The sequence below is a fragment of the Emydura macquarii genome, unplaced genomic scaffold (genome assembly GCF_026122565.2).
Source record: "Emydura macquarii macquarii isolate MOO-44397 ecotype Brisbane River unplaced genomic scaffold, CSIRO-AGI_Emac_v2 contig_18, whole genome shotgun sequence".
NCBI classification, from domain to species: Eukaryota; Metazoa; Chordata; order Testudines; family Chelidae; genus Emydura; species Emydura macquarii.
In genome coordinates this window covers 10,271,053-10,500,803 of record NW_027130155.1, presented here as the reverse complement: position 1 = coordinate 10,500,803, position 229,751 = coordinate 10,271,053, and the positions used below count along the sequence as shown (strand labels likewise).

The following is a 229,751-nucleotide window of genomic DNA, read 5'->3' as shown; positions in this document are numbered from 1 at the left end:
TACTTGCAAAATCTTCCCTTGCAGATGAGGAAGGAATGATCTGAAAGCCAAATGAACAGCTTAGTTCCAGCCTGCTGACATGCAACATTCTTTCCTGATAAAACCAGTGTCCACCAGTGTTAGGTGATTCAAGTGCTCCAGTCACTGTCCAAGATGGACCTGGAGGTTTGAATGCACATCCTTGAGATTGTTCGTCCTGCTTGCCCTTCAGTCTATAGAGGGTATGATGTTCTGAGGCATGATGATCAACAGCTGAAGACTGTCTTGACTTGGACTGTAAACCTGGGACATCCAGGGGTGCATGGGCCTCAGACAGGAAAATGGAATCACGGATGGCCTGGCTGCCATAAACCCCACAAGACTCAAGAAAACCCTTACTCTGTGTGAGAAAATTTCAAAACTTTAATGGACATTGTCTCACTTTGAGAAACCTGTCTCACATAAAGAAGGCTGTCCCTACTACTGAGTCCAATATGTGTAGGACAGAGGATCAACTTTGGAAGGTTGAGGAAAAACGCTAGATCTGAGAAAAGGCTGGTCAAGGTAACTGTGGCTCAACAGGTACTTGCACACACACAGCAGCCTTCAGTACTTAATCATCCAAGTAAAGGTGAAACAAAAAATACCCTACTTCCTCAGATATGCCACTACTATGGAAAGGCACTTTGTAAAAACCCTGGCATGGAAAGGCCAAATAGGAGCACCCCTTGTACTGGAAATGGTGCCCAGCCACCACAAATCGAAGGCATTTTCAATCTTTTTGACTAACTGCAATGTGGAAATCAGTATCTTTTAGATAGAGAGTTGCAAACCAATCCAGGACTGACAATGAGGGATTATGTCAGGGTCAGCATACGGAACCATGGCTTCGGATGTATTTGTTCAGTGCTCTCAAGCCTAACATCTGTTGGAAACCCGCCCCCATCCTTCTTTTGTACCAAAAAAAATACCATGAATAAAAATCCTGACCCTTCCGGTGAATGGTGACCTCCTTGACTGCTCCTATCATAAGCAACTTTTCCACTTCTCTGAGAATTACCTCATAATACGTCCCTGAATAGGGACAGCTAGGGGGAGTGGGAGGAAGGCAGTCTTTCAAACTAGCTAGAGATTGTGGAGAGAGGCTATGCTAAGTCCCATTGGCCTGACAATCTGCCTTCACTTGTTGATGAAATGAGGTAGCCTGCCTCCAAAGGAGGGAGTAGAAGACTGGGGGTAATGGTGTCTCAAATAGGAAAGAAGGGGTGGATGCCTTCTTTAAAAGGATGGGATTAACCCCAGGGATTGAGCTGTCAATCTTGTATCCCTCAGTTTTTCTATTAAGTCATCAGACTTTTCACTGAAAAAGGACCTCCCCGCTTCGAAGGAGAGAGATCTTCTTCTGCTCACTTCTAGCATCCATAGCTAGAGAAGAGGATCAAAGCCATACATGCCTTCTGATAGTCACAGCTGGTGTCAGTGCTCTGGTAGCAGAGTCTGAGGCAACAAAGGAGGCCTTAAGAGAATGCTTGGCTACATTCTGACCATCCAATATGATGGTATTTGCCAACCTTCTCCTATCACTGCAAAGGTCCTGGAGAAAAGGCGACATCTCCCATAGATGGAGTTGGTATTGGACTATAACTGCCAGATAATTCACCCCCCGCTACCAAGGGATGAGGACAACACCTTTCTCCCCATTGTGTTAATCTTGTGTCCCCCTCTGTGATCCGGGTGCAATGTGGTTGTTCAGATATCACCCTGTTGCTGATAGTCACCACTAGCAAGTTGGGCGCAGGGTGGATGTGGAAATGTGAGAAACCTTCAGAGGGTATCTCGTATAGTTTGTCTACCTTTTTAGAGAGAGGTTTACAAGGAGGTGAAATTAGACCATGCAGATTTGGCTGGCTGCAGCGAACTATCCAAAATGGAGAGCAATATCTTACCCTTGTGAGTAGCACCAAGGCTATTTAATACCAGGTGGGAAGCCTCCATCATTACCTCCAGGAGATTCAAAGTAAACAGCATGTGATCTGCCAGATCATGGAACTGAATAGCATCCTCAGAAGAGGAGGAGACTGAAGCCTTCTCCACATACACATCTGGTGATAGATCAGGCTTTAAGTCAGCTCCTGAACACTCCTGTTCAAAGACAGGAGCTCTCTCTTTGTCCCCCTTTTCAGACAAGGTATCAGGTATTACTAGCTGTAGTATCGGTGGATCCAACGGAATCAGATCCAAGGATCTTTGAACTTTTGGATTCTTGGAGAGAGGACACTTCATCTGCAATCCACAAGAAGAGTAATTGAAGAGGTCCTGAGATGGTACCCAGTAAGTCCCCAGGACTGCTGGTCTCCCTAACCACTGGGGGTTGGGAACATGCCAACAAAGGGAGGTCTCTATTTTTCTTTTATCCTCCTCCTGAAGAGGGTGCAGGTCCAGATCCAAGAAAGAATATAACAGGGATAATAATGGGTCTAGAGGAAGAATGAGGATCCAGTTTTGTGGAGATCCTGATAGAGTCCTCAGAGGGTGTTCCAGGCCAGCAATGGGATTCGGTCTCTTCTTTCTACTGGGAGATGAGGATGACGACCCTGGAACCGAGGGCATTTGCCTCCTTTTATGCACCATGCGCTTTACACCCAAGTCCGGGGCATGCACCGGAGCTGAAGGGTGGACTTGGGCTGCCACAGTGATGGAATTCTTTGGAACAGGAACCAGGTCAAGAAATGACAAAATCTGAAGGTACATATGGACTCTTCTCCCTTTCAAAAGGTGGAGATGGAGCGGCTGTCTCCTTCGGAACAGTGGTGGTCTTATCAGAGTCAAACAGATGAGAGCTCTGATACATGGAAACTGGCACTGCTGTCCTTGGCCATCTTGCTCCTCTGCCTCTTTTTCCTGAGTGCTGCAGCACCTGGAACTGAAGGCACTGATAGCCCTCATTCAGAGACACCATTTACATCCATTTTCCAGGATCTGGAAGAGGCTGTTGGAAATGACACTGGTCCTGCAGCCACAGGGGTTGAATCAGAGTGAGGTCGCTGTGAGGCTTGGCACCAGTGAGGGTGGCTGAACTGGTCTTTGACCTCTCCAGAACCAGGGCAGTGGGATCTAACCATGCAGCCCTTGGGTAGGGCATGTATTGCCTCATGGGCTTGATGTGGGGTGGGGGGGGGGGCGTCGAAGGAACAGAGTCTGACCTTGATAGGGGCTACAGCTTATTGGCATCGTGCAGTTGACCAGAACAGATGGAGGCCACTGGGGCTGAGGCTGGCTCCTTAGACCTTAGAACCAAAGTCTGAACAGATCTAGATGGTCTAGCTTTGAGGGTTTCCTTAAATTGGAGGAGTTGTAGACAAGTCTTCTTGTGTTGGGTGCTCTGGGGGTGAAAGTCAAGCAGATCAAACAGCCAGAGGGTGAATGGCCTTCTCCCAGACAGTTCAGGCACCACATGTGGTCATCTGATATTGAGATGACCAGCAAGAAGCACACCTTTTAAAAGCTTGGCTTTTTTGATTCCCACCATTCCCTGGGACTTGGGAAAACCCTCACTACTACCAACATACTGTAAGCTAATACTAATTTTTGTAGAAAATTACTCTCAGCTTTAAAGAACTGGAGGGGTTCATATCCATCCTGGCATATGGTTGGAAGGAACTAAGGTGGGGAGGGCGCTCTGCCCCTTTTATAGCCTCACCCTCAGTATGTCAGGATGTGGAGGGGAGGGGCAGGGTGCAAGAGCTCTCTAGTTGATACTGCTAGAAGAGAGTTCTACCACAAGGTACCACAAAGTGCCACAGAACTCGTAAGTGGGACTGTGCAGAGACAATCAAAGAACAACTATAGGCCTTATCTACCTGGTTACGTTTACTAGTTAGAGAGGTGCCACAGGGAAGTCAGAGACAGAGATTAATGAAATGAGGCTTAACTAGATGACCAATTCTAGTAATTTGGCAGCTATTTCACAGAAGACTCATCTTGAGCATGAGACTGTCCAGATTGGGGAGTGCTGGAAGAGTGTGGAATATCATCTTTGGGGTAATGTATGGCAAGCATATGCCCTTGGAGACTAAAAGTCCAACTGTACAGAACAATGGTGCACCCTGCAATGCCACATAATGCAGAAGCATAGGCAACAGCAGTTTCAACCCCTATAGGTGTTGGAGATGAGAGATCTTCACCCAATAAGAGGAGTTACATGAAGAGACAGATTTCAAAATGGAAGTATTAGGGTGTAAGTCAAAATCCATGATGTGGCTGACAAAATCCAGAAACCACAACTCCACTGTTTTGGACACAAAGGATGACTGAAGGGGAAGATAACATAACAGGAAAGGGTGGTAGCAAAGACACTGAGGAAGCAATGGATTGATTGCATCAAAAATGGTAAAAGCAGGTGAACCTCAGTGCTGCCTCAGACAGACAAAGATGGCAGATGCTTGCCCAACAACCTATACCCAGTTGATGGGATACGGGGAAGAATTCTGTCTCTTGCTGAAGCTAAATAAGGGCTACCATATTCCTCAACATGGTTTCATTTATGTATGGGGAAGAACTTCTGCTGCTTTATAATTCAAAGCAGAGAAATCTGTCTTCAAGGAGAAGTTGCTCATGGAAGGAGGTGAGGATGAGTATCTATGTGGGTTTGTTTTAATTTATGTTTAGTCTTTTTGGCTTAGTTTTCATGTTGGAGGAGGATAATCATACACAAAAATATTAGAAGGAGTTATCTCCTGGATCCTAGACCATGGAGGGGCAGAGATAAAATAGTCCTTCTCTAGCTCATCCCCAATGTATAACTGGCATGGAAGTATGGTGTGTGTGTGTGGGCGAGGAGAATGTTTCCATGCATAGCCAGGTCTTTCTAACAGGTAAGAAGGAATATCCCTTAAGATGCCCAATTGCTTGCCAAGTGCCTCAATTACCACTGAGAGACTTGGTATCTTTTCCCTTCATATACAAACAAAATTAAGAAAAATTTTAGAAGCATTTTTAGACTTATCAGAAATGATTACCAAAGTTTGCTTGTATCCAGACACTTAAAGACTGAGCCACCCTTCCAAAGGAGTTTTTGGACTGGAGGAATCTCAGCCTTTGGGGTGGCAGTATGTAGGAGACAGACTCAAGCTAGCTACTAGGACCAAAGCCCAGAGTTTTAAAGGTATCTAGGGAGATATGTAGGTCAGTAGGATTTGGGCTCCTAAATAAATTAGGTGTTGCAACAAAAAAGCTAGGTCCAAGCACATATGGGCTGGAAATAATTATTACAGTGCAAACCCTTTCAATGGCTCTTCAGGGGGTTTTGTCACAGAAGGAGCTTCTCATGGCCTGCCTTTTCCATTTGGCCATCTCTGCCCTCCTCAGGGTAGGAGAAAAATTGAGGGAAGGGAATCAGAGTGCTCCTTTTCAAGGAATAATCCCTCAAAGTGTTGACCCACTAGATGCGGGAAAGAGGAGATGAGAGATTGCTGCTCAATGCTGCCCCAGAGTCTGGCTTTGAAAGCTAGGATGGTAACAAGAAAGGTAGGAATACTGATCTGCCAGTCTGTTTGCATAGGTAGAGACATGATTGAGGGTGGACAGTCTGTGACTGAAGCCTTAGAACTCTATGGACGCATCTAAACTGCCTCCAGTATCCGCAGGAAGAGAGGAACAGCTGAAATATCTTTATTGGGGTGAGCTACTGACCAAGGAAGTGCATTTCACATGCAAGCATATAGACAAAGACCATGCTTCTAGGTGTTTACCTTCTGAATGGATGACTTACAAGGTAAGAAGAATGAGGTAACAAAAAACCCAAGGTGACAGACCAGTGATGTTAGGCATCTATTCTTAGGGTATATGTCTACACTTAAAACACTGTAGCTGCACCACTGTAGCACTTCAGTGTAGATACATAGTACAGTGACAGGAGGGGTTCTCCCATCACTCTACTTAATCCACCTGCCTGAAGAGGGAGTAGCTACATTAACAGAAACACTATCTACACTGGGGTCAGGGTGACATAGCTATGTATATCAGGAAGGTGCATTTTTCATATAGCTATGCTGATGTAAATTCCTACCACAGACCCATCCCAGTACTTGTTTGTTTTTTAAAGCAAGCACCGAATAGCCGAGGGGTAAGCACTTAAATTTAAGTGGGCAATCCACACCTGAAGAGAAAAATCTTTAAATGTAATCAGTTAAAATTTGCCATTATGCATTACGTTTTACATGTGTACTCATGTTATCTGTAAATGCTTTATGCAGAAGTTATAAAAGGTACAATACAAGTTTGTTTTAATTTTTTAAAAATTTGTTTATAAATTGAGTGATTTTTAGAGCTCATGGATGTGATGGACTAATGGCTTTGACAAGCATGATGTCTAGAGTTGATAGGATTTCTCAGGCCTTGTCTACCTAGTGTAACCTGAGGTGTTAATTTAAAAACAGATCTACTTATAGGTGTAAAATCCTCTATAGAAATTTATACTGGAAAGTCTGCCTTTTTGCAGTTGAGTTTGTTGGTTGGGAAGGGATTTGAACTAAATCAAGAACAGCCACTCTAATTCTGATCTAAGAGTAAGAATATTCACACAATCTGTGCAGTGAGGGGAGGAAAAGGATTATACCTGTATAAAGCTAGTAGAATTTAACCAGGTAGATAAGGCCTACATTTTTCAGATTGCAAAGAACTTTACTCCCAAATTACTACCACACTGCTAGGTGCTTAACTGCTGAGTAGACTGCCTATTGTATTGAATTGTATGATGTGGACAAATATCCCTTAGGGATTAGAATGTGTCCACCAAATTAAATTCTAGTGTGAGTTACCCCTTATTTGAACCCACTTTTTCTGAAAAGAGTTAACCCCAGTGCATAATCTATGACCCGTAATTCTCTGCAGTAATCTTAGAAATAACTACAGTTTGTTTAAAATGTAATGCTTGTGAAAGGTGCTACCCCATCATGGAAACTATAGTCTTCAGTTTATCCACAAAAGTAGTACAGGAGTGTCACAGGCTATGCAGACTTCCCCCTACTGCACTGTCAATGTGCCTCAATACTGTCCTGGAACAAATCTACAGGGCTAAGGTAAATTCAGTTTCAAAGCCCAATCAATCCCTGGTCTGACTGCTGAAACTGACAACTAAAATATCAATATATGTTAAACACTGATATTAATTTTGTGAAGTGAACATTCATCCATAAGCAAATGCGTTGAGACCCCCAACATCTTGTTTTTACATAAGTCATTGAACAGTCACCAGATTATGCAGGACCAGACTGTAATGGACTTTCGACTATCATACAATGGCTATTTCAAATTTGTAAACTCTTCAAGTCAATGAAAGCCAGATTCTGTAGGGAGACAACGTGGGTAAAAAAATATCAATACAGATGATATTTTAATACAAAATATTAGCTTTTTACACAAGTCAGTTTTTTTAAAATATAGAACCTTAAAAAAATGAACAAGTTGCTATCCACACACTATAAACACGCATCTTTGTGCTCAGTTTGATCAAGTTTTCAGAACAATTTTAAACACCAGTCCATAGTTTAAACACTGCCTTTAACTTCTATGAAATCTTTGCCACATTCTGCACTATCAATATTATATGTACAGTGTGAAGCGCCTTCATTCAGTTTTAATATGGTCGTTAAACTGCTCAGATTCTTTGTGCAATGATTTCAACATTCGACTGCTCATGACAAATTCGCATTACAGTTCTGTGGCACCTGGAATGAGCAACCACATGTAATTCTGTGAATGTTATCTGTAAAGAATGTCAGTTACATGTATTGAAATACATTTTTTCAAAGTACAAGTTCTTCAGCTAAATAAAAAATTATTTTTCATTTAGGGGAAATCTTAACTGATTAATCAGAGTTTTCAACAATTGCTATGCACTGAAATTAATTTTGATTTCTCAAAGTTGAATAAAGTAATTAGCTATTTATCAGATTTTCATAGAGATGAACTATAGCATGTGCATCTCAGGAATGTTTGAAATTGCCCATTTGTTTTTTGAACCCATAGAAAGGAAAATTCTCCTTCCTCTTTATACTCCATTGTCTAAGTTAAATAGCAGATCTTACAAACTCTTGTTTTAATAGTAAATCATCCACAACATGTGGGCAGTTAGCCAAGGAGATTTAAGATGATTTACTTGTGTTGAAATAATTTACACAATTGAACTTATGCATACAGTACAAAACTATGAACAAAAAGGTGAAGCAAACTTTTTTATTTATGTTCAGGTAAAAACATTAACCTGATGAAGTAAATTATTGCAGATTTGAGAAATCAGCACATAAAACAATTGGACAGAGCATTGTTTACAGGTGCTTTATCTGTGTCAAAAGACAAAGGCTGAACTGTTTGTTCCAAGCTAGCACTGGGGTGAGGGGTGATGGGAGCAAAGGGGGAGGCTACAAAAGTAAACATGAACTTAAGTCGAGAACAAGAAAATTTTGTTTACTTGAACAGGAATAAAACTGCTAATTTGTCTTTTAAAAAACTATACATCAATTTGAAATGCTCTGGCCTAATAATAATAAATACTGGCCAGCCCAATCTGTTGAATTTTCAAACTACACAAAAGAAAGGAATTCTTCCTAGCCCCTGGTAAGAGGCTTTTGTTGCCTGAATTACTGTGTGAACAGTACTAGAGTGTCATCTGGTAAAGACTGTAGCCAATATATCCTACTACTATGTTAAAACTAAGCTCTACCTAATTACAAAGGCTGAATTATATTGACAATATATATTTTAAATTCAGTAAAATTTAAATTATATCTTAATTTGAGAGAAAACATGGAGCAATAAATGCCATGCTAACCAAAATGTAACAACTGTTGAGTGTTGCACACAAAAAAGAACCATGTGAATTGCACATCAGACAGTAGAAGAGGAAAGGAAAAAAATCAGAGGCATGTGAAGGTACACAGAACTAGTCTACTAAACTAGATTTGTCAAATACATGTGTATTTTAATTTCTGTACTTATGTACAAAATTTGTCTTTGGAGGAAAAAACTGCAGACTTAGCTAGATGGATACACACAGCCCGATATTAAACTGCACAGCGACATTTATTGTTCCAGCCTGGAAAAACATCCCTTTTTTAAATTTCACACAGCAAAGCAAGTTAAAAACTTCACTCATCAAATAAATGATAATTTAAACAAGAACTTGCTAAAGAAACCTTGTCACAACAACTTTTTAGGGCCTGATCACTTTAAGTCCATGGGGCCTTTAATGAATATCAACCAAGTGTCTTTGTTTATAATCTGCAAGCCGTTTTTCTACAACAAGAAGGCGTAACACGTTTCCTTGACTCAGGTGATACATTTAGAAAAGAATCATGATTTTCTCTTTGCTGTAACAGGCAGACATTGCATTTTTCATTGTGATCAGGAAAGATGGAATGACTGCTGCCCTTCTCTTGCAGCTATCAAGAGTTTTTCACGCATTATCTCAATACTTGAATAGTCCGGCAACTTGAGATAATTCACACAAGTCATTACTGAGGGCAAGAAGTCATCTGGATTTTCTGTAGACTCAAATGTCTTGCGTACAATTGTCAATGGAGGATTCAAACTTCGAAAGCCTGAAAGGAGGAAAAAAAGGTCCACTGTATTTGTCTGAATATAATAGGAAAATTGCTTTTCTTAAGAAACAAAGTTTAACCTACTATTAAACTGACAGTAATTTGATACAATTTGCACTCTAAATTAAGACTCTTCAATCTTTGCTTAAGAACATTTTCCTCATCTATTATCACAATCTTAAGTGAAGTAAAAAGCTAGATGTAGTTTTAATTTATGCCAACTAATTTTTGCTTTTTAGTTAGCTTGGTCCATCTCACTTTTTGGTTCTTCAGCATTCACACTGCTGCAGTCTATATATGAAAACTAAAGAACACAAGCAGGGCTGAAGCATGCTCAAAAGGTCTGATTTTCATTTACAAAGCAGTCAGTTAAGGAATCTGGCAAAAGTATTTGATCTACAATTTGGTTTTTTTTTGTTTTTTTTTTTAAAGTATACTCCTGTATTACCATGAACACATGTAATATCAGGAGGCAGATTCTGAGCAAGGATATAATATTTTCCTTTTTTACTCTTCCTTCAAAAGCAGCATCTTCTTTTCATTCCCTCTTTTGCATTTTAGGATTCAGAATCCCTGTTTATACTCATTTCTTGACAGAAAGCCTTAGTGACTTTTTCCTTACAGGAAGCACACTGCCATTTTATTGGTCTGCTGTAACTTATTACAAGTTGCCTCAAGATCAACAACATAACCATGAGCACTAAATTTTTTTTTTTCCCCAAAGAAGAGTAACAAGAAATTTGTTTTAATGTGGACTATTCTTTGTCATGTAGCACATCTATAGTCTCTACCTTGTAAAGTTATTCAAGCAAAATTTTTATTAATGTTAATATTTGAGCCATTATCATTTGATTAATGAAAACTTCAAAGATTATTTGATTTGAACTATTCCAAATAGTTATAACAGCCCACACTTCTTTGTTAACATTTCAAGTTTTGAAAATGATATATGCAGATTTATAGCTACTTAAGTGAAACAAACAGAAATGGCTTTTAATGATTGAGAAATGCATTAGCTGTGCTGATTATACAAGTAAGCGCAGACATGATGGGCAATATCTACTAAATAAACCCACCTCCTACTGGCAGTCTAGGGCTACCGGTCACAAATTGGAGAAATAATCTTTGTTGCTCACTATCAAAACTACTAAGAATTTCAAACAGGTACTTCACAGCTCGACTAAAAGAGAAAACAAAAACAACTGTTAGTTTTTATTCTTTTGCTTACAATATATACTTTTAAAATACTTGCAACACAGGATTAATAATCATGATCTCGGGCTCAGACTACATGAATTATAAATGCTGTTTTTATTAAACTTCCAGTTTCTTCCCACTAAGATATATGTTGCTTCATGTCATGTACAGCAATTATGAAAGGTATTTCCTGTATTTTAAGATTATCAGATGCACAATTTTCAACATTTGGTCTCCTAGTATCAAATCCGTATTACCTGTCATGTGTATAACCATGATCTGGCCTGCAGCATTCCATTAATGTCTTTGCATCCCACGTGTCTGTTTTACTGCCACACAGGAGCTGATCCAACTATAAATTTAAGCAGAGAGAACAGTCTGTCCTAGTGCTGATCAAGAATGAATATTGTACATGTGATTACAACATGAATCTATTTTCTGGAACATCATTCAGGAAAATTAAGTCAGCATTGCACAATTCAGCTACACACAGCTCATTTGAATTTAATAGTCCCATCCCAACAATAGCTTCATTTACTGAATCCCAACATCTCCAAACCTTCTGCTACTAGTGGGTTGCATCTCTTCCTGTAGTTAGCAGCAGTCCAAACTTGTGTCTCAGCCTATGAGAATTAGCCATGCCTGAATTTCAGTGATATTTGGACACTTAACTCCCTTAATCTTTTTTTACCAGGCTTGTACAGCTGATTTCAGGGCAGCAGATAGCGTCTCTCTAAACCTTTTTTCCCCCGTATCTATTTGTTTCCCCCAATTTCAGGTGCAGTCCAGCACAGACTTTCTTCCAACTTTGGTGGACACTGTGAAGCTCTGTACTTAGGCCTCAGCTGGCACATCTGAGCAGATACAGGAGGTAAGGCTGAAGCTCAAAAATGGGAAGATCACTACCACAGATGCTGCACTTGAGCTGGGATATCGTGTTAGAAGATTTGAATTCAGTTCTGGTTGACAAGTATGCAGCAACTTTATTTTGGCATTTTTAGCCACTTTGTTCATAAGCCAAATGGAGCCATTTTCTTCTGAATCTGTTGTTTGCACTTGTTCAGGAAATCATTTGTACAAGCAAAGTTCAGAATGGGACGATCAAGCTTTTTTCTTTAAGACTGTACGACATTAAGCTGTGTTCCTGAAATACTGTTTCTGTTCTTTGATTTTGTCAATATATTTACAAACAGGAGGGGGGTGCTATCAACAACTTCAGCTGCATCCCAAAAGACAGTCTGTACCACTTCAGACTGGTATCCACAAAGAGAGGAACAAAATAGAGAAGCACTGCATCAAGAGGAAAGGACAAAATCATAACAGTGGGCAAATCTCTCTTCCCAGTGGTGACTGAGAGTGTTATGCTGCAGATAGCTCAGCAGGGAGCGAAACTTTGGCCAGTAGGTGGTGCTTCTATGTAAAAGCACTATCAGATTAAGGTATACAGAGGACCTTTATCATTCCTTCATGAAACTTATAAGTAACAGTGTATGCAGAAAGATGAAAACCTCTCTAAGATATGACTTTTCCTATCCGTCCACACATCTAAAATGCTTCTGCAGGCTCTCACTGCAATTACTACAACTCCAGAAAAGAGAATGCTGACAATTGCAATCTTGCCCCACATATATCCATTCCAAATGCTGCTGCAAAGATCATTCCCCTACCTGTTTTTTCTGTTACCCCCTCTCTGAATCCCCCAACTGGCTCCCTTTCTTTGTCGCATCAAAATAAGCTACTTGTTTTCACTTTCAAGGCCCTTCACAGCCTATCCCAATCCTACCCATCATCTCTTGGTACACTGTCAAAATGTCAACTCCTGCCTCCAGTCAGTCAATGCCACCAGGCTCCACTGCCCATGTAATTTTTTTAAACAAGCAGTTTTGTGCTTTCTCCCATCCTGCCCCTGGTCCTTAGAAGGAGATCCCTGTAAACTGCCACAAAGCTACCTCACTGTCTCCCTTCAAATCCGTCAATTGTCATGATACACACAAAAATTTCAATGATTAGGCAGCTAGTGTGCTATGACTATTGGCTACGATGCTGATCAGTGCTGTCTCATTTCTTTGTGCTCCCATGTCAATATGTAACCATCTGCTGTCTCTTCTCTTACAACTAAGGGCATGTCTACACTGGTGCAGTGTCAGGCATTGATGCAATGGCATCGATTGAGCGGGTCTATGGAGAGCTGCTCAGGTGATAGGAGAGCGCTCTCCCGGTGATTGAATTAGCGAACATCCCCGTCAACGGGAGAGCATCTGAAGACACAACGAACTAGCATATCTCATGTCGACCCAGCGCAGCAGCATAGACCAAGCCTGAGTATACGCTCTTTGGAGTAGGGACAGTCTTTGTTCTGTGTTTGTCCTACACCTAGCACAATGGGGTCCTGGGTCCATGTCTGTAAATCGGTAGTTACTACCGCAATAATAATAATAATAAATAGTTATGAAGCTTCTTGATTCCTGGAGGGTCCTCAAACACATTGGGAATATGTGAATCCAGAAATTTGCATGTCTGGATGTATTACTTGCTTTGGGAAAAACCTGTTGTTATATACTAAATTTGATACCGCAGGAATAAGTTAGTATAAAATCCACCACCAGAAGTACTAATTAGAACTACTATTAAATATGAAAGTCTCTATACATGAAACACAAGTATGTAATTAAAAATTCACTGAATCTTCTTGGTAAATGAGTTTCATAAATATATCACCCTATTTGTGTGAGAATTGCACAATACCCTGCCCATAACTAAATAATATAAATCTACATTATTATCCCCATAACTGGTATCAGTTATATATTCACATCTACCAACCTCCTCAGGATAGAAGTACTGAAGGTGACTGAGGGGGAAGACTGATTCAAATCCATCTCTGAATGAGTCAAATTGTCTGGAAACACCTTCATTTAGTGCCCAGAATATAACCAACTGCAAAGAAAAAATAATCATGATAAGTGAACAGACTGAGAACCGATGTGAATATTCAACCGTTGAGTTACACAAAGGATATGACAACTTGGCAAAAGAATCAGGAACATGATCATATGTTCATGTAAAGATGGGTGAATCTGAGCTTGACTTAGTAGATGCTGTACAATGTTGCCCCACTTCTGTCACCTCTCACCAACCCAACACCAGCCACCTATCAGCTGCATATTTGTTGTACCAATGCACACAATTGTGCCTGCAAAGGCAAAACAAATTCCTCCAAAGACTATGTCACTCTAAATCTAACTGAAAGTTGTTTAGAGCGTATGTTTAAGAACCAACTGGATAGTAAAAATATTGATGTGTAATCCTTCCCCCGCCCTCCCAAAGTTAACAATATGTAAATAGTGAGACATTTTAAACAGAGAATTTGTTCTTGTAACTATTTTAATAGAAATTGGATATATTTTTTGTACAAGAGTTAAGTCTGCCAGATGTACTTGTCAGGCTAACAAATAGATGTTCGCCTACTTCCTTAATCACAAAAATCCTGACTCCCATTCATATCTTATTAAAAATTCATTTGAAATACATTATGCAGCTGGCATACCTCAATTTTGGGGAAATATACATGGTAAATACTTATTGAGCATTTAAAGTGCTCAGCTAAGCTTTGTTTATTAGAGAGGGTATATTAAAAAAAGTTATGTAAGTCATGCTTCCTGTGGCCAAAATATATTGAATGGTAGAACACCTACAGTCTGAATCTAGATGGTTATTTTTCCCTCAGGAAATAGCATTGTATTGAAATGAATCTTTCTGGAGATTTCTGAAATAGAAATCCTTCAGATTTTAAGTAACATTAATACTGAATAATTTGTCTTGCTAGATATGCATGGGTTGATTTTGTAATGTGACTAACATGAGAAAAGTAACCTGGGAGAATTTTACTCCCAATTATCCCACAAAGTTTAACAGTTTATCAGACTTTACAGAAAGTAAATACAAAGAAGAGAAAAACAACTAGTTTTCAATAAAGAATTATTAAACCCATCTGGACAAGGGATTTAAGGCAAAATATTAGCTATGTTTTATGTATAAAGTTGCATGCTCAGGACTATATTGATTTTCCAACTAGGGTAATATGAATGACCTATTAGAATCTACTAAAGAGTCCCAGCCATAGAGAAATGAGACTGATTTCCCAATTCCATGGGCCAGTCTCTCCCTACAGAGTACCCAGGCAGATTAGAATCATCAACTAGGATTTCCACCTGTCTTCGGACAGTATCAGTACTCCACAGGTAGCAAAGGAAGTGGTCCAAAAGCTAACTGGGACTGAAACAAGCTAGGGTTGAGCACTTTCCCTGTGCTGAAGTAATGTTATGTGCAAAAGAACAGATGCAGCCTCAATGAATGGCTAGGCTCCCGCTCAGGTTACATACCTCGCAGTTAATGGTGGTTCTTGTCCGCATACATTCCACTGATCGTGCGTGTGCATCCTGTGCACTCAAGTTCAGATTCTTTTGGCCAGAGTGTCTGTTGGGAGCTATACCTGCCTGGAGTGTCTCTGTGCCTCTAACCAAGGGCATAGAGCATGGCAACCCCAGCACTCCCCAGCTCCTTCACCAGTACCAGAATCCCGATGTTAGATTCCGAAGTAGCATCCAAGAAGGGCAGGTCATGGCACGCATACGGACAACATCTCAAAGAACCACACAGTTACTCTAAGATAAGTAACCTTTCTTTGAGTGCTTGTCCACATACATTCTACTGGTGGTGACTCACAAGCAGTGACTATCTGATGGGAGGTGAGTGCTCAGAGTAACAACTGTCAGACGCCCCTGCCAAAACAAGCATCAGATTGTGATGCTTCTATAATAGAGTAATGCTGCATAAAAGGTATGTACAGAGCACCCTACATTTCTCTGCTGTGAGCACATTCCTCAAAGAAGCTCTTGAAAATGCCTGAAACCTAATGGAGTGGGCTGCAACTCGTTCTAGAGGTTCTACCATGGCTTATTTGTAGCATAGTCTGATATAGCCTAGTAGTCCAGTTATAAATCCTCTGGGGCTGAAACATGTTGACCATTAATGAACTCTGCAAAAGCTACAAATAATATACAGGATACTGTAAACAGCCTCATCCTCCTATCTCAGTAGAATGACAAATCTCTATGGATATCTAAAGTGTGGAACTTGGCTTCCCCTTTATTAGAATGTGGCTTGGGGAAGAAAATAGGAAGGTTAATCAAACTGTTTGGGGTAAAAATTTAGGGATGATATCATTCAGTCTCTTAAGACTCTGATATAAAGATGGCTCCACCATAAAGGCCTGAATCTCTCCACCCTTCTAACAGATTTATGTTACTGAATACCTGTTTTAATCATCAAATTAAAAAGGCAGAAACTAACTAACTGGTGGCTCAAAATTGTGGTCCCATCAATCACAGTAGAATATTTAAATCCCAGAAGGGTGTCCTAACAAGGCCCTTCAGGACTCTCAACTACTGAGAAATGGGAGAAAACGGTGCAACCTGGAACTGGATGGTGGTTAGCTGAGATGGCTACTAAGTAGACCATAAGGAAAATCATGGCCCATCCAGATGTCTTTAATGACAGCAGATACCCCAGTATGTCTGGGATATGGGTCTGTGGAATGCAGATGATTTAGATAGTCTTCTACCATCTGAGCCAATGTTGCTCTGATGGAGTCTCTTCTATTAAAGATATCTTGCACCTCAGATCAGCTTCTAATGAAGCCATCCAGCATCCATGCTTTGATGTGCAGGGAGGTTTGATCTGGATGAATGATCTGGCCTTCCTTCTGGGATATCAGATCTGGTTGAAGAGTCAGCTGGATTCAAGACAGAACTGAGAGGTTCATCAGATCTTAAAAATAACTCTTGGCCAGGCTGGAGCCAACAATATCCTTGCTGAATCTAATCTGAGCATGCTGATCACTGTTGGGATTAGAGGAATCAGAGGGTAAGACCACATGATCTTCAAGAGACCTTGATCAAGACCTCCTCTCAAGTAAAAGATCTGATGATCTCTTTGGAATGTCAAACAAGTAAGATCTATGGGAGGTTGATCTCAATTGGCAAATATTTTTGAATGACTATGTCCTTCGCAGACTACTCATGATCACTTGCCAATTGTCTGCTCAGGTGACAAAGAGAGTTGATCTCTCCCTCCTCTATGTAAAACATTAGTATGGGACTGCCTTAATAGCTGTATAGATGAACCCTTGAGAACTGGAAGAAATGCTGCACTTGCACAATGAATTGATCTCAGTTCAGAATGTTTATATGTAATCTGGCTTCTTGGCAAGACCAGAAGCACTGAGTCTAAAAGGGGTCTAAGGAAGACTCCTTCTCACGTTAGAGGCACCTGTTATCCGCGCTTTGGGCAGTACTGGTGGAAAGAAAAACACTTCTCTGCCAGCTTTTTCTGGATTGTGCCACCAATTCAAAGATACTAGGACTTCTAGGGAGACCTACACTCTTTTCTCTACATCAATATCAACCACTTTTGCATACAGAGAAGGTGATGTCTGTCTTGTGGAATTATGAAGGTGCAGGATGCCAGGTGACCTAGAAGCCTGAGGCAAGTTCTCAGATGTTTGAGAATGTTCCTTGCAGTTGGTTGATTAGATCCACCATACTGATGAATCTCTCGAGGCTGGTAGGCTTTTGCTGTTGTCACATCCAACAGCCCCAACGAACTGGTTTTTTTTGTTTGTTTGTTTTTTTTAAGTAGGAAGCAGAATAGATTTTTTCCTTGTTGAATCTGCATCCAAGGAGGCAAAGACTGAGTCCTCACTACATAGCATCTACTGCCTGCTGAGATCACCTTTGGATGAGCCATTTGTCAAAGTACAGGTAAACTACAACTCCTTGCTTTCTCAGTATGCCACTGTTACTGACAGGCATGTGATGAACTCAGTGTTGACTGATAGTATATTACCTGTTCTGGTAACGTGAACTGCTCACCTGAAATTGTAGTTCTTTCATGTAGGCAGAATGAATGGCGATATGAAAATATGCCTTTTGAAGGTTAAGAGCTGCCTACCAGTCCTGTAGATCCGAGGAAGTGATTCCAGAGTTACCATTCTGAACCGGAGTCTGCAGATGGGTGGTATTTACCTATCTGAAGTTCAGAACTGGGTGCTAGCCCTCCCCATGTCCTCCCCCTTTGGTATCAGAAAATAGAGAGTATAAAATTCCTTCCCTCTGAATTCTGCTGAAATGTATTCCAGTGCATCAAGAGCTAGGAAGGAATTCTACCTCCTGATAAAAACATGCTCTTCTGAGACTGATCCCTGACAAGAGATAGGCAAGGGGGATGGAAAGGTTGTGAAACTGCTTAGAGTATCCCAGTTCTATTATCTCCATAACCCACTGGCTTATGGTATTCCAAAGCCCACAGAAATTGAAGAGGCAATTCCCAAAAGGAGGGGGGTTAACCAGTGGATCTAGACAGTTCCCAACTGATTAGTTAAATTTGCTGCCTGGAAGATGCATCTGGATTGTGTTGATGATGCTCCTGGTTTTCTCTGCAATCTTTCATAATTCCTCAGTGGCTCAGAAGGTCTGTGTTGTGGGTAGTAGGCTCCCTTGAATGTGACTGGGAGCTAGCTGGTTCCCTCTTTAAAAGGAGTGTAAACACCCAAGGACTGGAGGGTTGCACAAGAAACCTTGCAAGAATGCAAGCCTTAATCTGGGGTTGAGTAATTCACAGCCATAGGTGTTCTACAGTGACCTACCTGTATTTTCTTCAGAATGCTGGTGGCTGAAACCTGATGATCACCTTATGGAAAACTCAACTGTCATATCAACTGCTCTGCTTCCCTTCTGTGCGCTGTCTACACTGTTCCCGTCGACGCAGCATTACGCTACTTGAAGGGGTGGTTTACCAGCGTTGACTTCCTGATCAATTGAGCGGGTCTACACTGACCGCTAAATCGATCCAGAAAGATCTATCTGGCAGCGGCGAATCTGCCGCCGTCAGTATATAGACATGGCCTGAAAAAGGTCGTTGTGTTAGGAAAGCAGCTAAATAGAGCTAATACTCTATGAAGCAGCAGGACTATAGCTAATTCGTAATTGAGATCCCCATGGGTGAACAGGTTCGTTCACCTGTCCACCCGCTTTAGGCATCTAATAGTTATAGAGCTGAAAAAAATGACTTATTATGCAAAGCAGGGTGGACTGCTGAAAAATAACTGCCAAATGTACTTTAGTGGAATGGCCAGACCTTGATATTTTAGATGCAACAGATAATCGAAAATGTGGGTAGTGGATGCCTGCACCAGACAGAGATATTTCTGTTGATACCAGACAGAAAAATGTTTCCATTTGGCAAAGTAAGCACACCTATTGAAGGCTTTCTGCTATTCAGAAGCACTTCCGGAACCTCTTTTGAGTAAAGCTATTTCCAATGGTGTTAAGTGGAGGGCCTGTAGGTGGGGTGAAGCACATGGCTATGGTCCTGAGAAATCATGTCTGAATCCAATGGAAAAGGCAGATGAAGTCTCACTAACAAAGCTAGTAGGGTCAAGACTCAATATTGCTGAGGCCACAGTGATGCTGTTAACATGAGGCAAGCATGACCCTGCTTGGTCTTGAACGGAACTCTGGGTGGTAATGGTATCAGAGGAACAGCAAGCACAGCAGGGAGTTTGCCCATGATAGCAGGAAAGCATCTTATCAAAAAACCTGGGCTGTGATGCCACTCCCTCTTCCCCCATCCTGGGAACAGAACTGATGGTATTATCTGTTGGTTTTCATTGCAAATGGATCCAGTCCCCCACAGCTGGAAGATGGATCTGGCCATGTGCAGATGTATTGACCATTTCTGGTGAGCAGAGAAGGACCTGCTTAGGTGACCTTCCAACATGATCTGTTCTCTTGGGAGGTAAGCAGTTTTGAGATGAATGTAGTTGATTATGCAGAATTCCCAAAGTAGAACTGCCTTCTGTCAAAGTTGGGATGAATGCACCCTTCCCTGTAGTTTATATAGAACATAGTTGCCATGTTGTCCATTAACACTAGAAGACTTTTTCCTCACAGTATGTGGACAGAAGGCTGAACAGGCTAAACGGACAGCTCCCTGACATTTATAGGAGTCTTCAGATCCTAGGAGGACCACAGCCCTTGAGTTTGCAGGATTGTGATGTGTGCCCCACAACTCAGAAACTAAACATCCGTGACTAACATGAATGTTGGCTGCTGAGACACGAAAGGAACTCCCATTCAAATGTTGGAGGGTCTGTCCACCAGTCCAGAGAGGACCAAATTACCTCTGGAACACAAACTATTCTGATTAATGATTTTGACAGGGGGCTAGTCATCCTTGAAGCCTTCTGTGGTGTAGTCTGGAATGCTGTACTAAGTACGTACATGCTGTCAAGTGCCCCAAAAGTCTGAGGCAAGTGTGCACTCTGATAATGGGATGTGCTTTTGGACGTGCTTGGAACCTTCACTGGGCAGAAATGCACTAGCTTCCATAGCATCCAAGAATGCTCCAATAAACTCTATTCTTTGCCCAGGTTTTAAAATTGATTTGGCCAGACTGAGTAACAACCCCAGGTCACTGAAGTTGGAATGAATGATGGTCATGCTGGACAGTATTTGAGACTCAGACCAGTCTCTCACCAGCCAGTCATTCAGGTAAGAGAACATATGGATTCCCAATCTCCACAGATACGCAGCTACTGGTGCCATGTGCTTCGTGAAAATGCAAGGGGCTGCTGATGGATGGAATGGAAGTGCTGTGAATTGGCAGTGAATCCCATTCACTATGAACTTGAGAAAATTCCAGTGGTCTGGATGGATCACTATATGGATGTAAGTGTCCTTTAAGTCAAAGGGCAGCATACTAGTTGTCCTATTCTAGGGAAGCAATAATTGAAGCTAGGGTAACCCTATGAAATTTTATTTTCTTCAGGTACTTGTTTAATTCTCAGACCCAAAATAGGTCTGAGACAGCCTTTTGCTTTGGGAATAGTAAAATCCCTTCTCCCCTGAAGAACAGAGGAACATCCTCTATAGCACCTGCTAGGAGAGAGTGGACGTCCAATAGTCTCATCAGAGTGGTCCCGGAAGAGAAACAGAGAAGGGTGATGAGAAGGAGAAATAGAAACAAATTGAAGAACATATCCTGGATCCACTGGGTTTAGGACCCGCCAATCCTATATGATGAGAGTCCAAACACTAAGGAAGTGGAATAGGTGATTGGCAAAGATAGGGGTAGGAAGAGATGCATCTGTAGGTACTTGTATGCTGCCCCTGACAAACCCATCAAAATACATATTTAGAAAGTGGACTGTTAGTCAAGAGGAACCTACAGTTGCAGAGGGAGAGGAGGGAGATGGTCAACTCCTGTATTTCCTAGCCCTTTTTCTCAGTTGGGGCTGAGGTATAACGCTCTGATATCTATGAGCTGCTGGGGCCAGAATTGCTTTTTGGTCACTGGTGTAGAGATTCCATGTGACTTCAGTATTGCCCTGGAATCTTTTAGGCTATGTAGCCTATCGTCCATCTTTTCCTCTTTTTGGAAAAGAGCTTGAGAGTAGGTAAGAGTAGGTAGTATTTCCCCTCTCTCGATTTAGCCATAGGCAGGAGGAAAGAAGGGCCCTGCCAAAGTGTTTTGAGTGGCTCCACAATTGCTGTCAGAAGTGCCATTCTGGAGGGCCACACGGAAGCTAGCATGTTCACTAACTTGTTGGATTTCTCACAGATCTCTTCCACTTGAATGTTTAAACACCAAAGTTACTCTTAAAAAGTTCTTAGTGAGCCTTGTAATCCTCCGGTGAATCTCTCACCATCTCTAAAGTCTCATCAGGTCATGAGGAAGACGATGCACCAGGTCGCTGAGGCAATGACTGGTCTGCCTCTGGCGGTGAAGAAACCGTCTGAGTAACCTGCAGCTGCTTGGTACCTGTCTTGGGCATCTGAGAATGTTGTCTGTGGTGCAAAGGATCTTGTGCAGGCCTTGAGAAAGTCAACTCAAAAGGTGAGGGGAAGCACACACCACGTCAGTAAAGGCCACTGACAAGGCTGTGGTGGGCACCATCTTTGCACACACCATTGCCCCTTGCAATGTGCCCAGTGCAGAGACTGCTGTGACATCCAGGGACCCCAGAGCTCTGATGGAGGATAAACTCCCCATCTGGTATGGGACACAAAAGACCGCACTTACAAATTCAATGTGGACAGGAGATAGGTAAAGCTGAACTCTGGGATGGTGGTTCTAGGCTTGCCCCTGAAGTGTACTGGCCTCTTAGGTAGAGCATACTCTTGCGGAGGTAGTGTAGGATTTAGTCGCTGGTATCAGCCAAACCCCTTCCTGTAGCACAGAAGACACTTGTATCAAAAGATTAAGCAGTTCTCTGGAAGCAGTGTACATCTCCAGCATCATCAGTACCAGAACTGGGTCGTGGGTTTAGTGTCTTTGTATGAGGTTGACCCCAACTTCAGGGGTCAGCCTTGACAGATTTGGTATAGATTCTGGAGTCGAACCCCCTTCTAGCAGAGGAACTCTCAAGCAAACAATTCCCCTGTCTCTCCTGGAGTTCTTGCCTCTAGGTGGCCTCATTACTGAAGGTCTTGCTGAACAGAGTCTGCATCTTTTCTACAGTACCAGAGACACAGACTTTGGTGTTAAAGACATCTTGGGAGGTGCACTCTGTACTGATAGTGCCACACTTGGAGTACGTTCTGAATATAATTACTTCGATGGAGGGCAAAGTACTGCCTTCACAAGGAGATACTTAAGTCTTTCTGCTCTCTTTTTTAGAGCAAGGCTTAAATCTTCTACAAACGTGACATTTGTCACTGATGTAGCACTCCAAATCTTTTAGGTAGCTGGGATGTTGGTCACTGACTGGCATCAGCCTGGCACATGACCACAGGACTTAAACCCTGGAAAGTGAGGCCTGGCTCCAGTTCTGGTTGTGGTCTAGATAATCAAATTTGGTCCAAAGAGGATCTAAAAGTTGAAACCTATCATTAAGATGAACTATACTCCATGTACAAAGAGTGAGGGAAACAGACTTGTGACGGCAAGACTGAAAGCACTACAACAACCCTCGCTGGTGGTAAGAAGGAGCTGGGGGCATGGGAGTCAGGGGCACTTTCATCCTCCTATACCTGTGTGCTGTGGTGTGCAATGGCAGAGGGCACTGAAGCCACCGTGATATGTAACCACTGAACAAAAGTGTTCTCTGACCACTGTGCACAAGGTGCACACAAAACTACAATGGAATGGACATATGGAATTATTTGAAGAACTACCTATTTACACAGTCAAAGCCACACAGTGAGCAAAAAGGCTCAGGCTCTGCAGGGTGACTGACCATGCGTCGTGAGAAGGAACTGAGGGGCAGTTGGTGTTGCTTCACCCTCTGTGTCCTCAATGGGAGACATGAAGTCACTTGGGGTACTAATGTAGCCCTCATTGGGACACTGCTGGTCAAAAGAATCTGAACTCAAATGCATAGGGTGCATGCACACCACTGGTGCAATAGATATGGACAAGCGCTCAGACCCAAAATGTATGGGAGTGGAAAACTTGACTACTTACATCAGGCAGAAGTTAAGTCCCAGAGCTAAGTTTTCCAAGTGTATTACCTCCGTCTCCCACAAAAAAGTAGTAGTGTTGGAAACTGGTTAGAATTTTTTATATTGCTTATTAAAAGTTGGAAGTTTAGTTTGGTTTTGTGTAGGAAATTGGAGGCGTTCTATCTACTATTATGAATTACCATTTGGAATATTTTGTGGAAGTTCTGAACAGTAAATAGACATGAGTGCTATTTTTCTTGATGCCTTCAAAATAAAATTTTACAAAACCAGTTGCTAGGGTGGACGAAAAAATTATTAGAACTCTGAAGACTCTCACCTTCCACATACTGTCTGGCTTGCAGAGGTAGAATCCCAAAGTCATTTCAGAAGCCAATAGTCTTATGTAGCAGTGTGTTCCACTACTAGTCCAAAGTATTGCTTTACCACATTGCCCAGTAATTTCTGGCTTGTTTTCAGAGGTGCTGAGAACCCACAGCTCCCAATGAAAAACCATGCCATTTATGACTACATTTTTGATGGATACAAAGTAAGTTTTCAGAAAACCTTAAGAAATAGATTCTTCAACAGCACAAAAACGTCCTTAAAAGTTAGTTGAACTGTAGATTACTAAAACTCCAATTATTTGTGTTAATTTCTTATCAGGGCATTCAGATAAACAGAAGCAATCGGTTGAAAAGTATTAGTGCAATGACCAATTTGCAAAAAACAAGCAATTAAAATATATCTGAAAGTAAACTTTGAACTAACTAAAATGGGAAAAGTTATGTGAAACAAAGTCACAGGTTTGCTTTTACGTACTCTGAGATACTCTTCTAAATTGTGGATGGTGACAGGTATATCTTTTCCCCCTTTTTTCAGCTCAATATTGGGAAACCCAGGTAATGTGAAATCCAGCCCTAGATCTTCCACTGAGCAGCCATTCATATTGAGGGTCTCCAATTCATACTGTAAACTTTCTTTGGTCTAAAAAAATTGAAAATGAAAGCCAGTGAGAATAATTAATTCACTTATGTTAGTTTATCATCAAAATATTTAGCATTCTAACACATGTAATACTGGTTATTAAATACATGATGCTCAATGGCAGAACAATTATTAAAACAGATCAGATACATATTACAGTACTTTTTGTTCCCCTTTAAATTTAAACTTGTTTCATACACATTTACATTCCAAGATCAGACAGACATATTGGCACTTGCTCTCATCTGAGCTAGCATGCTAAAAACAGTGGTGTCGCTGCCTATGCTACTGCAGCCACAGCACTGGCTAGCTGCCCAAGTACTATGCAACTCAGGTGGGTTTGTACTTCAGGTGACTAGCTCATACTGCTGCTCAGGCTCCTATGGCTGTGCTACTATTTTTAGCACATCAGCCCAGAGGAGAGCTAGCATGAGTATGTGTAGGAGAGTTGAGAATCACAGCTTGTAGTGTAGACAGACTAAGGCTCAAATGACTACAGGTTTCCTAAACCATCACTAATGGGTTTTTGCTAGCATTAATTTTGTTTACACCTTTAAAATAAAGGTCATGCACTACTGTATAAGAGAAAACAAACTGCTTGTTAACTGTTATCTCTGAAAGTATCAAAATGCTACTACAGTAGTACTGGCTCATGTAGTTTCTGGCATGGGGCACTGAGGTGGTGATGCTTGTTTAACAGCTTTTCCTCGTGAGGCATAATTAAGCATACATCTAAACAGGGAAATATATATCACATCTGATCAAATATTCTTTTTTCAAGGTCTTGTAAGCCTTAAACAAGGTAACTATCAATTCTCAAAGGAAGGAGAATGAGAAAGTCTATCAGTGAATGCTAGTGCTGTACTTTTATACCACAGGTGAATGTTACTATAGCAAAGTAACAGCTCTTCTATAGTTAAGGTTAAGGCCAGCTTTCAGTTTAAAGACTGACTGTTTTAAGTTCTTTAAAATCCATAAAGTTAATCAGATTGCCTTGAAATTTGGTGTGTCTCATGGAGATATGGGTTAGTGATCCAAATTTGGAGCCATCTGACTTTTGAGATCAAGATAAAGCCCCTAGAGAAAACAAAAAACATTTAAAAAAAGTTGGCATTCTAGGAACAGTTTTTTGCACACAGATAGATGTCATACTAGGGCTCAGATCATTGCACCACGATCTCCAGTGCTCGAGGGTTACCCCAACAAAGTGCGTGGCACCTACTAGCCCTTTGGGGGAATCAAATTAACATGTTATTTGAAAGGGAGATTGCGTCTCCAGTTAGGCACATCAAAAATTACACTGGGCATGTACCAAGAGATTAGCTACCTGGAAAGGAGAGGTTAACACCTTGTACAGTAATGGCGTTTGAGATGTTTTGTCCCTATGAGTGCTCCACATCAGAATGCGCACATGCCTTGCATGCTTGATTGGAGATTTTGTAGCAGTGTCCACGAGTCCATGCCTGTATCCTACACGTCCCTATCCTCCAGTATCACAGTAATAGGGAGGACTAGGCCACCGCTGCTCCAGTTCTCTCTCAACCACGAAGTCCAGAGACAATGATTTTGAAGCAACACAGAAGGAGGGCAGATAATGGAGCACTCATAGGGACAAAACCTCTCAAAGAACTCCAATTACTGTACAAGTAATTTCTCCTTCAAGATATTGTCCCTATGCGTGCTTCCTGTTAGGAGATTCTCAAGCAATATCCCAATTACAAAGGAGTGTAATCAAGAGGTGGATTCAGCACGTATCATAGAACAATCTCACCAAAGGCTGCATCTGCTCTAGAAGCATGCATAATGGTATAGTGCTGGAAAAATGTGTACACCAAAAGCCAGCTGGCAGCCTTGCAAGTGCCTGAGATAGATATATTCTTCAATAAGGCCACAGAGGTACACTGCGCCCTGGTGGAACAGTCAGTCACCAAAAGATGGAGGACGCACCCCCAAGGCATCATGGTAAGTCAAGATGTATCCCAAAACCTACAGACAGTTTTTGGATGCTCTTTCCTTCTTTCTGCAATGGAAATAGAGTCTGGGAGAAGCCCTGAAGAGATTATTCCTACTGAGGTAAAAAACAAACAAGAGTTCTTCTATACATCAAGTCTGTGGGAACTTGCTTCCTCTCTGAGAAGCAAGGCTCAGGGCAAGACACCAGTAAATGAATGTCCTGCTTAACGTGAAATTGATTAAACTTTAGGTAGAAAGCAAGGATGGGGACGTTCCGTTACCTCATTAAAACGGAACACAATATATGCTGGAGCTGACATAAGAGCTCTTAGCTCACCTATCCTGGCCAAGACGAGGGGTATGAGGAATTAGGTCTTAAGGTCCCATGATGGAGTCGGTTCTTGGACAAGAGGAAAAAGGTTAAACAGCTCCTTACTGAAACTTGGAGTAGTTGGGTAAGTGCAGACTAAAAATTCCTTGACTGGGGGGGAAGGAGGAGAGTGAAAGGCTGTAATAGCAGCCATGTGGACCTTAATTTAGCTCAGTAATAAACCAATGTTTTTTAAAATTTAGGAGGTAATCAAGACTCTGTGTGAGGAGAGACTCAAGAGACACTGTTCCACAAACCAGGCTTGAAAACATCTTGATTTTTAAGTTTTCCTCGTGATGGGTTTTCTGCTATTCAGCAGTAATGTTTGGACCTCTGGAAAGAGGTCTCCTGTTTTATATCAGAGAGTCACCTAGTGGGTCAGTCCATGACATGGAGTGATGAGAAGTTGGGGTGGATCATGGTGCCTGATTCTTGGGCGAGGAGGTTAGCTGAAGGCAAAACGGCCATTGCAAGAACAGACAAACCAGATCTGGAAAGCATACAGCTATTTTGGCCATGATGGTGCTATGAGGATGGTCATAGCTCTCTCACTTAAACTTGTTCAACAATCTTGAACAACGACGGTTTTGGGGGTGAGCAGACAGCACCTCCCAGCAAATTGCAACCCCTCAAGCAGAAGTGTCGGCTCTTCACAACTCAGAGAGCGCCATCTCTAGGGGAGCCCTGCGTGAGCCAAATCTCCTGAAATACCACATCGTTTAGCTCCCACTTGGGGTTGTGACAGAAATCTCCTTAAGGAGTCTGCTATGGTGTTCCAAGCCTGGTAGATAAACTGCTATGTGGTGGAATATGCACCAATTCCATAGTTTATGGTGGCTGTGCCTAAGTACTGAGATCTTGCTCTCCCTTGGTGATTTATAGAATATATTGCAGCCTGTTGTCTAGCATTGCTCCGAGTAGCCCCTAATGTTGAAGAAGTAGTGCTGACAAGTGTATCAAACTATTCTGAGTTCAAAAATGTTGATATGGAGAGAGGTCTCCCAGAGTGGCAAAGAGTGAGACACTTATCCTGGGCTGTGAAGTCCTGGAAATGGGCACCCAGCCTTACAGGGAGGCATCTGTGGTGATTATCTTTGTGTGGGAAGGACATGAGAGTAGAATTCCCACACAGCTTTTAAATATCCTTTCCACCAGTTCAAGAAGTCAAGGACCCACCGAGGTAACACCTACCTGGATAGTTAGTGCTTGTTGGGGATGTAGACAGACCTGAGCCAGGCTTGACAACATCATAGTCTTGCCAGAGGTGTTACATACAGACAGGCTGTCATATGGCCCAGGAATCAAAGGCATGCCATTGCTGTGGTTTGTGGACGCTGGTGGAGCATGGGAATGAGGGTGGGCATTGTAGCAAACTTGTCCGTGGACAGGCATGCTTTGGCAGTAGTAGAGTCTAGAGTAGCTCCAATGAAGACTATTAACTGTGAAGGTATGACTAGATTTTTTTCATGTTGGTTACTGACTGCTCCTCAAGAAGACAGTGACCCTTGATGAGCCAGTTGTCCAGGAAGGGAAAGAAGATTATTCCCATCAGATGAAGATGGGCTACAACAGCTGAGAGGAGCTTTTTAAAGAGCATTAAGGCAGTTGAAAGGCAGGCATGGTCCTTGCCAATCACAAGTCATAGGACGCTTCTGTGGGAAGGGTGTATAGCATATGAAAGCATGCATCCTGGAGATCAAGGGAGATGAACTAGTACCCTGGATCCAAAGAGGGAATTAGTGCTGCCAAGGTTACCGTTCTTAACTGTTGGAATGCCTTTGTCCTCTTCCAACTCCTGAGGCCCACAATTAGACTCCACCTTCCTTTTTTTCTTGGGAACTGGGAAATATCTTGAGTAGAAGGCTTGTCCTACAAAATCTGCTGGAACAGGTTCAATCAAGTCATGAGTGGAGAGATTGTTCCTCCAGTCTTAAGAGACCTTTGTGAGAAGCGTCACTGAAAAAGGATGAGGACGGAAACTGGGGAGGAGGGATGGAACGGAACAGAAAGGAATAGACTACTGAAGCCAGCTCTACGATCAGTGTGTCAGAGGTGATGAACTCCCAGAAAGGTAGGAAATGGAAAAGACTGTATCAACAGGGGTGATGGAGGACAGGTTGGTGCTGCATATGATCCAAAAAGGGGGACAATTAGTGACATTCAACCAGTGAATCAAAACAGACAGACACTTGAAAGAAATCACCAACTGTGATGTCACTATGGAAGACAGACCCTTTTTAGGAAATGTGGGCCTCCTGTAAAGTTTGGTTGGTCTCACGGCAGTCTGGCAGTGAACTGTGTGAAACCATTGAATTGTCCGCAACTTGCTGTATTTTTTTTTGTCACCTGGTCGCCCTGGAGTCTGAATGAGTGGAGAGAACCATCCATGGCATCACTGAAAAGCTTACAGGAAGGTCCTCCACAGTGTTTTATACTTCCTGGGGAAGGTTAGAGGTTTGCAGCCATCATGCTTTGTGCATGACTACAGCAGTTGCCATAGACTGCAAAGCTGTGTCAGCTGCATTGAGTGAGGACTGAAGGGAAGCCTTAGCAATTGGCTGGCTTTCTGTGATTAGGGCCTGAAACTGCTCCATCTGGTCTAGAAGCAGATCTTCAATAAAATGAGCAATTTGGAATTTGTAAAATTATACTTTGGCATCAAGTCCTGCTAGTTGGCAACTCAAAATGAAGGAATACCTTTTTCAGCTAAGGCAGTCCAGGCATGTAATCTCCTTGTCAGGAGGGAGGATCTAGATGGATACCATCTGTTTCTTTTGATGACAGCATTGATGACTAGAGAGTTACGGAAAGGATGGGAAAGTAGATACTCTGAACACTTGGCAGGAAAATAGTACTACTTAAATCAGCCTACAAAAAAGTGGGAAGGGTATGGTCACTGGTGTTTGCCACTTTGTACGGGCTGGTGACAAAGCATCATTGAAGGGAGGGGCAACCTTGCCTTGGAGAGAAGCATGTAAGATGTTCAGCAGGGAATGCTGAAGTTCTTGTATTTTCTCCAACAGTACCTGTAAGACCTCTGCAATCCTTTACATGAGACTCTGAAAGTCATCTATGTAGGATGGCAGGGGTGGGTTAATAGCTTTGTCTGGTGAGGAGCAGGGTTTGTGAAAAGGTGGTGTCTCTGCTATACCTAGCTTTCAGGGACCTCTTGTACGATGGCATCTTTGCCATAAGGAGTCCAAAGGTTCCAAAGAGCCCACTGTGCAGGCCATAAGGGAAGGGAGAAGGACCCAAGGGTACTTTCGCAGCGTTGACAAGTCAGTAATCTGCTGGGACTCTCCTACTCAGAATGCACCTCAATGTAAGGAGAAGGTTCGAAGGGGACGGTTGTGTAATCCTGGACATCAGAGTCAGTGGAAGTGTCCTCATCTGTGTGCAGTGGAGGAGCAACAGGTGTTGGTACTGGAGTCACATTGGCCAAAAAGAGATGGACAACTGCATCAGTACCAGCAACTGAATCTTCATGGAAGGATGTGGCAGTACCAGAGGATGAGTTAGTACTGGCAGGAAAGTCCTTTCTGTATCCCTTAGCAGAGTGGCTTCTGGCTCTTCCAATATTCAGAGATCCTCATGAGTAAGGGAACCAGGACAGTGCTGGAGAACATGGGATCTCAGTACCTGAGGAAACAGAAGCCTGAGCAGTAAGTGTCCCAGGATGTAAAGTCTTATTCTCTGGTCAACAGGGTGACCTTCCCATTCTCTTGGTCTCCCTCAGAGGGTTTTTTTGTTTGTTTTTCCCCCCCCTGAAGGCTCCGTGGTCTTTGCTAACTGGAACTGAGGCTAGTATAGTCACCACAGCATTCTGAGCACTTGAGGCTGAAGTTCAGGACCTGCAGATCTCAGGGAGTACTCCACAAGCAGCAGTTTCAATCTATCCTCCCTCAGCCTTCTGGTCTGCTTTTGAATGAAAGGAGACCTTGCACTGCGGTATGTGCGTCTTTCCAAACGCAGCTGGAGTATCTGTCTCTGAGAGGGAAAGAACTCTGGCAGATCTGAAGCCTGGAGTCTTTGGCATAGCCTGTGAGTAAAGGATAAGAGATAGAGAGGGGCTGAGAGGAAAATAGGCTCTGGCCAGGCAAACATAAGATGGGGAAATCCCATCAAAAGCACTTAGCTGTGCTAAATTAAGAAGAAAATAGTAAAATGAAACAAACAAAAAGGAGTATAAACAAAGAAAAAACAAGCCAAATCAACTAGCTAGTGGACATCATGATGCTCTGCTTCAAGCCACAGACGGTTAAGAACAAACTAGAGCGGTGGCAGATCCGCTCCGCCCAATACACTCTCCTACCATGAAGATGAGTAGGGTTCAAGCGCAGATCTGCCTGACAACAATATCTGATCAAGAGTGCACAGGTGTGCACACTTCCTAACATGGAGCACCCATTGAGACAATACCTCAAAGACGACACTACCTCAACATCATAGGACCTTGGTGCCTCTGAGGAAACGTTACGGTCACTGAATTCAAGCACCACCCAGACACTGCAAGTTCATATCCAAGTTAAGAGAGAAATCTGAAGTAAACAAAGCAGACTTATCGTTCCAACCTGCCTCTATCAAAAGGAGAATTTAATTTTGGGGAAACAATCAGAGTACAGCAGAATATTCAGTAGGCACTGAAAAAATGGTTACCTATCTTGTAACTGTCGTTCAGGATGAGATGCAGACATGTATTCCATGTAGGTGTGTGACCCCAGTGCACTGATGAAGGAAAACTTTGTCTAGCCATACCTGTAAGGGTAGCGCTTGTGCTCTGCATCTGTAGCCCCTCCCCTTGCAACGGTGGTGCCAGCTCAACACCCTCAGTTCCTTCACATCAAATATCAGAAGTACAAACTTCAATGCAGAGGAGTTGAAGGTCAGGTCATGGAATACATGTCTGTGTCACATCTCAATGAACAGTCACAGGTAGGTAACTTTCTTCTTTTAGTAGATGCGGTCTTGGATTCCATGTGGGTGCCTCACAAGCTGTATTTGGAGGAGGTGGAGCTTGGAGTCTATTTAAAGAAGGACTGCCTTCCTGAAGTTTGCATCTGATCTGGATGCAGCTGTAAGGGCACAATGGTGTGCAAAGGTATAAACAGAGGACCAAGCGACCATTCTGCAAGTGTCCAATATAGGAATGCCATTTAGAAATGCACCTGACATTGCCTGAGCTCTCATGAAATGAGCTTATACCCCTTCAGGATGCACAGCCCTGGGCTACTTCGTATGCGGTCATGATACAGGAAATTATACACCTGGAGACTGTGTGTGAAGAGACCACTTGACCCTTCATTCAATCCGCACATGAAACAGATGAGGTGAGGAACAAAGGTTTAGTTGTGTCCAGATAAAAAGCTAGACAAATCACCTGACATCCAGTATGTGAAGACACTGTTCCTGTGGGGTTATATGAGGCTGAGGGAAGAGTAATGGAAGTTATACTGTGTTCAAGTAAAACTGGGAAACTATTTTCTTTCTTTCTTTTTTTTTAAATCAGAACACAAATCTTAGGATGTGGTTGCAGGATTACTAGTCTTTGGAAAATTGTGTGAAAGGAGACTCTGCCTCAAAGCCTGCAACTCACACACTCTCCTTGCAGATGTTAAATCGCCACAAGGATGGCAGTTTTCTGACACAGAAGGGAGAAGGAAGCTGCCCACGGTTCAAATGAAGGTCCTACAAAGGAACGGGTTCTTTACCCGGTGGGTGGAGACAAATGACTCCTTTCAAGAGCATCGCTGCCATGGAGTTTGAAAACACTGACTTTCCATGGACAGATGATGAAATGCCAAAATAACCACCAGGTGGACTCTCAATGAGCTAAGTACAAAGCCAGAAGACTGAAGGGGTAATAGGTACTCCAAGATGTCCTGGATACAAGCCACTGTCAGTTGAACTTCCTGTGTTAATGACCATGCCAACAACTGTTTCCACTTGGCCTAACAGGCTGCTCTGGTGGAGGGCTTCCTCCTGTTAAGCAAGATCTGACAGACTGCTTCTGATCATCATTCATACTCATCTAACCACACAGAATCCATGCAAGATGCAGGAGGCTGAGTGCTGGATGCAAAGCCTGACTATGATGTTGAGTCAGGAGGTTGGGATGAAGAGGATGGGATATGGAAGGCCAAAACAGATAGTGTGAGGAGATCAGAGAACCAACATGGTCTCAGCCATGTTGAAGTAGTAAGAAAGAATGAGCTTGGCACAGTCCAATTTCAGCTTGAGAACAGCCTGGGGTTGATTGGAATCAGAGGAAAGGCATATATGATTGCTGATTCCCAGCTCTTGCCTACCTTCCTTATGAGAGCCAGGGTCTGAACTGCCTTTCCTATTTCCCCCCCATATGAGGTAGGATCTGGGGGTCTGAGCCCCACTTCCTGCCCTTGTGTGTGCACCAGGCTCTGGAGGAACCTGTCCATTTATGGGGTTCTGATCTGTGGGGTGAGAGGATCCTAGCCTGAGCTCCAGCCCAAGCCCAGAAGTCTACACTGCAATGAAACTGCCCTACAGCTCGACCCCACAAGCCTGAGTCAGCTGGTATGGGCCAGCCACTGGATTTTCTTCGCTGTGTAGATGTACCCTCAGAGCTAGTATTTCAGGCTGTATTAATCTCTACTGGATGTTCTCTTTCATCTGAGAAATCTCACTGAGATGAATAGGCCATTTCACACCTCTGATCTTGATATGCTGCTGCTGATGGATGTGTAGAGCCCTCCCACTAAAGCAAAGAGGTTGGTATGGGGCTTCTTCAAATGATTACTCCTCTTTCGCAAGTGAAGCCATGTCTACACTACAGAGCTTACAGCAGCACACCTGCACCAATGCAGCTGCGCCGCTTTAAGATATACTTATGTAGCTGCTCTAGGCAGATGGGAGAGCGCTCTCCTAACGGCATAATAAAACCACTTCCATGAGCAGTGGTAGCTATGACAGCGGGAGATTTCCCACAAACATAGCACTGTCCACAATGGCGTTTCTATCGGTGTAACTTAACTGGTATAAAAGTGGTAGAGTAGACAAGCCCTGACATGCAGACTGTCTCTGACTGAAATTCATCCCGTCGATACATACAAAACAGTGAGTTTTACAGATTTTTCACTCTATTGCTAACAAATTCAGCTGCCCCAACATTACTACAGGGAGCCCTAGCGAAGACTGGGCTCTAGTATTAACACAGCATCGTTTACATCTGAGCTGAGCTGGATGACACGGTGATTAACAAGCCAGTAGCCAATCTTCATCGCTGCCACTAGTGGAGCTGAACTGATATTAGTAACTGGGAATTTTTTTGAAAATTTCCCCTAACATAGACAACATGCAAAGTTATCAAATCACTAAAGTCTCAGTGGGACATCTAACTCAGTGGAATACATGCTCCTACAAACATCCTGCAGTTTAGCAAAGCAAATATTTGCTTGTACTAGAGATCTAGGATGACTTCAAAGTCCCAGACCGTTCAGATATGAGGAAAGGACAGATGACAGGAAAGACCCAAAAAACACATAATAAAACCACATTCTTCTGGTAAAGGTTTTTGTAAAAATAATTGAATAAATAAATAAGTAAATAAATAAAACATTAAAAAAGACTCAATTACCAACTGAAGTTTGAAGACTGAACTCTTGATGGGAAGTTTAGGGCAAGTACTAAACCTTTATCACTTATCAAAAACACATGGCACCAAAACTCAGATGATTAAAAGAAACACTAAAGGGAACATTGAAAAAGAGTTCATGGCATTAAAGGCAGAACTGAGGCAAAAATATATCTTCAAGAATTGCATTAAGGTATCAAAGCTCTTCTGAGAAAAATAGCTTTACACTTTCACTTTTATCAAAAAATTAGATGCAGACAATTTTCTTGAAGCAAAGTGAAGAAATTCTTATGTCATGCCTCAACTATCATGGCTGCTTTAAAAACTAAAGAACTCAATAAAGTCCTGACTTTTTGACCTTCTATTGGATAAGTATTTTAATTTGTGCATTTATCAGACTCTGCTAAATCAGAAAACTCAGTCTAACTTCAAAATACATGATGACATTTGTCTCTCAATTTATTCATTTTTCTCCAACATGTATGAGAAGTCTCAACTGTTTTGGATGTGGGTGTAATATTCCTGATGTATCTACAGAGCTGCTGAGCAGTACCCCAATATACATAGGTTACCTAAATAAACCCTTCTCTATAATACCAGATTATTACCAACACTGTTAAAAAGAGGATAGAAGTGTAATACAGTTAACTGTGTTTATATGCAACACAGACTGTGCCTTGAGGGCTAATAAAAACTAGGAATTCACTCATTGGATAATGTAGATTCGTCAGTATTTTTATAAAAAAGGTCACTGTGGTTGCCCATTGCTAGCAAATTATTTACAACTTTGACTTCAAATTGATATATCAGTATTACTATTTCTTTTATAAACAGTAATAACAGTCCTAAGACTATATAAATTAAGTATTTATAATAAGATAAATACGTTCACTCTATTTCAGCTATGGTTTGCAAAAATCCAGAAATACGTAAAATAAAAAGATTGACCTTTCCCTTTATATAAATTACCCTCCTACCTGTGATCTGTCCTGTTCAAGTCTTTTCTTCTGCCTCACTATATCTTCAAGATGATATACTGATCTGGCTACTACTGGATCGATATTAAACAAATCATGAGAGGTTAGGGAAGTTTCCTGTCGTAACATCCATTTGTAGAAAGGAAGGCCAAGGGGAAGGTCCACCTGGAAGCCAAAGCAGTATTGTTTTTAAATGAATAGTTAATGCAAAACAGTTTCAATAGCTTAAGTTCTGAAGTTTCATTCCCTTACAGCCAAGGCTGGAACTGAGCAGTACGTTTTCCAACACATTACTTGGCCTAGTTGAGAGTGGTCTGTCATGTGGTATAGACAGTACTTTGGGATAAATTTGTAGTGGAGATTTTAATATACAGGACAGTTATGTTGAAAGACCTAGTGTTGTAGTGATTAGCAAATTAAGAATGAATTTTCAGTGCTTGCTGCTCTAGGACAAGCCACACAGAATTTTGGGCTAAACACACAAAGGAATAAAAATCACAATGGAGACAGAAATTAGGTGCTATCTCTTCCAGAGAAAGATGAGCTCTGGTCACTCTGGAGAACCTCTAACAAGATTACAACCCATCTTCATTTTAAAATACTGACTGACAGAGTGTGTTAAAATTCAGGTTCTCTCAATATTAAGCCATAATCAGAATCACAGCATTACCAACTTTGTCTTCCTGAATCTAGCAGTAAGTGTTCAACGTTGGAACCTCCAGAAAATATTGTTGTATATAAACTTCAGATAAATATCAAAATTTCATTCTTACCAATCTAAAATCCATGATAGCCTTGGCCATTAGTTTTCCCAGAAAACGGAACTTCATTTTAACCTTTGCAATGTGAGCAGGTTTAGCTGTTCTACCAAAGGGAAGTGCAAATAGGCCTTGGAGATTATGAATATACTTTGTGCCTTCTTGGTTTCCTGTTGAAAAAAATGATCGTTCTTGAGTATGAAGGTCCTGTGACAAACTGGGAAAATATCTATCATTTCTTATGAATATTATGTGTGACTGTTTTCCTGTTCAAGTGTGTATTGCTGCCTGCCTGTATGTTTAGAGTTTACCAAAGAAGACTGTAAAAGGACTAAGGTATCAAGTAGAAAAGGTAAAACAATGGCACAAAACAGCTTTGAATACCCAGCTTCAAATGAGTTAAGATAACAATGGTTGGGCCACCAACTGGGGCAAGACATTACATAGCTGACTCCATCCACACTAGGACATTTTACTCATTCCAAGGCTAAACCTGGGATCAAAGGAGATCCTAAAAGATCAAATTGCCTTAGCAATCAAAGAGGTACCAGAAAGGGGGATGGGGGGAAGAAGAGGGCAGAGAGGCCTCAGTATGGGTCACTTAAAAGGACTGCAAGTCTGAAACACTCAGAAGAAGGAAGCTATAAAGGAGTGTAAGCTGGTTCTCCCAACATTAACCTTAGCTAAGAGAATGTGTGTACAGGTCTCTTATTTTAAGTCCACTTCTAAATGCTGTGTACCTTTTGGATAAAACAAATCACGTTTTCTTTTGATAAAGTTATTTCTTTCTCATTGCAAATGTATGTTATCACAGGCTTCTGGAGAAAATCTCTTGCAAGTGCCAACTCCAGTTTCTCTTGCTGGATTAGTCAGGGCTGGTTCCCAGGTGGCTGTAACCGAGGTCCTGGTCAGAGTAGGCAAATTGCAGAGTTCCACCTTAGGTGAGGTAAAGATCTGAGGCCTGATGTCTGTGGGAGGGAATCAGGGGGACGGGGGAGGTACACTCAGAGACTCCTGAAAAGGGGCAGGGGCGCAGCTAGCCCAGTAACCATACACCAGATGCCCTTTGACAATCATTCTTTTTTGGGTATTTAAGGCATTACTACCTGGAAGTCCCAAAGGACAGTTTCTGAAGCAGCTGAGAGTACACTGACAATCACAAAAACAGTTACCTTTTGGATTGGATAGAGTTACTTCTTCTCCTCTCCAGAGGCCTAAGTCTGCTCTCTGTAGTTCCTGAGATACAAGTGCATAAAACTCTAGTGTCGGTCCTAGACCTGTGCCAACCTTTAGAGAGAAAAGGTAATTTTTCCATTTAAAAAAATGTTTTGAATATTAAAATGTTAAGTGTGAGCTGTGCAATGATGTAGAACAGTTACATTCATTACAATTTCTTCCTCCAGAAAAAGTCCTTTCTTTAACCAAAAACTCATTAACAGCTATTAATAAAACTGCAGAAATGTAGAAAAAAATACATTGAAGAGGGATACTGACCAAACAGAATATTTATTACCTCACCTAGTGACAAAGCTAAAGACATGCATGTGTGCTTGCTCAGAATAAGATTTTTTTCTAATTTTAAACTGAACGCATTTCTGACTGCTGAAATTTAGTCAGTGCACTTACAGGTGAAAAGCACGTTTCAACTAACTACTTGGAGGACAGTCAGAAGCCAGTCATAATTGGAAAAAGCAGGTGTGTGTGTGTGGCTAGAATTTTTAGCTGCCAGTAATGGGACAAGAGTCTGACCATGTTTTTCTACGGCAATTACAGCATTTATATGAACATTCATTAAAAAGGGTTAATGCAGTCACAACAGCCACTACTTACTTCATTCTCATACTGGATTTCCAACATAGCTCTCGAACTGCCTAAATCTTGCATCACAGATTCTGCCTGTTTCAACAGCTCTTCTCTGTTCACAGTGCGCTACATTAGAGACATTTTAGGCAATAGAATTAGGTTTTGCAAATCTCAATTCCTTAGCAAGCTAGGCAGTTACAACAACAGGAAACAAAATTTTGGAGTGAAAGTTTGTAGTAAAGTATTTGGCAGAGTCCCACGTGATAGTCTCATAATGAAACTAGGGAAAAATGGTCTAGATTAAATTACCATAAGGCAGGCATAAAACCAGTTAAAAGACCGTACTCAAAAGGTAGTTATCAATAATTTGTCAGACTGAAGACTTATCTAGTGGAGTCCCACAAGGGTCTGTCCAGTTCTGTACTATTCAATATCTTCATTAATGACTTGCATAATGGAATAGAAAATATGCTTATAAAAATCTGAGAATGACACCACTGTGGACAGGATTGCTAGCTCTCTGGAGGATAGGAATAGAATTCAAAATGACCTTGACAGATTGAAGAACTGGTCTGGCATCAATACAAGCAACTACTTGTAGGAAGATAAAATCAAACGCACAAATACAAAAAAGGGGAATAACTGGTTATGGAGTAGTATTGCTGAAAAGGATCTGGGGGTCAAAATATAATCATAAATTGATTGTGATGTAGTTGCCAAAAAAAAAAAAAAAAAAGGCTAATACAATTCTAGGGTGAATTAACGAGGTTGTCATTTGTAAGACATGAGTTGTAACTGTCCTGTTCTACTTGGCATTAATGACACTCTAGCTGAAGTACTGTGTCCAGTTAGGTACCACACTTCAAGAAAGATGTGGACAAATTAGAGAGAGTCCAGAAAAGAGCAACAAAAATGATGGAAGGTTTAGGAAACCTGACCTATGAGGAAAGGTTAAAAACTAGGCATGTTTAGTCTTGAGAAGAGAAGAATGAGGGAGAATCTGATAACAGTCTTCAGATTTGTTAAGGGCTCTTATAAAAAGGACAGTGATCAATTGTTCTCCATATCTACTGAAGGTAGGACAAATAGTAATGGGCTTAAGCTGTGGCCAGGGAAATTTAGGGTAGATAATAGAAAAATATTATAAGGGTAGTTAAGCCCTAGCATAGGAAAGTTCCACAGGAGGTTTTGTAATCTTCAATCACTGGAGGTTTAAGAACAGGTTGGACGAGCACCTATCAGGGATGGTTTAGGTTTACTTGATTCTGCCTTAGCACAACTGGGGTATGGACTAGATGACCTCTCAAAGTCCCTTTGATCCCTACATTTCTAGGATTCTAAATAAAATAATTTGCTTTTTAACATGTATTACTTTTATATAAGCAAGAAACTTAGTTCAGTGGTGAACTATTTATATGAAATTCTTATTAAAAGTTGTTTCATGTCAAATGTAAACTGGTAATCCTACAATTGTAGAAGTGTGTACTAGTAGGGAGCATTTTTGCTCTGAACCAGAAAAAGTTTAAGTCTCAACACTAGCACTGGAGCATCATAGTAGAAATTATCAGCTGATATGTTGCCCACCCAGCACCCTCTTCACCCGGGGAGAGGCATTGGGGTCCCTCCAGTGGGCTGAGACTGGGTTAATGGTTTGTGAAGCTGACAGAAGCCCTCTACCATGTGGCATGGATTACAAAGGAAGAATGACCTTAATAGGACAAGTTATTGCAGATAGTTCCCAGAAGTGTTACTTAAGAAGATGTGACCCAGTTAAGCCACATTCCTGGTATCTTGTCTTCATCCTCTGGTGTCCAGAACAATAAATTACTAGGGTCTGGTGGCTGTCAAAGAGGGAGTTAAATATCCAAGGCTATCAGTTTTCTCATCATGTCTGAGGTTCATAATTATGCTGTGTACAAGGGATGGTAAAGTTCTAAGAATGCATTATACTGAATACTTAAGCATATGGATACTTTTCTGTTGTGCTCTATTTATATGCCTTTTCCAGAATCATTAGCAGAAAACACCAAATCAGGAGAATATAACAAGAATAAGCCTAGAAAAAGAACCTTTAAGTGCTTACATCTATACAAGGCATGTACAAGTGTAGCACAAAACATTTTTTCCAACAACCAAGTTTAAATTCCACAAGTAGACAATGCCTCCAATCTTTAAAATATCCAAAATGGGTTGGGGAAGAGTTGTACAATGTGTGCCAGCTACCTCTGCGTCCCAATGGCATATATTCAGTGGGGTACACTTGATTCTTTTGGGAGTTTGCGGCCGCTACCCCTGGCCCTTGTCTCAAATCCCACTTGAGACATATACTGGCACGACAGAGATTGTGTCATTTTGAGCAAACACTAAGATCTGCCTTCACTGGAAGCTGTGGAAGAATGATCCACATGGCAAACTACTACTCACTACCTTGTGAAATGGATTTTCGCATTACACTTACTTTTTTCCTGTCCAGTCGTGGTGCCACTCTGCTGTCCTGAGAATCTGACTGATTGATTTCTGGATTGGTATCTAGTAATCTCTGCATTGCTCGATCTCGATCAAAAGCAGTTACATAAAATAGCATTTGCCGGGTGTCAAACGGAAAGAAAAACGGGCTGTAAAGAGTTGGAATTAGTTAGTTTATACTGGAAATCTGAGAATGTAAATAGACTAAACAGGGGTTTCACATAATGCCTGAAAATATAGTTAGGCCAATTGTTACTGTCCTTTGGAGGTCACTTTTCCTAGTGTAAAGGATATTTCTGAGAACAAAAGACACTGAGCTTGAGATCAGGTATATTTAAAGGTAAAATCTTGGTGAAGAAGATTTTAAAAAGCAACCATTAGAAACCTAGAACATTCAGAGTGAAGGTTAAACCTCAACATTTGAAAATACAGATATACCCACTTAAAATTACCAGCCCCCTTCTTCTTAGCTCCTTCATACCTATTTTACAAGTAATATTTTCAGATCAAGGACTTTAAAAGCTCACAGCCCAAGGTTCTAGATGTCTTAATTTGGAAAGCCACTTTATTGGTACACCAACTGTATCACTGTCAACTACTTCGTTCCTCATTTTTCAGAGGGGCTTTAAGAAAACTGCAGTTTATGGAAGATGTAAATATGCAGAAGACATCATAGCTCATCATTCAGAACCTGCAAGGTGAGTAGCATTGAGCTGTATATATAAAATCATTTGTAAGAGTATGCTTAGTCTTCCACTACCTTTACAAATTTACTTTCCATTTTATAATCTAGACCTAGGAGGTTTTTTTGTTTGTTTTTAAACACCCACCCACCCAAATATACTAGCTCTGGATTTGATTATACGTCAGTAATTCATGCCTGTGGAATTTTAAGGAATAGAGAAAGTCTATTTGAGGTATATGTCAGTCAGGAATTTCAAAACTACATTGAGGAACGTGTAAAAATGGTAAAATAGACTACTGTATGATTCAGAGTAAAGATTTCCAGGTTTATCTTCCTGGTTCTCCTCAGAGCTTAAAGATAATGTGGAATAAAAGTCAAAATGCCATGAAAATGAAAGTATCTACCCTAACAGTCTGGACTAAGCCTAGAGCAGGAAAAGAATACAGCAATATGTCCCAAACAATACACTAAAAATCAGATCAGAGTAAAATATGCCTTACACTTGTCATCACAGTGCTGAAAGCTTTCAAGAACACTAGTCTGTGAATAGTAACCTAAAAATTTGCACAAAACTATCAGTGACAGTTGGAATCAATCCAAGTTTGTTTAACACTATATGCTTGGAATCAACCACGTCACCATATTACCTGAGAAGTCTCTTGTACCTGTATAAAATACCATTCTCACTTTAAGATGCACAGCACCATATGCTGTACAGGAGGAAATAACTGAGCCATAAAAGTGCAAAGTGATTTATTAAATTAAAATAAAGTTTTAAGTGTTGTAGAAAGACAGCCATTTCATACCATGTTTTTCCAAGCTCTGTCAGCCATGTTGGTATGTTTCCTGTCATGATTACCAAAGGATCCTGAAGCTGCCTGTTAGCTTTCGCTGTCAGTTTACTGTTGATAAATTCCGTGGTTGGAATAATCTCCTTGCAAACTGCATTCTGAGAGATCAAGAGACAGGGTGAGTCTATTTCAAAAAAAGTGTCGGAATTCAAAAGATACTAGCTTTTTTTTTCTTTTACTTTCTCTCTCATTACTCAAGTTGCTTTTTTGGGGGGTGGGAGTGGGAATGCTTTGAGAATTTTTACTATGTCTGTTCTTACCAAGGCTGATCAACCTGAGGTCCAAAGGACCTCCACTGTTCACTCCCATCATTCCTCTTCACAAGTTTTGCTCTTTCGGTTTAGAGGGAAAAAGAAGGGAGACTTGAAGACTTTTTAGAAAAGGACACTATGGAGTTTGACTGGCCATCACAAAATCCTCTGGTAGCCAAAAGCCATCACCTTACCAACAGAAGGTAAATTTGGCCAGGCGGAGCGGGGGCAGGGTGTCATGCAGGAGGGAGGGAAGGGTGTCACACCTGTGATATTACATCATTTTATGGATAGAGGGATAGGGTACCAAACACTGGTTTTGTCACAGAATTTAATAAGCAGGATTTATCTGATGTACAGCTAGTAAGTGGTCATCAAGTTCTATTTAAATTAGAGATGGGCATTTAAAATTTCAGATGTGTTATTTAAATAAGGAAATAGCAATATACTTAGTTTTATTATCCTAAATTTAAAGCTGTATTTTTGTAGTATTGTAAGAGTTCATGTACCCCACACCTTATGCTAAAATTCCCTATCATTTAATACTTCATTTTTATCTAGTTAGAGTAATGTTTAAGTTTTTACCATTTGAAATAGTTTGCTTGTGTGTATTGTCTCAATACCTTCAGCAATGACAGTTATCTACAAATTTACAGAAAGCCTTCTAAATGATTACTCACTTCATATAGTAGTATGAAGTAGTATAGAAGTATTACTCACTTCATATAGGTAATACCAATATCGACTGATAGCATGTAAAACTCTCAGAAGGAGGATAACATCTAGTGAGGGATCTTCAAATGTTATATTTTCAGGCGGCGTAAATACAAGGTAAACTTCTAAAGGATTTGACACTGAAGGGCACACACCATCTAGGGAGAGAAAAACTAGATCATTTCTATTGTCAAATAAATTAGTTGATTAATGTGTTAAAGTTCAAACTGATAGAAGCTTAGCATCTTGGACATGCGATCTATTTGGTTTTTTTTTTGATCACTTATTCAGAACAAAACCTAACAATTATAATTCAGAAAGTGTATATATAGAATTTTTAATTAAACGTATACAAAACAAAGTATTTTTTCTTTAAACACAAATAATCTTATATATCCCCAGGTAACAAGCACTCACCATGCCATAACTCATCATGCTTTTTTGAATTTCTAGGGGAAGTTTTCGTGGGAGCAGTTTGTGCCCTTCCTCTTTTACCACCAACACAGTCCTTATTACCATCTTCATCCTCTCGCACTGGTTTATACCTAAAAATTGAGATGCATTTAATATGGTTCTGGAATACTAGTAGATCAGAAAACAAAAGCAAGTTTAACAAAGATTCATTCAGGTTATCAGAATTTCATTTCAATGGCAAAGTTTAAACAACAACAAACAAGACATTTGGTTAAGCCACCAAATAAAACGTTTGGATCATAGGGAAAATAAAACATATTGGGGTGAAGGAGGGGAAGGAAAGTAGTAAATGACCAACTTCATGTATTATATAAGAGGGGGTGGACAGAGGAAATGCACTCAGTCCAAAACATGTTCTTTGTTCTTGAGCAGTTTCATACTTTGTGATGCACTATAGGTGCAAACACTTATAAAGACACTGTTGAACATAAGTGTGCTTCATGCAGTACCAGTCATACAAGGAAGACAGTCCCTTGCCCCAACGAACTTACAGCCTTAAGTTAGACAATACAATTGATACCCACTATGCTGGAATTTTGTTAACTTTTACCAAACTGATTAATACTTGTGAGCCTCTCAGAAGAGTTCCTGGAGCAGCAGGATATTTTTCTTCTATTGTCTGTAATTGTTCAAGGTTGATAAAAGAACATTTCCCTTAAATTAGCTTTCTCCATTTGAGAAGCACCCTTTTATTTTCATATTTCCAAAATAATTCATCAACTTCCTCCCCACTAGCTGTGATTGATACAGTGCAAGAAGTTTAATGGTTGCTAATCAACATTTGGTATGTAGGTCTTACTAAGTAAGTATTTTTCCATCAAATTTTCTCAGTGACCAAAAGGCACACCTTATACGCTACCTACAATTGAGATGCTTTAACTGTCTTGGGGCCTAATACATACTTACAACACAAAAATTTGGAGTGATTCTTCCCTGATCCCTCTGCCCTGCTTACCATATTGTGTGCGTCTTTGTCCAAATTCCAGCTCTTCCCAAAGGGTTGCTTTCATCATCTGTGGATTCCCTCTCCTCTTCAGCTTGTAAACTGAACTGTCTAACTGCTTGATACACAGTCATATTATATGGCAGCAAGTGATCTCCAATGTAAAACTGCAGTCTGTGCCTCACATTCCCTGAATTTAAGAACTGAGCAGCCTCAATAAAGCAAAGTAAACACAGGTTAAGAAGCAGATTCATTAGCCTCACACACAACTGTACACCAAGAATAGCAACTTACCAAAGATTCATCTATTTCTTCATCTGATCCATCGTCATCACTGTCCTCATCATCTTCTCTGACTCTTCCATACCCTAACAAGACAAGTTGGATATCCTTATTTGCACTTCAGAATAAAGTGATTATTCACAACACATGTAAACGTCAGTCCCATATTATTTTGTTTCCAAAGATATATCAATTAAAGAATATCAACTACACATCAAAACAGATGTAACATTTAGGAGATGCAAGTCTCATGTTCAACCTAAGCACCAACAGTGGAGGATGTGTACAGGAGGACAGAATCAGCCTGCAGGATAACCGAGAGATTGCAGCACCATAAACTACATGCAATGAGGGGAGATTTGGTACTAATAAAATCCTGCTTCTAGGGAGAGAAAACCTAGACAGCTATAAAGTGAGTAAACCTAACCAGTCAGCTGAACAAATTTATCATCTGTCTTTAATACTGCCCAGTCATTTACTTTATTAGTGCTCTGAGACTAGATTTATGAAGACTTTAATGTGACATCTTATCTGTTTTGGATATTTCTAAATATATTAAGCACCAAGAGTTTGCAAGGCTCTGTACAAGATATAAATACCTCTAACTACAAGGTATCTTTCAATGGCTTGCACCAAAGCCAAGGGATCTATCTTCACAGGTCCACCCTTCCACTGTTTCACGTTAGCACAATCTGGATGTCTCTGCAGCTGGCATTTTAACTGATGCGTGTTGAAAAATTTTAAAGCTTGGGATCCTCTGTTGAGAGAAAAACTCAAGATAATTTGTGAAAAAAGTTGCTACAGTTATTCTATTTTCTTTGTTCATTTCTATAATCAATATATTACACACACACACAAACTGTTCAGTTACAAGTAATTTAATATTTCAAAGTTTCTTACTCAAATTGACTCATTCTAGAAAACAAACAGGCTAAGAAATCGTAAGCTAACATGAACTCTGATGCTTAAAGCAAGCACCAGAAGTCAAATTAGGAACCTAAATAAAAGTATTTGATTTTCAGCAGGAGTTGCATATGCTAGAAGGAGAAGATAAAGCCATTTAGATATCTGAATTGAATGCACATAATGTTCAGCAAGTAACATTCAGTATTCATGTTTGAAGATTCAGTCAGAAGGTTCACTTTATTCAATTTTGAGTGTCATTTAAGTTTGGAAGTAGTTTCTACCCTTTTTTGCTGTTATTCTTGTTTTGGACTGCACATTTCTCTTATCAATTTCCTTTATTCTTATTCAGTTTTGCCTTTAACTTGCAATCTTTTTTTCCCAGTATCTGCTTTATTTAGTTTTTATATATGCTCCATCTTCTGTTTCTCTGGTCATTTCCTACCATATTTCTCCATTTATCTAATCTACCTCTCACTTCTCTACAGATGACGCAGTTTGAAACACTAAGCCTTCTGGTGCTGTTCCTGACCTCCAAGTACTAGTAGAGGAACAGAGGCTACCAAAAGTTTCAAACCCTTTAATACAGGTGTTGTCTACCAAGAATTTAGTAATCTAGCAGTTACACTTCTCTGGTACACTTAGCTTTCTAAAAAAGATCCTACAAATATCTGCATTTGTAATTCATTAAATTTATATTTGCTCCATTGATTAGTCAAATTGCACTTATTGAGAAATTTTATAAAATGATTAAACATGCACCATTCACAATGCAAAAAATACTCAATTCATAGGAAATTGCAGATTAAAATTGTCACAGCATGCACTGGTGGAAAATGTGTACAGCATGGCTGAATACTACACACAAATCTAATAAAATATTTTTATTTGAGAGTAAACAGGATTTAGGAGCCCTAATCATGGCCCTACTGTGCTGGGTACCAGACAAGCAGAACAAACAAGATGGTCTCTACCCCAAATAGAAAGTAACTTGGCATCTCAAATTTAGCTATAAATTTTAATTAAACTCCTCATATTTCCTCCCACTCACAAGAAAGGATATCCAAAGCAAAAAAGATACAATCCATTTGAAAAATGTAATTCCCATTAGCAGTTAATCTTGTCCTTTAGCAAAAGCAGCATATTACAACATTCTAAGGAATTACTGACACTTAAGCCTGTATCAAAAACGGCTGAATATTTTCAGAGTTCCCCCCCATTAAAAATCTTTCCATCCCTGCACACACATGCCACAATCTTTAACAGCATAAGCCATATCACTGACACACATTTAACATGCACTGTATAACACCAGGAAGTGAAGTCATTAATGGTAAAATAGTTTCCAGAAAGGGAGTATTAATCAATGCCTTTTATTAATTACACATCTTTTATTAAGATATGTAATTCTCATTTTAGAGGATACTAAACTTCTCAAAAATCCCAGGTTATTTGCTAATTACTCCCACCAAGTTACTTTATGAGGTTTTTATGCTAGATTATGGCAAATTAGATCTATGACAGTCAGTAACTTGATGACCTTGCATTAGTAGCTATATTCAAGTACAGAAGTAAACTGAATATAGTCAAAAAACTGAATACTTATAAAAACTTGTGTCTTAGAATCTGACCCAATCCAAGTTTAGAAGACAGACCTGGTACATACATTAAATACCAGATTTTCCATACAGATGTTTTAAAAAGTTTTATTGTGAGCAACTGTCACTCAACCAGATCATTACCCAAAAAAATTAAATCTTCACTTAGATTATGCAATACAAACATTGGCATTGTAATACAAATGTCACAAGATTAACTCTTCTAAAGTGAAATTAGAAAAGTTATTTAATGTATAGTAACTGGAGGTTCATTGAGATGTGCGATCCCTATGTGCATTCCACTCTGAGTGTAAATGTGCTCCATGTGCTTTCAAAATCTCAGGTTCTGGGCAATGTCAATTGGTCCATACTTGTGCCCCAGCTCACCTCATACTTCTGACCAAGGAGATAAAGGGTGGGGTGGACTGACTGCCTTTGCCAGTTCCTTCTCCAGAGAGAATCAGGCAATCCAAAAGCGGAGGGAAAGGAGAGTGGGTAGTACAATACAGATGGGGACAACACATTTCAGAGAGCCTCCAATTACTGTAAGGTAAGTAACTTTCTCTTCCAGTCTTGGCCCATATGTGAATTCCACTGTGGATGACTGACAAGCAGTACTAAGAAAGGAGGGTGTGAAATCATAGATGGCAGAACCAAACAAAGACTGTTCAAAAAAAAAAAAAAAATGTATTGGCAGAGGAATCCTGTACCAAGTCCAGCAAACATAGACGTCTCACAAATATCAAGTAGAGGCACCACTGGAAGCGAGGCCATAGATATGATTGCGCTGTTGTGGAATGAGCTCTTAACACACAAGGAGGGGGAAGATTAGACAGCTGACAGAGCAAAATACAGACCGAGATCCATTTTGAGATTCTTTGAGAGGATATAACCTGATCCCTGACCCTTTCCCCTATGGCAGTAAATAGTCTAGGGGATTTCCTGATTATTTTTGTGTCCTGCAGGTAAAGACTAAGGCTTGCTGAGTGCCAAAGGAACAGAGCCTCTTTTCTTCTGATGGTGTGAGAGGTTTTGGAAAGATCACAGGTAAGTGGCTAGACTGATTCAGGTGAAAAACTATTCTGGGGGTGAATTTAGGGTGTAAATGTAATGAAACGTCTTTATGGAATAAAGTATAAGGAAGATCCACCATCAGTGCCCCAAAACTCACCAACCCTCCTGGCTGAGGTGATTGCTACTAGGACTGCAATCTTCATGGAAAAGAGATGCATGGAGCAAGAAGCTAATGATTCAAAAGAAGGCTTAGTGAGTAGTGAGATAACATGGTTCAAGTCCCATTGAGGAGTAGGCTCTTTTTAAAGGTGGCAAAGTTCTGATTAAGTCTTTCCAGAATCTGCTAGTCAGAGGGTGTGACACAACTGAGTAAGCCCTGTGAAGGCTGATGGTATGCACTGATAGCTGCCAAGGGGACCTGTAAGGAACTGATGGATAAACCTGCTGTCTTCAATGAAAGAATATCTGTGGCTTTTGGAAAAATATGTCAGACAACTACACAGAGGAACACATCTGCTCGGCAAGGTAACATGCTAGTGGAATCCTTCCTACTATTAAAAAGGATATGCTGTACGGCTTCAAAACATGATTTCTCTAAGGACAATGCCCATATGAAAACTAGGCTCCGAGATGAAGCGGCCACGAGTTGGGATGCCTGATGTTGCTATTCCAACGTCAGGAAATCAGGAAACGTAGGAATAAATGATCTGTGCCTTAGCCAACATGTGTAGGATGTTAGGGAACCAAAACTGTTTGTACTAGTATGGGACAATGAGAATAACTCATGCCCTGTCCTGCCAAATCTTGCACAAAACTGGAGGGGCAGCAAAGTTCAGATGATCTGACCACGGAGTAGATTATCACCCTCTCAGTGTTGACCCAAGGCTCCTGTGCAATATTATATGTTGTACTTCCTCTTTGTTTGGGAAGCAAAGAGGTCCCCGGTGGGGGTTCCCCAGGGTTCAAAAATACTATTTACCACAGGAGTTGTGAAGCTCCCACTTGTGATCGACTGCAAAGTGTCTACTAGCACATGCTGGTTTCCTAGGAAGTAGAATGCTGACAGGGTGATCTCCACTGCCAATGTACCAATTCCACAGACTGATCACTTCTTTGTAAAGGAGGGCAGCGCTCGCTCCTCCAGGTTTGTTAGTTTAGGAGACGGTTGTGAAGTTATTTGACATTATGAGGGCATGATGACCTTGAACAAACAGAAGAAAGGTTTTGCAAGCTCTTCTACAACTGTTTGTAGTTGTAGAACATTGATGTGCATCCTGGATTCTCAAGATGTCCAGGTGCCTTGCACTACATAATGTTGTCCATGTGAGCTCCCTAACCCGACCAGGATGTGCCGGTAATGATCGTTCTGTCTGGTGCAGAGGTGAGGAAGGAAATGCAAACCCAAACCTGATGGGGATTCTTCCACCATGACAGGGATATCACCACTTTGGTGGGAACAGTCAGTATGGTGCTAATGGATTGTCAGTTTGGCAGGTACACAATTTCAAGCCATGGTTGTAGTATATAAAGTTGGAGTCTTGCAAAAGGTCAAGTAGGTGCATGAGGCCATACGGCCTAGGAGAGAGAGGTCTTGACAGGCACTCTGAGGTTGGTTATGATCTGATCTATGATAATGTTCATAGTCTGAATCTTGTTTCTCTGCAAGTAAGCCCTTGCAGTGATGGAATGTAAGGGCACCCCAATCAAGTCCAAAGTCTGTGCAGGGGTGAGAATGGAATGTTTGGTCTTTATGTTGAGAGCTATAAGCCATGTCTTTTTCCAGGGATGGAATTATAGATGTTAACCTGACCCTGTGAAAACCTGAGTTCGCAAAAAAAAAAAAAAAAAAAAAAAAAAAAAAAAGTGGTTAAAATGGCACAGGTCAAAAATGGGTCTCCAACTACCTTTCTGGGAGACTACGAAATTATCTTGAGTAAAAACTGCTCCCTTGCTACTGAAGAGGAACCCATTCGATCACTCCTCATTGTAAGATATTCCACTTCTTGTTTGAGAATATTCTCATGAGTGGCCCCTGAAAGGAGTTGGGGGAAGAGGGTTCTTGAGGGGGTAGGGACGCAAACTACTGGATAACCAAAATAGAGGACGCTAAGCACCCATTTGTCTGCTGTTATTGCACTCAGGTGTTGATAGAATGCTAGACAACTGCCAAAAGGCACATGGGAGTTGTTGGACCCAGTTGTTTGCAGCTCCTCAACACTAGCCAAAAACAACATTTAGCTGAGAGCTGGGATTGGACTGAGGAACCCACTGCAGAAGACATGGGAAAGCAGGTCTTTTAAGCTCTCTGCCTCTTATGGGGTGGCTCAAAGTCTCTGGTGGAAGAACTGTTCAGCCATCAGTCTAGGCTTGTATTGTTGACAGTTGTTGCCTAAATTTTCTCTTTAGGGTAGGTGTATATACCTCCAGGGGGCAGAGGGTGCCCCTGGAGTCCTTTAAAGTATGTAAGGACTCATCTGTCTTCTGATTAAAACAGAGAGATCTCACTGAAGCAAAAGTCCCCAACCGTGTTCTGGACCTCCCTGGGAAACCCCCAGTGTAAGGAGCCATGATTCCCTGAACCTCACAATAACAGTAGCCATTGCCCTGGAAGATGTATCAGCCACATCTACCGGTGATTGGAGAGCAGTCCTGGCAACCATTTTGTGTTCCTTTAGGAGTGCCTGGAAATGAGCTCTGTCCTGCTGTGAGAGACTATGAATAAAGTCACTCTTAACCAGTACTACTTGATAATTTGCAATCTTGCACTAGAGGCTAGAAGAAGAAAAGACCTTCCTTCCCAGTAAGTTGAGATGCTTACCGTCCTTATCAGTCGGGGTACAACAGGTGTTTTGCTGCCTAGATCTCTCTGCGACAGCTTGCACCACTGAAGAATTAGGAGGAGGGTGAGAACACAGAAATTCCACCCCCTTGGCTGGGACATAGTACTGTTTCTCTGCCCTCTTGGGGTAGGGGCATATGGTAGCTGGCATATGCCAGACCACCTTAGTTGGATCCAGGATGGCTTTGTTAACTGGGAAAGCTATTCTACTGGAGCCAGAGGAATGAAGGATGACCAGGAGTTTACGTTGAAGATCCTGAACCTTCTCAAGAGGAATATGCAGCTGCTTGCAATTCTGCAAAAGTTCCTGGAATATCTTATAGTCATCAGGGGGCTGAAGGATGAGAAGATGGAGCCACTGAGTCATCATCTCATCTGGCGATGAAAACAGCAATCTCATCAAATCTAGTGGAACTGCCACTTACTCTTCCTCCTCTGAAGGATGCAAAGATAGCTCCAATTGTCCCCTCAAAGAGAAGAGGAGGGGCAACTCCCTAGCAAACCAGACAGGCTCTGCAGGATCGCATTGGTCCTACAGCCCTCAGTACAGCCAATAGGATGGATCGAATGGGAGTTATGATGGTCCCCAAGGCATTGAATACCAACGGTTCCAAGGCAGATGATGAGGCAGAAGTTGGTCCCAAGCTGGACAGAGTCTTCAGACGGGGAAGGTGTGTCTTGAAAGAGGAAGACAGCATAATTGTTCAATCTGGTGGTTCAGAAATCTCCCATTGAAGAGAAAACAGATTCTGGTTCCAACAACAGTTCTACTGGGGGGAAATCATAGCCCAAAGATGGAATGGGAAACACATTCCTTCCAAAGAAGTCAATCTCTCCCAAAAGGGAAGAACCCAAAGGAGTGGGAGACTCCAGCTATGTGAGCGCTAAGCAGTGGTGCTGGAACAACTTTTATAGTGGGGGTCCCAAGAGCCATTGAACCAAACTGTAAATCCTTCAAAAGATGGGGTACAGCAGAACCCTGTTCCAGCACCTATGGAGCTAAGATGTCCTCATGAGGAGCATAAAAGTCTCTGCTTTTCCCCAGAGTGTTAGCAGTCCTGTCTGCCCAAACTGCTGGAGCCATAATAGAGACAGTCTATTCCACAGCCATTGAAAAGAAAGATGGAACCATAGGTGATCGATGCTCTGAGCTATTAGTCTGTCAGTGCCAGTGGAACCCAGGGTTTGTGTTTGGGACTGGATGCACCAGTACTGCCAGATCGTGAGCCAGTGCTGAAGGAGCCCTAGACTAGTGAGCTCTTATAATGCCTCCAAGACTTAGGACATACTCAGTTCTCTTGGGTTGAGCTAGTGCTTGGTTTAGGCAGGGCTGAATCAGACTTTTTCAAGGTGGATTTGGAGAAGACAGACTCATGTTATGAGAACACTCCCTGCTCTCCTGACAAGACAACCTCTTCCATATTGTGCTTCCTAAGGCACAGTTCCTGCTCTTCCCGAGCATAGCTGGGAAACAAATGGCAGTTACTGAGCCTTGCTGTGATATGGGCTTCCCCATAGCATTGGTGGTTGCTGCTGATTGAAATGGATCATGGGCATGAAGCACAAATTTTGAAGCCCCAAGTTGTGGGCATAGTCCAGTACCCAAACAGGGAAGGTGGGGGAGACAGGAATGTGCTCATCAGGTCAGGGAAACTGACTCACCTCACAACCTACAAAACACTAAAATTAACAGATTAAAAAAACAAACAACAAAAAAAACTTATTTTCTCGAGTTTTAAAACTATTTACAAATATCTCGAGAGATAAGAAAACTGAAGCTTGGGACACCAGAAGTTCTGATCCAGACTATGCAGCTGTGAGAAGGAACTGGAGAGACAGTCGGTCCACCTTGCCCTTCCCTTTATCTTGTCAGTCGGAGGTCTGAGGTGAGCCAAGGCACATGTGCAGACCACCAGACAGGACTTTCAAAACTCTCCAGCTCCTGAGCACATGCATACCCATAGTGGAATATGCATAGGGACCAGCACCCAAAGAAGAATATTGATTTCTCATGTAGCAGTAAAAGTTCATTTTCCTCTGACAAAATTGAGAGACACAATTTTCAGTTTAGAACAAAGAATTAATAGGTGAACATGCCAAGTTTTTATGCAGGGAACAAGAAAGCAAGTTTCAAGAGTTTGAGTTAAAAAGTTTACATGTAAGTATTATGTACCTCCACCTATAATTTGTATTTTAAAATAATATTCTTTAGATTCCAAGGTCAATGATCAGTCACTATGATTATATTTACAACTATTCAACTATTAGTTGAAGACAAATGCCAGTGCATAACTGCTCCCTTTTTCTTCAGGAGAGGCCAGATTTCTATATTACCTCTTGAAACTTTACCAGCATTGGGACAAGTGCTAGAAACCAGCAACTTTCAGCAAAAAAAGGGGTTACCTGAGCATTAATCCTTACCTGCTCCCTGTTCCATTTCCACTTGGAAAATCATGCACTTTGACAGGAAACTGCTCCATCTGACTGAGACAGTTGTTCATTTTATGGACTAATGCCAACAAGGGTGCATTTCCAGCTGGCTCTAGTCTTCCAAGGGGTTCTTCTTCAGGCGGCTGAAATTTAAAGTAAACACATTTTCTATTATTGAACAGCTTTCTGAGTGTCAATATATTAATTTAGTCATATTGTTATGCAAAATTGACTTTCACTATTAATGCACCAGTGTTCTCTGAAACCGCTAAGTGCAAAAACTGACAGCAATATTGCTGTTTCACAAGTTATTTGGTACTACCGGATTCTCTTTACTGAATTTCAAGAATAGCACATAAATTGTCCATTTTATGTTTAAAAAAAGAAAAAAATTCACAACTTTCTGAAGACATATACTCTTTCAAGTATTCTTCATTTGATATTAAAGATTGGAATAAAATTGGTATTCACTTAATCTTAAAAGATCTTATGCATTCTGAAACAATGTGACAATGAAAATTTTTAAATGCAGTGTCTCTTGAAATTGCTGCAATATTAAGATGACCTAATGGTTGACACAAATATAAAAACTGACAAGACAATTTGCTACACAACATGACATCTTTACTTCTAGTTTAGTAGAACCCAATAACAGCCTTACAGATTTAAAATATTCATCCTCCTTCCCACCCTTTTAGCTATGGGCATTAACTTTTAATGGAAATTTCAGATCATTCTTACACATTTTCATCCTTCAATTTTCCTCTTCTTTGATAAGGCAAAACAGTTGCTTACAGTACTCTCAAGAGAAATGAACAGAAACAGTTGAACGCTGTTACCTGAATCTCCACCCTCCCCATTATGTGAACTTTATCCAGGGGCTGTCTTCCCAGAGGCAATCAGCCATTCTGGAAAATCTTTTTGTTGTGTGGTACTTTCACAGTGAGTACAGTCTATCAGAAAGGAACAACAGTGGCTCTCAACTTAAGTAGGACACATGTTTTATCTTGTCTTTTTTTTTTTTTTTTATTATATTAAATATAACTTCTGCCAATGAGGCACTTTCTCATGCTCTGAAAATGTTTGCGTTTCAGCAGTCTTCTTAGTCATAAAGAAGATATATAATGCTCATTCTGTAATAAACACTAAAATGAAAAATACATTGAGAACTTACTGGAGAAGAAAAAAACACATGAAGGAATCTTTTTAATCTGATATCCCTGCTTACAGCATCTTTCTCACTTTTAGATGTCAAGTAAAGCAGCAGCTGTTTAACAAACCCACTATGCTGGATTTCAAATGAGGAGACATCAGACTCAGAGACTATGCTACGGATTTCTACAAGGCACTCAGCTCCACCATCCACCTGAAAGAAAGCATATTAAGGTAAGGTTCTGTATTTTAGTACCCCAAACAGAAGATCAAATCGGTATTTGCCAAAACATTGATTTTATTTACGTTTTCCTGCTGCTGCATGGAAGACCTATGCAAAAGAGGAAATAATGAGGGAAAACAATATAACTTATTACATGCAAAGTGCTGACAATTCTGTTAAGTAAGTCAACTGAAAATACAGGAAAATAATTTCTAAAACTGAAATGAGAAATCTTACATGTTATTTGTAACAATATTGGGTAAAAAGTTAAGAATGCAGTTTCTGCCCCATTTAGAAAAAGGAGCCATAAATACAAAAGTTATACAAGGTACTGTTGTGGGTTTTGCAAAAGTATCAAGAAACATATTTAACATTCCACATTTATAATGTTTTCCCTCCAACACGTTGTAGACCACTGTTTCCTAATTTAAAATCCACACACATTTTAAATAACTTGAAGCCTATGCCACACTTTCCAATAAGAATGTCAACTTTAACAGCTGCCTTTCTTTTAGGACCACAAAGGAGACAAAGGTAAAACACATGTGGCACAGGAGTTGTTTTGTTCTAAAGCTAGAATCTAATCCGAGTGGATCCTAAATCTGGCCAGGATGAGTGCTACCACCCCTTCAAGAAAATGCTATGCTTTCGCACTCATCCCTCTGAAGTCCAAATCAAGTCAGTTTCTACTGTGAGATTTTCAACAAAATTGATCTGAGAGAAATGTAATAGTGCTTTACAACCATTTAATTATAGGAATTGTAGTAACAAACAAATTGTAGTAACTGAAACAAAGTAACTTTCATTTCCAATTCTTATTTTTCCCATTAGTGAAGTCACTTAAGAACTTATACAAAAGTAAGGTTTTTATGGGCTGGTATGATACATTAAGTTCCTCAAATAGTATTGCTGGAACTTAAATTGCATCCTAAAACTCCTTGATGATCTCAAATACATGATGATCTCAAGCATCATCCTATCTAGAGACACTAATAAATACTTCCCTATGAGCACAGCAATTCTTTTTCCACTTAACCCTTTCCATGGCTTCCAACCCCTTTCCAAATCAAGTTTCTATATCTAACCTGGAGGTTGAGTTGTTCAGTTGCAGTGCAAAGTCTCTGTAATACATTTAGTGCAGGATTGCTTCCATCCATGTTCTCAGAGCTAAAATAACGCTCCACAAATTTATGGGCTTGTTCCTTAATCCAACCCTTAATTTTCTCTCTGCAAGAAAATATATAAGAACAAGCTGATAAATGCATGCCACATTTAACATTTGCATGCTAACTTTACACACACACACACACACACACACACACACACACACACACACACACACACACACACACGATATGCAAGTAGTACTTGGGAAACCAGTACCTGTGTATGCGATCTCCGACCACAGTAAGTACTCCTTCTCTCCAACCCAAACCAGTGGGATGCTAGAAAGCTCTCCCACAGCTCCCATTTCCACATCACACAATTCTTTCCCCATCCCTTTCCTCCCTCCCCAGGCCTAAATTTTCCACTCACTAGGTCAGGGGTAGTTAACAGGCAGACTGCAAGCCAAATCCAGACTGCCAGACGCTTTTGAATGAACCATGAAATCTTTTATCATTATTGTTACTGCAGTGTAAAAAATGTTTCTCTGGGGTCTGGACCTTAATTCTACCTTGACCAAGAAATCTGCATCTTGAAAAAAATAACTGACTACCTCTGCTCTCCTATTCTCTTTCAATGTCTACTCTGCTTCCTTTCACTTCTCCTCCCCTTCTCTGTCTCTCAACATTTTAGGCTCTCTTCCGCATCTCAATTTCTTCATCTCCCACACAGAACTCCACTGCTTGCCCTCAGCACACCCCAAGAGGTGAATTATTGAAATTCAGGATATCAAGTAACACTGTTTTAAAGCAGTTTGATTTAATCTTTATGGAACAGAATTTTACTTCCTAGAACAGAATGTATTACTTTACCTGTTGTTGGATATGGTGTCCTTTGAAGCAGCCCTTGCAAGACCACTGACTCCTGCTGTGCGTGCTGGTTCAATGTTGTTGCTATTGGACTGTGTGCTTAATCTTCCCCAAGTTTTAGGATTCAAGCTTGCCAAGAAGGAAGATTTAGGAGACTGAGTAGTTGTAGGGCTTTTAGCTGGGGGGAAAAATGGGGGTGGAAGAGAAAAAAGACATGGGATATAAATTAAAAGTATATAGAGCGATCCAAGTTTCCAAGAATCCAATGCTGTATTCTAATACTGTCAGAAGTATTTAGCATACATTAAATATTTGAAATGGTTTTCTTTTTAAAAAAAAAAGTGAAAAGTCATCACAATGCATATCTTTTCATTTATCTAATAGTCTTCATGGACTACTTTACATGATAATTTTAAAACTAATTTACCTTGATTGTCTACTTTGTCATCATCTCTTGGAGGTGAATACTTTGGCCTCCTGGGCCCACGTTTTGGCAGTCGTTTTCTCTTTAAAACATCACTTAGTCGGCTGTCAAAAGTTAAAAATAAGCAGCCAATTACATCCATTTTTTACTTCGCGGGGCTGTGCTTTTTTTAAAAAAAGCAACGCAAAATTTCAATATTACACAACAACTATGAAACAACTGCTGATCTTTGAGCACTCACAGAATGGCAGCTTAACGTTCACTTAGTTTGGGATCAACTTTACTTATTTTTGAATGATTATGAACTTGATATTGCACTTACAACTCTATTTGGTGAAGTTATGGCTTAAACCAACAGGTTGATTTATGTAATAAGCAGCAAGTACTAGCACCTTTACCTATTTTAATATGCCAATGTATTTAAACCTCTAATATTAAAACAAAATTATGGAAGCAAATAAAATACTGCCTATTGCCAGCGAGTTATAAGATTTACAAAGTGTTAAAAATGCAAGACTTTGGCAAAGCACATATTTTCACAACAATTCCCATTTTTCCTGTTTCTTTTCCTCTTAGCTATCTCCAAAATAACACGGCACACAGCACCCACCATCCCTCTACAACCAGTCAACACTGTCCTCAAAATGGGACTGCAGCCCTCAGATGCTTGGCATCTTCTGGTCTCTTTCCCTAGCATTGAATAGCTTGTGTTTCATCTCTTTACAACAAGATTATCAGGTAGCTAATCACATTTAATACGCTTAAAGAAAACTGCCAAATGACAATTTGAACATTATGAAATTTTGCTTCCTTAATGCAAAATACTAAATCTAAGTGTACTGTTGCTGCAGCAGCCAAAGTCAATCACTAGAACACTTTTTTCCAGGATTTTCAATGCATTGGTAAAATACAGGAAAATTGAGTAAATATTACTTTTGTCTATACACAGGTAATAGGAAATTTTGATTATCTAATCATGAAAAATTGTGCATTATGTGACCAAAAATAAATCTAAGATTTAAAATCTTCATTGTGTTGCTGATCATAGTGTGATGTTTATTTAACTACAGACCGTAGCCATAAAGCAGCGTAGGCATTCTTGCATTAGGGGTTCATAAAATATCCACAGCTTTCAGCCTGACTTTTTAATGGTTCTGAGCAACACAACTGCCACACAACTGCCGTCACTGAGACTTATGGGTGGGTCCAGTCCAGTGATGCTCAGAATCAGGCCCTTTTTCAAACAAAACCCAAATTGAACACTTACCCCTGTGGACTCAGGTCCAGAGAGTCTTCTCGGCTGTGTTGTAAACTGGGGGACCCCAAATCTGTAGCTGCATTACTGGCAGAGGTGGCTGTTCCAGTGCTTATTGTTGTAGTGGTACCCAGCATTCCTGATCCATTAGTGCATGCTTTTGGTGGGCTTGTCAGCAACGCTTCAGACTCTGCTAGATTTTTCACTTGGTGCATCACCCCTTTCCAAAGTTAAAAACAAAGTGTTTTGGCTTGTCTAAAGACAAGCCAGTTCTTGCAAATATTGATATATACCTCCTCCCACAAGGACTGTATTTAACAGTATTTTGAAAGTATCCCTTAAACATCATAGAAAGTGTATAGTAATTGTACTAGTCGATATCCAAAAAGAAAACCAGTATCAAAATACAATAGGCATGGCAACAAACTTCACTAGAGTAGCAGGAAATTCAGACTTTTTAAAAATAGGATTATTGATACCAAGTAAAGTATAGTCAACGTAATTTCAACAAGTATTTTTATAGTCTAAAAATAAGTACTTGCTTCAAATAAGTCTGTTAAAACTAATTTGAAACTTTCAGGAAAAACAAGCATTTCATGCCAAGAAAAGGCTTGGTTACCTGCTCCCAGTCATATAGCTAAAAATTTGCATGGATTTCCCCTTATATTTTTTTTATAGTAACCTCCATTTCTTGCACGATAGAGTTTTAGTTTAAAGTTTAATAACTAAGCTCTCAATTCATCTGTCTCAGCAGCATACATTAGAATTTTGCTTATTGCCTCAGATTAAGAGTAAATACTAAAAATAATGAAAAAAGCACATTTACCTTCTCTTCTGAAGTAAACACTAAAAATGTCAGGTAATTTTTGCATTAAGATCTCTGCCATCTGAAGGGCTCCAACTACTATCTTAAGGTCTTGACTTGACAGCATAGAGGCAATATGACTAAAACAGAAAATGTCTGCTTTAAAAAGTTTGATTTCTCCAGGCTTTTTAAAATAAGCCTTATTTATTAAGTTAGATCCTCTATAAAAATATACCTAGTAGCAAAGCCAAACACAAACCCCTGTATCACACTTTTATTTTTACATAAAAAGATTTTTAAAAGTTGACGGCAAGGATGGTATAATTTACAACTCCCTTAACCAGCTATATCCCTATGCTTAATAAGGTGTGCATACACATGCATGCATGTTGGTGGTGGTTGTGGGATAAATCTTTTCTAATTCCCATCGAGGGGAAGTGGTGCCTGAAGAAATTTAATTTCCATGAAGAGCTGCTAATTCAGTTCACTTCCTCCTCACATGTCAGGCTGCTCTGGTCCCTAAACTGACTCATAGGTACCAAGTTGGGGCTGCTTTGTGCAATCACCAACTCAGCTCGTACATTATCTGCCATAAGCATCCTCTGTTACAGTTTGCACCATCATAATACTAGAGTTCATCTGTCCCAAAATTTGCAGATAAACTGGCTCAATATTTTAGTTTTAGAAACCAAGGAAATGCTTGACATCACTATTTGATTATTATAGTCAGTGTAACTAGCATCTATCCGCAATGATTCTTTGGTTGAAATGTTTAAGAAGTGCTTACAGTTGCGCTCCTAAAAGCATATTGAGGCAACTTGATTTTCAAAAGTGCTGAGAACCTGTAGGTGAACGTAAACTGTTTTGTTCTCATCTCAGCCCTTTTGAAAGATAAGGTAATGCTCAAGCACACTTTTAAAAAAGCAAGTTTCTAAAAAAGGTTCATTCACGTAGCATAAAGAAACCCACCTTGAAACAGCATGATTTTTCAGTACATCCTTCAGAAGTTCAGCATCAGCAAAATAAATTATCCTAAGAATTGCTCTAAGGCACTTGTGTCTAACAGCAGGTCCAGCTGAAGAGCTGTACACTTCATAAAGAACACCAAACAATGTTTTAATAAAGGATTTAGCCAATTCTGGGTCCTCTTTCATTAGTTGTGCTCGAGCATCATCCTTCTTTAATTCTGAATGTCCACCTGTAAAAGAACAGATTGGACACCTGAGTCACTGTGCAATTCACCCTCTCACCGTCACACTGGCATTTATTTGCCTTTGTTTTTATTTTAAACTGAAGTGGTAAGTTTAATTTCTATTGTTCACATTAAAGACAAGAGAACAAAGTTGTTTTAACAGCTATACTATATTTCTGGTGGATCTAACATATTTATAAAGACGGTATCCAACATAGTATATTAAGATGTTTTTGTCAATAGTTTACCTCTGTCATAAATGTAGCCTTGATTCAAATAATCAAAATAAAGTTTGAAGTCCCAAATTCAAAAACTAATACAATTCTGATTAGCTGAGAAACAGACAGCCCATTAAGCAATACAGTATAAATAAGTGATAGCCAGAGATGCAGGATAACTCAAAAGCAACACTTACTAGTATTGGTATTGGCTAACGGGTTAGGTTTTCTCTGAATGGCACGTGCTGTTCCAGTGTCTTCATTGATTTGCTGCATAGAATTGAAGTCAATAGTATAAACACGCCCCAGTGTAGACAGACTTATTTCATCCTCCCCAACCTGATGAGCTGCCTGAGAACAAACACACAAAATGAAGCCATTTAAAAATAGAAATACTAACAGATAAGGAGGCCATTTAAAAAAATAACCTCATGTCCCAAAGGGTGGGAAACAAAACATTTGGTTATTTTTTTTTTTTTTTAAGTGTGTGATGTCCCATTTTATAATGTGCTGAATGATAGAACTTCTAAGCAAGCTATCTGACAGATACATAAGCACGTTAGAAAGCTTTCAGAAAACGGTCTTTGAGGTGAAGGCACTTTTCCATTTAAAAATGAGGTTTTAATCATCCTACCTGCCCTTGCTCCAAAAAGGAATGACGACTCCCATAAACGGTCAGGGTGATATACATTTTGAGACAATCCAGTGATTTGATCATGTCCTTGTGCATTTTGGATAAAAATCTGTGTGTATCCAATCTCAGGATTCACATTGCAAGGCAAATGAAAGTTAAGAGGTTGGGTGCCTCACCTCAAAATCCTAAAAGGCACTGGCTGCACCACCCTTGGGTAATAAATAGCTCTCTGTACAAAATAAGAGCCTCAGCTGAGGCCTTTAAGTCTTGCTGAAGTGAAAATCCAGAGTACTCTGACTGCTCTGTGGACTGCAAGATTAAAGGATATTCCCAGAGTGAGATAGTTCTGAAGTCACAAGTGTAAAAGTGCAAGATTCTGATGAACATATTATACAAGTACCTGACTAGGGGTTTAATGATTCACCCATTTTTGAAGGAAGAGAGAAATACTGCATAATCAAGCATTTAGTTTCACATTTAGAAAATGAAGCTGTAATAAGGTTAGCACTTATATTAGCCAGTGTACAGTTTTAGAATAAGGATGGAGAAGTGAAGAAGCATTCAAACCCCTACACAAATGCACATACTTAAAATGTATGCTTGAACTACTACCTCAATTATCCGGCTATCAATTCTGTTATAGGGATGCCACAGACCCCTGTCATCTCGCCACTGCCATATTGCCCCATCTGTATTTTGTGCATTTCCTTTCTTTAGCATAGTATCAACAGCAAAGATTCCTTCTTTAGGCAGGCAAGGCATCAATTCACTGAAAAAACATCAAATCAACATTTTGGTAACACTACTTTTTTTTTTTTTTAAATGTACCAACATTAGTGCAACATTAGTAGTTTGAAAACTATTAGCCTTCATTTTAGTAGATCATGAAATTAGTATGCCAACCAAACCTGAAAAACAAGATTGTGTAAAAGACTTACCATATAAGAGAAGTAAGCTCATAAAGCTCTTGAGGACTTCGTGGAACAAGATCAATTTGTTCTTGACAACTCCCATTTGAGGCTCCACAAAGAAGGAAGTGAAGGGTTTCTGCAATATCTTTAAAACAATTGATTATTATTTTATATCACAGTATTGTCCAAGGGTCAGAGGCTAGTGCCCTATAGTGATAGGCACTGCACAGAATAGACAGTTCCTGCCCTGAAGAGCTTACAGTCTAAGTAGAAGACAAAGGGTAGGGAAAGGGATAAGACACACAGTGATAGTTTGCAAGTCTCTTTTTTCAAAAGAAAATTTTTAAAAATTACCATGGGATTTAGTAGTTGGGAGGCGGATTAGCTAAACAGCAATAATCTAAGAGAGGGAACACTGATGAGGAGGGCATAGAGATAAGGACCAAGGAAGGAAGGAGGGGAGCATGCAGAGTACTGAGGCTGAGGTTAGAGCAGAGGTCCTAAAACTGTGGGGCGCCACCCAGGGAGGCACAGAGGAACATTCAGGGGGCCAGTGGATGGGGACAGAATGCCACCCAGCCCCAGCTGGGGCCCCAGCCCCATCCCAGACCATGGTTCCACTTCCGGCCCCACTCCCAGCCGAGCTGCCGCTCAAACCCCAGCCTTGGCCCTGCTGGTGGGGAAGGGGGCACAGACAGGGTAAGGAGGGGGCACAATGTAAAAAAGTTTGGGAACCACCGAGTTAGAGGACTAAAGAAAGTGGCAGGAGGAAGTTGGAATAAAAGTCAATCAGCACAGGGGAAAGAAAGAATGTCCTAAATCAGAACTGTAGACAACAGCACAATGACGCTAATGTTCTTTCATAGTATTTCTTAAAACAGTGCTTATTTAATGCACACTTTCCACACCCAATGAACTTAGTTGGAACAATTAAGTGCAGTAATGTTTTGATAGATTTAATTTACATGACTAGTATTGACTCAAACTAGCTTTATCTTCTGGTGAAGATAAAAAGATACAGAGAATTAAGGGAAGGCTCATTTAACTACACTGCAAACTAAACTTTGTATCCCAGTAAAAATATTACTATGTCACTATTGCTTTTTCCTTATTCCACATATTTCTACAGTTTAATAAAGTCAGTAACATTTATGGACGCTAAGCTTCCCTTTCTAATACAAAGACCATGTCAAAAAAAAAAAAAGAGGAAAAGGATGCAGAAGTATAAGGAAAACATATGCACTTACTTTGCTTCATAAGTTGAACTGCTAGTGTAGGACAATTGGAGCACATTAAGGAAAACATGCGCACCACCATGATGAACATTCCTGAGCTCAGGATTGGAGGAGTCACTACCAAGAGTTGCTGAATATTTGTGAGCAAATCCTTAGAGGCAACCTGCTGAAGCAAATTCTTAAGAAAAGAGGAAAAGCAGAGAATTTAGCAAATTCTAGTCTGATTAAAAATATCTTTTAAACAAAACAGTATGAAAGAAAAAAAACCACTTACCTCCTCATGTTGGAAGTTGTCCACTAGCCGTGCAAAACAGAGACAAGTGCTTTCTACTGACTTTTTGTCCTATTATTAAAAGAATACATATTGAAAAAATATTCTAGAGCCTGTATTAGATACAATTCTGCACAAAGTCCCATTTCCCCTAAAAAAACTATCACTGAAATCCTACTTTTAGTAGATTTCAATCTAGTAGTGTTAAAGTAACCCCCAAATTCTTTACACCAAGAACACCTTTCCCCGAACAGATTTATTGATATGGCTCTCACCCTGTAAGCCTATTAATTGAACCCTAGAAAGTTATTCCATTTTACATTACAAAATACAAGTTTAATATACTCAAACAAATTTCTCAAAAGTGAAAAACCTAGAACAGACTTAATGCTAAAGTTAAAAGTTTAAGTAGCCAGAATATACAGATATCACAGAAGAAGACTGAAGTCTCAGTGTGAGAGCTAGTCCAGCTTCCAAGGAAAAGAAGTCACTTCTCCCAAAATCTTTAACAGTTTTCCAGTCTTTTTGTAATCTTACTTCACAATTGCTCTTACATATTGCCTCTCCAATCCCTTTCTGCCAAATTGCTGAAGTTATACCAAATCAAAAACTCCATGACTACCCACAAAAAACTTCTATTTCCTCACTCTCCTACATGCAACCCATTCCCAGTCTCTCCACTTTAAAAATAACCTGGTATATAGTTACAGTATGTTCAAAATTAGCAATTTAAGGTTAACATTAGTATGCACAATATTAGGATACAAGTTATTATGGGTTTTGCCAATTTTAGATGTAACTTGTCAATATGTACATTATTCCATTACCCCAATAAAGTTTTAGTACCGAGTATGTTCATACCTGTATTAGACATACTTATACCCCTCAACACAATAAGATTTTTTTAAAACATGATACAAATTCACACTGATCCTCCCCATTAAGAAAGTAAATTAGTAGAAGTAACATGCTCCCAACACTACAGAGATTGTGTTCAGAGCAACTGGAAAGAACGTTACCTTACGGCAAAACTGTGGTTCAAGATGTTTTTGCACACACGGATTCCACTCTTGGGGTATCCCCCCCCAATGAGTGCTCCACTGCAGCTGAATTCCAAGCAGTGCCCACCACTGGAGATTGGTACTTTGCAGTCAACTCTGCTATGGATGACAGTACTTCGGCACCAAATTTGGCATCCGCAGCTGAATCCCCCAGAATGGCATAGGATTCTGCAAATGTACGTGCAGATGCCCAGGTAGTTGCTCTACAGATTGATACCGGGCTACTTCTAGAGAAGCAACTGATTAAACCAACCTCAAAGTGCATGCATATTGAAGATTGATGTGTGGCATTATGCAACTGGAAACTGAGTTTAATACATCCTGAAACCCATTTGGACAGCCTTTGAGCTGAAATCACTGTTCCTTTTGATCTATCAACAATGGATGGGAAGTCTCAAGGATTTTCTGAACGCTTTTGTCCTATCCAAGTAGAAGGCCAAAGTTCTCCTTACATTGAGTGTACAGGGGATAGCTTCCTTATCATCCCGCTAAGGCTTGGGATAAAAGGCTGGAAGCTGAACAAGCTGATGCATGTGGAATGCAGAAATCACCCTGGAAATAAATTTTCAATGTGGTCTAAGTGGGACCTTGTCAGGGAAGAACACTTGGAAGGGGGGATGCACCATCAGGACTGCTATTTCCACTGTTCTTCTCACTGAAGTGATGGCAAATAAAAAACAGACAGATAAGTCAAAGAACATGTGGCCATAAGTTCAAATGGCAGTCTAGTAAGCCCTTTTAGCATCAGACTGAGGTCTCATTGAAGCATGGGGAGTCTGGGCTTTGGGAAGAGACTCACTATGCCTTTAAGAAACCTCTTCATGGTTGGGTGAAAGAAGATGCAAAATCCTTCCACTGGTTGGTGAAAGGTTGAGACTGCTGCCAGGTGGACTTTCAGTGAGATCAGAGTCCTGATTTCTTAAGGGCTAACATCTTGAATTTCTGAGCTTTGACAAATTTGCTGAGCACTCTGAGGTCCAGTATAGGTCCCCAACCCTTTTTTCCCTTCTTCAGTATTAAGAAGTAACGAGAATAGAAACCTCTACCCCTTAGATGCATGGGCACTGGCTCTATCATTCCAATGCTGAGGTGGTGGTTTATCTCCTGTCATAATGAGCTCTCATGAGAAGAGTCCCTGAAGAGGGACAGGGAAGGAGTTTGGAAGATGAGAGGGAGGAGAAATGGATAGAGTGTCTCATATGGATAATCTCCAACACTCACTTGTCAGAGGTTATCTGTTCCCAAATGCTGCAGAATGGAGTAAGACGGTCCCCAAAGGAATGGGAGGGGTATACCAGCATGGAAAGGCAATGGAGGAGTGTTCTACCAGCACTTCAACCAAACTATCAAAATAGTCTTTTCGATGCAAAGGACTGTGAAGATGTTTGTTGGGATCCCAATGTCTTACATATGGGAAACCTGGGTTTCTTTCTCTGCAGCTTGTATGGCCTCTGTGCATTGGTATGGATACTGAGATCGATATGAATAGGAGTCTTGTGACTGGGGTTTTAATGACTGAGGGTTGTATTTCCTTTTGTACCCAGGAGTGTATATACCCAAGGATTTGAGGGTAGATCTTGAGGCCTTTAAAGTATGTAGTGAGGCATCTGTCTTCTCAATGACCAGAGTCACTCCTTTAAATGGGAGGTCCTTCACTGTCGCTTGCTCCTCCTTGGGGAAGCTGGAGAGTTGAAGCCATGAGACATATCACTATCACTGCAGTTGAAATGGAACAAGCCACTGCGTCGGCTGCATCCAGAGCTGATTACAGGGACGTCTTTACCACCAGTTGGTCCTCATTAACTAAGGCCTTAAAATTGTTCCTTATAGGAGTCAGGAAGCTGTTCAATAAAAGTGTTTAAATTTTGCATAATTCAGATAATCGTATTTTGCCCATAGAGCTTGATAGTTTGCCGCTTTGAAATGGAGGGTGACTGACGAATAGGTGTTCCTGACAAATAAGTCTAGTTGCTTGCAGTCCCAATCATAAGGAGTGGTGTTGTCATCCATTGGAATTTACCACAACCATAATGATTGAATTGGGGGACACGTGTGAAAAAAAGAATTCTGTGCCTTTGCCAGGGCGTAATATTTTTTGTCTGCCCTCTTGCACATTCGGGGGGGGGGATGGATGCAGGTGTCTACCATATTGTTTTTGCAGTGTCCAGTAAGGCCTCATTAATTGGGAGGGTAACTTTCCCAGCTGTGGAGCAGTGTAAAATGTCCACTAGCTTATGATGTCATTCAGTCACTTCTTGTAGAGGTATTTGCAGAGCCTCTGCCACCCTCTGTGCCAAGCCCTGAAAGGTTTTGAAGTTATCTGCCACATAAGGTGGAAGGGGCATGACTGTCTCGTCTGGTGACGATGACAGTTGGATCTGAGGAGTGACCTCTTCCTCCTCTCTTTAGCCCATCAGCTCCTCCCTTGTTTGTTCAGATGGTTCAGAGTCCCTAAAAGTGGCAGCTGAAGGAGTGTACTTCCTTTGCTGACGGAAAGTCCCACTAGGGACCAATGAGATCTTCTGCTTTTGAGCCTGCCAGGGGTCCCAATATGGCCATTGCCTCGGAAACAGTCTGGTGGTTGGAACCATGGCTATCCAAACCATGGAGGCTAGTCAGAGGGGTGGTATTCTCTGTTTGTGGAACTGGGCACCATATGGCAGGTACAATGAGCAGTGGGAAATCAAATCCCCTTGCTCACTTTCTGATTCCACTGATACTGGTAGTGCATGGCACGAGGCTGTGGTGAGCTTAGGGTATAAGGTTGGCTCGATACTGAGCAATGGAGAACCCAGTGCAGACACCAAAAGGTCCGTCATGCACCAGAAGTCAGGCAGTGCAGGCGATGATGGTTCCGGCGCAGGCTGTCAGAGCAGTGAGACTTGCACGTCGAAGACACGGACCTAATCTGTGTCTGGTGTGTTGTCGGTGGTACAGATGTTTATGACCGTACTGACAGCACCTTCCCTAGGGTATATCTTCTCTGCTTTTCACATCTCCGCAGTACCAGATCGTCTTTGCCTGTGTCCAGCAGGTCTTTAAATGTTCCAACTTGATCCATTGGTTTGGCACCATGTGTGGCCTGGGTACCCCATTTAGACTGTCCAGGTGCCATCGGTACCAATGTCACTGACCAAGCCAGAGACTGTTTTCAGCTCAATCAAGCATGCCTTGGGGACTTAGTGACCTTTTCTTAAAAGGCCTTTCAGGCGTCCGTCTGGACTTGCCTCCCCTCGAAGTGCAGGGTTGCAGAGAGGGTTCTCACTGAGGCTCTGGAGTTTGAGGGGCTGACTCCATAAGCAGGAGTTTAAGCCTCAGTTCTCTCTCTTTCCTCGATCTGGGCTTCAGTTGCTGACACAATCCATACTTCTATGGAATGTGGTTCTCTCCCAGACAGCACGCACATTGCGAGTGTCTGTCAGGTCTGTCAGTAACCGGGATTGATTTCTTGCAACTGAATCACTTTTTGAAGTCACAGGAGTCGGGCATATTCTTGTCCAGGGAGTCTCCTCCCCCAAGAGGGTGTGGAGGACAGAATCCCTTTCTATTCTTCGTTGTGTTTTGTTTTGTTTTAAGAGGCATGGCCAAAGTAAATGCAAAACAAATAAGGAAGAAAAGGGGAGCTTCAAAGCAGCTAATATTAGCAATTCTAAAAGAATTAATGATCTGTGAACTGACAGCTGTTAGCTCTGTCTCTAGCCGGGATGATAGAGAAGGAACTGAGGAGGGAATGGCCACGTGTGCTGCTAACCTTGTGGCTGGTGGGGAGCAATGCATGCGCGGGCAGTACGGACCGCTACCGAAAATCTCTGATCAGCAATACAGTGGAGCACCTATAGGGACACTACTTGAAGAAGGAGGTAGTTATCCAAGTAGGCCACAGAGGCTGCCTGAACCCTAGTAGAATGAGCTTCAACCTGTCTGGGTGGATTTTTCTTGGTCAAAATTTAAGTCTTGACAGTTTGAGGCCAACTTAGCCTCTGGGATGATATGAGTTGCCCCTTAGGCCTTCAGTAACAGCCATAAAGTCAATGTGTACACCTGAATGGCATGGTCTTATATCCAAATAAAGTGACAATAGGCTCTGTGAAGGGAAAAGAAGATGGGGTCTCTGTTTCTGCTGAGAACGGATTTTAGAAATGGCTGTAAAAAGCCGGAGATGGAAAATGTCTTTTTAGCAGTTATTTAATCTTAGAATGTTTTGAAGTAATGAAATAGTTAAGAGGCCTAGATGCCAGTAGGGATGGAATGCAGAGAAAGACCTCGTAACTTAGATAAGGAAAGTTGCAAGTACTCAGCTAGAAAATTCCTAGATAATATTTTTTTTTAGTATGTATGACCATGGAAACTGTGACATGTAAAGACTTGTTTATACCACCCTATAAAAACGGTCAGTTTTTTGTAAGTAAGTCGTCGTTCCTTACATTTGAAGGGACCACCTTCTTTACGTAAAGAATAAAAATCTGACTTTGCTAATCTGTTGTTTGGCTAATTCTGGACTATCCGCTGGGCAATGGACTTGTAAGTAAGGACCCCTGAGTTTGGGTTCTTCCACTGCACATGTTAATGCTGTGAGCTGTCTCATTTCACTCAGGGTGGAATGCAGTTAAGAAGAAACCCAGGAGGTGAGTAACCTGATGTGGATTCAGAAGTCATATTAAGGAGAAGCTTTGGGTAAGGCCTGAGAGGAACTCTGTCCTTATGCAAGATCACGTATGACATGCCTGCCTTGAGAGCATAGATCTCCCCAATCCTCCTAGCAGATGTGAATTAAAAAGAACCTTTTTGGAAGCCATCACAAGTGGCAAAGACAACAGGTAGCCACTGCATCAAAGAAGGGACCCATCAGTCCTGTTACTAGTTATGGTCCCAAGAAGGAGAGGATTCTTGGGACCATAACCTAAGGAGAAAACTGATGAGCCCTTTGATGAATCTCACCACTGTGGGAGAGCAAGAAAATGGTGTATCCTACCCTAAAACGAGTCACAGGTATTGTGCCATGTGTACCAATATCCATTTAAGTGACAGACTTGATTGTCCTAGAGTAACTAATCTGGTGTATCTGGAACAAGGGCTTCTACCAGTGAAAACTGACAATGCATTGCCCAGACAGAAAGTGTTTCATTTGGCTATGTTTGTCACTCTGGTCAAAGATTTCTCGCTTTGAAGCAAGGTGTCCAACAACAGCAGAGCAGCTTCCTTCAGTGGATGTCAGCCAAGATCCAGGTTGTCAGGTGAAGGGATGTCTGATCTGGGTGCTGGATCTGACCATTATGTGAGACCAGATGTAGCAGGACCAGCAGGGTACAGGTCATCATATTGACAAGTTCATGAGGTCAGAGTATCAAAACTCTTCACCCCACAGGGCTATCATTGCTTCCTGCCTCAGTTCCCTCAAAAACCTGGGTATCATGGGTATCAGTGGAAAGGTACACATCAGACCAGGTGCCCACAGGATGAGAAAGGCATTCAAGAGGGAGTGCCTCCCCTGTAGTAGAACTTAAAGAAGTATGGGTTGGATTAAAGTAGTATGGGTTGGATGAATGGACTATAAAATGGATAGAGAACTGGCTAGAGCATAGGGCTCAACGAGTAGTGATCAATGGCTCCATGTCTAGCTGGCAGCCGGTCACAAGCAGTGTGTCCCAGGGGTCGGTCCTGGGACCGGTTTTGTTCAACATCTTCATTAATGATCTGAAGGATGGGGTAGATTGCACCCTCAGCAAGTTTGCGGATGACACTAAGCTGGGGGGAGTGGTAGATACCCTGGAAGGTAGGGATAGGATACAGAAGGACCTAAACAAACTGGAAGATTGGACCAAAAGAAAGCTGATGAGGTTCAACAAGGACAAGTGTAGAGTCCTGCACTTAGGATGGAAAAATCCCATGCACAGTTACAGACTGGGGACCGATGAGCTAGGCAACAGTTCTGCAGAAAAGGAGCTGGGGTTTACAGTGGATAAGAAGCTGGATATGAGTCAGCAGTGTGCCCTGGTTGCCAAGAAGGCTAATGGAATATTGGGCTGCATTAATAGGAGCATTGCCAGCAGATAGCGGGAAGTGATTATTCCCCTCTATTCGGCATTGGTGAGGCCGCATTTGGAGTATTGCGTCCAGTTTTGGGCCCCCCACTACAAAAAAGATGTGGACAGCGGAGGGCAACAAAAATGATTAGGGGGCTGGAGCACAAGACGTATGAGGAGAGGCGGAGGGAACTAGGCTTGTGTAGTCTGCAGAAGAGAAGAATGAGGGGGCATTTGATAGCAGCCTTTAACTACCTGAAAGGGGGTTCCAGGGAAGATGGAGCTAGGCTGTTCTCAGTGGTGGCAGATGACAGAACAAGGAGCAATGGTCTCAAGTTGCAGTGGGGGAGGTCTAGGTTGGATATTAGGAAAAAGTTTTTCACTAGGAGGGTCGTGAATTACTGGAATGGGTTATCTAGGGAGGTGGTGGAATCTCCATCTTTAGAGGTTTTTAAGCTGCGGCTTGACAAAGCCCTGGCTGGGATTATTTAGCTGAGGTTAGTCCTGGTTAGTCCTGCTTTGAGCAGGGGGTTGGACTAGATGACCTCCTGAGGTCCCTTCCAACTCTATGATTCTAACTTCAGGCATTTGTGACAGGGTTGCAAACATGTCCACCTCTGAGAACTCTTATCTGCGAAAGATATTTAGAAGGACCAATATCTTGATGTGGCAGAGACAAAATTGGTCTCCAACCCCCTTTCTTATTTGGGGTAAGGAAGTGGTGGGAATAAAATCCCCACTCTGTGAACTCTGGGGCATTTCCTTTACTGCTTCTAGTTGAATGTGGGAGTCTACCACTTACTTCAGCGCTTTCTCATGAGAAGGTCCCCCTCAGAGAGATGGGGAGAAGGGCAGGAATATCTTGAAAATGGATGAACTATCCCCTGATGATTATCTCAAGGTCCCACCAGTCCAAGGTTATCCCAGCCAAAGCTTCCTGAAAATAGGACAGGTGGTTGCCAAAAGGAAGGGTGCAGGAAGGAGGTCCATCCAGAATCTTGACATACATGTCAAAAATGATTCTTGCCTAGATTGTAGGGCAGCTGAGGAAGAGGCAGAGGACTGCCCCCCCAGTGAAACTGCTGACTCTTCTTTGAGGGCTCTGAGGATCATTGCTAAGGGTAATACTAAGACTGTAGTCTTTCTGTAGGATAGTTGCAGTCATCTTGCCTGCTTCCTTTTTTGACACAAACCCAACGATTTTAAGGTAGCTCTGAGGTCTTTTAGGACACGAAAATGCTTCATCCATTTTACTGTTGAAGAGCCCATTTCTCTCAAATAAGAGGTCCTGATGATGACCTGGACCTCTCTGGGAATTACTGATGCCTGCAGCCAGGAAGACCTCCATTCACTGCCATGATGATAGCTATCGACCTGGCTACTGTGTCTGATGCCTTAAGTGCTGCTGGGAGTGCAGTTTAGGCAGTGAGCTGGCCCTTTGCCATGAGAGATTTCAGTTCATGATGGTCTTTCATACGTTTGTTCATAAAATTAGGAAAGCCTGTCCTACAACAGTAAGACACACTTGGAAGTCATGGCTTGATATTTTACCCCTATCATCGAACTTGCCAACACTAGACTAAGACAGGGGAGAGATTCTTGTACAGGAGAAACATCAATATTCTGTCCTGAAACTTCTGAAGCCAGCTGGCAAAGAAAATCTTAATTTAGTGTCCTAACAGTGGAAAAAACTGTGCTAAATACTCGCTAAGAGCAAGCAACACTGACTGTACAGGATTCTTTCTTCCAACCATGGGTGGTAAGAACGAAGTGAGTGTGGGTTGCAGGTGCCCTGCCCTTTATTTCCTCCACTACTGGGAGAGAGAGGACACTTGGGGGCAGGTGTGGGCCCAACAGACACTGCTATTCAAAAAAATTTGGTTTTACATGTATGCACATCAAGAATGAAATTTGTGTGGACAATCATTCAAAGAAGAAAGTTTCTGAAATCAAATTTCTAGTCTGGCAAGATATGCATCAATTTCAATACATAGCTTTTACACTTATTCACAATTTTTATCATGGATCTCAGAAATTCAGAAGAAACTTTAACTGAACTTTGAAAAGTACTCTGCCCGCAAAACAGACTATCGATTGTGCAACTTCATATTTCTTCTTAGGATCCTACTTCGTATGTGATTGGAAAAAGTAGTAAGTGGCAACTTCAGAAATTTTGTTGTCAAAGTGCCTGTCTGCAATGGATTACCACCTAAACTAGTTTTCCTCATCTCCATTGACAGGCTATATTAGTCTGATTTGAAACAATGTATCATATTTAAACACCAATATTTTATTGATTCTGGTGGCAGTTTATATAAACTGCCGAGCCATACGAGTTTGCGACAAATAGGTCCAGGGTGTTTTTGGTTTTGTTTTTAAAACCACCTTTTAAATTTGCACCCTTCTTGTCATTTTAAGTCACATTTTGTCAGTTCCTTCTCGTTCTTTGCCAACATGAGGAAAGAGCCCAACAACAGTCTACATTTTTTATTTGTAATAAGAGCTACAGGTAGTTTCATGCTTCCATCCACACCATGTCAAAATGACTAGTCAATGTTTTATAATGGCTTCTTACCTGATGGGTTAGCCTTTGTGTAAGCAGTGGCAGAGAATCTGCAACAAAGTGAAACTCATCAGGTGTGATGCTCTGGCAGCAGTTGGCAGCAATAGCTAGTGCATTCCTCTGGGCATTTATGCTGAAGAACTCCAAATACAGCAGACAGTCTGCCAACCCACCCTATAATACAGAAAGCTGTTAAAGAGAAGTATTCTCTATCAGTGGCAATACAGTGACAGAAAATTCTGGGCTCGAATTATTCTTTGGGAAGAATTTGTGCACCACCCAGTTTGTGGTCTAGGAGCCATCAACAAAGGAATCAAAAACTTCAAGCAATATCCTTATTCTTTCTGTTAGGGAAAAAATACTTACTGCCTGCAGAATAGCTTTACTATGTCTGCGTGATAACATCTCTAGGGCAGTCAGTGCCTGCTCTGCCACATCAATACACTGAATAACTTGCAGCTAGAACAAAAGAAAGTAATTAAATGAGTTACTAGTTAAGAATATCAGTCTCTAGAAACTGACTTGACAAGAATAAAAATTCTGATCTACATTAATACTTTTCACCCTATAAATGAAGTTAAATTTTCTACTTTATGAAAGTAGTATGTAATGACTTTCCACTGCAAAATAAGATAACCCAAACAATTTTTTACACTCTACCTTAAATATTGGAGTCTTACATTATCTTAACAAAAAAGTACTTTTAATGAAACTTCTGTAACTGAAGTGTGTCTATAGTTCAAATAGTAGGCAATCCAATACATATTTAATATCTGAAGATATATTTCAGTTTCAGTGATGAATTAGAGAAACAAAACTCAAGTCACAACTAGCTTCATAATACTTTTTTCCCAAACAGACATCAAACACAGGTTTGAATTTAGGGGCTTTCCCAAAACAAATGTGGATCTAAAACCTGTCTTATGGCAAAACTGCTTTAAAAGATTTTGGCAACTGGAGAAAATGTTGGCTGTTGTAATGAAACAACATCTATTGTTAGGCAACTCACTAACAGCAACGTAACACTTATGTGCATACCCTCACATGTCTGCCTGGCAACATGATTTCCTCTAGATATCAATTTTAATAAACAAAGGTTATCGTTTAACCTAAGACTTGGATGCTTCAGAGCCACAAGTGTGCAAAGTCATCATGACATAAACAAGTTGCAACCCAAAATTCACTGAGACACCTAATGATTTAGCAAATATTTACTTCAGGTTTCTGAAGTACAACTTGACTTCCCCCTCTGCATGCCTTTTGCTAGGATCAGAGGAGGTAACCAATTACCAGCAAGTTGCTTGCGTGTGTTTGACATAAAACCATCCAAACTTCTAGCCACATTCTATAAAACAAAAGCCACCAGCATGCTGGAATGTAGTCCAAAAACGAAAAATCTTTCTGAATGCCCAAAACCAAGACTGAGCCACCACCCCTTTCCTTTCAGTCAACAAACCTAGAGGACCGACCTGTAAGTCAAGGAGCCCTCTAGAAGATGCCTTACTGTACACCTGCCTGCTCATGTGTAAGCACAAAAGGAGATGGTGGTGAGCTGAGTTAACCAGAACCCCCCCCCCAAAAAAACAAACGAACAAAAAAACCAACAACCCTATAGATTTCCCTGCAGTATCAGCTGGAAATGTAATTTGCATTTCCCACAATCCAGGTATTGGTTTACAACATCTAAGGCTAATTTCTTACTTCCGATGCATTTTATATTAGTTACCATGTTATAATAATAAAAACAATGTACTTTTTTGGTTGAGTGGGGAGTTATGGGGATTACTCTGAGGTAAAAATTTGTTTTTAAGTTTTGTGTACTAATTTTAATTATTTAGGACATGACTATTGCTACCTTTTCCAAAAAGACAGGAATTGCATCTACCACTACAGCAGATGATCTGGGAAGTGCTTCCATCATGTAGGTTAAGGCTCGACAAGCATGGTTCATCTATTTTTAAAAAAAATAAATAAAAATTAGATAGGAAAAATTTAAAATTTGCAAGAAAAAATTAGCTCATATCTCAAGTCACTTACAATATCAAAGTTGTGCTCCATCTGCAGCAATGTTATCTATAGAGAGAAAGATCAGAACCAATTATTCACTTCCTAATTTGGTCCAAATTACCAAAAGGATATTATTTTATAGTTTGACTTGAGATCATTTCAGTTAAAGTTTGATCATTTCAGTTACAGTTTGACTCAAGACACTGGATCTTTGTGACAGCTTCAAGACAGTTACTATAGCATTTCATGAAAATGTTATGAGAGTCCAAAAACCATACACTTTCTATAGTAGAGAATGCTAAGGAATTTAAAAATACAGATTAAAAATATTTCTGCTCATATGGATTAAGCTGCTTTTGAGGGCTATTACATAGCACAGGTTATTCACTCTGGATGCTCCTCACCCCCAAATGTCCAAAGCCAATTGCCCATGTAATGTAGTCAATCTAAAGAATGTTCATTGCGTGTGTGCACACACATGCACACGCACATCCCTTTTATCTTTATGATTAAGATTTCTATCTACACCTTGCTCCTGGACTGTGTCTTAAAAATAAGTGATTTCACAAGTGTGTTTTTTTAAGTCTATAATGAATACCTGAAGTTTACAATAGAAAGTTCTTCCTCAAGCACCTCTGTGCTTTCTCCCATGTCACTCATATGCACAGGAACGATGCCATCAAAATTCATAAAGCTGACAAGTTATCCACTTTTAAAGTTATCTGTAAAATCTACCTCTGTCATACTGCCCACAAGTCATTCCCGTCTGGCTTGGCTAGGAGAATAAGCAGCTGACTTCTACTTTCATTCTAAACTCATTTTATTGTTACTTCCACTCATGTATCCACTTGTTGCAACCTGTCTCCATACCCAGACTGCAAAGCTCTCTGGGGCAAGGATGGCCTTCGTCTGTACAGGGCCTAGTACAATAAGACCCAGCTATTTTACTGGAGTTCCCACATGCTATCATAACAGATGTCAGTCATGTTATAATAGAACATGATGCAGCTTAACACCTGCTGTGGGTCCTCAGTCCATTTAATGACAGGATATCTGGGACTTGAAGTCCACAGGGACCATCTGCTGATACACTAGGGTTTGGGTTTTTATAGTTTGCAGGCATTGCTACACAGCAGCGAGTGTACTGCACAGAGGCCTAAAGGAAAACAGGTGTGGCCATTAGGCTTCTTCCAGGACAGCAAGAGAGACTGGCCTACGTAAGAAGGCCTGAGATCATCAGGAACTAGCAAGGACTTCTGCAAGGACTGTTCACAGATCTTACTAAAAGGGCTATAGAAACCCCCTGCAACTGAGGGGTGAAGGAAAGGTTACCCCCATACACAAGAGGAAGGTGTATTAGCAGACTAGTGAGGAATCTATGGAAGCCGAAGTGTATTCTAATGCTTGTTGTACAATGAACCCCAAAAATAGACGTTTTGCTTTGGAGTCATGTTTTGTGCAGGGAGTGAGGCACAGCCACACACCTGATGAAGATCGGTAAGCAAACCCCATATACATACACGTACCTTGACAGACCACCACAGCAGTCTTTCTAGGTACTAATATGTAGCCCGGTACACACAGGTATGTCTGTGTAAGCGGATAGCTTCGCAGCTGTTAAAAGTTTTAGTGCAATTTAAACAGATGCAAAGCTATCCGCTTGCACAGACATACCTGTGGGTACCTGGCTACATATTAGAACCCAGGAAGATAGCTGTCATGGCCTGTCAAAGTGTTTGTATATATGACCAGGGACTGGAGGGTGGGTGTGGGGGGGGAAGTTCCACTTACCTTCTATATTCAAAGCAAACTTCTTAGTCCTCTGAAGTGCAACCCATAAATGGAATTTTAGGAGGTTTCTATGTATCAAATACTCCCACAAGCCAGTCTAGAAAGGGCACTCACCACACTGGCTGCATAAAGTTATTGCCCCTCATCCAACCCTACTGTTTTGAATACACAATGCCTTCTCTCCCCAGACAGTTCACAGACCAGTTAAAAGCCTCGCAGCTATAGGATTCCTCCCCCCCTGCCTTTTTTTTAAAACATACTATTTAGCATGGAAGTCATGGGACCTAAAATTGAAGAGAGGCGTTTAGTAATTCATGAACTAAACCCCAGTCTGATTAGAGAAAAATATTTTGTTGATATCATAACCCTTTAATGATACTTCTAGGTCCAGATGAACCAGAGGCTATCAGATACCTCTTAAAATTAGAAGTTTCAAGAGAACTTCCACTTTACTGTTAAATCCTTTTGCTACATTGTTTCAACGAGTAATACTATGTTTCACATAGAAATACAAAGAAATTTGATCCTTACCAAAGCTGGTACAACACTCTTGACTGGAAATCCACCTAATGTTTCTTCATTCCCCATGACCAACAACTGACACATCTCAATCACTGCCTGTAGCTGCTGACTTTCATCAGTGGCTTGGAGCCCCTGAAGAAGCTGTTGGGCTTTAGAACCTAAGAAAGTAAAGTTCTTATTATAACCTGTAAATATTTAGGTCATTAATGTTCTGGTCACTTATCTTACCAAGCAGAAAGTTTGCTTTCTGTGTGTTTGGTGATTTCATTGATTTCTTAGGGCCAAATCCTGCTCTTAGCTTCCCTTGCCATGCAGCTGAAATGAGCATATGGGAGCAGCTATGCTAAAATTATCAAAATCATCCAACTAGCATAAAGCAGGATAGCTAAGGGGGTGGGTGATAAATACCACTTCTTCTTTAGTAAGTAAGCAGCACATACCACTAGGATACTGAACACTACACTACAGCATAAGAACTAGCTGGCAGACAACATCCCCTTGTTGGTTGTGATGTGCTGGAAGGCTTGGTACCGGGCCTCCTCCTGGTTCTTTTGACTATTAGGTAAGCATTCCAGCCTGCTGCACTATAGGTATGCTGAGGTGGAAGTAAGTAGAGGGTAGAATTTGGTCTTTTGGAGTCCCTGCTGACAGCACTGACCTGTATTACAAAGAGGTGTTCAAACAATGATCCCTCTAAAATGGTTTCAAACCCATCTAACCAGGTAGGGATGCCATGTCCAAAACAGTTTTTAAAACCTAGTCTTGAGTACGGCTTTTCAAAAACCATAAAAATAATCCCTGTTTCAACTGTATTAATGGTTTCTTCTTGTTAAATAAGTATATATGTCAAACTGAATCCTGAAAAACAAGATGGTACTCTTAAAAAAAGAAAGCTAAGCCAAACTTCACTTCTTAAAAGGAAGAAAAAAGTTAAATGCTTGTAGCCAATATTCCACAACTATGGGGAAAGGGAGGGAAGAAACTTATGTTTTAGTGTGCCAGAGCTCCTCATGCTATTTCAAGTTATTCACTAGATTTGATCTTAAAAATTAAATCCTTACACAGATCACGTTAGATTCACTAGTAGCCAAGGTTAGCCAGTCTGGAAACTATTGAAAAGAATTAAGTCAGACAAGATGAAGTTTGCTTACTAGCTCCACTTCCAATTGTCCTGTGGAAAAGCTGTGACATCCGAGGACCAAGAGGGCCAAACAGGTGAGGAGGAAGACCCCTAGCCTCTAACAGAGCTAAAAGCAAACACAGGATATTAAACAGCCATTTTCATAAAGTTTCCATGTAACTAGATCTCATGAATTTACAATTTAAGGCTACATAGTTCTGAACACTTTATAACAGAAGAAGACAACACGGATTTCCCCCAACACCAATAAAGGCAAGGGAACTACTTATTCTCCAAAGGGCACTCTTTACCAAAAGAGCAGCTTTAAGTCAAATTAAGGTTGTGAAAAGAAATGCTGAGGTTTTGGGGTTTGTTTGTTTTTTTGTTTTTTTTTTTTTTTTAAAGAGACGGGAGGAATTTAGAAGTTCTGTCAGTTTCTTTGAAATATTTACATGAACATAAACATTTATATATTTGTTGATACTAGAAATAGTAGGCTCTAGTTTCAGTCTGAATGAAAACTGTTGTAAAAAGTTAAAGCGGAGTGGTAAAAACAAGAGAATTGGCCAGAACAATAAAGTTATACAACTGTATAGGAGAAGTGGAATAGATGGTGTTATTGATTGGAGAGAAAAGAATAGCAAATGGAGTTGTGAATTGTAAGGGGAACTGGCTTGCTAAAATCTAAAAACTTCTGGAAGGTGGGCAGAACATGTTAATATTTTTATATGAAGTCATTAGGTTTTTCTTGTCTTGAGCACATTGACTTCAAATAGGGGTTCTCATTTTAACTGTAGCAAATATGAACATTGTTAATTACTAAGCATCCATAAGAAATCATCATTATTAATTTCACTCAATATGCCTAAAGCTGGAGGAACTGGTAGCAAACAAGCTATTGCTACCCCCCCCCCCCCCCCCCGGCTCCAGCTTTTACAAATTAAAGCTTTTTTAAAATCCAGGTTTTTACCCCAAATCTATATTTATTGAGGAGGCAACCACCACAGTTCCTTGCACCAAAAGTAGGACAGGAGAGTTGAAATGTTTACAGAATACACACAAGTTAACTTGGGCAAAATTCTGCATTTGTCAGTTTCTGAAAGACATGCAGCTCTGCACAGCCCAGGCATCAAGCAAGCATATTTTTTAGCACAACTGGATTGCATTTGGTCAAAACCTGGTAATACTGGTGAGTGTTGAAGAAAATAACTCCATTATCTAAGAGCAGATACAAGAAAGTGATAGGCCTAACTTAACTTGCACTTTTGTATTTTATAAAACTAAAAACTATTCTTGGAACCTTTTCATATTTGAGGAATAAACGTGCTTCTGAACTGAATTGCATATTGAGTGTTCTGTTTCATCTAAAAAAGTGTTTCACCAAGCAGAGTATGTTTATTGGGTTGGGAAAACCATAACCAGTGCAAAAAGGTTTAGTGTAATACAACATCAGTTAACACTCAACATTCAGCCTACCCTAGTGCTGCCAAATGCTTGAGTCTCTACTTTATCACAATTTCTCCCACTACAGCATGCATAACTATAATAGGCAAAGCAGCATGTTTACCAAGAAAAAGGCTTTTTGAATGGGTTTCCAGGGAGAAAGATATCAGAATACTGTTTTTATAGCATTATGTACATTTAAGCTTAGTAACAGCTTTTTACCTTGTAGTCTTCCCATCTCAGAATCATCTGACTCACTTTCCCCAGAAGTTGTCATGCCTACAGCCCCCGCAACAGAACTAGACGCTAAAGAAAGAAAATATTACTGAGTAGCACTGACTTGTCTAAAATTTATTTCAAGAGAGTACTGGACACATTAATCCTGCTTTTATTTAAATCAATAACTAAACCCCCCACTGACTTCAGCAGCAACTGGACTAGGCTCCTAACATACTCTGTATTTAGCTTTGATTCATTTAAGCTATGTTCTTACAAAAAATTAATAGGGACACCACCTATAAGTTCTAGTGTTCCCCTGTCATAACCTGCACAGAAATGTTAATTGTACTTCCAAAACAGATATTTTAACTTTCACATATTTGGATAAAGTTTGTGAATTCACAGTTTAAGTAATCCAATTCGTTACACTGCACTGAAGCAAATCAATGCAAGTCTGAAAATTTTATTTTCAAGTCTGAACATTTTAAAGCTTTTTCTAAAAGCCAATGTAATTGTTGGAGAATTGAAATAAACTGATGTGCTGAATTAGGGCCAGATTGCTCATACTGACAAGCACATTACTCTGCAATTATTTCAGTAAGACTGCTTGGGAAATAAGGTACTCTTCAGTGTGAGATCACTAACTTAGTGAACAATTTTTCTATTGCAGCATAGTCAGAAAGGCCAATAATTTAGATACTGGCCAAGACAATTAAGGGAAAAAAATTCTAAGTACTGTAAAGTTTAGAATATGTAGATTAATATAAAAAGGTATAAAAATGCTTTCACAATTGAGAATATAGTAAAGATGCTTTGGTTAATTTAAAGGACAAAAAGACACAAGTAGTATTGGCTGGTCAGATAGAGGTTCTGACAATAGCTTGTCAAATAGCACATTACCCTCTGTTTCTATACAGTGGGTAACAAATAGTAATATTACTACTGCAGTAGTTTGGAGAAGAGTTCAAAATTATGTCACAGAAGGCCTCTCAACACAACTGTAACTAAACACCAGAGTTTCAAAAGAGTAGTAGTAGTAGTCCCTTGACCAACAGTCAAACAACTTCCAGAAGTGACATTAAGAATTCATTTATATATTTTTCCCTCATTTATCTGAAAAAGAAAAAAAAAAAAATGAAGCCTGATACTCTAAGGATTACACATCACTGTTTTACAGAGCACCAGACAACGTGTTGCAAAGTTTTGTGTTTCTGCTTACCTGCTGCTCCTTGTGGAGCCTCATCTGTACGTGCAGTTGAAGAATTAACTCCATCCTGGTTGTTATCAGGATCAGCCATTTTTTCCTGTCGGCGAGCTTCAGCTGCTCCTCTTTTGCCCAGGCCAGAGCCTCGCCGACTAGAAAGGCAAGTGTAATGTGTAAAGTTCCAGGCATTACCATTTAAAATTGAAAAGTTTCTTACTTGCCACAAGACCACTCAAAAACAAGAACCCATATGGAGCATTATAAAGATACACGACATTCCTATCTATCCCTCTGAACATTCTTTAAAGTAGACCTGAATGTAATTTCATCCATTTTACATTCTTCGTATCCACATTTATACCTATACAATGAAGAATGCTATAGATAGAACAAGTAAATACTTGAATACTGATCATATTTTGAAACTTATGCAAAATAACTGACCACCACTTGCATTTAAATTCACACAACTCAATGGACATCTGAGACAAAGTGGGAATTTAAAAAATATTTTGTATGAGTACCATGTGTGCTTCAGTTTCAAGAAATTTCAAGAAATTCAGACAAACATTGAATAACATGTCACCAAAATCATAACTTTCCAGAGTTGGATCACACTTTAGAATTTTTCCTGAAGTGTTAGAAAAATAGCTTCCCATCAATAAAGTTATCAAATCCAGTTTAACAAGCTTTGTTCTTTTCTTTCCACCTAGAGTACTTTAAAGTATAGATAAGACACTGGGTATTCAACTAACAGTTGAAATTTCACCACAGATATGAAAAGCTTTTGCCATTTCCCTAGTTACTTGCTTGAAGGCTTAAATTCCAGATGTAGAACTTCAGTTACAGACATAACCTTGAAGATGCAGGCCTGCTAAGGAATAACAACGAGAAATTAAGTAATTTAGATGTTTTCTCATCCAGCATGATTTGACCAAGGAAATTAATGTAGAAGGAAGATGGACGGAAACAGGATAGCTCACCCTACCCTAGATACAAGCAGAATGATCCCATCAAGCTTGTAGAGAAGGACTTTGCCAAAAAAGGCACAAGAAAACAGAATAATCAGTTGGGGTATATCCTTTAACAGTATGCATAGGAATGTTACTAGTCCTAGACTTTGGTAGAGGATAGCCTGAAAAAGCTAAACAGGATCTATATTTGGATCACTCACTTGTTATCTGTATGAAATCAGGGGTGGATTTTGCAACATGTTATAGGGCTTGGTTTGATCGAATTCACTGAGCCCCCATTCTTCTGCAGCATTCTAGGAGAATGAGAATAAGTCTCTGACTAAAAGCAATTCACCATAAAGCAAGCAGCCTGGTGGCTAAAAGCTTTGTTAAAACACGTATGTGCAGTCATTTGTTGCAGATTTGATGGTTTTAAGTATAATTTTAGCTGCATTCTTTGACAAAGGGCACTTTGTCCTCCTCAATACTAGGGTGAAATTGACTAACAGATGGACTATGAGTATCCTGTCACAGTGGGCCACTGTGTGAAGTCAAAGTATTGACATCATGAGAACATTGGCTGCTGTAGCTTGGCCAATCCGGCATTTGTACATACAATGGCAGCTTCAAGTATATAGATCCGATGAGTCTGTAGGCAAAGCTGCAGAATAAAACGTCTCCCCCTTCACATTTTCCAACCCCAAACATAAATTTGACATGAGGACCAGGACTTACTCATTTCTGCATGTTCCAGGGTAACTTTCTGATTTTTTGCAAAGCCTCAAACTGAGATCCTTACTTTAAAAAAAAAAAAAAAAGGGAACTTCCACCTCAATGGCTATGAAGTTCAGCATGAAATAAAACCATGCCCATAAATTGACCTGCACTGAACTCCTTATAAATGGCCCTAACTAGTGCAACATCAGCCCTCATCTCAGTTTCTGCGATGTGTTCTAAAACGGGTAACAGCTAAATGAAAGGTATGTACTTCAAATGTGCTGGCTGCATGACAGACACCTTCAAAATAACTAACTTGCCTTAAAGCAACCACCAGCTCATAGCTGCCACCATCTAAATAGGACTTTTAAAGTTTGAATCTCTTAAAAAGAGAAAATTTTACTTTGGGCATAATCTGAGATCAAGAATAGCTAGCTCAAAGTTGCAGTTGATGCAGTCCATAATGTCTTGTCTAAACTTGGCTTGGTGTATACAAACAAAGTTACGTATATTTAAGTCACCTTGCACCGACCTAGTTGTGCATGTGTTTACACTCATTCCTCTCCTGCCGACATAAGCACTCCCTGATGGCAATGCAGTAACACCACCTCTCCGAACAGCGTTGAGCCATGGCCGACTTACTGTGGTCAATGCAGAGCTAGCAGAGACACCACATGACCTATGTAGACCCTAACTGTCCTCCAGCAGCTGTCCCCCAATGCTGGACACTGATGCTCTAGGCCAGCGGTTCTCAACCTTTTTTTCCCACGAGTACCACTCGGATCAGGTACAGTCAGGTCAAGTACCACTTGACCTGACTGTACCTGACCTGAGTATCACGCAGGAAAAAAAAAAAGGAGGGGGGGAGGGGACTTTTGACGGCGGCAGCGTTTCGCGGCGGCGGGTTACAGGGGGGGAACAATGCCCTCCGCCGAAACCCTTCCGCCGTTTGCCCCTTTTCGGCAGCAGGGTTTCCCGAGGGTGGGTAGGAGGGCACTTCCGGCAGCGGATTCACGTACCACCCAGCCTTCTACGAAGTACCACCGGTCGAACGCGTACCACCGGTTGAGAACCGCTGCTCTAGGCAGTAGAGTTCGCAATTGTGACAAGAGGTCACTGAGACTGGAAGCCACCCCGCACCTTCAAAAAGCTCCCACATTTTTTAAATGCTTTTTCCTAATTGCCCAGCTTGGTGAGCACACCTTGCAGCTCTCTCTTATATGCAACTGCCCAAACCAACTATGCCACCTATATATGCCAGACGCACTCCTGCTTAGACAGAAGATATTGGATCTCTTGGCCTGGTGGAAAGAACAAGCTATGCAAGAATAGCTACGGACCATCTGTACAAATATGGACATCTATGAGAAGATTGCACAGAGGAAGCAGGGGATGGGTGTGACATACCCCTGGTGCAATCTGTACTGGTGAATTGCTGTGTCACCCCAATCCCCCACTCCTGGAGCCCATTTTACTCTGCTCTGCTGTGAGATCCTCCACTCCTGGGCTGTTCACACACAACCTCCAACACGTAAGTAGAGCACAACTGAGTGAGTGAATGCTTCTAGACAGCCACTCCTTGGATTATACAACAGAACAACACTAGCCGTACCCTCAGTACCAGACACAACCCTAGGAACTTCCATCTTGCAGTGTACAGTTATGGCCACTGAACAATGTAAGCTCATATAAGTTCATCAATTTAACAAAGAAATTGATATGCACCAGCTTTGTTATTCTAAATGGAGTCTCCACCGCACTTCAAACCAAACGTGCTGCTTTAGGTAGAGCAAACAAATTTATGAACTATGGAATGATTTTAAGTGATTAAGTCAAAACACAACAAACTAGATTTGGTCAAAAGAAATAAAAGCAAAAAACTCATTCTAAGCTAAACTTACAACTTTCAGCAACTTTACAAACTCAGGCAATTCTCACCAGAGGCCGGCTGATTTCCCTTCAGCCAGGCTCCCCCCTTCAGTTATTTGCTGGTGTTAGTAGATAGAGGTGGAAGAGAAAGCATGGCAAATGTCTCCCCTTTTATAATACTCCACCCCTCTCCCAGATCAGGTGACAATGTCTTTATATGGACTCATCCATGTCCAGAGTTGGTGAGCATTACCTCCTCATGGTTCCAAATTGACCAAGGGAAGGGAGGTGACTCACTCAAAAGTCCATTTGATCCTCCATTGATGCCCAGGCCAGACCTTTGTTCCCGGAAGGCTGAACTGGGTTTGTCTTATACACGCCTTGAGGTGTGAACTGCCCCATGGCTCCTGGAGAGCTTTGCCTGAACATACTTAAAGCCTTGAGGACACATCTTTGGGAATATTACATAGTACAGCCTCATAACTATACACATGAAATCTCAACATACTACTGTAACAATGACCAGTAAACCATGAGCTTTCCAAAGACCTCTAACGTGACAACTATCCATGGCCAGCCAGCTAACTCTACAGGGGAATGAAAAGCAGATAACTATTTCTGGTTGTGATACCACCCCCATGTTCACGCTTATACTGTAAGTGTATATTATCTAATGCAAAGTATGTCATGTTAGATAATATACACTTGTACTATAAGCGTGAACATGGGGGTGCAGAGCATCATCATGGGGAAGACAGGAATCAGCAGCAGAGCTGTGTGAATGTGAAGGGACTGCAGCAGGCATCCATTCATACTAGAAGAGTTAGTGGTATCACAACCAGAAATAGTTATCTGCTTTTCATTCCCCTGTAGAGTGGATAGTTTACATAAAGAAGGAAGTCCCTCGAATCCTTCTGAGAGATCTCAATGCAACTTCCATGGAAGTATCCTGCAACTTTCTCCCAAAGATTCCTAAGGATAGCAGCCTTATTTCTTCCTCCGTGGTAAGACACTTTCCCACACCAGTCGATGACGACTTTCGCAGACTCCACTGCAGTAGTCAGACTAGCAACATATGAGCCCAGCCAGCTTTAGCATGCCAGCAGCAGCTGCACTCTCTGTGCCGGTTTTATCCACAGGAATGAGGTTATCAGACAAAAATCACCAATATCTGTGGAAAATAGTGCCAGTGCTCATTGCTGATTCCCTGCACTCATATCCATGGAAACTGGGGCCAATATTTTAATTTTTCATGAAACCAAACAATTCTCTCCTCATTCTCCCCAGACACCAATACCTTTGCTGGGCCATACTTTCCATGGCTGGGGCCAGAGTGGTGCTGCGCACAGGCACTTCAAGGGTAAAATTTCAACAAGCGTAACTTGTTTAAAAAAATCTTTAGGGGACCAAGGGAAAGGAGTTCTGAAACTTAACTCTTACATCCTGTTGTGACTATACACACAATACCTCTTTCGGTTTTATCTGTAGCTGCTGCTGTTGTGACCTTGAGGGGCCCCACTCCACAACTGCAGAATGCCTGACTATGTTAAGAAGAAAGAGGAGAACAGGTGAGGCTATATTCAGAGAGATTCTGAAAAGCTGATGCTGCAGTGGACTGCGAATAGAGGAGATAGAGGATGACTACTGCAGACAGTAGGAAGAGGGAAAGAGCGTACGGTTGGAAGGCCCAGAAGTAATGAGAAGGAGATGCGCCAGGACATAATAGGGCTTCCCCAGCAGCAAACACAAATGCGCAGACTCCTGTTGACCCACAAGTTCACGATCATAGGTTCGCTTCCCTTTGCAGTCAATGGAGAACTCCATTTTAGCACCTACATGCCCCCCAAAGAATCCCCATGGCATCAGAGACTGTATCCTTACTCCTATCACTCCATGTCACGCAATAGTAAGGAGAAACACAGCTTGACATCTACAGCAACCTCTGCACTCAGTACGTGTAGCCAAAATGAACTGAAATGGACATGCATGTTCCTTCCTTTTAATTTCTGTTCCATTAATTGTTTCCAAAGTTTATTGTATGTGTTTAACTGCACATTTTTGCTCTGGTTTTGGTATGCAATAAGCAGCTTATTTTTTGGTAAATAATTCATCTTTATTATTTCACAACATATGCAGTAACATGCCTACTGCTACTGAAAGTACCCACTACTTATTATTGTTCAGGGTGATAGAACTCATAGGATCAGTGACAAACAGTAATAAAAGTGTATAGAAAGCATTACAAAATCAATACGTGCATGAATTTTGCTCCTATTAATTTTATCCATAAGTGTACATCAAGCATCGCACAATCCCTAAGAGCCCCCAAAACATCAGGGCCAGCACAATCCACCACATCATATTACTGTAGCTGACTATTAAAGTGCTCTTTCAAGGCCTCCCTCAGACACATAGCTCCACCTGGAGTTCTAATGGTCCTTGCATCTTGCTGTTCTAACTCAGCAGACAACCACTCCTCCTCCGCCCTCCACCCTGGCAGCAGCTTCCCTCCTTTGCCTCACAGACATTATGAAGCACACAACAGGCAACTATAATCATTATGAAATGTTGCTCCTTGAAATCCAATCTTGTGAGTAAACATTACCAGCATCCCTTCAATCTACCAAAAGCATCTTCAACTCTTTCTTCACCTACTGAGATGGTAGCTGAATCTGTCCTTGGTGCTGTCAAAGTGGCCAGAATATGGCTTCATCAGACAAGGTAGCAAGGGGAAGGCTAGATCCTTCAGATAACTATTGGCATTTCAGCGTTGTCAACCGTAATACACTGGTGGGAAACGAAAGTCCTTGCTTTATAAACAGTCATAGAATCATAGAAATGTAGGACTGGAAGGGTTGTTTAAGAAGTCATCAAGTCCTGCCCCTTGCACTGTGACAGGACCAAGTAGACCTAGACCATCCCTTTTCCAACTTGGTTTTAAAGACCTCCAATGATGGGGATTTCACAACCTCCCGTCCCTTGAAAGCCTATTTCAGAGTTTTGCTACCCTTATAGTTGGAAAGTTTTTCCTAATATCTAATCTAAATCTCCCTTACTGCAGATTAAGCTCATGTTCTTAAAGATGCGAAGATCATGCACCTTCCTGATCAGCCAGCACTAATCTCAGCGAAGCATCCTTGGTGATCCACCAATGCATGCATAAACCTCAACGGAAACAGCTACTTGTGTGAGATACTCTATGGAAGGATGGGCTGGTGCCAAAAAAGGGATATGGGTCCTTTCTATTGCCCCACTACAGTTCAGGAACCCCATCGCTGCAGAACCACCCATTCTGTCCTGCACATTACCAAGAGTCAGTTCTGTGCAGCAAGAGACTATTAAATGGCCCTGCACAATTACATTACAACAGCACTACTGTGGCTTTTCCAACTATGTTTCCCATGCTCATGACATGAGCACAGAGCTGTGTGGACTCCATGTTTCTCCCAGAGATGGTGGCCAGTGAGAAGTGCTGGGTGGTTTTGTGGGAATTTTTTTTTTTCCCCCAAGGCACAAAAATTATGGGATTATAGATGGCATTATGGGGTGGAAAACACTGCATGATGGGAACTTAACCCCTTGCTTCCTGTCACCCTTGTACAATTCATTTCTGCCCACACCATGCTGTGACAGAGGCTTACTTGCAGTTCACTACTCTGTCAGCAACCCATAAGGCCTAACACTCACTACACCTAGCAAGTGAGAAGAGAGTCTCTTGTAGGGGTTGAACAGGAATATGCAGTTGAAGCAACATTACTGCATAATAAACTGTTTAAAGTAAGGTCTTTTATGAAAGTTGACACTGATCATTAAAATAATTCTAAAAATGTTTTAACACAGTAATTATGAACATCTGATATGCTTTAAAGTCAGTGACCAAACAAAGGGAGAAACAGGTTCTCTCACAGGGAGGCAGTGGAATTGAGCAAGGTGTGAATACAAACAATGGACATTAACATATGAATCAGTAGGGGGAGTAGGCGAGTCCATAGAAATGGAAAACCAGAGTGAGATCATCCTGAGGACAAACAGTGAGTTTGAGAAGACATAAAAAGAAAGAAGTAATCTTGGCATCCATCACTGGACAGATACAAGAGGCAGAGTTTCTGCAAGTTGAGAAAGATGGATCCCTCAAACAAGGAGGCTGAAGTTTCTGGGAAACTAACATAGATGAGAAACCTTGCTTAGGCAAAAATCTTTCACTTAGGAAGAAAAAAAGGGATAAGCACATCTGTGGAAGCTCCTGACTGAAATAAAGTCAGCCAATACTAAAAAGCAGAATGGTAAGAAGTCTGCCTTGACCCAAATCTGTAGCTTGTCATTTTAGCCACTAGAAAGTGTGTTTTACTTTTATTTGCTTGTAGCTACTTTTGTCTTTATCCCTTATACTTGAACTCACTTAAAACCTTTTTGTTAATAAAGGTATTTTACTTTTAATCTAAACCAACCCAGTACTGTGTTTGACTTAAAATGATCATTAAGGCCAATAAAAGTAGAAAGCTGTGCTTTTGTCTCTTTAAAGGAACAATGAACTTTATTACTCCTCTGAATGTACACAGACAGAGCTAGACATTTCAGGACAGACAGTCTGGAGAAAATTCAGAACTAGGAGATGTGTTGGGGCGGGGGTGTCACTTGGCTAGTAGCAATCAAGGTTGAAAGAAATCAGGGTATAGCTGTGGCATAACAAGCAGGCTGCTGGCGATGAAGTTGCTAAAGCAGGGCTGCTCAACACACAGACACTCAGAGCATGCTTTTGTGGTAGCTAGAAGCAGCCAGGCAGGGAGCTAGAGCAGCAGAGCATTTAAGGCACTCACGGTTCAAGGGAGGGTGTGGCAACCCACTGGTGGAATTGTACCCCAAAATGTGACACATTCCCAAAATTTCCCAAGAGACAGTGTGCTGGACGGTGGCAAGTTACATGCTGGGATACATACTCATGGTGCACTGCACTGTGCATGGACAAGCACTCCTGGTGAGTACACACTGTACCACTGCAAGAAGCCAACCGATGTACGGTCAGTAGTTTTATGCAAATGTAACTTGCATCATCTGACGTTTGGGGTGTAGATATGGCATCACCTACAGGCCTGTGAATGGATTCATCAGCTAGAACAGTAATAAAACCTAGCTTTCTGTATGTATTTGAGAACTTCCCTGAGAGAGATTCCAATACTCTATAGAGTCAAGTTTAGTGTGTGGCTGTTAGTACTCTGATCCAAGATTCAGGCTTTTTTTGGCTTGCAGTTGTGCTGTATATTTAAATATCTAAATATTAGCTCCGTTTCATAGTGACTGAACAGCATTAAACATGGCGACAGTTCTTCAACTCATGTTGCATTTTGCGTAAGGAAAAAGAGATTCTTTTGGACAAACAGAGGATCCTTTCCTCCTAAAAGGAAGTGAAATTATGATTTGCAGCTGCAAAAAAATAATTAAGCTGTCCTTTACTATTACCTGAGCTTGGCTAGCAAGTTTTTATGATCACCAGTCTTTCTGACAAAAACAATCATCTTTTAAAAAACAGTAATGTATAGCTTGCAAGCTTTATTCTTCTTCAAAGCAAAGAAACAATAAAACAAGAAATAAAAATAATTTATTTAAATGTATTGAAGAGACCTTGAAGTGTGTCCCACTTAAACAGCCTTCCCCCATCTCTGATTCAGGGGGTCATAATTGTATGTATGTGTCACCAATTTGCTGAGCTAGCCTACTATTCTGTAGTCCTTCCCCACCTGGTAACTGGAGCTCAGTAGCATCATGTGAGAGGATGTTGAACTCCACACATACTTTTACTATGTTGATATAAATCACAGTGACCCAGTGGGCATTTCAAATCAGTCACTTTTTTACAACAGCAATTTGAAGTATATTTCCATCTAATAGCAGAGGCAAGGTTTATTGGATCAGTTGCAATAATGGTCATTCACAGCTCACAATGCTGAATGCAAGATTTACCTGGTGCTAGCACAGGAGCCCGTGGTCTTTTGCCGTGTGCTCCGCCGCAAACTGGGGAGCTCTGCAGGTGGTGATTCACTGCGCTTCTTTGTAGATTTTCTTAAGCCTACACACATAGTACATAAAGTTAGAGCAACACTTCAGTCCACTGCAGTCCGTGTGTTCAAGTACATAGCAAATATAGAAGCACAGCAAAGGTGAAAGTGTTTCACAGGCAAGATACCAATAAATTCCCCCTCTTCTTTCAACCTCCAACTACTTTTAACTGCCACCACAAGGCCTTGTGTGTTTAACAATGAAGGAAAGCTTCAATGGTCTAGCAGCACAACTCAGTATAGTTAATAAAAGGAATCATTAAAACATGTTAGTTGGGCACCTGGCAAAAGTTAACACCTACCTTCTGTATGATTTTATAGCAACGATGGGAGGCCTTGCCTACAACAAATGGGTACTATGTTATAGGATGTTGCATCATGTACTATATGATCTGTTCATTAAGTTTTCCCTTTCAATTGTAAGCGTGTGTAATGTAGCTTGAAAAAGTGAAGAATTTTTCTGAAACTGGAGATTGAGTGCTTTTTGTTCCAAACCCCACAGATCTAGTCCTAGAGTAAACTTTTGCAGCATGTTTTTAAAAAAAAGCCAAAGCTGGATTTTGCAACTACATTTCGAGCCTCTAAATAGTTGTGCAGAGAAAACTAAAATATATAACCACTGTATGTGATGATTTGCAGTATTTCATTTCTCTGGTAGTACAGAAGTGCAACAAGACACTATAAACATTAAGAATGGCAGCCCAAGGTGTATTTTTTTTCCAAATGCTAAACAACTGAAAATAGGGATTTGGATCTTAATGCCCATCTCAGCCATAATTGTATGCCAATCTCAACTTTAAAGGGACAAAACAATTCATTCGGTGTTACCATACTGCCCAAGTGTACTAGTAAAACATGATTCTTAAAGGAAAACTGCAAATCAGTGTTTCTAAAGTCTTAAGATGCAAAGATGGTTCCTACCCTAAAAAGCCAACAGTCTAGGACAGAATTTTTTATTTTAAATACCATGCCTTGTTCTGGGGGGTGGTCCTGACTGAGACCCCTAGATCCCACCCCAGTATAATAGGCTGCTAAGTTTTTAGGAGAGATGGATCACCAAAAGAATGAATTCTATACTGGTGCTCATTGTAGCATGACTACTTGATAGTTACCGTTTATTCCTCTTACTCTTGCCATTTGCAAAATTTGTTATTTTAAATATCAGAGGCCTTAAAAACTGATGTTGTAATATGCAGTTACATAGAGTCCACAGCTGGAGTAGTAAGTTTCCTGTTATTTTCTTAAGCTACTGGGAAAATTCACAAAGGTCACGTTATTTAGTTTAGGTCAACTGAAAAGGTAAATGAAAAATGAATTAAGTACAGACTGGCTCTGAAAGATCCTTCTAATCAGGTCTTGGAAGCAGGAATCAGCACAAAAGTTTTAATTTCTTGAAAAGCATTTTCAAAGTACCAGATTTTAGAGCAGGGGTGGCCAACCAGTCAGAGACGAAGAGCCGCAAAGAGCCACATTTACCTTTTCAGTTTCCCCCCCATCTCTTACCCTCCCCCAAAATATCCCCCTGATCCCTCCATTTCCGCGGCTTGTCAATTTCACTTTTCAGTTTCAGTTTCCAGTTGGGGCTCTTTGCAGCTCTTTGGTCTTTGAAATTGACAAGCTGCCCCCAAAATTGAGGGGGCAGGGGGATTTCTCCAGGGCAGCTTGTCAATTTCAAAGAGCAAAGAGCCGCATTCAAAGAGCCGCGAGCCACATATCTATGAGCAAAGAGCTGCGGGTTGGCCACCCCTGTTTTAGAGTAAAAAACTTTTTTTTTTTTTTAAATTAAGTGCACGGGAAAGAGAGCTGACTAATTGTAGGTATGTAATTTCTTTTAATAATTTGATGCTATTCATAGAATCACAAAAGAGATGGGGCTGGAAGAGACCTTGAAAGGTTATTTAGTTCAGGCCTCTGAGCTGAAGCAGGACCAAGTAAACCTACACCGCTCCTGTGTGGTGTTTGTCCGACTGGTTCTTAAAAATCTCCCATGACTCCGACTTCACAACCTCTCTTAGAAATCTATTCCAGTTCTTAACTGTCCTTGTAATTTAGAAAGTTTTCCCTAATATCTAACCTAAATCTCCCTTGCTGCAGATTAAGCCCATTACCTCTTGTACTACCTTCAGTGGACATGGAGAACAATTGATCACCATCCTCTTTATAATAGCCCTTAACATATTTGAAGATTATCATCAGGTCCCCTTCCCGGCCTCCGTCTTTTCTCAAGACCAAACATGCTCAGCTTTTAACCTTTGTTCACAGATCAGATTTTCTAAGCCTTTTATTAAAATTTATTGGTCTCTTCAGACTCTCTCCAATTTGTTCACATCTCTCTGAAAGTGTTGTGCCCAGAAATGGATATGGTACTCCAGCTGAGGCCTCACCAGTGCCAAACAGAGCAGGACCATTACCTCCCAATTCTTACATACAAATGCTGTTATTACACCCCCAGTGTCAGCCCTTTTTTTTTTTTTTTTTTTTTTTTTTGGGGGGGGGGGGGGGAGGAGGAGGAAAGAAACCAACTACATCACATTGTTGGTTCACCATTTATTATCCACTATGAACTCTGGATCCTTTTCAGCAGCACTACCGCCTAGCCAGTTATTCCCCATTTTTCAGTTGTGCATTTGACTTTGACTTTCTATGTATAGTATTTTGCACTCGTCTTTAGTGAATTTCATCTTGTTGACTTCAGTCCATTTCTCTAATTTGTCTCAGAGGCAGGACTGACCCCTGTCGGACTCCACTAGACACTTCTTCATAGTTTGACAGTGTGCCATAGATAATTACTCTGAGCATGGTTTTTCAAGAGTTTTGTACACACCTAATAATTTCATCAAGACTACATTTCCCTAGTTTGCTTATCAGAATATCATATGGGACTGTGTGAAAAGCCTTCCTATTCTCTAGACTAGTAAACCCTGTCAAAGAAGGAAATTAGGTTGGGTTGGCAGGGCATGGCATTTGTTCTTGACAAAAATCTATGCAGGCTATTCCTTATAGCCCTACTATCTTCTAGGTGCTTATAAATTGTTCAATAATTCCATTATCCTTGCAGATATTGAAGTGAAGATGACAAGTCTTTAATTCCCCAGGTCCTCTCTTTGTTCACCTATATTAACCCTTCTCCAGTCTTCTGGGACCTCAGTCATCCTCCAGGAGTTACCGAAGATAATTGCTAACAGTTTTGAGAATGTTTCAACTAGTTCCTTAAGTACTCTATGATGAATTTCATCAGGGCCTGCCATCCTTAATACATCTGAACATTCTTTAACCTGTTCTTTTCCTACTTTGGCTTGGGTTCCTTCCTCCTTGTTAATATTATGTTAAGCATCTGGTCACCATTAGCCTTTAAATGGCCATTAAATAATTCAGCTTACTTGATGTCATCAATTATCAGCTCTCTCTCCTTTCTAAGCATGAAGGAAGTGTGGTTCCTCTCTATCTTGCTCCAAATATATTTAAAAGAACTTCTTCTTACTGCTTTTTATGTTCCTTGCTAGGAGCAACTCAGTTTGCGCCTTAACCTTTCTGATTTTGTCCCTATAAGCTTGTGCTAATCTTTTGTACTCAATTTGTCCACGTTTCCACTTTTTGTAGATTTTCTTTTTGATTTTCAGGTCATTGAAGAACGCCTGATGCAGCTATGCTGGCCCCTGTCTAATCTTCTTATCTTTCCTTTGCATCAGGACAGTTGGCAGTTGTGTCTTTGATACTGTCTCCTTGAGGAACTGCCAGCTCTCCTGAACTCCTTTAACTCTTAGGTCTGGTCTATAACTAACTCAGATCAACCTAGCTACATCACTCAGGGCTGTGAAAACAATTTGTGCCCTGTGTAATCTAGTTAGATTGACCTAATCCCCACAGATGACAGTTTAGTAAATGAAGAATTCTTCTGTTGACCTAAATTATCACCTCTCTAAGAGGTGAATTTACTACAAAGATGGAATAAACCCTTCTGTCACTGTATTAAGTGTCTACACTACAGCAGCATAACTGCAGCTGTATTGCTAGTCCTTGTAGTGAAGATACAACCTTAGATTTTATTCCCATGGGACCTAACCTACCACTTCGAGTTTGTTAAAGTCTGCTTTTTTGAAGTCTATTCTCACTTGCAAAACATCTAGAAAAATGTGGCATTTTAGACTCTACTGTGAAACAAAAAGGTACAAACCACTTTGCATGTGGCAGACTTAATAGGATGCAAAAAGTTTAAAACGTGCATTGAATTCCTCTACAGTAGTTGGGACATTCAGCACAAATACACACACAAAAAAACCCTGGTTTTAGCTCAATTTTCATTTTAACTCTGCAGTTTCCTTTAAGTCTTTGCAATATCTACTCCTGGTGAATCCTTGCCACTGCACAAGCACAGAATTAATGTCACTCACAGATCTTTCCCTCCCACACAGAATAATTGTTTCTGATAGGGAGGCGAAGGAAAGCCATGAGAAGGGTCATGAATCCCTCCCAGGCAGTGGTCCCAGGCAGGAGTGTCAGTTCTGGCATCTAGAGCATGTAAATCACAACGAGGGGGCAGGACTGGGCATGTAAGCAAAACTATCCCTCTGCTTGCTACCGCATGTGGGGAGGGGCAGTACCCTGGGGGTGTTTCTGGGGCAGGAGTGGGGAAGGCCCTGTCCTTGTGCTGTGTCAGGGTCAGGTGCAATCTCGCCACTGAGTCTGTATCCCAGAAGGAAACGGGGGGCTGCAGGGTGGTCCCTCACTCCTGTGCAGCCAGTGGCCTGTGCATCCCACTGCCATGCTGGAGCCTCCACTCCCAGTGCCATTCTAAGCTAGGGCACTTGGGACTCAGCTGGTCAATTGCATTTCAAGGTCTGTAAACAGGGGCTTTTTCAATCTCATCTGGATTTCTGGTTTATCGTTGTGCAAACTGCAGAGGAATGTGAATCCCTGCAAATCTCCCTCTGTGAAAATCAGAATCCTATAATCATCAGGCAAAGGAGAATTTGTCAAACTTGGGCAGAGACACATTGTTCGAATTTACAGTTCTTAGTTAGATAGGCACAGTCTGCATCTTCAGAAACATTTATCCATTAGTCTAGAATTGGAATGAGGGGGAACACTCCTCGATTGACACATGGAGAGTAACAGCACCACTGGAGGGGTCTGATATTAATGGAGAATAGATACATGCAGTTGCTAGGTCACAGAGAAAGTGGGGAAGAAATTAGCATCTGGCAATCTCAGGAAGAGAAAGCTGAAGCGCAGGAGATATGGGGTAAGGTGACCTCTTAAAGAAGCTCACTATCAGCTTTCCCTCCCTTCACCCCTCCATGAATTCATTACTGTTGAAGGGAAGGGAGAATATATAGGAAGTTGCCAGACTCATACTCAAAACCACTGCTGCTGGGGGCAAATTCTTCAGAATATCCTGTTTTGCTCCACTGCTAAAAAAAACTTGCCTGCTGAACCCCCTACACAACCTCCTTATCTGCCATCTCCACACTCTGTAATTTAACTTTCATGTGTTTTGGAAATGCTGAATAGTTGGTGACTTGTCTGTATTTTAATTTAAATGAATTACTCAAAATTTTGTATTAATATGCCTAGCAAGGAATCTATTTGTGAAAGAAAAAAAAAAATCCTGAATCTTTTTTTTGTCATCTGTACTGTTTGACATACTTGCTGGAAGGTATTCTTAAATAAATTACCAAAATAATTGAAATTGGTATGATTATATGGTCTTGTTTTGACAAATAAAATGTGCAGAATTTTAAAATATTGTTTGCAGAATTTTTAATATTTTGGCATAGAATTCCTCAGAAGTAAATATCAGCAACTAAGGGAGAGAACAATTCAGGTAATTAATTTACATAAGCAGGTTCAACTCATAAGAGAATAGTGAACTGTATCATATGTATATTTGCATGTGAGGTTATTTAATAGGATAGAGTACTTTAGCCCTTTGTTAATGGCCTCTACTTCACAAGAAATGCTCTACCATGCCCATGTTGAACTGGAATGTTTGTATTTCAGAGGAGATGTAAGAGTACAGGCCCAGGTACCAGGATGCATTAACCAGCACTGAAGACAACACACAAAAATCCATTGCTTGTAGTAAGTTTGAAAAAAGCATCAATTTTGGTCTTTAAAAAAAATATTGTTTCTAAATTAATTTCAAAATAACTGCTTTTTGATCACTTGTGCATATCTTCAATTATATTGACACTGCTATAGGCGAGTGCTGTCATTGCTCCCTCTACTTGCTATAAAGCAGAAGAAAATTGTTCTTAATTTACATAAAGGAAGTAGATAAACATACACAAATGTTATGCAGACTGTTACATTTTTAATTGAATTCAAGCAAAGTTAACTGTCAAAGTTAACTGCAAAAAACAAAGTTAATGATCAGGGTTAAGCTTTTCCTATTCAGTGCCGGATTAATGCAACAGAGTCAAGGGACCAATGAGTTTTTAGAAAGAAAGGAGTGATTTATACAACTGCAAACCTGGGTTAAGAAAGGTGAGATTAGAAAGCAAAAATCTGATCCCCAAAAATATGTATCTAATTCACTTGCTTCATACAAAAGTTATACTTATGCAAACTAAGTTGCTTAATGTTGGAAGAAATTAGGCTATCCTTTAAAAAAAAGGGCAAAGCACCATCATTCATGGATTCATCTGAAAACTAAAGGTGAAGAAAATCACAACTGTTAACTATATTTGCATGTCATTAAAAAAAAAGTTTTGTTCTGGCTCTGCAACTACTTAACACTGTTCCAAGAGCTATACACATGAACATTTCTGGCATGATAAACACAATAAGTGGAAGCGATTACCAACCAACCCAAAATATGTTAACTCCAGATCCTTTCAAAACAGGAAATAGTTAACCCATTTTACTTTATTTTTAATTTTTCATGTTCCTGGGGTGACCTCAAAGTGGCTATAGCAAGGTCAAAACCATTAGGTTTCTCAGCTTTGATTAATGAACTGTATACATTTAACTGTATACATTTTCCCTATCATATTCAGTGTTACTTTTATAAATATGAGATCTACAGTCAGTGAAGCTCATTTAAGGTCTGACTTAGTTTAAAAAAAAAGTTTGATAGAATCAGAACTGGAAGGGACAGCAAGAGGTTATCTAGTCCAGTTCCCTGCACTTATGGCAGAACTAAGTATACTCTAGATCATCCCTGACAGGTTTTTGCCTAATCTGCTCTTAAAAATCTCCAGTGATGGAGATTCCACAATCTCCCTAGGCAATTTATTCCAGTGCTTAATTATCCTGCCAGTTAGGAAGGTTTTTTGTTTTTTTTTCCTAACATCCAACCTAAACCACCCTTGCTATAATTAAAGCCCTATGGCTTACTGGCCTATCCTCACAGGTTAAGGAGAACTATTTTTCCTCCCTCCTCCTTGTAATAATCTTTTATGTACTTGAAAACTATCATGTCCCTCTCAGTCTTCTCTTCACCAGACTAAATAAACTCAATTTTTTCAATATTCCCTCAGAGGTCATGTTTTCTAAATCTTTGATCTTTTTTGTTGCTCTTCTCTGGACTGTCTCCAATTTGTCAGCATCTTTTCTGAAGTGTAGCACCCAAAACTGGACACAATACTCCAGCTGAGGCCTAATAACCACAGAGTAGAGTGGAAGAATTACTTCTCGTATCTTGCTTACCACACTCCTGCTAATACATCCCAGAATTGTGTTTGCTTTTTTGCAACACACTGTTAACTCATATTTAACTTGTGATCCACTATGACCCCCAGATCCCTTTCCGCAGTACTCCTTCCTAGGCAGTCATTTCCCATTTTTTGTGTGTACAACTGATAGTTCCTTCTTCCTAAGAAGAGTACTCTGCATCTGTCCTTATTGAATTTCATCCTGTTTACTTCAGACAACAAACTTCTAGTTTGTCCAGGTCATTTTGAATTTTAATCCTATACTCCAAAACATTTGCAACCCCTCCCAGCTTGGTATCGCCCGCACACTTTAAGTGTGCTTTCTATGCCATTATCTAAATCATTGAGAAAAAGATATGGAACAGAACCAAACCCACAACTGATCCCTGCAGGATCCCGCTCGATAAGCCCTTCCAACTTGACTGTGAACCACTGAGGATTACTCTGGAAATGTTTTTTTTCCCAACCAGTTATGCACCCACCTTATAGTAGCTCCATTTAGATTCTATTTCCCTAGTTTGTTTATGAGAAGGTCATCTAAGACAGTATCAAAAGCCTTACTAAAGTAAAGATTACCATAACTACTGCTTCCCCACCATCTACAAAGCTTGTCATCCTGTCAAAGAAAGCTATCAGGATGGTTTGACATGATTTGTTCTTGACAAATTCATGCTATTATTTATCACATTATCTTCAAATTGATTGCTTAATTATTTGCTCCATTATCTTTCCAGGTACTGAAATTAAGCTGATGGGTCTGTAATTCCCTGGGTTATCCTTATTCCCCTTTTTATCGATGGGCACTATATCTGCCCTTTTACAGTTCTCTGGAATCACTTCCATCTTCCATGGCTTTTTGAAGATAATGGCTAATGGCTCAGATATCTCCTCAGTTAGCTTCTTGAGTATTCTAGGATGTATTTCATCAGACCTTGGTGTCTAGTAATTTTTAACTTGTTCTTTCCCTATTTTAGTCTCATATCCTACCTCATTTTTACTGGCATTTTACTATGTTAGATGTCCAATCACTACTAACTTTTCCAATGAAAATTTAAACAGAAGCCATTTAGCACTTTTACCATTTCAAATTTTCTGTTATTTTTTCCTCTCCAGCCCATTCATTGAGTAACAGGCCTACCCTGCCCTTGGTCTTCCTCTTGCTTCTACTGTATTTGTAAAGTGTTTTCTTTTAACCCTTTATGTCTCTAGCTACTTTAATCTCATTTTGTCCCTACATACTTGTGTTGTTTATACTCATCCTTTATACTTTGACCTAGTTTCCAGTTTTTGTAGGACTCTTGCGTTGCAGATCATTGAAGATCTCTTGGTTAAACCAGCGTGGTCTCTTGCCGTACTTCCTATCTTTCCTATGCAGTGGGATAGTTTGCTTTTGTGCCCTTAATAATGTCTCTGAAAAACTGCCAATTCTCTTCAACTATTTAACTCCCCAAGTCTGCTGAAGTCTGCCTTCTTGAAATCCATCATCTTTATTGTGCTGTTTTCCGTTCAACAATTCCTCACAATCATGAACTCCATATGTAGGTATAGGTATAGTATTGAAGTTCCAACTTCCATATATAGGTATAGTAAAGTGACCTAGGAACCTAATGTTGGGTTCCTATTTTTTTAAAATAGCAGCTTTAAGGAATTTTTAAATAAGTTTCTGGTTTTTATGATTGCAGAGAGTGTTCCTCACGTGAGCCGAAAAATTTAGAGAAGTTATAGTGTCAGTTTCACTGACACTCTTCATAACCCTGGGGACAGTGTTAATTTCATATTGCTGCTGTGGCAAGTTACTAGTAAGACTGCATCTTTGCAGGGGGTGATGGGGATGATGGGACAAAAACACATCCAATGAGGGTTCAGGAACTGCAGCCTGGTAGAAATCTTAATCTTCACACCAACCCAAGTAATAGGTTCTCTTCGTTTATCCAAGGGGGTCACCTGAACTTGGAAAGGTCTCTCCCCATGCTTTTTTTCTTTTTAAAAGTGTATTTCTGGCCTGCAAGTTTACTCCTTCGACTAATTTGGAAAATTTCAGGCTCTGCAATGTTCATATGTTTAACTTTGTTGTTCTGAACTCCAATTTGCTTTTAAGAGTAAAATGAAAAATTTGTTGTATAAAACAGTATGAAAACTAAACATTTTTTGTAATAATCTGATACGCACTTTTCCCCTAATGCCTCATGACAACTCCAGAACAGAGGTTAACATTTCCTTATCTCAGTGATTTTCAAGCTGATATTTTGCTACATATCTAGAATATTCTCAGGTAAACATGCATTTTGGAAATTCCACAGCTGTGAATTAAATAAGTTTTTGTTTAGTTACACACTTGATCGATCTCTTCCCTTTTCTTCTTTTAAATCCTGAAGTAGAAAAATAGACTAAACAAAGCTGTATATGCCATATTATGGGTTCCCTTTTCCATGGGAGGAAAATCCAATACTCAACTTGTACTTTGGAAAGTTTTAACAAATTGGTGAGAATATTTACTTTGCTCATTTGAAACTGATCTGAAAGTTTAGGATGAGATTTTTAAGAACACACAGTGATGGATTAATCCTGCTCCAACTCAAATGATTTAGGTTAATGAACAATGCTTAAGTTACCCTCCATTTATGTCAGGTCTAAAAAATGAAATCCCAAACCAGTTTACACAAGTCTCCAGTAGATGAGCACATGGCCATTTGGCTAGCAAGTTTAGGGAAATGTCTACAATACAGATCGGAGCAAGCTTACCAGCATTGGTAAACAGATGTACGCTAAAAGTAGCCATGTAGCCAGAGTACTATGGGCAGTGGAATTGGACTAACCACCAAATTACATGGTCAAAGCAGGCTTGTATTCAGGTGGCTAGTTTGAGCTGCTACTCATGCTACACCAGCTACACTGCTATTTTTAGTGTACTAGCTTTGTTTGAGCTAGTGCATGTCTACCCACAGTGGGAAGCATGCTCCCAACTGCACAGTAGACATACCCTGAGAAATGCTACGCTAGTCTTCCTCCCCCATTGGGCCAACCATGCCATTCTACTTCTCAAATCTCTTCACAAGCTTTCTTTTTCCCAGTACCATGTTCCTATACTCTTCACAACTCTGCCCTCATCTCCTATTCATTTTCTTCTCTATCCTTTAAATGCTCCCATCTACTGTTGTATGCAGTGCAGTTGTAGCCATGTACCAGGCCCTGGAAATTAGAGCAACAAGGTGGGTGAGGTAACAACTTTTATTGGACGTTGGTCCAATATAAGAGATATTACCTTACCTACATTGTCTCCCTTCTATCTACCAGCTTATTATGCTCTGAGTTGCCTCAAAGTCCACTCTTCTCATTTAAGGCCCACTGTTTATCAAGTCCTCATAAATTTACCAACAGTATTTCCACAGCTTCCTACACCCGAATAATTTTTCCCCCATGTAGGTGAGTTGGACAGCTAAACTCTTCAGGGTAGGATCTTTGGCTTCCCCTCCCCACAAGTTAGTTGTGTATATTTAAAGCTCATATAAATAGAGGTTCATTCTTCAGTGTTATTGGAATAGTCTCTTTAAATGGGAGTTAACCCTGTTTTTACGGAAGTTGCAGAATGTAAAATGAGCTCAGCAACACCATCTGGTAAGTAAAAGACAGTTGACATTAGGTGAGATTATGACTTCCTGTGACACATGCAGCAAGTAGGGCTTATAAAAAGGAATTAAATGTGTCATTCATGTTCATAAAGTTATTTACTTGGCACTGATTCCTATAGCATACATAGTTGTCACCAAAGCCTTTGTTTCACAGGTTTGGAATTACCATCAGTGAATAATTGCAAAGAAAGTTAGACATTTAATCAGTTCTTGCTCAGCCACTGCTTGAGTCTTAAAGATAAAAATTAAGATCCAATTATGGGTTTCTTCTTTTAAGGCAAGAAACAGACTACGGCTATCCCCCTTTTGCTGAAGAAGGGACTATATACAGGCTGAACTAGAAAAGGAATTAAGGAGCGTTTGAAACACTAGTTAAAACCTTACATGACAGCAGTTTCCTGATACCCATCTTCAGCACAGGCTGTTTGCCAATCTACTTGGTTCTCACAAACCTTTAGTTGTTTGAAAAAGGCAGTCGCAGAAATGGGGTACAAATCTATAGTTGTGATATACTTGCTCATTTTAATGGGGGGGAAGAATACTCTCAGACATCTGATACTATTTGGGCCACTGGTGGGGTTACTGGACGGTAGTGCTACATAGTACATATAATTTCATAAACCCATATATTTGCAGTCCAGAAAGATGACCAGTCTGAGTCTCTCCTACCCTAGGAGGATCAGGACCTGAAATTCACCACTATTAGTAGTAGCAGTAAGAGACACAAGAATTCGTGTTTTTACTTAAGTTCATTTAACCCTATTCAGAGCAGAGTTGCACAAAGACATGATACGCCCAAGTCAGGTTTACACTATGGCTTCCACGAAGGAAGTTACAAGTCCTAGTTTTCTTGGCTGGGGCAGACTACAGTAGATAGAGCAGCAGGGAGCAACAGTGACACACTAAGCTTCACTAAAATCTGATCTCAAAAAGTTTGAGATATGCATTGCAAGGTACTGGGTTTCATTTGGGGTGTTTTTGTGTTTAAGAATACATTGGGAAAGTATAATGCATCACACAAATCATTTTAGACAAGAGTTGTTCTAAGACATCACGCTGGAAAGCCACAAGCAGATCAACACTGTTTGTGTAGAGCAACAGTTCCCAACTTGGGGTGCGCGACCTCCCCGCCTCAGGGGGCGCCAAAGATTAGAGGGAGTCCATGAGGCTTCAGTAATATTGAGGTAATTTAGCCCACCAAGCCCTACATCGGCTGGGCGAAGCAGCCCCAAGCTCCACACCGGCCAGAGGAAAGAAGCAGCCCCCCTGAGGGAGCAGTGGCCCCGAGCTCCACTCCAATCAAGTGCAGCAGCCGTGAATTCCAAGCCAGAGGAGTAGGCCCCCCAGCCAGGCAAGCGGCTGACTGGAGCACAACAGCCCCACACTAGTGGGGGCCTGGAGCAGCCTCAGCCTGCCCAGCAGCACCTGCTGCCTCCCCAGCAGCACCTGCTGCCTCCATTACCCTCTGTCCATGAGATGGGGCCACATGGGGTGTGCAGTGGCATCTGCGCCAGGGAAGGCTTAGCTTCTTACTCAGGTAAGAGTAATTTATTATTAATTATTATTATTATTAATTATTTATGAAAGTTAGTGTTATTACTATCATTGTGTGTATTTATAGGGGTTATATGTGTTTATGGCCAGTGAGGGGGCTGGTGGGGAGGGCATATTTTATCTAGTGTTAAACTAAACTAGTGGAGCTTTCACTCAAAAAGGTTGGGAACCACTGGTGTAGAGGGCTCCACTATGGTGCAGCCAGACCTCCTTGATGACAACATGCTTCATTCCCTTTGATCTCATCAGGAGGGATGACAAAAAGGTGCTGAAGTAAACAAGACTAAGAATTATGAAACATGGCTCCAGTGCTTCAGGCATATGGTAATAGTTTAGATTACTCATCTTGTGTTGGCAGCTCTCCAAGTACAGCCTAAAAGGGAAAGACGTTAGGAGAGTGGAATCTAGCTGAGGAGCTGGAGTAGAAATGAAGCTATTAGTTTTCTAAGTCTTGCAAACTGTGTCAAAAGAATTGAAGCCAATGGTAGCAGGAGCTCAGATTTACAGCTGACCTTGCATGCCCTATATTTTCTATCTAGGTTTTTATGTGGAACCCATCACCATAGTATTCAACCATCTCATACGGATGAATTTATCCAGGGAAATCCACTGTGAGAAAGCAGTATTATTCCCATATTACAAATACAGAATGGAGGCAAGAGATATACTTGCTCAAAGTCACAAGAAGTCTGTGGTAGAGCTAAGAATTTAACACAGACCACCTGAGCCCTAGTACAAGCTCACTGAGGTTACTATCCAATGAATGTTGCATCAAGAGAGTAGAAAGATCCAGTAGCACACATTAACCTTGAATGTTTTAAAGATGTCTCTGCACTTGGCCTTTAAATTTCATCAGAAGTAGTAAACATGAAAACCTCACACAACATTAAATATTCTGAATGGTAAATGCAAAGGACTGATTCTGGTCCATTTTCATGATAAAGTCCCAAGCTTTGGTTGGGGGGGCACCAGAAGAGTAGTGGTACTGTATTCTCATTTTGATTACACAAGGATTCCCCCCCCCGATATGCTCTAGTTCAAAAGGAATTATTTTGGGGAAGTTCTATGGCCTGTGATATAAAGAGGCCAGACAGAACCACCACAATGGTTCCTTCTGGCCTTGGAATCTAAAAGAGGTTGTCTACAGTTTTAGCTATGGTTTAAAATCACAAGAGTCAAATGTCACATACCTAAAAGGAAGAGGGATACACTCATCTACTCAAAAAGACTCTGAAATAGAATTCTAGGGTAGGAGATGAGGAATTGATGAAAAATCTGCAGCACCCAGAGGCTTCAATGAAATTCGCAGGTATTCAGTACCTTAGTACTTGGCCCTTCACTGCAATATAGTCATTGTTCACCTAAAATAAAATTTCCTAGAGGAGTATTTATCTGGTAAGAGTTAGTCTACACCATATAGCACGAGCCAGCCAGACATTAAAACAAGAACTTAACCATAAGCCAATGCATTTAGTAGAGAGCTCAAAAAAATTCATTAGCTTAGATCTAAAGCAGTGGTTCTCAACCCACGGCCCAATCAGCACACAGCTGCAGCCCATTTGCCATCCTCAGGACCATACAGGAACCACACACACACTACCTCCCATACACTACTCCCCTCCACACACGTGGATGCGGCCCACATAACCCACAGAGCTGCATATGCAGCCCACAATGGTAAATAGGTTGAGAAACACTGGTCTAGAGGAACTATTTTACAGATTGCTTCAGAACCAAAAACCCAAAACTCTATCTAAAAAGTTTTCCAGACTGCATTTCAAAAACAAAAAACAAACCAACCAACCAACCACACACTCCAGTAAATATTTATCAAAAACTTACTTGCTAGTTTAGCCTGTAATCCTGAAGGCCCAGGTTTTGATGCCTCTGACTTTGAAGAGCCTGGTAGAGACAGTTTTGTTTTAGGCAGGCTAACTTTTGGGCTGAAGCGAGCGGCCCAGTCAAACTTTGAAGAGCCACTTGTTTTACTCTGTTCTTTATCTCGGCTACTCCGTCTGGGACTGGGACTCGATGCAGAACGGGAACGCCTGGCCTTGCTCTGGTCTTTTCCTTGTTTTACTCTGGCACCCTGAGGAACAGTCGAAGAAGCAGAGGCAACAGCAGAAGAAGAGGAGGATGTAGAAGCTGAAGAAGAAGAATCAGTGATGTTGCTACACCCAGCTTTGGCTGAGGTCGCTGATTTTGAAGCCAGTTTGCTGGGTTTTGCTGACCTCTCTTCAACGCCAGTTGATTCAACTGCTGTACCACTCTTTATACAAGATGAACTCTCTGTCCTTTTCCTTTTCTGACTTCGGGAGCTACCGGTAGCTCCACCCTTTCTGGTATGAGCCTTGCTCGTTGATGGCAATTGTGCAGATTTCAACTGCTGTTCTTGGTCTAAGTGTCTTTTCTTGGATTTAGTATGTGGCTTGTTTGTTTCTGAGTAAGTTTCAGTATATTGAAGTGCTTTGGGTTTTTTAGCAGAGCTTGGGGAATTGGTCCTGTTATAATCTGGGCTAGCACTGCGTTTCACTCCTCGAGAATTGTCTTTCTTAGGCACCTGCCCCGTTTTTTGGCTTTCTGAAGTACTGACTCTGTCTGGGTCTTCTTGTGGTATTATAACTGCAGATGAACTACAGCCTCTGAAGAAGCAAGCAGAAACAGTGTTAATACAATACTAAGTTAGAAGAAACTTTACACTAATTGAGACCAATTTATACTATTTGTTGGCATTCAAGAAAATGCAGACATATCCTAATTACAGTCCATTACTATGTTTACATTAAACAAGAAAAATCATGCTTAGATGAAAAAATTGCATTCCAGATTTCAATGATGTAAATTTACAAGCATGACCAAACTTAAAAAAAAAAAAAAAAAAAAAAAAAAGCTGCAAAATAAAAGCATAGGATACTGCTATGTATGGATTGTTTAGGGAAATTAGGAGATGATTTTAGATCAACAAACAAAGCTTACCATTCAGAATACAATACCTCATTTCACAGATATGTTGAACTGATGAGAACTAAACTACCTCAAACCACCATGAAACTAATATATAAATGTTTCAGAACTATGTTCCACAAGAAAGCAAGCAGTGTTCAGTAACGCATAACCAGTCAACTGGATTTCAGATAGGGAAAGATTCCTCATATACAACTGAGAATTTTTTTTTAAATGAAGTGATTGTTATTTATCTTCCTTATTTCAGTACAATCTCATCAAATAGTTCAAAATGGTTGTAGTTCTCTTCAACTGGAATGAAATCTGCTCTATTCTAACTTAAGGGGCAGGAAGTGATCAGCAAATAAGACATCACCAAGGATATGACCATTAAAGTAGTAGGATTTCAGATAAATTTGTATTTGGTTTAATATATTACACAGTTCAGAACTATTTGGGAAATGTACATCTTATCAACATGTACGAAAGTTTCAGTATGTAATCCAGAACTAGTTATGCAGAATTGTCTCTTCCCATCACTGATGAAGTGACATTTCAATGTGACTGAAGTACAATGCAATGCATGAACATTTCAGACACTGACATACATCAGTTGAGCACTAAGTCTAGATTAGTAAAAACTAGACAGACATTTTAGAGTAATCTAATATGATTAAAGTATTATATACATTCTTGAAGTGCACATTACACTTGTTAACAGGAATATAAAGCACAGTTACCTTTTAGAAAAGTGTCCCCTGGACTGCTCAGAAGTAGTATTAGACTGCACTTTGGGTGCCTTTGAAATAGATTTTTTACTCTCTGGAGGGCTATGTGCCTTATGTTTTGCCTGCCCTAAATGTGACCTGCCAGCAGAAAGTCAAAATAGAAAGCTATCAGGAGTCTGAGATGCAGATACAAACCTGTAGGTGGAAGGGGTTTTTTGTACTTCATACAAAAGATATATTAGGGTAAGTACAACTTCACATACTTCTCCACATCAACCCTTCATTATACAAGAATACTTTAGAAGAATAAATTTTAGTATTATGTAATGTTTTGTGAAATGAAACGCACCTGTAACCAAATTATTTTGGGGCATCTTAAATAAGTTAGACATTGCAAAAGTTTAAAACCTAAAAAAAAGTATTAAATGTGACATTATCTGCAGTTATTCTGCTAGACAAGCCCATCCAATTCCCACTTACCCACTCAAGCATTAACAACTACATTTGAACAGACAGACTTGCCCTAATTTTGAAAGTTTGTTTTGTTTTTAACTAGGAAAAAAAATATATCAATCTCAAATGCTTCCATAGAGCACAGCTTCACCAAAGATGTTTATAAGTTTGCCCGTTTGGTGTCCAATTTCACAAACCCCCAGTTCGGATTCTCCCATCAGCATAGGTAATCCTCCTCTCTGAGAGCCAGTAGCTAGGTCAATGGAAGAATTCTTCGGCTTTCAAAAGTTATCCATAGACTGTACATGGGGATACTATTAAGTGAAATGTGACAGATGAAATATACTTATTAACTTTCATTTGCCTCAGCTGTAACTACTTTGATTTTGTAAGAGTAGACCCAATTATGTAGGCTATAATATAATCAGAGGACCCAGCTCTAGGAAAGATCACCAAAACTTCAACTAGTCCAGGATGTAACTTGTTTCTTTCAGTAATATAGAAGTTATTCAAGGGACTTAATCAGTCACCCAAGAATCAACATTTTACATATGCTGATAAAGTAGATCTAATTCCTGATCATTTGCAAATTACACTGAAGTGGGGAAAAGTTAGATATTGTGAGCACCTGTGGCCTTCAGAAATCTAGTTCTTACAGTTTGTTTAGAGACACCAGTGGAGATGGGGAAGAAAGCAAAGGGGTTGTGCACTGACAGAAGAGTAGCTGTTCCAGTTTTAACATGTTAATAAAGCCTTTTGACAGCTTGTTTCCAAAACCATACAGAGAATCCACAAAAGTACTCTTACCAAGACCACAGACAAGCCATAAGAACAATGGACCCGAGAAAAAAATAGCTAAGAAACAGCTGTGAAGTCAAGAGATTATGATCCAGGGATGGAGAAAGAGAGCTCTATCAGCACAAACACTATTCACATCTAAACCTGTTTAACACCATTTCTTACTCATACCTATATGGGTTTTTGTAGCTTGTGACTACAGGAAAATAAGTTTAGACTTTATTTTTTGTCTTCTCTATTAAGGGGTATTTTTAGTACAATTGTTGGTATTTGATTTACCACTGGGAAAGAAGTTCCAACAGGCCAACCCAAGAGACCATATATTAACCTGACTGGATCCTTTCTTCTCAAAAGATCAAATAATCTAAAAGATAATACAGTGGTGGCTCAAATAAGGAATGCCGTGCTCCCCAAAAATGCAAGTAGGCAAGGGTCAGATGTTACAATCGACCGTGATCCTGCAAGATCAAGTCTGAATGGACCAGGAGTGTCGTCCAAGGGGCTGCCACTGCCAGGTCCAACAGCATGCGAAACAAGTGGTGGTGAGGCCATGCTGGTGGATCATTATGACCCATGCCCATTCCCTCTTGATCTTTATAAGGATTCTGTGGAGAGAGGAATTGGTGGGAGGGCATACATAAAATGTTCCGAACACTAAGAGAAAGGTGTTGGTCAGCGAGCTGCTGTCAAGTCCCCACAGGGAACAAAAGCAGTGGCACTTCCTGTTCAGTCATGAACAGGTCCAATCAGGGAGTTCCCCACTTCTGGAAGATAGCTTTTGCCACCTCCGGCTGCAGGGACCACTTGTAGTGAGAAGAAAAAGACCTGCTGCAGTGATCTACTAACATGTTCTTGGCCCCGAGGAGGTGCGATGCTTCCAGGGGGGTTGCAGGTCCCACGCAGAAGTCCCACAGGCTGAGAGCCTCTAGGCACAAGGCAGAGGATCTTGCTCCCCCTTGCTTGTTGACATAGTGGATTACTGCTCTGTTGTCCTCAGCACTCGCATTACCTTTCTTGATATCTGGGGAAGGAATACCTCGCAGACCAGACGGATTACCCTGAGTTCTCTGACATTTATGTGTAAACATTAGATCCTCAGAGGACCAGAGACTCTGGGTCTTGAGTGTGCCAAGGTGGGCCCCCCACCATAGGATCCGACACCAAGGAAAGAACTGGGCATGGGGCTGCAAAGGGAACCCCCTCTGCTACGTGCTCAAGGATTGTCCACCTGGGACGGGATCATGAGGACCATGTCCAGGCTGTGTTTCACCAGGGAACAGACTGACATGAGCCACATTTGAAGTGGTCTGAGGCATAGTCTTGCATAGGTACATACTGCCATGTGACCCAGCAACCTGAGACAAAACACTTGCTGTAGTTGAAGGGGTGGGCTGTGACCTGGATGATCAGGTCTGACAAGACTTGGTATCTGCCATGAGGTAGGAATACTCTGGCCTGGACATAGTTTATTGGGGCAGTCCTGGACTATCTTCTGCACAGGTACTAACGTCAATTTCTGCTCATTTACTAGCAGGCCCAGATCTTGGGAGGTTGCCCACAGCACCATAATACTGCGCCAGACGAGCTTCTGAGCAGCCCTTGATGAGCCAGCCATTGAGGTAAGGGTAAATCTGTATCCCTCTACATCTGAAGTGGGTCGTGACCATCACCATGCATTTTGTGAATACTCTTGGGATAGTCGATAGGCCAAATGGAAGGGCTATAAATTGGCAGTGGTTGTCCCCCACTATGAATCGCAAAAAGCACTGTGGCCACAGAATATGGAGATATGGTAGTATGCACCCCTCAGGTTGAGGGTGGCATACCTTTCTCCCAGACTCAGGGAAGGAATGATGGAGGCTAGCGAAACCATACGGACCTCAATTTCTTAAGATATTGATTGAGGCGACGCAGGTCCAATATGGATCACAGGCCCCCTTTGGCTTTCAGGATTAGAAAGTAATGGGAATAAAACCCTTTTCCTTTTCGGACGTAGTGGAACTTCCTCTATAGCCCCTACCCACAGGAGGCCTTGTACCTCCTGGGCAAGGAATTTCTCTGGAGACGGATCCCTGAAGAGGGATAGGGATGGGGGAGGGGAGGAGGAATCAAAGTGAATTGAAGAGTGTACCCCACTGTGACGGTATTTAGAACCCACTTGTCTGATATTATAGCCATGCACACGGGGAGGAAGCGGGAGAGGCAGTTTGAAAAGAAAAATAGTGTTGGATCTTGGGTCGAGACTGCTAGGTCACCCCCAGGTGCACCCTCAAAAAGCCTGCCTGCTGCTTGGTGGGCAGCGGCCTGAACTCAATTGGGGTGTGGTGGTGGTAGATTGACCTTGACAATAGTTAAAGCTCTTGTTTCTCCTCTTACATGGCTCGCTCCTAGCCTGGCTCATGAACCGCTGTTACTGGGGCCTGTAGTGCTTCTTGGAAGCAGGTGGGACAAATAGCCCTAAGGATCAGACTATGGCCCTAGAGTCCTTATAGCCGTGCAGTCTGGCATCTGTTTGGTCAGAGAATAGACCTGCGCTATATCAAAGGAAAGATCCTGGATGGACTGTTGGACTTCCACTGATAAGCCAGATGAGTGCAGCCACGACGCTCTTTCCATTAACACCACTGATATTGTTCTGGCCGCAGAGTCTGTCGCACTGGCTACTCCTCAGGCAAGGAGTCAGCGAATTTGGCCATGGAATGCCACACATGAAAGTGCTGGACATCTTTGGGTGAAAAATTTATTCAACCGGGAGTCTCCAACACAGGATATTGAACCAGCAAGCTTTGCTAGGGAAATATGACTTTTAATCTCCTTTTTAGGGAGGGATGAGCTTGACTATCCTGGTCTCTCTTTCTCGGCTGCTGACACTACCAATGACACAGAGGATGGGTAGGAGTAGATATATGTGCCAAGGGATTTGAGTGTTTTTTCCTCTGTCCTTTTAGATGTAGGGAGCAGAGAGGAGGGGTTTTGCCATAGGGCCTTGACCAGCTTGATGACTCCCTCATGGATAGGAAGGGTCACTCTGGAAAGGGCTGCTTCTGCCAGAATATCAAAGGGCAAGTCAATTGGCTCGTTAAGCTCCTCTGCTTCCAGGCTTAGATTCGCCACTACTCTCTTGAGCAGCTCTTGGTCTGCCCTATAGTCCTCCTTCAGGACTGTGGCAAACTAGCCTGTTACTGCCTCATCAGGTGAAGACGACAAAAGTCGGTGGAGGAGGCGTGGGCGACTGTTCCCCCATATCTGACATAGCCTCCTTTTGGGAGATCCCTGAAGCCCCTCCTGCTTGGTCTGGTTCCTCGTCCAAGTCCGGGGGTGGGCATTACACTGTCGCTGAGCATCTCTTTGATGTCCCTGAGACAGACTGCAGATGCTGCAACCTTGGGACAGTAGAGAATCTCCATGGGTTCCAGAACTGCCATAGTCGGAGCCATTGTGTTCATGACCACAAACCCGGTGGTAGATCGGGGGGAACCCCACAGCCATAACGGAGTACCTACAGCCCTTGGGTAAGGCGCTCTCCCGTCAAATCCAAGCTGGAGAACGATGGCAGTGCCAACCTTGTTTTTGGCTCTACTGGCGTGTGCAGCATTCTGGTTCTGGGGAGCAATGCCAGGGTTCCACTCATTGGTGCCAGGCCTCTCTAGGTTGCCAATATTCTGGAGAGCGGTAATAGTGCTCCAGAGACTGACGCCTCGAATTCGGGGATCAGTGCAGAGACCCTGGAGCCGTATGTCAAGGATCTCATGACCGGTACAGAGGATCCAAAGAGTGGTAGCTGAGGGCAGTGATCCCCCAGGAACCACTGTCAGAGTTTCAGTGAATGATAAGGAGATGGTGAGTGGCACCATGGCATCAAGGACCTGCCCCTTGATCCATACTTGACCGACTGGCCCAGCAGGGGGTCCCAGCACAAAGATCCATCCTCTTGAACAGTAGGCAGCAGCAGAGCAAAAGTAGATCCTTGGCTGCTTGAAAGGCCTTGGATGTGGATGTCACTGTAAAGTGCCAGGGGCCTCTACCGCTGCCAGGAGTCAGAGGTGGACCCTGAGGTGGACTGGGTGAGGCTGCAGCTGATCCAAATCCCGGGAAAGATGCGTGGTCCGGCGTGGGTCTCTGTTCCTCCTCCGCTCCCATCTTGTCCTTTTTAGGTGCCAGGGAGCACCCTCTCTCAGCATGTGTCTTCTTGTGCCACTTCTAAGCACCAGGGAAGGTGATTGGTGCCAAGATGAACTCAGTACTGGGGAAGCGCTTTGGGTAGACACTGATGTACTGGACACTGAATCCAAGTGGCCTAGCTCAGAAACCGGTCTGTGGGCTGACTCCATCAGGAGTGCTCTTAGCCCAATGTCCTGGTCCTTTTTTGTGCTGGGTCTGAAGTTCTTGCAGATCCTGCACTTGTCCCAAATGTAGGTCTTATCCAGACACTTCAAGCAGCTCTAGTGAGGGTTATTCATGGGCATGAGCTTTTTACAAGAAGCGCAAGGTTTAAAGCCTGGTGACCGGGGCTAAGTCTCTGAACAAATGACAGTGGTTAAACTACTAATTCTAATTAAATGAACTTAATTTACTTACACTACTACACAAAAAAAGCCACTAGTTAAAGGCTTGCCAAGGCAAAGACATTCCAGCACTAGCGGTAAGAAGGAGGAGAGGGGGACCGGCAACACTCTCATAGTGGCACATACGTGCACCACTGTAGAGGGTACTAGAGCCAGCCCTATGGATACCATTGAAGGAAAAATCTCTGGCATCACGTGTGTGCGCACACCACATGCCCTAGCATGGAATGAATGTGAGCAAGCACTCAAAGAAAAATAATTCTATCTATACCACTTATTGGGAGAATCCTACAGATAACTGGGATTACTACTCTTGGAGGACTCCAATTCAAAGTAAAACCTGTTAGCTCATGAAAGTCTGACACGCTTACAGCAGAGCTGCAGACTTTCCCACTAAACCAAGAGCATATCCCTTTAAGATAGAGCATTCCCCCCCCCCCAAGCAATAAGCCTATCACCATAAGTATTTCTCTCAGAACAAGTAGGATGCGCCTACTGATGCATTTTCTTATTCTTATCACTGCTCTTATTGAGTATGATGCTCGTATTGATACATTTTCTTTTTCTTATCTTACTGATGCATTTTCATTCCTTTTTGGTTGATTACTGCAGAGGGAGGTTTGGCTGTTAGGGAGCAGTTGTGCAAGTCTGAAGACAGAACCTCGCAGGTGTCAATATACAATCGTAACTCTGCCAGGAGACATATTGGTACATTCATGCTTGGGGCTGAGTAGTTGAGGGAAGAAGAGACAAGGTCTGTGCATCAAGAGATCTCTTTTAAAAAGGCAGAAAACTCATGTTATATCCTTCAAACCCTTGCTGCTCTCATGCTTTGTAAGTACTGTCAACAAATGTCAACAATATCACTCCATGCACTGAACTTTCACTGTTAAATAGAGATGTATTTTTAGCTACCTAAATTCTATGTTGAGATGCATTAGAAGACAGAATCTGAAGGCCCATATTCTGTTCCATCCCCAGTGGGGATGAATTTGCTGTTTCTTTAGGAATGTGTGTATAGAAGAATGACATCTTGACACTGTCTCTATTGAGAAATGACCTGTGCAATAATGCATCTTGCATGGTGTTATAAAGGAGAAAAAGGCATAACCTCATGGTAAGCTATAGTAATGTGCACACAGTTGGGCAATATTCACAAAAAGTTTTTTCCCAGGAGATAGCTATCTTTCTCCTAGGCACTGAACAGCATCATCCCTATTTTACAATCTTCATGGAGGGACTCAAAATGGGAGAGACATTGGAAGGGCTTTAAAAATTAGGACCAGGATGCTTAACCAAGTCTGGAATGGCTAAGGATCATTTACCTATTCTTCTTTGACTATAGGAAGTATTATTCAGAAAGCATTAAGGTAGTCTAGCCAACAAGTAGATGTGTTAATCCTTGCTGGCAAGAAGCATATTGCTGAAATCTGAGCCCAAAAGGATTGTCAACTTGTTAATGGCTTCTTGAAGTAGAAGAGAGAAAAATCAACAACCTACAGAATCTTCAAGCAAGGTGTTTTTTGGTCAGGGAGGAGCAGCTGCCCATCCCAAGTCTGAATTTGCAGTGTCAACTGACACCCTACTAGATGGCACAGGCACAAGCATAAATATGAAAGTGCTAAAAATATGTATCGCACTCCTTTTGGTGCATTTGCTTCAATTTGAGATCTGTGTAACTTGTTCCATTACAAGGGGATAAAAACAAAAGGTGCAGGGACAAAGGTAATCAGGCCAACTGGAACATCGACTATGACTCAGTCATCAGTACAGCCCACTCAGTACAGACAAAAACCTGCTATATATTAATTACTCTAGAGAACATGACCTGCTATAGTACCTTACCGGACATTCCTAATGTCAATTGGACAAACTGCTTGAAGCCAGGGTTGTGAATCAATTTTTTTACTGTAAGTTCAGAGTGTTCAGTTTGTTTTTAAGCCAATAGACCCTTTGAAACAAGAGTCAAACAGAGCATTGTAGTATTTGCAAAGTTGTTTGAAGATGTAAAGCATTAAAACAAAATTTAGTAGTCACAAAAGGTTTTTCCAGAAGATAGAATACAACTCATTAAAATATCCTGCAAGAACCTCAAATATTCTTATATAGTAGTAATTTTGAGGTTAAGGGAAAAAGGTTGTCATACTTTTTTGAAAAATTAAGAAACTAATATATAATCTAAATTGAGACATGAAATCAGACCTCATATGGAAGGCTACAAGTTACTAGTCAAGATCCCAAGTTCACTCCTTTTGTGAAAGTAACTGAGCTGACAGCCCTCAAAAAGGTAAATGCTCAACAGACTTCATTCTCTCCCTCTCCTCCACCAACAATTAGCTTGTCAGTCAGTTTCCATATCATGCTCCACAAGCTAGAACATTGCACTTTCGCTGTAATAAAAAAAAAATTAAACTTATTTACCTTTGAAATTTGGTCATATTAAGTGGTCAAATTTGAGACCAAAAATTTTGAAATTAAGGTGCAATGATGCCAGTACCAGGCATAGCACACCAAACAGTTTTACTTACGGAATACCTATGCATATCTGTTTAATGTATTCAAACAGCCAATTGCAAACTATTGAGTAGCATCTTACCTTTATTATGGTTTCTCCAAGATCAACTTCTCTAGTAGCAGATGAAGACAAACACAAGAGTCTCTTGGATAACACCACTAAACATATGGGTATTAAGCAGATCTAGAAATAAGTCAGTCACCATTACCACAAGAGAAGGGGCTACACTCAAGAGGACAACTTGGAGAAAGCATGCCAGTGGGTATAAGGTAATCCTTCTCAGAATTCTATGTATTTGACACTAGGAAACTCATTATCCATATCCAGCTTTGAGATAAACTGAGAAAGATTAGGCCACCACCTACACCAGGAGTAGTCTTTTTTTTCCTCCGGAGTCTGGACCATGACCAAAAAATTTGAATCTTGACCCAAAAAAATAAAGCCAATACTGATAAGTAAGTAAAAAGATTTTGGGGTCCATTCAAAAGCATCTGGCAGTCCAGATTTGGTCTGCAGTCTGCCTATTGACTATCCCTAACCTAAACAGTAGCATCAGTCTGCAATGGCAAAGTGTGTGTAAAGTGATGGTTGCTCTGTAATGCTGTAAGCTAAGCATAAGGACTCTCCATCTAGGATGAAACAGTAGCCTTGCTAGAAAGTTCAGATACTAAAGGAAACTGTTTACATTTGACAAAATCAAATGTTCTTAAGAGGAATTAACCTACTATGGTTATCAAATCATTGTAGGAAGGGAGAGAAAGGAAAAGTAACTACCAGAGCTATGGAGCAGACATTTTTGCTGAACTACACACAAATGTCAATTGGATTTGAGAGAGAGAAGTAGTTTTATGTATTTGGGCAGAGTTAAGGAAGCTAGCAAATTCAGGAGTTTAATCTTAGCTCTGACACTAAGCTCCCCATAGCTGGGAAGGCAACCTCCCCCTGTATCTCCTAAATGTGTTTCAAGGATCAGTGTTTGTACAATGCTTTCAAGTAATACTCCAGTGTGTACACTACAATAAGTTAAGCGTACACATTTCAAGAGAGCAAATAGTTGAAAATTTTATTTACCACTGTGTTGTGAGTTTATTTATTCAGTCTTCCTCATAATGGTCACTAGCCATGAACAACTTTAGTGTCTAGATTTGCTACTTCAGTGTTCTCTTCACGTGCAGATATTTAACATTCTTATTCAATACTAATCTTTTGAGAGTTAGCCATTTATTCTTACACATTACTTCAAGTTTCAGACAATTTAGCATACAACAGGATTTGACACCTTGCTTTGCTTCAAGTCTCAAGGCCTATCAGATGCCTTTTTTCAGGTCTAAAATATATCCCACTTGTGTTCTATTAGCTTCTTTTAAGAAGTCTTTCAAAGACTAAAAACATTAGAAGTGCCATTTTCAATTACAAGTCCCATGTCTGCTTATTATATTAAGTTCACCTAGCTTTAAAATGATATTCTGTTTCATATAAAAAAGTTAATAGTTTAATAACACCCCCCATTACTATGAGAATTCTTTGCAACTTTTAAAATAATGTAAACAAGACTAAAACACTGTTGGGCAGCCATTCCATACACACCCCAATACTCATGTCTGATGGATGGCTTTCACTATCCTCATAAATAACGCCTCTAGTTTTCTTCTTTGATGAAGGTTTACGTACAGCTTGTCTATAGTCCCCTTATCTTCAGGCTTCCCCTTCTACATCCTGGCTGTCTAGCCTAACCACTCCCATGTGCTTTCAGGACCATACAGACTGCCACACCAAATCACACCAGTTATCCACATAACACAACTATCATGTAGCATCTGGTACTAGCCACTATATATAGAAGATACAAAAACCCAATAGTGGACAGTTTCCTTATTGTCAGGCTATTTCGTAAAAGAGTCTTCATAACTTCATCAATTAGCAGATGAATTATACTGCCAAGTCAATCTGGCCAAAAAGATGCAGTGAAAAACGTTAGAGGTTTTTTTTTTTTTTTTTTTTTTTTTTTCCCCTTTAAATAAATAGTGTTGGTAAACCAATTCTACGCTGGAGAATGAAAGTTTATATATGCTGTTTATTATTTTTTTTATTTTTATCTAAATTGTTCTCATCCACATAAAGGGCAAAATTTGCTTCTAAAATAAGCTCTTGTCCCCAATGATATCAAGGCAGTTATTCTATGGAACTAATTATGCAGTGGATAAAAGGCTCATAACATTTAAATCTGTCACCTTTCAACATGTGTCCTTTAGTACTTGTATAAAAGCACACAGAACCTTTGCTTCCCTTTGCAATTTTGTATACCTTTCATGTTCCCTATTCTTAATCTCTTCCCTAAACACTCCCAATCTTTTCAGTTGATTGGCAGTACAAAGTTCTCCCCCAATAGATACCTTAGTAAACTCAAAAATCTATAACTGGATTAAGAAGTGAGAGCCAGATAACCAAAAAAAGAAAGCAGAAGGTATTCTTGAACTCTTTTGTATTGATATAAAGCTTCCACATGAATTAGACTTCCACACTTGCTCTGATCAGAGTGCTGGAATGGCATGGAAAATGCTTTAACAAACTGGAATAATCCCAAGAGCAGAAGTCTGATTTTGTGTAAGGGCTGGTCTACACTACGAAGTTCAGTTGCCTTAACTACATCACTCAGGGCTGTGAAAAATTTTATGCCCTGTGCTATGTCATTAAGCCAACCTGAAGCCTGGTGCAGACACTGCTATATCCACAGAAGATTTCTTCCATTGACACAGGTACTGCCTTCTGTCCCCGTAATAAGTGTCGACACCGCAGCAGTGCAGTTTCTAGCATATACATAACCATGATCTTATCCAATATTTAACAGGTAGTAACAGGCTATACCAGAAATGAGGTTTGTTTTGGTTAATAGTGCCCATCACTGTAATAGAGTATTTAAATCTCATGTTGACCCTCAATATTAGATAATGCTTTATTTACCTTTATACACCAGTTTAACTTTGAGCCCAACATGAAATCTGAAAAACAAAGTTACTCCCTACTGATCATGCAACAGAAAGAAGTAGAAACTCAGCTACTTGGCCCATGAGACCTAGATTTCCCCAAATTACTTATGGAATAACCCCAGTTGAAGTTACTGCATTTGGTTAGGAGGCTCAGACAGTTAACTGAGGGAATCAAGTGGTTATCTTAACAGAGTATTTACTGGACAATGGATTTGAGGTCTTATTTTTTATTCTCCAGGAACTGCAGTTTGCTAATATCACCTTGCCTTTGTGAACATAGTAGGGCTGTTTTCCTGGGCTTAAGAAGCCTACCTGAAGAAGTCATATGACAAGAGCATAGAGAAACTGATCTTACTATCACTGAAAAAAGAACTTTATACCCAAAGCTACCCTCCCTGCTTCACTGTCGAGTTTCAACCTACAACCTACTTCTGTTTCCTTTATGCCTTGTTTCCTACTGCATTTAAACAAGTATACAACTTCGTCTTCCACGGAGTCCAATATCAAAAACCAATTATAGATATGGAAGAGTTGTTGGTTTTGCCACTACTACAGTTCTGCTCAGCTTTGGGACTGAGGAGGTTTTTATTTAGTAGGCTCATCAAGTCTCAGAGATAGATGTCTATCCTTCAGGTTTAGTACTCAGCTCTCTCAGTTTTTCCCAGTACTATTACTAGTAGGGACACCCTACATTTCAGCTGGCTTTCAGGAGCAGCTGAAAAGGCTATCTTCTGTGCCAGATATTTTGATTAGATTGATTTTATATGCTCTCATATCCAGCTATGGTCAGGAGATATGAGCTGGTGTTCAATGTTTCTCCTCATCCAGTTTTATCAGGACAGGTTAAGTGTGAGCAAATAAAGGCACATTCCAATAGTTGAAGAAAGCGCAAGACCACAGAATTGGTGTCATTTTCACATCCTCCAAGCAGGGTTGCTAACTGGTAAATTTTTATCCTAAAGTTGACAGCATTGTGCTGATCTGTCCACTCAAAATCAACTCAACTGCTTTTACTCCTGTGGACTAATGTAAGGTTGCCCTACAATTCATCAGCACTAAAAAGCAGCATTTGGAGATCTGTCAGCAATCTGACCTGTTAATCCATTCTGAGGGGAAGGAAAAAGTTATTTTCCTCTCAGGAGTTTGTTTGCTAAGTCTAAATTACAAGTGCTCTCAGGTACTATTTCTGGAATTTCAGAAGGAGAAAAGATGCTTACATGGTTGAAATAAAAAATTGGACTTCAGTCCAGTGGCATATGAGACAACAACATGATTGGACTGGAGGGTGGCATTCCAAAAATCCCTGCAAGGTGGACTTTAGTGGAACTGAGAGTCCCAAGTGTTGAAATGTAGAATACAATCAAGGATTTGGGTATGGAACCTCCAAGGGGTCACAGTTGTGGTTGGTTTTCCATTTAGAGAAATGGATTTTCCTCATGACCAGCTTTTCACTTCGCTGCAGGATCGATCACATTTCTACAGGGAAGTCAGTGGCACTCGACCACCCAGCATCCAGGTTGTTGGATGTAGTGATTTCTGGGCTGGATGAATATTTCTAGACAGTATGGAGCTATTATGTCTGGAATTAGTACAGTAGGCTGAATAGACCTATTAGCCAGGAGTTGTCAGTCAGGGTCAGTTGTCAATATCAGTGTGTTTGCATATAACTCTGGTATTCAACAACATGTGGAAATGCATACATGAGATCTTAATCCCAAAGCATTAAAAAAAACTCCAAGGATCCTGGACTAATGTCTCCGTTGAAGCAAGAGACTGGATTCTAAGGGCTGGTTCACACTTCCCGTGCGATTCGGCGGCAGTCGACAGGAGTTACACAAACTTCACAGAGTAGTTTGCGTAACTGTCGTCGACTGCTCTGCTTCCCTTCTGCACGCTGTTCTCACTGTGCTGAGACGACGGGAACAGCGTTCCTGTTGGCTCAGCGCTACTTGAGGGGGTGGACTTACTCAGACTTCCAAGACAGATCGATCTGGCGGCGGCAAATGCCTCGACTATCAAAGAACACTTTTCCTGTGTGCACAGCACAAGACAGTTGTCCTCGTTAGTCAGTTGTGTTGTCATCTCTTAAATACAAAAGGTGTTTTGAGAAACTAATAAAGTGGCCAAATATCTAATTTGAAACCAAGTAAGACTCATCACACAATAAAATCCTTTGACACTGCACAAGCAGTTGTTTTCACTTGCTAAAAAGAGAAAAATGATGTCAGTCACTTGTCCTATTGAAAGGAGTCAGTTAACTTGAACTTGTGTGTACACTGCCTACCTACTGTGATGGGGATATGTGAATAAATCCCTTTTCTGGGATAGTCTGGATGGATGATTTTTTTGGGAGTTCATATTCACTTTTGGGTTGCGTGGTTCAGGAGAACAATTATGTATTTCCACATTAGAACCACTATGTCTAGATTTCATTCTAATTGGAAGATGTATAAACCAGTTTACATATTTTACACTTCACCTGATCATTTCAGCCTACAATAGCATTGCAATTGTAATTTGAGGGGGAAAAACCACATTCATTGTCACAGCAATTCCAGTTATTAGGACAACAGAATTTGAAGAAAGACTTTGATTGTATAGCATTAAGTCATGCTGTATTTACATACTAAATATGCTTTTTGTTCAGAATTTCCTCACATATAATTGTACATAACTATTATCATACCTTCCTCCTACTGTGTCGTCTTGTGGTTGGGCCCCGGCAGTGTTCCTCTGTGAACGTCGCAGTGACCCCCCTGGATTGTTATTAGGCCGGTTGGACATTGGCACCTCTCTCCTGAAGGGACATACCCTTTCTAGACACTACCATTCACTGTAAGGGGAAAAAAAAAAAAGTCAATACAGTCAGATCAGACACAGATATGGAAGGAGGATTCCTGAAGATACAACATGTTCATCTCCAATAATACGCTACATGTTGAGTAAGAAAAATGTCTTCATAGAATGGACTGCTTAAGTCTGCTCCAAGTCAAGTGATACTCTAAAAGGGTAACATCATTACTGCTCAGGATGTAATAGTTACATTTAGTCAACATGACATTCTATATTAGAGTTATTTTCTAGAAAAGAACTTTTTTTTTGGTGATGCTTTCACAGAAAGAGCTAGGATAAGGATTGTTCAAAAACCCACAGCATTAGTAAATGTATTTAGGGAGAAATGCATTTTAGCGGTACCGCCATGCACTATTAAGGTAACAACTGAAAACCAGTGTTCAAGAAATTGTACACTTCCTTATAGAAGGAAGTGGCACAGTTCTATTGCTGCCAATTTCTGGGAGAAGGGATGCATAAGATTAAAGTGAGAAGAGAGATGCTTTACAAGTACAGTAGTTTAAAATGTCAGACACTGTAGTCAGATTTATGTAACCTCTGCATACGTGTGTGATTCATATATGACCATTCAAGACCCAGCCATGAGTCAGAAATTCTTGTTCAGAGATGATGAAATCTGATCTGTTTTTAAAGTTGTTGGGAGCACAGGATTTACAATTGCTATAGAGAAAGTTACCTTATACTAAAACAAGTACATAATGCCTTTATACTTCTTGCTCTTGGGAAGCTTACAACATTCTCACCACCATCTTGTGAATCTCTAAACCCTGCTTTGCCAATGACCTCAGAGAAAAATCCCATACTGCCCTGCCAACGTCCTTCGACAGAAAGGTATTTCAAGCTTCACGCTTGCTCAGTTCCTAAGCAGAGAAAGAGGACTCTCTTCACTGTGCCAAATTATGCTATTTTGTGTTTATGTAGACAAGCCGATAACAACTGAACTGTAGCCAGAAAACCTATTTTACTTATGACTCCATCCATTATTTTAAAAATCAAAAGGGGATTTGCAGGTAAAACAGCTGCAAGAAAAAAAAAAAAAAAAAGAAAAAAAAAAAAACCATAGCATTACTTATATGAAAACTAGAAGGAGAACAGGAAAACTGGATAAGATCCAAAGTATCACAACTTTGAACCACCATTTGGACTGTAGTATCTGTTAAAACAGATAAAAAAACCCTTAAACTATCCCTACTTTAGTAAGCTCAAGTTTTCAGAGTTGAGTGCAGAAGCATAGTTTCACACTTAGCACAGCCACTGAAATCACTTTAAAAGCTGAAGTGTTTTCATATTCATCAGAGATATTTTGAATAGCAGATATCCAAAACCAACACTCTAGATTATTAAAGGTAGAGTTATGCAGGTCATTCCAACATTAGTCCTTGTGGATCTGATTGATTCATTAGATCATATCAATGTTCCCAGCACCCTCATACGCTTTTGCCTTCTCTACTTTAGGGTACAGCCACTGTTCACAGGGATTTGTAAGCTCTAGATTTCTATATTGCATTGTAATGTGATCACAACCCTAGGCTAGTGGAAGACTGATGCTAGATATTCTTAGCTGTTAGCACAGCTGCAGCATACCACAGTGTGTCTATATAACTCAGACTGGGATTAGATTTAGGCACGGGACTCCTACATTGTTCCCTAGCACACAGAACAAGAGATTTCATTCAAGAGAACCACCACACTGATTTCTTCAAAAGCACCAGCACCACAGACTAATGCCAACTAATCTTTCATTTGGAGCATTTGCCAAGACACAGTATATCAACTAATGTGCAAGTTTTCCACAAGCATGTCTCTGATGTGCTCTCCCTCCCCTGCAAAAAAACCCACCACAGATGTGAGATCTTCTTCATGGGAGAGACTGTATAAGATTTCTAGCTACAGGATTAATGGTGATGGCTGCCTATGCACTAAAGTATATTTTATCCACAGGCATTTCCTTATCACTATCTACTTGCATCCAGAGTAAAAATTTTCCCTACAGGAAAAATCTAGTGAAATTAAAGTGCATAAGATTCCTCCAACGTCAACTAGAGGCAAGGCTACTGGAGATCTAGACTGCAGGATCTCAAGAGAAATGGAATAGACTTATGTAAGACACTAGCAGGTGGTTCCATTATGTTTTTTCTTGTAAGTGAGCAAGTAGTATTGCCGACTCTGGTGGTCCCATCTCCTCTTCCCCAAAGTGACAGGATTTTGGTGGAAGCTAGACTTGGGCCAGTTTTTCAATGACACGAGAAGCTTCAATCCTCTAGAGAATTTAAGCCTTCTGACGGATTGCTTGCCTGCTCCACCTCCTGGGTGGCTTAACCAATCAAAGCTGCTGTAGGCAGAGCTCTTGTGCTTTCCCTCAGCAACCCAAAGGCATTCTCACAGGAGGGGGAAGAGAAAGAAGGGAGCTATTCTGCTTCCTCCTCTACTCCTGTAAGCAACATGAGCAGACAGTTCCTCTATCCCTTTTCCCTCCGCACCTGTAATACCCAGCCTGGGAATGGGGAGCAGGGGGTGAAGACCTGCACAGCCTAATCTGGAAGATGGAGAGGGGAGCTTGCTGCAACCTGCACCCTGGTCTGGGAGTGGAGGTGAGGGGACTAGGAACACAAGAAGATCAGAGGTGAGGTTGAGAGAATGAGCTGATGAGAGTTGGGGCATAACTGCTAGGTAGGAGATGAGCAGATGCGGGGCAAGAGCTTCTTCAGAAGGGCTGAGAATAACCTTAACCCAATAAGTTTGGGAGAGTGGGCAACAAATGAGTCTCGTACAGGAGATGGGCAGGGGGAATTACAAAAATCGTGCGCCACCCCCATCCACTAGTTTGACTCCCTGGAAAAAAAAAATTGATCTCTTGAGGTTCGCAATATAGGTATTGACTCTTAAAATGTGTTATTGGCAATTTTAGTTATGCCCAAGTTTTGTTGTTTGTTTGTTTTGTTTTTTTAAGGAGAGCCATCTTCTAGGAGAAGGAACAGCAACAGGAGGAGTGTTTGTGCTCTATCCTTGAGCTAGTGTCAATTCCTGAAGTGGAGTTGCTTTTCTGGGAATCGGGCAATGATGCTGGGCCGAGGTTCCTGGAAGAAGCAATTGCACTGAAAACAGTCTCACCATCTCATTCAAAGACTTGTTTTTATTCTCTCTCTCTCTCTCTCACTCTCACACACACACACACACACACACACACACACACAAATTACTCCTTCACCAGAAACTGACTTGCAAGGGCCCAGATTTCTGCTAGGCAGAGGGACAATGCTGAGGTATAGGCAGGTGTGTTCTAGCAGTTATTGCATGGGACAAAGTCTGGAGACCTGTGCTCTGCTACAACTATCACTCAATCACTGCATGACATTGGACAAGTCAATCTGTTCATTTTCCCATCTGTAAAATGGATTTTATATTGACACTGAAGTGCTTAGATATCCCCAGATAAAGACATCTGAGGATCTGGATCTTAAGGTGCCTAACTACCATTGTTCTGTGCCTAAATGCCCAGCATTAGCTGTATTTGCAGCAGCTGGACCACTGCTATCACTAATGTAATGCATCTCAGGTGGATTAAAAGAATACCCACTAACAATGTGCCTCAGATGAGATATGCTGTGCAAAGACAACCCTGAAGAGTGACTATGCCTGACTGCTGGCTTTACTCATGTCTGTCAGGCAGAACTTGATCTCACCACTGACCTTCCCCCTTTACCTGCAGTTGGGAGTGGTAATCTTTGACAGACTAAGAAGAACAGTGCTTATATGTTGCTGAACTGCCACCTAGGCAGTTTATGAAAGGCCAGAAAAGATCTTGGAGACCATACATACCTGTGCACCTATCAAGTCTAAGAGTAAGCAAAACAGATGGTACTGCTCTGTAGTGTTTGCCAGCAAGTTTCACCAGTACTGCTCCTGGACAAGATCTGGTGTCCATGGGGGCATGACAAACCCAACCATCACGACCAGTTTAAAGCCTCGATGGGAATTATGATTACCACTGGACTACACAAGCAGTTTCTATTTACCGCTGACATATGGCCAAACAGAGCTAGGTTTTTCAACTGATGCTAGCAAGCTGCCAGCAGAGCTCTCCAATTATCACTGTGAATAAGGCTGACTCAAGACCATGGTTAGCAATCAGGCCACTTCATTCTACCATCAAGTGTACAGCGAGACTATTACTTACCAGAAGGCCATGATCTCCAAAGTTAACCTCTTTACAAGTTTAGAGAAGGGAGAGATTTAAAGAGACTAATTTCCCTTTAGGCTATACTAAGTAACAAATGGTTTCCTTTCTCCAACTGGTGGAAAGGGCAAGCCATATAGGAAGCATGATAAATATTTTTTTCTTTGCTGGTGAAGTGTTTAGGGGATATTCTGGGGAACACCAACATTTGTACAGTTTAGCACGGAAAAAAAGGGGGATTTCGTATCAAGTGACATGCCTTCCCTTCCCAGTTACTGTGCTTAACACTGTGGTTGAGCTATTGCAGCTGGAACAAACTGTTATAGAAGTATTTCTAACCCCCAGATCACAAGGATTATTTTTAAAATCCTTAATTAGTTCTACTGTCATAGAAACAGGAGAGCCCATTTCCAGTCAGTGCAATGGCAGAAATTCAAACTCCCAGACACTCAATCTAGTTTATACAGCGGCAAAACTCATCTTGAGAAACTGGTTTGAAGCAGATAGACAATGTCTTAGTGTCAACATGAAAAAGCAATTTTAAACACAGAAATTGTATAGATTTATTATGCAAGCATCTTTAATATTAGAATAAGCCTGAAGTGCCATGGGAAGACAGACAAAACATGCTAACTCAGGTTAATCAAAGCTATGTAACACAGAAATATGTCACTATACCAAATTAGTTCTGCAGTTTAAAGACTTACTTTGTTTTTTGAAATTCATCATTTTGTTTCAAGGAAGGAATTACAAACACTTCAGTAATCTGCCAACTAAGTGACAATAGCAAAATATGCAGATACAACACTACACAATTCACTGTGCTCACAGTATTGAGCATCCAATTTCAATAATTGAATTGTGTTCATTTAGGTTTCATAGATGCAGATGAAATGACTGTTTTAATACAGCATTTAATTATTAAAAGTAGACATTCAAGGCAAGTCCTCCCTTCAAATTTGACTGTTAGCAGCAAAATTGTACTTGCATTTTTATTATTAGTGTGCAGTAAATTGTTAATAAGCTGACAGGTGATCAACTAGAAAAATTGTGTTCAAACATCAAAGTCTGCTTTAAGGACAAAATCTTTAAGACCTCAACTGTAACCTAACTAACTAGAACAAATTTACTAATTTTAGAATTTTTTTTAACTGAATAACGCATAAAATGGTTTTGCAGGGTCCACATACATTATCTCAACAATATCTATGTAATTCAAGTATTCAGTATACTGAAAAAAAGCTAGCAGACCCCCCTCCCCTCCCAAACACTCTATGACAGTCAAACCCGGAGTTCCCTTTCAAACAAACAAAGCCACAAATAAAAACTTCAGCAGGTTAAATTATGCCTGACACCTATACAGCTTCGTTTTGTGCAACAGGTCTGAACATACATAATGACCGCACATTAACAATTGCTTATTATATTCCATTTCAAAAAAGAATATACATCCAACTTAAGGGCTTGTCTTCACATACAGCTCTACAGTGGCACAGCTGCACTGGTACAGCTGTGCCACTGTAGGGCTTTATTTAAGATACTATTACTGTGAAATAAGAGCTTCTCCCAGGGGTGTAGTTAATCCAACTCCCCAAGAGGCGGTAGCTATGTAGAGGGGAGACGCTCTCCCTTGACATAGCGCTGTCTTCACTGCGGTTAGGTCGGTACAACTACATCGCCCGGGATATGGATTTTTCACACCTCCGAGCAGCATAGCTATACTGATACAGGTTGTAGTGTAGATCTGGTCTCCGTCTCTTAGCTGTGATGACTGTGCAGTGACAGGAGAATGCAGTGGGGGAAATTCACTATTTTAGTCATTAAAGCAAGCAAAGAAGTGATTACAGGGGAACATATCCTCAAAATTGTCTGGATTTTTTTCTTCTCCCCCCCCCCCCCCCCCCCTTTTTTTTTTTTTTTTTTAAATAAAGCCAAACCAGTGGAGGTTGCTTCTGGTCACATGACACAAAGGAAAGTTTCATACTTCTAAATATTTAATTGTAAGTGAACTGTAGTTTAGGAAAGAAGTTTCACAGCACTTGACTTCATACAACCTTAAGAGAGAGTGCATGCAAGATTACATATTCTAAAAACCTTAACTCCATCCTGCATGCAATCTACCCATTATATACTTATTACAGGGATTCTAATACACCTTCAATGTTAACTATGTTAGATCAACTGTACTGACAGATTGTTTCTCTCAAAAGAAGCGTAAAAAACCAAGCCAACCTGAAACTACTAAATAGTAACTTTTCATCTCAACTTGGAAAAGTCTGATACTTCTTAAAAAGTGCTCTGCTTCTGGAACCAGTAGTTTTTGTGATGGACATATTTTCTTGTCTCCATACAGCTTTGATACTGACAGATAGTAACTTTCACCCATTATCCCCTACTAAAAAGTGAAAATGAGGTATCCTCCACATAGCCTAATCCCTCATCCCTTCTTAAGGCACACCATTGGCTTTTCCCAAGCCCAGACTCCCAAAAGGAACAACTTCAAAGCCACTTCTCTCCGCTTCCCAACCAAGCAAAGCAGAAATCTTCAAGTTTCAAAAGTAGAAGACACAAAAACAGTTGCCCTGATCCTTGAAGAGGTCAGGGGGCACAAACCACCACATAAGTGAGCCTCAAGTGCCAGTTTTTACTACTTCTAGTGGAAAGATTTTTTCCTTCCTACTCAAGTCTTGAGAGAAAAAAGCACAGGAGATGCCATTTTGTCTTCAGACTTGTTTCTAGCCTGACACAGAGTGAGTCACATATAGAGCCCTAGAGTGAAGACTTTAGGTTTTTACGCTCTATTATTTTGGTTAATCCAAAATAAGTTTGTTTAGATGAGGTATTTTCTCCCTTGTTAAAAGGTTAGGTAGGAGGGTAGAAGCAGCTGCCACCTGCTATGGAATTTATAGCAGAGACTGTTGCTACAAGTGGGGCTCAAAACTAGGGGATATAGAACAGGTGTAGGCTGCAGACTGAATGGAGATTAGGGACTAGAGGTCCAGGAACCACTAGTACCTTAGGTGGAGAGGCACATTTGAGGGAAGAGGGGTGGGGGAGAGGGGGCGGTGGAGTAGGGAGAGAAGATTAACTAAAGCCAGAAGCCTTGACAAGAGAAGCTTCCTTATTTTGTCTAGACTTCCTTGCAGCAGAATAGGGTATTGTATGAAGTTGTTGGCCTTCTCGCATCCTTTTGCTTCCTAGCCCTTAACCACCTAAGTGACAGAGGAACCCATCTAATCACTGATGTCTTTTGGGTGTAAGAGCCTAGTAGAGTAAGTCCTTCCCAATTCTCAAGCTCATGTAGATATCAGCCATGTCCTGCACCTTCTCCAGAGGGACAGACTCATTGCACATTACTGAGTTATAATGGTAGCTGCACACTCATGAGTAGGTAGAGTCTGTCCTAAGATAAGGCTTTGTTCGTTTTCTTTTACATATGGGACCAAAAGTGAGTTCGCACACCAACAGCCAAACCACTGTCAAGGTTTGATTTTGTTTTTGTTTAAACTAGGCATCACATCAAGAAGGTATTTAAGGAAACAAAGAAGGATAATGAGGAAGCTTTGTGGAGGTTTACAAGGAGCTCCTCCCAAACATGAAGGACAACAAGGGAGAAAACACAGAGGCGCTTGTTTGAAAGTTTAAGCAAAGAGGTGATGGAGGCTGGCATCACTGAGATCAATTGGTGGGAGTAGACATTAATGAATAAGAGAATGCAAGAGAGATTAATTGGTAGAGTTGGGATAGGACATGCAGGACCCTGAAAGTGAAAACGAGTAGCTTATGTTTGACCTAATAAAAGGAGAGCTGGTGGAGGTATGCAAAGAGCAATGACATTGTCAAAATGACAGGCTAGGAGAATAGTCTGTGAAGCAGCATTCTGAATGGATGAGTAGGACAAGAATACCTTTCTCAAGGCCAGAGAAAAAGGGATGTTGCAGTAATCAAGATGCAAAAATGAGGGCTGGATGAGTTTTAGTTGTGTGGATGCACAGGAAAGACCATGTCTTAGAAGCGTTATGCAGAAAAAAAATCTGCAAGACTTAAACTGGATAACAGGAGCTAGTCAAAAAGGTGACAACCTAGAGAGGTCCTAGTCAAGATGACACCCACATTACAGGCCTGAGCAACAGACAGTATGGCAACGTCCACAGTGATTAAGAAAGAAGGTAATGGAAAGGACTTAGGGCAGGGGGGAATTAAGCGCTCTGTTTTAGCCAGGTTGAGCATGAGTGACTGCTTAGACATCACAAGGACATGTAAGAGAAAAACAGTTTTTTAGTTTGTGCAGAAGAAAACAGGTATGGAGTAGAAAGGTAGATCTGCAAGTTCTTAGCATAGAGACAGTACTGAATGTGTTTGCGGATTAGATTACCCATGTGTAGAGGGTAGGGTGACCAGATGTCCTGATTTTACAGGGAGAGTCCAGATGTTTGGGGCTCTCTCTTATATAAGTGCCCCCCACTGCCTGTCCTGATTTTTCACTCTTGCCATCTGGTCACCCTAGTAGAGGGAGAGGAACAGAGCCCTGTAGAACCCCCACAGAGCTGGGAGTGATGAGGAGGATTTTCTGATCAACATGCTGAAGGAGCATTAGAGAGGCCAGAATGCTGAAAGTCAATGGAGGACAGAGTTTTAAGAAAAGCATGGTTAATAGCTGAAGGCAGCTGATTGAGCTTTGGCTAGGAAGAAGTCATTTTACAGAAAGCGATTTCAGCGGAGTGCAAGGGGTAGAAGCCAGAGAGAAGAGGAATTGCAGATAGCAATGTAAACAGTGCAGTAAATGTGCATAGAGATGAAAAGAAGAAGGAAAATTGTTGGAGGCGAGTAGGATCCAGGGTGGTGCGTTTTTTTTAGGATTGAAGCAACCAGAGCGTGTGTAAATTGTGAAGGAGGAGCCAGAGGAAGGTGAAAGGTTAAGGAGAAACGTAAGGGAAAGAATGAAAATAGGTATGAGAGAGATCAGGAGATGGGCCAGGATCATTGGGAGTGAAGTTGTTAGAAGAGAGAGCAGATGAGACTTCTCCCTTTATGACAGAGGAACAAAGGAGAGAGTCGAGGAAGAGGAAGGAAACAATGTCATTTTCTCTTGAAAGTAATCTGAAAAAATCAAGTAGGGGTTTGAGGAGTTAGTCAAAAGGCGTGACTAGACAACTGGGTTTCAATTATGTTGGTAGAACTTAGGGGGTGGGGGGACGGAGGGGGGCGGGGGGCGGAGATCAAACTTGTGATGAAGGAAGTCAGCCTCATCATGGGATGCTGCAGAGCATCTCTGGCAGAAATAAATGAGTTGGAGTGGAGAAAGTGAATGTTGGGGTAAGCCAGGCTGGAGATTGGCAGAAGAGACCTTGCAACGTGAGAAAAGGGCAAAAAGAATGAAGCATGGAAACAACCACCTTATCGGTGAAAGAAATGGAAGAGAAAATAGGGAGGAAAGGGCTAAGAGCAGACAAGTCATCAATATTGATGGACCAGAAGTCACAGAAACACCAAGTAACAGGATGTGAAAGGATGGGGGCTGATGGGTAATGCTAACGATCAGTTAGAGGATGGCCATGCGGAGGGGGGAAATGAAAGAGCAGTGCTTGGTGAAAACAAAAAGTCAAATGAATGTCTGTTTTGATGAGTGAGAAAGATGAACCAGCAGTGCAACTCAAATGGAAAGATGACAGAGGAAACATGCAGCTATAGGATTGGATAAGTCAAACATTGAAGGTAATATCACAGAAGTTGAATATGGGAGATTGAGGAGAGAGAGAGAGTCAGGAGCTGAAATCAGAAAGGAAGGCTCATTGGAAGCTGGGTGGATGATGGATATCAACATGGAGAATAAGGAGAGGAAAGAAGAGTGATGCAGTGCTGTTCAAAAAAAGAGAAAGTGGGAAGGGGGAAGGAAGGAAGGAAGGGTTGGAAGCAGACGGAAAAAAGAAAGAGGACTAAGCCCCTCAACTACCACCACCACCGTCTGCTCTAGAGCAAAGAGGGGGAGAAAAGAAAAAAAAACAAACAGTTTTACACTGCTTTTAGGGCCACATTAAAGTAGGGTAAGGACCTTTCTGCTGTTTATAAGAAAAAAGAAAAAAAAAAAAAAGACCAAAAGTCATGCAATCTCATACAAATGTAGATTAATTATGAGACATAATACTGACATACCACAAGTTTATTTGAAATTATGTTCTCACTTATAGTTTAAAATTTTACATTTTTGGAAGCTAGTCTTATAAACTATTTATGGAGATTCCAACATAAGAAAGGAGCTGGGATTTGTAAGAAGCAAATCCTTGAACAAGTTATTTAAGCATCCTTAACCTAATACAACCAGCCTTTTAAGAGCACCTGTTAGTTTGAGGTAATATCTTCCATATAAAAGGGTGGAGTTTTACCAGGGCATCTCCTGACCTGGATTGACTGGGAGGAGTTTCCTGTTTGCTAGTACAAACTTTTCAAACTGTTTTCAACAGCAAATTGAATATATTGACATTGGAAGTTATTGCAGATTTTTCTTCAAAGTCTTTCAACTGTTTGATAGTGTGCTAGAATGAATTCCCATGTACACCACACTAGTAATCTGTATACAAGTAGTTTATACTTTGAGAAATATTTCTACTAGTTGTAGGGACAGTTTGTGTTAAATAATCAGTAAACCTGTCAAGTCCAGAATAAAACTTCACAATTGTAAGACTACTAAAAGAACAGTAACCTAAATAATTGTTTAATCAACTAATATTCAGTAGCATTAGAACTAGTTCTTATTAATCTGTTCAGGTAATTTCCATTTGCAAAAAAAGAGCCTAGCTTCAGAAAACAATGCTCACGCAAGTATTCAAGCCATCTGAGTGGCATGAAAGCCTTTTTTCAAAAGAATACTACACTCTCTAAGCTTTGAGTCCAGAAGCTAAGTCAATAGTCTTTAGTAATTTTGCCTACCTTGGAAACTGCAGAGAACCAGCTTGGCTTAAGGCAAGTAGTACTCTGTCATGCAGCCATGTCACCTAGGAAAATTCCTCTGCCAATCAGGTACACTTCCAGCTGAGTAAGATAGAATTCTTTTGCATTTGAACCTTGCTGTTCCCTGTTAGGAAGCTGCTAGACGCAGGAGCAGAGGCATAAGCAGACATTTATGCTCTAAAACAAAAACTATAGTAGGTAATTTCAGAGTTACACTAATGCGACCACCAATTCAGCTGAACTGTGTTAGCAGCAGTGGAAACTCTAGTATAGATGTTTCTTGGCCATTTTTTCCTCCATGCAAGTTAGAATGTGCTTGGAGGTAACAGAAAAGTTTTCTGCTCCAGAGAGGTGTAACCAAGTATTTTGTAAGCAGCAACAACTTCTGCCTAGGGCTCTGCTATTCCTTCCTATAGCTAGCAACACCAGAGTTGGAAGCCAAAAAAAAAAAAAAAAAATGTATGCATACTCAGAAAGGAAAAGCAGAAGAGAGAGGAGGGAATACTAGCCTTTTACTCTCTTTTAGTATGTATTCTGACTACAACAGCAGTAGCCTACCAGCCAAGGCCAATAAATGAGGTACCCCCACCAATCAACCATGAGAGAAGAGAGGCTAGCATGCTGGCTTCATATAAAGAAACTGTTTAGTAGCTCCACTGCTGCACCCCCTTCTCCCCTCATTTCTACTGCTGCCCTGCCTAGCCAATAGAAGTCACGTTAGGTTTACTTTTCTGGCTAATAGGTACCAGTTTCTCAAACCTTGCCTCCTTCCTTCAGCATCTTTATTGCATTAGTTTGTAACTAATGGGTTACTCCTCTCTGAGGAAGCTAATCATGGCTTAATATTTTGGCATCCTTCTCACATTTATGTTTGCTTCTTCCATATTCCATTCAGATGAGATTACAGGCTCAACGAAAAAGTACATGGCCTATACTGGAGTCAGATGGTCCTATGGCTCTGACCTCGGACACAAAGTCAACCATGTTTAAAATAGCTTATCTGAATGGCCGTTATCTGGCAAGGCACTGAGCTAACTAATTAAGAACAAGAAAGATCAACACTCCGCCAGACTCTTCAAAGGGGTCTAGACATTTCTTCCATGCACATTTATCAAGTAGAATGCCTTCAGGAGATCCCTATCTAACCCCACATTTCCCACAAAAAGCACTGAGAGCCTATTAGGCTAAAAGCAACTCTTCTCTGGGCCCTTTTCCATACTCCATAAAATCCCCATTTCATCCCATCAAGCTAGAAGAGAGCAAATACAACCCAATTCCAAAATTCCTCAGAGCCATAAACTCAGTTCAACACTATTAGTAATAACAAGGGATTTACATTCCTTATTTTGTCGCATCAACAGTGGATATGTAAACTTTATATTACTGGCCACTACACCAATCTGTTTTATTAGTGGTATGCAAAGCATATCACATTCACTTTGTCTGCTCAAGTTCAACCCAGGTTGGTAGGGGTTAATGCACACTATCTGATGCATTTTGTGAGCTACCAAGTGAGTTCAGCCTAGCTCTTAGTGAAGATTAATCCACAAAAAGCCAGACTACAATTGCTCTCCTTATTAGGGTACCCCTAAGCCAATGGCTAAATGGACATAATGAACGAACTACATTCTCTCCCCTCAAGGTTGTCACTCCAAGTCAGAATGAAGATACATCAGTGGAGCGAGTAAACCTTGAATTACAAGTCTGAGACAAATTTATTCAGTAGCTAGAGAGAGGACTTCTCAGTTGCCTTTAAGACACTTTGTATGAAATGGTATATGTGTATGTTTATTTCTGTAAACGCTTAAAAGCACATTCATACTGCAGTAACATGTAGATGCCTCAGCTAGGTTTGGACCCCATTGTTCTAGGTACTGTACAAATGTAATGTTCTATACGGTCACCCCCCAAAGCTTACAATCTTAAAGGAAACATGTGGATGAGACAAATATGTGAACAGTTCTTCATTAGGAGCAATCAACTCACTACATACCTACTAGTTATCAGGTTTCAGTTTACTTACAAGGTGAGTTTTGAGAAAGGATTTAGGAGGCTAAAGGACTTTACAGATTTGGACTAGAAAGCTTTTTCCATCTCATAAGGGGCAGCATAGGAGAAATGCTTGTTGGTGAAGTGGAGAATCTACTTTTGACTCTAGCTTCGATCACCTGAATGAAGGAAGAAGTTGACTGAGCTAAATTAGGGTGGATAGGTAAGGCAGGACAATGTTAAGAGTTTTGAAAATAAGGACCACTTTTTTGATCAGTAGAAGAGCCAATGGGGACTTAATGGAATAATCTAGTCAGACAGTTTGAAGATTAGTTTAGCAGCATTCTAAAAATCAACTAGATGAGCATATTGGTCCCTTCTGACCTTAGAGTCTATGAACTTGAGGGGGGATGTTTAGAGACAACTAAAATAATCAAGATGTCAAAATGATCAGGGCTTGGACAGGAGTTTTCACAGCACAGCGACAGAAGGTCAGATCTTACAGATGTGTGCAGGAAGACGCAATAATTAAACACGAGCTGGATGTGTGGATCAAGATAGGGCAGAGTCAAAAGTGAAACCAAGATTACAAGCTTGAGCAACAGTAAGGATGGTAGAGTCATGTACCCATGAAAGAAGGGGAGGGAAAGGAGATCAGGAGCTTGGTTTTTGCAATGTTAAGTTTCAGTTGGTGACTGTCTAGTCAGGAGAATATGCCAGAAGGGTTTTAATTTAAAAAAAAAAAAAAAAAAAAACCACCAACATAATATCTAAGAGCTCTACGGGCTCTTGCCATAACTTAATGGGAATTTTGTTGTGGGTTAGGGGTGAACTGAATCAGCTCTCCAAGTTATGCAAAGATAAACCTGTCTTAGATTAAACTGGTGAACACTTAAAAAATATGCCTGATGAGAGTTTTTTATATGATAGACAGAAGAGGCCGACAGGAGAAGCAAACAATCTATCTTTTGGAATATATTTTGGACAGTCCAGTTCATCTACTATGCTGACTGGCATCAGCACACCAATAGCTAACATTGGCACCTTCCAGGACTGTTGCTTGCTGGCATTTCCTTTGCTGACAGCACCATAGCTAGAAGAAAGGCATAACCTACTGCCAATGATTTTTAGATCCAAATATTACAAGAACAAGAGACCCAAGGCTTAATACAATTTACAACATACTTGAATTAAGTTTTTCTAATTCTCGTTCATGCAGAGAAGCAGAAATCTAATTAACAGGTAAAGTTTCTATTTCTGTATCCTCACTACACTCGTGAAAACTGGATGATAAAACAATTTCAACATCAGAAAACCACAAATAGCCATAACAAGGAAAGGGACAAGTAAAAGTTCTGTTCTAGTACTATTCACTTTAGAAACCCAATTCCACAAGTATTCTCTCTCAAAAAATGAATAAGATACCTCTGCTTTACAGACATACCTGCAGATAAATGCTTCCATCCAGGAAGGAAGCCAGTGCTCGGCAGACTATTTAACTTCACTGCACAGAGCTTTCCATTGACTTAATCAGACTCTTGTATACATCTCTTACACAATTTCAGCCACAGTAGTTTAAGTGCATGCCACCTCCTTGGAAGAAGCAGACAGTTTCAGCTTTCAATAGCCCTTCCCACGTGCATAGTGGTGATAGAACAAGTGGTTGGAGGCATCAGAAGACTGGCCTCAGGATCAGTATTGTCTCCAATGTTATTCGAACAACCTACCATAAACCAGCTCTTATAAGTTGGTTTATGCAGACAACATATGCCTCGGCACTCAGTCACACTTTTCTGACATACCTGAGCGTCCTGAATGCAGATATGATGGCTATGGCTGATAGTATTAGGTACCACTGGCAACAAAGTGGAAGACAACTGTTGAGTGTCTTCCACTCACATCATGCACAAGCACACAGAGAGCTGAATATGGTTCTCAGTGGTCAGCGAATAAAGCATAATTCACACCGAGTCTATCTAGGAGTCATATTGGATAGACCTCTCACATATCATGACCATCTTACAAAGGCAGCAACTAAGCAACACACAGCAACCTGCTCAGAAAAGTGGCCAGAATGACACGGGAGTCAATGCTCAAATGTTATGCACTTCAGCCTTGGCACTCTGTTGTTCAGCAGCAGAATACCATGCTCCAGTATGGGCTCACTCATTTCAAACAAAGATGATCAACATACAACTAAATTCCACCATGTGTATTATTTCAAGCACACTTAAATCTTCTCTTTCCATGGTTACCAGTTGTCTGCAATATTGCTCCACCCAGTGTTCGCAGAGAGGGGAGCACAGCAAAGCTCGTGACAAAACTGTGGGATATGCCACATATACCATTAAAGACTTGTTTAATTCACCAGTCATCGGTCCTCATGGCACCCATTTTAGAAAAGTTTACCAGGTGAGGGATTTATGGTAGAGGATGCGTGGCAAGCTTCATGGTCTGCAAAGAAAGTGACAATTATCTTGTCTCAGACCCCACTCAAGGTCTACCCAGGTTTGATTTACCACAAAGGTAATGGAGCCTTCTGAACTGGTTTCATACCAGATTTGGAATTTGTGCTGCATCGGAATTTCGGTGGCATTTTAAAGACAGTCCATTATGTCGATGTGCAAAGCCACAAACCGTGATACATATTGTTGAGAACTGCAAAATAACTTCCTGGAAGTCTTCATGCCTTGAACATGGTTGGTAAGAATGCTGTGGCCTGGCTTGACCAGATTGCATATGCCAAATAGACCTTTTGGCATCTGAAAGTATTTCCTGAACTTAAGAAAAGTTGTACCAAAGACTAGAATGAAGATGTCCTGAATAGAGCAACAATACCGCTATTGGATAGAGACTTATTAGGACTTTATCCAAGACATCAAAAAAGTTGAGGCAGAGATTAAAGTAGTATTAAGATACAGATGTGGCAGAAAGGGTGCAGCTCTTCCAGACACTATAATGACCCCAAGTTACAGAACCTCCAAGTAAAGGAACAGGGGCATTAAACCAAGGATGAGAGCAAGAGGAGCTTCATTTTACCAACAGAGGACTATGCTGAGGGACAAGGGGAGGAAAATCATTTACAATGGATCCAATCAGTGCAGATATTCAGAAGACTTACAGACAACTCACTCAGCCAACTTTCAATAACTTCCTTTTATTCATGCCAGGAGATTAGGAGCTATACATGGGCTGGAATAAATCTGGCATATATCAGACTCCACAGACCTCAGATACCCATTTACTGGTGTTTTGATAGGACAATACAGTCCCCTGAAACACAAGTTCTAACCTGAGCTCCCTTTAAATGTTCATTTGAGCACTGAGAGCCCAGGAGACTTATGGCCATAGACAGGAGTGGGTAGGTCTGTCAGCAGTAAGATGCTCAAATCAAGGCTTTATCCAAAGGCCTAGGTACTCTGCAGCAACCTGAACATGAATTCTAATGTATGATTTATGGATTCTTCAGAACTCCAGTGCAGCAGACTGGAAATATTAAGACTACTTCATTTAAATGTTTAAGAGTCATAACTTAACTAACCAACTCTGAAACTGAACACAATCAGAACTATGACACACACATCCCAAGTTATTTAGTATTGAATTCCATTTATTTTATGCTGCTCTCCCAGTTCTAGTTTGACATGCTGAAGACTCATATGAACACTGCATTGTGTAATTTGGCAGGGTTAAAGCTGAAGGTTTTGACAGTTAAGCAGGGGACAAATGGAGCTTTTGGCATCTGGGAAGATATAGAAGGCCATTCAGGACAGTGCGATGAGAATACTAGCTCAATTTTTATGCTAAATTGACTTAGATGAATACTAACTAGAAACTTAAAGATGACTAGTTTGCTATGATATGAACAAGGTGGTTCACCATCCTCACAGCTTTTGTTTCATGTACCTGAACACTCAGGAAGACTGCACTGCATCAGTTTACATGGTTCATATTTTCAAGGTTCTAACTCATATTGCTGCAAAAAGAAATTTTTTTTAAAAATGGACTTCGGAGTTCAGTTTTGTAGCAAGGGGTATGTTGAGTGGCCATGGAATCCCTGGAGTCATGCCTCTGTAAGAAACTCAAACAAAGGAAAGGAAGTGTGGAAATAATTCTTCAAAGAGTGTCCAAAAAGACAGCCTCTGGCTCTATTAAGTGTCTGCAGAACACAGGAAATAAGAGTGCTGTCTACTGCAATTAATTTAAACTTTATGTGATATTGTGGATATCTTTGCCACCTTCAGGAATATCAAGTTTTGAAATACACACATAACTGACCTTGCACCCATTAACTGCAAGTTATACTGTGGTCAAGGCCTTCCACTCAGGTAGCCGACTACTTAAATCATTGTGACCATCTCAATGAAAGCTTCTGCTCAGTGCAGAGAAGTAGTAAAAAATATGAACACCATGTTATAAATGCATTATCTTGCCCATACAATCCTAAGCACTGAAAGGATGTGTTTGCCTTTAAGACTGTGTTCCAGTTTGGTTACCCCATTGCAAAAATAGGGACTAAAAACATACAAGAAAGAATTAGGAATACTTTCAGTGCAGGTTTTGGAGTTTCTGCTTCAATTACTATCTTTGTTGTTGCAAGGACATCAGCAAGAGCAGCTTCATTTTACCAACAGAGGACCATGCTGAGGAACAAGATGAGGAAAGCCACTTAAAAATAGATCCAATCAGAGATGGGGCCAGTCAGAGATATGAATAATTCTGCAAATGTTTTACTCTAGCTGATAACAGTCAGTCAAAATACAAGAATTTCATAATAGAGTTTTGAAAGAATGTCTGATTAGTATGATCAATATATCTAAGTGCAAAGAACTGTACAGTCCCCCTCCCCTCAAACTGTGCTGTTACTCATCTCTGGACTCTGACTGGCTAACAAATCCATTTCAGTACTGTCTAATATAATTTACAGTCATCCATCCCCACCTAGCACTAGTATGCAATTGGAATTCTCATTTGTGTAGCATAGAGATTATATAGTTAAGGAGAAATAGGGCTTTTTTTTTTTTTTTTTTTTTTTTTTTTTTTTTTGGGGGGGGGGGGGGTTTACGTTAGTTTAGAGATTTTTGCTAGATTAGCATGGCCCCAGAGCAACAGTAATTTAGAGGGCAGAATATGTACTTTTATGCTAAAGGACAGCAACACTCCACCCACGGTTCAGATAATAGTCAAAGGTCATTGACACTAGCTCCTAAAAGCCTCTAGCTCCCTTCCTCTCTACTGTCCACACAGTATTTCCTTTGATTTCTGACACCGTGCCAGATGTAAAGAGAAGGTCAAATTATAGTACCAAGGGTTGATTGAATCCTTGTTTTACAACAGGTTGAAGCTGAATTTCCCCAAGCCTACGTTGAGGCTATTATAGGCCAAGAGAACCTTCCTACCAGCTTCTACTGAAGATGCCAAATCCCACTTTGAAGGGCAGTGAACCACTCTGTGTACCTAAAGCCTACCACAGAACTCAACACAAGCACTCTGGAGAAGAAGAAGGAAAAAAAAAATCACCCATTTACACCCAAAAAGCATGCTAAAACATTAAGACCGCAAAGTCAAGCACTCAAACGTTAGGAAATGCCAGAATTAAGGCTGCCTATGAAGCCTTAATTCCACCTCTGTATTTACAAATTATGAAATAGTCTTCAATTCTATGATCATGTATTCCTCCCCCAGCCCCCACATATATATACACACACAGAGAGAGAATCCCTCCTCAGTGCACAGAAAAAAACCTGTTCTGGGGAGGAATGAGGGTTGCACAGTGAATGAGACTTAGTTGCAAGAGCCCTGCTTCATTTGTTGCAAAAAGTTGGAAGGTATGTAGCTCTCATACAGTGCTTTTCATGAGTAGACTTCAAAGTGCTTAACCCAGGAAACCAGTAACATCTCTATTTTACATCTGAGAAAGTAAGACAGATGAAAAGTGATGCTCAAGATCACCCAGCAGACTAGTAGCAGAGATGGGAATAAAATCCAGGTCTCTATCCACCAGGCAACACTGCCTCCCATTAATAATACTTCGCTATATGAAGGTCATTGGCTAATCCTGTCATTCTCCCTAAATCAACAAGGCAGACAGGGAAACAGAGGCACCAAGAGTAGTGACCTATCCAATTGCACACAGCTGGTCAGTGACAGAGCCAGGTACAGAACCTACATATCCTAACAGTCTAGTTTGTCCACTAGAGTAGACCACACTACCTCCCTTGGAAGATGGATGGGGCAGGGGATTGCAGGAAGAGAAAGGATGGTTCTGGTTAAGGTAGATGAATGCCACCCTGAAGAATGGGATTCTCTTTCTGCTTCTGACAGAGTTCCTTTGTATGGTTAGACAAGTCATGTAATTACAATGTGCATTCCTCATTTTCTGGATACCCAACCTGTGACCTTGAGGTTGGATTTACAGAAGTGCTGAGAACTCACAATTGCAACCAAAGTTAATGGGAACTGTACTTTGATCATCTGAAGTGCTATATGATGCCGAGTACTCTGAAAAATCAGGTCCTAGGTACCTCTAAGTGGACACTCAAAGTTAGTGGATACTTTTACCTTAATCTCTGCTGCTCAGCTCCCCATCTGTGAAATTAGGATAATACTCACCTTATCTCAGACGTGTTGTGAAAATTAACAGTCATGAGCACCACAGAAAAGCTCACGAGGAAGTTAATTTTGCCTTTACAGCGGGATTTGAATAGTGTGCAATAAATAAGACAGATTGAACAATACTGAAAAACTGCTCAATTGCACACCATCCATTTGGTGTACTAAATTGAGTAAAGATCCTATGGGGAAAAAAAAATAGTATGTGATCATATAATTAAAGACTATATCCAAATAGCTAGGCACAACCAACCTAATTATGATATTTCCTTACTTTTGTGCTCTTGACTTTGCCACTTGTAACTTAGTAAATTACTAATTTAAAAAAAAGAAACTAAAACAAATTCCATCACATGGCATCATATAACATCCAGAGTTCACCAGCAGAAATAGAGTATTTACACCCACTGCACACACCGCTGTCACTTGAGCTAATGGAGTAAATGTAGCAGTAGTAGGTTGCATCCTCTATGTGGGATCAGTAGTACAGCAGGATGAGATACTGTCAGTGGGTTTTCACAGATATTCGCAGAGAAGAACTGAGATTAAGGAATCCTGGAGTCCATTCCAGGCTCTGGAGAGAGTGTTCTCTAGTTAGCAGACTGTTCTGTGCATCCCCCCCTCTCCCTCCCAGTGGACCCCCTTCTACCACACTACCTACAGCCTGTCCTGTCATAGTCTTGTCTCTTCCCCACTCCTTGCTCCTTGACCTAAGCCCAGTCTCCACGCCTAGCCAGTCCTAACCTCCCCAGGACACTCTTCCAATCTCATTCTCCCTCTTCCTTGACTTCTTATCCCAGTTTCTTTGTTCAGCCAGTTCCAGCTGAGCCTTAAGCCTGGGCAACCTTAAAAGGCGGTGCTACCTGCCCCTACCTATGATACCTCAACAACCAAGATGACCCAATGCTTGGACAAGATCAGCTCATGGAAGAGCAATTGGTTGAAGCCAAATCCAGGCAAGAGTCAGAATACACTGGCAGGCAGAGGAAAGTACCTGAAGAGTGTGCAGTCTCCTCTTGGAAGGAACATCTGGCTGAAGGCTGCTCAGTTCATGGTTTAGGATTGCTCATGGATTCCTTGGTGGTGTAGTACCCTGACGTAGGAAGTGTTACTTGCCAATGCTGCTAAAAACTCTGGATGGCTAAAAGTCTCCCCTGTTACACATGCTTTAATCTAGGTGGGATGTAATTAAAGCAATAAATGTATCCGAGCACAACCAACGTTGGGGAACCTCCCATTAGTACAGAACACTGAAGCACATCTCAAACACCAAGGAATACTATAACTATCAAAGCTACCTTCTGCTCTCTACATGATATTCTATGCAAAGAAACAAGTTCAAGATCTGTCCTTATGTTCTGAGTCTTCAATGTCCTGAATCCAGGATTTTTTTTTTTTTTTTTAAATTGCCTAAAGCTCTGAGCCAAGGAGTATGGCCCATTAATCTGCTCTCAAACAGGCATAATGGAGCTCTACCACAAAAGTAAAGCTTGTCTGTGTCAGACAACTTTCTCAAGGGGCTGGTCAGAATGTGTAATTAACTTTCACTGAAACCAGAGATTACCACAAACCTAACCATCTTCCATTCAGAGTACAAGATGCAAATCTTCAACCTTGCCTTCATCAATATAAACACATAAAAAGATTACTTAGGTACATACTAAGTAAAATACTACACTGGCCACAGATTTCTCCTCCAGGGATAGGAGACAAGAGGAAGAGAAACAGAATAGAGGCCAGTCATGCTGTTTAATGTATTACTGGGAAGGCATTCAGATGCTATGGTGAAGGAAAGTTCCAGAGGGGTAGCTGTGTTGATCTGTATACAGCAAAAATGAGAGTCCTGTAGCACCTTAAAGACTAATAAATTTCTTCGGGCATAAGTTTTCATGGGCTGCAACCCACTTCATCAGATGCATTGTTTTTATGGTGATGGAGTTATATAAAGCAGAATTTATGCAAAGCATGTTCAGTTGATAAAATGTGCTCTTCAGTTTACCTTAAGTTAACAGTGTACATGTAGTCTTAATATTAAGCATACCCTACACATTCCCTGGTTCTACTATTGGGTTTTAATTTTCCAATGTTACTCCATTTTATTTAGTAGTTTAAAAATAAAAGGATGTTATGTCATTGGCAAAATAGCTCAGTGTAAGAAACTTGTCTTGTGGCACTATTTTGTTGCAACTCACAGGATTGACAGGGTGGTGCATATAACCTTTAACAATGAAGAAGCCACAAGAAGCCGCCACAGGTATGAACTAGATTTTGTAGTGTTATAAGAATACCCTCTGTAGTAGAAACAGGGCTTTTTCTATGGCTATTTATAGATAGCGATATAGTTGCCAAAACCAGCACACAAGAGTCAAGATATCACAATGTAAGGTTGAACATGCAACATGAATTCTGCTATCTTATGTACTATACAAAAAGCTCTAAGAAGTTCAAAAGCTTGTCTCCTTCAACAACAGAAGTTGGTCCAATAGAAGACCAACCAGTAAAAGATGTCGCATACCCTGGGACCAACACAACAGCAACATTGCAAGTTATATGCATTCTTCAGACCAGCAGTTAATATATGGCTTGCAGGCCAGATCCATCGTGCAAGAGGTATGTATACGGCTCACAGGACAGAGCCAAATATTTTGCACTCTCTATACTCTTGTTTTAAAAAGCGTACTTTTTAGCACTCAGACCTGCAGAGCTAGCCTTCCAAAGGTAAACCTGAATGAATCTGACAAGAGAAGGAGTATTTAACACTCAATACCAACACTTCAGTGTCAACATTTGTGCCGATGACCATTTTAGCAGAAGGAATGGGGAAGGGGTAGGAGTGTAGTTCATGGACTGCAATTGCTGCAGGGAAGGAAAGACAGAAGAAAAAAACCTGTCAGATGGCATGCAAAAGAAAGAGAAACTTAGGGCAGGAATAGCAGTGGGCCTAAAAGTGAGCATATTTTTCTCAGTAATTATGATAAGGCACTGAACAGCTAGAAGTTGAGTCACTCTGCAGAGACTGTTCACCCCTTTATCTCTTCATCCAGATCTTCCAAAGGAAGATTTACAATCTGCTATGCATTGTGGGAGTATGTAATCCTTAACAGATACCCAAGCCCAAAGATCATGATTCGACATGGAATGGAGTATTCACCTCCACTGAATTTGCCAACTCTGCTTTAAAACAGATTCCCTAGTTCCTATTATCTGTATTTATTGGTGTATACTTACTCCAATATTATAATCAGATTGATCCAGCATCTTAAAATGATTTTAGATGGGAGTTGGGAGCACTCAGGACCCAGGGTGGGTTGATTAGCCATTAACATTTAAAATCATGATGTGGAAAACCTGGATTTAGATAACTGATTGTAGTCAACTTTTCCACGTGTACGTCAGGTATTTTCTAAAGAAAAGTGCATTCTTATTGGCTGATCTAACCACTAAAACAGGTAGATTTGCAACTAAACAGAGTCTTGCAATAGATTTGGTACATCTGTCTGCTATCTAGGAGAGAACACTATAACTATATACATTTAAGCAATTATAGTTCAATATTGTCAGATTCTTAATAAGTGTACATTTTTAGTATGTTAGAAAATGGTGAATATACTGCTTATTTATTGACTTTTTGCTCATCGTGTGGTTTTTATTTCTTTTTTTTCCTCTCTCTCTCTTTTTTTTTTTTTTTTTTTTTTTTAAAAAGGAGAGGGAGAAGGAGAAAACAGGAGAACTATAATCTCCAAGGAACAGAAACTGCCTGTTTGCCTAGAAATTGAGATAACTGCATTTATAATTTATAAGCATGGACAGCAACCTGACAGAGCCCATCTGAGCACTGCCTCCACTATGCTTTCCACCAATGTTGAAAGTTATGGTCATACTAGGTCCTGACAGATGATCACTAGAGTTCAGCTGCCCTTGAAAAAAGGGTCTCTGTCCATGCTTAGAATTCCACACCTACTTACTCTCAGAGTGCTTTGCACTCACTATATTTATAGCACAGTCCTCATGAGTAGTATGGACTACCACTTAAAGAGGTCATATCATTTTCTTGAGGTCATCCTACTAAATGCAGCTGTCCCAATACATTTATCGCAGTGAAGTACCACTGTGGAAGTACTGAATTTAACACCTTCCAATCAAGAACATTTTACACATAAGGCAGCAGCTAAAGTACTTTCTGCACAAGGGTGCGCATGGATAGGAGGGTACGGTTGTTCAGAGGGACATCAGAAAAAGCCCTCAGTATTACAAGATTTATTGAGTGTATTCAGTGTCCACATACAATTAACAGAGTTCCCGTTTAAGGCCTCATACAAAGTTGATTCACTAAACTGCGTGGAATCCAGTAGATCAACTTTGAGGATGAGTGTCTGGAACAACCTGTCTAGATTTTAACCATGGTCTCCAAGGAAAGCAGAAGGACTCATGAGAGTTGTGCTATAAATTTAGTGAGTGCAGAGCACTCAGAGTAACTAGGTTTGGAATTCTAAAGCTCGCATGGAAACCTTGTTCAAGGGCAGCTGAACTCTAGTGATCTTCTGTCAGGGCCTAGAATGACCATGGGGCAGTTGTGATTATCTGATGCTTAGACCACCAGACCATCCTCTCCAACAGGAGCGGACAGCATCATTGCTATTGTCAGTACCAACTGTCACTTTCAAATCAGCTTCTCTCTAAAGAAAATATTTAGGACACTCTCTTGCTCTACTTGTCCCTTCTTATAAAGAGATCCTCCCATCGCCTCAGGGTTGTGCAGACGGTAGTAAAATTAAGATAGAAGAGCTGCTCCAAACCATACTGTTTTTCCAATCTGCAGCTGGCCAGATAACAGCAATACTTCACAGAACTGATCACCCCTAATTAATCCTTTCAGTGCTCCAGTGAGTTAACAACTATTAATATCCATTTTCTTTGTGGACTGGAAGGAGGTGTCCAAAAGTCACATAGCAAATAAGTATCACACAGATGCTGAATCCAAACTGTTGGATTTTAGGTTCAACCTAAACCACTGCTGCACACTGCAAGCCTGGCAAGTCAGCCAGCCTCTGTGTAATATGGGCCTGATGCCACCATGCCATTACAGAAAATATTATCTTAGAGAAATTACCACAACTGCACACCCCCCCCCCCCCCTTTTTTTTTTTTTTTTTTTTTTTAAAGTCAGCATAATTAAACATTTACAAGAGCTTGAAAATCACTGGTCTGGACTCTGGTTTCCAATTTTGTCACAGGCGTGCAATCAGAGGCACTAAGTGCCTCAATCGCCCTATCAGTAAAGTCGGGACAATATATCGGTTTACTTCATAAACTGATGTGTGGTTTCACTAAATAAAAGTGTGAGGGGTAGGAAATTAAGGGCAGTTGCTGGAAGAGATAGGGACAGAATTCTGGACCTCACATGCTCCTAGGCTAAGGCTCATGAAGTGTTGTAGGGTGAACATCTTAGGTAGCTTCATGGATCACCTTACCTCCTATTAATGATCCCATAGCTAACTGGTGGCAGCTACTGGCATTGATTACACAATAAGTACAGTTTGTAAACTACTACTATATTTAGCAGGGTGTTTTGTCTTTTTTTAAAAAAAGGCTTCTCACACCAACTTTTTGTGCTCTTCACTCTTTCCTTCCCACCCATCTATTCAGTATCTCAGCTGGAAACAAGTAGACCACACACCACAGGCACCAGCCAAGTGTCTCCAAAATGCACCCCCTCTCCTAAAGTGATCTATGGGCCAGCAAGTCTACAATCCAGAGTTAGGGAACTTGTAACCTAAGCTAAAAAGCATTTTGATGGGATGTTCAACAGCAACATCATTAGGAGGATCCTTTACCAGACCTGATGTTTCTCAAAAACAGTTGGAAATGGGTACTGTTCCATCCTGAGTAATTCAAGGGACTAAGGAAGTTGTGTGTAACAGAGACATGCATAGTACAGTCTACCTACCTTTACTCCAACTGTAAATAATGCTTTGAAGTTGTACAAGATTTGCTGTGCATGGCTTAAATGAATTTTTTAGCAGGCCAAACTTACTCAAAGGGTTTCAGAACATTCAAGGCATTCGTCAGTGATGGCTATTTCCAAAAATACTTCAACTTTCTAACTCCAAGTGCTTCAGAGCAGTTTGAGTTACCCACACACAAAAAAGTTTCTTTAGTAGGCTGCAGGGTGAAGCAAGTAGCTTGATCACATGCAATTTCTAAACAGCAAGACTGTTTTTAGCTCAAGCTTCCATCAAACAAAAAAGTGTACCTATGGGCAGAGGCCAACCCTCAAAAATTTTAACTGGAAAAGCAACAGTTTCAGAAAGTTGAGAGTGCTTGAAAACAGGCAGTTAGGACAAACACTTATGCGACCTTCCTTATAAGGAGTACTAGAACATCCAAACTGAGCTAAAACTGAAGCATAGAGATTTGACATTTGTGAGACATAGAGAGATCCTTGGATAGAAGTATTTATATTTGAGGATAGTACTCAGAAGGGTGGATAAAAATTGATTTTTTAAAATTATAATTTATGACTTATCAGAATGTTATTTTCCAGTTTAATCTGTTTGTCATTTAATAGAAGTATAAAAAAAGACTAAAGTATATGTTTGCTCCCCCCCCCCCTTTTTTTTTTAAATTTATTTATTTAATTTATTTATTTATTTTTTAATTTAAATAAAGAGTCAAACCATGGAAATGATGAAAGTCACTGGCTAAGCTACTGGAACCAGAATTTGCTGAAGTGCTAAACCAGATTTTGACAGCATTAGCCTCTTCTGCAGGTGCAGAGAATATTTTATTCATTTTAGTTTTTTCAGTTAGTTCAGTTCAATGACTTGTTCAAAGTTAAAAAGCTATTCTGTGAGTAGAAAAAGCAGGAAAGCTGGTTTTCCTCTTCCAGACTGTCACAGACCTGATCTTTACACATCACCCCCCTGGGGATCTTGAAATGCTAACACTCAAGTCAGGTCCAGTCACTCCAGCAGAGGCACTCTGCAGCACTTCAGCACTTCTAACTGAATCTTTCAGGATACTTCCTCCCTTTTGGAGTACCAGGGGGCAAAACCATCTCAGGAGCAGCAAAGAAAATGAATTTTGGCAAGGGTGGGGGGACCACACAGATAGTGTTCTAGTTGAAACTATCCTCTCCTCCATCACAGTGGCCTTAGTCAGGTCATAGTTCAAATCAAAGTCCACTGAAGTTATAGAATACAACACCCTCTTATTCTTAGGGGAGGTTTTTTTTTTTTTTCCCCCCTCTTTCTTTTTTTAAAAAAAGTGTGTAGGCTTTGTTCGCTACCAGGCCTCTAAGAGCTAGAAAGCTCAGCACTCTACTCCCCTCACACAATTGCTACTTGCTGAACTGAGTTTCCTCCTTCTAAACTCCTCCTCCATTCCTGGCATGATTTGCAGGTGCATAAGGGTGGGGCTACTCCAGCCCAGAACAGTCCCTAAAACCCTTCCAGGTTGGTGCAGGGTTTATACACCTCCATCACACAGACTATGAATAAAAACTAGTTGTGAGAGGGTACAATTTACTAGTTTTAAAGTGTTGGAGGACATAGTGACCGGAAAACATCAGTTCAACTCAGTAACTACAAAAAAGTTTAGATAAACTGCTTAATAAATCAATTTTAAACATAAAAACTTGTTTTGATAACTTTAATGGATGCAAGAAAAAAGTTTAAGGTACTTTAATAATTAAATGCTGACAGAGCTTGACACAAATCACAAGTAACAAAATTTAGTAAAAATATACTTCATCCTTTTAATATACTAAAGTGCAAAAATTAATCTGAGTTTCTTAAAAGAAGTGTATAAAATATCATCCTGTTAAAAAAAAATCACGAAGTTCAGCATAAAGGTTATATTTAGTTGCATATCAACACATCTTATAGGTTGTGTGACAAAGCTCTTTCTCTACCTTGGTGGGCCCAGTGCTTCCTTCTAGCTGTAGGTCAGGGAACAGCTTCATCCTTTAGTGTTCTTCCACCCTCTAGTGGGGGGGGGGGGGGGTGGTGGTGGTAATACAGCCTTTCTAAAATAGCAGCTCCCTGCTGGCTCCTGGTCCTGTCTCTGGTTCTCATAGGCCCTTGCCTCATCGCTGGGGCTCTTGCCCCTCCAGGGAATGGCTGGTAGGGAGAAGTGGAAACCTGGTCCCACCCTTGGCTCCAGGCCCCAACCCAGAGACCCTACAAGTAGCAGCTTCACAGTGTGGAAAGCTGCTAGCTTCCCTGAGTTACTTCCCCATTCCCCTTGACTTAATGTCCATACCCTGCTTGGACAGGGGCTTTTCCGGGCCTTCTTGTCAAGGAAGGCTCTTGACCCCTGACAGCCCCACTGGGCATGGTACTGCCCAAATCCAATGTCCAGGTCAATCTTTCCCTTCCGGCAGGGTCTCTTCCCTTAGGCCTCCAAGCCTGGGAAAGGTACTTTGCCCTCTTCAGGCAGGGTTTTTCCCTCCCCCAGTCTTTGTACCTGCAGGGTTCTCTCCTGCCAGCATTCTGCTCCTTCTCCTAAACCCTCCAGGCTCTTGACAGTGTCTTGCCTGCTCATACATTCTGGTAGCTTGCTTCACACTCAAAACTCCAGCCACACCCTTTCTCTGGAGGGGAGGCTTTTAACAAGTCCTAGGCAGGGCCTTGATTGGCTCCAGGTGTGTTAATTAACCTCGAGTAACCCTTGCTCAGCTACCAGGGGAAAAGGGACTTACTGAGCCTGGAGCTGATATACTAGCCTTCAGGCACTCTCTGGTAGCCATCTAGTCTGACCCTCTCACACCTGGTAACCAGTAAGAACCAGCCTCTCTTTAGGAAACTGAGATGTACAAATGCAAAACAGTTTAAAAAGCCCAATGATTTAAAGCAAGGTTTCCTGCTTGCGGATTTAAATCATGGTAAAACCAGTCATTTAAAAAAAACAAAAACAAAAAAACAACCACAACAATCTATGCTGGTAATCAGGACCTCATGTATCCCACAATCCTGCAGCAACGGAACATCTAGGAGAAGCCACCCTTTGCTGCAGAGCTCTGTTCTAGAATCCAAGCCCTCACACCCTTTTTTGTTAGAAACAATGGTTGTGGAGAAGCATTGCAAGTGTAACGTTAACTAAAGCAGCATTGTCTTCCTGAATTTTCTGGCAGCCTGAAACAGTATTTCTAAAGAGGTATAAACTAACCCATTTATCTCAATTCATGTTATTTCAGCATTAACATGCAAATTTCAAAGTCAGCATGGTTAGTTATATCACTGACTATTTTAGCCTAAGTTGCCCGCTGTTGTGCTTATCCCACAATCCCAGACCACCTCCCCATAAGCCAAAAGGCCGAACTTCAGCTTCCCCAACACCCTCTATTCCACTGTCAAAACCTCCAGTTCCACTTCCTTCTCCCACCCCAACATCTACATGCTGATGTGGTACAACTTAAAATTAAGACAATAATATTTATTCTCTAAAGACTGTAGTTCTCATATTTACAAGACGTGGAACTGCAAGACTGGTAATCAAATCTGGATTGTCCTACTAGACCAATTGCTTGAAGATGAAACAGGCATCTTCAGGATGGAGAAATTTATGTATGGGAATGCCAGACCATGTGCGCACTCTGTTCTTGCAGGGCACTCTACACCTCTGTAGTGTGGCTATATGCTCGATAAGGAAGCAACTGGAATCAATACTCTTGTGCTCATAACAGCTAGGGCTTATCATGAAGGGGGGTTGAGGGGAGGAAGGAGATGGCACAGAAGACAATACTAAAGCCAAACACTATCATCAATGCAGGATGGGCTTAACTTGCCCTACCCAACTTCCTACCAGCACCAATTGCTAGTATCACAGGTGTGTTCCCACACATCTATGATGAAGTTGGATGGTCTACTGATGGTAAAAACAGCACTACTGCACTGGAACTCATGTGCCCAGCAGCATTTGGTATGGAGAGACATTGATACCCAAGTCTTCTAGGTATTTCTTTGTGCCACTGGCTATGGGACACCAGCACCCTTTCTTGAGAAGCAGAAAAAGGAATAAGCCTGCACAAAATAAGCTTGCTGCACTAGATGACAAAACATCTAGATTTTTAAAGCTCTTAAAATAAAAAAGTTACATTTGATTTCTAGAGGGGTTTTATTCTCTGCATATGCTTAAGTAGTATAGTTATACTATGTTTATACAATTTGCTCTTTCTATTGCCATGTCACTCAGTGCGCACATGATACATGGGGATGTGTGTTCATGTTTGATATCTCCCAGCTAAAAGAAGCAGCCAGTGCCAAAAGTCTACATGTTTAGGAAAGCAAAGCAGCTACTCAATTCCATGGCAACAAGTTTTACTACAGAAAAATTGTGGGTCAATCCAATAGAGGAAAAAAAGCAAAACAAAAAACTCAAACAATCAACAACTTTGAAAGACAGTAATTTGAGTCATAACAACAAGCAAGATTAAACAAGCAAGATTTGGGGAAGGAATATGGGACAGGTGGCTGGAGCACAACTGATAAGAATTCCTTTTTCAAGTACAGTCATATGACCTATCATCTAGATTTCAGTTTGTGATCATGTTGACTTGCCTTTGCAACAAACAAGCCATTAAATAGGAAAGGCAAGAGTGCTTTTTTTAAAGGACCAACAGTGCTCAGAGCTAGCAAGGACGTGTAGGAGACAACATATACTGGAGAAAGGATGATTTAATAATCTGACAGGCAGTTGAGACAAATGAGGTGACTTTAGGAGTCATCTCCTATCTCTGAAACAACTGTTTGTTTTTTTAAATAAATACTTAAAGTTTTGGCTTCATGGCGGTAGGAACATTTCTTTTTTAATTTCTTACCATTACCAACATTAGTTCAGCTCTACTGGTGTTAGCATTATTGGGAACTCTTTTGCAGACAAGATGCCAGGTAGCACCAGTAACAGTGGGAATGCTAGTGTGGGCCAGCTACCAACCACCATGTCCTGCTCATAATAGGTCTAGATGGTGGTTAGAACTATCTTACCTATACTAGAGCTGCCACCAGTGGGAAGTTTATCTAGTGCATAAATCTAGACCTGAAATGCTATTTGGTAAAACTTCTCAAACCCAGACCTCACTTTTGCCTCCCCCAGAGCTAGATACATGATGAGGAATGTACATAATGTAGATAGAACACTGATTTCAACTTTTAAATCAGATTACGTTTAGTACTAGAACAAAAGCAATATATTTGTAGTTCTACATTAGATAAATTCATGCTTAACTTTTGATTAAACTGCTACAGAGCAACAACTGAAGTATATAGAAAAGAGTTTAATGCTTTTCCTTCAAGCATATTCCCATAAGAAAGGTAAGAAATGTCCCAATCGTTGAGAAAATAACAGACAAACTGTGTAACTTTTTCAATCAGAGACCTATCACAAATAGTAATTAACATTAATAGCTAATGAAATATAAAATCAGTTTCAAGTAATGATTTCAAAAATTGACAATTGGGGGGGAGGGGGAGAGAGGACGGACAGACATCTTTAAACATACCTCAGAAGCTTCCTGGTTCGACCAAGCTAGGAACTGCTACTGTATGTGTAATGAGAACACCAGATTAATTCTGCTGTCCCGAACCCAGTTCCAAACAAAATTCCTAGTTATACACTTTAGAACTAGTTCTAAAGGCTAAAGCCTTTTCTCTGATCAAGGCTTAAGACTATCAACTAACTATGCTTTTAACCAGAGACTATTTGAAATAGTCACTCTAAAGAGATCCTGAAGATCAAGGGCACTTCTGAAAGAGTGCATGGATTTGGGGAACATTCCATTACTCCCCAAAATTCCTATACCCTTGCAGGGTGTGTTTCTCCTCATTTCCTACAACAGGACAATGTCTACAGATAACTGATTTGAAGTCCTAGAAACAAAGATTAATTTATATGAAAGCTAGACTGCTTGCAAAACCAGAAGTTTTTCCTTAAGAAACATTTCTCCCACTGAAGGAATAAGGAGCCAGAATTTCAGGTTCTTGAACAAAAAGACAAGCTTCAATATGTGAGCTCTCTCACCTATATATTTCACATTAGACAACAATGGACATAACCTATGCATCAACTTGGAAGGATTAGATGGGGGAGGGGGGGAGGAGTAAATGTTGATTTCACCACACACAAAACTGACAAAAATATTTTCATCAACAATAAAAAAAGTTTACAGTTAGGTAGCCTAAGAAAACAGCTGCTTGAGAACTTAGTTTGATTGAAGAATACTTACTTTGTATATTTTAACGTGATGTTTACAATTTGTTTTTATGGCTACTGAGCTTTAATTTTTTTAATCTCAAGTCTACCATCATTAAATAACTGCCTGACATTCCAATTTCCTACCATTGTGAACATTTAAATTGATAAAAATAAAAGCTTTAAAAAAATGCTTAAAACATTGGTATCTGTCAAAATTATAAAAAATAAGTCAGATTCTGTCAAGCCTGCCTATGGCTAATGGCAAATTCTCCATTAACTAGTTTTGGCTATTAGACCAGAGACTGTCAACATGCTGTAGTATTAAGGCTCCAACTCAAAAGACATACCACAAGATCATCATATTCCAAGGAAGGCATATGAACAATCATCACAGGCAAGGAAATGCTTCTATTTGTTTGCCAAGCTGTTCCATACAAAATTCAGTTTCCCACTCCCAACCACCCTTTCATTGCCATATCTTAGCACTCGCCCTGAAACTTAGTGGCATGATGTAACTCTTATTTCCTGTTTAATGTAACAAAATAACATAAGTTCACTTTCTAAATGATTTCTATTACTACCAAGCACAATGTTTATCCTATTTTAGTTACTACCTGGTTAATTTCCATCATCCTATTATTTACTGGAACAGCGAAGATACCTATTAGTCTGCCCTACCACCTATGCAGGGTTGTTCCCTGCAGTATGAGTTTTACTGCTTTGTCTAACATCATTTTAAGTGGCTCAAGAGACGTGGCTTCTAACACTTTGCTTAAAGAGATGTGTCAAGTTAATAGACCTCATTTTCAAAAAGCTTTTCCCGCACTTCAATTGCAGCTATTATTTTTATTTGTACCCTCTTGTATAACCCTACATAATTCCTCTCCATCACTGGTATTCATCTATAAATAGCTGAAAGGCAGTCATATCCACACACGCCTTCTCTCCAGTTGCTGTTTATCCCATTTGTACACATTTATCTTCTAATCTTTGCTCAAATCAATACCCACTCCCCAATCTTTTTTATCTTCCAATCTCACCCCCATTGGTTGATATCTTTCTGACAAAGATGAATCTAAAGATGAACGCAGTATTCCAGGTACAGTGCTACCAAGATTGTACGGAAGGGGATCATCATCACCTCCCCTGTTCCATGACTTGACATCTCTCCGCATCTGCAGCCCAGGAACTAATCTGGATTTTTAGAAATCCCACCATGCTACATTACATATGTGTGTCTAATTTACTGCCCATTTCCCTCAAACTGTTAACACCTTAGTATTTTACCAGTTTCTTGCTTTGAAAGAGTTTTGTTTCACATATGTCCTGCACCCTCAGATATACTAGTCTGCATTTTCCCCAAATACAAATTTAGTTTTAAGAGTCTGTATGCTGGATGGGTTGATGCTAGGAAGGAGTAGTTCATAATGGAAATCAAACTATAGGGAATATGGATAAACTGCCATCTGATTAACATGTTGAAATGTTAATCATGTTTCACTGCTATACTTTTAACAAATTTAAAAAAAAAAAAAAGTTATTCTTGTTCAAAAACATGCTTGTTCAAAAAATTATGAAGAAAGCCTACTCAGGATCAAAAGTCAATAAAACCAGTAGGCTTTTCCTTAAACACAAAAATATTAGTTAAAAAATAGAGAGTACCAGTGTCAGGAACATATGCAAATCTGTTTGAATTGCACAACGTTTACAAAAAACTTGTGTCATAATAGTGACATCAGTAAGATTCACATTAACTCTCCTTTTCTTTTAAAAAAAGAACTCAAGATAGAAAGCTGGACAGACATTAAACTTCACACCCTCCTTGAATGCCTGCTTTCTGACGCTTTCAATCTGTTTTGCTCTCTGCATTTACTTGTCTTTACTCCATCCATGTGCTTGGTTCTACATTCAAGCAACCTTCCTAAAAGTACAGCATGTTCTAGCAGATCTTAGATTATAATGGCAAAGTAGTACCTGGAACTATGATTGATATGAACTATGTTAACAACATGAACGTAAGACTGGCCATACTGGGTTAGACCAATGGTCCACCTAGCCCAGAATCTTATCTTCTGACAGTGGCCAATGCCAGATGCTTCAGAAGGAATGAATAGAACAGAGTAATTATTGAAGTATCCATCCCATCATCCAGCCCCAGTTTCTGGTAGTCAAAAGTTTAGGGATACCCAGAGCATGAGGTTGCATTCCTGGCCATCTTGGCTAAGAGTCACTGACAGACCTGACCTCCATGATCTTATCTAATTTTGTTTTGAACTGGGTTATACTTTTGCCAGGTGATGTTGCAAACGCCAACTAGTTTCACAGGTTGTCTGTATGTCATGTGAAGAACTTCCTTTTGTTTATTTTCAATCTGCTGCCTATTAATCTCATTGGATAACCCCTGATTCTTGTGTCATGTGAACAGATAACTAATACTTCCCTATTCACTTTCTCCACACTATTCACGATTTTACATGAATCTTTTTCTAAACTACAACGAACAATTTAGAAAAAAACCTGTCTTTCTAATCTCTTCTCATATGGATGCTGTTCCCTACTCCTAATCATTTATTGTAGTGGAAAAGGTACAAGAGGACATTTATTTTTTATTAGATGGGGGTGACCAGAACTGCATGCAATATTCAATTTATGTAGTGGCAATGTGATATTTTCTGTCTTATCTATCACTTTTTTAATGGTTTCTAACAGTTAACTTTTTTTTGACTGCTGCTACACATTGAGCAGATGTTTTCAGATAATTATACACGACTTCAAGATCTCTTTATTTAGTGGTAACAGCTAATTTTGACCCCATCATTTTGTATGTTTAGTTGGGATTACGTTTTCCAATGTGTATTACTTCACACAACAATGTACTTATCAACATTGAATTTCATCTGCCACTTTGTCGCCAAGTTTTGTGAGAGCCCTTTATAAATCTGCAGTCAGCTCTGGACTTAACCATCTGAACTCTGCCACCTTATTGTTTACCCCCTTTTCCACATTCCAACACATAAAAAATTGTACTAAACTGCAGTCAATCACCAGTCTCAAGGAATATCAACAATATGCCTATTCCTAGGAGTCTAGTGCTGTCATTAACAGGCAACCTTATGAGAGTTTCCTAAAACCCACCCCTCCACACCCACAGTGACTAAGAAGGTATTTAAATACTCATTTTTGCCTTTACAGAAACTTTGACAGATTGCTCTACTTAAAAAAAGCTACTACCTAGTTTTCATAAGTACATCCCTCACATGGATGCTATGCAATAAATGGTAATTTGTACTGTTAGTAAAATATACATATCTTTAGATTAATGAACATCCTGTTTTCCAGAAACTTTTTTGAGAGAGTTCATAGGGAATCCAGAATCAGAGGTTACCTGGACTCAGGTAATAGATCAGAAAGTATTGGTATTTGAAAATGGTAGCTGAATTATCTGAAACTCCAAGTTCAAATTCCAAGAGGGATAACAGCCCTTCATTCTCCTGAGGGAGATAAATTTAGTCTTTCGCAATTTACTATGTACTGAGTCTTATGAGTGAGACTTTAGAGAAGTGGTCCTTTCTGTGCAGCATGGATATCAAGAGTTCTTCACCCCTCTTCCACCAAATGTCCAAGCATCCTTTCCTAAAGGTGGCCCTCTTCTAACTATTGTAAAACGTTGTGGCTTGCAGATGTGTTGCTCTCATACACTCAAGAAATAGATGGCTGCTATATTATTAGTCATTCAAAGAATGTCATTTTGTAAACTGTAGGAACTGAACACCTGATAAAATAAATTATTAAAAACATGTGGAAACAGTCAAATTCAGAAATTTGCTTTCTGGTAAAAAAGCTATTATGGGGTTTCCAACTGAATACTGAATGCCAACAGCTCTCCCAGACAATAGTTAATCTCAATTATCTCTGTTCAGGTGAGGGGGAAAGAAAAATTATGCATGGCTCAAAAGATGAGACTATTAGTTAAGTACAGTATTTGCAACATGGTCTCATATTACATTCAAATGTGTTCAGTGTGTCTTGAAATGAAGTCAGCCACTTCATGCCTAGTTTTCCAATAATCTTGATAGCAGTACTATTTAAGAGCAGTAGTATCAATCCTCCTCCTCATACACATTACAGAATCCAGACATACTTGTAGTGGGTGATATGCATGAGACGAGTGACACTGGCCTTGGTAAGCACATGGCAAAAATTACTACTAGACTCCCTATCCATAGGCAGTTTAGTTACATGTGCTAGAACATGGAATTAGAACAACTCCAGTAATTGCACATTTGCATAGCTAAAGCAGCTAAGTTCTTCCAACCTCGATGAGAAAGGGCTAGTATATGGCAGGATGGAAAGATATTCTTTGTCTGCACAAAACTGAATGAATGATATTCAGCCACTTGTGGCATTTAAAGAGAGTAATTAACTTTAAGTTATCTTAAAACCGGCAGTATATTTGAGATCATAAATAAACATTACTAGAAATATTCTATATACAGAATATTGCTGATCTCAGGTTTTATAACTGGCTTTTGTTTCATGATTTTCTTTGGCCGACTATGTTATGTGAGTTTTATCGGAAACAGATGTTTATTCTCAAGTGTAAGAAGTGAAGATAACTTTCCTACCATAGGGGCAGCCGTGTTAGTCTGTTTTTAGCAAAACAGTGAGAGTCCTGTAGCACCTTAAAGACTAACAAATTTATTTAGACATAAGCTTTCATGGGAAGTGGGTTTCTGCCCACGAAAGCTTATGCCCAAATAGATTTGTTAGTCTTTAAGTTGCCACAGAACTCTCGCTGTTTTCCTACCATAGTACTGAACTTCATGAAAATTGCAGAAGCTGGAAATGCAAGAAAGAAAGGGGTACCTAAAGACACAGCCCATGTCAATTTCAGCTTTTCCAGTTACAAGAGCCATCAGTTAAGTATTGCTATGAAAATCCTTAAACATGTAACTGATTCACTTACTGACATAATATTCTGTTATGAATATGAAGTTTTAAGAGCTAGTTCATAGTAAAGTTTACTTCAAAACATGCAGACAAAGCCAAGACTCTCCAACCATGAAATCTTGTTTTAATAGTGCCACTGCCTTCCTTCAGCATCAGCAGATCCAGGATAAGAGAGTCACAGTTCATTTCTACTACTGCTAAGGAACCTAAAGTTGACAAGTACTTCGATATCACTCATGGATTTCAAAGTGCTTTATAAAGAAGATAAATAATAGCTCCAGTATACAAGTGAGGAAGCTGATGCAGAGAGGAGACATGACTTGACCCAGGGGATCCAGTACACCAGTGGCAGAGGCAAAACTAAGGAACAGAACCCAGGCCTCCTGAGTTCCTGTCAATTTGACAGTGCATTGTATTACATTGCCTTCACATCAACTGGATATCTAACCCTACCGCTTGAAATATTACAGGGCTCTACTGCTTTCATTTATATTTACTGATTTATAGAAGTGATTTCATAATCAGTGGATAGGTATGGCATCTCGTAGTTAAAACAAAGGATACATCTTTCAGTAGGTTACAATGTAAATACACCATAACAATCAGTACACATCATTTAATAGGTTTCTTAGGTGGTTAGAAGTTAATCTTTAGAATCTCTAATCCATAGTTGTGGTGTCCTATTGTTTAGCAAAACTAACAAAGCTATATTTAGGCCCCATCTACACTACAAATACAAGCAATCATGGAATCCTGAACCACAACATGTAGCATAGACAGACACTAGCCATGATCCTTACTAAGATAGATAACATGGTTTAAGGAGACAATTGATCTGTAGCCAGGATATCTTACTGGTTGTTTTGGTAGTGTAAAGAGGCCTCTTTACACATTATATTTTAAGGATCTGACAGCAAAACAGAGGCAAGCAAGAAAAAAAAGTCAAAAATGATTTTTTTTTAAAACTTTTCTGCCTAGATGTTGCAATATATCACGCACTGACACTGTTCAAAGGCTTTGGCAATTCATGTTTTGTTGTCCATAGCTTTGTATCTTAGCTACAATTAGGCATTTCCTTGTTTTTGAAGCTACATAACATTTAGTCTAATCTTAATGTGCTTTCAGGGTCTAGTTTTGGAGAGATATATCTGTTCACAGAAACAAAACACTGACCCCTTGCCTGTGGTCCCTAGCTGAAGTAGACAGCATAGTCCAGAGGTGGCCAAACTTACTGACCCTTTGAGACCTTCCTCCCCACTGAGCAGAATGCTCTATGCCCACCACCCTGATGCAGGTCAAAAGCTCTGAGCTCTCCACCCCAGTCTGGTAGGCAGAGAATGGAGGCCATACTTTAATTTTAAAAGAGCTGCATGTGGCTCATGAGCCACGGTTTGGCCACCCCAGTATAGTCCTTAATTGGTTCCATTCTTTCCTTTGAAAGAGGAGCATTAGCTCATTCATCTATAAAATCCTGAAAATTCTGGGGTCTTTGCTGTGATGAAACTGTCAATGTGGTATCTTAGATAGCTGTTTGTTCACAGTCCCTGAATGTTAGCCATCTTGATGTTAGAGACGATTCTTCTCAGGAAAAGAACCATCAATGCAAATTCATTTCTCAAGTTGGTTGAGTGTCTTAGAAATTTAGTAAGTGTGTTAAAAAAGTTAAAGCATACGACAATTTTTGTTAGACCATTTTGAAAACTGCTTAGTAATCAGTTGTCTCAATAAGTTGCCTTATTTGCAGTATTTACTCACTACAATATTGCTTTTAGGCTCATTGTACTAGTCTGACAATATTTTAGCCTTTTAATATGTTAAGTGACAGTTTACTTGTTTAACTTAACCATATCAGGCACTATATTATACATTACCTGGTCATCTATTTTAAAAAAAAACCAAAAAAGCCACCAAATCACAGAACTCTTGGGGACAGGAGTTAAAAAAAAGGAGAAGAGAGGAAGAAAATAGGGTACATACTGGAATCGATGACATCCTTAATAATAAGATTGTTAGCTGATGCCTGATATATACACGATATTTCTATATGTACTTTGCACAGAGGCAAACCCACCAAGTATTTCATTTTGAGGAAATTTCCCTCATTTTGTTTTTGTTTTTTTAAATATAGTTCTTGAAATTCCTCTCTTTTGTGATACAGGATGTGGCTGTGCTTTAATTAACTATCCCTTATTTAAGTTGCCTTTGTTTTGACAGCCAAAAGAACTCCATGAAACTCAATATTTGAATATAAATGTAAGCTTATGCTCCCAAATAGAGAAACTCAGAAAGTCACCCTATTATAGTAAACTTTTATGATATGGCCTTAAATCCAGTGTTATCAATACTGCTGCTGAACAGGGTAAAGGGGTGGAGAAAGATTGTTTACACTGAAACTCACCCTGAATGAGGAAGATTAGTGGATGGCTACACATATCAAAACCATCCTGAAAACAAATTGAACGCACTTTAAAAAGGTTTCCAAACTGTATGCTAGACTTATGAAGTGCATTTAGGCCAATGCCAAGCTCTCATTTCTTTCCCTTGTGTAAATGCGACACAATCGGGCGTCACATTGCAGGCCTCTCACTCCATTACAGGCAGGACCTTTGTTCCATACGTCGATGTTTTTCCCCCCCAAAGCCCGTGATACAACTTTCCACTCTTCCCCCTATTATTTTCCGGTTCACTAGTCTAGACTTTCAGACTCCCAGTCCCTTAAAACTGCGGAGAAACACGATGAGGCAGTGCATTAGGAGGCGGCAGGGGAGGGGGAACAATAAAAAAGTTGAACAGCAGGAAGATGGGCCTGCAGGTCTGGTAAAAGCCCCGGCATCGGTTTGTTTACCAGCCCTAGACAGCCAGGGCAGCAGTTAGGTAGGGATCGGCACGAGTGCTGTGAGCAGCACAAAAATCTTCACGGCTCCCCAACACGCAGCCACTCTGACCGATACATATCGCGGGGCTAGTAGTAAGGGGGGCGACGGGGGAAGAGAAAATTAAACGTGTGAGCATTATGCAAACAAATGGCAGGACCAAGGAACTGGTTTCTTCACAGAAAGCAAACCAAAAAAATCAGCTCTGAACCGATGCGGGTGGAAATCATCATCTCCGGGTAGTCAGTATTGTAACTCGAATCAACCCCCCACCCCCAGTTTGGTAAATACGGATGGCGGTTGATTATTTCGCCTTTTCTTTCTCAGACTGGGCTTATTGTTGCTATTGTTAAAAAAGGGAGACTCGATAGCTCCTTAAAAAACAAGTATAGCAGCAAAAGGGAAAGGTGGTTAATGGGGGGAGGCAAATACAAATCGGGTGCAGTAGCGTCAACCCTAGCACTAGCCTTTTGTGTTAGCAACTACCCAGGCCACAGAGCTAGTCGTAGCTGGTGGGGAGGCGAGTCCCGCACCTTGGGGCTCCAGGGACATTGTATGAGACGGGGCTGGGGGGCAACTCTTCGCCCGTTAATATTTTGGGGGCAGTGGGGGTGCATTGAGGGCAGATTCCAGTTGCTGTTTGGCCATTTTGTCAGATCCATTTCTGCCACCTCCACCCCCTCATCCCTTCCCCGTCTCCTTCCTCATGGAGGGCCTCACCAGTGCCACCAGAAGCCCATTATTGAACCTAGGGCGCTCTTCGGGCCCTTCTCTCCCCCATGGTATGCACCCCCATCATTACGCCTCCCCCCAGACCCCAATACTCACTCCCCCACAAACAATGCCTAGGATGGCGCGTCTCCCCTCCCCCCTTGCCCCGGACAGACGGGGAAGGGCAGCTGAGCTCATACCGAGGGTGACACAACAGGCCTAGCCAAGAGAGCGTGGGGCAGCTTAGGGGCCCAGCACCCCCTTCACATCCTCAGTACCCGAGAGAGAGGCCCCATGTACCTAGTTTGTCCCGATGCGGCCTCCGCAGACGCTCCGTGCCACCCCAGCAGCAGCTTCCCTTCCCTTCAATTATCAGCTGAAGCCGCAGCACCGACCAGCGCGCCGTCCGCCTCCGCCGAACCCCTTCCAGTGGCACAGGGGGAGGCCAGGGACTACTTTACCCCCCGACAGGGCCCGCAGCCCCTGCCCGCCCCCCCGGCCTAAACGCACTCCCCCTGCCCGGCTGGCCACCCCCCGCGAAACCCTCAGACTGGCGCCTTGCTAGTCCTGCTTCCCTGCGCTCCCAGGCGTTTCTTGGCCTAGTAAGCGGTATCCTTCCGCCGGGGTCGTCACCCCTGGGTCCGTGCAAGTATTTCCCCTCAGGTCAACTGGGCTGGAGGGGTTGTTTTTAGCAACTAAGGGGTGTACAGGAACCTCCTCGCCGCTGGGGCGAAGACCCCGCTGGGCTAGAGCGTTAATATCGACCCGGTCCCTTTAAGAGGGGGCTGGGCTCCCAGTGACCTCTCGTGATGCCCACCCCTTCCTGGTTGCCATAGTCACCGCTTGCCAGCGTCTCAAAATGGCGTCTCTGCTGCAGGAGGACCTGTTTGAGGCCCGCGCGCAGGCCCCGGCTCCCAGCAAGGATTTCTACCAGCTGATCGTCACCCGGAAGGAGGTGGGTGAACGAGTGAGGGAGGCCCTGTCCGTGACCTTCACCAGCGGCCTCTAAGCCCACTGCCACCTGCCCCCTCCCCCCCGGCTTGTTGCTGCTCCAGGTCGCACGCAGATAAGGCTACTCACCGGGCTGTCGTGGCAACAACAAGCGTGGGGAGGGTCCAAGGATCTGTCACAGGCTGGGGATCCAGAGGGGCCTGGCAAAGTGCCATTGACTAGCAGTCTGGCCCACGGATGGGTAAACGCCGCCAAAGGGGGTCTGGAGGGCACACAGGATTTCTAAGCGTCACTGAAATGGCTTGTGAGAGTAGGAAAAGCATTGCTACATGGGCCTCCGGTGTGCCTGGGAAAAACTCACTGACTAAGTATCCAGGGAGTCGGTGGGTACTCATCACCGAATGGGATCTGTGTAGTGCATCTCAAGCATGTGAGGTCCGAGGATCCAATAGTCATGGGAAGGTATCACCAGTAAGGATTTTAGGGGTAAAGTGGGAAAGTCGCCAAATGAGTATGAAAAAATGCTGCAGAGTGATGATTCAGTAACCTTAAAAACATTTCACAGTCGCATGATACTGTGACCTTGAAAAAAATATATAAAACAAATAAAGAGACCTTCAAAGAATATCATAAATAAGTGATCCAGTGATTAGAAAAAACAACACAATGCTGAGAAAACTCACAATGCTTTTCTTAAAGAAAAACAAGTTTTAAAGGAGCTGGATTAAACTTAATCTACAGGCAAATCAGTAGCTTTACATCGAAGTATCACCCCCAAAAAGGTGAAATGAATAGCTAGGAAGAACTAATCTGCCTGTCCTGAGACAGAAAGCCAGTACATATTCATAATCTTATAGGGTAATATATGTCAAGCCATTTATTTGGCAGCTTAGTTAAAATCTTATTTTTCTGGTAATGTCCATAGGTGGTTTCAAGATGAGGCAGAAAGAGAGTTGTTCAAAATAATCCTGAGTAAGATTTTAAGTTTTTTATTGAAACATACTGCAAAATCCTTTATCACAAGAGTAAGACTGATGCCTTAAAAACTCCTTTAAAATTAGTTTCCAATGAGAGAGTCTCCCGCACAAGTGATTAAACTAATTTTCACTTTTTTTTTAAAGACTTACTTCAGTTTTGTTTCATATTTAACCTAAATATGAGTTGGATTGATCTTGAAAGTGAAGGTATTGCATGGAGAGCAGGTGCAAGATACGAATACTGAGCTTTGTCTCAAGCTGTGTGTATCAGTTTCAATGTTGTGGGATTTTTAAAAAATTATGCTAAGTAAGATTTTAATTGTCTCACTGAAACACATAACCAAATTTTTCATCACAAAAGGGAGATACTTTTTAAATGGCCTTAAAACTAATCCAAAATTTAAAAATGTCCCCCTCTAGTTGATTGAGACTTGGCAGGCTTAGAATCATAGAGTTGGAAGGGACCTCCAGGAGGTCATCTGGTCCAGCCCCAGCTCAAAGCAGGACTAACCTCAGCTAAATTATCCTAGCCAGGGCTTTGTCAAGCTGCAGCTTAAAAACCTCTGAAGATGGAGATTCCACCACCCTCCTAGTGAAAAACTTTTTCCTAAAAATAAATAAAATAAGTAAACCAGAATTGAATCTACAACTCCAAATGAGTAAAATTGCTAAGCTTTTATCTTTAGGCTCCACATGCTTTTTCTTTTGATCTCTTCAAAGCTATTAGTTTCCTTTTAAAAGTGCCACTATATATAAAATTTTTTTTAAATGAATTAGAAACCATACCAGTCAAGGGTAGCACCAAAAATAGTTAAGATTTCAAAACAGTTTCAGTTACAACTTCGTTTTTCATTTGATAGCTTTCTGAAAAATTCTGTTTTGAGGTTGCAGTTTTCACATTGGATGTCTGATTAAGGTGATTTTTAAAAAATGGTCATAGCATTGTACCATTTTTGAAAAAATATATATTATTACCACTTTATGTTATGAGCACTTAGGCAATCTTTGGACCCCTGCAGGTTGCTTCAGTTGGGTGGAGAAATTGATGATGGAGCCAGGTAGTTCTTTGATGTAATCTGTTTATTTACAAAGTCGTTTCCTGAAATACAGCAGGAATTAAACAGCAAGATACAGTTACTTTTCTCACGTTCCAAGTCCGTTTCTAGCCGGTACTGAGCCCAAAACACTCTCTCTCCGTAGGTTTTTTCTCAGAGCCATGCTCCTACTGCTTGGTCTGCTGTATCCTTTTCTGTCTGTTTCTATGGAATTTCTCACTGCTTCCCTGGAACAAACACAACAGTCCAGTCCAATCAACACCTGCCCCTGAGATCACCATAGGATCCACTTCTTGCGCCATATGGCTAAAACCTACTCTGGCCTTGGATATAATTTTGTTTTGGGCAAAGGCCCATATTGTTTCCAGTTGTCTATTCTATAAAGTAGCTCAGTTGCTCTTTACATTTTTCCTCAAATGAAGGGTGGCAATTAACATCCACCAGTTGCTCAAACTGAGGCCAGATCTTGTAAACATTTGCCAGTGTGCATAATTTTAAGCTTGTGAGTAGCCCTATAGAAGTTAGTGGAATTACTATTTATGCCTAAAGGTAGGAATGTTTACAGTATAAGAGCCTTTCCATAAAATTAGTACTCTTTGCTATATGTTGCTCTGCGTGGTTTGAAAGAATAGTTTTGATTTCATAAAGTTATGACTGTTTGAATAAGCTGGTTTGAGCATGTGCAGTAGAAAAACATTTTCTTATGTCTTTTGGAATCCAGTCCTGTGCTCCCTTCATTCATCTGAACACAACAGCTAATTCACAGTAATGGCTGGATGCCTCATTACTGAAAATGATTAAACTTTATATGTTAATCTGTGAGGCCTCAGTCTTACAATAGCATCTGTGTAGGTTGAACCCATTGCCTTCTGGCAGGTTCAGGGGTCTGTCTGAATGGAGCTTGTTGCAGGATAGAAACTTAAGTGAACAAAGAAATTAATCCGAGAAACATGCATTGCAAAATGTGCTCAATTGTACATCTTGTAAATATATTATTATTATTCTTTGATTATTATTTGCATTGAAATAGCACCTAGGAACCCCAGCTATAGAGCAGGCCCCCATAGTACTGTGCACTGTGCACACACAGAACAAAAACACAGTCCCTGCCCCAAAGAGTTTACAGTCTAATGCGCCAATCCCACATAAACCACATGTGCCTAACTTTGCTGCCACAGTAACTACTCATAGTAGTAAAGTTAAACATTCGCATAAAGGCTCTAAATATAAGGCAACAGGTGGATATAACAGACATACAAATCATAAACCTTGATTCTGCAAACACACACGTTATTAACTTTAAGCATGTGAGTAAGTTCCATTGAACTCTTGTATAGTGTTAGTCTTACAAAAATAAAGTAGAATACACATTTATTATAACATTTCTATACTTGTTGCAGTAGTAGCTAGGTGTTTCAATTACGGAGATTAAAACTTAAATTAGATACGCCATTCAATTTGCAAACACCTAGAAGATAATACGGTGATATGTAACAGTCAACATGGATTTGTCAAGAACAAATCATGTCGAACCAACCTAATAGCTTTCTTTGACAGGGTAACAAGCCTTGTGAATGGGGGGAAGTGGTAGATATGGCTTATCTTGACTTCAGTAAGGCTTTTGATACTGTCTTGCACGACCTTCTCATAAACAAAGTAGGGAAATACAACCTAGATGGAGCTACTATAAGGTGGGTGCATAAGTGGTTGGAAAACCATTCCCAGAGAGTAGTTATCAGTGGTTCACAGTCAAGCTGGAAAGGCATATCAAGTGGGGTCCCACAGGGATCAGTTCTGTGTCCAGTTCTGTTCAATATCTTCATCAGTGATTTAGATAATGGCATAAAGAGCACCCTTATAAAGGTGATTCCAAGTTGGGAGGAATTGCAAATGTTTTGGGGAAAAGGATTAAAATTCAAAATGATCCGGACAAACTGTAGAAGTGGTCTGAAGTAAAAAGGATGAAATTCAATAAAGACAAATGCAAAGTACTTGGGATTGGCAATAATGCATTCACAAAAAACAAACTCAGAGCAAAATAAAAATAGTTACATGCTGGAGGATGCTGCAGCTTTAATGGATAGGCAGTGTACACAATTTCCCAAGTCTGTAGCCTTCAACTTGGAAATCCCAGCTATCATTCATGCAGTGTTCAATTTTAGGAATTGACATTAAGAGTTTCCTGACTGATCCTGATTGCTATGATGGAGTAAAAGACAGTCTTTCAGATAAGTTGATCCTAGGTCATTCATGCTTTAAAGGTCTTCACCAGCACCGTAATTTGCAGTCAGAAGAGAACTGAAAGCCAGTGCAAATGTTACAGGTATCTTAAACACTGGCAGAGATTCAAATGGGCCTGTTCCACCTGGAAGGTGGGCATCTGCATTCTTCACTGACTGGGGTTTGCAGGGTAGTTATAAACAGAGAGCATTATAGAGGTGTCACAAGAGGTCAAGCCCAGAGGAGACAAATTATTATCAATTACTTGCATTATGGTACCATCCAGAGACCCTAGTCCAGATTGGGATTCATTGTGCTAGATTCTGTATAAAAACTCATAGGAAGACATGGCTCCTGCATTTGACAAAGTTATAGATATCCATTGGGAAGTATTGCATTAGAGAAGAATGCCCATATTCTCCTAATTAGTTGGCTATAGGGTCCAGCAGCAGTATTGGAGATAGTGAACAATTTCAGTGAAAAGTAGGTACAGACTATAAATAGATGGTACAGACATAATCTCTGGCCATTCCTTTACTTGTTTCCTTTTTTCCAGCAAGCATCACTTTCTTCTGATCCAGGTTGAATCACAGCAAGTATGTTTTCAATCACATCCCTATCAAACAATGAGAATATAATGAGTCTATGGACTCGGACTTTGATAAAAGGTAATGGAGATATAAGTATCATCAGCATTGTCACAGAATGGCAGAGTGCTTTTTCCTGTCAGCAAATATGAGAACCCTTCAGAAAGCTGCTGAAGTTCTGATGACTAAATGTGGCAGGGTTAACATACTGTATTTCCAATCACATCCCAAAAAACGAATCCACAGTATGCCCACCAGGAATAAAGTCAGTAACTATATTGGATAAAATTCTCTGGTTTCTATGGAGTCCATCAGATCTCAAGCAAATATACAAGAATTATTGCCACAGATGTTGGAATAACAAAGAACAAGGAGTCTTAGCAACTCCAAAGCCATATCCTCCAAAAGTAAGCTGAGGTAAGAAATGAAATTAACAGTAAGAACAAGAGTATACAATCAGAATTAAACACCTACCCAGACATATAACACAGCACCAGGTAAGCAAGCCAGCCAAGTGTCTAACACATGCAAGATTCTGTGTTTCATAGATGATTAGATCAAGGAAGTTGGTGGTCTTACTAGCTTGTTGTGCATTAAAAATCTGGAACCAAAGATTAGCTATCTTCATGTGCTCCTGAGACAAAGCCTTAGATGAACAAAACCAGTGAAACAGTTGGCAAATGTCAATTATCGGTCTGCTCCTGACTAATGTTCTATGTCCACCTAGTCCTAATCTCTCTATAACAGTACAGGTCTGGGTGTTCCCACAGTCAATCAGATCCCCATTATTGTGTGTCCCCCCGTCCCCCCCCAATAACTCTGTAGTTATGAAACTGACAGTTGTTGAATCTGGGAACCTAAGTAGCAGGCCACTAGATATAGTTTTATCATGCCTTTTAAATTCTATTTCCTGGCACATTTCTACGTAAGTAGATGGAATATCCCTCCTTAATTGCTCCTGGATAAACCCCTCATCTCTCTGATGCCATCTCAAAGTGAACACAGAAGGTCATTCCATAATTCTCTCTTTGCTGCATCAGAATAGCTGTTACCTGCTATGACCAAGTTGGGTAGTTCCCACCTAAATCCTTTCCGCTATGGAAAAGTGGACAGGCAGCAACCCTAGTTGATAGGGGCAACTGAGAGGTTGAGAAGGCAGTTGAAAACTAAGAGCCACTCACCTACCTATCTATTCTCCATATTCACTTTTTTATTATTATTATTATTTTATTTATTTGTATTGTGGTAGCACCAATGGGCCCCAACATGAATGCCTGTGCTAGGGATTGTATAACCATTAACAAAAAGATGGAATCTGTTCCAAAGACTTTACAATTTAAGTATAAGACAAGAGACAACAGGTGGACACAGACAGATGGGGGAGTACAAGGAAACAATGAGACAATACTGGTAAGCATAAGCTGTGGCCACAAAACACTAGCTGCATAACCATTGTCAAGCTTCTAGTAAGAATCACAGTAGAAGAGCGTTTGAAAGAGGACAATGAGGTGGCTTTACCAGTGTTTACAGGCAACTCCTGCCATGCATGGGGGGCAGCATAGAAGAAAGCACAGTGGCAGTGATTGATTGTAATTTTAATAAATGGACAGTGAAAGCTAGCATCACTGGCAAAGTATTGGCGGGTGTTGGCATCTTGACAGCATATAAGAGAGGATAGATACATAAGGGGATAGGCTGTGAAGGGCCTTGAAAGTGAAGACAAGTAGATTGTGTTTGACACAATGGAGATGGGGGAGCAAATGCTAGGTAAAAGATTAAAGTCCAGGACCTCCATGGTAGCATTATCGGAAGTGCTTCCAGTTCCACACACAGGACCAGTTAGCTCGGCAGAACTGCAAGGTCTCAATACATGGATGAATCAATGGTATTCAAAGGAGGGAGTTAATTAGGAACTGGGGAAAGGAGGAGCCTATACAGGAAGCTTGGATTCCACCTAAACCAAAAGAGAACCAGATTGCTGGCATGGAAAACTAAAAAGGTCATAGAAGAGTTTTTAAACAAAGGGCTAGAGGAAAGCCGACAGGTGCAGAGGAGCTGGACACAGCTATGTCTTAGAGAAGGATTTATTTAAGGATATACTCGATATTTTAGTAAAGAGGAAAGGATGGAAATTGATATAATACAGGTAGGACTAAAGAGAAACAGTCAAATGAAAGTGTGTCATTCAATTACATCCTATGAAGGCAGACAACTAAATTATTGGCAAATTTCATAAGTGCTTGCATATAAATGCTAGAAATCTAAATACTAAGATAGGTGAACTTGAGTGCCTGGTATTGAATAAGAATATTGATATAATAGACATCACAGAAACTTGGTGGAACAACAATAATTAATGAGACACAGTTATACCAGGGTACAAAATAGATAGGAGTGACAGAGTAAGTTATGCTGGTCTGGAGGTGGCACTATACATGAAAGAAATCAGAATGAATCTAACTGTACCATAAAACTCTATGGATAGAAATTCCATGCTTGAACAAGAGTATAGCAGTAGAAATGTACTACTGACCATGTGACCAGGATAGTGATGGTGAAGTGTTCTGGGAGATTAGAGAGGTTATAACAATAAAAGAACTAGTAATAATGGGGCATTTCAACCATCCCCATATTGACTGGATACACATCACCTCATGACAGGATGCAGAGGTAAACTTTCTAGACACCATTAATGACTGCTTCTTGGAGTAGCTAGACCTGGAATCCACAAGGAGAGAGGCAGTTCTTGATTTAGTCTAAGTGGAGCACAGGATGTGGCCCAAGAGGTGAATATAGTTGAACTGCTCAGTAATGTAATTAAAGTTAATATCCTGGTTGAGGGAAAATCCCTTTTTGAAGTTAAATGCTACTGTGGTAGGTTCTTTGGTAAACTACACAAAAATGAAGATGCTAATTAAAGGAAAATTAAAAGCAACAGTCACAAAAGTGAAATGCTTGCAGACTGCATGGAAACTATTTAAAAACATCATAATAGAGGATCAAACTAAATGTATATCACAAATAAAAATGCAGTAAGAGGGCTAAAAAGTGCCAACATGGCTAAACAACAGAGTAAAAGAGGTGGTTAGAGGCAAAAAGCCATCCTTTAAAAATTGGAAATCAAAATTTTTTAGGAAAATAGAAAGTCACATAAAGTCTTACAAGTCAAGTGTTAAAGTATAATTAGGCAGGCCAAAATAGAATTTGAAGAGGAACTAGCAAAACACACAAAAACTAACAAAAATTTTGCAAAACAAATTTGAAGTACGTCAGATTCAGGAAGTCTGCCAAAGAAACAGTGGGGTGACTGACCGATCAAGGTGCTAAAGGAGCATTCAAGGAAGACAAGGCTATCGTGGAGAAACTAAATGAATTCTTTGGATCGGTCTTCACTGGAGAGGATGTGAGGGAGATTACCACACCTGAGTCATTCTTTTTAGGTGAAAAATCTGAGGAACTGTCCCAGAGTGAAGTGTCAATAGAGGAGGTTTTGGAATAAATTGATATATTAAACAGTAATAAGTCACCAGGACTAGATGGTATTCAACCAAGAGTGTTGAAGGAACTTAAATATGAAATTGCAGAATTACTAACTGTGGTACATAACTTATCACTTAAGTTTGCCTCTGTACCAGATGACTGGAGAATACCTAATGCAATGCCAATTTTTAAAAAAGGCTTCAGAGGCAATATTGGCAATTACAGGCCAGTAAGCCTAACATCAGTACCAGGCAAATTGTTGATAAGTGCAAAGTAAGGCACATTGGAAAAATCATCCCAACCATACATACAAAATGATGCGGACTGAGTTTGCTGTTAACGCCCAAGACAGAGATCTTGGAGTCATCATGGATAGTTCTTTGAAAACATCTGCTCAATGTAAAGTGGCAGTCAAAAAAGCTAACAGAATGTTAGGAACTATTAGAAAAATGACTGACTGGGCTTCCTATAGAGTCTACTCCCTACAGTCAACTGATGTGTTGTCAGCCCATGCAGGAATGATAAGGAGAGGTTGGAAAAGGTGATGTCATTGTAGCTCTCCAGGTTTTTTGGGCGGTGTTGGTATGCTTCAACATTCCTTAATGTTGTCTGTCTCCCACCTCCATAGCTCAGAAACATTTGGGGAACTGGAAGAGGAGAAACAAGACTGTTGTTCTTGCAGCCAGTGGACAAGCCCTCGAAGTAGTCTTTGGCTCTGCCTGCCCACAGTTGAAATAGAATTGGAGGGAAAGACAGTGATTTTAGTATAAGAGTGCTTTGCATTGTTGTGGCGGAAGGGGCAGAATTATTTGTTAAGGGTTAAGCCAGAGTTAAATAACATAGTGATAAAAACAGGTTTGGCCAAAGAAGCCTTGTCCATGCTAGGACTCATTCTGGAACTGATGGTAGCATGGGTTGGGAATTTTTTTGTAAAATGGGTTTATCTCATGTCTCGTTTAGCTTTACCCCTCAAAACTGCTCTCTGTAATAGGGGATTGATTCAGGCTTTCCCTTCCATACACCCCAAACCTTGCAATGTTTTTCAAGCACTGTTGGCAATGGCAAATAGGCTCAAACTTCTGGTTAGTGACATACCGTATGATTGGTCCAGCATTGGTTACAAACTCTGATAGAGTTAACATCTGTTGGTATGGTAGGTGGAAGCAAATTATATAATGGTCACCATTAAAGGAACATAATTGGAAATAGAAAAACTTAGAAGTTCCAGGAATAAAATTTCATTGTTGTATTGGGGATAATAGGTTATGAAGAAAAAGTGGGATTTGAAAAGGTTCAGGGAGCTTATTCCAGATGGTGGGGATAGTGTAGTGAGACAGGGAGCAAGGACAAACAGTAGTCTCGTTCTTAAGCACTTTGGGGAATGGCCTGATGACTGGAAAGATGAGGATGGTAACATTAGGAATGTAACTGGAGAATGAACTACTCAACATATAATTAATACTACATCTGTCACCCACTCCATTACCAAATGATTGACTAAGCGTGGGATTGCTTCATGTTGGTAAAATGTTTAACCACTTAACCATAAAAGTAATGTATAGTACTAATGGAACAACTTTTATGTTCTACCAAATATTCCCAGATAATTTCCCTGTATAACTCCTTGCTAGCAAAGACATACGTGCACAAGTACATGTGCAGCAGGAGATCTATTCCCAGATTTTTTTAACAATAAACAGATGCAGAACTGTTAAGTTGAATGAATAGCTAGCGTATGTAACCAAGTGTTCCTATTGCTTACTCTTGCCCTTCCTCCTTACCTTTTATTGTTTGTTACCAATTTGTGTTTTAAATTAGGCCCAATCTTCCAGTGCACTGTTGATAACTTTTGTAATTTTATTGCAACTCTCACAATATTTGGTGTTATTTTCCTTTAAATGTCCGCTCTTGTAGACATTTGATTACATGAGAATCTCAGCTTTCATTTGTTTAAAAAAAAAAAAAAAAAAAAAAAGTAATTTTCTAATTGGCGAGAAAAGCTTGGCTTATGATAAAACTACAAGAATAGGCATCACCTTTTCAAAAGTAGGGAGGAAATCAGTGAAAGTTCCTCAGCATTCCTGAAAATCTCAGTCTACAGACTTAAACAGTAGCTGAATGTCCCCTTCATTTCTAGATGACATTAACAGTGTTAGTTCTTAAAACCTAATGATGGCACTTCTCAAGCATGTTAGATGGATGTTTCTGCTAATCAGCAACTAAGCAGTTAATAAAGTTTACTATAACAGAGTGGCTTGCCCTTGGGCTGGACAGGCTGGGGCCAACCCATTCAGGCAAATAATTAGCAGAAGGGCTTCAGTAAGGGGGAAGCTCAGGGGGCTTAGTGAGACTGCAGAGAATAAAAGAGGCTCTTGCCTAGAAGACCCTGAAATCAGCAGAAAATTGCTCCAACTAGGAAGGGTTGGGATTTGGACTGTATCCAGATGAAGACTGGAGGGAAGACCTTTGTGTTTAGTTTTGAACTTTAACTTAATAAATTAGACCCTAAAGAGGGCAGTTGTGAATGAACTGCAAAAACACTTTGTGGAGTTTTTTGCAGGAGGGTCCAAGAAGGGAAACTGAGGTAAGGGGCTGCATGCAGGGCTGCCCTGAGACTCCCAGCGGGTGCTGTAAGGCAGCCACTCAGCTACATTGACATACAGAGTAGCTGGAATTATTTCCAAAGATGTTCTATAAGACAGGCTGCAAATAATAGAATGTTATATCAAACATTTAATTTTGTGGGAGTGTCAGCACATGATTGTGGGAGTGAAGGGAAGATGGTGAGTCTAAGGGGCACTGGAAGATGTCTGGGGAGAAGGAACAAGAGGGAAGATTTGGAGAGCACAGAACTACTTCTGAGGGAAGATCTCAAGTAAATAAATGATCCTCAATCTCTTTCATTTTCTAAAAACCTAAAAACCAGGTTAAATAAAAAGGTCAATTTTATTTAGAACTACTTATTAATTATACAAATAATTTACTTAACTAATTATTTTTTGGACAAGTTTGATTTAAAAATCTCTCAGATTTTACCCAAAATCTCTGCAGAATTTGCCAGGCAAGGGTGATAATACTTTGGATTATGGCAAAATGTCCTTCAGATTTCAAATGCCCCTATTTGAAAACTAATTTTGAAAATGATAAAATTATTATAGAAATGTGATGAAGGGCAAGTAGAGAGCAGATAATTTGTAAGTGTGTGGGAAAGGAAGCAGGGTGAGTTACTACAGCAGACCGGAAATGAGTCAGAAAAAGGCAGTGATTGGAGTGGAGACCTTGGAGGGTGTGGGCATTAGATAAAATGAGAGATTAGACTGGTAACAATGGTGGAAAACTGATATTTCTGCGGTTTCCTTTTGCACTAATCTGGAACAGATCCTCAGCTGCTGTAAATCAGCATAGCTCTATTGATATCAGTGTGGGCACATTGATTTACACTAGCGGTGGAATTGGTCCACTATTGTAAAAGAGAAAGACTGCAAAATTACTGAAGTTTTTCAGAAATTTTGTTTATTTATCATTAATTACCAGGGAGACAGTTGTTACAATTTGCCAAATTCAAGATCATATAAAGAAATCTTATTTGTTTGCCAGTGTTTTCAATTTAGAAATGTGACTAAGCACTGGAGTTGTTCAGAAATTGGGAGTATTTTGTGTGGAACACTTCAAATAATCAAAAATTAAAATACTGAAAATTTTTTACTGGAACCCAAAATATTTTGGTTCAGAAATGCTGCTGAGGTGGGAATGGTAGTGTGGGGGGGGGACCTAATGCTCCCATTCTCCTCTATAGACTGGGCTCCCTGGTTGGACTATTCTTAGATAGCAGGCAGCAGTACATCATGGTAGTCTCTGGCCATGATGTGTCATTGGAGATGAGCCTAGCCCACGGAGGAGAATGGAAACATGAGGCAGCAGAACTGAAAATCCCATAAGACTCTGTGGCAGCATATCCAAATCAGAATATTTTAGTTTTTGGACATTCTGTTCTTAGATTAAAAATCAAAAATTTTTGCGGAAAAGACAAGTCACAAAAAATTTCATTTGGTCAAAAACCTAGTTTTCAGTTGAAAAACAATTCTGACAGAATTTTTCAGTCCTGCTAAACACACAAGATTGAGGAAAAATTAATTTATGAATTCAAGTTACAGAGAAAAAACACTGACACCTTTTCTTTAAATGTTTTCATTAGCTGATCTGTAGAGAGTTATTTGAGTATAGTGTCATACATTCACTATTGGCACAAGGTCTTGCAACGTGAGTTTTCTAACTACAAACAAACCTTTATTTGCAGATTTATGGAAAGATGTACATATATTTCTGCAATGAAATACAGATTAAAATTAATCATGAGGCTATATCACAATGTACTTGTAAATAAAATACTGTTTTATTTTTCAGTCTTCTTGAAGTCCTATCAAGGGACAGGATCCTTCTTTTATCTAGGGTGATTTTATGTTCACTCTTAACTCAGTCCTAATATATGATTAATGATACCGGCATTTAAATTACATTGCTTAATCTCTTATTTTTACCTTAGAATTTCTTGCATGGACTGTACATAGCTGCACTGAAGATGGATTACTTCAAAGATATCTACAGCCATATAATTCTACCTGCCATGCATATAATTGTAAGGCCATGGAAGTGTAATGTCTGTAAATAATATAGTATATACCTACCATGGGAAAACTATCTTCTGCTTCATTAAATAACACTTTCCAGCTCTACCTGGCTCCTTTACAGACTTGTTTGGACAAAAAATATATCACTGCTTCTCCTTCCACATATGAATGAATGGTTAATTTTTTAATAATTGTGTTTGCTACTTAGCAAATACACCAGTCCAGAAACTAAATTTACTTGTCCATCCATGCTATGATATAATTATATTTTACTACTCTGCACACAAAAAAGTATCCTGAGTCAGTGTAATTTTTGCAAAATTGGCATACAATTATATGCAATAATATTAAAAAGGAAGAGCGGGATCTGCGCAAGAGAAGGAGTGGGGAGACGTGCCCCTGGTCCACACTCACCTGGCAATTTGGCAGCAGTCGATGGGAGTTACGCAAACTACGCAGAGTAGCTTGCGTAACTCACATCGACTGCTGTGCTTCCCTTCTGTGTGCTGTCTACACTGCACTGTTCCCATCGACGTAGCGCTATGCTACTTGAGGGGGTGGTTTTACTCAGTCGACTTCCTGATCGATTGAATGGGTCTACACTGACCGCTCAATCAATTCAGAAAGATCGATCTGGCGGCTGCGAATTTGCCGCTATCAGTATAGACGTGACCATAGTAGGCAAAGCTGGGAGAGGGACAGGGTTGAGTCATAGAAAGTGAGGGGGAAATTGCCAAAGGCTAAGGCTTTGTCTACACACAGAAGTTTCACCACTTTAACTTAAAATTGGTTTTTAAACCAATTTAGTTTAAACTGGTGTAAATCACTCTGCAGACATCTTATTTCAGTTTAAGTTTGTCTGCACTTGAAAATAAATATGGATTAAGCTATGGCGTGAATTTAAAATACAGTAGCTGTTCTTCTTTAACTCCAGTTGTGGACACTCTAATTCAAGAACAAGAGTGCCTTATTCCTGTCTAGCTTAACCCAAGCCAGGGCTACCCTACAAAGTGTTGTTGGCATATCTATGTCAGTCACAGGTGTGGAAAAAAATGCACGCACCTCAACCAATATAGCTTTGCCAGCAAAACCCCACAGTGTACATGCAGCTGTGCAGACAGAAGAGTGTGTCTGCCAGCGTAACTACTGTTGTTTTGGCAGATGGTGTTACTCTACCAGCAGAAAAACTCTTCCTGTTGGCATATGCTGCTTCTACAGTAGAAGGCTCTGCCAGTATGGCTATACTGGTAATATACTGGTATCAGAAGAGCCTGTGTAGCGTAGACTAGCCACTGCTTTCAAAGTGGGTTAAGCTAAACAGGAAAGAGGCAATCTTCTGGAATAAGAGTGTCCACACATGGAGTTAATCAGGAACAATTCCATGTGTAAACAAGCATTTAGGGCTGCACAAGAAGTTTGCACCAGTTTAGCTTAAGATGTCATTTTAACCCATTTTGCTTAACTGTTACAAAAGGCTGTGTGGACATTCTTACTTTAGTATAAATCAAGTTTATTTTGGTTTAATTTAAGTCGATTTGGAATAAGATTAACTGAAATAAGTCACTCAAATGTTTAGTTGGAGAAGTAGCATGTAATGGGAAAAAGATGAGGAGTCATCGGAACAAGAAGTGCATTGTACAATGCCTAAAGTTATTTGTAGAGAGAAGCTAAGTGACCTAAAAGAAGTAGAAACCTGGAAGATTTCAGTGACTGTAAAAAACTAAAGTTATAAATAATATAATGGAATGATGGTAAACAATGGAGTAAATGGAATGGGGGCAAATGGAAACTGCAAACAGAAGAAGGAAAACAATAGGAAAGATAGGGAGCACCAGAGAAGCAAGCAGTCACTTGTGACAGAGAACACAATTTAGATAGTCAATATACAATATAATTTCTACACTTCTGCATTTCTCAAATGGGAATAGGGAATTGATAATGAAGTGGTAGATGTCAACAATGGTGGAACTAAATACCAAAGCTGAGATGTGTAAGTGTGAACTGTGCAGACAGTAACAGTGAATCCAAAATCTACAAGTAATTAGTACATTAACAATTCAGTGAAAAACGAAATGGAGAAAACAACTAAAATTGAACTTTTTTGTAACAAACAGTATTGAGGGGACATGGTTTCAAGGAAAGAGGGTGACCAGAGAAGGACTTCTCAGAACTCTGACTAGCCCATGGTATCCTAACTGAAAGGAGACAGAAAAAAGGATCCATTTCCCCTTAACGTAGATGGAGAAGGAGAAAGATGTGCCTGTCTCCATCCCTGCTTCTGGCAAATCAGGGACCCAGGGAATAGCCTAGCCCATCAGGATGAAGCACAATGTAATGGATTCCTTAGTGTTCCTGCCACAGCTATCAGATGGAATTAAAGGGGTTTAAACGGATAGTAAAGAAAATACAGTAGTATATAAGTGTATATTACAAGAGTAAAGAAAAATGTGTGATTAAATTGCAGGGACTAGTGAAATAAAGCTATTGCACAGGTAGAGCTTCATAGATATCAGAGTTGAGGAGCAGCAAGCAAGGAGAGAAGTGTAAAGAAAGCAATTTCAGTACAAATATTAAACTACAGATGTATTCAATTCAGGGGTCAAAAGAGACATTCCTGGAAGGAATAAAGATAGAGGTATCCAGAGGAGTCCAAGAAGGGAGCTAGTGTTACAACCAGACCAATGTCTTGTCTACACTTAGAAGGGTTTGCCAGTATAAGTATAGCTATACTGGCAAACCTTGCTAGTGGAGATGTAGCTTACACTGGGAAAAGAGTTCTTTATGCAAATTTGAAAACATGACTGTACGTGTATATAACTTTTTATAATTTTTGATATTGTAAACAAATGCACAAAAATGTATGCCAACTGTTGAATAAACCCTGGGTATTGTAATCTCTGATTTCAATTCTCAAACTCTAAACCAAGTAATAGAACACTACTAGACACACAGGAAAGACATCAATATCCACAGAGGAACACAATCTGCGAGCTATGGCTTCTTAATGATCTCATCCAGTCCAAGTGAACTGGAGGATATTTCCACGTGCAGAGATCTGTCATGTCAGAAGTATCTGATTGGACCATATCTTGGAGGGGAAGAAGTAATTTCTAGAGAATGTTAACGAAGGTCAGAAAGTAGCAATGTACTCCTTGAGGACCACCTTTAATGATATGCCAGATTTGGTGGCCATTCTCATTCACTGGGATGCTTGAGTCCAGATTTGTCATCAGATTAACAGATGGATCACTGAGGATGGGTTAGTCTCTGTAGAGAAGGAAACAATGCTCTTTCTAATCTCAGAGATGCCATTTATTCCACTGTTGTTCTCCAAAGGGTTTCGAGGTCTGGCGTGGTACTTGACCACGTCATTTTAGAAAAACAAATTGTCAGAAATGTAAACAGTATTCTTCATCTGTCTTGAGTCCATTGGTTTCTTCTGGAGACCCTATAAAACTACAGTTTGTCAGACCTAAAATCTACAGTATTTTAATTTCAGTTGCACATTTGGCAGGATATCTCTTCCAATTTATGGAATTCATTGGAATTCGAACCTGGAGTTCATTGAATTATTGTTTCAATTTGAAGTTATGTCAAAATCCAAACCAATCAATCCTTCTCATAGTAGACTCTTATACATTGAAGTCCAATGTCTTCTGGAAATGGAGGGTAGAACGTTGGTTTTAATGTGAAAGCCTTACTGTATTTCTGGGTAGTATAATCCCTGCTTTAAATTCACAAAATAGATTAGGACCCTCAAGGGTATACTCCTCCACATCTCCATCAGGCCAAAACCCAAAAAGTACTTCAGGTTATATGTAGGAGACAATCTCTGTCAGTCCAACCCTTTGGACAAGCAGTAGCTTCAAGGTGTTTGCTGAATGTCTTGGTTTGGCAACTGCCTTCCTTCATCATCAGGGCCTACAGGTGGCTTCTTAGACTATCGGCTTCTAGGAGTCTGAATTTATCAAGGCATGATTCATGTCTCTGAAGATCACTTATTCTCTATTCAGCACTCTTAGGTTAAGACTGAATATGGGGAAGTTGGTCTTCGTGTTACTCAAATTCTAACACTTAGAGGGGCTTTTTTGGATTCTAGGAGAGCATTCATTTGCCTCCTGCAATAAAGGCTGTCTACTTCAAGCAGTTGGACACACCCAGAATCTCCTCCTTATGAAATGATCAGAAGAAATTTCCTCAAAGAACCCTGTAGAATTTTCCTTCCTCTGACCCTTTCCCACAGGTTTTCTCCTCTGGAGGGTATGCTCTAGCCTAGGATTAATTATCACAAGGCTCTCACATTAAAAACACTTTTTATGAACATTCTATACAAGATTCTACTTGTTATTCTGCCTATTTATTTTTGTATAATTCTGTTTCTTAGATCTACACAAAAATCTTAAATTAAATTTAAAATCAGCTATGAAACAGTTGATTTTGACTGGTGGATTATGAATTTGGAAGTAACCTAGATAATTTGTATATTCCTGAATGCTGTAAAATATTTTTCAATTGTCTCTAATTTAAAAATAGATAATACTTTGTTACCTGCTATCACAACTATGAAATTCTGTGTAGCTCACAGAGATACCAGAGCCATGAGATGGGACATATTTACATATTACAAACTGGGAGTTTTGAAATATCCATTAAATACAATCTTACTACTGCAAAAAATCTCATATAGAGACATCACTTCTATTTTAGACTTGCCCATTTCAGAGCGACAAGGAGCAGGTTGGCCAATTGTTGTTTTTAGTCTCCTCTGGCTGGAATGCTACAGTACTGAACCCGGACACCCAGTTCATTTCCTGTAGCTAAGAGAGCAGATGGAAGTATACAAATTTCTTGTAATTGGCATCTGTTGATGTTAGGTGTTAGGACAGATGTTAGGACAGACTCAGGAATCTGAGTGCTGAATCTATATTCTTCTGGTTCTCTTGGAGTATGTGCTAGAGCAGTCTAGTCCAACATGCAGTTTTACCACACATATCTTCCTTCAGTGAAATTGTTTAGCCTAGAATGCATGGGCTAACAGATAGCAGCACATCCCAGAAGTGCTTGCATCAAATCAGGAACTCAACAATATCATGTGACTTATCTGACCAATCACAACTAAGGCCTGGTCTAGACTGGCGACAGAGGTTGACGTAACATCACTTATGTCGCTCTCCTAAAGCCTGCGTCTACACTGGCACATTAGTTCCGTCGGCAAAAGTCGACGTAATAAAACCACCTCCGCGAGTGGCGTAGCGCATAATTCAAATTTCATGGGTCGATTTTGCGTCAGTGTAGACAGAGCGTAACGTAATTCGATGTTAATGGCCTTCAGGAGATATCCCATAATGCCCTGTTGTGACCGCTCTGGACATTCGTGCTCTGCTGTTACGTGGCCATGCAAGCAGGAAATGGCCCATCCCCTCATGCCCCAGGAAAATTTGAATTTTCATTTCCTGTGCAGCCAGTGTGGAGAGAGCTTTGTAGTTGAACTCGTCATGGCAACTGCAAGGCCCAAACATGCTCCAGCATGGAGTCTACCAGAGGTCTTGGATCTCATTGGTCTGTGGGGCAAGGAGTCTGTTATGGCTCAGCTCAGAGCCAGCAAAAGAAATTTGGACATTTACGGGAAAATATCACAGGGCATGTTGGAGAAGGGGCAGAACAGGGACGCGCAGCAGTGCCGCATGAAGATCAAGGAGCTACAGCAGTCATATCAAAAAGCTAGGGAAGCTAACAGTCATTCTGGCTCTTCGCCCAAAACATGCTGCTTCTACGAGAAGCTGCATGCAATTCTCAGCGGTGACCCCACCACGGTGCCACCACACAGCATCGATACCTCCGCTGCATCCCAGTCCAGGGAGAATGATGAGGATTCCATGGACGAGGAAGAGGATGAGGAGAGCAGGATGCAGGAGAGCAGGGTGTCCATTCCCCCAGACAGCCAGGACCTATTCCTGACCCCAGAGCAGTTCAGCAACACAAGACAGCAATAATGATCCCGAGAAAGGCACATCTGGTGAGGTTTTTTTCTTCTTTTTAATGTGGGGGAAGGGGATTTCAGGGTCTTAGTGGACTTTACTAGAGGGTTACTCCTGGAACAGATTATTTATGTGCAGAGGTATGCTCCGAGAATCATCCATTGATATTTCAAGGAAACTTTCATGTAGATAATCTGTTACCCTTTGCACAAGGTTTTGGGGGAGGGCAGTCTTGTTTCTTCTGCCACAGTAGGATACTTTACCACGCCACGCCGCAATCAAGTGAGCCAGAATCATGGCGGAACACAGCATAGCAGCATAAGGGCCAGGCCAGTACTCCGCTGCATGCAGCAAATCTTCCCTTTCCTCCTGCATTACCCTCAGGAAACTGATATCACTCATGGCCACCTAGGGAAGACAGCGCATGTTTAAAGTACCCGAGCTATAGAACCGATACCCTGTACCTCTCTAGTCCCCTTTGTATTGTCCTATTGAGTCAGTTAAATAATTTTCCAAAGGTATCTGACGAGACTATTAACCCGTGGTGTCCTCAGATCCAGTGTGGCCACCTCGTCCCAAAATGGTCACCTTAATTAAACTGTGGCGCCCGATCATCCCTCTCATATAGGACATTTGAAATGAGCTTTTTAGAGATAATTAATCCTCTCTATAGCAGAGTAAGGTGCCCCTGGCTTACCATCTCTGTAAATGGCAGAGTGAGCCGTCCCTTCTGAGATGCTCAGAATGGAATGTGGGTCTGACTTAGCCTTGTGCACACTCAGGGGAGTATTTTATACATTGTTGCAGTTGCTTCATCTTTCTGGGTCTGCTAACAGTGGCAACGTTGTGCATTTCTTTTCATTCTGTAGACACCTCGGCCTTGGCCCCCCCTCTAGAACTGCTGCAGAAAGACTACCACAGATCAGAAAGAGGGAAAAGAAATCGCAGGACGACATGTTTGGCGAGCTCATGAACACCTCCGTGGTCGCTGAGATAGAACTCCAAACGTGGAGGTTGCCCTTGTCCCAGAAACTGGACATGGACATGGAGAATCGAAAAGCAATGCAGGAGCATGATCACAGTACACAACAGGAGATGCTGCGAATCATGCGTGATCAGGCAGACATGCTCAGGCGCCTTGTGGAGCTACAGGAGGAGCGGTGGCCGGACAGAGTCCTGCTGCAACCCCTCCAGACCGCTCCTCTGCATATGGCTTTGCTGCCCTCCCCCACCTCCAAGTGGTCTCTGATGAGACTGGCCAGGCTGCAGTACGTGGTGCATTCCACCCCAGTGGAGGCAAGTAGAAAGCAGCAGCGGCCCTGCTGACAACTGTCCTGCAAGCAACCACGCTGCCCCTTGAGACTGTGAATAAACACTCGCCGCCTGCCCGCACTGACTTGAATGTTCATAAATAAAAGTTTGCATCATTTCAATACATGTCTCTTTATTAATTCATAGCTTGTTTGGGGAGGGCTTTGGAGGGTATTGATATGGATGGTAGGGGAATGGTAAACAAAGGCACAAAACATAGAGAAAACATTACTGCATCTCAATGCAGAACCTGTTCTTCAATGCTTCCCGAAGGTGAAGCACTCCGCAGTTGGCTCTGAGCGTATTGCTGCCATCTGGCTGCTCAAAATTGGCGGCCAGTCTTTCTGCCTCCACAGCCCAACTCTGGGGAACCTTTCCCCCTTCGCTTCACACACATTATGAAGAACACCGCACACAGATATAACTGATGGGATGGTTTTTTCACTCATGTCCAGCCTACTAAGGAGACTTCTCCATCTGGCCTTTGAATGCCCAAACGCACATTCCACCACCATTCTGCAAGTGCTTAGCCTTTTATTAAAACGCTCCTTGTCGCTGTTGAAGTGCCCAGTGTATGGCTTCATTAACCAAGGAAGCCAGGGGTAAGCAGGATCCCCCAGGATCACTACTGGCATTTCCACATCCCCAGTGTTAATTTTTCGGCCAGGGAAAAAAATGCCCCCTCTGCATGTTAAAGAACAGCCCCGAGTTCCTAAATATGCACGCGTCATGCACCTTTCCAGACCACTCTACCCAGATGTCAGTGAAATGACCCCTGTGATCCACAGGGACCTGCAACACCATGGAAAAATACCCCTTGCGGTTCATGTACTCTGTTGCTCAATGGTCAGGTGCTAAAATAGGGATGTGTGTGCCATCAATGGCCTCCCCCCACAGTTTGAGAACCCCATCTCAGCAAACCCGTCCACTATGTCCTGCACATTTCCCAAAGTCACTACCCTTCGTAGCAGAAGTCTATTGATGGCTCTGCACACTTGAATCATGGCAGCTCCCACTGTAGATTTACCGACTCCAAACTGATTCCCAACCGGGCAGTAACAGTCAGCAGTTGCCAGCTTCCACAGGGCGATGGCCACTTGCTTCTCCATCATCAGAGCTTGTCTCAAGCAAGTACTCACATGCTGCAGGGGCGGGGCCAGGGTCAAGCAAAGTTCAAGGAAAGTGGCCTTTCGCATAGAAAAGTTCTGCAGCCACTGGTCATCATCCCACAGCTGCATAACGATGCGGTCCCACCAATCTGTGCTTGTTTCCCGGGACCAGAACCGGCTCTCCACAGACTGCAGATGATGTGTAATGGCCTGCAGCAATCGGGAATTATTCCGCTCAATGTCTTGTAGCAGGGCAGCCTCAGTGACATCGCTGTGGTCTGTACTTGGGGTTCTTACTTACCTTAGAAAATAATCCAGGATAAGGTGCGATGTATTTTGATGCTCACAATAATAGTGCAGAGTTCATGTCTCTGCAGCAATGGTGAGCGCGCAGCATAAACAAATGGCGTGAAAACCAGTTTCCTGTTTGTTTGGGGCAAGAAGGGAGGGGGAAGGAGTGTTGCATCAGGGGATGATGAAACTCGTCCCAACAGCCCCCACAGCTAGTTGCACTGTGGGATAACCATCCACAGTGCACTGCTTTGAATGTCGACACAAGTGTGGCGTGCGTGGACACACAAGCCTGGCGCAAGGAGCGTGGTGTGGACATGCTCCAGTGATGTCTAAAAATCGGCTGGTGAAAGTCGATTTTATGTAAGATGACTTCACTCTGCAGTGTAGATATACCCTAAGCAACACAGATTGAATTTCAAATATTCATGATAAACCAGAGAATAAAAAGTGTCAAAAATTATTTGTTGAACAAATTCAAATAACAAATACAGTTTAAGAAAACTATGACCCGCTTGTAAATATTCAACTAGCAGAAAAAGAGGCTGAATTCATGATACCAACTCTATCTGCGGTACAGTTTTTAAAAGTATAATCTATCCTAGGTTCACATGTTTATCCGGAGTTGTAGAAAAACTATTGTATTATATTGGTTAGGAAATAATTTGTGATAACATAATGAAAAACTGTGCAGAAGAAGACAATTGCGGTAAAGTGGCATGTCATCTCCCCCACCGGCTGTCTCTCCCCTTGTAAATTGTTAAGTTTGGACAGGCATTGTGTCTTCTGGATTGTCTCATGGGAAGATGCAGCTCTGCATCATCCACAATATGCCTGGGTGAGCTTTCATGGCCATAAGCATCCACTCAGCTGCATTAAAATTCACTATTTTTTCATTTATCCACTAGTATTTTTTTAAGATTTTATATATTGAAACTGAAACATAAGTATTCTATTTTCACTGTTACTTTTAATTCATTGTACTGCAGTAGAGAGCTACTAGATGTGGATTTTAATGTGTCAGGGAGAAGAAATAAGAATTCATCTTTAAGATTACCTACTTTGTGTATAGATAAACCGGTCATTACTTTAAATTATTATTGAAGTTTGCAGGAAGCGTTTTTTGTTACACAGGTATAAAGAAATGTCTATATCCAGCTATGTTAAAATGTGCATTCATTTACTAATAAATATATAAAACTTTAGGAGTTTAAACAGGTTTTTATAGAAGCCTGATTTAAATCAAGATTCTGAATAAGAGGTCTAAATGTATATCCTCTTTAATACTAAAGATTTAGATAAACCTGTCTGTCAATAATAGGTAGTGAGATGGTTCCCTATCTAATACAGGTGATTTGGGGGATGGTTCCCAAGGCATATCCCCCTAGGGAAAAAAATATAATACAGATATCAAGCTAAAAGAAAGTGTTAGCCAGGGAATTCTTTCCCAGATACAAGGTGATCTGGAGGCAGGTGGGGCCCATTCTTCCTGAGCATCTGATTAGAAATTAAAAGAAATTCTAGAAGGGACCGTGTTACAGCAATACTGAGTTGCCTGCTTTGTTAGTCCATTGCAGTAGGAAACTTTTATTTTAATTGCCAGATGTATTAAGTCTTTCTTCTGGTGTATAATAAAGGAGCAGATTGAACATGTTGGCTAGTCCATTCAACTTCTTTTGTTTCTCACAGCCACAAGCATTTATTTTGCCAACACCCACTGGGAGAAGAGTTGAAATACTACTGTACTAAGCAGGTCTTCTTAATAGTTCCGCTCTGCCACCTGTCTCATACAGCATTGTTTTCTGACTGGGAACATCTTACTAGGCATCACCAATATACCAAGTAAATCATAAAGCCATTTTATAAACATACATAACTGCAAATTTATCAGATGAATGAGACAGGTATCTAGAGTCAGACTCTGTTACACAGTAAGCTTTATTTTGCCAATTTTCACTGTGGCTACTAAGTCACTTGGTAAATGAACAAATAATTTAATCAAATGTAAATGTAAGTTAATAAATTTCACTATAATGCTAGTGAAATCATATAATAGATCTAGATAATCTACTGCTAAAGTGCTTTTGCTGTATCTAAAATAAATGTTTAAGCAAATCTGATGGACAATTTAGAAGGAGTGTTGGATACTGTGATTTTTATTGAACTAATTTTTATCATAATGCATGTCCTATTATAAAGTGGGATTGCTCATTATTACTTGGAATGTAGTTTAATCTTTTATTATCAATAAGTTAGTATAATAAATAACTTTTCAACATTGCTCACTGCAGTACAGCCAGCTCCAAGACCTCCAAAATAAGAACACAGAATTTAGAGAATTTAGATATATTTTTAACCTGAAATACATGCACAATTGAGAGGTGGGGCCTTCCTCTCCCTCTCTTTCTCTGTCTCCCCACTCCCTCTTGGCTGCGAGGAGAGAGCAGTGGGGCAAATAAGCATCTCTTTTTTTCATTCACTCTCACATGGAGTGGTGTGAGTGGCAGCTTCTGTTTCTCAAGCCGGGAAGTTTCATGTGGATTCCTCTCTATTCCATGTAGAGGGTATAGGCGTGCGCAGCACATTTCATTAGGGTGTGCACTGTTGAAGAACCCAGGGAGTTTTCATTAGGGTGTGCAACCAGGGAATTTTCTTTAGGGGTGTCAAACTCAATTCCACTGGCGGGCCACATTTGAATTACCCGCCGGCAGAATTCTCGCTGCATCCTAGTCTCCGCCAAGAAATGTCATGAGAAAAGGTATTTCAGCGGCAGATCCCATCCAACGCAAAATCTCGCAGCTCCTTCTTTTTTGGCGGCAGCTCACTGTGTCTAGCCGTCTGCCAAGGAATCACGCGCCCTCCACTCTTTCGGCAGCAGCTGTACTCTCCAGCGTCAGCTTGGTTCGCGGGCCGGATAAAAAAGGTTCGCGGGCCGGGCGGTATGTTTGAAACCCCAGCATTAGGGTGTGCCTGGGCACACCTGGCACACCCCGTACGCACACCTATGGTAGAGGGACTACCGTAGATCAGATCCTTAGTCCTACTTTGGCCTCATTGCACTGCTCTGGCAACATAAAGGGGCATAAAGCTGACTAACCCAGCCAAATGAGGATTTCCTTAGCATTGAGGAATCCCTAAGTAATGTAGGAGCATAGCTGTGTAAAAATAGAGGTTTGTAGCATTGCTGCAGTCAGACAATCCCCTGCTGCCAAAACAGCCCCACAGATGGCTGTGCTTGATGTAGAGTATCCATGATGGTGCTGTATGTTGCAGCAAGGCCAAACTGTATTCCACCAGCCTCACGACTGGGAAACACAAATATGACATTACAGCACTTTTGCTATCGTCTTCACAAATCCTGTGCTGATCACTTCTGATGCAGATTTGATGGTGAGCCAAATATCTCTTATACCACTATCTCTGTTTTCTCATCTTTCCTTTTCTGTCTGATTGTGGAGAAACTCTAACTTTTATTACCTCACCACATTTCAAGAAACCTAACTTTCAAAACCTGTAAATGATCTCAGGGCTGTTGAAGTATGTTACTTACTCACAATGAACCAGGGACGCGCCCAGAAATACAAATTTGATGGCTTTTGGAGGGGCACGTTCTGTGCCCTCGCTATAGCCCTGGGGCCAGAGAAGCTCACTCTCTCCCCTGGGGCCAAGAAGCTCAATCTCACCCCACAGCCCCTGGGGCTGGAGAAGCTCGCTGTCCCCACTGTGGCCCCGGGGCCGAGGAGTTCTATGCCCCTGCTGATTATTGGGGGACCTGTGCCCCTGTTTGCCTCGTGCACATATCTGCAATGAATCAAGTTCTGATCTCTGTTAAACCAATGTAAATCCAGAGTAACTCTATTGACTTTGGTACAAATGAGATAAAATCTCTCCCCCTCTGAATAAGTAAAGTATTCAAAGTGCTAGTGCTGATAATCTAACAACTTTAAATTAATTTGGTGTTGTAGAAAAGAAACAAGAGGAGCACAGAGCAAGATGTTTCACTTTATTATTGCCCTGTAATAATATAGTGGATCATAAAATCAGACATGAAGAATGGGGCTTTCCTTAGATTGTGTACCTTTTTTTTTAATTAAAGAATATGTGTATGGGAAGGAAGACCTGCATGAGAAAGAAATCACGTGAAAATATTGCTTCTGTCCTACTGTCAGGGTACTATGACAGATTATATTTTAGAACTCATGAAGTACTAAATGGCAAGATAAAAATGCCTAGAGGGGTTAACTTACACATGATATTGTGTTGGGAAGAATTATATGCATTTTCTCTATATTCTACACTGCCCTTTAGATGAGAACACACCCAGAGCAAAGCTGGTGAATTTATAAAGGTGATTATATAATCTCTAACTCTCAGTCTTTATTATCTACAATATAATTAATTAACAGCTAGAGACAAGGTTTTAAATGTCTGAAAAAGCTAGCGTTCATATCATCAGAATGCAAATTAGTTTCCAAAAGGTAGTTGAAAATACCTAAGTAGTCACTGTTCATGAAGGTTTCAATCCAGTGCTTTAAACAGGCACTCAGCCAGTGTGGGGGGAACTATTAATCAATTCTACAATTTACCAATGTAATTTTTTGGCAAACTCTGATAGATAGAACTATCTGATTATGTCTCTTTGTTATTTTCATTTAAAAGTTTTCAACTCTCTCTCCCAGTCTCTAGTGAATTCTAAGGCAGACAATGTCAGTATGGAACAATGCACTATAATATGTCAGAATAAGGACAGAGAACACTTTTTCCTCTCATCCCCATCCCTTTTAACCCTGATTTTTTCTGTGAGCTCCTCTCATCCCAGTACCATTTAACCATGGCTTTGTCTTATTCCTGGAGAGAAGTCATTTCTAAGAATGGAAATCATGGACTGGTATCTTTCAGATAGTGGTTTTGATTTACTTAAATAGTACATTATACCAAACAGCAACTCTTTCCCAATATTTCCAATTCAGATATCATGTATAGACCAGTTATTCTGAGAGGCAGAGTCCAGAATATAGTCATCTTGGTCTGTCCTTTTGAATTTTCCTTTTAGGCTAAGCAAATATCTTGAATCTGAACAGCAGAGACTCAGATTAAAAATAAGTAAGTGGAACCAGATTTTGGAAGTAGGAGAGGATTTGTGAAAAATTTTTGGACAGACATGAAACAAATGTGTGTGCCAATAAATAAGCACCATTTTATAAAATGATAGAGAATATACTTATATCTAATTTTCATGGGGCAATACACAGGACCCAAGGAATGTTGGTAGGAAGGCAGGGCGTATGCTATAGGTACCCACATGTTGCCATAGTACTGGGCAATACTGTTTTGGTTTGAAGTTTGGGATAACAACCTAGTTGATAATGCAGATATTTTCTCTCTTGATGCACTCATTTATCTTATTGTGAATTTGACCACATATGTTAATTTATTTAAATGGACAGTTTTTTCAGTTATATAGTTCATATAGACAGACATGCCAGAATAGCTGCTACTGGAAGAGAAATCTAGATTTGAACATTGATGGAGCCTATTATGGGACATAACGCACATCACATGTCCCATAGCCAATCTAAACCAGGATCTTGATTCCTTTGTGATTAATTTAATATCTTTGATCTTCCATGTGAAACCCAATGCCATTAGTGGGGCTGTGCATTCCCTGGGGGCTGAAAACAAAGGACCAGTGAAATTGCACCAATTTATACCAAGTCTGTGGCCCAAAGTATTTAACTAAGCAGGTGATTGGGATGGGTGGAGGAGCAGTTTTATGTACAGATATCCTATCTTTTGTTTGCCATGGCAAATTTAATGTTATGTTATGAAACTACAATATTTTTGCATAATGGCTACAAATCAGTAATTTTGTATGTTCAGTGTAAACCTGCAATGGCTTTACATAAACAATAAAAATAGGTTTACTCTCCCCATTCCTTCCATTCTTGCTGTTACAGCTCCTTTAGTAGCAGTCAGTCTGAGTTTCTGCTCCAGTGAATCCCAGTGGACTGAATATTGCTGCCACAGAGGGGGTCTCATTTTACAATGTTCAGGGTTTTAGCATATTCCCAAAATCAAGGAGCAAAGCAAGCCACATCAGGGAAATGGCAATTTTCAACAGCTTATAACTCAGCAAAATTTCATGGCACAAGTAAAAGGTCTAGGGGTTTGTCCTCTGCCAAAGATCAAACTCTGCTGCAAACAATGGAGATGTAAAAGCTTCTCAGGAAGGTTTCAAGAATCTTTTGACAATGGAAAGTATCAGGCAACCTAAATATAGAGGTCACTACCATCTCCCACTGCAATAAATGTGATCAGAGGAAATTAATTATTAAAAGCCAATTATTGAGTAATTGCTCCAAAATAATTAAATAGCTTTTTTAATTTTGTCCACTATCATATAGGGCATAACTTCATTAACTGAATATTCAAAAACATTCAGTGAAATGCTTATATTTCATTTATTAAATTGTATGAAGACAGAGGGGTAATGTTTGTTTATGCAAAGGTCATATTGTTTTCCTAGTTAACATATGCCTTTTTCTTTTATCTCAACCCCAGTGAAATCTTATTGGATCTTAATTGGTGCCTGGACTGCAGGCAAACTACTTCTTTCTTTTAAGATAACCATAGTCTGCAGTTGGTAGCCATATATGAAACAATTGTCCACATGCATTATTTATTATTATTCCTCAGCAAAAATATTCCAGGAGGGCCAAATAAGAGTTCACTTACTTGAATCTATGTCACTGCAGTTGGCCACTCTCAAATCAGTTCTGCTCTTTACATTTATAGGACAGTTAGTTATTTTAAATTTCATTGTAGGTTTCTGCAAATATTAGTGTGTTATTGATGCAGCAAATTGGGCTTGTATTCCAAATAAATCTTGGGCTTATTACAAAACTTTCTGACACTGTGTTCATCCATCTTTTAGGTGTCATGATGAGTCTATGGGTAAAATATTTAAAAGTGCCTAAAATGCATTCTCAAAAATGACTTAGGCTCCTTCATCCCATTGACTTTCAGTGAGACTAGGCTGGTCTTTAAAAGTTTTACTGGCATAGCTATATCAGTAAAATATGTGATTTTTTGCTGACATAATTACATGGGTAAAAGTTCTAGTGTAGGTACAGCTATACCAATATAAAATGCTTTATCGATCCCAAATCAGAATAAGCAATACCAGCATAAGCACTCTTTTACCTGTATAACTGATACATCCCAGAATGATATTAGCCTTTTTCACAACTGCAACACATTGCTGACTCATATGCAATTTATGATCCACTCTAATTCCCAGCTCCTTTTTCAGCAGCACTACACCCTAGCCAGTTACTCCCCATTTTCTAATTGTGCATTTGACTTTTCCTTCCTTAGCACTTTGTCCTTATCTTTATTGAATTGAATCTTGTTGATTTCAGACCAATTCTTCAATTTCTCAAGGTCATTTTGAATTCTAATCCTGTCCTCCAAAGTGCTTGCAACCTCTCCCAGCTTGGTGTCATCCACAAATTTTATAAGCATCGTCTCCACTCCAGTTAGACTAACATCGATACCTGGAAAGATACTGGAACAAATGATTAAACAATCAATTTGTAATCATCTAGAGTGATAAGTAATAGCCAACATAGATTTATCAGGAACAAATCATGCCAGTCTAACCTAATTTCCTTCTTTGACAGGGTCACTGGCCTAGTGGATGGCGGGAATAAGTAGATGTGATACATCTTTATTTTCAGTAAGGCTTTTCACACAGGCCCACATAATAGTCTCATAAGCAAACTAGGGAAATGTGGCCTAGATGAAATTACTATAAGGTGGGTGCACAACTGGTTGAAAGACCATACTTACAGAGTAGTTATCAGTTGCCCCCTGGGGTAGTGTATCTAGTGGGGTCCCACAGCAGTTAGTCCTATGTCCAGTACTATTCAATATTTTCATTAATGATTTAGATAATGGAGTGGAGAGTATGCTTATAACATTTGTGGATCACACCAAGCTTATTATGCACTTGCTTAATTTAACACATTATGAATAGTCTCCTTGAGTTCAGTGCGATTACTCTCACAGTGTCAAGTTAAGCAGATTCATAAGTCTTTACAGTATTAGGCCCAAAAGCAGTACTAAAAATTACTAGTTTTCCATGAAATAATGTACTACCTAAATGCAATTGAAATTCAATGCAACTTTTTTTTTATAACTAAGCTATTTTTTACATTGCACTTCTTAAATTATATTGTACTTCTCTTTTATTCAGAATTGTATGCCATGTCTTAATGGTACTATTTCAAATGTTCAATTTATAGTATATTTAAAATTTCACTTAGGTCCTGACTGAATAAAAGTTTAAACATATGCTTAACTAGCACAGGAGTAGTCTCATTGAAAGCAATGGGACTGCTTGTGCATGAACTTAAGTATATACATAAGTGTTTTCAGAATTGGAGACTGTCTTTTATTGAATAATTATCCTTGTTCAACAAACCCTTCTGAACCATATTTAAATCATTTAATTTTAACATTTTTTATTCTGATAATATTTGTTATAGTTTACTTTCGTTAGCGGTTTTATTCTAACAGTACTACTAGATAGCTTTACAAGGAATCCCAAGCTTTCAATGGTAAGCCTAGTGAAACAATCATCCAGTGCATTTCCTTGAAAAACAGGACTGACTCGTATTATCTGAACTTTCTTGATGTAGGAAGTTTCATTTTGGAGGCTTTTTGGTGCAAGGATATTTTGGACACCAGCCATCACTAAATTGGAATAAGGTGTGTGTTTACGTTTAAAACAGCAAGCCAGATCCTGACTTTGCTGATTTACAGACTGAGGATCAGGCCCAACATTTGTTTATTAATTTATCAGAAGAAAAAATTTGTTTGTTTTTAATTACACTTGGCATTTCTGTGCTGGAGGTAGCCAGCTCTTTGAAAAGAAATGTCACTTCTGACAATAACAGAATATAATAGAAAGGAGTGTAAGCCAGTTTCCATCCTGCTTTAACAATGGTTTTTGACATCCTAGAAGGACGTTGGTGATTCAGTTATGCACAAGGTGGGACAGGAGCAATGGAGCCTCTCTTCCCCTGACTCTCCTCTCAATTTTATGGCTGCTCTTGTTCTCATGAAGCAAAAGAATTAAGACCCAGATCCACAAAGGTACTTAAGGTACCCCAGATTTGGGCACCTAAGTCTCCAGTTTGGGTGTCAAAGTGCCGGTTTGTCTCCACTGCTATCCACAAAACTCCCACCAAACCCTGGAAGTCCCTAACTCACTCAGCACCTATGTTTTCAGGTAAAAGTTCCCAAGAGAAACAGTGAAATGAAGAAGAGTCCCATTTAATTACATCACACGAAGACAGACAGCTAAAAAGTGACAAATATTATAAATGCTTGGATACAAATGCTAGAAGTATAAATACTAAGATAGGTAAACTTGAGTGCCTGATATTACATCAGGCTATTAATATAATATTCATCACAGAAACTTGATGGAATGATGCAGAATTCAATATGTGGGCATACTTTGGATTTATATATTTTCTGTACATATATATTTCTATATTTTCTGTCTTATTATCTATCCCTTTCCTAATGGTTCCTACTATTCTGTTAATTTATTTGACTGCCACTGCACATCAAGCAGATGTTTTCAGAGAACTATCCTCAATGACTCCAAGATCTCTTTCTTGAGTGATAACAGTTTATTTAGACCCCATTGTTTTGTATGTATAATTGGAATTATATTTTCCAATATGCATTACTTTGCATTTAATCAACATTAAATTTAATTTGCCATTTTGTTGCCCAGTCCCCCAGTTTTGTGAGATCCCTTTGTAACTCTTCACAGTCAGCTTTGGATTTAACTGCCTTGAATAATTTTGTATTATATGCCAACTTTGCTACCTTTCCCTTTTTCTAGATCATTTATGAATATGTTGAACAGCACTGGTCCCAATACATCTCCTTGTGGGACCCTGTTATTTACTATTCTTTATTCTGAAAACTGACCATTTATTCCTACCTTTGTTTTCTGTCTTTTAACCAGTAACTGGTCCATGAGAGGACCTTCCCCCTTATCCCATGTCTGATTAGTTTGCTTAAGAGCCTATGGTGAGGAACCTTGTCAAAGGCTTTCTGAAAGTCAAAGTATGTTATATCCACTAGATAACCTGTGTCTACATGTTTAGTGACATCATCAAAGAATTCTAATACATTGGTGAGGCATAATTTTCCTTTGAAAAAGCTGTGTTGACTCTTCCCCAACAAATTGTGTTCATCTATGTGTCTGATATTTCTGTTCTTTACTATAATTCCAACCAATTTGCCTGGTACTGATGTTAGGCTTACTGGCCTGTAATTGCCAATATTGCCTCTGAAGCCTTTTTTTAAAATTGGCATTGCAATAGGTATGCTCCAGTCATCTGGTACAGAGGCTAAGTCAAGCGACAGGTTATGTACCAAAGGTAGTAGTTCTGCAATTTCACATTGAGTTCCTTCAGAACTCTTAGGTGACTAGCATCTAGCCCTGGTGACTTATTACTGTTTAATTTATGAATTTCTTCCAAAACCTCCTCTACTGTCACCTCAATCTGGGATAGTTCCTCAGGTAGGTCACCTAAAAAGATAGGCTCAGGTGTGGGAATCTCCCTCACGTTCTCTGAAATGAAGACGGATGCAAAGAATTCATTTAGTTTCTCTGCAATAGCCTTGTCTTCCTTTTAGCACCTTGATCGTCCAGTGGCCTCACTAACTGTTTGGCAAGCTTACTGCTTTTTATGAATTAAAAAAAAAAATTGCTGTTAGTTTTTGAGTCTTTTGCTAACTACTCTTCAAATTCATTTTTGGCCTTCCTAATTATGCTTTTATATGTGACTTGCCAGAGTTTATGCTCCTTTCTATTTTCCTCAGCAGGATTTGACTTCCAATTTTAAAAGGATGTCTTTTTGCCTCTCACTACCTCTTTTACATTCTTGGTTAGCCAGGGTGGCATTTTTTTGGTCTTCTTACTATATTTTTAATTTGGAGTATATATTTAATTTGAGCCTGTTTTGTGGTGTTTTTAAAAAGTTTCTATGCAGCTTGCAGGCATTTTACTTTTGTGACTATTCCTTTAATTTCCTTTTAAATAGCTTCCTCATTTTTGTGTAGTCTCCCTTCTGGTTGCCCCATCTCTAAAAATATATATTAGAAATTAAAAAGATACAGAGAAGGGCAACAAAAATTATTAAGGGTATGGAACAGCTTCCATACCAGAAGAGATTAAAAAGATTGGGGCAGTTCAGGTTGGAAAAGAAATGACTGAGAGGGGATATGGTATGGAGAAAATGAATAAGGAAGTGTTATTTATCACTTCAAATAACACAAGAACCAAGGGTCACCCAATGGAATTAATAGGCAGCAGATTTAAACCAAACAAAAGGGAGTTCTTCACACAATGCAGTCAACCTGTGGAACTCATTGCCAGGGGTTGTTGTGAAGGCCAAAACTGTAACTGGGGTTCAAAAAAGAATAAGATAAGCACATGGAGGATACGTCCATCAATGACTATTAGCCAAGATGGTCAGGGATGCAACCCCATGCCCTGGGGTCCCTAAGCCTCTGACTACGCGATGCTGGGACTGGACAACAGAGGATGGATCACTTGATGATTGCCCTGTTCTGTTCATTGCCTTTGAAGCCACTATCAGAAGACAGAATAGTGGTCTAGCTGGACCACTGGTCTGATCCAGTATGACTATTCTTATGTTCTCTGGGCATGCACAGCGCTGCCTCACACTAGGCATCCAGGTAGCTATCTCTCACCTAATCCTCGCAGTGATTCAAAAACTAGAGTAATCTGTACATTCAGCCACCTAAATTCCATGCAAGGCCTGATCTAGTAGGTGCACCACTGAGCACACCAACAGATTGGGTCCCATTCAAAATATGGATGGAGGAGTGGTACCCACTTTGTAATTTTTAGCCCAGTGGTTAGAGCACTTTCTTGCGTTGTGGGAGAGTCAGCTTCAATTCTCCCCTCCTTCCCCCACAACTGAGCGGAAGAAGGGATTTGAATAGGGGTGTTCTACTTCTTAAGAGAATGCGCTAGCTACTGAGCTATGGGACTACCTCAGTCTCTTCTGCTGAAGCTGTTTTACTGTAAATAAATAATGAAAGGATTATTGGAGAAGGGGGCTGGATTCAGTGTCTCCAATCATCCACATGGGTGCCCTAACCACTGGACTACAAAGTCATTTTCACTCTCACTCTCTCTGGCCAAGTGACTCTTGTACTGTGGATAAATACTTGAATCACCTAAGAAGTGGCAGTCCTCTGTTCAAATCCCTTCCCCCCCCCCTCCCCCCCAGGTGACAGTATGGAGGAGTGGAAACTGGGTTTCCCCTATTCCAGACAGTTGGTCTAACCACTGAGTTAAATTATAAGATGGGCACGACCATTTTGTGTGGAATGATGTAGGTGCCTAACTCATTCACTCGAGAAACATCTTAGGTGCTAAGCTGCCTGACTGCAGATGGTAGATTCCTGTTCATGGCTAAGCAGAGAGAAGTGCCTCCCTGCAGCCTGGACTTTGGTGCCTATCTCTGAGAAAGGGGCAGGGTTTAGCACACATCCCTCTCACTTGGCATCTCCTATTGGCTAGTTTAGGCAGCTACTTGTCTAGCATGTTTGCTCCTTTTGTAAATCAATACTTAGGTGTGTATCTCTGCCCATCCATTGCATTCGGGAGCCTCGGTGCCTAACTCAAGCTTTGTGGATTGCAGTGTTGTTCCAGTGATTTTATAGGCACCTTAAAGTTAGGCACCATGATACTCAGCATTTGTGGATCCTACCCTACGAGTCCAGTGGCACTGCCTCCTGGAGAGGCTGAGGAGGAAATGGAGTCATGGTGTCACCTCTACTTGTTCCCCATCCCTTCTACAAAGGCCACTGAAGTTAGCCCTTCACATCGGTCTTCCCTGCACTTTTAGAGACAATGTGTCTTCAAGAGCTGTTGCAAGGGCAGTTGATCATTTCACTGCCCCTACTGTGGATTATGTCTTAAGTGCAATCTAGAGCTAAATGTTTAAAAAATAGTCAAATCACTATTAAAACAGAATGGTAACTGGTTTACAGTCTCTCTTCCATTGCGTTCTCACACTGCTGGTGTCACAAATGACAACATTTTAGTAAGATGACTACCTGCCTGTAATACTAGGTTCAGAAATACCAATTTTAAAATTTATAAAATATATGTTTATGCAAGGCTGCGATTTCTTCTTAGCCTAACAACTTGTAGATTCAAGGGATAGTTAATATGGGTTTACTTTAGTTTTCTTTTAAAAGGGGCAACTACTTCTTGTAGTTACCCTGTATTGCAAAGAACCTGCGGCATGATTAGCTTGTATCTCCAATTTGGGGAAAATAATGGGATATTAATTTTTGGGGGAGTATGTCTTCAACTATACTACGATTGTATGTGTGCTTAAAATAAGATAGAAATTGAAAAACTAGACATGTATATCCTCTGTCTATCTATTAAATATTCTGTAAAAGAACCCTGTAGTTAAGCCTGACTGGTTATTTACTGTGAAATTTTGCCCAAAGGATGCTTACAAAATAAGCCAGGAAATGCAACTAGGCAACATTTTTATAGTATTTAAAAGAAGCATACTATAAATCATAAGTGTTCTTTGGTTGGCTAGATTTGATATTAAAAATATACTAAGCTTTTACTTAAACATATTGACTGTGACTGTACATCAGATATCTACCAGAATACAAGCAGGCCACGACAAATCCACACCCAATTTCAAGGAAGGAAACATTACCTGGTCAAAGTGTGGCCTCACCTAACAGTTTCTATGGAATTTAAGCTTTTGTTTAAAAATAAATAAATAAAATTAAAGTTGAATGACAAGTCAGCAGGATTCTAGATGTCCAAAGTTTGGCACCCAAAAATTTTAGAGACCCAAATTTAGATTACATTCTGGAAAATTTAAGCACAAATGTTCAGGCTTTATGCTTGTGACTATAACTTCTGAATGTGAACCTCCTGTAAATAACGCAGTTCAGTCTCTGGAATCTTCTTACAGACAACCTGAAACAATAGAAAAGATTCTAAGGCAGAAATCCAGGCCACAGCAAAGTGGACTTTTAGAAAGGAAATCCTTACTATCTGATCATTCTGTGTCAGCGACACTATGCTGTTGTTGCTCCAGGACTAACATAGCCTTATCACCAGCTTGCCTGAGCCAGTGGATGTCTTGCAAAGTGAGTTTACCTAATTTTCAGTAGTTCAATGTCTGACTCAGGTTAGCCTGCCTAGGCCTTGCACTCACGCAGAATACATAAAAAACTTGCTCTGTGACCTAAACACAAAGTATGGTCACCAGTGGGCCCTGATTCAACCTGCCGTTATATAGAAATAGCCAGTCCTTTTTATTTGGCCTAATGGATCCTGACTGGCTGCCACCTGTTCCCCAGTCAGGAAGACTGCTAGAAGACTAAGTCTTGCTGGTTCCACCAGCTGCTAACCCTGAAAGGCCTTTCTAAGTAAACCTGAAGGTGCAAAGGTCACTCTCCTCCTTTTCTTAAAGGGCTGCTTCCTGAGACGGGGTGCACTAAAGGAGTGGGGTCTCGACAGGGGTTAGCGAAAGCCTGGTACATCCTGCCACAAGTCTTTTTGCCACTTGTGCCTTCATGTGTGGCTGGTGAATCCATAGAGTGGGAGATCACAAATCACACACTGCATAGCAGCACAGTTTGCTGCACAGGCCTTTCTAATCCTGTCCCATCCCCTGCTTAATGAAACCACACAGGTTCCACTGCAAGAAGGTCTTTTGTGACCTTGGAAAAAAGGAGGCAGTACTTGCCCTAAGAGAGCTGTGAAACATCTCCACTCTTCTTAATGAGTTGGTAACACTGAAGCCTGTCTGTCCAAGGGCTTGTCTACACTTGAGACGCTACACCTGCACCACTGTAGTACTTCAATGTAGACATCGCCTATGTCGACAGAAGGGGTTTTCCTATCAGCATAGGTAATCCATCTCCCCAACTGGTGGTAGCTAGGTTAACAGAAGAATTCTTCTGTTGACATAGCAATATCTACATGGGGACTTAGTTCAGCTTTTAAGTACATGCTCAAGGGTGTGGATTTTTCATACATCTGAGCAACATAACAGGATTGATCTAATTTTGTAGACTGTTCCAAACTGCTACATAAGAACTTCCAGTAGCTCCATCCTTCCCACCCACCCCAAACTCTGCACACACTTCAAGTATTAGCTACGAGTAGTCCTTTGGTTAGTGACCTATTGAAAGTTTTGTTAAGATTGAGATTAGTCCTCCAGCCAGTATATGCTAATAGAAAAAAAGAGGATTGATATGAGTAGAGCCCTGCACGGATACAAAAATGTGGATCCGCATCCACCAGAATCAACTTGTATCCGACCCGCGAGCCACAGTCTGTCTTTTATGTCCATCCGCATTGCATTTGCAGCCCTGCAGCCTCCAATCAGCTGTTCAGAGGCCAGCCCTCTGCCCCCTCGATCAGCTATTCCACCGCCAATCAGCTGTTCTGCAGCCAGCCCCCAGTGGGCTGATCGGTGGGCCACGCCAAACAGCTGATCGGTGGCCAGCCAGCGAGGGGGGCACCAAACAGTTGATTAGCAGTCAGCCTCCACCCCCAGATCTTCAAGGCGGAGAAGCAGCCTCAAAGACTATGAGCTGCAGACAGCTGCTTCCCCAACTTTGAGATCTATATCCAATCCAAGATCCAGAAAAAAAGGTCCGCAGGTATCCACAGATATAAAGCAGATATCCGTGGATTTTCAGGGCTACAGATACAAGGAGGAGGGGTGTGCATGCCTGTGTGTGTGTGTGTGTGTGTATAATTATTATTATTTAATTATATTACCCAACAATGTGTTAGGTACCTCCCAATATAGAGAAAAGTCATTGAGTGCAATCTTAGCCCCACTGAAGTCCATGGGAGTTTTGCCAGTGATTTCAGTAGGGCCAGAATTTCATCCATAATCTTGGTTTTGAGGAAATTAATTTCAGACAAAACACAATAGGGAAGGTAACAAGATGGTTTAGGGGAGTAGATGAGATAAGATGTGCAACATCAATATGATTTCAGTGGTACTCAATGAAATCTAGAGCACACTATGATACAGTCAAGAATTTTTATGAGGACAGATGAGGATAAATAAGCAGAAGACTAATTAATGAATTTCTTGTAGGCATTGCAGAAGTCATGCATCTTCAAGAGGAATTTAAAGGGTAGTGGCTTCCAACTCAAGAAGGGTTGGTGTTCCATGTATTAAAGGAGTTGTACAGAGATTTGGGGAAAATGGGCAAATGGAGTATCAAGGCTGGCATTACTGGTAAAACAAAGTAGGCAGTCTCATGATAAGAGACTGTGTCAGATAAGTACAGAGTAAACTTGGATTTTTTCAGACCAGGGTAAGTGGCACCTGGTACATGTCAGTGCTTTACAATATGGGTTTGCACTGGTACAGCTAGAGTGGTGTAACTTCACTGAGGGGGGAAAAAAACCCATTGTAGACATTTTTATCTCAGTGTTGCCAACTCTTGAAATTTTATTGCAAGCCTCACAAATTTTAGTGTTTTTCTTAAAGCCCAGTTGCTGGGATTATGATATTGCATGAAAATCTCAGCTTTCATTTTTTTTAAAAGTAAGTTTTCAGACCTCATGATTGCTATAATGAAGTGGTCTGCTCTTTTAAGTTCAGCCCTGCTCAATTTATAAGCTGAGAAGGGGTCAGGTTTTTCTTTTAAAGATTGACAGGGCTCAGTTGAAGGGGGGGCTGCAAGAGGAAGCTGGCTCTTGTGACTAGCCATATGTCAGTAGGCTGACCAGCCCCTGGATCTTGATAGTTTGTGTAAATTGTGAGTCTTGTTTGAATTAATAAAACAGTGCCCTGGAAGAAGGGCTTGAAAAACTGGGCGTGACAATGAGTCTTTGTTGGGAAGGTTGGGAGAATTGGAACTGAAGGTGAAAGTCAGGCAGCAGCTAGCCCAACTAGGTAATACAGCTCTGCCACAGATGCAGAGAAAAGCTTGAAAATGTGAGGCAAATGCACCTTAAAGGCTCAAAAACCAGAAGGCAAATAAAAAGAACCCAATATTTCCTATTTTTAAAAATCTCAAGATTTAAATCAATCTTATGATTTTTGGAGGCTAGACTCTTGATTTTTGATTGTTGACAACAGTGGTATCTGTTTTTCCTGATTTGTGAAGATTGGCTTATTTAAAATAATACTAATATGATATTAAAAGGAGAGAGTCTAACACAACTACTCAAGCACATAGTATTTTAAAAGAGATCCAGGAAAATGACCATTAGCCAGCACCCCTTGTATTCCACAGTTCATGGCCACAGGATTCACCATTGAATTAATCTCTTTCCTCATTTATGTGCTTGTTTAAAAAAAACTAGCCCCCATTTTTGCAAAGTAAACCTTAAAAATATTAACTGAATGTAAAATTATGTAGTTATTTTCCTGGGTCCACAGGCAGCTGGAAGCTATAGCTCTAAGAGATGGGAACTGCATCTTATAGGGTATCAATTTTGAAACATAAAGATAACAATTTAAAAGTCAACTCTTAACGCTTTCATTGTTGATCCATTAAGGTAGCTAATTTGCTTATTCTGCAACACCTCCTATCTAGTGAACAGTACTCCCGTTTCTCATCAAAGTCTTTCGTTATTCAGATTATAGTTGAAATTTTCATCTAGAGTATGTAAACAGTGCCTCTTCATTATATGTATTTTTAGTTTTATTGTTTGGTATGCTCATATCTTCTGCTAAATGCAGAATAAAAAAGATTATTTGTAGTTATGCAAGTCAAGATATTAATTAAACCTCATGTTTAAGAGCACAAGCAGTTTTCCTGCAGGGGTCAAGAAAGAATATTCCCTGCATATACAACATTTCACACTTGTCTAAGTGCATTAAAGTCGTTGGATTTTGGGGAGGGGGTTGTTTCTTTGTTTCTTTTGAAGCATCAGAGATGGCCATTAGGATGTAGCTATGATCTGATCCAATATAACATTTTATATTTACTTATAAATGAAATAGTTGTTATATAATCATAATCCTGAATTTTAATAGTATTTTATTCACTAGTATTTGATGTACATTAATTCTTTCCAACATCTTTTCAATTATAGGTAATTTTCAGATGGTGGAAAATCTCTCTTAGAAGTGAATTTCGTGAAGCAAAGCCTGGGGAACTTAAAGAATCTCATGAGTACTTCTTGGATGATCCATCTCTTCAGAGTAAGATTTAGAAAAAAATTATAAATGTATTGTAGCAGATGTGGAACTGCTATGTAATCATCTAGGAACATTGCTCTGTAACTTTATAAATATTGTACATGACCTGGTTAATGAGATAGCTGGGTTATTGGGCTTTCCTATATGAATGTATTAATTTCAGTTAATGAGGGGCTGTTGGAAAAAGAAGAAGAAAGGCAACACAATAGCTTTAGACAGACTGCCTTCCAATAAATCCTTGTAGGGTGATTACAAGACAGTGACAAAGTTATTATTGGTGAAGATGCTACTTTCAGACTCCCACAATAATTTCATGGCTGTTTTTCTAAGGCTTGGATCCTAGAGATCAAAGAGCCATAAGGGTCCGCACCTACATTCGAAAATTTTTAGGGGTCCACAAATGAAAAAAGGTTGAAAACCACTCTTCTAAATAAACAATACTTTGTTTTAAGACTGCTGTCTGGTCACTGAACACCACTGATCATAGGTACTGGAGGTAACAGAACAGCAGGGACTGCTGAGGAAATTATGGTTAGTACCTGGGAAATGCAGCTCAAGGCCTGGTCTAAGAGTGGGAGAATCACGTGATTTTACCCTGAGAGAGGTGATAGCTCAAGGCCTGAGATTTGAGAAGGAGTGCACTCAAAAGGTATGTCTACACAGGGATAAAAGACCCGTGGCATGGCCGCAGCTGGCCCAGGTCAGCTGACTCAGGCTGCAGGGCTAAAACTTGCTGTGTAGACATTTGGGTTCAGGCTGGAATCCAAGCACTGGGACCCTCCATCCTCACAGGGTTCCAGACCTCAGGCTCCAGCCCAAGCCTGAACAACTCCACAGCGATTTTTCAGTCCTGGAACCAAGCCCCATGAGCCTAGGTGAACTGACCCTGGCCAGCCATTGGTTTTTTTTATCCCTCTGTAGACATACCCAAAGAGACCAGCAGAGGTTAGAGGTATAGTTAGATCCTCCTATATCATGGATATGCACATGTAGAAAAATATCTTGGTTACAGGTGATATCTTCAAGTTTATCACATTTTTTAATGATAGTCTGAAAGACATGTCACTTCCAAGTGATGGAACACAAGCACCTTGATGAAAGATTAAAGAAACTGGTAATATATATCAGCTTCAGATAGAAAGAAAAACAAGACCACAGGTCAAGTTGGTTTAAGTTATTAAGCTTAGTTCAGTTTAAATTTAACTCTTGCTACAGCGTAATTTTTAATTTTTCTTTTGTTTGGAAATGACAAATTTGCAATAAAACAGCACAAAAATAATTGTTAATTGGATCGTTTGGCAGGAGATTAAGAAGTCCTTGAATATATTAAGTTCTTTTACTGCTGATATTTTTAATACACATTTCTTCAGATGCAGTAGGCTTCCATAATGTTTCAACTTGGCAGAGGTGATACCAATTTTTAAAACAACCTGAGTTTTCTAAAAAATATAGTGTGAATGATAAATCGCCATTTTCTACCCTTTGTTTCCTGTCAGAGATTACCAACAGTGTTTATAGCTGAATTCTAGCAACATTTCCTCATGATTTATTTGACAAATGTAATTGGATCTTCACTGAGCACCCAAAGTAAGCTTTTGTTCAGCTCTGCAGTGACCTATGCATACGTGCTGGCCAAGGTTTTGTGTCACTGTATTTATTGTTGAATCTTTGTGTGGCATTTGAGATCCGTTTAATGTCACATCTGTATTGGATTACCTGGCATGTTGTTCAAATAGTTAAATTCTTATCAACATACACATTTTTTTTTCCTTTGGCCCTTGTATTTCTAGAGTTGCTAAAAATGTTTGTGCATTGCTTTCCTATAGTTAGTCTTCATTTTATGGGATTTTGTGTAACTTAAAGTGCTTAGAGATGTTCACAAAAAGGATACTATAAAAATATAATTTGATGTATTCCTATCAGGTAAACTTGAAGTAAATTATATTCCCTTGCAAGTACAACATTATGCCTGCCACTATCCCATGCAGGCATTCAAAGCATCAAATAGAAAGCCTATGAAGTAATCACTTAAAAATAAATTTTTAACACATCCTGATTAATTAGATTTCTGTTACAGTCTCACAAACTCTATAGAGTAGTAACAAAGGTCAATGACAACCATGTACATTCACATTTAGTGCCGTAAACTGATTTTTTGCTGTTGTTTTTGTAGTAATAACAAATGTGCATACTAGTCTGTGAGCAAATCCAGTGCATGTGCTGCATAGTAGTAAATCATTGATCTACTTTCTTAACCATATCAATAAACTTGAATTTCTTAACAGTGAAAGAAACATTCATACATTATGCTGCACCAACAAGTCTCCATTATTATGTAAAATCTAGGAACAAAATGGTTTCATAATATAATCTGGGAGAAATACCTCAAAATAGTTTTTTCTTTTTTTTTCCCTATGTTGGTACCCTAAACTGCAGCCTTCTAAAATACTAATTATCCATCTGCTTAGAGTATTTTTTTTGTATTTGACAGCTAAGTAAAACAATTCAGTTCTCATCATAATCATCATGATGATGGAGAGGGTGGAGAGAGTAGATTTTTTGCCTGTGTTATGCTTTTATGTTTTCGCAAGGCTGGTTATAGCATCACAGTACATTCATGGAAGATAGTATAAGGCACACGTTCTAGATCTTCACATTCCAAAGGAAGGAGAGAAAATCTATTTAAGTTCCTGAAAGAATGAACAGCTGGTGCAAGTCACTAAATACTATCACTTGCTCTTAAGCATGAGAATCTCAGTGAGATCCTGGATTCAGACATACCCTTATGACTAAGCCACCATCAGCTGCAGAAATAATATGTCAAATATTTTTACAGAAATAAAATAAATATAGCTAAATACATTGTGAGCGCATCCACAAACAATTCACGTTAATACATTCATACCTACATGTAGACAGAAACTAGCATTTTGTAAAAAAAAAAAAATCATTTTATTAAAGCAGCAAAGAATCAGATTGTAGCTTTCTGGTTAGCCATTTAGCATAAAGTAGATGCATGTTGTGGACATTTCTGTAAATAAAAAGTTGGCTTTTTGTCTTGCATCAGTCTAATTACATGGACTAACCAGCACTTTTTTTGTGTGTCTGGATCTGTACAGTATTTACTAAGGGAATTTCCTCAAAAAGAGGATTATAGTAGGGGGTATCCTGCAACATTTTAACTAAATTATGAAAAAAAGAGCAATGACAATATTAATGGCACGTTCAAAGTATGGGTTTATGACATTCTAACTGGATGAGGATACTGAGCAGCTGTCAATGTCAAGCCAGATCGTTGCTGGGGAAGAGAGGAGTTTCTCCAGATTCCTGTCTTTGTTGTCAGGGTCTTCAGTAAATATCCTTTGTGCCTAAAGGTCCTACATATTGCTTTTAAAACCCATTCCTAAACATTTTGCTGTTATAGATTATCTAACAAGGAATCAGTATTAAAAGAGTCAGTCCTTAACTGCATCTTGCAACCTGGTTTCATGTGGAATACACTATTCAACCTCAGGAGTGGGCAGGAGATAGAGCTTTCTTGCCATCTGGCCCATGACTATGGAACTCTTTCATGAAGATACCAGGATGATCAAGAACCTCAGAACCTTAAGAGCAAAATGTAAAACCCACTTCTTTGACATTGCCTTATATTTACTAAGAAGATTCTTGGCATCAGAACCCACTGAAGTTTTATAACCTAGATCAGTGGAACAACAATTGACCATGTGCCAGATATTCATGAGTTCAGATATTGTGATGATGGGCTCAGTATAAAAACACAGATGAATTACATAAGTGGAATTCCAATGAATCAATCTAGAAATGTGCACATCACTGTATTCTAGACCAGTGTCATACATTGGGACATTGACAGTCAGATCTAGTGGTCAGAGCTGGAGTCAGGAACCAGATATCAGCAAGGGAGTCAAGTCAGGAATCGAGCCAAGGGTCAGAGCCGAATATCTACTCCAACTGGGAGCTTCGTAGTGAGCTAGGGTCCAACAGCCCACACTCCCTGATGGTATCAGTGAGTTGCCAGGTGGTGGATGTGGTCTGAGGACTGCCTGGAGACCCACAGACTGGGTTTGAGACCTGCGATACCACACTTCACCCCCAACCTTAAGGTGCCCTCCAGTCATCAGTGGGTTAGGTTTTCCAGGATCGTCCTTGTGGAAAGTTGGGGTCTGGACATTTTCTGTGGGCTCCCAGAAGCTTTTGTTGGGACCATAATCCTCCCAATAATTTTAATATCAGAGTTTACCCCCATCTCATTCTTGCATCAAGGATCTCCTAGACAACGTATTTGTTGTGCCCTTGAACATGTATTAGTGAGTTTAAGGATGGGGAGCAGTGAGGAAATACATCCTGATAATGGGGCTTTAGAAGTGATACGTGAAACGCCAAGTGGATTTAGAGGGATTGGGGCAAAAGGAGTTCGAAGGTAACTGGATTGATTTAGTAGCAAATTCAGTAAGGGCCCAGGAACTGTTAATCCAGTTTAAGAGATGGCCTATCTGTGTGCAAATGTTTGGGCGAAAGCCACACCATCTGACTTACAGAAAAAGAGGGTCCTTGTTGTCAGCAGTCCACATAGCTCTTGTAGCTTCTTTAGGCCTTCTCTAGGTGGGTTTTCAGTTCATCTTGGGTCCAGTGGATTTGTTGCCCCCAGTGTAAGGCTGCTGGGTTGGGAGAGGTCATGGATAGTTCTGGATAAAATAGAAAAAAAATGAGGCTTTGTCTTGTAGAGGCATGTTCTGCATTATTGTATGCAAACTTTGCATATGACTGAGGACCAGTCATTCTGGTGGTAGTTTATGTAGCACTATAGGTACTGGTCCAAAATTTGGTTTGTTCTTTCTGCCTGACCATTTGACTGGGGATGATAGGTGGAAGAGAGACAGGAACAAATGCCTAACACCTGAAGAACTTCATGCCAGAAGTGGGAGATAAATTATAAACCGTGATCAGAGATGATGCACTCCAGAAGACCATGGACAACTTGAGTCAAATAGAGCCAGGTGGTTTCCTGGATGGAGGGCAGACAAGTGCAGGGGATGAAGTGTGCCTTCTTGGTGAGGTGGTCAAGATGGTCGTGAACCTGCTGGACTCAAGTAACTCTACTATGCAATCTAGGGTAATGACTGCCCAGAGGTTAGATGGAGCCTTGAGAAGTTGCAGGAGGCTGAGGGGTTTGTCAGGCAATGCATTTGAATGGACACACACATTACAAGAGGCAATGTAGGCCTCAACTGTGGTTGCTTGCAAGGCCACCAAAAAAGATGAGAAACTAGGCATTGGGTCTTGAATCTGCCAAAATGTCCTGCAAAAGTGAGTCATAGCATACTTCCAGGGTTGTAGTTCTTGGAGGTCCAGGAAGATCCGAGCTGGGATAACCTAACTTAGATGTCATGGGATTCCCTGTTTATGGCTTCCTGCTCATCAGAAGGGATCTCCTGATCATATCAGGGCAAGTAGGTCTTGATTGGGGGACTGCACCCAGGATGTTATGAGGTTTAAGAATGTTAGAGGTTTTGGGATTCAAGCCCATCATGTCAGCGTAGTGTTCTCCCTTCTGGGACAGAGCATCAGATTTGCTATTTTTGGTTTCTGGACAATATGAGATTACAAAGCTGTAAAATGAAAAAAAACAGGGCCCACTGGAGATGTGGGCAATTGTCTCTACTAGGTCTGGAATAGGCTTGGGCCTTAGGGGAATCTGCAGGATCTGGGCTGGATCCAGGTCAATAAAGTTATCCACTGCACCCAAGTCAATGAGGGCCTGCGGCAGAGGGATTTGGAAGGTAGCACTGTGGGACACGTAGCTCAACTGGTACTTGCAAATGTGATATTGGTTGATGGCATTCAGCACACTCTGGATAAGACCAAGGCTCAAGACACACAGAATATTTTGTCAAAGTGCTCAGGCAAGTCCCCTTTACTGGGCCTGGACTGGCTTGTTTTCCTGGAACTCTTCGGTCTTGTTTCCTCATGAGGCAATCAGAGGTAACATGGCCTGGTTCACTACATTAGACGAACAAGTTAAAATGACACCGACACCTTCTTTCCTCAGGAGACAGCAATAGATGGACCAGGTCAACCTACATCAACTTGACTTGCGGAGCAGGACCACAATAGTGGTGGGTACAGCTCCAGTGCCGCCCACCTTCTTTCTTCCCACTGTTCACAAAGCTGATTGTCGATCCAGATGACAATATTGATAAAGGCATCCAAATCCTTCAGGGTCTCAATGGTAGCCAACTCATTCTTGATCTCATCCTGCAGACCCCATCGGAACTGAAACAGCAGGGCTGCCTCTTTTCACTCCGTGTCTGATGTGAGATGGCAGAAGTGTGCTGCATAGGAAATAGCTGTGCATGACCCCACTTGGAATTTCCACATGGTGGCCTTGGCAGAGAGAGCACAGTCGGGGTCACCAGACTCCTGGCCTCCAGCAAGGGAGAGGCCTAGTCCAATGCCTCTCCAGATAGCAGGTGACTACTACGCCTACCTTGGCTTGCTTGGGTGAAGCAAAAACAAGAGGCAGTACTGGTTCACAAACCTCAGAATTTGGAACAATCCTCACTGAAGTGCTCTGAGGAGGGGAATGACAGGTCCTAGCTCAGGGGCTGATGTCACCATTAAGGCCCAAAGTACATTGTTCTTTGAACAGAGTTGATGGGGACTTGCCCCTGCAGTGACTGATTCTTGGCAACCAGCTGTGTGATCCACACCTGAACAGCTTGGTTGTCTGTTTGGTGGTGCGTAACCTGCTCACAGAGTGCCAGGTTAGGGAGAGCTCCACTGGGTCCATACTCAGCTGGACCCCACTCTGAGGGGTTGGTAGTTTGATCAAACTGTTGTAGACTAGGATATAGGCAGCAATGCCCACTGGTTAGAGGAATGGTGGTCAGGACTAGTGGTCAGAGCAGGAGCCAGGAACCGGAGATCAGTGATGGAGACAAGGTCAAGAGTCAAGCCAAGGGACAGAGCCAGACTTCTCCAACTGGGAGCTTCGTGGGCAGTGCCTGTGGTCTGTTAGGTCCACCAGCCCACACTGCCTGCTGGTACTAGCAAGCTGCCGGCTAGTGGCTGCAGTTTGAGGACTGCCTGAGAACCAGCAGACCTGGATCAAGATCCTTGATCCCTCGTAACCAGTGAGGCATTATCAAAAAGACTTCCACTGGGAATTTTGATGTTTAAGATACTCTCCATTCTACTGATGATCAATAACTAGTACATGTACTGGCTTAACCATGGACATTTGTTTTGTATAAAAATAATTTCCCTGTAACAACTTCCCTTGACATATAGCACATAGTTGAACAGAAATCCTTTCCAGCTATTCTGGGCACTGTTTCTTTTTCTTTCTTTTCCAAAACTTTCTGTTTCAAAAACTGTTCTAGGTATTCTAAAAATACTTTTTACAAATGCAATCTCTCTCTCCTTTATCTTCTGTCTTACCACTTCCCTTATTCATGATCAGTGACTTTTATAGCCTTCTTCCAAAACTCATCATTATATGCCAGGTTGTTGTGCAAATTGGTCTTTCTGAGGTCCACTGATATCCACTCCATGTACCGAGTCTTTGGTCTCACGCTTGGTGGCCTTCCATCTATGATCACTGAAAGAGCCATTCTGCCAATATGATGGAGCAGTCATGCAGGGCCTGCATTGAAAGGAGGGCTCGGGTGATAGTGAGTGGCAATCACCTGTCCATTCCTATCCCACAATAGGGCTATACAGAGTCAGGACAAGATTTTGCCCTGAAACTGAGCAGATGCCAAACAATACAATTAGGAAAAAGTAATCCAAATCACAGATATTAAATGGGACTGAGGTATTTGGAAAGCAGTAAACCAAAGTGTGATCTATGGGTGGCAGCAGACAGCAAATTAGACATGAGCTTGCAATGTGATATGCAGTAAACAATGCTCGTGAAATGTTGGGCTGTCTACTCAGACAGCACAGAGCACGGAGGTGATATCCCTCTTTATATGGCTATGGTGAGAGCACACACAGAATACTGCATTTGCTGTTAGGTACCTTAGGACCTGGATCATACAGGCAAAGTGGAAAGAATTCAGAGAAGAATAAAAAGAAAATTAAAAAACTGGATGGATTGATTTTATAAGAAAGATCGAAGGGACTGAGTGTTAAATGACAGCAAAAGGGACATAGCTATGTACAAGTATTAAAAGAACATGTAAACACCACAGAAGAAAAGGAATTACTTGAGGTAGTACAAAGGAATTACATAGGAATTAAGGGAATGCAATTAAGAAAATTAACCTGAATATCAGAAAAATATCTTAATAGAGAGATGTTAGATTTTTAAAAGAGTGTTTCAAGAGAATTAGTGAAAGCCTCATAACTGGCATCATTTAGAATTAGACTAGACAAAATACTTTAAAATATACTGAAAGGGAAAATCCTGGATGGATTAAATTGCTTATCAGGCCTTTTTGATCTTTTAGCATCCATTATTATATTTGTATCTTTCTGTGAGTGTAACATATGCCAGAAGATACACTTATCACTCCTTACTTAGTAGAACTGTAGCTCAGTTGTGAGGAAAACTAGTTTGGATTTGTTAAATTTGTTAATTGTAAATAAAACTCCTTTATTTTGAAATGAAAGGATAGCCCATTGTGAATATATCCCCTTCCAGATCTAAATTACAGAGCCCCTGTAATTAGATCTTAAACAAAACACAACTCCAAAATGTACTACAGATCATTAATAAAGATACATATTAAAATTAAATTAACAAACAGGACATTCAAGACCATGTTTTGTTTTTTGAAGAACAGATGTTTAAAAAAAAGAAACACCGGAAAGATGTAACAAAATTGCTAAGTTAGAAACATTTTAAAGATGAAAGCAACTTTCAGTGTTTTCTAAATCTACTCATTAGTACATAGCACAATATAAAAAAATTGTATTTAATAGCTCTTACCTGTACAAAATGTTATTGGAAGTTCAGCTAAGTCTTGTTGCTGCTGTTTTGCTGACATCAAAGTTCAGCAGTGAGTAGAGAAGAGTCAGAGTTATGCTGGTCAATGTCCAGATTTTGACCCATGTCCTGTCCTCACTATGCAAGAGTCCCATGGAGGTCAGTGGTAGCTGTGTGCATGGAACAGGACTAAAATATTATATTTTATGTTATTAATGTTAAGGGTTTTCAGAATTGTACATGTTTATCTAGAAAACATACAGAAATGTATTTGCTTACCTTTTAAATTGGAGTTGTTCTGGTTTTTGAAGATACATGTAAGATTAGCCCTATACTTACAAAAAAACAGACATTGAGAGGAAATGTAAAGGCATTTACAAATCTCTTTCTATATTGGGTTTCTTTGAATCACAGTTCAAATTGCTGTGGTGTTTGGTGCCAACATTCTGGAACATATCTTCAATCTGTGCCGGGGTAACTTTGACTTCTTGGAACGGCTTCCTGACCCATTGCTCCTCTACATCATTTCCTTTCTGGAGCTTGAAGATATTGCCAGGCTTTCTCAAGTCTCACACAGATTTGAAATGGTAAAAACAATTATTTATAGCTTATTTTAAGTGTTTTTGCTGTGGCACATTCTTCTGATTTAGTTCACTTTTAACACACACATTATTTACACATACGTACCTTTAAGATTATGCAGGTAGTAAGCAGTATTAAGTATTTGAAGGGTAGGACCCATGCTTTATATAAATAATCTGTCATCATATTTAAGATTTTAATGTCATTGCAAAGGTTCAGAAGTGCAGTATCAGACTCCATGGAGGATAATACAGTCATTGATATTACAAAAGCAATTTTAATGGATAGTCTCAACTTTAACGAAATCATAGAATGGAATATTTTTAAAGAAAATTACCCATGCAGCACTGCTGATGTCAATGGGGTTATGATGATGCAACTGAGGCTAGAATTTGGCACAATGTAATATTAATTACAATTAGTAGTTTAAAATTATCAGTATCGTTGCTTGAATCAACCATATTCAAAGAATCAACCATATACAAAAGTTAAGCATTGTCCATAATGCTGCATTCTTATGCCTTTAGGCTAATTCACTTGGGGTGTATTATATGGGACTGTGATTAGCTGTACCAGGTATTCACTGCTCCCTTCCAGAGGCCCCACCAACTTGGCACACTCTGCTCTAAAAAGGTTCCCTACTCACTGGAAGTGAAGAGTTCAGACCTCCAAGAGTTGCCTACAGAGGTGTCCCATAATCAGCTGAAAACAGAACCAGTGAGAACTGGTTCTGTGGTACCTAAAAGGACTGAGAGCAGGCAGAAGCCAATCAGAGCCCAGCAGGCCATATAAAAAGGGCTGACTGCTTTTACTAGGGAGTTGGACCAGTTCTGAGTGAAGCCAGGACAGGGCCATCTGGCTTGGACTGACTAGTTTTACTGGCCAGTGTGCAGCCAGATAATTTTCAGTGTCCTAACCCAAGAAACCTGACCTAGTCAGGGGCCTAGCCTTGACAACACTTCTCTATGGAGGACTAGTGTTTATATTATGGACTTTAACATCAAGGTGGCTATTTTGAGTTAAGATTTAATTTGGTGTCTTCTAACCCCGGAAGGGGACTGGACTGAGAGCTGACCTGGCCAGAGGGCTAGGCCATGGAGGTGGCAGACCATTGCAGATGCAGGACACAAGGGAATGCTAAAGAGGATGAGCCTCTGCAACAGAATGATCTGACATGAAGAGGCACTCTGGTAGTGAGTGCACACTATAATACTGATCATATAATCAAGTAGTATTTAAGTCTTTTCTTTTACAAAGTAAACCTTTCTTTTTCACCTTTTGGATACTCAGAATCTCAATTGAGGAGAAATGATATTTCTAAACTATGTTAATATTCTTGTCCACATTGGGCTCAGTTATGACAGCAAAGTGGAGCACACAATAGGGGCAATGTAGTAGACTCACCAGCCCAGCCAACGCTTCTGGAATCTTTTGCCTCATGCACATACAATGCCTCCAGCAGTGGAAGGGTGAACATGGCTGCTGTACCATACTTGAACTGGGCACACTGTACGCTCTCCTGATCACTGGCTTCACTGAGTAGGGCTGGGGCAGTGCCATGACCCTCCCCCTCATTTTCTCTGGGAAGAAGACCTTGACCATGAGCACTATTCTGGATCAGCCCTTGTGTTCAAGGGAATAAAAAGACTGCTATTCCTGTGAGACTGTAGAAAGTTCTTTATCGTTTCCTTCCCCACTGTGCATCCTCGCAGGACACAGCAGGGCCCTTTTTCATTACCAAATTATCAACTCAGAGCTTTTTTCTTTCTTTCTTTCCAAGATAAATTAAAGAAATAGGTAGCTACATTCTCTCATTTCCAGCCATTGCCAAGTATTCTGGTGAAGTATCATGGCCACAAGTTCCTGCAAAGACTCCCATATCTCTAGTTTTGCCACCATCCCATTATTACTGTTGTCCACATTCTATTTCCTTTTCTTGCAGAAGACCCAACTTATCAGCAAAAATATTTTACACTTTTAAATATGTTCACCTTTATTTCTTGTATACTCATGTGTTTGTTTCTTTTCTCACTGTTTAATTCTAATCATAAAATCTTAGTTTTTCTGTCCAGAATTTAGTATCTAGGTCCATTCCAATGCCAGTTTCAAAGTATTTTTTACTTTTGTATTTTCACTGGGTATAATCTTAAAACAAAGACAGTGTAAAAGAAGCTGTTTTATAAAATCAAGTAAGGAATAACAGCAGTTGCCTTAATTTGAACACTACCACTCAAGCACTGCAAGAGTTTTTTCAAAATATCAATATTTACTGAAATAAATAACATGATATTTTCCATCACAGGCTCAGGAGGATTCCTTAAATTTACCTTGTTTGTCAATTTTAAATAGTTCTATAATGGCAATTAATTTAAACTGTAAAAATTGTTACTTTTCTATGAACTAAAAAAACCACCAGAGGGGGCTATATCCACTGTGCAAAAGTGAAGATAAACATTTCTGAGATTAATACATAAAATGTTCTGTAACTATAGAGTCTGATTTGCTCACACTTACACTAGTTTTACACCAGTGTAACTCCATGATTTCTGTGGAGTTACTTCTGTAATAGAGAGCATAATCTCACCTCAAGTTTCTGACACAGAATTGGCTAGTGTGTTGTTACATATTCTGAAGTCCATTAGAACTGAAAGAAGAAAACAATAATAATGAATTGAGATTTTCACTATAGATGTTTTATATATTGCATATGAAGTACTAAAAGGTAGTCTCCACTATTTTCAGTTTAATACAATTCCCAATTTCCTAGATGCAACAGAACAGTCAGAAAAATATAACAATCAGAAATTTTAGGAAAGCTTTTAAAATTCATCCCTTTTTCTTCTTTCAGGTCCTTTGAAGCAGTATTTCCCATGATCTCTGTCTTCTCATTTTGCTCAGACAACCCAGCATGCAATATGCTGATAATATAACTACCATAGCTCAGCAGTGGAATGGATATTGGGACCAAATTATACTGTTACATCAGTGCAATTCCATTGACTACAGAGGGATTGTAGCAATAAAGCCATTGTAAAACTTGTGTGAGGGGAGAATCAGACTCAGTATCTTCCAGGACCACTTAATTTAAAGGTTGGATATAGTGATTATAACGATACACCCAATCTTCCTAATAATTAATCTTTATGATAGTTGTATCATACATGAAAAATAACTTCATTTTTTCTTTCTGCTTATGCTATAATGGCCAATAAGATTGTTTCCACACCATTCTATTTATGCAGTCATTCAAAAGTCAGAAGCATCGCCTAAGAATTACAACCTGTCTCCAGTGCTGAGTAGCTCGCAATGCTTGTGAAAGCTTCTTTCAGTTGCCAGTGGCCCAAATTAATCTCTGATGTAAATCCAGACATTATGATAATATAACACCACAAATAAATAGATTTGGTCTTTTTTCTTTACCACAAACACATGCATATATGTTTGTGTTATGATCTGTAAATAACATGGGCCAAATTTTCTGGTGTGAACTGGCACAGTTCCATTGACTTCAGTGGAGCTGTGCCATAATATATCAGCAGACAATGAGGCCCTGTGTGTCCTCCCTGTCACAAAGTTGGGGGAAATATTTTTGAACTCATTATTACACTGAAAGAAGCTGAAAATCATTTACAGAATATATAATACCATGTACAGGACCAACAAAGACATACAACATAAGGGTCAAATTCTACAACCTTGACTCAGTATTTATTTAGGCAAAACTTGGACTGAAATCTTTGTAAGTTTACCTAAAGAAGGTCTGTAGGCTTTTTCCCAAAAGGTCACATTCTTATATATAAAGCTAATGTCATACACAATGTGCTGTGTTGCCCTATGCTTGTTCTTTGCAAACAAAATGGTCAGTAAACATTGAAGATGTCTAGCTATCTTTGTTTAAAACAGAATAACCCTGCCTGCTTTTTCTTATAAATAGATATGCAACTCTGACACACTGTGGGAGAAAATTGTGCAGAATTTGTGTGGTGCAATTACCCCTGAAATGAGAGCACTGGCACAGGAAGTGGGTTGGAAGCAGTTCTTCTTCACAAACAAGCTTCAGCTTCAGCTGCAGCTCCGAAGAAGGAGGCAGAAACAAGACGATTCAAAGAAGGGACTGACTAAATAAAGCAGCATGCTTTTTCATTATGAGCAACAGTTGTAAGTGCAGACTTGTATGTTATATAATAATTGGCTACATTTTCTTTCATTGAAAAAAATTAGGCTGACTGGAGAAAAGAGTAGACAAAAAGCATACCTTAACGGAAGCAATACATAAACAACATGGCCTTTTATAGACTGGAATTACTGAAATTTTATTAAACAGGCTCCCAGCTACCACCATCAATAGAAAAGATTACAGCTCCCTTGAACTTCTTGACTCTGAGCTACCATAAGTATACGTCCACAGTGTTTACCATTCAAACAGTTAGCATTTGACAACAGGTACCATAACGTTGCCACAGTTATTTCCTAAGAAATAGGGAGAAATATGGTATGTCAGTTTTTACAATTTTTACAATGCAGTTTTTACAATTGCTGACAGCTTTACAAATCCTGACTGTTTACTGGCCACCATGGCAAATGTGAAATGTTAAAAGGTGACCAACCTGTATCTTGAGTCCAAAATTTGACCTACATTAAAGTGTTTTTAAAATAAGTGAACATCCTCTGTACCCCAGATGTTTAAACTTCAAGCAAATGAGCAGTCTGTCACCAAGGGGAAACTTCATTAGAGGCCACAGACTGAATTGGTATGTATAGCAAACTACCCTCTTCCTTTTAGACAGTCGCTTCAGGTCATGGTTTGAGGCACAGTGGAAGGATGTTATATGGGTGAAATTTTCACTGCTTCTGACTATGCAGGAACTTCTGAGGAAATGGACTTCAGTGCCAGTGTTGTGAATCTGGTACCTTTGATGAGGTCTACATCCACTTAAGTATATTTTCAATTATAAAATAATACTTGTTATTGGCTCTTTACTGTAGCACATCAATAATGTTCCTGCCGAACAGAGATGACAGATCGTTTAAGAAATATTTTACATAGCTTAGAATTTCATCTTAAACTGTTGTAATGTTAAACATGTAATTACAACATCAAGTTCAACAATCCAGAGGTCAAGTATTAATAGTTTTAAATTATTAATAAGTTTACCATTTGTTATTGACTAGATTTAAGTATTGAGCATTGATTGATACCAGTGCTTGCATTATTTCCATATAATGGCCTAAAAGCTGCATGATTTACTCAGCCAAAACTTCCACAAACTTTAGTTAGAGTCTTCTTAAGGTAAGGCCTGCAGGATTTGTCACTATACTAATGATTACATCACAAAAAATTAAAGCCAGCATGGATGCACTTGAATACCTAAAGTTAGTCACCTGAATTCACTGAAAAGTGGCCTGATTTATTATATGTATTGAACTGATTGATGTGAGTCTATAGTATTCAGTATCTCTAAAAATCAGGTCATTTTATTTACGTGCCTAAATATGGATTTAGCTGATTTGCTTTAGGCACCCAAGTAAGACCAAAATGCTCAAGGTGACCTAGCTTATTTATAGCACAAACTTTATAATGCAGATGGTCCTTACTCACAAAAATAGTCTTACTGAAACCAAGACTTATTGAAATCTTATTGTAGTCTTATTGTATGAGTAAGGAGTACTCTTGTGAGAGAGAGTTACTAGGATTGGGCCCTTAAAAATGTAACTGGTTATTTGAAATGTTTTAGCAGAGCCATGTATATTTTGGTTACAATAAATATAGATATAAGGAATATAATTGTGACAAAATATCACTGTAACTATTCTTACAATAACCTGAGTATGGCCAACAGAGTGACTGATGTACTGGTAAATGATCAAACTAAGTGTAAAAGGCGCTAACAATAGCATGAAAGGCAGTTAGACAAGTTTTGATCTTTAACTTGTCTAGTTTTACATGGTGTGTTCGATGGTTATCAGACTCACTGTGCCAATGAATCGCCACCGAAGCCCAAATTTCAAAGATTGACAGGCTCTCTTATCCCAGTGGTAGGGACCCGCAGGATCAGAAGAATATAACAGCCAATAGATTAGGTTCTTCCAAAACAACACAAGTTTATTAAGGGGAAACAGGGTCACAATATAAACGGGATTTGAATCAGGTAAGGTGGGAATCCTGATTCAAATAAGTGTCTTAAACTAAGTGTCTCTGGTGTTATACACTGGTCTCACGTTCTTTCTTCTCCGGATGGTGGTGTCAGCTATCCATCAGTTCGTCTGCTTCTCTTCCTCGCTTGATGTTTTCCTTCGTCTGCTTCTCTTCCTCGCTTGATGTTTTCCTACCCCTCCTACAACTCAATCTACCTCCCTCGACGGCGCCCAACAGTATCAGTCAATGACAGCAACAACAACAACAACAACCTTCAACCGTTGGTTGGTCCTTCTATGGCCGCTCCGATTGGACCCTGTCTCATGCATATTTAAATCTAACTGACAACTGTCATGAACTCTTGACCTCACATCCGTGGGTTCTCTACTGTCTACTATGTACAAAAGATCACTAACATATTTACAGGAGAGAGGGGCAGTATAGGGTCTAAGACCCACAGGTCACAATTCCCCTCCTTGATGGAGTCATTCACCAAATATGAGGGAAGGATCCCCATCATTCTTAAACTTCACGAAAGTGGGTCTAGACCCAGCTAGAATTCTTAGTTTGTTTATGGTCACGTACAGATGGAAGATAAATAAAAACACTATAACCTGAATGATACATAATAAAACTACAGGGGTAAACATAATCTTCCAACTGTTGTATTGGCTGGCTTCAGGGTTAAGGAATTTGAACCACCAGCTGTTTTCACTCGCTCGTTTAACTCGGTCAAGGATGGTTTCGATTTGGGTGGCCGAGTGATGTACCGCCAAATCTACCTCTTGCCCTTGTTCCTTTAATAATTGTAATTGTTTTAGCAATTCTGGGTGTTGAATCAATTGCTGTAACAGTGATAGGTTGGTTCCCAGTTGCACTGGTTGTATTCCTTTGTACAATGTATAATGCTCATAGATGTTTACAAGCGAAATTCGATTCTGTACAAAGTTTAGGTCACACCCGCGCACACTATATACATTGTATATACATATATTTTGTTGGTCAATCACAGATATATTAAATTTGATATTTACAGTTAGGTGAGGACAAGCAGTACGTATACACACACAAGAGGTATTTACAGCGACAATCATGGACTCGTTGGGTGCTTTTACTAATTTATAATGACATTTCCCAGTCTCTTTGAAGCACAACTCATCGGGGTTTAGGTATTCCTGGGCACATGAATATCCCAGTCCTTTTTCCCCGGTACATGCCTGCATATTCGTGGTATGCCACTTATCGTTCTTGTGTACCACCCACCTAGGGAGATCTTCAGGCCATAAAAGAGAATCATTAATCAATATTCCCATAGGGATTACGGGGTATATCCATGATTCGTCCGCTTGCTTGATTGTTAAGATATGTGCTTTAACTTGCTCTGGGTTTAAAGAGAAATGTACCAGCTTCCACCATTCTGTGTGTTCCAACTCGAACTCTCCTACTCCATATTGGGTTACGATCTTACGCATTTCAGGTGAAATTATGCCTTCTAACCCATCGCGAATTATGTTTTGTGCTAGGGTCTGTGCCCATATCTGTGCTTGGGAGCACGCCAAGGCTAATGATATGTTGCCCTGTATGGTGCCAATAGCTTTAATTAAAGCATTTAGGTCTTGCTGCCTTGTTCTGAACCAGGCTGGCAGTAGATCTGTTACTTTATGTTGGATGCTGGATAAGTCTGTGAGAGAAGTACCTAATGGATGTTCTAGTGTCTGTAATTCCGTGCCAATTCTTCCTAATTTAGAAGCTAATACTTCTAGATCGATTGTGTTTATGGCTCCTAGCCCTGTGCCTAAACCTCCTAAAAGAGTGCTGACTATATCTCTTTTCCCTCTCCTTACGGTCGCATCTATGTTCTGGATCCAATTGATCCACCCTTGTCTAATCATTTTTGTATATGAATTACATATAGGCATTTCAGTGTCCATTCTCACATCTAAGTCGATATCTAGGTGAACGAGGGCGTATTGCGGCTGTATTAGCAATTTCCTTCGCAATTGTCTGCCCACTACCACAGGTCCGCTTTTAGTGACCACAGGTGCTCCTATTACTATATGGTCTTGTGACCAATGGGACTCAAATGGTCCATAGACAACCCATTCACCTGAGTCTAGTGGCGTTACTTGAATAGATATCTGGGTGGTGCATGTCCATCGGGGTTCTAATTTGCTATTTACACAATAGGGACTGGACATCCCAAACCCTTGTTTTTTCGTTACTAACCTCCTACATGGTACCTTAATGTCCTTCATCTGCGTACCCAGATATACTGTTATATCTAAAGTTTTATTGGTATCGATCATAGTTGCTTCGAACGGAAAATCATGTGTACCCTCTAACATAATTTTTGGAGTGAACCATCTCATTTCAATACATTTCTCAGGGTTCATATTCATTGCTGTACAAGTGATTGATCTGTTAAAAATCCCTTCATAGGGGGTATACCAAGTACATTGGTCTTTAATCTTTTTATCTTTGAATAGCTGACCCAAAATGATAGCTGTTCTTGTTTCTTTGTGTAGTGATGTATGGTTCCTATTGGTGATATTTATATTGGGAGTTTCCGATAATTTTTTATTCCAATAGATGTTACATGATTTTTCCTCCATTCCCGTGAATATGTCTACTGTTCTTTCGGCAGATGGAAATGGTTTCTCTCCTTTTACCGAAAGGTTTTGCTCCCTTTTTGAAGCATTTACTGCTTGACATCTAAATACCTGGTCTGAAGGTATCAGGATACCTGTGGTGTTTTCAATATACCATAGCATACATATTATTATAATTGTGGTTTCCAACAAATTATTAACAACAAAATTAGGCATACTGCGATTGCGAAGCATAATTGATCCTGAACTTTATCGATGTTGTAATAACTATTTGGATCACTCCACTCTGTTGACTCGGTGGTTGCCACAGAGTAATTCATAAATGATAAGATTCCCCTCCTAGAATAGTAAGAAAGAACATAGAGATTAATTACTATTCTTCATGATTTGACTTAAGGGAAGTTTCAGATTTTCCTTTCCACGATTTTAATTGAGTGGAATGAAACCATTTTAACCACGTGCGGCCTTTGTGGTCTTTAATTGCCAGTTGGTACACTGTAGGACTTGCTTTGTTTGTTATTGGGTATGGGCCTACCCATCTAGGACTGAGAACATGTCCTGTTTCACTAAACCATTTGTATAGAACCTTTTGCCCAATTTCCCACTCTACATACTTAAATTTGTTGTGCAATTTATTATTCATTGATTGTATGTTGGTTCCTAATTGATGTGCCACTTTTGTTTGTACTTGTGCAATATGACTTAACAATTGTTGTACCCATTCCGAAATTTTGATGTTATTTTGGAATTCATCCGGGGGCACCCCTCCTTGGACCCACCAAACTTCAGGGGTCCTCATTTTACGTCCAGTAACAATTTCATGGGGGGTGAACCCGTGTGAACCAATAGTTGATCTGATTGCCATTAATATGATTGGGAGTTGTTGGTCCCAATTTTTACCCGAACTATTTACCATCTTCCTCATCGCAGCCTTGAGCGTGCGATTTGTTCTTTCAACCAACCCCGATGATTGAGGGTGGCCTGCAATATGCAGTTTCCAATTGATCCCAAGAGCTATACTCAGATGTTTAATGACCTCTCCAATGAAGTGGGGGCCTTGATCAGAGTCAATTGTGTGAGGAACACCAAACCTAGCAATTGTTTCATTCATCAATAGTTTGGCAGTTGTTAACGCTGTATTATTACGGGTTGGGTACGCTTCTACCCATTTCGAAAAACTGTCTATAATCACAAGTGCATATTTGAAGCCTCTGGCTGTTGTGGGTAACGGTCCGATGTAATCAAGTTGCAATCGTTCCCACGGTCCCACTATTGGTTGGTGGTAATACGGTCCTTTAATAATTTTTGCATCAGCGTTATTCGCTGCGCACTGTAGGCAATTGTTGATGACTTGTGTTACGTCTTCAGTTATTGTTGGCCACCAGGCTATATTTAAAATCCTATCTACAACCTTTTCGATCCCAAAATGACCTTGATTATGAGCTAGTATTATAAGTTCTCTTCTTAAAAGAGTGGGCATTATTATGACAGGAAGATCATATTCCTCATTTCGTGCCATGATTAAATTGTTTTTGCTCATATAAATGGTCCACGATTTGTGCTGACCTTTATTTAATAATACTTGAATTTTGGGATCCAATGATTGTAGCGTCGCTATGTCTGGCAGATTTGATTCATCCTTGATTTCTTTGGCCTTGCTTCTGGTTACCACACATTGTTTGACTACTTCCATATAAGGCCTTGTCCAGATCTGGGTATCCTCCATAGTTACGGCTTCTTTGGCGAGTAGGTCCACCTTTTGATTTAATTGTTGTATTTTCGACGTTCCTTTAGAGTGTGCCTTTATTTTGCAAAGCTGTATTTTGTTACTTCTTTTACTTGCCATGGTCCAAATATATTGCAGGTGTTGTGCATGCATCACCGGTTTGCCGTCACTTGACATCATATTGTGCTGGATCCATACTGGCATCCAATCCAGAAGGGCTCTCATGACCCAATCTGAGTCCATTACAATGATTATTGTTTCTGCTTTTTGAGATGCTTCAAGTGCTGCAGCTACCGCTATGATTTCTCCTAGCTGTGCGGAAGGGGGTTTTACTCTTCCTTGCAGTATTTGCTCCATTTTTAACTCTATAGCTGCGTATCCAGCTGATGGAGTTCCTTGAATGTAGTAGCTACTACCATCAGTAGCCCATATACAATCACTATTCATCATGATTGATTTTTCTTTCACAGCTTCAAATGGAGATTTTATGTAGGTGGTAATTTCGTTAGGAATGGGGCAATTATGTTCAATACCTTGGAGGATTAGGGCATAAGGTGCCAATTGATTACTATTTGGTTCTACTATGGATACATCCCGATTGACTAGTGCAAGCGTCCAACTAGCTAACCGCGGACTGCTTACCTTTCCATTATTTATTTTGCCCGTTAAAACATATTTTGTTGGTGTGTGTTTAGTTTTTAGAATTACTGGGGCCAGACCTATAATATATTCCCAGTGCGATAGCGCCCAAACTAGCGCTAAAACTTCTTTCTCGCAAGAGGAATACTGTTCCTCGATAGTTGACAAGTTTCTTGAAGCATATGCAATTACTTTTTCTTTTCCCTGCTGATTTTGGGCTAATATTGCACTTATACTAATTTCATTCGCACCTAATTGTAAAGTGAAAGGCTTTGATGGGTCTGGATAAGCTAAGGCAGGTGCCTTCATGAACGATTCCTTTAAATTCACAAAAGCATCTTGTTGTTCTTTAGTCCACTCCCATTCGATATTCTTTCATAATAACTTGTACAGTGGCTTGGCTATTTCGGAATATTTGTAAATAAAGTCCCTTGAAAATCCGGTGAGGCCAAGAAAAGATCTTAAAGTGCTAACATCCGTCGGTACAGGTAATTTGGCGATGATTTCAATTCTTTGGCTGTCCGGGCTTCTGCCTTCAGCACCTAGGGTTACCCCTAAGTACGTCACTTGGGTGGAAACCAGTTGAGCCTTTTGTGGGTTGACAATGAATCCCGTCTCGTAAATTTTTTGTAAAACTTCGTTGAGAACCTGTAGGTTTTCCATTCTCGTTCGGGTCATAATCAAAATATCGTCGACGTATGAAATTACGTGCTGTTTACTTTTAAATTCTTTCCACATTTTAGCTACTCTTTTGTGGCAGATGGTAGGACTATTATGAAACCCTTGGGGGAGCCTTGTAAAAGTAAATTGCTCCTCGTTGAACGTAAATGCAAACTTATGCCAACAAGCAGGGTGTAAAGGAATGCTAAAGAAAGCATTCCCTAAATCTAGGACTGAGAACCATTTGGCTCCTTCGTTTATTTTCGACATAATATAGGGGAACTTTGCCACAACAGACGTCATTTTCGGTGTGATTTTATTCAGAGTGCGGTAATCGATCGTCATTCTCCATGATGTTGCATCCGACTTCTTTACCGGCCACAAAGGTGCGTTGCAGGTGCTACTTGTTGGAACTATAACGTGCTGATCCATCAATACCTTTATAACTTTGTGCAAACTTGCTTGTGCTTGAATGGGGTATTGGTATTGTCTTTGTGGGGGTGGGTCAGGTCCTGTGACGTTCACTTCTTCCTCTATTTTTCCACATTGTAATTTGTGGATCGAAAATACTTTAATCCATTTTTGTACAACTTGATTGATGTCTTCTTCCCAGGTTGGCATGATGATTTCGTCGGGATACTTTATTGCGTTGATTCGATGAGTTTTGGAAACTTGGAATGGAATCAAATCACCTCCTCTGCTCCACAGACACCTGTTAGGAATGTCGATAATAATTCCTAATTTTCTTAAAATATTTGTCCCTAATATTCCTATGTCGTGTAGATTCTTAACGCCAAATGATGCTTTGCAACTCATGTTTCCAATTGTGCATATTAAATTATTAGTAAATGGTATTAATGAGGTGGCCCCATTAAAACCTTCTAATCTTCTCCATGACTTAATAGGCCAATTAACTTTGTATTTTGAATCATCTTCGCTAATTATTGAAGCAGCTGCTCCAGTGTCGACCAGCATTTTTTATTTCTTTTTTCCGAAATCCCCCTCAATGATCATGTTCACAACTGGACGCCCCCACTGGTCCTCTTCAAATTTCGATACTTCTTTTATTGGGGCTAGAGGGACTCGGCAGCTTCATTGTAAATTTGGACGATGATTTCTGTTTCCTGCGGATGGAGCATTTCCCTGTGTTTAGTTAATAGTATGATTAGTTCTGAAAGTGGAAGGCCATTAATATCATCGAATTTTTCAAATTTGAGTAAACACTGAAAAATTACTCTGCGAAGTGATGCTTTTTCTTCCCAACCATTTCCATTGGTTTGCTGACTGTTTTGGAATCGGATTTTCGAAAGTCCCTTCTGTCCAATGAAGTAGCTCTTTGTTTGTCTGCACCTGGTCTTCTGTTGCTGAATTTGTTCCTGTCAAATGAGGGAGCACTCACTTGGTTGATTCTAATGTTGCCTCGTTGCCGATAGGTGTCACTGAAGTCCTTATCGTATTTACTAGATCCTGGTGCTCCAGAATTCCGATTGCTGTTACCGTATCCTTGTTTCTGTCTGTCAGTAGACCTGTCATTTGAGGTATTACGGTACTGTTGTTTTCGACCATATGCTTCATCGTGGAGATCATGCGCGATCCTCACCTTCTCCTCCAGCTCCTGCAATGTTAATTCGGTGGGGTCCACAGCGCTTAAAGCTAGCTTCATGGCCGGAGCCAAACCTCTTACAACTTCTTCCCGAAATCCGGGAGTGTCCATAAAATTAGCACCAGATAATCTGTACAATAATTTATTTCTCAAAATATATTGTTCTGGTCTCTCGCTGTTCAATTGTCTTTCATTGTAATATAATCCTATGATGCTTGATCCAGGTTTGAAAAATTGTAATATTTTGGTTAGGAATTCAGTTAGATTAGGTACCGTACCCAACTGTATGTCAGAGGGGAGACTCGCAAACTCTTCAGGGGACATACATTCTCTGATCAGAGCCACTGCATCATCCACCTGAATGTATAGGGTTTCCCCCACCCTGGAGAGCCAATTCATGACCGTTTCCCGGCTCAATGGGCCCAAGGTCTTTCCCATTGCACGGGCCTGTTCTGGTAAATAGCTTTTAATTTCCTGGCGGGTGATGTCATCCCGTCCAGGTCTTTTCACAACGGTTGTGGTTAGGGGATTAATTGGCATGTTGTCATTATCATTGATTGGTGCTGATGGTTCTGGATTATCCCACAAGTCGGGGTAATAATCAGAATCATAATCGTCGGAAACTATAGATTCTTGCGAATCGTGCCGTGGGTCTCTAAAGTGTACCTTTTTTACTTGCACATTACCGGTTTTTGTTTGTAGCAGCCCCTTAGCTTCACTCAGTTGCTTTTGTAATTGCTCTATTTGTTTTTGACACTGTATGTGCTCATTACTGTGTCTGGACGTGGAAGCTTCCTTTAATTCTACAAGCAACCTTTTAACAGCTGCCTGTGAATCCTTAAAGTCTCCCATGATTTTAATTAATTGCTTTTCTTTAATTTTCAGTTCTTTATTGGCCATAGCCTCTCTTTCCTCTAAACGCTCAATCTGATTTCTCTGCGTCAGCTCCCTGACAGCAGCTACCTCTTCGTTGCGGCGCTTATCTACGGTACCGCATTGAATCATTTGTTCCAATTCCCGCACTCGGGCCTCGCAGTTGGTAAGTGCTGCGGCTCCCGTGCTTAATTTTCCCTTCAAGTTGCTGTTGGCAACTTCCAATGCATTTACTACACTTAAAAATCCGAATAACATTGCCCGTTTCTTTTGTTTTTTATTTGGTTTGGGTTTCCCCGTTGTAAACTCCTCCCATTTCTTAATTAATTCCTTCATAGGGGCTAGTTCCCCAAAATCAGTTGTATCCCGTATATTAATTCCTTTTGTAAAATCATTGAAATCTGTTTCAAAAGATATTTTATTATTCTCCTTCCTCCTGCTCAGCTTCAGTGTGGTGTCCATTGTAGTACTCATTGTGACTTTTACGCTGCTCTTATATTAGGTGGTTGCGTGGTAAGATGTAATATACGCGCACTAACTTTTTCAGCTACTTGTTTCTGGCTTAATGCTTTATACCAGGTTACGGTACTTTATTCTCGGCTATTATGGTAACGCCGCCAAGATACTTTCCGTTGCCCTAATGGCGACGTTCAAATTTTGAACTATGCCACCCTCAAATGGCAGTTCAGTTACCGGTACAGGTTTTCAGCCTGCACGGTCCAATATGGCAGCCTCTGGGCAATGCCTTCCTGCAAGCGGGTTTTCGGCCCTAAGCAGTTCAAAATGGCGATTTACGCTGTGGGTCTTTCTTTCCCCACAGTACACCCAAAATGGCGAATTACGTCCCAACAGGTTTTCGGCCTGCGGCTACACCTTCCTATGGCTGGAAATCCAAGCCTTTATCAAATGCCGGGTCTCTGGGAGCGTGATCCCTAGCCGGTCTTATGTGCTGGATCTTGGAGGTTTTCGGCCTCTCCCCAGTCTTTCACCTGCTCAGATCCCCAAGGTTTTCGGCCTCTCACTGCACAGTTTTCTCGGTCGGGCAGTCTCTCCCGCCAATTCCCTGCTCTAACGGCCTTTCGGGCTCGTGTCAGGCTTTAGGCGCAATGCCTTTTTCCCAAACGGCTCCAATGCCGGTTCAATGAGGACCACTTTGTCCTTTTAATAGGGTTGCGCTACCCTTTATATCGAACTCGAGTCACGAAACCAAAGGGGTTTTCGGCCCGCTCTGATCCCGGGTTGCTGCTGGAAATTCAAGATGTTAATGAGGGGATATTCAATGGTAAGTATTCAGTTTAGGCGTCCCCAAACCAAATCGCGGTTGTAGGCTTTCTGGCGTGGAAGATCGTATAAAATGGTCTTCCCTAGGAGTGATCAGTTCCTCGGGTCGAACCCTTATACACCTCAACGTGGGAGGTCCCCGTGACCTTTAAACTGTTTCAAATAAAATAAAAGAAGTTACTTATTGAGTGTCCAGCTCTCAATTTGATTTATATTCTCCTGATTAAGAGTCCTGCCGCGGTCGCCAATTTGTTCGATGGTTATCAGACTCACTGTGCCAATGAATCGCCACCGAAGCCCAAATTTCAAAGATTGACAGGCTCTCTTATCCCAGTGGTAGGGACCCGCAGGATCAGAAGAATATAACAGCCAATAGATTAGGTTCTTCCAAAACAACACAAGTTTATTAAGGGGAAACAGGGTCACAATATAAACGGGATTTGAATCAGGTAAGGTGGGAATCCTGATTCAAATAAGTGTCTTAAACTAAGTGTCTCTGGTGTTATACACTGGTCTCACGTTCTTTCTTCTCCAGATGGTGGTGTCAGCTATCCGTCAGTTCATCTGCTTCTCTTCCTCGCTTGATGTTTTCCTTCGTCTGCTTCTCTTCCTCACTTGATGTTTTCCTACCCCTCCTACAACTCAATCTACCTCCCTCGACAGCGCCCAACAGTATCAGTCAATGACAGCAACAACAACAACAACAACCTTCAACCGTTGGTTGGTCCTTCTATGGCCGCTCCGATTGGACCCTGTCTCATGCATATTTAAATCTAACTGACAACTGTCATGAACTCTTGACCTCACATCCGTGGGTTCTCTACTGTCTACTATGTACAAAAGATCACTAACATATTTACAGGGGAGAGGGGCAGTATAGGGTCTAAGACCCACAGGTCACAGTGTTGTGTTTTTATTGATGAAACCTCGTATTAGAATGATCTTCAACATAAATTGTATCTAGTGCCAATTTTTCACCATTTTACTTCTTCTCCAAGATCACCATTCAAACTGAAATGGTATTCAATATATATTCTATTGAAGTTTCTAATCTTTATGAAACATGCCACGTGTGATATACCCTTGGAGTTTATCGATAAATGTGATCACAGTCATTCTATAAACTATTTACTTGCCAACAGTTTGCTAGAGGATTTTTTTTTTAACAATCTTTAGTTATCTTTGTTATATTATTATGTACTTTAGAACAATGCCATATTCTCTTTGGGATAATATCTCAAGTGGCATAAATCTGTGTAGCTCCATTGACTTCAGTGCTGATTTACACCAGCTCAGAATTTGCTCCGTTATTTTTTAAAACTGGTTTAAATGTCAAATATTAAAAATTCAGTTTGTAAATCTAACGTAAACTATTAATTAAATAAAAGTGTAGATTCTACAAAATGATTCATTCAGATAGTCTAAAATATATTTTCTCTTATTTCATAAATTTTTGTGAATATGTCATGCTAATATTACTTTAAACATGGGAAGAAATGTGCTAACTTGGGTACATTTACTTTGCACTGGAATTATATACAGATATCCTCTAACTATTTTGCTAATAGTAAAGAGCATTAGGAAGAAGGCCCTGAACCTTTCAAGCACGGAAGCACATTCTTAATTTTATCCATGTGAGTGGTTCAATTTAAGTCAATGGGGCTAC

At 40.5% G+C, this 229,751-nt stretch overlaps 2 protein-coding genes across 5 annotated transcripts; one reads left to right on the top strand and one right to left on the bottom strand.

Annotated features, from left to right (window-relative positions):
* Positions 1 to 7,355: 7,355 nt before the first annotated feature.
* Positions 7,356 to 162,600, bottom strand: TRIP12 (thyroid hormone receptor interactor 12). 4 transcript variants are annotated; one of them, XM_067558547.1, is made up of 42 exons: positions 162,450 to 162,600; positions 121,531 to 121,677; positions 107,539 to 107,664; positions 105,698 to 106,497; positions 90,923 to 91,028; positions 81,441 to 81,577; positions 80,225 to 80,308; positions 78,591 to 78,686; positions 77,449 to 77,597; positions 75,157 to 75,192; positions 74,975 to 75,070; positions 73,486 to 73,578; positions 73,132 to 73,293; positions 63,476 to 63,544; positions 63,214 to 63,379; positions 61,994 to 62,111; positions 61,668 to 61,824; positions 60,619 to 60,772; positions 59,981 to 60,209; positions 59,033 to 59,151; positions 58,219 to 58,426; positions 56,955 to 57,055; positions 56,531 to 56,705; positions 55,640 to 55,781; positions 54,354 to 54,545; positions 53,171 to 53,322; positions 44,995 to 45,167; positions 44,408 to 44,481; positions 44,126 to 44,325; positions 43,114 to 43,241; positions 42,703 to 42,854; positions 41,687 to 41,829; positions 40,188 to 40,344; positions 37,757 to 37,855; positions 37,099 to 37,213; positions 35,942 to 36,096; positions 35,169 to 35,333; positions 24,098 to 24,262; positions 13,599 to 13,712; positions 11,033 to 11,127; positions 10,655 to 10,758; positions 7,356 to 9,578 (listed from the first exon to the last, which is right to left on the bottom strand). In XM_067558547.1, the coding sequence occupies exons 2-42, from the start codon at positions 121,626 to 121,628 to the stop codon at positions 9,382 to 9,384; spliced, it is 6,201 nt and encodes a 2,066-aa protein (XP_067414648.1). In that variant the 5' UTR covers positions 121,629 to 121,677; positions 162,450 to 162,600; the 3' UTR covers positions 7,356 to 9,381. The 4 variants fall into 4 exon arrangements, with proteins under 4 accessions (XP_067414648.1, XP_067414716.1, XP_067414777.1 ...); XM_067558615.1 differs by having other exon boundaries at positions 44,995 to 45,152; XM_067558676.1 differs by lacking the exon at positions 107,539 to 107,664.
* A 387-nt stretch (positions 162,601 to 162,987) lies between these two features.
* Positions 162,988 to 217,220, top strand: FBXO36 (F-box protein 36). Its single transcript, XM_067541872.1, has 4 exons — positions 162,988 to 163,104; positions 202,918 to 203,026; positions 212,391 to 212,563; positions 216,493 to 217,220. The coding sequence occupies exons 1-4, from the start codon at positions 163,009 to 163,011 to the stop codon at positions 216,682 to 216,684; spliced, it is 570 nt and encodes a 189-aa protein (XP_067397973.1). The 5' UTR covers positions 162,988 to 163,008; the 3' UTR covers positions 216,685 to 217,220.
* Positions 217,221 to 229,751: the final 12,531 nt, after the last annotated feature.

Coding starts and splice junctions, on each gene's coding strand:
- TRIP12 (XM_067558547.1), bottom strand. CDS start 121,628: ATGTCCAACCGGCCTAATAACAATCCAGGGGGGTCACTGCGACGTTCA. Junction 78,687..80,224: donor TGAGATGGGAAGACTACAAG/GTAAAAAGCTGT, acceptor GTTTGCTTTTAG/CTCTGTTAGAGGCTAGGGGT. Junction 37,214..37,756: donor AAATCCAGTATGAGAATGAA/GTAAGTAGTGGC, acceptor TTCTCTCTAAAG/GTTGGCACAGGTCTAGGACC.
- FBXO36 (XM_067541872.1), top strand. CDS start 163,009: ATGGCGTCTCTGCTGCAGGAGGACCTGTTTGAGGCCCGCGCGCAGGCC. Junction 163,105..202,917: donor TGATCGTCACCCGGAAGGAG/GTGGGTGAACGA, acceptor TTTCAATTATAG/GTAATTTTCAGATGGTGGAA. Junction 203,027..212,390: donor GGATGATCCATCTCTTCAGA/GTAAGATTTAGA, acceptor TTTGAATCACAG/TTCAAATTGCTGTGGTGTTT.